The 260435-nt window shown below is 49.8% G+C and overlaps 14 protein-coding genes and 3 long non-coding RNA genes across 42 annotated transcripts; 11 read left to right on the forward strand and 6 right to left on the reverse strand.

The window, feature by feature from the left end:
• Positions 1-10905: 10905 nt before the first annotated feature.
• On the reverse strand, positions 10906-23205 carry NUF2 (NUF2 component of NDC80 kinetochore complex). The gene is made up of 13 exons (XM_023931780.2): positions 22686-23205; positions 21712-21786; positions 20738-20814; positions 20521-20582; positions 19562-19659; positions 19088-19161; positions 18104-18200; positions 17116-17178; positions 16310-16447; positions 15225-15365; positions 14303-14478; positions 12776-12911; positions 10906-12545 (listed from the first exon to the last, which is right to left on the reverse strand). Exons 1-13 carry the CDS (start codon positions 23160-23162, stop codon positions 12396-12398), a joined length of 1764 nt encoding a protein of 587 aa, XP_023787548.2. The 5' UTR covers positions 23163-23205; the 3' UTR covers positions 10906-12395.
• On the forward strand, positions 22993-27067 carry LRRC52 (leucine rich repeat containing 52). Of its 4 annotated transcripts, none has more exons than XR_015273945.1 (3): positions 23402-24671; positions 25470-26203; positions 26684-27067. XR_015273945.1 is itself a non-coding variant. In XM_023931777.2 (2 exons), the coding sequence occupies exons 1-2, from the start codon at positions 23402-23404 to the stop codon at positions 26938-26940; spliced, it is 1527 nt and encodes a 508-aa protein (XP_023787545.2). In that variant the 5' UTR covers positions 22993-23401; the 3' UTR covers positions 26941-27067. The 4 variants fall into 4 exon arrangements, 2 of the variants coding, with proteins under 2 accessions (XP_023787545.2, XP_023787547.2); XR_015273946.1 differs by having other exon boundaries at positions 25470-25765; XM_023931777.2 differs by lacking the exon at positions 25470-26203 and having other exon boundaries at positions 22993-24671.
• A 1048-nt stretch (positions 27068-28115) lies between these two features.
• Positions 28116-33388, forward strand: MGST3 (microsomal glutathione S-transferase 3). Of its 2 annotated transcripts, none has more exons than XM_086842508.1 (6): positions 28116-28228; positions 30444-30567; positions 31407-31480; positions 32025-32082; positions 32792-32864; positions 33170-33388. In XM_086842508.1, exons 2-6 carry the CDS (start codon positions 30451-30453, stop codon positions 33289-33291), a joined length of 444 nt encoding a protein of 147 aa, XP_086698634.1. In that variant the 5' UTR covers positions 28116-28228; positions 30444-30450; the 3' UTR covers positions 33292-33388. The 2 variants fall into 2 exon arrangements, with proteins under 2 accessions (XP_086698634.1, XP_086698633.1); XM_086842507.1 differs by having other exon boundaries at positions 28125-28228; positions 30386-30567.
• Positions 33389-33602: 214 nt separating this feature from the next.
• Positions 33603-42257, reverse strand: ALDH9A1 (aldehyde dehydrogenase 9 family member A1). The gene is made up of 11 exons (XM_086842505.1): positions 41918-42257; positions 40753-40898; positions 39532-39661; positions 39123-39257; positions 38469-38665; positions 37549-37689; positions 36620-36808; positions 35637-35724; positions 35181-35322; positions 34575-34687; positions 33603-34471 (listed from the first exon to the last, which is right to left on the reverse strand). The coding sequence occupies exons 1-11, from the start codon at positions 42255-42257 to the stop codon at positions 34377-34379; spliced, it is 1716 nt and encodes a 571-aa protein (XP_086698631.1). The 3' UTR covers positions 33603-34376.
• A 3-nt stretch (positions 42258-42260) lies between these two features.
• On the reverse strand, positions 42261-59462 carry TMCO1 (transmembrane and coiled-coil domains 1). 3 transcript variants are annotated; one of them, XM_023918058.2, is made up of 8 exons: positions 59275-59395; positions 58685-58761; positions 58499-58576; positions 55341-55400; positions 51878-51924; positions 51207-51274; positions 47999-48143; positions 42261-42592 (listed from the first exon to the last, which is right to left on the reverse strand). In XM_023918058.2, the coding sequence occupies exons 2-8, from the start codon at positions 58713-58715 to the stop codon at positions 42494-42496; spliced, it is 528 nt and encodes a 175-aa protein (XP_023773826.1). In that variant the 5' UTR covers positions 58716-58761; positions 59275-59395; the 3' UTR covers positions 42261-42493. The 3 variants fall into 3 exon arrangements, with proteins under 3 accessions (XP_023773826.1, XP_086698636.1, XP_023773825.1); XM_086842510.1 differs by having other exon boundaries at positions 59166-59278; XM_023918057.2 differs by lacking the exon at positions 58685-58761 and having other exon boundaries at positions 59275-59462.
• Positions 59463-59632: 170 nt separating this feature from the next.
• Positions 59633-63652, forward strand: LOC111932629 (uncharacterized). Its single transcript, XR_002866243.2, has 2 exons — positions 59633-60046; positions 62274-63652. It is a non-coding gene; the product is annotated as an uncharacterized LOC111932629 (long non-coding RNA).
• Positions 63653-64407: 755 nt separating this feature from the next.
• On the forward strand, positions 64408-83393 carry UCK2 (uridine-cytidine kinase 2). The gene is made up of 7 exons (XM_086842506.1): positions 64408-64730; positions 74343-74502; positions 75542-75638; positions 76439-76581; positions 80576-80673; positions 82538-82586; positions 82992-83393. Exons 1-7 carry the CDS (start codon positions 64632-64634, stop codon positions 83129-83131), a joined length of 786 nt encoding a protein of 261 aa, XP_086698632.1. The 5' UTR covers positions 64408-64631; the 3' UTR covers positions 83132-83393.
• A 2126-nt stretch (positions 83394-85519) lies between these two features.
• LOC147651438 (uncharacterized) lies at positions 85520-89866 on the reverse strand. Its single transcript, XR_015273949.1, has 2 exons — positions 89580-89866; positions 85520-89500 (listed from the first exon to the last, which is right to left on the reverse strand). It is a non-coding gene; the product is annotated as an uncharacterized LOC147651438 (long non-coding RNA).
• KLHL20 (kelch like family member 20) lies at positions 89852-115536 on the forward strand. 2 transcript variants are annotated; one of them, XM_086842504.1, is made up of 13 exons: positions 89852-89956; positions 91761-91821; positions 98334-98907; positions 102910-103068; positions 104133-104227; positions 105422-105537; positions 106329-106512; positions 107606-107749; positions 107946-108079; positions 109254-109462; positions 111700-111806; positions 113110-113190; positions 113276-115536. In XM_086842504.1, the coding sequence occupies exons 2-13, from the start codon at positions 91799-91801 to the stop codon at positions 113304-113306; spliced, it is 1857 nt and encodes a 618-aa protein (XP_086698630.1). In that variant the 5' UTR covers positions 89852-89956; positions 91761-91798; the 3' UTR covers positions 113307-115536. The 2 variants fall into 2 exon arrangements, with proteins under 2 accessions (XP_086698630.1, XP_086698629.1); XM_086842503.1 differs by lacking the exons at positions 89852-89956; positions 91761-91821 and having other exon boundaries at positions 98302-98907.
• CENPL (centromere protein L) lies at positions 115341-120459 on the reverse strand. Its single transcript, XM_023931561.2, has 4 exons — positions 120155-120459; positions 119785-120036; positions 118315-118857; positions 115341-117408 (listed from the first exon to the last, which is right to left on the reverse strand). The coding sequence occupies exons 1-4, from the start codon at positions 120374-120376 to the stop codon at positions 117337-117339; spliced, it is 1089 nt and encodes a 362-aa protein (XP_023787329.2). The 5' UTR covers positions 120377-120459; the 3' UTR covers positions 115341-117336.
• On the forward strand, positions 120179-134002 carry DARS2 (aspartyl-tRNA synthetase 2, mitochondrial). 3 transcript variants are annotated; one of them, XM_023931560.2, is made up of 17 exons: positions 120179-120578; positions 121494-121593; positions 122348-122414; positions 122682-122783; positions 123857-123952; positions 124604-124727; positions 125350-125396; positions 126084-126190; positions 126960-127029; positions 127593-127772; positions 128144-128251; positions 129395-129457; positions 129629-129781; positions 130577-130795; positions 131688-131798; positions 132011-132086; positions 133106-134002. In XM_023931560.2, exons 1-17 carry the CDS (start codon positions 120515-120517, stop codon positions 133291-133293), a joined length of 1875 nt encoding a protein of 624 aa, XP_023787328.2. In that variant the 5' UTR covers positions 120179-120514; the 3' UTR covers positions 133294-134002. The 3 variants fall into 3 exon arrangements, with proteins under 3 accessions (XP_023787328.2, XP_086698627.1, XP_086698628.1); XM_086842502.1 differs by having other exon boundaries at positions 120484-120578; positions 122682-123760; XM_086842501.1 differs by lacking the exon at positions 122682-122783 and having other exon boundaries at positions 120345-120578.
• A 39-nt stretch (positions 134003-134041) lies between these two features.
• On the forward strand, positions 134042-147287 carry LOC147651439 (uncharacterized). Of its 2 annotated transcripts, none has more exons than XR_015273947.1 (4): positions 134042-136309; positions 136662-136704; positions 139020-139201; positions 144954-147287. It is a non-coding gene; the product is annotated as an uncharacterized LOC147651439 (long non-coding RNA). The 2 variants fall into 2 exon arrangements; XR_015273948.1 differs by lacking the exon at positions 144954-147287 and adding an exon at positions 141303-141700.
• A 6633-nt stretch (positions 147288-153920) lies between these two features.
• Positions 153921-174975, forward strand: RGS8 (regulator of G protein signaling 8). 5 transcript variants are annotated; one of them, XM_086842515.1, is made up of 6 exons: positions 153921-154022; positions 154841-154899; positions 158633-158734; positions 159651-159715; positions 167627-167793; positions 169659-174975. In XM_086842515.1, the coding sequence occupies exons 1-6, from the start codon at positions 153936-153938 to the stop codon at positions 169839-169841; spliced, it is 663 nt and encodes a 220-aa protein (XP_086698641.1). In that variant the 5' UTR covers positions 153921-153935; the 3' UTR covers positions 169842-174975. The 5 variants fall into 5 exon arrangements, with proteins under 5 accessions (XP_086698641.1, XP_086698637.1, XP_086698639.1 ...); XM_086842511.1 differs by lacking the exons at positions 153921-154022; positions 154841-154899 and adding an exon at positions 156381-156877 and having other exon boundaries at positions 167627-167953; XM_086842513.1 differs by lacking the exons at positions 153921-154022; positions 154841-154899 and adding an exon at positions 156381-156877.
• A 6731-nt stretch (positions 174976-181706) lies between these two features.
• RGS16 (regulator of G protein signaling 16) lies at positions 181707-187491 on the forward strand. Its single transcript, XM_023931769.2, has 5 exons — positions 181707-181865; positions 183068-183169; positions 183827-183888; positions 185152-185318; positions 185616-187491. The coding sequence occupies exons 1-5, from the start codon at positions 181738-181740 to the stop codon at positions 185814-185816; spliced, it is 660 nt and encodes a 219-aa protein (XP_023787537.1). The 5' UTR covers positions 181707-181737; the 3' UTR covers positions 185817-187491.
• Positions 187492-192831: 5340 nt separating this feature from the next.
• RNASEL (ribonuclease L) lies at positions 192832-197821 on the forward strand. Of its 7 annotated transcripts, none has more exons than XM_086901481.1 (9): positions 192852-193012; positions 193270-193357; positions 193482-193573; positions 193826-195401; positions 195734-195822; positions 196124-196314; positions 196408-196522; positions 196845-196966; positions 197321-197821. In XM_086901481.1, the coding sequence occupies exons 4-9, from the start codon at positions 193964-193966 to the stop codon at positions 197454-197456; spliced, it is 2091 nt and encodes a 696-aa protein (XP_086757607.1). In that variant the 5' UTR covers positions 192852-193012; positions 193270-193357; positions 193482-193573; positions 193826-193963; the 3' UTR covers positions 197457-197821. The 7 variants fall into 7 exon arrangements, with proteins under 7 accessions (XP_086757609.1, XP_086757607.1, XP_086757610.1 ...); XM_086901484.1 differs by having other exon boundaries at positions 192858-193012; positions 196411-196522; XM_086901482.1 differs by having other exon boundaries at positions 192870-193183.
• Positions 197822-199942: 2121 nt separating this feature from the next.
• Positions 199943-215949, reverse strand: RGSL1 (regulator of G protein signaling like 1). 4 transcript variants are annotated; one of them, XM_023931764.2, is made up of 20 exons: positions 215869-215949; positions 215209-215291; positions 214872-214946; positions 214014-214143; positions 213109-213210; positions 212713-212874; positions 211625-212574; positions 211071-211133; positions 209537-209768; positions 208831-208917; positions 208399-208471; positions 207360-207567; positions 206871-207000; positions 205995-206172; positions 204746-204884; positions 204054-204178; positions 203324-203883; positions 200941-201036; positions 200763-200820; positions 199943-200076 (listed from the first exon to the last, which is right to left on the reverse strand). In XM_023931764.2, the coding sequence occupies exons 1-20, from the start codon at positions 215879-215881 to the stop codon at positions 199971-199973; spliced, it is 3570 nt and encodes a 1189-aa protein (XP_023787532.2). In that variant the 5' UTR covers positions 215882-215949; the 3' UTR covers positions 199943-199970. The 4 variants fall into 4 exon arrangements, with proteins under 4 accessions (XP_023787532.2, XP_023787531.2, XP_086757605.1 ...); XM_023931763.2 differs by having other exon boundaries at positions 213109-213213; XM_086901479.1 differs by having other exon boundaries at positions 213109-213213; positions 215722-215876.
• On the forward strand, positions 215933-228434 carry GLUL (glutamate-ammonia ligase). 3 transcript variants are annotated; one of them, XM_023931768.2, is made up of 10 exons: positions 215933-216066; positions 216596-216728; positions 219066-219148; positions 219428-219653; positions 224318-224508; positions 225657-225818; positions 226081-226227; positions 226631-226758; positions 226906-227105; positions 228006-228434. In XM_023931768.2, the coding sequence occupies exons 4-10, from the start codon at positions 219520-219522 to the stop codon at positions 228322-228324; spliced, it is 1281 nt and encodes a 426-aa protein (XP_023787536.1). In that variant the 5' UTR covers positions 215933-216066; positions 216596-216728; positions 219066-219148; positions 219428-219519; the 3' UTR covers positions 228325-228434. The 3 variants fall into 3 exon arrangements, with proteins under 3 accessions (XP_023787536.1, XP_086757613.1, XP_086757614.1); XM_086901487.1 differs by lacking the exons at positions 215933-216066; positions 219066-219148 and having other exon boundaries at positions 216606-216728; XM_086901488.1 differs by lacking the exons at positions 215933-216066; positions 216596-216728; positions 219066-219148; positions 219428-219653 and adding an exon at positions 223134-223251.
• The last annotated feature ends 32001 nt before the right edge of the window (positions 228435-260435 follow it).

A 260435-nucleotide genomic window follows, 5' to 3' on the forward strand; every position in this document is an offset into this window, starting at 1 on the left:
GTTTATGCTTAAAAGGCCTTGTGGACAGAGCCTGAGGTTGCCAGTTGTAGCTTGTTAGGTTAGTGTGTACGAGTAGTTGCTGTCTGTGAGAATGTAACATAGATAAGGTAAAACAAACATCCTAAATCTGAAAGTGAAAACATGAAAAACTGTGCTCCTCAGTCCCGATCTTGGGGAAAAGAACAGAACACTTCTACATTTGGTGCCCCAGAGACTTTCACAAGCATCCACAGTCTCTGCTGAAAGCTCTAATTTGCTTTTTTCTCCAGAGAGAAGTTAAAATCCGAGGTGTTTCCAAGCAGTAAGGAATGCTGGCAATAAGACGTGAATTCACCTGGGCAACTCGCAGCAAGTTCAGACCTGGGGGATTTTATGGGCATTCCTAAAAGGGGCTGAAGATTTTCACCCAGCAGCCTGAGGTGTCACAGGGCTGGGGACAATAGAGGGGGAAGGTGGTCCTGGAGAGGCTCAGGAGTTCCATTTCCAGTTCAACAGCGACCTCTGCTCTCGGCAGCCTGAAGCGCTGGAGTCTGGCTCGCTTTGGGGACACCTTGAGACAGATCACCTGGCTCTGTTTTATCTATGGGGAATAAGGACACATCTTTCACTCGTGGGCAGCCACCGTGACCTTCAAATCCCATCAGATGGAGCCCAGGGGCTCCACGGCCCCGGCAGTGGTTAAAGCATCCTAGGATTTACCTTCTCCTACTTGGCTGATATTTAACCAGATGCCAAGAGAGACAAGGACACCTGGTTTTGAAATGGATTGTTTTCAGCGTGCCCCAAGAGGGAATATAGATATATGTGCGCTCCCTCATGCACACGAGACTTGCATGGAATCTCTGGAAACAGAGCCCTGTAACCAAGGCAAACAAAAAAGGAAGGTTCAGCTTCCAAACCTGCCAGTAGGGAGGCATTAATGGGGACAGCAGAAATTCTGTGACACAGCACTGGGATACCACATGCAACAGGTTATTTTGAGCTCTCCAGCCTGCAGAGACATTCCCAATACACCAAGGCTAAAAGATCTGCCTCAGCTCCTCAAAAAAGAGCATCCTCATCTCTCCCTCCCCTCCTGCTCTCAACTCACACTCCCACATCTCAAGATCTGGGGTGTCCAGGACTCTTCTAATGCTTCACAAAACATCAGGCCAGACCACAACTCACAGCTGTGAGAGTTCCCCACCCCCAGCAGCAGAGGATCCCATGGAAAATCCCACGGAAAATCCCACCTCTGCTGTGCTGGGGGTCCAGCACTACCGATCCTGTCAGGCTGCAGAAATCAGTGACAGCTCTCACTCAAGGAATTCAATCAAAGACCACCTGCCCTGTGTGTCCTGCATCCCACAGGAGCTGGGATTCGAGCAGAATGTGCTTTCCAGACCCTCTGAGGCTCAGCAGAATAAATGGGTCCCTCTCCCTGGGAGCTGAAGGATGCTTATGCCCGTGGCATCTCTTCCAGCTGTGCCTCCCCACCCCAAAAAACCCACGCACAGCAGCCCTTTCTACCCTTCTCCAAAAAGCCCCAAGCACTAGGAAAACATAATTTGGGCTAAATTAAGACAGCAAAGGGAGAATCTCACACCTTGCAAGCTCCAGAGGTATTTTACTAGCTCCCCAAAATATTAAAAACAAGATGGATATCCTAATGCTTTGAGGTAAAACAGCTTTGAGGACTGCAGTGTCCTCCACGTGGGAAAGTTCCACTCTGCTCCCCCTTTCTCCATGCCCACTCACACTTCTGCAAGTCACTGGGATAATTCTTAGAGAAAAGAGCAAAGAAAATGAAGGTCAGTTTAAAATTAGATTAAAAAAAAAAAAAAAAATCGAGCTAAAAATAACTGTTTTGAGCAAGACAGAAGAGCTATTTAAGCAACTTTAAATTTCCCAGCCAAGAGTGTCCAAAGCTTGGACAGAAGTTGGCAGAAAACAGAGAATAGATCTCTGTAGCTCCTGAGGACTTTGTGTGCTCACCCTACATATAGATATATGCATTTAAAAAAATCCCACAACATTTATAAACATCACCTTAACTATAAATTAATGTATCAGTGTTTGTAGGAAGTACTCACGTTAACTTTGACAAATGCTTTGCACAAAGTCTGTCCCTTTTGTCACAGCTTTGTGTGCCTTTACTCCTGCTCAGTATAATCCCACTTGTGTTCTGCAAAACAAATCCACACAGAGCTCCAAGGCAGAGAGCTCCAACAGATGAAGCTGCAGCTCACCCAAAAACATTTATGCACAGACTTCTGTGTATTTTTAGATATATTTCTATCTAAAGATCCTACATAAATAAAGCCCTTACAGGGGGTAAAAATAGAGATATTAACACTTCTCTCCTGTTTTGTCCAAGAGATGGTTTGCCAGGTCTGCCAGCTATTCCTAGGTCAAACATTTCCAACACAAAGAGCACACGGTAAATACACAAATTTCTTCTTGGGCAAAACCATCACCCCTGTCCCCAAACACAAGTGACATGGCCCTGTGGGTCCCTGCCCTCCAAGGCAGCCTTGAACTCCAAGCAAAGGCCCAGAAGCAAAAACCTCAGCATCACTCCAGCCTTCCAGAGCTGCCCAGGCAAGGTGAGAACGTTCTGCTCACCACAAGCAGAGGTGGTGGTGCCCTTGTCCCCAGAGCCCTGCTGCTCTCTGACGGGGACAGGTGTGGATGCATTAGCATCCATCCCATTTCCAGCACTTTTTCAAAGTGCTTCATAACTCTTAACTTCATAACTCTTCCCATTTTGTCACTCTTAATATTTAAGGGATGTCCAGAAAATGATTGATTTTTCCTTCAGACCCCTTGTCATTCACGGTTGCTTATCTCCCTCGTGTAGGGGGCAATCAACAGATTTATAACAACCCATAAAAGTTGTTACCAAAAGTACAGTTTCTTTGTGTGTGATCATTTCTAATAACTCTCAGGCACGATAGCAATTACTGACAAAAGTCAGCCTCTGTTAATAGAGTTTATCTCAGTTCATCATATATCCTTTGTCAGTGGAAGCATTTTGACAAGCCTGGGGTTAATTAAAACCAAGAAGACAATAAAATACACCTAATCAAACATTACAGGTACAGAAATCAATTAGCAGATTTATGGCACTTTGGAGCCCTCTATAACGTGCAAAATTCAAAGAAACTGTCAGTTCCATCCCCCCCAAGACAGTGTAATTGAATTTCTAATTGAAACTATTTTTCAATAGGTAACACAATCCGCAAAGTTTGATTTGCATTAAAGTGGCATCTGCAAAGGACAGAGGAATCTAAAAAAAAAAAAAAAATAAAGAAATCCCAGGTTAGTCCTGTTATTACCAGCAATAATTATTATGATTATTTGCATATTTAACATTTTGCTGAAGCCCTTTAGAGTGGCCAAGTCTTTTGCCAAGACAGCTCCAGACACTGAGATTTCTGTAGGAAGAGCTCATTTGGGTGAAAAGGGGGGAAAAGAAGATTGAGAGTGGGCAGAGAACAGTTTTGGCCTGGTGAGCAGCAGAACAAAGCCCAAGCGATGGTGATGGTCCATCCTGAAGGACACTGGGTGTGGGACAGAGGATGCTGGTGGCAACCTGGGGACACTCAAATACCTTCACTAGGATGTTTTGCCTTTTGTCTCTGAGTGCAAATCTTCAGACAGAGCAGTGGTTGCCAATTTGGGGACGGCGGCCACGCCGATCTCCGCAGGTTCAGGTCGGACTTGTGATGAGACCAGCCAGCTCCGAACTAGATCTTGACAGGAATAACAAAATAGGTTCTTAAAAGGCCAGAGAAACAGGGTTGTTCCCCAGAATTTCCCTCTGAAATGCAATGAGACAGAAAGCACAGGCATGCACGGCCATACAGCCTAATTGCACGCAGTGCTGCTCGGTCTGTATTATCTGTATTTTACGCTGCTTCATTTCTTCTGCTGCTACTAAGACACAGCTAGGAGCTATGTCTCAGTAATTTACTGGGAAATGGGAAAGACTAGAAATGAAAAGTCAGGAAAAATGAAGATACAAGGTCAACAGAAAGCTTTCCAGCACTTGCATCTCTTTCAGTGCGGTGAACCAGATTAACCTCTGATTTCAGCACTCTGGTATCCAGAATCCAATATAAACAAAAGTATGCTATTCAAAATGAAAAATATTAACCATTTGCTTAACTTGCAGTAAAATGTTCATTAAATTTTTTATGTTACACAATGAAACAAAAGAAAAAAAAAATTAAAATTGGCTTTATTGAAATATTGCAAGTCCAAACTCCATTTCACTGGGTCCTGCTTTGTGAGAACCTCAGCAGGAATAAGAGCAGAAGATATCAGATTTTAAAAACAGCCCACTGGAGAAAACAAAACAGCAAAGAGAAAAGAATGAATCAACAGCAAAATGGGGCTTTTCTTTTTGTGATTTTCTCCTGTCTTAAGGAAACTGGGCAAATGCACAAGGCTCTCAGATTCCACCCAGTTTTGTTTTACTGCTGTCTCAGCAGCATCTCATCTGGAAGAAAAGCACCTGCAGAGAGCACATCTATAGGAGCTTCACAAGGCACTAAATCTTGTCCCAGAGGGGAAGGGCATTCCCAGGCAGCTGGCTTGGCAGGATAAATCAGCAAGCAAGGCACAGGGGTCTTCTCCCAGGGACAACAGGCACCTGTGATAGTGATCTGCTTTGCAGAGGAGAGATCCCCCACCTTACCAAAGGCAGCTTTTCATCGGGATAGCACTCGCTGTGAAATTAAATCCTGGCACATTTGGGAAATGGCCCATGGAGAGGTGATTAATTCTATTAGAGGACGTGAGGGGAACTCATTTCCTTTGTTAAGGAACAGAACAGGAGTCCAGAATTCAGATTGTAAAAGAGCAGAGCCTTGAAATTGTCACTGCCAACCTACACTGCCTCCCCTTTAAACCATTCCAGAGGTCCCAGTATGCCCTTTGGAAGAGAATTGAGCCCAGATTGCAAGGGAGCATCACCTTATCATCAACTCTCTGAAGGTTTCTTTTCTGGTTTCATTGGGTTGGGTTGTTGCTTTGGGGTTTTTTTGGGAGGAGGGATGTTTGTTTGTTTGGGTTTGGGGTTTTTTTCCTCCAGTTGTGGTTGTTTGTTGGGTTTTATTCTTATTTTAGTTTCTTTTCCTTCCTTACCTTTCATTCCCCTCCACTACAACTGCATCTTTTTGCTTACACTGCTCCTCACACCCACTGCTTGTTCCAAAAGAACTGGAGGATTTCTGGCACTGAGAAATCAAACCTTTCCCCTTGCCATCACCAGAAACAGCTCTCACTGGAATTCTGCTGCCAAAGCAGAATGAAAAAGGTGGCAGGCAACAGGAGTTAAAAGCAGGTGGAGCTGGGGGGCCAAAGGACACATCCTTTGTGTCCAGGACTTTTCCAGGTGGGCTGATAGGTGAGAATTGAAGGTTGTGGTTCAGGTTTTCCTGGTATCAGCTTAATTCTCTCCTGCTGCAAGTGAAGTTTAATTTTCTCCCTCTGTAAGGCTTGTCATTACTTATCCCCCAGATCATGATTTCCCAGTTCTTTCCCTATTCTTGGCTTTTGAAATGCAGGCTGCAAGGCTGGATCCATTCTGCCAGCCCTCACCAAGCAGCACAGAGCAGTCATATCTCTCCCCCGACCCCACAACTTGCTCCTGACATTCCTATTAATGCTTCCAGGAACAAGATTTCTGTTTAAAGGCGCATCACTGACTCACTTATCTGTGATTCACTCTGAAGCCAAACCCTTCCCTGCAGTGCTGCTTGCCTAGGCAGCTGTTTCTCATTTTTTTAATCAGATGTTTCCTCCCTAAAGGTAGCATTTGTCATGAATTTCATCTTATTGATTTCTAACCATTCTTGCTGTATAGATAATATTGAACTCAAAGCCTTCTCTGCAGACTGCTGGTAAATTCACACCTCACAGCATCTTCCTGAGGCATTGCAAGGGATTATTTCCTGTATGAGCCAAGGTATTCATGCAGGAGAACTGAACTCAGTGCAGGGAATTTGCAGAACTAGGGGAAAATTTTATTTTATTTTTTTTAATTAAAAAAAAAAATTTAAAAATCACTCTTTGACAGTAAGCCAAGGGCAACTGCTCTTTGGGAAATGTTCTTCCAATAAATAAGTGTGATCCCACTTGCTAAGCAAATTCAGTTTATGCTGATTTTACAGTGGTGTTCTCAAGGATGACAACTGCAGTCAATAGAGGCATTGCACCACCTGCCCCTTCCCTCACCCACCCAGCAGCCCAGAGGAAAGATTCCCTTTGGACGATCCCCAGTCCAAGGAGAGAGGCTCAAAACGCTTCCTTGTCCCACCCAAATTATAATAACTTGATCTCTCCTGTCTGGCATTTTGAAAGCCTTCAGAATCCCAGCAGTGCAGACCTTGCCACACCCAAACCACCACGTTCCAACCCAGACAAAAACTCTGTGTTTTAACTTTGTTCCATAGAATCACAGCCTGGGTTTGGGTTGGAAGGGACCTGAAAGATCATCCATGGCAAGGACACCTTCCACTGTCCCAGGGTGCTCCAAGTTCCATCCAGCCTGGCCTTGGACATTCCCAGGGATGGAGCAGCCACAGCTTCTCTGGGCAACCTGTGCCAGCACCTCCCCACCCTGACAGGGAAGAATTCCTTCCTAACATCCATCCTAAAGCTCAGTTTAAAGCCATCTGACAGCAGCACAGAGTGCCAGCACAGCAAACCCTGACCAGCTGACACATCTCCACTGATACAGGGCAGGACAGCTCAGACAGAGCCAACACGTGCTCTGCAATATGTTCACTGCTGCTTTAGAGCAGCAGATTACACCAATGCCCCATTCAGAAGATGTCAGGCTGTGTTGGCACATGGTCACAATGTGTTGTTACATGGTAATTTTCCCCTCAGCCCAAATATCTCTAGCTCACATTCTGGCCAGACGCTGCAAGGTAATCCTAGGCAGGGGAAAAAAAAAAAAAAAGAAATATCCCAAATTCTTTCCCTATTGAAACTGTGTACAACATAAATCTGTCTCTTCTTTTTTCCCCCCTTTGTATTTCAGCTTTTTTGCCTGGCTGCAAGGAGACAGAGGTTTAAGAGGAATACATTAAAAAATGCTTTCTTAACACCAACTGCAAATTCACCTGTCTCTTCAGTGCTGATACATTTTCCTTTAAAAGTTTGCATCCTTTGACATCTTTGCAGTCCCTCCATGTTCCTGCTGCTGTTTCTCAGCAATAGATAAGAAAACTTCAAAACCTTGCTCTGCAATAATGAGATTCAAAAGAAAAGATTTTTTTCCCAATCTTTCTACATAAAAAAGGCCTGAATCAGAGCCCAGCAGTGCACAAATATTACTCATGTCATTGACACTAAGAAAAGGGGAGCTGTGAATAAAAAATGTTAAAAATGAACACAAGGAGCATTGTTTGCATATCAGAAAAATTAATCTACATAGAGAAGTGTAAGAGCCTGCAATTCAGAAAGCAAAGAATTAGGACAGCCCAGCTGAGAATAATTTTCTAGCCAGTTAATTTAATTGCATAAATCATTCCTTTGTTAGCAATAAAGAGATATAATTAAAATGAGATTGCTTCTCATTTCTATTCTCTGGAAACTAAAGGAATTGATTTTGGGGAAAGCATTCTTCCAAATATCAGATCAGCAAATTACATTTACCTTTTTAGAAAGGCGAAATTATTTTGCGCTAATATCATGGAGGGTTTAATTAATTATAGATCTGCCATATGATCTTAAAGAAATAATTTACTCAATGCCCACAGAACAGAAGTTTGTAAGTGCATGTATCCCTCTGATAGATGGTGTGCAGATTTTTACAAACAGGTCACAAGTTGAACAGGTGGCTGTCAGGAGAAATAAGAGGAAATATAATAAATGTTTAAAGATAGGGGAGGGTTTGTGAAGAGATATTAAAGCACTGCTTCCTGTTTATTGGCACATACCTGGATTACTCGTCTTTGAATCCCTCTGAATTGGTTTTCTTTTAAATAATTTTAAATAATTGTAATGATGGTTGGTATTCTATTCACAAATCTTCAGGGCTCAATAAGCTATAATAATAGGTTAATAACAGAACAACAGTCAGAGAGGAAAAAAAAATAAACATAAAGCTCACCAATTAAACAGAATTTTGCTTTTGCTGAATATTGCAGGGGTTGGCCACTGCCAGGCCCCTAACAAGGCTGTAACAAACACATCAGACAGAAGAAATTCTCCCCTGTGAGGGTGGGCAGGCCCTGGCACAGGTTGCCCAGGGAAGCTGTGGCTGCCCCTGGATCCCTGGAAGTGTCCAAGGCCAGGCTGGACGGGGCTTGGAGCATCCTGGGATGGTGGAAGGTGTCCTTGCCCATGGCAGGGAGTTGGAACAGGATAAGCTTTGAGGTCCCATCCAACCCAAAGCATTCCCTGATTCTGTGACAATAAATCAGCATCCTTTGGGATCCCTGCCTTCTCTTTGCAACCACTTACCACACAGAGAACCCCAGAAACTGAGAAAATTCTTCCTCTTCCATCCCATTTCCCCCCTCCAAGGGCAGCCCCCTCTTGCAAAGCCTGCTCAGAAGGCAGGGAACAGGATCTATTTCCTCTCTGCTGTACCAGGATGGAGTCTCACTCTCTCCTCACTTCTCTCCCCAAAACAGACACTCCTTTCTACATATTTGAAACCAGTACCCATGAACATTTGTGTTGCTGCCCACTCTCTCAATTGTCCTTTTTGTCAGACAAAAGCTGCCACCTTTCTACCTTCCTCCACAAGAAACCTCCCCTGCCACCAGAGATTCCCATTCCCCACAGCTGGGGTTTTTCAACAGGCAGAACACCAGGAACAAATTTAAGTCAGGCACAAATTTAAGTCAGGCAGCTTTGATGAACTCTCCAAACAGTCATAGAAACTCTTCCACAGATCCCAGACAGAGGCTGCCCAGGAGCAACACACCTGGTAAGCCTTTCCTAGGCAAAAAAGCTGCCTTTGCTTCATAAGCTCTTCCTTTTCTGTGTGCTCTGGAACAGAACAGGAGCTGCCTTGTCTCAGGAATGTCATTCCCCATGGAGACCACCGTGGTGTAGTGACAGCACACCCATCAGTAGGGACTGTGCTGTGGAGGAGACAGGTAAGTCAAGAAAGAGGGCTTTGCATGCAAGAGTTAAATAGCAGATAGATTAGATCTCATCATCCGAGTTTTCCAGGAAAAGTATTGTGTTGCTATGGAAACCCAACATAACCTGGGTTTTCCCTCCTTTTGTTTGTTCATTTTCTACAAACACTGGCCTCTCCCAGTCCCTCCTCAGCTGGAGGAAGGACTTGCAAAACCAGAAAACCAGTGATTTTTTTTTTCCCCCCCCTCTAATGCCCATTTCTCTTTGCAAGTACATTTTTCAGTGATTGCCTTTCTCAATATCACTGTCCCAGCCTCCAGACTCTCCCTTTGCAGTAAGGACTGTTTAATGTGCTACCCATTAGAAACTCAGCTCCTGAACACCTTGCTCTCTTTTCTTCTTGGGGGGAAAAGGCACAAAAGCCTCATGGTAATAAAACTTTTCAGTGAAAAACCACAGGGGAACTCCTGCAACTGCAACTTTATCTTGTCAGAGTTTCCCCATTTACAGCATCTCAAAAAACAGCATTCCCTCATTAGCTTTGGAAAGAGGAATTTTGCAGGCAACAAGAATTTGGATGTTCAGCTCCAAGTTTTCTTTGGTTTTATTCCCAGGTATCTCCAGCCATTTATTTTACTGTATTGTAATAAGGATTGCCTTTAATGAGCCTGATGGAAACATCAAGAGAACCTTTCCAAAACGTGCCCTAAACAAGGGACCTCAACACACAGGTGCATTTATCTGCCAGATTCCTTTACTCTGCACCTCACAACCTCATGATTTATACACATTTAAAGCCTTTCACGCTCCCTCCTAATTCCCCTGCACAAAAAACAGGGAATAAACTCTCAAGTGGAGGCTCCATCTCCTTCCTCCAGAGGAGCTCCTACTTTGGCATCATCAAGATGCTTAGATGGAAACATCTGTCAATAAGTTTTAACTTGTAGCTTACCTGATCCTGGCTAGTCCTAGAATATTTAAGTGTCAAGCTGGAAAGCTGTTGTCCCGAAGCTGAAGATTCAGCAGGTTTTCCTTTGGCTTCCTCAGCAGAGCTGTGGCAGGAACAGAACGTGGATCCAGGGCCACTCTCCGTGCCAACATCCCCACCAAGTGGCCAGCACATCGGAGCTCCTCTCCCAGCTCATATCCCACCACCTCAGCAGGTGAAAACACAAACCTGGCTCAGCCACTCTCACCCAAAACATAAAGGAAATCTGGATTTTGAGACAAAGCTCTGAAGATCTTTCTAGACATGCTCTGGAGTAAAGGCAAAAGAGGAGTGATAAAGAGGTTTCCTTCCATCCCTCACACTGGGAAAAATATGTCACAATCAACTCCATTCCCACCTTAGCCACTATTATTTTTTCTGCTTGCAGAAATGAAAAAATTGTTTACAGATTATTGTCAGCAACTCCACACGTTTCAAACAAGTGTGGCCAGTCCAAGCAGTAGGATGCAAACTTGTTACATGTTGTATATAAAATAGTGAAGTACATACCAAAAAAAAACAACAAATAAAAAATTAAATTACACCTTTAAATAGTAGCTAAGGCAGAAAGATTAGGAAAAAAATTTAAAAAAAAAAAAAACCAAAAAAACCCAAACCAAAAAATAAGAAAATTTTGACTTACACTGCCCTCTTGAGGGAAAGGGAGCTGTATTTCCTCAGCAAAGTAATTCTCCTTTCCCTGTTCTTCAGGCCACACTAAACTCCCCCCCCTGCCTTGCCATATGGTTCCAGGTGGGTAGAAGTTTTTGACTAGCAGCAGTAGGAATCAATTCACACCTAGGAATCAATTATCTCTAGATAAATCATACCTTGCTTATGTTTTATTTACAAATATTTTAGGTAGAAATAAGCAACTGTGAAAGCACAAAAATCTATTGGAAATACAAAAACCTGGAAATCAGAGTTATTCTTTCTTCATGAATTGCAGCCTTTTCTTTTACCCAACAGCTGGTGTGGCAAAATCTCTGAGAGCAGCAACCAGACTCCAGCTTTTTCTTTGTCCTGCAAATTCCTCATCACTGGGGTACACAAGCATCATCTCTCTAGCCTAAGAATCTTGATCTGCTGATTGGAATAATGCCCTGGAGTACCTGCTGGAAGTATTTGGGAATGTCTTTCCCCAGAGCTGCTGCAATATCCAGGCTGTGGAGTGCAGCCTCCAACCAGTTTTTGTAAGGAAGGAGATGCTACTGCAATATTTCAAAGTGTAGTAGTGGCACTTGGGGACAGAGTTTAGTGGTGGACCTCTGAGAGGGCTTTTCCAATCTAAATAAGTCTGTTACAGTGTTAAAAAAAACAAACAAAAATGCTTAAAGCAAAACTTTAGATGGGTCTGATGCCTCCAGCAGAGCTCTAGAAGGAACAAGCACCTGCTCTTCTTAACTGACTTGCTGTCACCTCTGGCTGGTAAGAGATGAAGAATTAAAATTTTAAAGATTGCTTGAATCATCCTCCTCCTTTCATCATAAAATACTGCTCTCATAGCACACATTCCTACAAATGTACAAAACAAATTTTTTCAACTGAAATGTTATGCCAAATCAGTTAGGGGAATGGAAAGACCCAGGAGAAAAAGGGTTAAATATCTTTATATCAACTAGTGTAAAATTTAACATTTTCTTTTTCCAAATAATAAAAACCACTGTGGCTATCACAAGTTAAGGTACAAAACATCCATCTATAGTTTTTAAGAGCATCCTAACACAGAGTGGTGAACACAGATGAAGGTTCAATACCCCACAAAGCAGACACAAGGAGTTCAAGCATTGAGAGAGAGTGTACTGCTAACTACAATGATATTAAAATGATACTTCTGAGTGTTTACAGCTACAAACATTTATGATGAGAGTAATTTGGCATTTAGACAGATGCTACAGCTCTGTCAGAAATTAATCTTAATTGAATAATGGTGTTGGAGTTAAGTCAGTAACAAGTGGCCAACTGATCTTGAACATTCAAGGCAGAGCAAGGCACCAGGTGCTCCCAGATCAAAGTTTGCAGAACGGTTTCTACAAATGCAGGGTTCTGTCTGAAATGTTGGGCAGTTTGGTGTTAGCAAGACTTGCAATATTACCACTAAAATCAGGTGCTGACTGAAACAACAAGAAACAGAGTCTTTTCCATATCAGCAAGCTCGTGACACCAGGATCAGCCTGGAAAGCTGGACGTGTTCTGACAAGGTTTCTGAGGAAGCTGGATTTGCCTGGAATTATTATCCCTCCATGCAAAGCAGAAGCTCTCGCGTTCAGGTATGAGCAACAAACATAATGGAAGTGGAACACAAGTGCAGACAGGCTCAAGAACTACTTCCAGAAGACTGAATGCTCAACAGCCCTTCCCTTATTTCATTAACTTTTTCTGCTCTTGAGGCTGCAGAAGTCTTTACTGCCTTAAGGAGAGATTCGTGACACTTGTCCAACACAGCCTTTAAAATCAGCTGTATTTCCTGAAAAGAGAAGAAAAAGAAGGGAAAAAAAAAAAAAAATCCATCAGCAAAGTTAAATCTTTATCAAGCACAAATGTCAAGTGAGTGGTCTGGTGGACTCAAATTATTGCAAGGGTATCTTATCCATGGCTTAAGAAGCAGCACTCACAAAACACAGGGAGGATCATTGTACTGGCCACACTACAACAGGAATTTATGAAGATTGCAAGGGGGGTAAAAAAGTCCCTCACCTTGGCTTTTTTTCCTTTTGCTTCAGCATCATCCTTCAGCTGCTCAATTTTGTCCTTTTTCTGTTTGATTTCCTTGCGAATGACCACAACTTTGTCATACACAACACCCCTCTTCTCCTGGACTTTGTTAAAATATCTAAAGGTGGCAGAAAAAAAGTTAGTACTGAGCTGACTCGTTTTCCAGATTAAACTGAAGCCCACTGTGAGCAAAGTTCGTGTTTTATGAGTTTATGAGCAGCTTCCAGGAGCAATGATATACAGAATTTACTTTCTCAGAGATTAATGTGATTTTGAAACAACTTAGGTACAAGAAGTGAAACTCAGCAGGAGCCCATATGCACCTTCCTACCTCAAGGGAATAGTCAGGACACATTGTTTTGTTCAAAAACTCTTTTCTTCAACCAAGGTTACCTCCCTTGACCTCTTGCTTATCAAAGCATCTAATTTTATCACTCAAGGGAAATACCTGACACATGAAAAACGGAAATTGGCAGCAACTTTTGACAAAAAGGAGCATTAGATTATATTGTTTTCATTCCTAAATTAAAAGCTGCTGTTCACAGAATCATTTAAGCTGGAAAAGACCTTTGAGATCAAGTCCAACCTACGAACATGCCCTTGTCACTTCAACCATGGCACAACCACAACACCTCCAGGGGCAGCGACTCCACACCACCTTGGGCAGCCCATTCCAAGGTATAATCACCCTTTCTGTCCAGAAATTCCTACCAATGTCCAACCTTTTTTCCACCCAAATCTCCTTTAGCTGCTACAATACACTAAGTGCCATTCTGCACACCACACAAACCTCAAGCTTGACTAAATCTTACTTGAGTCTCTCAGCCATGTGCAAGCAGCTCCCTTCCATCACAGCCAATAACATTCCCTTTTCCATATCCCCTTTCCTATCTATCTGTGTACAAGAAAACTGTTTTAAAAATCAATTTGCTCCCTAACAGTTCAGCACTAAGCTCACAGTGAAGCCAGGACCTTCCAGGGCTGCAGTTTGGTGCTGCATTCAGCATATGGAAGGAAAGAAGAGGGGCTGAGAGGCTTTGATCAAATGACACTTTTCCTTTTGTTTAAGAAGCATCATGTCAGGATAATGCTCCTCTGAGATGCGAGCCCCATTTCCCCATGGGTCTTGAACATCTTTGATAATGAGCAAAAGTGGCAAGGGAAATTATGAAAAATTCATGAAAGGCAAATGGGGCTTTGTTGAAGTCTGATAAGTTGGAAAATTATCCCAATGTGACATTCTCTTTAAGAAGATAAAAGAATCAAGAATAAGCATTATAAATTAAATTAGTGCTCCAATAAAAGAATTGCTGTCAAGTCACATTGCAATTATTGATTTGAGACCCCAACTCCCTGCCTGCAGCATTACTGGTCTTCATACAGAGCTGTCCCACACTGCTCATTTTCCCCTCACTGCTAAGCTGTGTGTTTGTAGCAGACATGAACTTTGGCAGCACATAACAAAGACATAAAAAGCAGCATCAGGCAGAACGATCAACTCCTCCATACTCGACCACAGTGCATTGCTGCAGCTCAATATCTTCATGCATCTTTTTAAGCTGTATCTCAGCTGTAGCAAGCTTCTCATGTTTTGCAGTGACTGCTCTCTTTAGGGACATTTCATCTATATTGGCCTTTTTCAGCTCTATCTGAGCACTCTCAACTTGGTTCTCCAGATTTCTGGCCTAGAATACAGAAATACAGAAATTATTTAAAGAGAAATAAATTTAAGGGGCAGGAATTTATCAAGACAGCATACCCTGTAAATGTGCTGAGATTACAGCTAGCTGTCTTCTTTTTGAAGATCTGATTGCAAACTCCTTCTCTCAGTTCACTGGTCTTTATCTGATTATAAACACATCCAAAAGGACAAGACCCCAGCCCTCAGGATGGCTTTCAGATGTGACTGTGACTTCTGCCAAGGGTCATTTGAACACATGCTATACAAATTCCCAAAAAGACTCCATACATCCCTAACAACTTGCATTCTCCCAAAACCTAGCAGCAAATAGCAATATTGTAACAAACATTTCATCAGAGAATGTCTGGCTCAGTAATAATAATAAAGTTAAAGACACTCAAGACGTGATTCCTCCTGAAGTAACCATTTTTTGTTCTTACTTTTTCCCCTCTCAAGGCAGAAGAAACTCAATTTCACTTCTCCCATCATTTCCTACCAACAACCCCAAGACAGTTCCAACTATTTTAGGTCAGGTTTCTATGGCAACAGAGGCTTTGACTATTCAAAGTGGTCAATAGCTAGTGCATAGTACATTAGCTAGTGCCACCCAGCAAAGCAGAAGCAAATGTTTTACTGACATTTTTAAGAAAGAATTTGGAAACTTCAAAATGTCATTCTTTACAGCAAAGAGGAGAACATTGCTTAGACATCAAATTCTCCTTAACAGGATATGATTTGGAGAATACAAACCTCTGATGATATACTGGCCAGTCTCTCCAGATTTGCTTCCTGTATTTCCATCTTGTTTTGGTATAACTGCACTTCCACTTGGCATGATGGCAGAGCCTCAACTACATCTCTATAACCTTCATATTTCTCAGTAACTGCTTTCTTTAAAGACAGGAAAAAGACTATCAATAAACATCTTTAGAGTTCTTTTATATAGAATTAAAGCATATTGAACTTTGAACCCTCCCTCATTGTTTAAAGACACGAGAAGAAATATTTAAGGGTTAGTGAAATGAGCTCTTCACTTCGTAAAAAAAATAATTAAAAACAGGCATTTATTTGGAAGCACAGAAATAAAGGTGACACACAAGTGTTTTACACTGAATTAATCAGTAATCAGCTTTTTTCCAAGAGCTTAAAAAAAAAAAACCAAAAAAAACCACCACAAAGAAACAACAACAACAAAAAAAGCAACATACAGTGAAAAAATTCCACACTGATAAAACAACAGTTATGTAAAGCTTTGTACCTGAAATTACAGCAGTCAAGTTTACACCTTTGGAACAAAAATACCTTCAAGAGGCCAAGTGCAAACTTTGCTGCTGTGTGAGCAATCACAAACCACAAAAATGAGTGGATATTATAATTTTAAAAAAAACCAAACAAACAAAAACCCAAAAAAGCTAAGAGGGAACTCAGTGTTCAGCATGTTAGTGAAGACAGCCATCAAGTCCAGAACACAGTGAATGACAACAGAAGCACTATGAAGCACATGTTCTAAATCCAAGGATATTTGGGAGCTGACAAAATATTGTCTCCTCTGGAGGGCAAACAGCCAAACAGGTATAGACAAAAGAGTCCAACACCTGGTTTTATAAGTGACTGCAATCTTGTTTTTCAAAAGGAAAGAAAAACCCATGAAAAATGAACCACCACCTCTACCACAAACCTTCCATTTTCTCTGAGGCTGTGATTTCATTTCAGACTAACCACTGTCCTGGTGGTGTTTTACCATCATCCAAGAAGTAATTCTAGGTGATGACAGTCCAATAAAATATGCTTTTTCTAACAGAATACCTCCACATGTGGACAGAGGAAAACATCACCTTAGATCTCTTCAATTTCTTAATAGTCTCTTTCATCAGCTCATTGTCAGTTTTTTGTTCTTCTGGATTCCTCACAATTTTGGATTTCAGCTGTTCCTGTTCTTCTTTCAAAGTAGATATAGACACTTTACACTCATTCTGGTTAATGAGATAAACATTTCCAATATTAGTGATTAGGTGAACAAAGAGGAATTGTGTAGCAAAGTTTGCCATGATCTTAAGACTAGACAGGTTCTTTGGTCTGTAGTCATTCCTCATTAGGAAGTTCTAAAAATAAACTCTTCTAAACAGCATTAACATCCCAAATCAAAGCAATCAACAGCCCATTTTGCTTCCCAGATTTGTTCACAGGGGTGCACAAGAACAGCAGTTGACTGGTATTTTCCACAAAGAGCCTGCCAGCTAATCTAGAATGGTTTGGGCTGGAAAGGACCTCAAAGATCACCTCCTTCCAACCAGGCACAGCTCCCACTAGACCAGCCCGGTTGCTCCAAGCCCCATCCAGCCTGCTGTATTGCCAGCAGCTCTCTCAGAATTCCTCCCCTAGGGATACTGAGGCAGTCACTGCAGCATTCCAGAGCCAGCTCTGTCATGCTGGAGGAAGAGCAACAAGTTTCCTGTGCTGCCTCTCACAACCTCCTGTTTTGTCTCATTAGCCCACTCCGTGCATGGAAGGTAAACCCATTGCACGTCAGAGGTCCAGATTTCTAGTGACATAATTCCAAATAATCTGATCCTAGAGAGATGATCTCCCAATTGATCTGAGATGGAACCTGCAGCCAGCCCTCACACAGAGGTGTACTCACCAGTTTTTGGGTTCCCTCTGCAATATCAGTCTTCTTTTGAGAAGTCACTTCTTGCAAAGCTGTCTGGAAAAAAAAAAAAAAAGGCACCAAGCTTGCAACAAGCATCTCTACAGCTGCTGCCTGCCTTATCCTTCCATCATACATCTGTCCACAGGAGAAATCCCATTTATGGGTCCTTTGGAATGCCATAACTAGCAGACAAGACTGCAGTCTGTAAGATTTCAAAGACAGGAAAGGAGAATATTGTCACCAAAGCCACTGGCAGCACTAGGGATGCAGCCAGCAGGGGGTAACTAGGAATAGGGATAAGGAATTGGTCATCCCTATTCTCATTGGCTCTGGCAGTTATTATACCCCCACAATTTTCTTTGCCAAGGGCCCTGTTCTTCAGGGAAGAATATAATTTAACATAAGGTCCCAAATAATAGTCAAACACAAGATTAAAAATGCTAAAAAGAGAGACATGACTTGCCAAAACAAAAAAGTCCTGACCATGGATTACTATTTTCTTTCTCCCAAAGGAGGTAAAAAGGTTATCTATGAGACCTGAGAGGAAAGTTTCCACTGCTGAGAAGTTACCCCTGTAATTAACCCTACTCTTTTTGCCAGGCATTCCCTTGGGTGATCCTTCTTAGGCCTCATTTCTTGCTATGGCTCTCCTCCAGTTCCAATTCTTTTAATTCAAATGGAAAACAAAGAGGAACATCCTTGTGATCCTGTTTGGAAGTGTGATGTGCATCTCTCAAGTCATTGCAGAAATACATTTCAAAAAAAGTCAACTATACTTTTGTATTCAAGTCTGATTTAAAGCACATTTCACATTCCTTACAGTGAAGCAAACAGAGGTCCAAGAGCATTTTGCTAAAATGGCCATTGTTTTAAATCAGAAAAGTCCCTTTCATCCACTGAGTTAGAAGGAAGGGAATAAAATCAAGAGAAGTGAGGAACCCACAGCAGCTTTTCAGAGAAATACAGAACAAGATCTTACTTGTTTCCGGTGATAGTCCTGCCTTAGCACCTGCTCCAGCTCTCGAATGCTCTCTGTGAGCTGCTTGATCTCTGCCTCATGTTCAAATGGGACCGTGCTGAAGGAAAAATAAAGATATTGGGCAGTTTCAGCATCATTATAGTCCAGTCAGAGTACAGCAGATAAAATAATCTCTGTCTCCAGAGATTACAGCCAGTAACTTTAGTAATCTGAGCAAGACAGTCTCAAACTAATATATCTTATTTTCCTTTGCTTGTAAGATTTTGCAGTTGAAGCATAATCTAAAGAGCTATTTTGGCCAAAAGTGGCACAAACATAGAGGACTAAGTTTAAAGATCATGTTAAGCAAAGCATGAAAGTACAACACTCCTACCAATTTTGGTGGCAACTTTCATTTATGAAATTTGCATATCACCTGTCATACAAATAACATATTAAAGTAGACTTATCCAAGCTAGAGAACCCCCTATGTAGCACACACCAAGAGCAGCTGCCAGAGAAAAAAAAACCACTTTGTTTTGAAAGCTCTCTTGGAAACCAGCCATTTCTTCATCCTATTATCCACAAGCAAAAACAAAACTTAATGGTGCAAAGACACAGGCAGTAGGGCTAAATGGCCTGAAACAGAGATTGTGGCAAACATGTCAAATAACTAAGGAAGACAACTTTACTCATCTATTAAGTTAAAGATGGGCTTCCTCCAGCTGTTGAAGGGATAAAGACACATCACTAGGAACAAAAAGTTTCAACCTAGTTCTCCACATACAAATACAGGATTCCCACCACACAACCATACACTGTAAAAGTATTTTTTTTTCTCTGCCAGCAGAGAATAACCACCCCCAGCTATTGAACCAAGTCATTACAACCCAAGAATGGGGCTGTGCACTCAGACTTGTTGAGCCTCACACAGCTGGCACACTGATCCAGCCTGAACAGGGAAGGCAAGCAGTGCATCTCACAGTGCTTTCTCCTCACACTCACTTCAGTTTCTCCAGCTTCAGCACTGCCTCCCGATTCGCAGCCTCCAGGTGTTGGCTTTTCTCCATAGCTGATTTCTGCAAGTTAAATATTTAATTTTAGAGAAGTGTGTTTTTTCTCTGGGTTTCTATTAGAGCCTTGCTCAATGTTGTTTCACACGAAATGCACCATCTCTGAGCTACTGAGATGTTCAGAACAGAAGCCACCTACAACTGTTGCACCCAGTTTTTCTCCCAAAAAGACACCCAAGGTGTCAATCCTTCACTTACCAGGCTAAAGGGAAAAAAAAAAAAAAACAAAAACCTTTTTATAATATCCTGAATTATGTGGCTACATTTGCTACACTTAACATTCCTTGGCTACATTTAACCCGTTATATAAACCTGAAATTAAGCCACAACCTTCATGCTCACAGCTCTGGGTTAATGTCAATTATACTTTTGTAGGTATCTGGAATAAAACAGCAGCCAGTCTTACATAGCTCAGTTGTAGCTCCAAGTAGACCTCGTGCCGGAATTCGCTGAAGTTCACAAAGTTGAGGATGCCACTCAGGAAGCGAACAGTCCTCTTTGTCTCTGAAACAGGAATTGCAAGAGCTCACTGAGCTGGTTTCCAAAAGCATTGCAATTGCTTCAAAAAAGTGTAAAAGTGTAATTCAGAGGAGACAGAAATTACAAAACACAATCCAAATTAGTTCTTCCCCCACTCAGCTTGCAAAGGTTTCAGACAACACTAAAACTAGCACCAAGCTGGTTACAAACTCTGTGTAATTTAACAAATGAATAATGGCACCTGGGAGAAAAGGCTGTTAACACACAGCCTCCCATTACAACATATGCCAGGCAGAAAGAGTGTCAATCTTGAACTACAGCTCTGAAGAGAGCACCTCTATATAGCCATCAACTAAACTGAAGGCAGCAATTTAAACTGAAGGGACTTTTTGGCTTTATTCCAAGCAAACTTGCTGAAAGATGATTACAAAAGCTTTGAATGTCTTAGACAAGATAAATCCAGAAGTGAAAGATTTCTTTGGAGCAGCCTTTTCCAAGTTGTCTGTGTTGTGGCAGAATCACCACAATTGGGTACAGAAGTGGAGGACAGGCATCAGCATAAGAAATCCTAAAGCATTCCAGAGCTGTCAGGGTAATTTTCATCGCCATTTCATCTATTATTACACTGTTATGTCACAACCCATCTCCAGTCCTGCAGCTGAACAGATTCATAGCATTCAGAACCGGCCTCAGTCCTGACCTGCACCAGCCCACATAAGGAATAAGAACTGCTCACTAGAATCAGCTTAAGGGTCAGAAGAGCAGCAGGAAGTCAAGGATGCTGCTGCACACTAGATGCCCATCTGGCTATGCACAAGGAGAAATAGCACCTGGAATATCAAGCAACACCCAGCACCCCAGGAAACACAAGGATTACTTGCTTACTTGGGTTTAAAACATCAGCGAATTGGAAGTCACTGATCCGGCACATCGGCAGCAAGCGCTCCCTGCAAGGAAAACAGAACAGCTGCAGTGACCATGACTCAGGTTTTGTGACCATGACTCAGTTCTTGTCCTGCACCCATCTGCTAAAAAACAGATCTTGTCCTCTCATCCCAGAGCATTTGCCCAGCAAAGCACAATACAAGAATCTTCTACTTACATGTGAATATACAAATTACAGACAGGTAGAAAGCCTTCATGGATCTGTGGGTACATTATCTCAACACTGAGTGGCATCTAAAGGGTCAAAAGAGAGTTGGTGCATAAGTAGAGAACACTCCAAACAAAAATTATGCAGTATTATCCACAGCATAAAATAATTCCAATAGATTATAAACACTGAGGATGATCTTCCCATCCATAGGGAACATTTATTAAAGGCTGAAAAATGTCATGGAGTTAATCAGCACATATTTTAAGGGTCAACTGTGGCTGGAAAAGACACGAAAATAACTAAAGCAGCAACATTACAAACTCTGGAACTCAATCTAAACTCAGTTTTAATTTGTTCATAACTTGTGCAGCACAACAGTCTCTGCATTATACAGCTACCAGCAAGAAGCTCCTTTTTTAAGCACCCCAAAATTGACACAGTCAACTGCTTCATGAAGAAGTCAGGAGGAGATTGCAGTGGTACATTGTCCCCTTTCTCTGACATTTTAAACCTCACAGCACAGCATGGCAGCTGATATCACTGCCTGGGGAAGAACAGAGTTACCTTGTGCACATAATACTTCCAATAAACACTTTCAGTTTATCCAGAAATGCCATGAGACAAAACCATTTACTCCCACGTTCAAAGATCAGTTCTTGCCTAACAGAGACAGCAGATAAATTCATGATAGTTAATTATCAGACTCTCCTCCCTTTCTTCTCAGTTAATGGAGAAGTGGAGATGGTCAAATATCAAAAGCAACATTTACATTCCTTCCAGATCAGTCCAACCTCCTCCACCCATGGCCAAAGGCAGGAGCCCAGTATGGATTTTCAAGGCATGGTGTCCCTCTAAAAGCTTGTCCAGTCCCTCCTGGACCTTACAGATATTTCTGGCACATTTTTAGCATCCCAAAGAACAGGTAAGTCCAATATTCTTTTCCTTTCACATCCCATCACCCCTGCCACAGGCAGCCCTACCATGTAGGCGTGCACCATTCGGATTCCACACACTTTCTGCAGGATTCTCAGGTAAATCAGGTGTAAAACTTCAAGCTGCAGGAAGAGAGGACATGAATCAGTATCCCATATGTATCCCCAGTATCCTCAGGGCTCCCAGGCCAGGCCATGGAAGTATTCAGCTTTTAACACACGAAGGCTGATTTCACTGAGCCACCACGACAACCAAGTTTCATTTTCCAACATTTTGCAGTTCAAGCATTACTTGCTGATAATTCAGTTTTAAGGGGCAGCAGTCAGCTTGGGCGATTACAGCCCTAACTGCATATGCCAGGCATTGGTTTTCATTACACAGCTGCTTGCTGAGCAGTTTCCAAACCAAGTAACACCAAAAGCCTAAAAAAAGTCACAGAAATTATAATCTTGTAGCAACGAGTGCTCTTTATTAGATTATTAAAATGAAGAGGAAAAAAAAAAATCACATATAAGCTAAACAGTTTTTTCATTTATAGCACTAAGCCACGATCAACTCTGCTTCTTCAAAATCATCTAAACAAGCAGGGCCAGACCCCTCCTACCGCAGGCTCAAACACAAGCAATAACAGCACCGGCATCACTCGGAGGCATCAATTACACTTTAAAGCCACTTTTCTTCCGCCGAGAACACTCATTAACACTAAATAGTCAGAGCGATGAAAGGGGGTTCAGCAGAGAGGGGTTTAAAACCAGGGCTTGGTCTAAAAGCAATAAATGGATCCGGCAAAATGTTGGAACTAGACACCGTGGCTATTTTTACCCAGCTCCCACAGAACTGGCAAAGACAGGCCGAGTGCTGCTGGTGACACCCCCGCGCTTCGAGGAGAGCCCCGAGACCGCTCCGAGCCCAAGCCAAGCCCGTTCCACCCAGCCCCGCGGTCACTCGGGCCCGGCCGGCGCGTCCGTCCCACACGGGAGCGAGCGGGACACGGAGCCGCCCCGCGCCCCCCCTCACGCACCCTGGGGTTGCCAAACACGTCGCTCTTGACCAGGTTGCGGGCCTCGGCGCCCTCCAGGACGTGCGAGCGGAGGTAGCTGATGATGTCGTCGGGGCTGTAGCGGGGGAAGGTCATGGTCTCCATGGCGGCGGCGGAGGAGACGCGGCGGGAACGCAATGGCAGCAGCAGTGCGCGCCCGCTGCTTGAATAGGCCGCGCCCCGCCCCCTCCCCCATTCTGACCTATCACAGACCGTGTCGTCATCGGGGGGCGGGGATCGGCGCGTTCCCGCCCTCTCCTGGCCTATCCGCGGCCGCGCTGTGGTGAGGGGGCGTGGTTCGGCAGGCCCCGCCCCTCCGCGGCAGTTGGCCGTGAGGGGAGGGCCGGGGTGTGGCGGCCGCGTCCCTTCGGTTCCGTCAGGCGCGGCTGTCGCGGCCTCTGGAAGAGTCATAAAATCCCTGGAAGGAGCTTTAAAGCTCACCGAGTTTTCCCCTGGCATGGGCAGGGACACCTTCCACTATCCCAGGTTGCTCCAAGCCCTGTCCAACCTGGCCTTGAGCACTTCCAGGAATGAGGCAGCCTCAGCTTCTCTGGGCTTCCTGTGCCTCATCACTTTCGCAGGGGAGAATTTCTCTCTAGCATCCACTCTAAACCGGTCCTCTGTCAGTTTAAAGCCATTCCTCCTTGTTCTTTCATTACCTGACCCTGTAATGGGTCACTCTTCCAAAAATCCTTTAGATGAGTTCTCCCCAGAATCTCCAGGCTGTACAGCCCCAGCTCAGCCTGTCCCCACACCAGAGTTGCTCCAGCCCTCTGAGCATCTTTGTGGTCTTTTCTGGACCCACTCCAACATCTCCACATCTTGTGCCGACATTCCAGAGCTGGACACGCTACTCCAGATGGGATAAAAACCTCCTGGCTCCTGAAAGGAGACAACAGCAGCCCAGCATTGCACGGAACTCTTGCCTAACCAGTACCACCTCTTGCAGCGTGACACCATTTTTAACAAAATTCGGGCTGTTCCCACTCTCCCCACAAAGTTCCGATGCTCCCCTGCCACACACAGCTTCCCACACCTCCACTCAGCTGGAAGAAGGTCGGCAAGGTCACAGCAGCATCCACAGGCAGCTTCTGCAAGCCACTGACATCACGGAGGTGTCACCTGGCACCGAGTGTGAGACAGAGATGCTCCAGCCACTGTTCCGCACTTGCCGATGTAAAAGCCAGGCTCGATTTCCAGCTGGGAACTCCGCCAAGGGCTCAGGTGAGCCACGGACACGAAGTGCTTCCCGACAGCCTTGCAGCCGGACACCTCCTCGGCATGGCTGGGAGGGCAGTGCAGCTTCCATAGGGCTGCTTGCGGTCCACAAAGCGCTAAGATCTCAAGCCATGTCTCCTTCAGGTAGACCATGGCCCCTGAGCCTCTTGTTCCTTTTGGGGATGGCATCAGAGGGAATCAGCTGCCCGAGCAGGTGTAGCTGTCAGTACCTGGAGGTGAACTGCACCGGACAGCAGTTGCAGGAGTTCCCTGTGGATATCCCTCTAGACACCAGGCAGCTGATTCTGGCAGCAAACAACGTCTCGTACCTGCCAGCAGTGGAATTGAGCTTCCTGGCTGATTTGGTCTATCTGGACTGCAGAAAAAACCTCCTGGGGGATGACCTGGATTTCACTTTCATTGGTGTGGCCAAGCTTGTCTATCTAGACCTCAGCTTCAACAACCTCACACAGGTCACCTTCAGCACCTTCTCCCACCTCCTCAGCCTGGTGGTGCTGAAGATCTCGGACAATCCCAACCTTGTGGCCATCGAGAAGGATGCTTTTGCCAACAACACCTGGCTAAGGCACCTGGATGTGAGCCGGACGGGCTTAACCTTCCTGGACACCAGCACCGTCCGGGACTTGCCCAGCCTGAGGCTTCTGGGGCTTAGTAACAACCTGTGGCACTGCAACTGTTCCTTTTTGGACTTCATCACCTGGATGATGGAGAGCAATGTGCATTTTCCAGGTGAGGGCTGTGTGAGCACAGATCTGCATGGAACAGAGAGAGACAGCCCTCTGTTCTCTTTCCCAGAAGTTCAGTTCATGGGGCTGTGCCACTGCATGCCGACTGTGGGTGCCATTTTCTGCTGTCACACAAACTGGGGATGGGAGCAGCTGGGTTACACACACTCCACATGTGAAGACTCCCACTTGTTCACATCCCCAGGGCAGCCAGAGAGGTGTAGTCTGTAGCTGGGATGCTGTTGCTTCCCTAAAACACCTGGATCCAGCCTCAGGTGTCTCTGTGCCTGCACAGCACAGAGGAGCCCAGCACAGCTCCAGGGAGATATGCACTGGGAAAATCATTGCTCTGAATTTCCTGCCTTGTCTCCACCCCAAAATCAGCTGCTGCTCATCATGTTGAGAGATTCTCTAACTGGGCCTTGGAGAGGCTGAGGCAGGGTAATCACCAGTTCCCTTTCCCATAAAAACGCTGCTCCCAGGGGTGGTGTTTTGCTTTGCAGCTGCAGCACATGGACTTAATTTTTCCAGACTGAAAAGTGACACAGCACAGCACACATGAACAAGGAAAGCTTTGGTTTCTGTAATGTAGGGCACAATGGTGAGAGAGCTGCAAGAGAAAAATTGTTTGAGAAAGTCTATCTGCTGAATAAGAAAGGGCCACAAAAGAGCCCAAGGGGAAAAAAGAGAAGGGCAATTGGAAGCTGGTGTTAGGACAGAACTGAATTAAAGACATCTCAGTGTCTTTATTAGATGTAGTAAGCTCCTTATAGACAATAAAGGGGTTTTTTTCCACATACAGGCTGTTATGGAAGAGTGGAATAAAGTACAGCTCTCAGCAGAGAGATTGGAGATAACCCACTGAACCCTGCAACAGGAGAATAAAGCTCATTACAGGCTGCTGGGGAGGGGAGGAGTAGGAAAGGCAGCCTTAAACTGAGGCCAGAGGGATACTGGAACAAAGCCCTGGAATTTGCTGCAAGCAGACCCCAGCCTGGCCTTTAGAAAGGCTCCTGACCTTCAGAAATACCTGTGCACCAGAGTTCTGAGCTCGGCCCAGGGGCTGACACAAAGCTGCCCAAGTCTGGATGGATTTGGGTAAGAGAGAGATAAAAGCTCTCCAGTTTTACTGAGGACCAGGAATGAGATCAGCATGAACATCACTGCATATACAATGCAGTGTAATACAATAAAAACCCCCCATGCCTTGTTCCCCTCCACCACTTCCATTCCATCCCATGCATCCAGCAGTGCCCAGCCTGTGGCTCTCTTCCCTCAGGCTCTTCCATCCTTGTCCATCAAGCAGTGTCCACCAGCCCATGCCCACCACAGCGACCGTGTCTGCGGGGTTCAAAACCTGCAGAGGAAGGAGAAGGCTGAGGGCACACCCTGCACCATATTAATCCTTCACTAACTTGAAAGAGAGCAGGCAGCATCTGTTTTATCACTGCAGATATTGCAATATGACAGGGTATGGTTGTTATTTCAGTGGAACTGAATCATTGATGAGCTGCCTCTGCCTCCCTCACAGAGCAGGTAAGGCTGTGCCTGACTGCAAACCACGCTTGTTGTCAAATGCACAGCAGCCTCATTACTCCAGCATCATTTAGGCTGTATCACTTCAGAAGGTGTTTGAGATTTTAAAAAAAACCAACAAACACAGGTGCACTTATATGAAGATGAAAGTGCTCAATCAGCAGAGATGAGCAGGGCAGGGACAGTTTGCCACAGTGGCATAATCCAGTGGGCAATATTATCCTATGGAGCCAACACTGCAAAAAATATTTTGGCAACCTGAGAATTGTGGTTTGGCAAGGGTTTAGCACAGGTTTGGCACGAGTTTGGCTGTCAGATTTTACCCAAGACATTGTTGGGGTAAGTGGAGAGGGGAGAAGTGAAGTCTGCAGCTATTTTTCAGACTTTTTGCAAGCACCCTTATAATTTTTCTACCAGGACTCCTATTCATTAAATTATGATACAGACTAGAGAGTTCTGCTTCTGCTTATCTCTCTGCAGATGCTGACAACATCACCTGCTACACCCCAGCAGGCCTGCATGCCCTGAGGATGCCAGCAGCAGAGGCACAGCTCCACTTCAGCTGCCTGACCCAGCTGTACAAGCAGGATTATGTCTTTCTGTGCCTCGTTGGCTTCTGCATATTCCTTGCTGGCACCATGGCAGCCTGGCTGGCCGGCATCTGTGCTGTCATCTACAAGGCCCATGCCTCAAAGGGAGAGGAAGAGGAGGATGAGGAGGAAGACATAGCCACTTAGGATCAGCCCTTCTGAACTCCCATTGTGGGAGCCAAAGGCAGGCCCTTCCTGCCTGATTTCCCATGTTGTCCCACCCTAGATTGTTTGTTGTTGTTTTTTTTGTGAAATAAAACTGCAAGAGAATGAAGTATCTGTGCTCCAGTTTCACTTGCTGTTCTATACCCACTCTTCTGCCACTGGGACTCAGGATATTGGCAAAATATTCATTTTGGGGAAGAGTGAGAGGTGTGCACAATGCCAAGCATTTCCACTTCCACCCTACCTTGAGACCACAGAACAGCAGAGACATAAGGACTGGCTTGAAAAGGTACTGAAATATGGGAAAGGTCCTGGCACTGTGCTGTAGCCAAGGAGGCCAAAAAATCCAGCAGGATTTACTGGGATTAGCCTACACAACCGGAGCTCCAGGGAGTTACTGGATTGCTAGAGCCTCGGGGAATCCAAGAACTTCCTGCTGTGGAAAGGCAAAGAGATTAAAACCAGGACTTTTAGGAGCCCAGGATCCCACTGGTTCTTCCTTTCTTTCCCATTACACTAGTGACAGCAAAAGAACCCTCTCCCAGAGTGCTCCTGCAGTGCAGCCAGACCTTCTGTGCCTCCACTGCTGTATGAACATTTACAGAACTGGAAAGTCAGCTCTGCTGTTGTGTCACAAAACCCTAAAACTGGAATGTTTTATAAAGTAAAAATATTGCTTACACATTCTCTAAATATTCTTGGAAAGGGGTTGCACGTCCATACCAAAGTGTCAGAGTTACATCTACAGAGAGATGTGAGATCCTTGTTACCACCAGCGCTGGGAATTGCCAAGGGAAGGATCTGCTTACATGACCCAGCACGGCAACTCCAGGTGTGAAACACCGGCTGCTTCAGCCGACACTGCAGGGTCTGGTGAGACAACAGGGAAAACCAGGAGATTTCAGCAAGCACGGTGTGAATCACCAAACTTAAAGCCATTAAACTGTAGACTGCGAAGCAACGCTGAGAGCTCTTAGCTAGAACGGGTATGAGGAAGAGGGTGAGGATACGGCTGACTCCGTGCGGGAGAGAGGGGCAGAGCCGCTGGGGCACAGCTTAATGGCAAATCCCTCCGCAGATCCACAGCACTGCCTATCGCACTCTTCCCTGGCAGCAGCGAGACCGATGGCGCCTGGCCGAGCCCCGGCCCCGCCTGCGGGCGGTGCTGCGGGCGGGACGGCCCCGCCGCCGCTGCCGCCCCCGGCTCCGTGCCCGTCCCCGGCTCCGGCTCCGTCCCGCAGCGCCTGGGCTGCTCCGCACCGCGGTGAGGGTGAGTGCGGGGACAGGGGGATGCTCCCAGGGCGTGGAAACTCAGGTGGTCCCGATGGAAAATGCAGGAAGCTCCGTGGACATCTCCCAGCCGGGGGAGGCTCCGGGGGAAGGGGGTTACGGGGCGAGCAGGGCAGAGCCCCGGCAGCGAACGGGGGCGCGGGGCCACAAAAGGCTCTGCTGGCTCCAAGGGCTGAGCTTACATCGGGTAATCCAGTCCGAATCCACGCGTGGGGCTGTTCGAGGAGCCTTAATGCGCTTTGCTGACTCACAGCAGCTGCAGTGTGGTGGCAGAGTTGGGAAGGACCCTTTTTGTGCTGCCGCTTTGTGCCGCGTTATGCTCCAAAGTCTCGTGTCTGTGGCTCCAGCCGGCAACATCGCGGGGTAAAAGGTAGAAATTGGGTCTTGCCTGTCAGCAAAGCCCTTGCGGCTGCGGGCAAAGGGTGCACAAACGCTCCGGGAAACGACCCTGGGACTCCTGGTGACTTCGGAGTGCTTTATATGCTCCAAATATTTGCTTTTATATGGCTCCAAATTACGAGAGCAAAGGCTTGAGGTACACTTTGATATCAGTAGTGTAAGAGTAGCAGTTTTATGACACACCCGGTTTAATGCTTTGCCGTGCTCTTTGCTCCCAAGGTAAAGCCCCAGATTATAACTTAGTGCTGGAAGACAAAATGCCTGGTTATCCAACAACCTTGTAATTTGAAGGGGGAAATGTGACCACCAACCTGCTCTACATGTTCTATTTTCAGTGTGTCACCTGTCAGGTGCTAACCTCAATTACAGGTGCATGCAGCTGACTTTTCTTCATTACTTCAGGGTTTTAATATTCTTACTGATAATTGTTTACCGCACTTCCTGTGGACAAAGCCAGCTGTTGTCTTCACCTTGCTCCATCGATGATAGTCCTTTGCAAATGAGAAATAAAACCCTCTAGTCCCCAAAGCTCCCTTGTGAGGGGTGCAGGAGGGAGACTTTGCAGCAGTTCCCTGAGGTGGCCTGGTTCTCCCTGCAGTGACAGATTGTGCTGGTGGGTCAGTACAGGAGACACCAAAACCTCACTGAATCGTGGAGACACCATCTGGAGACAGGCACCAACTGGGGTTTGATTGGGAGAATTATCTCGGTGCTGGAAGGAGATCTCTGCTGCCTTCTGCTGTGCTGTGTCGTGCAGCACCCTCAGGGTCACCCAGACAGGCGTCTGAGGTCTGGGGTTGTGCAAGGTGGCTGTGGGGAAGTGCCCTTGTGCTCTCTGGCAGCCGGGAGGGAGCTGGAGTGCTCTGTTGGAGCAGGGCAGGCTTATGGGGCTGCTGAGCAGGAAAAAATGAAAATGTGGAATGACAGAGGCTGCAGGATGTACCTTCTGCCCCACGCTTCTGTCTCAGGCGTGCATGAGGGAGCACAGAACCATTAGACAAAAGCCACACAGGCCCTGGTGTCCCCTGGCCGCTGGTGCAGATGTTTGTAAATGCCAGTAGCTGTGTGTTTTTGGAGCTCTTCACCACTTTGTGATGCTGAGAGGGTACCTGGGAGCTGCAGGGCTGAGTATTGGTCATCTGGCCAATGGCTCTTTACTCAAAAGTTCAATTATCATTGCCCTGGTGGTGGGTTTTATTAGTATTTTATATAAGGGTGACCTTAGCAGTACAAATTAATCATTGATTGAGCCCAGCTCCTTCCAGCTCAGGGGATTTCTGAGCCGGGTTCTTTTATAATTCCCAATTTGCCTCTTAGTCCCAGTACTTTCCGAGTTTCCTGTTGAATTCCTGCATTCACAGTGTCCCTTGGCAAGGAGTTCCACAGGTCTGGTTCCCAGTGCATGAAGAAACATCTCTGTTAGGGAACAGGCTGGAAATAAAGTGACTTCATTTGGTGGCCCCTAGCTCTGGGGCTGGAAAGGCCCATGAGTTTCTGCCCAGGCTGGGCTAAGGCTCTCCAGACACTACTTCCCACCAATTCTTAGGTGATTTGAAGGCTTGCTTGACAGGAACTATGCAGAGAACTCCTGGTTTGTGCAGGCTCCAAAAGGTACAAATTCCTTCAGCCAGTCCCTGTGCTGGTAGCTCTTGGGGTCCAAGCTCAGCGACTCTTCCATGCACACATATTGTGTGTTGCCAATCCCCCAAAATATTCACGGGCTCCCTTTCTCTGGCAGCACCACCATGGCTGTTCTCTCTTCCCCAAAATATTCACGGGTTCCCTTTCTCTGGCAGCACCACCATGGCTGTTCTCTCCAAGGAATATGGCTATGTCATGCTGACTGGGGCCGCCAGCTTTGTCCTGGTCATGCACCTCGCCATAAACGTGGGCAAGGCCCGCAAGAAGTACCGTGTGGAGGTGAGTGCTCAGGCTGAGGGGGTGGTAAGGTTGGAGCCAGCCTGCTGACAAGCTAGGTGACACCTTGAGCAGTTTGGGGTGACTTGCTGACATTTCCTGCCCCACCACACTGATGCAGAAGGGATGGAGCTGCCATGGCTCTCCAGAAAGCGTAACAGAGCTTGGGATTTGGGACATCAGGTGCTTGGCACCAAGATGAAAGCATGTGGCTTTGAGCTTGGCAGCACAGATGGCCAAGAAACTGCTCGGCCCATTTTCCCTGCAAATAAGATTTGATGCAGCACTGGGAAGGGCCCATAGTGGCACAAAAGGGACAGGAGGGTTTCTCAAACTCAAGGGGACAAGTCTTTCAAGTGACCTTCCCCCACTGGGGGAGCCTTTAAGCCAGGCAGAGCTGTGGGCTGGGTGGGGACACCTGTGAGTCAGGGCCATGGCATGCAGTGGCTGCTGTGCCACTTGGCTTCAGCACAAGCCACTGCTCCTTCCCTCTTTCACCGCTTCACTCACGGAACTGACGAACAGGGGTGGGCACGAGGACAGCTGCCTGCTGGGGTGATCCCGTTCCTGCTGCATCAAGTCAGGTTTGCAGCAAATGTACCCAGTGTGTGTGTGGTGCACAGAGGGCTGGATTTGAGGCCTGGGGAAGCCTCTGCATCCAGGCAGCAGCTCCAGGAAGGCAGTGACCTTGAACACAGCTTTTGTGCGCCCCAGGGCAGGCACAGGCTCTAACCTGCCACTGCAGGTTGGTCTTGCCAGCACCCAGGCAGCCCTGGGCTCCTGGGGAGAGGAGCTGCAGGGCACATTTGCTGATGTTTTGCTGCTGGTTTATTTTTTGGCAGTACCCAGCCATGTACAGCACAGACCCTGAACACGGGCAGATATTCAACTGCATCCAGCGTGCGCACCAGAACACGTGAGTGACGCCTTTGAATGGAGGCCTTGGAACAAACAGGGCTGAGGAGCAGGGCCCACAGCTCCAGTGGTGCTGCTTTCACCCAGGCTCAGCCCTGCAGTGCTTAGCAGGAAGGCTATGCTGGCTCCTTCCATGGGTAGATCTTAAGATGTGAGGAATCTCATTTCCTGTAAGTGCTGATCTGTTGTGCTACCCAGGTCTCCCTGGGGAGTGGCCAAAGTCCACCCAGCTCCTGTGGACAGGTTGCAACAGCAAATCAGAGGGGTGCTGGGAAGCACAATTCCTGGGGAATGTTTAGAGTGGCTTAGGGAACAAAAAGGAAAGAGTGGGTGGGTGTTCTGGGAGAGAGGCATGGGCTGGGAGGAAGCTCCTAAAACCGTGTGTGCTCAGATACCTTCTTTCCTCAGCCACAGCACTGAGCAGAGAGACTCATGATGAGCCCAAAATGCCCTTGGCAGGGGATGTTTGCAGTTTCTGTCCTTCTGGAGTTTCTTCTTTGTAAACAACCCGAGCACAAACGCAACCTCCTCACTTTTATTTTCAGATTGGAAGTCTACCCTGCCTTCCTGTTCTTTTTAGGCACTGGTGGACTCTACCACCCGGTAAGTGATGCAGAACTCTGCTCTGGCTCCCTGACCTGGGCAGGGTGGGGGGCAGGAGGCCAAGACAGCCCCTTCAGTAGCCACATCACACTTAACAGCAGTGCCCCTTCTTCAAATTTAATTGTAGAAAGTTTTCTGCAGGAGATGCACCAGAAATAAACTCCTTACTGCTGTTTCAGCTATTAGAGCCCTTTCCTTCCCCTAAAGGTGCTTAGTTAGACAAAGCAAAGCATTTTCAGCCTCCAGCCACTGAGTGGGAAGGATCCCCCCAGCCCAGTTTTTCCAAGCCCTGCCAAAGGAAGTCAACAGAAGCCTGGATTATTTTTAACTGAAAGATGCAGACAACTTGGGAGGAGGCAGGCACATGGGAGAGGCCAAATCCAGGAGCTCTGTCTTTGCCCTCAAAAGACAAAATAGATCTTTCCAGAAGACAGACTCCTTTTCCAATAGGAAAGGAAGCAGCATAGGCACATCTGGCAAATGGGAGCCACACTGGAGAGAGCTCTAAATTAAGAGTCAAGGTGGGAGTTTGGAACACCTGCTGGAGGCAGCGGAGCAGGGCTTGGAGCAGCAGCTGCCTCCACAGTCCCAGTCCTTGCTCTGGCTCGCTGACTGTCCGGGGGTGAAATGAGATTGAGCTCCTGGGTTGGTTGCCTGCAGGACTTTAGTCAAGCCTCCAAAGCCTTTAACACTTCTCCTTTCTCTGCAGCGAGTTGCCACAGGGCTTGGCGTCGCCTGGATCGTTGGGAGACTCCTCTATGCCTACGGCTACTACACAGGAGGTAGGAAAGTGCCTGCAGCACACACAGGGTGCCTGGAGACTCAGGTCTCCTGCAGTGCCCCAGGGCTCTGCTCCCAGCCAGGTGTGGAGGAAAGGGTGCAGGTCTCCAGGCTGCCAAAGCTGCAGCACGCTCTTCCTGCTGTTGGGAAGAGCTCTCATCCAGCAGGGATGCGCCTACCCTAAGAGGCCTGAGCTGGTGCCTGCTGTTTTGCCCTGGGGATTTGCCCTTTAGTTCCTGCTCCCTCTTCCATCTCCAGGCTGGGCTGCTCTTTCAGTGAAGTGACAAATCCTGCTTTTTTTTTCCAGATCCCAAAAATCGAAGGAGAGGGGCCCTTGGCTCCGTGGCACTCCTTGGGCTGGTGGGCACAGGCATCTATTCAGCCTGCCAGCACCTGGGCTGGGTCTACCAGCAGGGGTGCAGAAGATAAAGGGAGTTTTCTTCTGTTTTCTTTTAGAACACTTGGCTTCCTATGTTTTTTCCCTTTTCTTACTCAATAAAAGGAAGTTGTCCATTCTCTATTTTCATTCTAAAGTTACAGAGGGTTTTCTTAAGAAGCTCTGCAGAATGCTGGAATTACTCTGGTTTTGCAGGACTACAAAAATCTGTCTGTCAGGCAGAGATGTTCCTTCCAGTTTTGATGATTTCAGTGATCAAAAAGCCACCTTGCAGCTCATTTAACCCATACAGCAGCAGCCCCATTTCTGGACCCCTCACAATTCATGTCACTCTGACAAGATGTTCCAGAGTAAGTATTTATTTGATTGCTAAAAAATAGATGTAGGCAAACAACTGAAAGTGTTGCTTCATCATGTGTATAAAGAACAGTAAGTTTACAGGAAGGAAGTGAGATAGCTTTCACTATTCTGTGCTGGAGCTCCCCACCACTCTTGTGTGGAGATGATTCTTGGCCATGACTGGCCCAGGCAGCATCAGCCAACCATCACAATGTTTTGTCCCACTTGTAAGTAAGGTACAGATAGAAAAAAAAAAAACAACAAAACTTGAGATTACCAAGGGTTTAGAGGGAATAAACAATGCTACACTTAAGGCTTTTATGTGGTCACAGAATAGACAGGGTCAGGACAGTTACAGGATATCATGGTGTCAAGAGCTTATACGTGCACTGAGTAGGGTCCTACCTGTTAGGAAGCCAGAAGTGAAATTGATGGAGGGTGGAAGGCAACGGGAATCAAGGCACACAGCCTGGGAAGCCTGTGCCTGGCCTTGGCCACTGACAAACCTCTGGTAACACCTCTGTGGCTGCAGGAGCTGCTGCCAAAAACCAGATTGGTGCCTCCTGTTCTGAGCTTCCCATTGTCCACCAGCCAGGCCAGAGCTGAGCCCTGTGTGTACAACCCTCCTTGCAGGAACAGGGTGGCTAAATGCTGCTCCAGCTCTGCTTCCCCCTGGGCACTGACAACTGTAGGATACTTTATTGCTGTGTACATGATCCACATCTCTGGCTGACAGGGAAAAGCTGCCTGATGCTCCCCTGAGCAGGCCCCAGAGCCACTAAAACACAGACTCCACATCACCCATCTCCACGCAGACAGTCTTCAGCTGCGAGTAGTACTCGATGGCTGCCCGGCCGTTCTCCCTGCCAAATCCTGCAGGGAAGAGCTGGAGTGAGGACACAGCTCCAGGCAGTGCCAGGGGCCACTCGCAGCCCCTGGAGCTGGCAGGTACCAGGGGAGGTCACACAGAGCTCACCTGAGGACTTGTATCCTCCAAAAGGCAGCTCCACAGGGCTGACGTTGTAGTTGTTGATGAAGCACATCCCAGCCTTGAGAGCAGCCACCACCCTGTGAGCCTTCTGGATATCCCTGCAGGAAAAGAGCAATTCAGCTGAATCCCCTCCTTCCCTGCCAGGCAACATCCACTGGAGAAAGGCCAGCAGGCCACACTGCTTTTTGGAGTCCAACCTGTCCTACTCTGTCTCTGCCTGCTTGAAGGAGGCAGCTCCAATTCCCAAGGACACTCCAAGTGCACTCAAGAGGGCAGGACAAGGACACCAGCAATGCAGAATGGGGCAAGTAGCCAAGAGCAGCACAGCAGGCTCCTGATGCATTCTGGAGGTGCAGGAATGCAGGCAGCAGGCCAAGCCAGGCTGGGAGGAACCCAAGGGACAGCTGGGCCCACCCAACACTTCAGGAAAAACTGGGATATGTGCAGTCATTTACAAATTTCCCTTTTGGCAATCCCTTGCTTCAGCTCTTCTAGAAGAGGATACCCATGCCCAGGCAATGCAAGAGGAGCAGCAAATCACTGCAGTATTTCCCCTCCCCAGAATGATTCCACAACACTGCCCAGTCCTACCTGGTGAAGACACCACCTGCCAGGCCAAATTTGGTGGCATTGGCTCTCTCCACAACCTCCTCCTCTGTGTCAAAGGGCAGGATGGCCATGACAGGCCCAAAGATCTCTTCCTTCACACACGTCATGTCATCCTTGCAGTTGCCTGGAAGCGTGGCAGAGCACAAGTGCTTCAGGAGGAAGAGCAGCAGCACAGCCTGTGCATTCAGCAACCCACACAGCCTTGGAGACAGCATGGCAGAGCAGCCAGGCACACCCTGCATCTCAAAAGCACCGACAGCACCATTCCCATCAGGCCCTCCAACAGCACAGATTTCCCTGGATGCAGTTCTTGGAAGCCTCAGCTCTCTCTAGGACACCCATTCAAGTGCCAGTCCAGGCTGGGGACATCACAGAGCCAGGTCACAAAGCTGAATTCAGCTTTCTCAGGAGAAATCCCATGACTGAGATGGATCCTACCTAACACACAGGGGCGCATGTAGTAGCCATTCTTCAGCTTCTGGTCATCTGGCACATACAGGTCCCCACCACACAGCACCTCTGCCCCCTAGAAAAGAGCCAAGAGAGGAAGGGATGCAGGCACATCCAGGAGCATCCTGCCCAGCTCTGGCTGGCCCTTGGCTTATCCCAGCAGGCTCCGCTAAAAAGTTTGTCCCCATCTTTTTTATAAGCCCTGTTATGCACTGAAATCCTGATAGCAGGTGTCCTCAGAGCCTTCTCCTCCTCCAGGCTAAACCACCCCAATTCTCAGCCTTTCCTCACGTGTTTTTCCTGTGCTGAGAAGTGGGGTCTCATCAGAGCAGGTCAGAGGGGCAGAACTTCCCCTCACCTGCTGCCCACGCTGTTTTGGATGCAGCCCAGGACACGGGTGCCAGCACACATGGCTGGGGCATGTCCAGCCTCTCATCCAGCAGCACTCCAAAGTCCTTCCTCGCAGGGCTGCTCCATCTGCTCATCCCCCAGCATGGATTTATACCAGAGCTCGCTCTGATCCAGGTGCAGCACCTCGTACTTGAGCTCAAATCACCTCCCTGTCCCCCACGTGCCTTAACACAACTCCTAGGAGGATCTGTTCCATGATCTCTCCACAGTCACAGTAGTGAGGCTGATGGGTCTGTAATTCCCAGGTTCCTCCTGCCCACCCTTTTTGAAAAAGGGTGTTTTTCCTTTTCTAGTCACTTGGGACTTCACCTGACTGCCATGACTTTTCAAATATCAGGGAGAATGGCTCAGCAACTCCATTAGCCAATTCTCTGAGAACCTGGGATGCATCCCACAGACTTCTGTATCTAGTGGTCCAACACACCCACTGAGTAAACCAAAAACAACCAAAAAAAACCCAGCTTAACTGGGAAGGCACAGGGCAGGAGAGCAGCTGGCAGTGTGTTTGCCTAACAGGAGAGACATTTCTGGGCAGTCACAAAGCAGCATCACAATCTCACCTGCTCCTTCGCCTGCTTGATAAAGCCCTGCACACGATTCAGGTGGGGCCGGTTGATGAGGGCTCCCATCCGTGTGTCTTCCAGAAGAGGGTCTCCAATTTTGATTTTCTGGGTGCGTTTCACCACCTCCTTTGTGAAGGTATCCAGGATCTTCCTCTCCACAAACACCCGGGTGCCATTGCAGCACACCTGGGACACAGGAAAAGCAGCTCAGAATAGGAAACACAGCAATCCAAATTCCTTCCCTGCTTGGGTCCTGCTCCAGAGGCTCTTGGAAAAGCTCCTCCATAGCTGCTACAACAGCTAACTTGTCCCTGGGGACAGGGAACACAAGATTACCCTGGGGCTGTGACTGCACTGAACAGCCCTTGCTGGACACAGTGGTTCTGATGCCACCAGGTGGCAAAAAAGGTTCAGGTCATGAGCAGCAGAGACCTTGAGCCGACTTCTGAGTTCCCAGGAATGACCCCACTGAGCAAATTTGCCAGGATTACAAAAAGCCTGCAGCACAGGTGGATATCCCGAATCTGGGAAGGACAGAACCCTGTCCTCAGGATCAGCACACCAGGCTGGGACCTGCTGCCCCTCCAAGGGACACCAGCACAGCTTCTCCTGACCTATGAGTGCCAGACTGGTGCCCAGGGCACAGAAGCAGCTGTGCTGAGCTGGGTGCTTGGTGCCAGGGAAGCTCCATGTCTGGGAAGGACAGGCCACTGGCTAAGTGTGTCCTGTAGCTAAGGCACACTCTGCTAGGACAGCCCCAGCTCCTGCAAGGGCATCCCTTCTGACACTGCACAGGGAAAGGTGTGACAAGATGAGAGCTTCAGGGCATCCCTCACTCACAGATGATCACAGGCTGGCCCCACTGCCCAGCCCTGACCCCACAGTGCCTCCCTGGGAAGGAGAACTCCTGCCCCACAGACACACACCTCGCCCTGAGTAAGGAAGTTGGCCATGAGGGCTCCCTTCACAGCATTCTCCAGATCAGCATCTGAGAAGATGATAAGGGGGGATTTGCCCCCCAGCTCCAGGGTGACTGGCTTTATCCCTTTAGCTGCCATCTCCATGATCTGAGGAGAACAAGAACACAAGAGATAAGTGACCCACTGGCCAACAAGAGTCACCCCACAGGGTGGCAAGAGAGACCCAAAGGGAGAGTTCCTGCAGGACCATTCACCAACAAGAGAGAAGCAGCACAGAGGGCAAGCTGGGTTTCCTAGATGTGGTTAGCTCGTTCTGAGGACAGCCTCAGAGGGTTTGGGGGTTGTTTTTTTACAGGTAAAACCGACAAAACCTGGAGAGGCATTTGCAGGAAGTCTCGTGATCAGTGTAAGCTGCAGGCAGCTGTAGCTGCCATCTGTCACTGCAACCCACAGGTACACACACGTAGGGAGCGTTCACAGGACATTTCCCCTCCTTCGACTCAGAATTTATTTCCAAAAGTCTTTCTTTAATTTTAGAATGATAAATGGAGGGTGAGAAACTCACAGAAACTATCCCCTTGCTTAAAAACAGTAGGTTGCATGCAGCTTTAGTGCTTTATAGCAGCCAGGAACACATTCTTCTAGTGCTGCTGTTTCATGTACTCTCCACCTGACATCAACACCCACCTGAGCAGCTCAGAAGACTTCACTGCAACCAGGGGCTAAAGCAAGTGAAGCTGACCAAGGGGTTTCTCTCTCAATGCCGCGCCCAGCAGGTTAACTGGACCCCAGCATGACCCTGCACGTGCTGAAAGCTCCTCTCTCAGCCCCAAAAAATGCTAACCCGCACCCCACCTCTACAAGCTCCATGCAGAAAAGCTCAAGGAGGTGTCAGCTACAGACCCCCTGTCTCAAGGTGCCTTTACCTTCATGCCAGTTGGCACACTGCCAGTGAAAGAGATTTTGGCCACATCTGGGTGCTGGCAGAGGAACTGGCCCGTGGCAGCCCCACCCTGCACCACGTTGAAGAGCCCCTTGGGCACTCCGGCCTCTGTGAAGATCTCTGCCAACCTCACCACAGAAATGGGGGTGAAGGGTGAAGGCTTGAAGACCATCGCATTGCCTAAGGGAACCCAGACACAGGCGAGGTGGGGTTAACACCCAAACTGCTTCAGGGAAGAAACAAAAACAATCCCCACCCCACACTGTGAGTTTGTCTCACCAGAACCCATAAATTTCCCCCAAGGGAAGAGGAAACACTTTCAGCTGATCACTGCAACTAAGGGTGAATCACTGCTGGGGAAGATGGGGCTGCTGGTCTTGCCCTGCAAACATTTCCAGAGACCTTCCCCATCTGGTACAAAGCTATCAGTGTTTATCCGGATGAACTCCTGACCTCTTGACATCTGACATGTTCCTCCTTCCATTTCCCTTTCCTTTCTGCCAGAGTAACAGCCTGGACATTCTGCTAATCCTTCAACACTTCAAGGTAATCGTAGATTCCATCCCAGAAATCACTCTCCCCCACAGAATCAGCTGGCTTTGAAGAGACGCTTGTGTGGGCACGAAGGCTCCATTACCGCAAGCCAAGGCCGGGCCAGACTTCCAGCAGGCAATCTGGAAAGGATAATTCCAGGCTCCAATCCCAACACACACCCCAAGTGGCTCTCTCCGAGTGTACCCAAAGGATCCCCCGGGAAGCTGGATGTGTTCACCTGCAAAGAAACAGCCAGAAGGTAGAAAAGAGCAAAGTTCTTTCTTGTCTGGTCAGAGCTGCCTTTGCCTGGGAGCAGAGACACTTTTACCCCAGCAGGCTCACAGAAGATGTGTGAGTGCCCACAGAGCATGGCAGCATTGGGCAGAGACCTGAATCCTTCCAAGGTCTTCAGGAAAAGGAATGGCCCATCTCAAAGAGATGGCTTTGTGCCATTGGAGTTAGCAGGGAAGGTGGGACAGAGAGCAAAGAGCAAACTCCAGTAACGCCCTCACCCGCCAGAGATCCTGCCAGCCCTGCGTAATACTCCAGGCACTGCCACGATATGTCGATGTCCACTCTGGCTTCAAAGATGGATTTCCCATTGTTGATGGTCTCCATGGTGGCAATTTCCTCTCTCTGCTCCTGTGAGAGGCACAGGACAGAGACAACACGTTAGAGAAGCCTGGAGCAGAACTCAACAAGGAGACAGCTGCTTGCCAAGCACACAAGTCCCCAACAAGATCCTGCCATGAGAAATGGTGATCTCCAAAAGGGACATTCCCAACTGCTGTTTGTCAGTTTCCTCAGGGTGAATGAGTGCAGGGCAGTGTCAAAGGGAAAGCTGCTGGGGTTCACTGCTGGTCCAGTCTTGTTTAACATCCCTGTTTATCTAAAAGATGAGCAAACATGAACTTAGAAGCTGGCTGGCAAACAACGATCAGAATTCGCAGAACTAAACTGGGAAGAGCAAACAGCAAGATCAGGATGGAACCAGAGGCCAGGGAAGAGGGACAAAGCAATGCAGCTGGGAAGCATCCTTTAACAGTCCATCTCCCAAGCAGAAATAATACCCTGCTCTGAAAGTCTGGCAGAAGTTTGGCATAAAGAAAAGTTTTCTCATGACTTGTACACACTGAGGAAAGAAAGTCTGGATTCTTACAGATCTGTGCCTTGATGGAAATTAACTCTGATGCCCAAGAACCTGTTATCTCAGAAAGGAGTCTGTGCTAAACCTCACTTATGTGCATCCTCCCCCAAGTGTATTATCTGACAGATAAAAACCAGTACTCCTACTTTCTCTTACTGCCAGGACACATTCCTGTCATGTAACAACAGCCTCTGACAAGCCAAAAGTTCAGCAATGCCAGTTATGCAATTTCAGCTTTGAAACTGTGTACAGTGAAATTTAATCTCTAGTGCTGTTAAAAGAACCACAAACCCTGCAAGATGCCAAATGGCTGGCTTCAGTTTTATGTCTTCTAACAGAATTAAGCTGAGAAAGCACACACTGGCCTTGAATCCAGAGATAAGACCAAAGCTGCACTCACGGATGCTGACTCCAGTGATAACAGCAAAGCCCTGCCTAAGGCAGCCTCCTGTCTCTTCTGGCCAAAGGTGGGTTTTAACTCCTGAGCAACTCCTGGAGCTCTGCAAGTCCTGCTGAAGCCCCCAAGAGCCACAATAACCCACAAGGAAGCTCAGAAACAGAACCACCCCTCTCCCCCCCAACATACCCGAATAATTCTGGCAGCCTCCAGCATCACCCGGCATCGCTCCATGCCCGACATCTGACTCCATATTTTAAAGGCAGATTTTGCGCTCTGCACAGCCAGATCAACTTCCTTCTCCCCAGAGCAGGGCAGCTTGCACAGAACACGACCTGGGCACGTTTTAAACAGGGAATAAATGAGATGGAAATCTCAGAAAAGGGGTGCAGGACGTGGTTTATCTTGCACCAAACCCCACATACTTCAGTCAACTCATCTATACCAGGCACAGAATTTCACACTGAAACTCACTGATTTGTAATCAGCCATAGAAGTGGCGCTGCAATTCAGCTGGTCCGAACAAAAAGAGCTGACATTCTCCACAATCGTGCTGTGGTTACTAATTAGCTCCAGTTGCTACAAAATTCCTGGGTTTCCCAGTTGAGTTTGTTACACTTCTACCACCCTCTTCAGGACTCTGGTTACACATTCCTCAGGACAGTTAAACACTTGGGAGCTACTCTGATGAACGCTACATACCGACAACTACGATTACACAATTATAGAGATATTCAAATCATGGGGTTTCGCCAAAATCAGACTGCCCGACAGAGCTGAGAGCTGATTTCTGCATAGAAAATGACCATGGCCAAACGCTGTCGGCAGAACACAGCCACTACAGCAGGGGAGCCTGAGGTGCTGCAGGGGAGCCCCGGGAGCTGCTGGGGAGCCTGAGGGGCTGCAGGGGTGGCCCGGGAGCTGCTGGGGAGCCTGAGGGGCTGCAGGGGAGCCTGAGGGGCTGCAGGGGAGCCTGAGGGGCTGCAGGGGAGCCCCGGGAGCTGCTGGGGAGCCTGAGGGGCTGCAGGGGAGCCCCGGGAGCTGCTGGGGAGCCTGAGGGGCTGCAGGGGGGGAAGCCTGAGGGGCTGCAGGGGGGGAAGCCTGAGGGGCTGCAGGGGGGGAAGCCTGAGGGGCTGCAGGGGTGGCCCGGGAGCTGCTAGGGAGCCTGAGGAGCTGCAGGGGTGGCCCGGGAGCTGCTGGGGAGCCTGAGGGGCTGCAGGGGGGGAAGCCTGAGGGGCTGCAGGGCGTGCAGGACACCCGCACAGGCGGCACCCACGACAGCTGAGGGACAGCCGAGGACACCGGGCCCTGCAGGCACAGGGGCTCTCCCCGCCCCTGGAGGTTCCCCCGGTACCTGTGGCCGGCTCGAACACCTCCTCCAGCTGCCCGCCGTCGGCGGGGTGGACGCGGGCGCCCGCGCGGTAGTTGAGGGGCTGCTGCACGGTGAGGGTGCCGGTGGCGGAGCTCATGGCCAGGCCGGGAGCGAGTGAGCGCAGCCGGGGGAGGAAGAGGAGGAGGCTCGGCAGCCGGGATTGTGCCAACATCGGCGGGATCCCGTCAGGCGCCGCGGCCCGGAGGCGCCGCCTCAGCCGCAGACGCCTTTTCACCGTCAGGGCCCGCCCCGCCCGGGGCGTGCCAGCGGCCAGGCAGCCGGGCCCGCTCCCGATCGCCCAATTAAGAGACATTGTTAACATAAATTAACATGCCCATGCCGTTTATTACTCAGAAACAAAGGTCGTGTTATCTTCCGAGAGAAGTTTCTTGGTTGGGTGAACGAACAACTGCTAGTGGAATACTCCGAATGGATGATGAATTCAATACTGCATAGCCTGGTTTTGGACATGTGGTGATGCTCGGTGCAGAATCCCGGCTTGTTACATTCCCAAGGCAGTCTTGTTGCACTGGTCAGGCTTCCCGTGAGGGCTGTGCTTCAGGAGAACTTCCCTGCCTGAGGTGGGGGGCCAAGGAAGCCTCCTGCCTGCTTGGTGGCAGCCCGGGAGGGAGCAAGGCCCAGCATCTTCTGGATGTTCTGCAAGAACAAAGAGCAGGGTAGGTCAGACCATGGTGAGGGAAATGAAGAGGAAGAAATCCCGACTCTGCTCACAGAATAGCTGGGCTTGGAAGGAACCTCTGGAGATCATCCAGTCCAACCCCACCAGCCAAGGCAGGGTCACCTGGAGCAGGTGACAGGAACAAGTCCGAGTGGGTTTGGAACATCTCCATGCCCTCCCTGGGCAGCTGTTCCAGTGCTCTGCCACCCTCATTGTAAAGAATTTCTTCCTCACATTGAGGTGGAACTTCTTGCTGTTTAATTCATGGCCACTTCTCATCCTGTTGCTGGGCACCACTAAAGAGTTTGACCCCATCCTCTTGAAACCCACCTTTGGGACATTCATATGATGAGATTCCCCCTCAGTTTTCTCTTTGGACTAAACAGGCCCAGCTCCTGTAGTCTCATTAGAGATGTTCCAGACCCCAAATCATCTTTGTGGCCTCTGAAGGACTCTCTCCAGTAGCACAAGTAGAACTTCCCACTTATTTCAACAGATTCAGGTTCTCACCCACATACTCTTAATCCATCTGGCTACTGTATATTGAACCTCTCTCCCTAAATGTTCAAAATCAGCTCAGCATGGAGCCAGACAAGAATAGCTGGGCCATTCTTCCCGACCCCAACAAAAGCCTCTGAACACCAAATCCACATTTTGGATGAGGATTCTTTCCCATTTTCAGCTGCACACCCCACAGTCAGCTGTCTTTACACACACTATTTTTACATGAAACACCATTGCAGTTTAACTGCAGTGCAGGTTCCCAGTGCCTGCCCATGGGCAGACTCCTGCAGCCCTGGGTTTTCCCAAATTCCAGAAAGCACTGCTGGTGGTGGCCATGGGAGCTGGAGTCTCCTGATGCAGCTGGAATTTGGGACAGCAGCATGGCAACCAGAGCGTGTGCCAAGTGCAAGTCAGGGGCTTAGTCCCAGAATTAACACGAATGCCAGTGCTGCACACAGAACAATGGGGTGCTGGAGACATGCAGGATAACAGGACATATAGAGCAAACCCCAAAACCTGACTATTGGGATGACCTCATCTGCATCAGAGCGGGGTGTTTCAGTGGAAAACAACAAACAGGGGAAGAATTAATTAGCAGAGCCAGGCATAAGCCAAAACATCACGGCAAAATATTTAAATTTGAATGTTTTTCTTGATTTTTGTGAAATTCCTTTTAAATTTCGCAACAGTGCAACTACAAAGAGCCAAGAGTCTCATTCTTCACTGTAAGGAATTCCAACTCAAGATGCTGCTCCTGCAGTGCTGTCTAAACAGGGACATCTGAGATGCAGGGGAAAGAAGAAAACAACTGTGTCCTCCTCATGTCACCACCTGAGTGCTGCCTAACGAGACAGCAAAGGGAGGAAGGATTCTCTTCAAACCTGAGTGTCCTCTCCAAAATAACTGTAAGGATAGGTCAGACAGCAAGGTCACAGAGCTCTTGAACTTTTTTATCATGGAAGGAGAATAAACAAATAAATAAATAAATAAATAAATAAATAAGAGAGAAGAAGAAAAGGAAAAAGAAAAAAAAACAGATAGTTTTGCAATTCCACAGTAGCTAAAATAAAATCAAATCAGGATTTATTCCAGCTGGAGATTATGAAAAAGAAGGTTTCAGCCCACACACAAGGAGCACATGAAGAGGAATTACATCAGGTTTAGTCCACGGCATACATAAACCAGCCACTGGGTTGATGTTCAGCAACTGAGTATGTTTGAGAGCATTAACTCCTTGCTGTGGTTCCTCTCAGAGTTTCTTCGATGGAGGCAGGGCCAGAAAGGAGGAAAGGAGCAGTCAAGGGACAGCCCAAGCACACCAGAGGGTGCTGCAGAGCCAGCAGCCCGCAGGACCCGTGTCCTGTCAGCTTCCTAGCGGCTCACCCGCGGAGCAGAGATCCCAGCAGGGATCCATGGAACCAAGGAAGCCTGCACTGCCTCCTCCTCGCTCCTTATAGCAGGGAGAGAGAGGACAACTGTGGTGCAAAAGTTTATTCCAACTGCTTGAAGAGGAAGGGAGATGACAGTCTGTCGTAATTCCAGAGTAGACACTCCTGCATTACCCTTCCACGCAGACCCTCCTGCTCTGGAAGGCAGAAAGCATCACACACTAGCTCCAAAGCATGTTTTGCTGGACAGCAATCCTGAAATCTACACCTGGGAGCACCAAAGATGGGGCAAGGCCCAGCAGAAACCTTGTCCCATCTGCCGTGGGCCACGTTGGACAAGGAAATCTGCAGATTCCAACACAAGCACAACCATCACCCTCAGGACAGAGGGACGAGTAAGATTTAGGGATCCAAATCACTCATCTGAGCTCTTTTGATGTTTTCTCAAATGACTGCAGGAAGCACAAGAGCTGCTCCTGCTTTGGTCTTCAAACCCAGAAGGGAGCTCAGACAAGGCAGCAAGTGGCTCCTTGCCCTAAGACCAGGCTCTGTGGGAAAGTACAGTCCTGGCAGTAGGGATAATTGCTGGCTCCCCTTCCCACTGGGAATACATTTCGGTGAGAAGCAGCCTAATCTACAGTTCAGATGCATGTGAAAAGGAAGTGAAGAGCAGCAAACACCCCAGGAACAGCAGCCTATCCCTCTTCCCAAACAGCACAGGTGAAGGCTGGGAGCTCAGAACCAGGAGCAGCCACAGAGGATGTAACCCTGACACTGCACCTCCCACCCAGGCCAGCAGCAGACTTTCCCAGATGAAAACCCAACAGCTCAAGGACCCTTGGAAGGCCTCTCCCAGCAACCCTCCTCTCTCCAAACAGGAAGGCAGGAGGAACTAGGGGACAGGATTTACGTGCCAGGGAGAGCTGGGAACAGTGCAAAGGAAGTTACTCACTGTGAGGTGACTATTTTGGGAGATGCTGGCCAGGTCACAGGCAGCAAAGCTTCCCAGTCAGTGTTTGAAGAGTTTATCACCCCCACATGAAGAGAGTCCCTGATGCTGCTCCTGCCTGTCCCACTAATGTCACTTCAATCACCACCCAGGCACTCTCCCACCCCCACAGACTCCCCTGCTGTTTTTTCACACACACCTCAATTCCTGCTCTACCTCTGAGCTCCACAGGAATATCTCTCTTCTCTCCCTTTGATGGTTTCACAGGCACCTCCAAGATTTAAGGAAAGACTGAGGGACTGTGGTCTCCTTGGTTTGTTCACAACCTTTTCCCTTATTTTTGGTACATCCTCTTGTGTCAGCAGCATCAAGCCAGACACTAACTCCCACACCACTTGTCCTCCCCTGGGCCAGCACCTGTTTTGACACCAGCCTGGCTTGATTTCCCCTTTTGCACACAGTGAAATACAAAGGATCACAAAACCTTCACCTCCAAGGTCACAGAAAGCACGAAATGCAAGCCTTTGGCACCATTTTAAGCCCTTAATTACTTTCTCGCTCTCTCCCCCGGCCTGTCACAGCTCTCAAGTCCTCTCCCCAATGCTGTTATCACCTAGCTTCTTTCAGATAGCAATAAAGCCAAGAGCAGGATGCCAGCAACAATCACAGCTTCAGTTCTGACCTCTTGTGCAAGCTAAGGTGTCCCTGCCCTTCCCTCGAGTAGGAAGGAGGAAGAAGCTGAGCTGCCTGACAGCTGCAGAAGTGCAGGAATTGTTAACCACGATCACGTAGATAAGGCAGCACTCCTTACACACAGAAGAATTGAACACATGAAGATTGAAGTCTCACACCCTTCTGCAAAGAAATAAACTCACTCTCCTCCTCCACAGGGACATCAGCAGGAACTCTCAAGCACAAGGACAACTGTTTCCCAGAAGTCGTATGGAAAGCTCAACCCACTGCATTAGAATTAGCCATAGGAATTGTATTTTTGGAAAAAAAAATTGAGGGATTTTTCAGCAAGAGAGTTCCCCAATCAACCCAATGGGTGCAGAAACATCTTGCTGGTGGTGCTATTCAATTTCCTAACATAATGTGCAACACTGAAAAGAAAGGACTTTCCATGTAACAGGTAACACAGAGCAGCACCAGCCACGATTGCCTGAAGGAACAGCATCAGACCACAGCATCCCAGGAATTCTGGAAGGTGATCCTAAGAGCTCAGTGTCTCAGTGCTTTCAAAGCAGCAAACCCTGCCCTAGTCACAGGGAAGTGAAAGTTTGTCTTGCAGCAAAGAGAGTGAGGAATCTCCTGCCTGGCCTTAGGTGAAGCTGGGCCTGCTTGGAGTGAGGGGTGCCCAGATGAACCCCCAGGTGATCCTTTCAGCATAAATGATTCAATTCATTATCTGCTCTTGCACAGGACCAGACTGGGATCCATTTCAACACAAGCACCCAGTACAAAGGGCTATGGGGAATTCCATCCACCAGCATGCACTCTGTGACTGAAGGAACTCTGTCTCATGGAGCTGCTCCATCAAGCTCCCCCCAACTCCTGGCATTACCACTTCCCTTTGCTGATCTGCTTTAGGTCTAAGTCCCTCAGTCTAAGTTTGGTACCCCCAAGGAAAAACAATAAATGGGTCAAGAAGGAAAGCAGTGAGAATTCAGGAAGTGAATCAAAGAAAAGGGAAATATAAATAAAGAAGAGAAAGTAATTTGCAGCTAGTTGCACCAGCATTCATCCAGAGTGTATTAACTTATCCCCAGCACCCTGTGGCAAAAGTGGAAAACAAAACAGACTTCTTGTTGTACTGAGAAGGCCCTCTTGTCCTCACCAGCCATTCTGACACTTGAGCTGACAGTGAAGCTTCCTGAACAGGTCCCTCACTGATATACTCATGCTCTTCCAAAAGATGGGACTATGGAGCTTTGCTGGAGAGGTCTGTGGAGCCTACTCTTGGCTTAGCATACCAGACCCCCTCTCTGTGTCATGTCCCTAATGCTGGGAGAGACTTGACACCAAAGGTACAGTTCTTAAGACTCTGAAAAAAAATCAGGCAGCCAGCAAAAACAGGAAGGACAAACCCAAAAGAGGAGCTTTAACTGTTGCCTCACTTTTCTAGCAACTTTATGGACTGATAAAACTTTTATAGAGCTGCAAGCCACCTAGGAAGTTCCCCCTAAAGATGCTGCTGTTTGTAAAGATGCACATATTGCTGTAAAAGTCATGATTACTAAGGAGTAGGATTTAGCTTCTGATGGAGACAATCTCTTGGTATGGCAATCAAAAGTTATCACACAAGTCAGGAATCCATCTCTGCCAACTCTCTCCCAGAGCCCTGATGCAAGTCTCCAGCCAAATCTTCCAGGCCCATCCAGGACAGCGACTGTTTTAATGATCCCAACCTAAAACTGCTTTGAATACGAGGCACAGGAATGAAGACAAACACAGAAACCACAAACAGATCCAAGATTATACGTGCAATACTCCTCTTCCTGGATGGGGATATGCTTTCCCTGCTCCAGGGAAAATGTACTCACCTGTCTGATTGACATGGTGCAGAGAATGTAGAGGAAGATGAAGGAGCAGTCAGTGTAATCCTCACCCAGGAGGTTGCGGTGGGAGAGACCTTGGATGTAGGAGAGGGGGATAAACGGAAGCTTTGCCACCACTCGGCCGTCAAATCTGGAAAAGAGAGCACTGGATCACCACTGGAGACAGCAGTGAGAGCTTCTGGATAAAGAAAGAACAAGTGAGCATCTACAACAGGCCACCACAGCAGGTAAGACCACATGGAAGGCTAAAAGGCCTTGCTGTGTTCTCCAGCCCCTCTCCATATGCTATACCTAGGAGGATAAAGACATATCCCATAATCAAAGTGTTTCCTAGTGATTTAAGTGATCAATTGGACAAGCTGCTGGTTCATGAAATCTTGGTGTTTTGCAGTTTTCTGGTGCATTTTATTTCTAAGTCAGATTTAGCAGATCAGTTCCCAGAACACAGTCAGCACTTCAATAAAAGATGAATGAGAGAATAACTGCAGTTACTGCAACAAGACAGACCCTTTGCTTCAAGCAAAACAGCATTTTTTAAACCAGAGCATAAATCAAAGACACCTTTTCTTTCCCTGGGGCAGCTGTGCTCCTCAGGATGCCCAGGAGAGCCATCAACAGAATACTTCATGCCCCCAGTTTCTCTGCATTAGCTGTGGAGATGAAGGCAGTGCAGAGGCAGGATGATACCGCATATTCCGAGCGGCATGTCCTGCTCCTGGAATCCCTCCAGGCCCACATTCCAGGGCATCAGCCAGAGTGTGAATTTTGGCCAGTTTGCAAAGATTTCTCCCAAGCCAGACAGTCAACCCAATCTTTTGATGTGGATGTGTATGATGCCTCATCAGCATGTGCATATTTGGATGTTATTTTCTCAGCATGTGCTGATTTTCGAACAGGTGTTTCTTGTTTCAAGAGATCCTAAATGAGCCTTCTTTCCTGTGGAGATGCATTCACACAGCCACGGCTCAAACACACGCCAACTTTGTTTACATCTCACAGGCAGTTTGGCAAAAGAGCTCGGAACGGATGTTTATCTCCCTGAAACATCCCCCAGTGGCTTAAAATTCTGCGTTATTCCTGCTGTGAGAATGACAAGTACTTCAGCAGTAGCACCCTGAGGTACCTGCTTTTAATTCCAGCAGGTTTTCACAATTACCAAGAGGTACCAGAATGCACGACTCTTAGAGTAAGGCAGGGAACTGATTGCATGAAAAAGTTCCTGGAGGAAAGAGGAAATTGAGACACACAGAAGGTAATTTCTGCCCCAGGTGAAAACCCTGGTGGCTTGGAGGCCAGTGCTGCTGCAGATCTCACTGCCATAATGAACCTTTTAAGCCACAACAGCCCCTCAGCTGTTTGTCTTGGGCACAGCATTCTGCTCTTTGGGTTTAAACCAGCCTTGCTGACACTTCCACATTCTTCCAGCACGGTCCAACCTGCTGCCCCAGGACTGCTGACACTCCAGGAATGACAGCAGGAAATCATCTCAGTGATTTCCAGTTTGGCTAAGGGGGCACTTGGCAATGAGGTGCTCAGAGAGTAGCAGCATCTGCAGAGTACCTGTCCAAAGGCTGCTGTCTCCACACAATTCCTGCTCCTTTTTTCCCAGCAGCCATGAGCTCATTCAAGAACAGGAAAAGCAGCAAACGTGGCCACAGCCATTGCAGGTGTCAGCCACCCTTTTCCTCCTTTTCCTACCACACCCACGGTGCCTCCATGGATACTCCTACTGCTCAAGATTCCCTCTAAAGAAAGAGGCAGTTAAATAAAAGACATGCCCAAAGGCTGACATCAATTCTCTGCTCAGCAGAATGGTCTCTGTGGGCAGGAATCCTCAAAAGAGGAACAAGACAAGTAAACCTGGAAGACGTTTATTGGTTTTTTCTCCTTTTTCTTCTTTCTTTTTAAGTTAGTATCTATGGAAGGAGGAGCCATGTAGAATTTAACCCAAATCAACCCCTTCCTACATACAGTTCTGTAATACTTTTTAGACATAAATATTCAGAACAACTGCTTCTTCTCCCTCTAGGAAAGTGGGTACAGTGGGGTAAAGCATTTTTAGTTTGTTTTTTAGTTTGCTTTAGGGGCAAGTGCTGGTGTTTGTATTGTACCCAAAGAGCAAGGCAAGCACTTGGAGAGCAACCCTACAAACATCCACTCAGACCCCTCATTGCTCACAATGCACCTCCAGCCCTGCTCAGGGCTGCAGTGAAATGAGACATCACTGACTCAGGACTGTACCCAAATTTTAAAATCCTCCAGTGCTGGGTTGCTTTGCTCTGCTCAGAACGCTCAGTGCTGAAGTCTGACTAAGCTGCATAAATAAAGGATCCACACAGTGGCACTTCTGTTATTATGTTACCCCATGTTTGCAATTTATCCACCCACAGATCTCCAGTAAAATAACAATTGACTGTATCCTGGGGACTGCCAGCACAGAATCCAAAGGCTTTGGTGCCCAAGAATGTAAATTCCTGTTTGCAGGGCAAGGATATTGCCCAGATATCAAGCAGCCTCCTAAAGGTTATCCTAACAACATTCCTGTCATCTTCAGATTTAATATTTCGAGTGAATCAAGTTCTAAAAGCCAAGCACAGCCTTTCAGATTTGCATATCTGAAACAAAGCTGTCTATAACCATGCAAACCAGTTTGGGGTTTCTTGTCTGTTTGTTTTTTTTAAACTACACCTATCCCAGGTCACTTTTAAAACAAATGAAGCTTGGAGCCCATGCCTGGACCTGTTTATATCTGATCACCTCAAGTAGGGCAACAACAAACTCTGCAATTACAGCTCATTCCTAAGGGCAAGGGAGCTGACCCAGTTTTGTTTGCAAGAGCATTCTTTGGTCACACCATTACAGCAAAGCCAAAGCAGCTGAAGACTGAAGAAGTTTGCCTGACATCCACCAAACTTGCCTTAACCAGGATGTTCCCATACAGAAAAGGTATTAAAGCTGTGTCTAGCTGAATGCAATTTGCTCAGTTTGGTTGTGTTCAGTATTCAATGCTCCCTCTTGAGCAGAACATGCATGTGATGACCAAACCACCACATCTTCATATGAAATATGGATTCATTCATTCATTTATTTATGGCTCTTGGCTGGACAATGTCACTTAAACACATCAAGTGATGAAGTGGAAAATATGTTTCCAACAAAAATTTCAGAAAGAAATCCAGAAGTTGATACTTACATGGAGTTGAACATTCCCATCAAGGCAGTGAAGCAGAAGCCAATGGCAAACATGGATTTCATCCGAACCTGCAAGCAGAAAGGTCAGAGATATTTCGAACAACAGGCCCACACTGAGGTATTATGAGCCTTAAAAACAGGCTTTGTACAGATCACTGAAATCAACAGTGAAAAAGGATGGCCCATGAGACAGAGGTGTTGTAAAGGTGACTGGAGAAGTCCGAGAAAGACTGGGTACAAAGGCAGCCACAGTGTGGGCCACTGATGGGAAGTTCTGCTTCAGAGAGACAAAACCAAAAAGTGCTCAAGAATTGTCCTGTCAGCTTACACAGGCTGGTTTTATTTTTTCTTTAAACCTAAAAAATCCATCAGGGGGGTTCCCAGAAGACTCCCAGTAGGGGATCATTACAATGATCAAAGTTATAGGAAGCCACAAAAATTAATTCTACTTTGCAAAACATCATGGAGACTTACAAAGATGAAAATAGCTAAGGCTTGGCATGAGATGAGGCAGTAACTCTGTGGCTCACACTAAAATTGTAGTTATTAGAGAAAATCCAGAAGGACCTTTTCAAAGGAAAAGCAGCTTTGGCTGCCAATTGAACAAAGTCTTTCTGTTGGAAAACTGATTGAAATCTTCAGCAGTTGGGAACTGGCTTTAAATTTTCATACCATTGACAAGTCTCTGTTGTTATTCTTCAGTTTCTCCTCTTGTCTCTCTGGAAAGACAAAAACAACAGTTATAATCAGTTATGTCAACCTAGAAACCAGAGTGTTTTCATTTCCAGGAAAACTTAACCTCTTTGGCTCTCCAAACAAATAACACTTCCAAAATCAACTCCAGCTCTCTTTGCCAGACAGTAGAAAGTGAAAAACTGTACACAGCCAACTGCTTCTCCACCACAGCAACATGCAGCAAGTCAGGCACAAAGAGAGGAGGCGGCTGGAATCACACATTCAGCATTTTTGAAAGAAATGCACCCAATGTCAGATTTGCTAACTCAACCAACTCACACAGGAGCATGAGCACTGCCGCCAGGAAACAAAAACTACCCCTCTGCCACAATCCCCAAAGGGAGCACTGATCAATTTGCTGCACACTATCATAAATACATTGAATAAATAAGGATTTCCTTTTGGAGGTCTCAAAAGGAAAAACCATGCACAGGGCTGGGATCTGCACCTCAGCAACGTCAAAATCCTGCTGGTCTTGGTAATGAATTTTGTACCCTTCTCACACCTAGGAGATTCTCCAAAGAGGAAAGATTTCCTACATAAAATTGGGCAATGAGTGTATTACTGTGCTTTGCAGGAAATACTTTGGAAATTTAGTGTATCCTTGAATCACCACAGACTTCAAAGATACTCAGATTTTTGAGAGGGTATTTTCCATGTCCCTCACTGGACAGCTGCTCTGGCCTTCAGCATTATCCACTATCTGTCACCTTTCCTGTCCCAACATCCCTGTCATGCCTTGTGCTCCTCTCAGACCGAGGATCCAGAGGGGCAGCCAGGGCTGGGAAGCAACAGCCAGCTGAAATAAGGATGTGGATAATGAAAGAATATCCAAAGAACAGCATGAGCAAAGAGGGGAGGATGCAGAATGACTGCCAAGGGCTATCCAGCATGGGAATTTCAAGGGATCCCCACTGAAGATTCAGTACCAGAGGCCCACAGCTCAGAAACTCCACAATTCTCTCCCAAGCCCCTGCTAAGCACAGGGACCCAGTGTTATGAAAAGCAACAGCAACACTCCTACCCAATTCCTTAGAAACCTCTTTGCTATTTCCACTTGCTCCTAACTGCAAACCATCCCCTCTGGCAGGAACCTTTCAGACACCTGTTTCCTGAGCCAGGTGGGAAGCTGTGTCCTGGGACATATCAGCAACCACAGGCCAGCTCTTCAGGAATCACATTTGGCACAAATACTTGTTTTTTCCCCTCTGCTGCATAACTAACCATCTATTTAGGTGGGCTAAAGGTTACACAGAGGAAAGAACACAGCTCTGATTTCCCAGTATACCTGACCTGTCTCTCACCTATTTCTACAGATTCAAAATGAACATGCTCTGGGTGGTCTATCAACCTAGATAAATGGTGTATTCCTGCCCAAACCACACATAAACAGCCTGTTAAGCACTTTGCTGGGTAGTTTACAGTTGGGTAAAGGCACAGAGAAAGAGGACTGGGATCCAAAATCATCTTACTCTGCTCATTGGAACACGAACCATGAGGATACAGGGATAGAGATTTGCCAGGAGTGAGGGTTTTTATTTTGGTTTAGTTTTGCTGTGCATCCAGCACTCGTGTGGACTCCTGGGAATGTCATTGTCTTCTCTTCCAGAAGCACATGGAGACAGAAAGCAGTAGCAAAGTTTAAGCTAACAAATCATCTCTTTAAATTGAAATGACAGAAGGCTACACCAATGCTAAAGGTGTCCTGTTCCAGCAGTGCCCAAGGTGATTTAGACACAATGTGACAAACAGTTCATTCCACAGTTAAAAATAAAGTTTTTAAAGTAGGAAACACCAAATTAAGCCTTCCCAAGCAACTTTCCCCCAACCTCCTTGTGCACATGCATGATTCATCCCTTATGAAACCAAGTAATATCATCCACACACCTCCTGTCTTATTCTGTGCACGAACAGATGGCAACTGAGGCAGGTCTGTACCACAGCTGTTACTTATCCATAAAGCCTCAGCTCAATATTTACTTTTTGTTAACTAAAATGGCAGAACTTGGAAGAACTCCAGCACAAGTAGATTTGCTGTGACAACAATGCCCCATCTTGCAGAATGATTTGACATCCAGTAAGTTACTGAGATCAGAGATTTCAAAACTATTTAACAGCTGTGAGTCATTTTCTGGAAGTCCAGTGTGACATTTAGGATCTGATTTTTCAGAAACATCAAGAATTCATCTTTGCATGAACACAAATGAAATACTGAAGTTATGCAGCACTTGTAAAAGAAAAACAGAAAACCCAAAAAAATCAGTGTCAGAATCTTAGGCTTGGCCAGCAAGCATCACAGCAAACAAAATCAGTGGTCGTTTCCTAAGTTCTGATCTTTGTCCCTTTGTGCTTTGTTTTTCATCTGCAAAACAAGATTATTTCAGTGTATAAAAATTGGTGGAGCATCTGAAGTCCTCAGATTCTACTGTTTATTGGTTTAGTCCAAGCACAAGTAAAATATTGTCTGCTAGGAACATAGCCTGGATGGTGCCTTGCAAAAAAGTCATTGTCACACTTTTTTTATTGAATGTTATCTGCAGTTGTTACATATGGTCACTTTCAAAGTTACCTTATCCACCAGTGTTCATCCCATGCAGGGATTAGTCAAGATTAAGAAATAAAGTGCACAAGAGGAAACATTTTGGCTCCTGTCCCTTCAGGAATCTAACGACAACAGGTTTTCTACCTAGGAAGAACTGTTTGAAGATGTGTTTATAATTCCCAAGCTTTGTACAGATCAAATGACTAATCCAGCTACCTGGTGTTACAGAGGAATGAGGAAACCAACTCCCAGGAGCTCTCAGAAGTGTTCCTGCCACAATCTCTGTAATAACTTAACTGAGCTTTGCTGCACGTTGCGAGTCCTGCAGATAGCAGATCCTCCTAAAACCTTTGAACACCTCTTTACCCTGTTCTTGCTTAGTTCAGTACTTAAAGAGTTACCCTAACCCAGAAAGAGTTCAGCTTACTGACAATGAAAAAGAATGGAAAAATAAATCACTGCCTAAAATTGAGCAAAACTGATTTATCAAAATTGAAATGAATCTAGGCATGGTTACAGTTAACATGAACATCTTCAGCTCTAAAGTGTTCAAATGAAGGGGAAAAAGAAAACAAAAAAGACCCAAAATCACAATTAATAGCTCCAGCAAGCTGCCATGCACTACAGCTGTAGTAACAGCCATGGATGTCAAGGCAAAAATGGGAGAAAGTCAGGGAGCTCAGCAAGAGGTGCTGCTCCTCTCAGTGATCCACCCATTTGAACAAAACCATCAGGAGGCTGGGTATCTCCTGCCTTGGAAGAGTAAGGCAGATGAATAAGCAGCCTTGAAAGGAAGGAAAGGATAATTACTTCCACCAGTTTCTCAACTTTCCACCATTCTTGAGGCAGCAGTCTTACCTATCTTCTTTTTCTGCTGTCGGCCTGCTGATTCAGTTATTGTTTCTTTCTTCTTTTCCACTGCGAAATGAAAAGACACTCCATCAGTTCTGCACTGGTGGTGATATCACCACTCCTTTTCCACACACCAAACAAACCATTTTGTCCCTCTGCAGAACAGGGGCACAAAAAGCAGCTAAGTAGGACTAAGAACATGTCCAGAATCAATAAATTATCAACTACCAAGGCTGGTTACACCGATCACTTAAAAACTGTAACAAAAAAAATTTCAAAACCCAGGATAACATACAAACATATTTAAAGGGTTAACTGTGAACTCTGTCAAGAGCCTGTAACACTGTGGACTGAGCAGCCTGGGGACAATTTTGGCTCAAGTGACCCTTGCTGATTTGTCATTAATATCAGACAGTACTTTTGATTCAGCAAGTGGAATGAAAAGAGCTTTGTGGCAAGCTCTGCTCCTGGTTATCTGCAGTGGGAAGCAAAATACAGCAAAGTCTGTGTTCTCCTACATCCCTTCTTCACAGGCAGCCATTCTCAGGGGAAATGCTGTCCAAGCAGGCAGCCACAGCCTCTCCATTCTTCAACTCATTAGTACTGAAGTATTTCCAATATTTTAAAGCAGAGCCTAAGGTCAAAGGTACTAAAATTCCAAATGAGATGCACTGAGCACCAACCACCACTGCAGCACAGCAGAGCCAGCACAGGGAAATGGGAATTACACAGTGAATGTGCTGCAAAGGAGGGTCTGGGACAACAAAAAGGGCTTTTCCAGGAAGCAAAGAGACATTTTCATTCAAGACCTATAACAAGAGTACTCCAGGAAGCAAAGATGATGGAGCATGACCATGGTCTAACAACAGAGAGCAGCCCTTTTTTACTGTATTTCTGTCAACTGCATGTAGCATATCCACTCTACCAACAAAGAGCCTTGGCTCACTGCTAGCTCACATTTACCTGAGTGCTGGGGCTCCCCTCCCTCCTGAAGTACCAGCTCAGCACAGACCTTCCAGCCCTGATTTCAAAGCCCAAAGGAAATGAAGACAGCCAGACTTCCAAGCCACACCAGGATTTGTAGAGCTGCCTTACGAAATGCCTGTGAGTCAGTCCCAACTGCTCCGAAAATCACATCAGCCCAAAGAAGTCACCTCATACATCATCCCTCCGTGGCAATGGAGTGAGTGAGACACAACTGCTTTTCCCAATGAACTAGAGGATCTCTGGTGGGCAGGGAGGAAAACAGAGAGGGAATTCTCCTAGGGAATACTGGAGAGAAGTGTCAGATGACATAATGCACCCAGGGCTCGCAGAACAGTGTCTCCATAACCCTCCTTATGCCAGATCCAGCTGCAGAAACCCCATCAGTCCATCCCTGCCCTGATCCACATAAACCCATGGCCCCAGCTCTAAACTCTAGACAGTGCTGTTAAGACTTATGCCAAGCCCAAGGAACTCTCAGCCCCAATTCCCTCAGGACAGTCCATGGGAACATCCACGTCAACACATCAGAAATTCCAGGGACAGCCTTCAGCCTTGTAAATTTACCCCTACATTCACCCAGAACAATCCCTGCAGCAGCCTCAGCCAACGCTGAGCCTCTCCCTAGGAAGAAGAGGACAGGAAGAGATGAAATTAAGGAGTAACAATGTCTGCTCAAGCACACTACCCAGCCCCTTTGTTTTCTGCAGATCCTAAGGATCGCTAGGACTCTCACGGGAGAGCTTAAAGGTCTCAAATGTGTTTTTTCCTGTTTCAGATGTGTTAGATAACTGCTGAAAGGTGTGGCTTAAGTGGTCCACTTGGCAAGTTGTAAGCACTCAGGTCAGCCAGCTGTACTCAGCACAAGAGGGAAAGGGAAAAAAGCAAAGCTGAATTTTTACTGACTCTTTATTCAGCTTTACCCTTTCTTTTTTTTTCTTTTTTTTTTTTTTGTTGGGGGTGGGGAATCAAAGGAGGAGATCAGAAACTAATTGAAATGCATGAACCTCACATCACTCCCTTCACAGATGAGAGCCTATAGAGATATATCTCTATCCTGAGAGATACCAGGAGAGTTATAAAAGCAAACAGCATTAAACTCTTACAGCAATCATTAAACCCTAGAGATTAAGCCCCGCTAACTGCTTTTGGAATTTAACAGCACAAACAGAGAGGACACTAAGTTTCAACTGGGTTTCAACTTCTTCTCTGACTTGCTCTTCTGGGGCCAATTCCACCCCACACACAGGACAAGTGGGATTCAAGTGAGGCAGGCAGAGATGCAATCCCCATCTGCTCCTGCTGTGGTGACAAAAGCCCCTAATGTCAGAGCTGTGCACAAACATGACTATACTTCAACTCCTCAGTTTAAATTTCCCAGGGGAAGGCTGGAATAAACTGGGCTGGGAAGAGCAATATGTGATAATATTGTTCTCTCATGCATTGAAGAGTGCTGTAGCCATAATGAGATATTTGTAAGGTAAAACCAGCTCTATTTTGGCCCCAGCTGTCATGTGCTGTCTCTCACTGCTGTAACTTGGGTAGGGTGTACACAGTTGAGGTTGAAGGGTCAGAATTTCTCCTCTGCAACTTGACTTCTGGTACAGACTGATACATTTAAACACTCCATGCTCCCTCCTGTTTACCATTTCTCTTAATATTTGATGCAAATCATCTGACTGCTCAACCTCAGCTCCCTTTTCCCTTACTCTCTGTTTACCCCCTCCCAAACCTGTTGTCTATGGAATGAACATGGGACTTATTTCCTAATATTTCCTAAGCTATTTGCTTCCAGTTTACATTAGGATAATTTGGTTTTACATCAGCTGTTTGTTCAGACTTTTCCATGAGTCCTTACTCATCCCCCACCATCAATCACCACTTTTAATCTTTACATAAAATGCTTTTTTATCGTGGTATTCATTATTCAGCCCTAGTTCTTACTTTCTACAGACCTCAAATTCTCCTCTTCGCCCCTGACAGGCAGAAATTGCATCCTGGAACATATTTCAGACATTTATTTCAGACAATGGCTGCTCATGTGCAGAAAAAAAAAGATGCCAGTACCAATCTCTTGCTCCCTCCTGTCCTCCATTGACAGGAGGGGCAAAAGGTCTTTGGCTGAGCTTCCTCCAGCAAAAGACCAGAATAAAGGACATAAATAAGCCCTGAGTACTCACATTTCTTGCTCTGCTTTTCCACTTCAGCCTTTAATCTCTTGTATTTGTCTGTCCGATAGACCAGCACCCAAGTTATACCTGAAACGAACACTCAGCCAATAATGAGGGAAGTAAAAATCTCATGCAGTAGTGCTGCTGTGGGGGAGCAAATCCACGTGCAGAAATTAAAATTTATGTCTACAAAACCTGTTATAACACAGCCAGCAAACTGCACCATCCCTTTCCTTCAAATCCTCCCATTCCAAGTCTCATGCAAAGTGGAACTGTAAAATAAACCATTAAATGAGCTACAGGTGTAAAGCTGGAACAAGTCTTTAGTTTTTACTTTTATTGATAAACCTGTTTTGCAAGTGTGGGATGAAGACTTGGGGACAGGGGGGATAAAGGGGATTTAGGGATACAGCACTCCAGAAACCGGACCTCTGATTTGTAACTACCCCGAAAGACACTTCATTAAAAAGCTGCCTCTATTCCAACCACTGAAATATAATTTCCAAGCAGCTTAAACCACTATCACTGCAAGGTCAGGCGATTTCTTCACACCCTGCATAAACAGCTATGGGGGAAAATCACTACGTCCTTTTCCATCCTCCCTCCTGGAGGGAATAACCCCAATTCCCAGCGCTTTGCAGCACAGCTCAGCACTGCTCGGAGGGGAAGGATTCACCGCTGTCCTTAGGTTCAGGTGACCCCGAGGGCCCCCAGTGCCGCCCCTTTCCCGGCTCCCGGGAGCTGCCGGCCACCCCCCGCGCACAGCCGCGCCCTGCCCGGCTCACCCTCGGCCAGCAGCGCGGTGCAGACGGAGATGAAGACGATGAGGAGAGTGTCGGCGAACATGGTGCTCATGGTGCCGCCGCCGCCCCCCACCCGGCAACGCCGCCGCGCACCCGGAAGTGCAGCCTCCACCCGGAAGCTGCCGGCCCCGTTACCTAGCAACGCCCGGAAGCGACCACCTGCGCTTCCGGCCGGCGCCGCCGGCTGCGCGAAGAGGCGCGGGAAGGGCGAGGGGCGGGCAAGGCTGGGCGGACGCTGCTCTGATTGGGCGAGATGGCTGTCAATCTGTCAATCGTCTGGGCGCGCCCTGTGCCGATTGGACGATGCGGCTGTCAATCTTAGCTGTGGGCCCCGCCCCTCAGTGGGGCTGAGGGAGGGTAGTTGTCATGGCGGGGTCGGCGCCCGTCTCTTGCTGCAGCCCACCCGAGTCCCGCACACCGGGCCGTGGCTCAGGGCTCGCGGAGGAGTTCACAGAATCAGTTATTGTGGAAAAGACCTCCGCGATCATCCCGAGTCCAGCCCGTGACCCAGCAGTACCGTGGCACCAAATGTCATACCGGGTCATTCCTTAAACAGCTGCAGGGACGCTGACACCATCATCTCCTTGGGCAGCCCGTTCCAATGTCCAGTCACCCTTTCTGTGAAGAAATTCATCCTTATGTCCTACCTAAAACCTCCCAAGTTTGACCCTGGGTGGGTGTCTGCCCTCCCTGCACCTTGCCGTGATGTGGAGCCTGAACCCGCTTGCCGGGGAAGATGGCACGAAGCAAAAAGGTTGGCTTGGAGACGCCTTCCTGGTTTCTACAACTCTGCCCTGGGTTAATTTGCCTCGTGATGTGAATGGAAGTGTTTTAAGACCAACTTGGACAGGTTTTGGAAGGTGTCCCCATCCATGTCAGGGGTGGAATGAGATGATCTTTCATGTCCCTTTCAGCCCAAACCGTTGTAGGATTCTGTGGTTCTGTGAATACCCTGTTAGTGCATCTCGCCAGAGGGCACTTTCTGGGATCAAATATTTAGGAATATTGCTGCCTGCCCTTTACCAGGGGCTGTTGCTGTCCCACACGCTCCTGGTACAGCCAGCAGCGGGGTACAGCATTCTGTGGTTCACAGGGAATTAAATCTCCCATTGCTCGTGTGTGTAAAATATTCATGGATGGGATGGGACTCTGAAGTGCATTAATGAGGACAGCGCAATAATGGCAAAGGATTTGTCACACAAATTGACTTTTATTGAGGCTCCAGCGATTACACCTTGAGCAGCAGAACTAGACCAAATCCGCGGGTTGTAATGGGGTGAGGAGACCTAGAAAGCAGAAATACAGAAAAGGAAACAGGGCAGGCAGGGAAGGGCAGGTTTGCTCCTTACGTAACAGAGGAGTTTGCTGTCGGTGACAGCGGTGCACTGCGGGATTACACAGGCAGAGAGCTGAGTGAAAAGCAGGGAAAGGAAAAATCCGACCGCCCTTAGATTAAACACTCCACTCAGTAAGAGGGTGAGGAACTGCAGCTCGGAGAAGACAACGCAAGCAGCGAGTGAGGGTGTGAGGTCAGACAGCAAACAACCTCTCCGAGCCTGGGGACAGGCACATGAGGAAACCAGAGAGCCACGTGTGTGCAGGTGGCTGAGTCAGACGCCACTGAGAGGTGCAGCTACACACCACAGGAAAAGTCCCAGCACCGTGTCCGGGGAGCTTCCTGCGACGTGAGGGCAGAACTGAGAACTGGATGCCAGCAAAATGGGACTCAGAGCCATCAGGGAGACAGGGATGAAACTGGGGGTGGGTATTTGAGTTTGGGGTGAGCAGCAGGAAGATGTTGATAGCTGGTGATATGGCAGGACTTGTGATATATAGAAAAAAAATCTTCCCTGTGATGCTGGGGAGGCCCTGGCACAGGGTGCCCAGAGAAGTTGCAGCTGCCCCATCCCTGGAAGTGTTCAGGGCCAGGTTGGACAGGGCTTGGAGCAACCTGGGATAGTGGAAGGTGTCCCTGCCCATGGCAGTGGGCTTGAAGCAAGATGATCTTTAAGGTTCCTTCCAACCCAGTGCATTCTGTGATTCTATATTTTGTGCCACCTCATGCAGTTCCCTGTGCTGTATACCATCCTCACCCTCTCTCCCTCTCTTTAGAGAGACTTTCTTGGCTGTGAGATGTATCAGCACCTATCAAAGCAGTATTTTGAAATAGTTCCTCTTACACTGCTGTGGGAAATTATTCACATGGTATCACTTATTGATACTGAATGGGGTTTTTTTGGCAGATGCAGGCCAGGAGGAGATGGTGAGTGACATGAACCTCTTTCCTCTGCAGTGTCCATGCTTTGAACTGAAGGATTAGAGGTGACAACAGGCTCTTTGTAATTTCATCCTGTCACTTTGAATCACACCGGGACCCTTATCAGCAGATCCTTTTTTCAGACAACACACGGCATATTACCCTCAATGGCATTTCCTTTTCAAAACAGCATTCTGTGCTTTGATCAATGTGTAAAGGACAGATGAGAGTTGGGTGCAGTCTGATTTGATCTACCAGCCTGGGATATGAGAAAAAGGAAGGCATTTGCATAATACATCGCTCCGGTTACACGAGTCAGGGGCTGGTGTGGTCTACAAACATTCTAGATACAGAAGTGGTAATATTTATGAGGGCAACCTTGAAACCAGATTAGAGAGACACATAATCCCGGTAGGTTTCATATACTGAAGTCTCCAAATTTAAACTGAACAAAAGGTTCAGTTCTTTGCACAGTCTGTTAGTGACCAGCAGCCACTAAAAGGGTGTGTAAAATTCTCAGTTCTGAGGAAAGGTGCCATCTGAAACTAACTGGGACTTGGATTTGGTTCACTTCTAGTTCACAGCCCTGGCCTGGATTTGAAAGAGCCATTAACCTGGCCTTTGCAAGCTCTCCCTGTGTTCTGTATAAATAACCCTTGGATATCCTTAGCTCAAACCCCTCCAGGGTCCATCAAGAGGCATTTACTTCTCCTTCCCCCTGCAGTGTGTCAGCTCCTGCCACGTGTCCAGCGATAAGGGGACCTGGAGGTGAAATGCCACGATGGGCATCCTACAGAGAAGCTCAAGATGTATCAGCATCTATCAAGCACAGCCTGAAACAGGTGCAGCACAGCAGAGAGTTTGGGCTGTCCCCAAGCAGGGCAGGCAGGAGGAGAACCCAGATCCTGGAGTTCTCACTGTCCTGAGGGGGTTTTGCCACCCAGATACAGCTGTGTCTGTGCTGGAATAAGAAAGAAGAGCTGTGAATAGCTCCTGGGTCCCAGTGGGGTGTGCAGGAGCTGTGCCCATGGTCAGCGCTTGGAAACAGGCACAGGGCCATGGGAATCCACGGGAATTCATCCCTGCAGGAAGTTCTCATCCATATATAGCACTTCCTTCCCTGGCAGCGGCTGCATGCGGTGCCATTCTCCCATGGCACTGCTGGAGAGGAACTGGGAGCAGTGGGCAGAGGGGTCAGGGCTTCCCAGGAGATCCTCTCTCACATCCTGCGTGATGAGGGCTGGGACACGGGACCTTTCTAGCAAACATCTTCACACCTGTTTTGCTGTGTTGAAGTAAGAAGTTAGAAACCTATGTGAGAGTTCTGATCCTCTCTGAACAGGGCTGGGAGGAACCTTGGGGCATTGCCTGGGCTGGCTCCTGCCCCAAAACAGGATCAGTACTATTGAAAACTTTCCATACAAAGCATGTTTACTGTTTTTTTAAATTTTTTTTAAAGCCTCAGACTTAAAAGAGGAGAGCTCTCACTCTCCTTAAACAACCTTTTTTAGGATTTGACCATTTTTAACCCTAGAAAATGTCCTTGAATTGTTCTTGTTACAGTGTTGAGCTGGCAATAATTTGTTTTTATCCCTACTGGTAAAAGAAATATATTCCCTTTCTGTTTGTGGCAGCCTTTTATGTATTTGGAAATGGTTATTGTGTCCCCACAGCCCTGCAGAGACTTTCCCCAGGCTAAACACAGATAGGTCCTGCAAAGCCTGGAACAGCCCGGGCTGTTCCCAGGTCCCCACTGGAGTCTCTCCCCCAGGCCTCACCTTTCTCAAAACACAATACCTGTGGATTTTTATATGCCTCAATGGGATGTTTGCCTGTTCCACAGCGGCATCACCAATTGACTCTTTGATCCACTCTACACCAGATCTTTATCTGTAGAAGGCCTGGCTAGCCAGCAGGCTCCTATCTCGAATTGCCACGGATCATTATCACATTTGTCTGCATGGACTTGCACCCTACATATTGCCAATCCTTTTTCCATTTTGTTGAGGTCATTCTGACTTTGAATCCTGGCCTCCAGAGTGCTCACGGCTCTTCCCAGACTGGTCCCACTTGCCAAAGGCATAAACATAATTTTTATTCCTGGATTTGGGTTGTTAATAATAATTTATGAGTGCTTGCAGGACCAGGGTCCAGGTGGAATGGGAGAATCACAGAGTTTGGGAAAGACGTCCAAGATCACCAAGTCCAACCATTGACCCAGCACTGTTCACCATGAAGCAAGCATCCCCAAGTGCCACATCTGCATGGTTTTTGAACATTTCCTGGAATGGTGATTCCACCATTTCTCTGGGTCTGGTCCCATGCCTGACCACCCTTTGGGTGAAGAAATTTTTCCCAATCTACCCACCCACACCTTGGATAAATTGAGGGTATTTCCTGTTGTCCTATCTCTTGTTACATGGGGGAAAAGGCTGACCCTCACCTGGACACGATCTCCTTCTGGGTGTAGAGTAATAGAGCTCCCCCTGAGCCTCCTTTTCTCCAGGCTGAGCCTCCCCAGCCTCTCCAGCCCCTTTCCCAGCTCCACTGCCCTTCTCTGGACACGCTCCAGGCCCTCAATGCCTTTCTTGTCGCGAGGGGCCCCAAACCGAATGCAGTTTTCAAGGTGTGACCTCACCAGTGCCCAGCACACAGGGACGATCCTGCCCTGGTCCTGCTGGCCACACTATTGCTGATCCAATCCAGGATGCCCTTGGCCTTCTTGGCCAGCGTGGGAGACAAATAATGGATGTTCTGCCGGGGGCCCCCGTGGCGCGGTCCCAGCGCTGTCTGGGGTTTAGCGGGGCGGCCAGAGAGGGGAAGGGAGCGGTGCGGGGGCAGCGCCTTTGTCCGCGGGCGGGCGGGCGGGCGGGAGGGCGGCGGCGCGGTGCGGGCCCATGTGGCCGCAGTGCCGCCCGCCGGCGGGCTGGGCCGGAGCATGTGCAGCTGCGGCAGCACCTGGCAAGGAGCCGCAGCGCCGGGGATGTGAACCAGGCGGGGAGGAAGGCCCTTGACTCATCAGATAAATCCAGCCCCGCACGGCGAGCGAAGGCGGAGGAGGCGCGGCGGCGAGCCGGGGAGGATGGCGGGGGACAGCGAGCAGCGGCTGGAGGAGCAGGGGCAGCCCAGCGGCGGGGAGCCCTTCCTCATCGGGGTCAGCGGCGGCACGGCCAGCGGCAAGGTGCGGGGGTCGGTCGGCGGGGGAGCTGTGAGGGGGAGCTGTGAGGGGCGGCTGTGAGGGGCGGCTGTGAGGGGGAGCTGTGAGGGGCAGCTGTGAGGGGCGGCCCCCCCAGGCCGGGCGCGGTGGCCACATGGCAGCGCGGCGGGTCCGAGCGGCCGCCCCGCCACGTGCGCGGCTCCGCGGCCGGGCCGCGGGCTCGGGGCGGGCGCTGGGGATGCGGCCGGGGCCGGGCTCGCCGCTTGCCCGGGGAAGGATGAGCCGGCGGAGGGAGCGCGGCCGCCGAGGCCTCTGCTCGGGCGGCGGATGGAATCCCGCGGACACGTGGAGGGGGGTGCGGGGTGGGATTTACTCGCTCCTTTTCTCCGGCCGGGACCTCGTGTCCCTCTGTGTCAGCGGGGAGAGCTGGGGGCTGCGCGGAGCAAGGGTGGCCCCAGCTCGGCCGGGGTAGAGGCGACATCTCCCCTCCGGAATCCTGTGGCTGTGGTCAGCGCTTCCCCCGTCCCCCTTCACCTGCACCGAGCCCAGGCACTGCCCGCCCTGAAAAGCACCTCGATTATTAAAGAAAAATGCGATTTTTCTTTAATTTCCCATTCCCCCCTCCCCCAACGGTGTGGGTCGTTCATGGGGGGGTGCCCTTCTCTGCCCAACTTTAGGGTGGCAGGAGCGGGAATTCTGCAGCAAATGCTGACTCACAGCGGCAGAACGACCTCCTGGCTGCTGTGCCGGGAGGGGCTGGCCCTTGGCAGGGGGAGCGGAGCGGGGCGAGGGCTGCGGGGACGGGGCAGCCGCCCGCCGGGGCAATGCGGGTGTTCCCGGCAGGCTGCTACACCCTAAACTGCAGCACGGCAGCCTCACGGCTTTTCGGCGTTTCATTTCCCTTCTTTCATACAATGTGTCCGGCTGAATTTGTTTAACCTCGCCAGGTCACTTTCTTTCTTCATAGGAAAAGAAGATTGCTTCTTTTTTTCCGCTTTATTTAAGGGCAGTAAAAGCAGCTCCGCAGCTCATCAGCGCTGCTGTGCAGGGCAGCGCATTCTGCCTGTATTTTGGAATGGATGAATAGATTTGGAAGTGGCTATACCTGTGAAATATTTCTTGCTGAGGAAACTGAATGTGGGCTGGCACAGGAGGAGGATGAGCCTTAAATCTCCGGGCTGATCCGTATTTGGAGGGGGATCCCTCCTTCTCTTGAAGGCATAACCCAACTGCTGTACCTCAGCCCAGTGTTTTAAGCACGTGTCTCTTGAGTAACCTATTGATTCTTGGACCGATGTTGCTGCTGCAAGGGGGAAAAATCCAGCTGTAACAGGGGAGGGATGGCGAGAGAGGATGCAATCTCCTCTGGTGGGAACCAAAGCTGGATTGTTCTTGCAGTACAGCTCCTGGTGACTCAAACACGCTGGGTTTGTCTGTTCTCTGATGCGTGGGTCTGCCTCTCTGTAGTTGTCCCAATAACATCGTGTCTGGCACTGCTGAACTGTTATGTCTCTGAACACTGTGTCTCAGGCCCACAAGGTAAAAGCAGTGATTACAGTACAATGCACCACAGTGGTGCTCAACTTCAAAGTGAAAATGCTCAGGAGCAGCAGGCTGCCTTAGGAAAAAAATAGGAAAGTGGTCCTTTCTAGTAAGGGAGATGTACTAACTGGCTTTTCCTGTCTCTCAGCTTTGATTTCCCCTGCTCCAGTGACTGCTGAAATCCTCAGTGCAGTGTTGCCCGTTGAAGGGAATCCAGCAGATCACTACAAAATTGGTGGGAAAAGGCTGCAAGAAATATGCTGGCAAAAAACCCCAAACAACAAGAAAAAAAATGGACCTGGGACTTGTGCCCAGAGCCCCTCAGGTTCACATTTGGTGCAGCTGCAAGGCAGGGATGTGGGGGGCTGTCCCCCACCTGTGTCCCTGACTGGTGGCAGTGCTGGGTGCTGCAGCACTCTGCGGTGGGGCTGATGTGGTTTGCTTAGCTCAGGGCTTGCCTGCAGCCGAAATCCAGCCCAGGGGCTACAGGGCTCGATGTGCTGGCTCTGGGTGAAAAGTGAGTGCTAGCAGGAAAGTGAAGCACGCACCTTTCCCACTGGGAAAGCGACAAATCCATCCTACTCGCCTTGACACCAATTGGGGGTTGTTGTCACAACACACCCCTTTGGCAGCACACCAGCCCAAAGATAACACAGGGAATTTTGCCTTCCAAGGCCCCCTGCAGCTCCTCCCACTGTTGCTTTTGGGTCTGACCTGAGGATAATAGGGGTTATAATAGGTGCTACAGTCCCCTCCATCCCTCTTGGTGTACCAGCAGGGTCAGGCTGTAGAAGGATGGGATTGTGTTTTGTAGCTTGCCACGACTTGTGTGACTTTGTGGTGTGGTGCCCTGGGGAAGCTGGTGTTGGAAGCTGCCGGCCTTCCCAAAGAGCTGGGGATTGTTTGGCTGGTGTGCCTTAAATCCGTGAGAACTCGAGTGCAAAGGCTGAGTGCTCTTCCCTAGTGAGCAAAAGAGGCTTGAGCAACTCTGGCCACTCAAATAGGGGTAGAACCCTGAGTGCTTTCCTGGTTTTTGGCTTTGGAAAGAAAGCTGGACTGTATTGGGAGCAAAACTGGGGAGCTGTGGAGGTCCTGGGCAGTCTGGGATGCTGCAGCCTCTGTGAGGGCAGTGCAAGCTGCACAGTGGCTGTTTTGAGTCAACTCAGCTGGGACAGGCTCTTCACAAAAAAAGAGCTGTCCCCTGAAATCCAAGCACTGTGCAGTCTGGACAAAGCGTGCTGTGGTTTCCTGGGGTGGAGATGACTTGGCATTAAGACCCCCATCCTGTGTCAAACCTGAAGAGGCCTCATTCCCTCAGAGCGATTCCCAAGGCTGGCTGTTGCATTTTCTCTGTGTTCTGCTAGAGTTCTCATTTCCCTCTTACACCCATGGCCTTTGTGCTAACAGCTTCTTCCCTTGCTCCTGCAAGAGATTCCCGAGTACCACGGACTCTGCAGCGTACAAGGCAGGCAGCCAGGCTGCGGGCTGGAGGAAAGGTCAGCAAACTGACTGCTGAGACGAGCTGGGAACTGTTGGGATACCTCCTCTAGCTCTTTCTGTGTCCTCACTTCAGCTGAGCTACTGGGACAATGCATCTCTGCAGCATCTGGTGCTGGGGTGGGGAGAGCTCTTTGAGCTCAGGCTGGAGCATTAATTGTTGTCCCCATGTGAAGTGAGGTGCTGATTGCTGCCTGCCTTCCAACAGGAGCCTGTAAGAAAAGACAGATTTGTGAAGGGCTTTGCTTTGCTTGGCTGCTCATCGCTCAAATTACAGTGAGGGCTGAGTATGGGTGCCACTGCAGCCCTGTAGTTACATCATTTGGGTCTTGAGTTAGCACATCAAGTTCCCAATGTCTGTTTGAACATGCAGCCTCAGAGTTTCCAGCCTGCAGAGCACCGAGATTGCAGCCTGTGTTCAGCCAGGTGTGCTCTTCACTTGCTCCACCAGCACTTGGAACACTGGGAAGGCTGGCTGAGGCTGGAAAAGTGAGCCAGCCAGGAGGCTGGAATTGCCCAGCCAGGGTGGGACAGCCGCTGTTGGCCTCCAGGGATGGAGTGGTCTGAGCTGCATGAGGCAGTTCCATCTCAGCATGGAACCTCTTTTGTGACAGAGCTCAGCCCTCTGAGGTCCCCCACGGCAGCCTGGGGGTCACTGCCACAGTGTCACCACCTGGATGGCTGGCAGAGAAGCCCAGGGGAGATCCAGGAATGACTCCCCCATGGGGAGGGGGGGACTAACAGGAATTGCAGCAGCCCTGTGCCGGTTCAGCACCATTTCCTGGTGACGCTCGTTTGTGGCTGGCAGGAGCCCTGCATCACAAGGTCTGACTAGTTAAACACTGGTGTCAACGTGTGCTAGAGACTCATCAAACTTTCTAGTAGAACGTTGTTCTGTGCCAGCCCTGATCAGACTGATCCACAGGACGTTTTGATGGGTCAGCCCTTTCCTGTTACTGATGGAATATGTGCTCATTATGGAGCCTGCTTACCACAGTCCCATGGGCTCAGCCAGCTCTGGGCTATGGAGTTTGCAGCAGGGGCTGGAGAAAAATATCCTGTGCCTAAAACCAGAGGATTGGGAGGGATTGTGTTAGAGGGCTTGTTTTCCTCCCTGCATGTAATCTGTGTTTAGAGCCTCTGTGTGTGCCTGTTTATGCTCCAGCTGGGGATTGCTGATCACATGCACGGTGTCCCAGGGCGAGTGAATAGAAACCTGGCTATCCCACTCCTGCTCTGGTTGGCCTGTGGCTCACAAAGGGAAAGGCAGGATGGTGAACCTGCCTTGGGAATGCTCTGGGTGGAGGTGCAGGCTTTTGGTTCAAGAATAGTAAGTTTCCAGTCCTAGTGCTGCCACATGTATGTGCTCCCATTAGGACTGGAAAGGATGGTGTGGGTCATGAACTGTCTGTCTGCAGTCACAGGCTTTTGATAGATGCTCTGGGACCCTTCCCAATTTGCTGTCTGTTCTGTGTGTCATCCCAGTCCAAGCGCTTCCTGGTACTTTTTAATTACCACAACCTTCAGGAAGAGACCAACATCTGTAGCTTGTGTGCTGCTGGAGATAAGGGCAGCACGCTAGAGAGGACAGCAGAGAAATTAAACAAATAATTACAGTGGTTCCTTATGTTTCATCTGAGGGAAAATCCTGTCAGAGCACAAAACTGGAGGCTGTTTTACCCACAGAGGTGTGATGAGGACACCCCAGCCAGGCTGCTGCAGATGCAGAGCCATCACTAGCTCCTGCCAAGCCAGCTGACAATCAGATTCTACAGGAAGGGCGTTATGGCAGTGGTGTCCCTGGAGATAACCTCTGGGCTCCTCTGCCTGGTGGGATGGGACTGCTGCAGGCTGCCCTTGCTCCTGCTCGTGCTGTGGGCCAAGGGCATTGCTCTCTTGGGGAGGACTGTCCTCGTGAGCAGCAGCTTGGCTCACGGTGAGCAGCCTGCGGTGGTGGCAGGAGGCCGTGCCTCTCTTTCCACGCTTTTGGCACAACCCTTTTCCCCCTCCTGAGGGATCTGGCAGATTCATCACTTGATCTGGCTAAGCCCCTTTTGCTAGGTGTCTCATCTAGAGTCCCTGGGAATATGGGAGATCCTCCCTGTGGCTGGAGTGGGAACTTGAACATCCCTCTGCAGTGGCGGGTTCCTTGGGGATGGACAGACTGCTGTCTGCATGTGGGTTTAGTATATCCACCTGCACAAGGCTTAGGAGTTCCTGCTAGCCCAGGACAGATCTTGCCTTCCTGGGGCTGGAGGCATCAGCTGCGTCCTTCTCCACTTCTAAACTTGCCCTCACCACTTCTGGTGGTGGTTCCTGGTGGGTGACTGTGGCACTGTCCATCAGTTTTCTCCTTAATACTTATTGGAAGCCGTAATTCACTGATCAGAGCTACCCAAGAGGGATTGTGGGATAATCTGCATAATAATGTCAGGGAATTAATCAGCTCCTGAAGAATATCTGAGCAGCTGGCTATAGGCCACGAGTGAAAGTGAATTAAATATGTAATTAATATATTCCAAATAAATGTCAGGGGTAGGCCTCCAAACACCTGTCTGTTGAGTTTCTTCCCCTGTGTGCCACCTCTCTCCTTTTGGGAAAATATGTTGGATTTCTTCCCCAGTTTCCCTCTGCATCTTCCCAGCAGAATAAAGCTGTACTTCTTCCTTGAACACTGGCTGTTTGTGTGCTTGGCTCAGGGGAGGAGTCCTGCAAGGGGAGCTGCAGCTGCTTCAGCTCAGGAAGAACCTCTTGGAGCTCTCGCTCGCGCGGTGCCGTGCTGATACCTTCCCCTCCAGGAGCTGTGAGGTGTGGGTTGGTTTGCAGAGCTTTCCCAGGAGAGCACAAAGCCTGGGGGAGTGCAGCTCCGGGGGTTTGCTCCAACCTGGAGCCGAGTTGCCCTCGCTGTGGTGTGTGGGAAGTCGTGACCGATGGCAGGAGCCAGGGTCCATCCCTGCCCACGGGCTTGGAAAGTCCTGCTTCAGTTCCATGTGGCTACCATGGGAAAGGTCTGCTTGGCAACCACGGGGGCTCAGAGCCTGCTGGGTCCTGGCTATATTTAGTTTTAACCAAGTTCTGGAGGAGGGGAAGGCTTTTTCTTGAGAAGGCATCCTGTTGCTGGGAGTTTGCTGCGGCTGAATCACCGGCGGCATTCGCTTTGGCAAGGTGTGCGTGGATGAGGTGGATGTGGAGAAGGGGATGAGCAGGGACAAGGAGCTCTGGCGTAGCTCTCATGTTCCTGAAGCAGATGAGTTGTGTCATGTAAGGCATAGCTAGCGATGGGCCTCAAACCCTCCAGCTTGTGTGCTGGGATCACATCACCGTTCTCAAGTCGTCCCCTGCACTCCTGGGCTTCTTGGAGAAGCAGCAATTGTTTCTTCCCTGGGAGAAGCAGTTTGGAATTGGCAAAAGAAGGACTCTTGAGCCCAGGCTGTCCCTTCAAGTAGGTGCTAAGTGCATGTTGTCAGCATGTGTCCCCTGCATCCACACTGGTGCACACTGGCACAGTACTTTGGAGTCATGCTCTGTTCTTGCCCTTACTGGGCGTCTGTGGGTCACCTCAAAACCTGGCTCTGCTGATTTCCAGTTATTGATGGATCTTTTCACAGTCACACGTGTATGCTGTGCTGCTTTGGGGGAAAAGGGTTTAAGCAGGGAATATGTCATTCATTTGTGGGGATGCTTCCTGAGGCTGGGAGTTTCTGTTCCCATTGTGTGGGGGAGTTTCCAAGCTCTGTGGTTTTGGTTTTTCTTCCTCCTTAACAGTGAGTGTTTATCAACTGAGGGGAAAAGCTACATGTCCAGCTGTAGGAGTTCAGATTGGCATCAGGGACTGCCCTTCATGAGACATTGCTGTCCCTGTCACAAATGATAGTAACAAAAGGAAAAACCTCCTCTTGAGCCTTGCTGAGGTTCCCTACTGAGGAAAGCTGAACACAGCCCTGGGATGGACTAAGGCCAGCTGAACATGCCCTGTCCCCATGTCCTGCTGCACTTAATGCAGGTGGAATACGTGAGCAGTGCCTGCCCCACACCTGCAGGACCGAGGTGACAAGTGTGCCTCTCCCCACAGCCAGGAGGTGACATCCCTGCTCACCCAGGGAGTATGGTGTGCTGAAACCCAGCTCGGTCCTGGGAGCAGCATGTCCTTGTGGTTGTCTTTCTCCACCACTTCTGCCAGCTCTCCAGAGCCCACCAGGGGAAAGGAAAGGGTCCACAGTGTCTGCCAGGTTGCTTTTTCCAAGAGGGGCACCATCCACCCCAATGCCCTGGATGGCAAATGCAGCTAGGATACAATCTGTTCCTCGTCTGGAAACCTGGAGGGAGGACATGTTCCTGTCTCCAGCTGCTTTGGGCTATTTTCTCCTTGGGCTTTTCTCACTATCAGGTGTCTCAAATTGTGAGGTGTGGAGCTAGAGGGTGATTTTCAGAGCTGGTGGAGGTTCTTCTCCACCTTCCAGAATCCATAGAAAAAAGATTAGTGTGCAGAAGGAAGACTGGCACCATTTGTCTGATGCTCTCAAATGATTTTTATTGCCAATACACATTCTGAAGTCCATGGGGAGAGAGCAAATGCAAATCTATGTGTTGCTTTCACTGATGCAAAGGAAAGGAGTCTGCTCCCTCCCTTGTGCTGGCAAAAGCAGTTTCTGGTGCAGATCCACATGGAACTTGTGGGTCTGAGGATCTGTCTGGGTGGCTGTGCTGGAAGGTGGTTTATTCCTAGTGGTAAAGGGCCTGGGAAGTTTGGTGTTCTCGGCAGCTGTAGCCAAGGCTGAGCCCTGCTGTGCTGTGTCCCGTCACTGCACGGGCAAGCAGTGATGTCTGGGGGAGGAAAAGTGGAAGAGAGGCACTGAGCACACTCCGGTTTTGCACATGGGATACAGCTGGATAAGCAGTAGTGCTTAGGCAGGCCAGAGAAGGATTTGGGGAGTGGGAAAACAGAGGAGAGAGAGGGCTCTGGCTTTGTCTGCGTGTGTGGAAGGGCAAACGACTGGCATGGACTTGCAGGGCTTTGTTCTGGGTGGGAGCAGCTTGCTGCAGGGCAGGGCTGCCAGCGTGGCTTGGGAAACATTACCTGCCCGCTGGGAGAGGCAGAAGAAGAAGGTGGGATGCTCAGGAGACTCTATCCCTGACCCAAAACCCAAACTGGTGCCCAGGGCCGCCCTGACTGCTGTGGCTCAGCTGGAGCCGGTTCTCTCCGCAGCAGAGCTGTGTGTGAGCCTGTCCAGCCAGGCTGGGGATGACTCACAGCCCAGTCAGATGGTCACATCCAAGTCAGGTCAGCCTGGCCTGGAGGGAAGAGATGGTCTCTGGGGATGGGAATGCTGTCAAATCTTCCAGCTTCTCAGGCAAACAGCCTTGCCCTCTGCCTGCCGGGGTGACCTCCTCTGCCAGGCATGCGTTCCCCTCCCTGTTCCCTCTCACCAGTGCTTTCTTCAGCTCTGCAGCTGGAGGTTGCCAGCCAGGTATGGAGCAGATGGTTGAGCCATCCAGGAGGTGGGAGCATGGAGAGAGCCACTGGCAGGCTGGGGTAGGCAGGTTGGGGCAAGCACGCTGCTCTTTGCGAGGCACCGGGCTCAGCAGAGCGTTTGTGCTGACCGGCACCGGGAGCAGCTCGGCTGGGCACCCACAGCCAGTGTGATTCCCTGGAGTGGGAGCAGCTCCCTTTGGCACTGGGAGCAGCTGCTGTGCCCCAGGCAGTGGTTGCCATGGGGCAGGAGCAGAGCCCTCCCCAGCCAGCCTGGCCTTGGCTCTCCCTGGCTGGGGCAGCGCTGGCTGCCAGGCACTGGTGCAGTCACCACCAGAGCATTGCACCAAGGACTCCCATGACTAAGGAGAAGGGACTGCAGCAGGTTTTGGGATTTGTCCCCAGAGCTGTGCCCGGGGTCGTGTCACAATGGTGCCAGCCCAGCCGGTGCCAGCCGCCCTCTCCCGGCCTGCTCCGTGTGGAGTGCGAGGTGCCCGCTCCCCGTGCCAGCAGCCAGGGCCACGTGGCTCCTCAGCCGCTGACTCCGCAGTGCCCTGAGCCTCCTGTGCCAGCAGGCACCAGGATGTGCTGCCTCCTCCCAGCCCTGGCAGCTGGGGCAGAGATCCCTAATAAAGTCCCACGGGTTCTCTTCCTCGCGTCTTCCCATCCTGGGCTTTGTTTGCTCTCTCTCTCTGAGGACTCTCTGGTGCTCTGGTGGGGTTTCTGGGCTGGAGCAGAGCTGGGGGAGACGAGACTGCTTTCTCAGGGAGGAGGCTCAGCCCTAGTGCCCCATGGGGAGCTGACTGGCAGGCTGGAGTGCCTGGGGCCCCTGGGCATGTGGCTGAACCCAGGCAGACTGTTTTTCTGCTGCCACTTGTGCCCAGAATAGGAACTGTGGGCAGGCTATAGGGGCGGAGGAGAGGGTGGCAGGCAGCAAACTTGATGCTGCTGTCACACTGAAGAGTACCATGGTGATGCCTCTGGAGCACTTTTCCCTCAGTGGCTATGGGAAAACCACAGACTCCTGGCTGGAGGTGCAGCAAGCAGGCAGGGATGTTACTTGCGGGCATCCTCCCTCTGCAGCTTAGCTTGCTGCTGATGTGCTTCCTTTGCTATTCCTTCCCCAGTCATCAGTGTGCTCCAAGATCGTCCAGCTGCTGGGCCAGAACGAGGTGGACTATCGCCAGAAGCAGGTGGTGATCGTGAGCCAAGACAGCTTCTACCGAGTCCTCACCTCGGAGCAGAAATCCAAAGCACTCAAAGGCCAGTTCAATTTTGACCACCCAGGTGAATGCAGAACAGCACTGGGGCTCTGCCAGGCACTGTGGGGAGAGGGCTGGAGTGGCACCCCCAGCTACAGCAGCAAAGAGCCTGCATGGACACTGGGGTTCTGAATCCTCACGGGACAGGAGTGGGTGGCTTAGTGAAGTTCTTGTGGAGCTGGGTGCATCGCTGGCAGGGCAGCTGGGACCCGCCTGGGTGTTGTCTCCCGCATCTCTCTTGGGAAAGGAATGGGGTGGAGTGTTTGGGATGACAAAGAGCAGGTTATAAACCCTCAAACTCTTTAAGACCCTCCTCTTCCTGCAAAGACATCCTCCAGTTTGAACAAGGTTTTCATAGAATTGCAGAATCATCGAATGGTCTGGGTTAAAAGGAACCTTAAAGGTCATCTTGTTCCAATGCCCTTCACCTAGAGCAGGCTGCAAAGGAACAGATTGGTTTTTGGTGCAGCTGAGTCAGGCCCAGAGAGATCTGGCCTGGCAGGGTCCCTGGAGCCAGCAGCTCCATGTCCCTGCTCCAAGAAGGGAACCAGCTGTGCAGCTGCTCTGCAAACCCTTCCACTGAGGAGCCCTGCCCTGTTACTACAACAGGGGCTCTTTGAACCATCTCCCAGCTCGGTGGGGAAATTCCAGAGCTGCTGTCCCTTCGTCCCCACGAGGACAATGGGCAGAGGCAGTGAGCACTGAGCAAACAGAGCGCTGTCTGTCTGGCAGCTCAGTGCTGGAACACTGCTCCAGTCTCTCTCCGAGGGCTGGAGCCCTGGAGGAGATGCCTTCCTGCGCCTGGGCTGTCAGCACTGCTGGACAAGGACTGTATTGATCTCTGCAGGCACTTCCCAGGCTGGTGCAGAGCCACAGAGCCCCGTGGCTCTGGCAGAGCTGGGCCTTGCCTCATCCCTGGGGAGGTGCAGGGCTTTCCTCCCGAGCCTGTGTGTCTGTCTGTCCCCAGCTCGAGGTGCCAAGGACTGTGCCTTGGGCAAAGCTCAGCATCTGGTGGGTGGGAGAGGTTGCAAGGCTGCCTCGGGTAACGTTTCCTCTCTCCTCAGATGCCTTTGACAACGAGCTGATCGTGAAAACGCTCAAAGAGATCACGGAAGGGAAGACGGTCCAGATTCCTGTCTATGACTTTGTCTCCCACTCCAGGTCTAACAGCCGCTCCCGCCTCGCCGTGCCTCCGCTAACGTCCTGCCCTCCCCAAACTCCTGCCCTCTGCTCCTCGGGTGCCTAACCTGCCAGCACAAAGCTTCCATCCTAACTCCTCCAGCCCCGGGTTTCAGCATCCCAGGCACATACAGGCACGGGCTGAGGGTCTGGAAAGCTGCGTAGCCATCCAGCAGCACCCAGGCATCGGTGCCGGGGGATTGTGACCTCCCTTCTCTTCCCCTATCCACACCTCCTCTCCCCATGAACTCAGTGTTTGCAGCTTTAACAAGTACTCCAGCCTCAAGCACCCTGGCAGTGCCAGGAAAGGAGGAGGACAACAGTTCTTGCTCCTGTAACTCTCCCCTCGCATGTGTTCAGCTTGTTTTTGCATGCTGGTCGTGGATGGTGTGACTCTGCTCCATCTCCCACAGAAGCACTGGGGAAGTGCTGCCTGCTTCCCAGGGAAGCAGAGCTGGCCGTGCAGGTTCCCGTGCTGAGGCTTTCCTGGGCTTTCTGGCTTAGCACATAACCCTTGTGAGCAGCAGCTGGCCAAGACAGGGAGAGAGGGGCTAGTGTGCTTCCCGCTTTGCTGTTTATCCTTCCAGGAAGCGTACGTATGCCTTGGATTCCCTCCACGGCGGTGGGGTAGGTCTGCCCTCTCCTCGGTCGCCCCCCTGGTGCAGCAGTGGTGTCCCAGGGTTGGAGCAGTGCTTAGGAGCACAGCTGCTTTCCCCCCCACACCCCTCTCTTTTTGTTCCCCACCCTCCCCCAGCAGGCTTTGACTGTGCTTCCCCTGCCAGGAAAGAGGAGACGGTGACCGTGTACCCTGCTGATGTGGTGCTCTTCGAAGGCATTCTGGCCTTCTACAGCCAGGAGGTGCGGGACCTCTTCCGCATGAAGCTCTTCGTGGACACGGACGCGGACACCCGGCTGTCCCGCAGAGGTGAGGCAAGGACAGAAATCCCCCTGAACTGACCCGGGCAGCTGGTCACAGAGGCAGGTGACAGTCACCAGAGCAGAACTGGAGCTGGCACAAAGCTGCAGGGAGCTGGGGAGCTTTTCCTCCGCAGTGCAGAGTGTCACTAGGGCAGCTTGTGGCAGCGGGAGAGCGCCCGCGTCTCTCGGGATTCAGTGGGATTTTTGCTGCCTTGGCTGGGATTCCGCCTTTGATGACTGCTGAGCGTGCCGTGTCCTCGCATGGCCCCGTGGCACCAGCCCAGTGCCAGCAGCTGAGCAGCAGCTGCTGCCAGTCAGCAGATGCCAGCAGGGAAGGGTGCAGTGGGAAGGGAGAGCATCTGGACAGCTCAGACAGAAGGCAGTGCCCGATGGACCCACTCAGGACCTGGGCCCTGGGTGTGCTCCATGTGTGGGCCAAGGTGTCCACTGTGGGTTCTACGTTTGTGGAGCCTTTGTGTGGTACCTGGCATTGGGGTGATGGTTTTGGGAGCCCTAGGAACCAGAGTGTCCCTCTCTAGGACTCCCCATGTCCTGCTGGCTTGGCTGTGGGAGGGACACCCACGCTGCAGGGCCTGCATGACTTGAGATGCCCTTCATTTCTAAGCAGCCTTGAGGTCACTGATGCAGCATCTCTCCTGGGTGATAAAAACCATTTAGGGACTCTTGGGGCAGAATTCACTTCTGTCTGAACTATTCCTACCCCTGCCTGGTTCTGACAGGCTGCACAGGGTGCCTGGGGATGCAGAAGATGACTTAGAGGAGCAGTCCCTTCCAGAGCTCTGCGCTGTGACGAGGGGAGCGTGTCTCAGTGCGTCAGTCTGGGACTGTTGCGTGCATGGGACTGTTCTGCTCTGCAGTGGAGCTGGTCTTGCCTGCCCTCCTGCTGTCAGACACATACAGAGCCTCCTCAGCTGCTGGGATGTCATCAGCACTGATTAACATCTCCTTTTTTCACAAATCCCTCTTGACCCTGCCCACTGCTCTTGCATGACTCATCCAGGGAGGTGACAGCACAGTTCTTTTTTGCAGGGAGATGTATTAGCAGGTCACAGATATGTACTTGCAGAGATATGTACTATGCAGCATCCCAAAATGTGAGCCCTAATCCCTTAAACTGTGCTGTGCAGGACCTCAGGGCCACACCCAGCCATGGGGTAGGACTTGGTCATGGTGTGACCTCAGCCAGCAGCTCAGCCCCACACAGCTCCCTGCTCAACCTCCCCTGGTGGGAGAGAATCAGAAGGGTAAGAGTGAGAAAATTTGTGGGCTGAGACAAAGAGACTTTAATAAGTAAAGCAAAAGCCACAAGGCAAGTAAAGTGAGGAATTTGTCACCACGTCCCGTGGGCAGGCAGGTGTTCAGCCATCCCCAGGAAAGCAGGATTCTATCGTGATGTGGGAAGACAAACGCCATCACTTCAAATGTCTCGCCTTCCTCCTTCTTCCCCCAGCTTTATATCATCATGTATATGGTGTGGAACATCCTTTGGGTCAGTCAGGGTCAGCTGTCCCAGCTGTGTCCCCTCCCACCCCGTGGGGTGGGGTGAGGAGCAGCAAAGGCCTTGGATCTGTGTAAGCACTGCTCAGCAATAACAAAAACATCCCTGTGTTATCTACACTGTTTTCAGCACAAATCCAAAACACAGCCCCACACCAGCCACTGTGAAGGAAGTTAACTCCATCCCAACCAAAACCACCACATTCTCCACCCCTTATTCCAAACCTCTTAAATCATGCTCAGGTCCCACATTCTCCAGTCCTTTCTGATTCCCCACCTTTGGTGTAACACACATTTATCAATCCCCTAATTTATGGACCACCCCTGTAAGAGATCTAAGTGTCCACTGAGTTAATTTAGTTCCTGCCTTTGGGCTCCATCTGTCCCACTGGTCATTCAGGACAGGAAAAGGTGGTGTGTACTGTGGAGTTACTGGGTTACTACTGTACTCACAGTGTTTCTTGTAAAGTTTGTACTTCTCCCACCCACCATCAATCACTGGCAAAAGGGCAGCTTTGCTGATGGAGGTGCTGCTGTCTCCTAGTTACTGCAGCTCATTGTTCTCCTGGTAGAAATCTGGCCATTTCCCTGCCATCAGCAGTAGATAGGACCACTGCAGCATCATATCTGTTTATTGTATGTCTGCCTGTCATTTCTGGGAAAGGAGAGCCTGTGTGAGAGGTGCCAAAGGTATAATCACGTCCCTGGAACGTAGCTGGAGGCAACTCACAGCAAAAGTTGGGATCTTGTGTTGTGATGTGGCCCTGAGTCATCTTTCTGTCCCAGAAGTCTTAAAGGGTTGCAGGAATTGGGTTCTCAGCTGGGCAGCAGCAGGAGAAGGGGTTCCTGGAAGTGCAGCTGACAGCTCAGTTAATCAGTAGTGCTGGGGTTCAGTATGTGTAACTCATGCTGTCCCCATCTCAGCACCTCTCCCCAGAAATTCTGCTAGCAGAGTGCAAGGAGCAAGGTCTGCCAGGTACCTCAAACAGGGATCTGTGGGGATCAGGGACCTAATTCTGGCTAAGACCCCTCACTGCCCTGTCCTTGGCTAGTTTCCCTAAAAAAAGAGACCAGGTCCAGTGTCACATGCATGTTTTGGGTCCAGTTTGAGTTTGGACCTGCTGGCTTCAAAGGGTGCCGATCTGTCCTTGGGATATTTGCCTGCCCTGCCAGCAATCCCTCTGGTCAGGCTGTTTGGTCTTAGCCTGGGCTGCTGGGGTCTGCTGCTTTGGGGCCTGCTGTGGTGTGTCCTGGGAAGAGGCAGCAGAGCTTTGCCCTGTCAGGACCAGCCCTTGCACAGCTCACAGGCCTCCTGCACCCCAACAAATAAGTTGTGGGACCTGGGAAACAAAAGTGTTCTATTTTCCCTGCCTCTTTTTCTGTACTGTTCAAGCTGGAGCTCACTCCTGCTCTCTGGAGAAGCTGGCTAGAGCAGCATGGTTCCTGGAGCAGGCGGGGAGCTGACACCCATCCTGCTGCCAGCCCTTTTCCCCCGTCACTTCCCCCATGCTGGGCTGTGAAAGGCCACTCTGTGAAGCTGCTGGCCATGGGGACAGTGCCAGAGCAGCAGTGTCCTGGCCCTGAGAGCACGCAGGCAGGGGCTGCCCAGCAGGTCACGCAGGCTGGCAGGGCAGTGCTGTGCCTTGGCTGCGCCTGGGACACGAGAGAAGGCTCATTCCAAACCCAGTGCCAGGCACTCACATGCTGGGGAAAAGCCAGCAGCCCCCTGGTGACAGCCAAGAGCCGTCTGCTCGGCCACAGGGCTGCTTTGGCTCTTCCCTGCAGGTTGAATTCCTGCTGAGCTGGGGCACTTGTCCATGCTGAAGTGGCTTCAGACCGGGGATGGCACTGGCCCAAACAGCTCATGCAAACAGGGTGAAAGGCCTGAGTGGCTGAACAAGCAGAAGGCCAGTTTGCTCTCCTGCCTTCTGAGCTGACCTGCCCCAAGAACCCCCTCACCCTCTGGTTCTAGGGACACTGCAAGGAGCCTGGCAGAGCTGTGCAGGTGGGGGACTTTTACTCTCCTCACCTCTGCAGATCTGAGTTAAGCTGTACTTTAATGTGTGTGTGCAGCTGATCCCCTTTCCATTCTTTGTGCACCTCTGCACTGGGATGACTGAGAGAATGATGCCCACTCAGGCAGGACAGAGTGACAGGAGGGAGGCAAAGCCTGAGGCTGGGAGCACTCAGGACTGGGCTGGCACTGGTTACAGCTAGAATGTGCATGCACAGCTGAGAAGGGCAGGAGGCCAAGAAAAGCCCTTGGTCAGGTCAGCCAGCCCTTGGCTCCCAGGAGAACTTGGAAGCAGGTTAAAAGCATGGAGCTGAGCTGGGATGTGCTCAGACACATGGACAGCAGCTTCCAGGAGGAGATCTCAGACAAAATATCCGGGTGGCTGGCCAAAGGCTGTACTTACTGAAGGGAAAGGGGGTGGAGAGGTTTGTGCCTTAGCTCCTGACTGTGTCTTACACCTTCCCCTCAGTGCTACGAGACATCAGTGAGCGAGGCAGGGACCTGGAGCAGATCCTATCTCAGTACATCACCTTTGTCAAGCCTGCCTTCGAGGAGTTCTGCTTGCCGGTGAGTCAGGGGAGTGGCACCCACATGAAACAGGAGCACTTTGTGCCCAGAGCTCAGATCAGCCTCCTGTGCCTTGCTCCCCCTCTGCAGGCTCTGGCCAAGGTGGGGGTGCCAGTGCTGGCCAGGGCAGGGTGTGATGGGGACTGTTTATACAGCCACTGCCTTCCTGGTGAGATCACCCTTCCCTTTGGGGAAGGCAGCATGGCCAGAGGAATCTCTCTCTGTGCAAGGGCTGACAAACCACTGGGCAGCTCAGCCTGGGAGGGAAGATCCTGGGCTGTATTTAGCTGGGGAATGGGAGGTCACTGCCCCCAGGCAGCGTTTGCTGCGTCTGCCTCCTCTTTTGGGCTGTCCTGCCTGCCCTTTTCACCCTGTGGTGCTGCTGGCTTCATGCTTGGGAGAGCAGGGAAGCTTCTTTCTTCTCTCTGTGCAATAGGATGTGGCCTTGCAGGTTGCATTTCCTGGCTGGTGAGTGGCCAGGGGTGACAAGGGCTGCCTGGAGAAAGGAAGTTCCTTTGGGAGCTGATGACAGAGGCAAGGCTCCCTGGCAGACGGGGCTGTGTGGGGGAATTTACTGCAGTCCTGCAGACTTGCATGGAAATAGCATCTTTGCAGGATCAGCCATTGTACACCTTTCCTGGCTCTCATGGAGAGGAACCTGTGCCTTGGTTCTCGAGGCTTTTCAAGCAGATGTGGTAGTTACATGAGGATTTTTTTTATTTTTTTTTTTTTGAGACAGCAGAGTCCTGAAACCTGGGAACTGCTGGCTAGCACCACAGGCAGGAATTAAACTGTGCTTCCCTCCTTAAGAGCATCCCTATGTCTGTCTATCTGGTCAGCTCAGCCCCTTACCTTAAGAGGGACTGATTCTGTGCTACAAGATCTTTTCTGGCTCTTGCACAGCTCCTTATTTTCAATCTCACTCAGCTATGGCTCTGGGGACCAGTTCTAAAGCCCAGAAGGGCTTTTCCCCAAGAGGCAGGTCTGACTTGCAAGGCTCCTCTCCTTGCAAGTCCCCAGGAAGATAAATCCACGGTTTTTTAAAGCAGCAGGTGTTGCATCAGGCTCTTCTGATGAAGAGTCTGTTGGAGAATGAAGCGTGAAACAAGAAGGGCACAAAACTGCCTTGTTTCTATCCACAGCTTTGCAGTGGTCTGCTCCCACTTCCAGCCTGGTGTTGGCTCAACTGCAGAGCAACTGCAGGCTCAGCACCCACTGTTGCTGTTATTTGACTCCTAAAGCAGCTCTGGGCCAAGTGGTCCAGTGCTGAAGCAGTCCAGCCTATCCTGGTGATTTTTGATATGTCTGGAAGCACTTGGAGGTGTCAGGTGACACCCATCACCCCAGCTGGCTTGCTGGGGCTTGGCTGTCAGCTGTAAAACTGACACAGACAGGGAGGAAACTGAGACTGGCACCTGCAGGTGAAACTGGTGTCCTGAATCACACCTTTGCCAGCCATGGGGTGGAGAATTCTCCCCCTTTTGCAGGCAGATCTCTGGGCTGTGCCCAGGCACGCCAGCTCGTGCTCTTGGAGCAAGTCTGGAGTGGATTCAGGGAGAACGATGTTCCCAAGAGCATCAGCTGCTGGAGTCGTGTGATTATGAGGCTCCTTAATTGCAGGTTTTGTTTAGGGTGCTTCTTATTGGCTTCTGTATGAGCTCATGAAAATGGAGACAGGGCACAAAGCGTGGCCCTTGAAACACAGAGCAGAACACAAATAAGAACATCCAAAATGTATTATCAGCAGTGACATAGCTCCCAGTGGGGCTGGGCTGGGCAAGGAGCTGCCCCAGGGAGCAGGGATGATGCCTCAGCCCAGGGTCTCTCCACTTTCCCTGTAACACAGTGCTCTCTCTCCTCCCAGACCAAGAAATACGCTGACGTGATCATTCCCAGAGGAGCAGATAATGAAGGTAAGCTCCCAAACGCTGCTGTTCTGCCCTGGCAGCCAGCTTTGGCCTATTGCTGTTGCAGTGGAGTTAGGCTGGAGGTAGCAGGACCTGACACAGAGGGGACTTAGGCCACTGCCACCCGAGACAGTGCTGCTGCCACAGGTGTGCCAAGATGAGTCTGTTCCCTTTGTTCCTCCTTGGAGCATTAGTGACTGGGAGTCTGAGTTCCTCTGATGCCCACAGGTCAGCTCTTGGTTCATCCCACACAAAAGGCAACGTGCAGCTGGGTCAGCCAGCTCTCCACCTGGCTGGAATCAGCCTGGCTTGAGGGATCAGGCCCAGGGGGGTGGATAGCAGAGGGAGCCTGGGCTCTGCTTGATTTGCAGCCATCCTAACGCCGTCTCTCCCCCTTTTTTTTGCTCGCAGTGGCCATAAACCTGATAGTGCAGCACATCCAGGACATTCTTAACGGAGGACTCAGCAAACGCCAGAGCAACGGGTACCTGAATGGCTACACTCCCCCGCGGCAGAGGCAGCCCTCAGAGTCCAGCAGCCGGCCCCACTGACCCGGGCAGAGGCGCGAGGCCGCGGCCGGGCCGCCACGGCCCCTCTGTACATACTGTCCACTCGTTCCCCCCTTATCTATTTAAGAAACCAGACGGAGACGAATGCCTTTAATTTTGTATGTTCGAATTGCCGAATGAGAAGCAGCCGGTTGGCTCGGGAGCACCGGACCACCCTCAGCTCCCGGCCTCGCTCCATAACTCCTCCAGCACGGAACCGGCTATAAACCTCTATAAATATAGAATTGCTCTATTTTTGTGTAAATGCAGAATAACGTAAAATTACTTGCCGTAAGGTATTTGCCAGGCTCGGTGTTGCTGGGAGGGACTGGGAAAGGGGGTCCTGGGAGGTGTTGGTGTCAGGATCTTCACCTCAAAGGCGGTAAGGAAGGAAAACTGTGGTTCCCCATCCTGGGGAAGGGCGGTGGCAGCTTGAGTGTGGCCTGAGTGTTACACCTGGGCTGGGTTTGTCTCTTCCTACCATTGCTGTTCAGGTCCAAGCAGCCTGGTTTTGGCTGGCAGGTGCTGCACAATGCCTCTGGCAGCTGGGAGAATGATGTGGAGTATTTCCCCCGACTCTCTGCAGCTCCAAGTCTCAGCCTTTCAACAGCATCTCGTTCTGTGCCTGACACCCCTTCCCACCACAGCTGTGGGGATATGTGGCCATATAAACCTGGCCTTTTTAGCAGTCTCAGTGCCTGGCTTGTGTGGGGGCAGCACGTGGATACCTTCAGCCCCTCTGGAGCTTGGCTGTGTCTGGTGGCAGAGCTGACCCTGGGCTGACCTGCCTGGAGGTTGGCTTGAAGGTCAGAGGTGTGTCTCATTCCTTACTTGGATGGGTTTTGCTCTTGTATGGGGGATTTTGACGTTTATGAGGTATGGTTAAAGGACAACCAGCCTCTTCTAGAAGAAAGGGGCAATGGCTGATAAAAGGCAGCTGCTGAGCTGCCTTTCTGAAGGGCTCAGCAGTGTGGTGGTCCCTGGTCTGCCTTGCATCCCTGTGTGGGACATCCACAGGTCCCATCTGGGTAGTGTGAAACTGGGTGCCCAGCAGTCCTCTGCTCCCTCTTTTCAGAGCATGCTCTTGCCTGTCCTGTGTCACTGTCCCTGCAGTCTTTGTCCCAAGGCAGTGCCCTCCCTTGCCTAGGGTGAGGGTTAGTCTCCCCTAACCTGGTGGTGCTACAGCAGCCATGGCCAGAGGGGCCTGGTGGGCTTGAACTGCAGATTTAGGGATGCCTGGAGAGGCCCGTGCAAGGTGGGGCAGGTTTGGCTGGGGCAGGGGCTTGGTGGGAGCCAGTGGAGGAGGTTTGGTGGGATGGTAGCCAGCAAAGATCCTTCAGCCAGTGCTGCTGAGACTGACTTGCCCTGCCAAACCCAAAATTTCACAGGCATCCCACAAAGCTTGGAGCAGAGACCCTTAGCCTTGCTCCCTTGTGGTTTTTACATTTTTCATTTTATTTTTTTCTTTCCAGAGCATTGGTTTTGCTCTGTGGTAGAGTTTAATGGATCATGCTCCATTGCTCTCCAGCCTGATGTGAGCTGGGACAAGCTTTGGTCTTGGGAGAAAACAAGAAAGGAAACACCTCCCCCCAGTGACTGCTGCTGGGGCAGACTCATTCCTTCTTGCTCTGTGATGAGGCAGCCTTTTATCCTTCTCCCTGTCTCCCAACACTCCTCCAGACCACGCCAGCTTTGCCACGAGCAAGGGCTGGCACTGCCTGATTCTGTGTAGGTAAGAGGGACCAAAACCCTGCAGAACTGGTGAGGCTTCTCAGGGCTCATGGAGAAGACAAGATAAAACACTGGCCACCTCTCCCCAGTGAATAAAGACAGAATAAATGGATGCTGGTGTTGTCTCCTGTTTGGTGCTGCATGGTGCTGGCTGCAGTCCCTGGATAGAAGCAGACTTGGCCAACTTAGTCTTAGTTCTGCAAGTTTAAGCCAGACCTGGAGCAAAGCTGCTGGCACAGATCAGTCTTTTGGTGAAGAAGGAGACAGCAGCTCTGGCTTTTGGCTGGTCCCCCCTCAGTGTAAGATAAAAAACTCACAGTGAGGCCCAAAAAACTCATCTGACAAGGCTTTTAAAAGGGCTTATGGTTCTTGATGTGCTCTGCATTAGATGCACAGGAGAAACACTGACAAAATACTCCTGACAGGTCAAAACAACCAAAAAGACCTTACTGGCAAATTTAGAAAATCAAAGAACTTTGGGAAAAGGTTTAGAGCAGCACACACTCAACATAAAACACCTCAGAGCATTAAATTGGCCTATTCAACTCTAAACCCATTCAATTTTAAATTATTCATTAATTCTAAGAAGAGGGAATTAGAGGAGGACGAAATAAAGAAAAAGTAGAGAAAAGGACACATATCTGTAGGACACCTCTCCTAGATTCCAGACATGTTTAATTTGATAAAACTCCAAGGTGCTCACCTCGAGTTCAGTTTTAGCTATTCCTCAGCCTTCCTGAGCCCTTGCCCAGATGGGTTTTCCAGTCATTTGGCCACTCAGGAGCTTGGTTAGGGCTCCAGGGGCAGGTGTGGAGCATTGCCTCTGGTGTGGCAGGGATTGGCAGCCACTGCAGGGCTGGGATACAGACTCTAGGGTGGGGGATATGCAGAGCAGGGCATTACCTCACCAGGGCAAGGCTGTCCTGCCCCTTTCCTCACACACATGCACCCCAAAATGTCTCAAGACATCAAGCTGTCACACTCACACAGCAAGTCCTGGTGCACCTGTGGCTTGGGGTGCTGTTGTGAGACCTCTCTGCTCTCAGAACAGCAGAGGTGGACAAACTCAGCCTTTCCCAGTAAGTATCTTCAATTAATGAATTAATGACAGTCATCAAAAGACCTCACAGGCCAAGTGGCACCAGCAGGGTGCCAGGCAAAGGGGGACTGCTTTTAGCAAAGGGATAAATCAGTTTGTGGCAAAACACCTGATGTCAGCATGGATGCAAGAAGGGGAAGTCGGGCTTAAACGACCTGCTAACCCTCTGAAGAAATGACTGGCTTGGTGGTGAGGGAAGAGCAGGGCATGTTGTCTGCTTGGCTTGAGTCAAGCTTTTGATAGGATCTCCTGTAATGTCCTTGCACTGTCGATGTATGGGCTGGATAAACCCAGAGGTGGAAAACTGGCTGAAAGACTGGTCCTAGACTGTGGTGATCAGTGGTGTGAGATCTGGTGGAAGGTGTGACTAGGTCCAGCCCATCTGACATCTGCACTGAAGATCTGCATGGTGGAGAAATGGGCTGATAGAAACATCTTGATGTTCAGCAAAGGGAATTGCAAAGTCCTGCACTTGGGGAAGAATGATCCCACTTGCCAGAACATGCTGGGACATTTGGAATGCACAGGCTGTGAGGGTCCTGCTTGTCCAGGAGCCAGACAGCAGAGGGGCTAATGGTATCCTGGGCTGCTTTAGGGGAAGTGTTGGGTTAGGGTGATCCTTCCCCTCTGCTCAGCTGTGTCCAGTTCTGGGCTCTCCTGTACAGGAGCTACTGGTGAAAGTCCATTGAAGGGTCATGAAGATGAAGAGATTGGAAGATCTCTCCTGTGGGGAAAGATGTAGAGACTGAAGATTGTTCAGACTGGAGGAGGCTGAGGGGGAATCCTCTTAATGTATATGAATAGCAGGAGGGAAGGTGAAAAGACAGCCAGTGGTTGGACATGGACACAACCTGAAAAAGAAGAGGTTCCCTCTGAACATCAGGAAACATCTGCTGGGAGAGTAAGGGAGCACTGGCACAGCTTGTTCAGAGGGGTTGTAGAGTCTCTTTGAGCTATCAAAACTGCAGAAGTTCATGGGCAGCTGGTTTGAGACACCTGAGCATGGGCTTGAACAAACTGAGCTTCCAGGAGCCTTCCTACCTCAGCCAATCTGAATTTGAAACATTTCTCAGCTGGGAGAGGAGCTGGTGCTCTATCCCTTCTGTGTTTGGCTCCCTTGTACCTCCTCAAGGGAACTTCAAAACTTCTGCTGCTGCTTTCCTCTGGCAGTGCTGGAGCTCTTGCAGGTAAAGGTTCAAAAGCCTGGTGGCCCCAAGCATTGGCATGTTTTTTGTCCTGAGCATCACCACGGTTTTGGCTCTCATCTTGTACAGCTGGGAACATGGGAAGGTGCACTTTGCCTGGCAGTCTGTCCTCGTGGAATGTGAAGCTGGCTGTCCCCATCCCTGGAAATGACAGGGCCACACAGCACCCCACAATCCCATCCCTTCCTGTGTGACTGGTTTAGATTGCTCGCCCATCTCTTGTTTTTCTGCACATTTCTCCAGATGCTGAGGGCAGTGTGAGCCAGGCCCAGCATGCCCACAGCTTTCCAGGCCTTGAAGAGCAGCCAGGACGTGTCCACCTGGGCAAGGTACTTCCAAAACTGGCCCAGTCAGTAGGGCAGGTCAGAGGCCACGCTCTCCATGACAAGGTGTGGGCATTTTTGTGCCCCAGCAACGATGGCCTCCTCCTGGAATGTGGCACCTGTGGGGTGCCTGCTCTCTCTCACCCCAATTTTCCCATGTGTCCCAGAGCACACACGCATTCTGGAAGCTCACAAACAGCTGACATCCCTGCCCTGGATGCCCTTTGTACCAAAAGGACACATGCCACAGGAACACTAAAACCCCTTGATATGAGCCTTGCAAGAAGATTCCGAAAGTTGGCTGCTCCTAGCAGGAATTTTGCTGAGTTTCACAGATACGTCTGATGTACCACATGCTCTGACTGTCATATTTAGGGAGACAGATTCCTGGCTTTTGGGATGCCTGTGGGCCCTGGGAACACCTCTGGGGACAGGCAAGAGGAAGAGGGCATAGGAAGTGGAGAAACCCCTACCACAGGAACCTTGTGGTTGTCATCCTGGAGGGAATCCACTGCTGTCTGGATGAAAACACTCCAGCTGGCATTGTTATCCAGCCACTCCCAAACATCTGCTCTTCCTCCAGGTGTGATCCCACCAGCCTTGGAGGTTCTAAGGAACCCAGTGGGCCATGGGCAGGCACTGGGCACTGTCACCTTACAGGGACACAAGGGCAAAATGGTCACCCATGTTAAGAGAAAAGCCAGAAGTTCACAGAATTACAGACTATTCTGAGTTTGAATGGATCCACAAGGATCATCCAAATCCAACTGCACAGAGTCACAGAATGGGTTGAAAGGGAGCACAGAAGGTCATCAGGTCCTACCTCCCTGCTCAAGCAGGGCCATTTCAGAACAGGGCATTGCTTTGTATCCAGGTGGGTCTGGGATATCTGCCCAGGGACACTCCATAACCTCTCTGGGCAATCTGTTCCAGTGCTTGATCACTGCACAGCAAGGAAGTTCTTCCTTCTAACCAGGTGGAGCCTTCTGTGTATCTCATCCGAGTGGCTGGCACCACTAAGAGCCTGGCTCCATCATCTTATCTTTAGATATTTACACATGTTCATGATGTCTCCTCATGCACAGGACAGCCCCAAAATCACAGCATATGTGAAGTTCATGCACAGCGAGAAATGCATTACCCATTGAGAATGAGAAGTGGCGTTAATCTGGAATTATGGAAGGATAAGGGGACTGGCAAAGTGATCATCCCTTTGTACTCAGCATTGCTGAGGCTGCACCTCGAGTGCTGCGTTCACTTCTGGGCCCCTCACTTTAAAAAGGACATTGAGGTGCTGGAGTGTGTCCAGCGAGGGGCAACAAGGCATGTGAAGGATCTAGAAAGCACATGAGGAGTGGCTGTGGGAGCTGGGGGTGTTGAGGCTGGAGAAGAGGAGGCTCAGGGAGCTCATGGCTATCTGCAAACACCTGACAGGAGGCTGCAGCCAGCTGGGCTCGGTCTCTTCTGCTGGGAGGACAAGAGGAAACGGCCCAGCTGAGACAGGGGAGATGCAGATGTTAGGGAAAAATAAATCAATTCACTGTCAGGGTGGTCAGACATTGGGACAGGCTGCCCAGGGAGATGCTGGAGTCACCATCCCCGGTGGTGTTGGGTGATGCGGTTTAGCGGATCCAGTGGCACTGCTGGCTGCATGACCGGACTCCTCGGTATCGTCTTTAAAGCTCTCTTCCAACCTTGATGATTCTGAGCCTATGACAGGATCCAACGGGGCCCTGTGCATGTGGTGGCTCTGTCCACTTGCTGCCACACGGGTTCCAGGTCACGGCCACACCGCCAGGACTCGGTACCACACGGGCCCAGCCCAGGTCCACACCGGAGGGACTCGGTAGCACACGGGTTCCAGGTCACGGCCACACCACCGGGACTCGGTAGCACACGGGTTCCAGCCCAGGGCCACACCACCGGGACTCGGTACCACACGGGTTCCAGCTCAGGGCCACACCGGAGGGACTCGGTACCACACGGGTTCCAGCTCAGGGCCACACCGGAGGGACTCGGTACCACACGGGTTCAGTTCAAGCCCACACCGGCGGGACTCGGTACCACACGGGCTCAGCTCAGGGCCACACCACCGGGACTCGGTACCACACGGGTTCCAGCCCAGGTCCACACCGCCAGGACTCGGTGCCACACGGGTTCCAGCTCAGGGCCACACCGGCGGGACTCGGTAGCACACGGGTTACAGCCCAGGTGCACACCACCGGGACTCGGTAGCACACGGGTTCCAGCCCAGGTCCACACCACCGGGACTCGGTAGCACACCGCGGCCCGGCGGGAGGGCCGGGCGGGCCGGGCCGTGCTGCGGCGGGCGGGCGGCTCCGGGGGCGGAAGGGGCGGGCGCGGCTCGGCGGCGGTTGGCGGGGGCCGGGGCCGCTTCCTGCGGCTGAGGACGCGCTCGGGCGGCGCTGCGGGACCGCGGCTCGGCGGTGGCGAGGAGCCCGCGCCCGGCGTGAGTGAGGCGGCTCCGCGGGCCGGGGGGCGCGGGGTGGGCCGGGGAGCGCTGCCCGGGCACCGCCGCGGCCTGGGCGGGCTGAGGCTCGGCTGGGCTCGGCTCGGGGCGGCCCTTGGGCCGGGCCCGGCGGAGGGGAGCGGTGCCGGTCCCGCAGGAGCTGCCGCCGGGAGAGCCGAGTTGTGCCACGGGCTCCAGGGCCACGCTTTGCTGGCAGAGCCGTCCCTCAGCCTGTTGCTGCCCCGCGGACAGCGCGGTTTAAATGCCTTCATTTTGTGCGTGCGCCTATGCCTGTGTGTGTTTTCCCCTCCTCGCCGGCTTTCAGCGTGGGTTTAAGGGGATTAAATCTGATGCAATCGGGGGGCTAAGAATAGCCTCGTCCACGTTCCCTTGGGTGTGCCGAGAGCTCCGGGGGGCCGCTGGCACTCGGGACAGCCGGCGGTGCCCCGGCGGGATGCGGGGATGCGCGGCTGGAGCTCGCCTCGGAATCGGGATGAGGTGCCCTAACCGGCAGGAATTGCCTCGCTTTATTTGCAGGGAGCTGTGAACCTGAGTAATTTTGCGACAGACAGCAAGTCTGAGCTTATTCTTCACTAGCTAGCTCCGCTTGTGTGTCTGGGATAATGCTCCTAGGGAGTGCTGCGTGTAAAATAAGGTTCTCCTTCACGTAGCCGAACACGGCTGTAACACTTCTGTAGTTTAATTTCAGTTGTGCCAAAAATATTTTGCTTATTGTTGGATGCAGGGCTCCGATATGACCGTCTCAGTCTTCCGAAAATGATCTTATTCTCCCTAAATTTAATATTTTTTCCCTCTTTTGAATGCTGCTTGCGTTTATTTTAAGGTTTAATTCATTCTCATTCTGTCATTGCTTTTCCCACAGTTCAGTGGTTTCCCGTTTCTCACTCCGTTTCTGGAGGGGTAGAAGCCTGTGACTATCAGTGTGGAAGCAGAACACCTCTCTGTTCTTTTAATAATTTTTTTCTTTTTTTCATAAAAAGTTAGGCTTACTGCTTTGAATAATAATTGAATTAAATGTATTCCTAAGTGAATAGCTATCGAAAATGAAATTGGGGCAAGCAATGCCCTTGTAAAAAGGGTTAATTTACATTAGAATTAGAAGTTAGTGGTTGAATATGAAAGGCCTGTGCAGTTTGCTACTGTTATTACTCTCAGAAAATGCATATTTGGAGTGGAAGTGTAGTGAGCATCAGGCAGCATCATTCATCTTTGCAGATATAGTAGCATTATTAGCATCCCTCTTACCTCTGGGGCACAGTTATCTTCAATTTCCAGACACAAGTTTTATCTTCTATCAAATTCTGGCTCTGCAGTGTAGCTGGTGAGCAGCACTGTGCTGTTTATTAGGTGCCAGCCTGCCTTAAATCTCTGCTAAATGTGTGAGGGAGAGATACCTCCTGGCTCCGAGCAGGGAGTGAGAGTGAGCACCCTGTTACTTCAGATATCTTTGCCTTTGGTAAAATAGTTTTAAGGATTCATGGAGGCAGGCAGTTTGCTGACTTCATAATGTGTGTGTTCTGTTTGGTGAGGAATCTTTGTGCAGCTGTGGTGAAAATATTTTTAATGCTGGTGATGTTTCTTTCTGCTTTATTCTCTGCAGCCCAGGTGTTGTTAAGCTGGGCTCTGAATTTATAACTGATAAGAGCTTAAAGGCACCTTAGTATGTAGTTATGGGCAGCTCTGTTCTTTTAGAGGGAGACTGAAGAGGGGAAAAGGGGTTCTTTTGATTCAGAAATCACCTTTCTTTCCTCTTTTTTATTTTTTTTTTCTTCTGTTGGATCAGGTCTTGGAGTGTAGGGTGAAGGTTTCTCTTCACGGTGCATGGACGGAAAGCCAATGCGCAGGTAAGACACAAAAACAATTATTCTTCTCTTCCCCAAATAGGATAAATCATGTGAGTTGGTTTTGTACGTGCCTGGACTGTAAAATGTTGTGTGGTTTTGGATTTTTTTAAAAAAAAGCCTGGCTATGGAGAGCTGGGAAATAAATCATTCCTTTTTAGTCCTTTCTTAAATGTATTTAGTTTTCAACATTTACAAGACCAGGTGTCTTTCAGAAAGAGTGTGGAAGACAAGCTACTGTAATTCTCCATCCCCTTTTCCACTTCCCCCGTTTGCTGTCATATTTAAAATTCAGCATTTAATTACTTAGGTATTCAAACTGTGGAAAATAAACTGCCTGGGAATAAATTTACACTTGATTTCCAAGGGGCATTATTTTTCCCTTAACGAAAGGAGTTTGGTGAGGTCTTGGGTGAAAAGGAGATTTCCTTTTCTAATTATGGATGCCAGCTGCCTCAGTTCTAATGAGCTGGAGATGCAGCTGAAGTTTAATTCAGGGGAGTTCTTGCTGTGGTTGTGTCAAAAACATTCTCTCTCATATAGAGAAAAAGTTGTCACAGTAATTCAGCATGATGACAGGTTTGCAAACAAGGTTCTCTGCTAGTTCTTGTTGATTTTCTTTGCTTGATGGCAATCCCACAGCAAAATTTAACAGCAAATACATTTCTGTACATGATGCAGGCTATGTGGAAGTGAAGTTGCCTGAAGTTCTTCACCTCTAAATGAATTTGAGAGAGCTCATGCAGCTTGCTTGGTCTGTTTGTGCTCTTCGGGATGTTGAAAGGAGGAAAACTTTATTGTGGGTAAATCTGTATTCACTCATGTAAGGCAAGGCTTGTAACCATAGATGAATGTATAGAACATTTTTAGCCACAGAAACCATTAGCCTGGGTTCTGTGTAAGGAGGCAAGAAGTAGTCACTTAAACCCTTGAAGAATGGCATGATGGTGTTTTAATTAAATGGATTTTCATGAATTTAATTTGTTGTGCCGCTGCTGCAGTTCAGCAGTGAGTAAACCTGGGATGTGACAGGAGCATCACTGAGCCAGAGTATTGCCAGTTTTACCATGATAAGAAATGTGGTTTGGTCTATGAGGAGCTGTGTGTGACTTTTACAGTGAATTCCTTTTCCTCCAAGATGGATTAAATAGCAGATGAGCTCTCTTTCATCGTAGCCTTGCATGGAGATTGTTTAAATCTTAACCAACATAAACCCACAGCTTTTTAGGTTTTGATGTTGTGCTCCATTTATCAATATGTTTTGGCAGAATGACATAAAACTGGTGATTAGATTGGCTTGTGTTCTTGTTTTCTCCCTACTTTTTGTGTGTTCCTGATGGGGAAATTGATGTTCTAAACTCATTTCCATGCCTGCTGTTTTCTGCACTGAGGCAGAGAATTCACATGCTGGAGTTCCTGTGTTTGTATGTGGGTTTGTGGCCTTGGACTTGCTTTTGTGGAAGTTCTGTCTGCCACTCAGACAGTTTTAGTTTTTGTGGTGGGCAGCAGCACAGAGCTGAAGAAGTGGAGGTTTTTTATTACTGCTGCAGCCTGGCCTGACAAGCACATCTCTGCTGTGAGCTGTGGACTCCAGTTCTTGAATATACTTGCCTGTTTTAAGGGCCTCAGTGTGGGTTGTTAAAATTTCTGTTTGTTCTCCTCCTCTTGCCTGTCTTAGCAGAAAATGATAAAAGGTTCCTGATTGGATTTTGGGCACAGATCTTCCTATGAACTCCAGCTAAGCAGATGGCAGAGCACTTTCTTTTATCCTTTTACTCAGGGCTCTGAAGCCAATTTAACACCTCACAGGTGAGGGTTGTGGTAGGAAATGCACAAAGAGAGGAGTGGGGCTTGGCCAGTAGTGGGTTAATAAACACGGTGAGATGGTATCAAATGTGTATGGCATTCAGAGGGGAGGAGGAACAGCTTGAACAGACAAGGAATTCCAGCTATTCCTGTCAAGATTATAGTAGGGAACACGAATTGCTGCTGCAAACAGGATTTGCCCTGCATTAGGAATGAAGGGGTGGTTGTGGCAGGCTGTTCTTGCTCACTCTCAGGGAGAAGCAAGAGAGTGTGGCTTTGCTGAAGGGAAAAACAAGGCACAGGGATCTCTCAGTGAAGGGCATGGTCCCAACAGCACCCAGACAAGGAGGGCAGAACAGATCTGATGGCCAGGGCCAGCCAGGAGTCCTGGGCTCCTCGGGCAAGTAGGGGTGAGGAAGGAAGCAGGGAAATCAGCTCAGCAGCTCAGAATGGGTAGGTGCAGTCAGGTGCAGACATATCTTTAACATAGCTCAGGCACGAGGGCTTGAGCAGCTCCCAAACCAACTGGGGAAGCTCTCCCAGCTCCTTCTCACCCAGCTTTTTCCTGGCAGCTTTTTCCCAGCTTACAGCAGTGCTGTATCAGAGCAGGCTTGAGCAGCCAGACCCGGCAGGAGGAAGGAGGCTTCAGATCCTGATGGTGCACTCAGGAGCTTATCCAACTACCTGGACATAGCTCTTGCCCAAAACAAACTACAGAAGGCTCAGGAAGGTTTTGGAAGACTCCAGGAATGAGTCAGGGTGAAACTGAGTTTTCTGGGCTTGGTTAGTAGAAATCAAACCAAGCAATGTGAATCGGGGCAAATACACCAAATCCTTGCTGTTTTCCTTTTGTGTAACGTAAAATAGCATTTCAGTCAGGTTTATCTGCTTGCTTGCATAACTTTGTTGAGATAGCTTACTGAAACCTTGCTAGCTAGGCAAGAAAATGAATCAGTGGTATTTTTCCTGATAGTCAGATTTTTAGCTAACTTAATTCCTAGAGTACTGATGCCACAATAAAGCATTTCCATTTACTTGGTTGTTGTGTTGTGGTGGTGACTTGTGTTGCCAAGGGCTGGGCCAAATCAATGGCCCTTGTTCTTGCACCTCTGTAATGAGTATAGGAATTATTTCTTAATTTCAAATCAAGGTATTGACAGAAATCACTACCCATTTGGTTTGTTATTTTTATTTGCTACTAAAATCTCTTGCTACTGAAATCCACACCAGCAATGTATGATTTTTGGGTTTCAGTTGGTGTTTTTAGCCTGAGATGTGTTTCATAAGCCTTAGGTCAGCCTGTTGTTTTCTGCTGAACTGTGTTAAAGGTCTGTTTGTAATCTTGTGCTAAAACACACATTGTCTTAAAAAAATGCAGATTTGAAACTTAAGATGCCCTTGTGACAGCATGGGAGAGGATTTTCCGTAGGTGTGTGTTATCAGGTATTTTTTTTGAACCTTTGAGGAGCTGCTGTAGGAAGGATGTCTCATAGATGCCCCTAATAATGAATGAAGTTTTGGGCCCTGGCATAGCAGGATAAAATGGAGGCAGAGCAGCCTGTTTATTTAGCTGACTTAGTGTTGCAGACTGCCTGTGTTCCCATTTGTACTTCTCAGCAGTGTGCTACAAAAACTGATCCTTTGTCAGCCCTTTCTTAATCCTATTGTATTTGCTGATTTCCCCAGCCCTGCATTTTGATGGAAGCTAATCCCAGAATATCTGCATAGCTGGGTGTGAGTGTTTTATCCCAGCACACACACATTTTCTCTGGATCCTCAGCCCTCCTTAATCACCTTGGCTATTCAGGAGCAGCTCTGAGTTCTGTGTGTGGGGAGGCAGCTCCCCTGCCATGTGAGAATCAAGTGCTGCCTTCTGTCTTTCACACCTCTAAGCTACTGACTCATCATTTCGTTCTCTGTGCATATTTATGCATAATGCACACATAATGCAGTGGAATTATGATCCTCTTGGAGACACAAGCCAGCAGACATGTCCTTTAAATTCACACTTGTGTGCCTGTGTGTAGCAGCAACCCACCAAGCTTCACATCAAGCATCTGGATTGATCCAGCTTGGAAATTCTTAAGCCAATTGATCACTGGCTTCTGCACCAGCCAGAGATAAGTTCTGGATGAATCATGAGCGCTGGTTTGGTTGTTACTCTTTATTCCATCCATTCAGTCTTTTTTAATCATTAACCAGCACTTTCTCCCCAGGAGTAAGGAGGCTGGGTACAATGCGGGCTCTCAGATAAATGCTGGTGGGAACACTGCAGGAGTGACTTCAGTTCTTGCTAACCAGACACCTTTTCAGTGAGTTAAAGATGTGTTCAGCAAGACCTCATTTGGGCAGGAAAATCCTGTTCTGTCCTGGTTAGGGAAGACAAGGGCTACTGCCTAAATCTGGCCAAGTAATCCTGTGGCATAAGATGGTACATCCCATTGTCCTGCGTTGGACATTGTCCTGCACGGAGTCTTGGGCTGTGGGATTGGCAGGAATATTGTGTATTTCTTCTGGCAGCATGGCCTTAATCCAGTCTGTCTGTGCTTAGAACCTGTGCCACCCTGGGATCTGCTTTAGGGCTGTTTTTAGTGGGAGATGTCTTTGAGGAAAACCTACAGGTGTCACAGGTTGTGTGCTTTCCAAAAGGATGCCCTGTCCTGGATGTGCACCATCTCTTCTGAGCTCTAGTTACATGAAATGGGTTATTATTTGAAGAATGCTTCTTCTGTGCTTTGACTGACAGCTTGGTCAAGACAAACTGCCCAGAACTGTAGTAGCATGTGTCTTAAAAGAGCTCTTATTGTGTTCTTTTTTTTCTTTCCAAGGGTTGGTTTGACACAGTTCAAAACACTTAATGCACAATAAAATCGACTTAGCTTGCTTAGCAAGAGCCAAACTCTGCAGGGGAATGTTTGTCACCACCTTTCTCCATCCTTTAGTAGAGGGATTAAATTACTTACCTTCTGGCCTTGGCTGCTAAGGACTATGAAAATAAGCCAATTAGGTAAATTAATCTTCAGCCAAGGTTTCTTAGGGTTTTTGTAGGGGTACCATTAATTGTGGTTTGTGTGTATTGCTGCAAGGGGAGTTTAGTTTATGCAAGGAACTTGGCAGAGCTTTGAGAAGGATTGTCAAACCCCCCCAAAGGTGAATTTGGGTTGTGAGGGACAGGAGTGGGTGGAGGGGAGTGAGAGGCAGTGGAACAGCAGAAGGATTTGTCAGAGGTGTCAGGAAAGGAGAACGGTGATGGATGTAAAAAAGATGGAGCAGGGACAAAAACCCAAGGCATTTAAGGTGCAGAGGCTGAGCAGGAGCAAGCAGCAAAACCCAGAGGGGAGCCCTAGCTGGATCTGTGTAGCTAAGATAGGAGGAAGAAGTAATGGTCTAAAACATCTGAATATGATGATCAAGGAGAGGGTGTGGAGGGAATGGGAAAACAGGCTAAGGTGCAAGTGAATAATTTGAATTGCTGCAAAGAGACTGGTTTCTCAGTGCTTAGAAAGTGCATTTGACATAATAATGAGAGGAAAAGATGTGAGGTTTTTTTATTCCTTTCCTTCAAGCCTGCTGCAAATTGCATTGAGCCGTGGCAAAGCCAAGCTTAATTTCTTTTTAACTCTTAATATGAACAGAGTGACAGCTCACAAATGCCAGTGCATTGGAGAAAAACTGGTAGTGGCCAGCATGTTTTGGGTTTTCCAGTACCTTTCCAGTGGCTATAAACCATCAATATTCTGATCTTTTCCTCAGTGTTCTTTAATTGCTCTAAGTGATAGTTTACCTTTGATGTGGGAAGAGGCAGCAGTGTCATGGTTTTTCTTTAATTACATGTGGAACTGGGAAGATACTGTGTTTCCTCTCTGTGCCAGTAATTTAGTTTATGTATTCTAAAGTTATTCTTCTCTTCTAAAGTTACCATCCTGACTTTCTGTTCCTCATTTTTTTTGGTAGGTTGATAGTGGTGGAGACTTGTTTTATCTTTTTCCTGTTTGATTTGATTTGGTTTTGCCTGCCTTCCGCCATTCTTGGGGAAGATTAACCTTCTTTTGACACGTGCCAGGGAGGGTGGATTGAGTCAGGAGCCTCCATAACTCAAAAATAATTGAAGAGGTGATGATTAAAATGGGTGTTCTGTGAACCTGAAGGATGCTGAAGGCCATCTCGAGCTCCTGAAGTCTGTGTGACACTTTAGTGTGTTCAGACACTACAGTGATGAGTGACCCCATTAAAAACTCAGGTAGAAGAGCAGGGAAGTTTGGTTAAATCACGGAGCTGGAACTCTTTGCAATGGGAATCCATCTCCAGCTCTGTCAAAGAAAACTCCAGCGCTTGACAGCAGGTAAGTCAGCTAATCTGTGCTTTGAGTCACTCTGTGAAATGGGGATAATGTGCCTTTGCCACACGAGGCTACGGCGAGGTTCAGCTCATAAATATGTATGCGTAGCTGGATATTACAGCCGTGTGTCATAGAAAGCGTATAAAAATAGCAATAAATAGAAGCCTGCTGCAAGTTGGCATTTGTTTACTTCTAAGCAAGCTTTGCTTGGAGATGGATTCCTCTTTCATGTGGTCACGTGCTTGTTTTCACGTCCTGGCGTGGACTTGCGGGCACCGCTCGTGCTCGGCGCGAGCTGCGGAGCTTTGGAGCACAGCTGGCTTTGGGATCCCCTGACCATGGTGGTGTATTTTTATCTCCTGCGCTGCAGGTGTGCCAGCACTCGCCCAGGAGAGACCGGAATGGACGTGACCAGCCGCTGCACCCTCGGAGACCCCAACAAGCTGCCCGAAGGGGTGCCGCAGCCCGCGCGCATGCCCTACATCTCCGACAAGCACCCCCGGCAGACCCTGGAGGTCATCAACCTGCTGCGGAAGCACCGGGAGCTCTGCGATGTGGTGCTGGTAGTGGGGGCCAAGAAGATCTACGCCCACAGGGTGATCCTGTCGGCCTGCAGCCCCTACTTCCGAGCCATGTTCACCGGGGAGCTGGCGGAGTCGCGGCAGACGGAGGTCGTGATCAGGGACATCGACGAGCGGGCCATGGAGCTGCTCATCGACTTCGCCTACACCTCGCAGATCACTGTGGAAGAGGGAAATGTCCAGACCTTGCTGCCAGCTGCTTGCCTTCTCCAGCTGGCCGAGATCCAGGAGGCCTGCTGCGAGTTCCTCAAGAGACAGTTGGACCCTTCCAATTGCCTGGGTATCCGGGCTTTTGCTGACACTCACTCGTGCCGGGAACTGCTGAGGATTGCCGACAAATTCACACAGCACAACTTCCAGGAGGTAAGGAGCTGTTGTGCTGGAATTGTGATGGAAAATGCGTCAACGTGACCTGTGAGAGCTTTCAGCAACTCTCCTTTTGGTCCTTTTTTCCAAATCCTGCCTTTACACACCTGCTCTGTGCCCTGATGGTGATGGGCACCAGATGTTAAGTGGGGAAGAAAGAGATGGCAGGACTGTGTTGTACCGGTGGTTTGTATGTGATCCACAGCATTTCTTCTCTGAAAGATGTGTGGTGAGCGCTATGTGGGAGGCAAGGTCGTGGGCACAGGTGGATTTGGCATTGCATCTGTCTTGCCCGCACAATGGTCTGATACTCCACTCCTCTTTCAGAAATATTCTGGATTCTACATGGTTGGAGGGGAGGCAGGTGTTAAAAAGTAAGGACAACACATCAATAGAACCCAAAATATTTGATGTTGAGCTCTGGGATTGGGTGTTTGGGGGAGCGTGAGCCTGCCTCAGGGGAGTCTTCAAATCCCTTGTTGTAGCAGAACTAGAGTTTTGCATCTATTATTCAGCAGAAGCTGTCTGAAAATAATTCAGATGTGTAATATTGTAGCTGACCTTTATAAAGTTTCTCTCCTTTGTTAATTCTGCCTAGATGATTTTTTGGCGGAAAAAAAAAAGCCAGCAGCTGGTTCAGAGAAGGATCAACATAATAATTAAGGATTGTGTGAGCAATAGTCAGAGAAGAGTGGGTCTTTACTGAACTGCTGCAGAAAAATCTCCTCTTCCCACCAGCTTCACAGGGAAATCCTTTCCAAAGGGAGGAACTCCAGGAACTCCTGGTGCTAATTTAGTTTCCCCAGAGAAGCAGCAGCATGGAAGTGCTGTGAGTGATGGCAGCTTGTCTCTTTTCGTGTTTTTTTTTCTTTTTTTCTGACATGCAAGAAGCAGATTTAAATTGGATTAATTTCAGTCAGGCAGTACTTGAGAAAAATCTGAGTGGGAGCAGCACAGCAGAACACGGCTTGGACACAGTGAAGGCAATTCTTGGTATCTAACTATGGACACATCAGTTTACTCCAAAAGCTGCAATTAAATATATATTTTCTAACCAAATAGAATTTGCTGTTTAAAATGAGTTTGTTTTTCACAGAACTTGGTGGTTTCCCAGACTCCTACATTTTAGCTGGACACTTCATGTGGCTCTGTGCTTGCTCTGCACATCTTTTCTTCTGGGTTTTTTTTCTCTTTTTTTTGGGATGGGGAGAGCAAGATGCTATCCAGATGGTTGTTTATTTTCAGTCCTTGGTTGTTTTACTGGTTATTTGATCTTGTTATTACAGGAGTAGGGCATGGTTACAAGCCTCTAAATAACATTTTAGCAGCTTGACAGTTTTGTTTTAAAATGTTTTAGCACTAATACATGCAGCTGGCTGTTAAGAGCTGCTTGCTATGGGCTTCTTTTCTTTTGCAGCCCCTTGAAGACAACTTTCTGTCCTCCTTATCCCTGTTAAAGCATGTGAAGGCAGAAGAGAAAAGAACACTCTTCCTCGAAGATGATGCAAATTATAATTGACTTAACTTAAACACAGCCTCTGGAAAACAGAGGCTTAGATTAGAGCACTACTCCTTTGGCCTGGGCAGGTTTTGGTGTCCATTTCAATGCCCCAGGAGTTCTGCAGCTCTTCATCCTTAATAATCACTTTTTTTGCTTCCACTGTTTCTCTGCAGACAACGTCAGTGGTGCTGCTCCTTGGGATTGTATTCCACTCTGGCAGTATTTGCCATCTGGAGAGTGGATTGGTGATCACTGGGGGAAGCCAGGCACTTGTCTATTTAACCTTCCTCCACTTTGGAGGTTGAAAACTGATAAAAAATTTGCCTTCCTATGCAGAGGCTGTGTGGTCATTGCTCCTCCAAGCTTCCAGAAGGGAACGTGAGCTGGGAATTTCCTGGATGGCAACGTGAAATATTAAGCAGCAGGCACCAGGCCAACCCATGCAGTTACTTTGAATGCAGTTTGAATTGCTCCATGTCCTCTGCTGTGCTAACCTCTGCTTCTAGTCAATTTTATGTGTACTGCTGCATTACATCATTAACTTCTTGGTAAAATGTTTTTCAATTTTTTTTTCCATTCCTCCCAATTTAATTTGCTGCCTATAACCCCTCGTGGATTTTGTGCATATAATGTGAAATGGTTCTATTAACAATTCCACTGTAGAAGAACAGCCTTTGTATTTTTATTTTTTTATTTTTTTGTCTCTTAACATTTGTGTGACGGGATAAATTATATTTATGCACGGACGACTTGTGCTTTTATCAACAGACAAAAATTGCTCTCCATACTGTATAGTCTGACATGAATTCTCTCTGTTTGTAAAAGCACTGATGTACAGGAATGCTGCAGAGGAAATGAAGTCCAGCCAATTCTTGTCCACTAAGCAAGTCAGTCGAATAGACCATTAATATTAGTCAGGTAATTATGAGTGTCCTGATAATTAAGCCAAATTAAGCCAAAGCATTTAAAATAATAATTTGTTTTACTATGTAAACTAACAAGTTGCACAGTAGTAATAATTTGCTTTAAAGAAGTGCTTTGAGTGCTTTGAATTTTGTGAGGCCATCAATGCAACTGATTGTCCTGAGGGTCAAAGGGAGAGACTGGATGAGCATCTTTAGCTCAAGAATTTCCACAGCTGCTGGTTTCAGACTCTGAAGCTGCATTTAAAAGCTATCAGACTAAAGTTTACACATATGCTTTGAAGGAGGAAGGGAGACTGTGGAAAAAAAAGCTGATAAAGATCTTTAATGACCAACCCAGTTCCTGCTTAAAGGCTGAAGGAGTGTGTGGGTCAGCCTTGTTGTGGCCTTTACTGTCCCCAAAAGTTGAGTGTACCCAAGAACCAAGTCTGGTAACTGATCTCATTGTCCTCTCTGTTCTTTTTCTACAATATTTTCTGTTGTCAGTAACTTGGCAATCCCTGCATATTTGTTCAGTGCCTTTAAATAACTTCTTCAGGTAATTAAAAGGACTGCACAGCTGACTGCTGTTGAGATGATCACGTCAAAAGAGTGTTTTTCTTTAATTTATGCAGCAAATTGTGAAATAAGTCGTGGAATTCTAGTGTGGTCGCAGATGATAAGGACAAGCCAGCTTTCAGTTGTTTTCAATCCTTGAACCTTTTGGAAATTGCAGGCTACAGACTAGGAATGCTTTCAGGGAAGGCAAGCTGGCAGTTATCAATCAGGCCATTTCTCCAGTTTTAATTTTGATTCTTGCACCTTTCCCATCTGCCTGGTGTGTGTGCAGGAGCTGTGGTGGTGTGTGAGCTCCCAGGGCAGTCTGACTGACTCATGCTGTGTGAGCAGTCCTCCAGCAGCAGCCAAGGCCTCCTGAGAAACTTGGTTGCTATCTTGGATGCTGAAGGAATTAATGTGTTTGTCAGTGGCTTGACTTTCACAAGAGATCAGTCCTTAGGGGCTCTGAGGCTCTGGTTCCCTCTTTAGTGCATCTCGACTACTGCACACTCCATGTGTATATTTAGAGCAAATGGAAGAGGCAGGATCAGATGAGTCTCCTGAAATATTTTCTGTTCTGCCACAAATCAGGCTTTCTGTGTTCCCTGCAATGCCTCTGGTAACTTGTTTCAGACTCTTATTTTTGCACTCTGTTTTGCTTTCCTCGTGAATCTCTGCACTCCAGTGCCGCTTTGTAGTCACGTATTTATTGCGGTTTTATTTCTGCTTTATGTATTAGACACAGCAAACAAGGAGACTGATTTTAAACAAAGGCTTTGTTTTTCCTGGGTTTTGAAACCTGATCGGTGCCTTCAGTGGTTTAACCCTTTAAAAGTGTTAAAGGGTGTAAAAGGCATGCCCATCTAGAAGTGTCTTCTTACGTTGCTGGATGCTGTGTGCAGCAAACCCTTCACATCTGTTGGCGTTGGAGCTGATGAGGATTTGGCTTTTTACTGGGTCAGTCCATGAGGTGCTGGAGTAGTGAATGGCTCTGATGCTTTGTCCTCACTCCCTTCCTTTTTCCTCTACCTTTCCCAGGTGATGGAGAGCGAGGAGTTCATGCTGCTTCCTGCCAACCAGCTCATAGACATCATATCCAGTGACGAGTTAAACGTGCGCAGCGAAGAGCAGGTGTTCAACGCCGTGATGGCCTGGGTCAAGTACAGCATCCAGGAGAGGAGACCCCAGCTGCCACAGGTAATCTTAGCCACAGTGACATTCCAGGCTGCTTTATCCACAGGGAGAGGAATGAGGGATGGTAGGGTGGTGCCAGAGCGCTTCTGAATGACGTAAAGCCACCAAAATTCTCTCTGACTCCCACCTGTGTTAGGTGGCTTGCACTGCCCCTTCATCTAGGCTGGAAGCTGTACTGGCTAGAACCTTCATTAGGGGCTTTGCTGGATTTTTCCCAGCTAGGACTTGCCAAACGAGCTCACTCCAGCAGTCTGTCCAGACAAACCTGCCTGCACTGCTTGGAGAGTCGTATCAAAACCACAGTGGAGAAGAAAAGGCTTGTCTTGCTTTGCGGTGCTTCTTTGAGCTCTGCTGCTTGATTTGTGCCTCAGCCCTCACGATGTTACTGAGGAGCTTGTCAGAATGGTTTTGTTGGAATGTGATGCCTCATCTAAGCCAAGGCATTTCACAGAGCAGAACCCATTCTGACAAAGCTGTCAGCCCAAAGCCTCTGAAGTCTCAGGCTGGCTGATCAAAAGAGGTGAGCATCTGCCTGCCTCGCTGTTTCTGCTTTGGAAAGAGACATTAAATGCAACTTTATTTACTGGAAAGCTTTTGAAAATGGTTTTAAGTAAACAAACCAAACTGGAAAAAGCTGCTCTTCTCAAGGCAGCTTTTAATGCTTTTATAACTGTCTGCCTCTGTCTGTACATGCTTGGGCCTTCAAATTCTAAACCCTTGTGAAAGACATGTTATTTCTTATTGTTCATCCACTCTGCAATGCCACTCAGGTTTAAGAGAGGTTGATAAAACCACTAACTTAATTACTGTTCAGGCAGATGTCTTGACATCTTGTCATTTTCTAAAGGTTTCTAGCTGTGACCTTGTTTTCAGCTATTAATGGATCCAGTGGATTGTCCCTTTCTGAACACTGATTTTCTGCTGGGTGTCTAAACTGCAATATTGAAAAGGCAAACGTGCTGGGAGACAAGCTACATTTAACTAAAATTCTGCTGCTTTCCATGTGGCTTCTGGCATCTCTCTGGGTATCTGTGGTTTCACCATAGCTATTCTGGTTTGTGTTTTAGGTCCTGCAGCACGTCCGCCTGCCCCTGCTGAGTCCCAAGTTTCTTGTGGGTACAGTGGGTTCTGATCCACTCATTAAGAGCGATGAGGAATGCAGGTAAATCTCCTCAGCCATTTACAGAATTGGATTATGTTGTCCTCTGAAGCTGTGCTCATTTGTCACTGGTAAATGGGTGATGCTTCACAATTTCATCTTTGGCAGCTGGGAGGATAGGAGAAACAAGAAAAATAGTTTTCTGTTTGCATAATAGTCACTGGTGTGCCCTAGAAGTTGTTTTGTTCTTTCAAGTTTCCAGTGAAAAAGCAGACTTTGAGTGTGAAGTTTGACTGTTGGTAAAAGACCTTTCAGTATACTGATTTTCATTTTGCCTTTCTTTTCCCCCTCTCTAGTCATGGCCTTTTATTACAGCTTAGCACTTGCATGGCTTTCATGATGATCTCAGTGGGACCCAAAGTAGTTTTTCTGTGTAGAATGTCTGCACTTTGATAACTGTATTGGACACTGGGAATAGAGTCTGTTCTTTCCCACAAGGATAATGCATGGAAGTTGTCATTTCCTCCTCCCATGAGTCTCACCTTTCTGGTTCTACAGAGTTCTGTATCACCCACGAAGCACATGGTTTATCTTGTGCATATGGTAAAGAAGATCAGGGCATAGGCTAAATTGTTCTCTTCTTGAATAAGCATTCATACTGGGGGAATTCTACATCTGTAGAGGGAAGGAGGACTTTTTTGTTCTTTTTTGTTTTATTCAAGGGTTTGGAATATTAGGATTAGTCCAGGTGGCAAGTTATGAATGGATGGACAGTGTGAGCTGGCCAGAGCTGATGGAGAAAATATTCATCAGAAGGGTACTATCTCCATCTATTGGTCATGTGTGTATTATGTATTTGTGTGCTTTCCAACTCCTGTTCTCTTCTGAGGCAAAACCACTGACTGTTAAGTTTTAGCTTGAGGCAGGCTGGGTTTTTCTTTTCTGCACAGTAAGCCTGACAAATCTCTCGTCATAGATTTTTTTTTTATCAATCTTTTTATAGCAAGCTATATCTATTATTAACTCTGGCCAAGCACTGGTGCTGGTTTGCTGCTGTCACTGTGTCAGTGGCTTTTAAACAACCGATGAGTATTTGGGTGACAGAGTGCATTTAACCAGAGCTGTTCAAGCTCTTCTCGTGTAACTTGTGAATACCTGAGGTGCATGACTAGTGCTGGCTGCTCTTCCCATCAGTTCTGATTCGCCCCTTCTCCAGAGACTGAGCTCTGGGGGTTAATATTTTCCTGTCTTGCACAGGGATCTGGTGGATGAAGCCAAAAACTACCTGCTGCTGCCCCAAGAGCGGCCACTGATGCAGGGACCACGAACGAGGCCGCGCAAACCCATCCGCTGTGGAGAGGTGCTGTTTGCAGGTGTGTGCCCTGCAGGTGTGTGTGGTGCCAGCAGGAGATGGTGGAGGGCCTAGAGGGGACCATGTGAGGAGCAGCTGAGATCTCTTGGTCTGTTCTGCCTGAAGACACTGAGAGAAGAGAGCTCATCATGGTTTGAAGCTTCCTCTTGAGGGGAAGAGGAGGGGCAGGCGCTGATCTCGGCTCTCTGGTAACCAGCAATAGAACCTGAGGGAATGGCCTGGAGCTGTGTCAGGGGAGGCTTAAACTGGTTATTAGATAAAGGTTCTTTGCCACAGTAGAGTCTGGCACTGGAACTGACTCTCCCAGGCAGTGGTCACAGCACCAGGCCTGACAGAGCTCCAGAAGCGTTTGGACAGCACTCCCAGACACGTGGTGGGATTCTTGGGGCTATCCTGTGCAGGGCCAGGAGTTGGACTTTGATCCCTCCAACTCAGGATGTTCTGATTCTGATGTATTTTTCCCTGCTGGCTTAAGCCAGGAGACCCCAAGCAGGATTTTCTGGTGGTGTTGTTCCCATAAAGTCTTCACAGCCTATTTCTGATGTGACCTGTGCATTAATATTTGAAAGCTTAAGTTAAATTATGCTTTCTTGCTCATGTGATTCCTTTGGTGCTGTGAGTGCCGCAGCATTTCCAAACTTCAGTTCATTCTCTTGAAAATCTCACTCTATTTTGGCATTACAAACTTCAGAGGGAGTGACTTAGAGACGAGTCTGAAGGGGTGATTTGTGCCAGGGGCACAGGCAGTTTGTGAGTGTTGTTGTGACCGTGTTCTTGGTGTTTGGCTTGCAGTGGGGGGCTGGTGCAGCGGGGACGCGATTTCCAGCGTGGAGCGCTACGACCCCCAGACCAACGAGTGGAGGATGGTGGCTTCCATGAGCAAGAGGCGCTGTGGCGTCGGGGTCAGCGTCCTGGATGACCTCCTCTATGCTGTGGGAGGCCACGACGGCTCCTCTTATCTTAACAGCGTGGAAAGGTAGGTCTCCATAAGGCTCCCTGTGCAGAGTTTCAGCTCTGAATGTTTAAACCTGGGTGCAGCCTCTTAAGAACGAGTTCATTTTGCCGAGTGTGTTCTCATTTCCTCCTGCCTTGCACACCCCTGGTGCAGAACACTTTGTGTCACATTATCCCAGCTTAATGGGATGAACCAAAGCCTCTGGATAAGGAAGGAATCTCTAGGAGATGGGACTGGGTGTGTTGTTGGAAGGAGTGGTGATCCTGGTTAACCTTCCTTCCAATTGCGGGTTTGTTTTTAGCCTTGTAGAGGAAGGTGAGGTTACAATGAGCATTTCTTAGATGCTGAGGGAAAGATCCTGGAATTTTATTTTGAAGTGGCAACTTGAGAATTAAGAATCCTTGGCACATAGAAGAATTAAAATGGGTCAGTTTTCGGCTTTTGAAAGATGAAAGTCAAACAAGTTTTACCAAGCTTCCTGTTTCTGGGAGCTGCATAGGACAATTCCTATGCCTGAAAGCCACATGACTCAAGCTCTCCTACTACTCCTAATCTTGGCCCTGTAACAAACCCAATGAGCTGTGCAAATATCTTCTCCCACCTTGAGCCTCCCCTTCTTTCCACCTATCTCCTTGAATGCTCCCAACTTCCCAAATCATGACCCCTAGTGTTGTATCTCCCACGTCCTGCACTTCCTTGCTATGCACTGTATTTCTTTGTCTCTGCATTCTCAAGTCCATCTTGTTCCTTCTTATTTTATCTGGAAGTCCCAGTGCTGGCTGAGTTCCTGTGTGAACTGCAGGGAACAGAGCAGAGTTAACTCTGGCTGCTGCTCTTTGCTGCAAGTTACCACACGCCAGCCAGTCTCTCTCAGGAACCAGAGCCTTTGATCTTCAGCTTGATTCATCCCAACCTGCAGTTTGAACATCCCTGGAATAACACGTGCTGGATGCATTGTATCACTTCAGGGCTTTTATCCAGCTTACAAAGAGCTGTGTTGCAGTTGGAGCTCAGGATAGGCAAGTTTCACAGCCTTAGTACAGCTCCCAAGCATGGGAGAGTCTGAAGCAGACCTAAGCAGGTAATTTGTGCTTTTTGGTGTGTTTTTTCCCAGGTATGATCCAAAGACCAATCAGTGGAGCAGTGATGTGGCTCCCACCAGCACCTGCAGGACCAGTGTTGGAGTAGCAGTTCTTGGAGGTTACCTCTATGCTGTGGGTGGCCAGGATGGTGTCTCTTGTCTCAACATTGTGGAGAGGTACATATTAATTACAAAAAAGCCAAAGAAGAGTGGGGCACAGCAAGAAAAAGGCTCTCTTTTAGAGGGTGCAGCTGATGCAGACGAGCTGGAGAGGAGATAGGGATTTTTGTTTGGGGAGAATAAAGTCAGTCTTCCTGCCCCTTTGTGAAGATGTCAGCACTTCACTCAGCTCTGGTGTTTATTCTTTTGCCAGGTATGATCCCAAAGAAAACAAATGGACTCGAGTGGCTTCCATGAGCACCAGGCGCCTGGGAGTGGCGGTGGCTGTGCTGGGAGGCTTCCTCTATGCTGTGGGAGGCTCTGATGGAACATCTCCTCTCAATACTGGTATGCCTTTTGCTGTCCCTTAATCCCAGTCAGGGCTTGTCCTGGGAGCCCATCATGTCCCCAGATGGCTGTTGAATATCTTAGTGATCAGTTTGTGGAGCTTTTTCTTTTTTAAATATTGTTTTTCCGTACAATAACTCACTCTCCAGACTTGTGAGCCCCTGTTACCTGGTTGTGTGTCATATTTTTACTTTCTCAGTGCTTCATTTGGCAGTATGCCCTGAATGCAAGGACATCCTGAATACAAGCTTGTTTGCATAGCAGTTGCAAGCACTTTTTTATTTTTTGTAAATTCCTACAGCAGTCACTTTTGCTGTAGAAATCACAGAATCACAAGGTTGGAAGAGACCTCCAAGGTCATCAAGTCCAACCCAGCCCTAACACCTCAACTAAATCATGGCACCAAGTGCCACATCCAGAGATGGTGACTCCACCACCTCCCCAGGCAGACCATTCCAGTACTTTATCACCCTTTCTGTAAAAAACTTTTTCTTAATATCCAACTTGTATTTCCCTTGGCACAGCTTCAGACTGTGTCCTCCAGTTCTGTCAGCTGCTGCCTGGAGAAAGAGACCGACCCCACCTGACTACAACCACCTTTCAGGGAGTTGTAGAGAGTGATAAGGTCACCCCTGAGTCTCCTTTTCTCCAGGCTAGACAACCCCAGCCCCCTCAGTTGCTCCTCACAGGGCTTGTGTTCCCCTCACAAGCCTTGTTGCCTCCTCTGGACACACTCAAGCACCTCAATGTCCTTCCTAAACTGAGTGGTACAGAACTGGACTCAGAACTCGAGGTGTGCCCTCACCAGTGCTGAATACAGGGGAAGAACAACCTCCCTGCTCCTGCTGGCCACACCATTCCTGATCCAGGCCAGGGGCCATTAGCCTCCTTGGCCACCAGGGCACACTGCTGGCTCACTGTTCAGCCGGCTGGTGACCAGGAAGGAAGGTGCCAAAGGTAAAACTGCTGCAGTTCAGTTTGTAGCACTGCCAGATCCCTCTTGAGTGAAGATCTGAGTGTGGTTGATGCCAGAGACAGGAGAGAGACTAGCAAGAGTTCTTTGGAAGAAAAGAGAGAACAAACAGATTTATGGCATTTTTGGTGTGTACAAATTGGGCCCAAAAGTTCTCTGTCTGCCAGCCCTGCTGACCAAAGACTTTCCCTTCCTCTGCAGTGGAACGCTACAACCCCCAGGAGAACCGCTGGCACACGATAGCCCCCATGGGCACGAGGAGGAAGCACCTGGGCTGTGCTGTGTACCAGGACATGATCTACGCCGTGGGAGGCAGGGATGACACCACGGAGCTCAGCAGTGCCGAGAGGTACAACCCACGCACCAACCAGTGGTCTCCCGTGGTGGCCATGACGTCCCGGCGGAGCGGGGTGAGTGCGGCTTGGTGGGCTCGTCCACCAAGGGATGTGGGGCTGGGAACACCGGGATGAGGGTGGGGACCCTTCCAGTGCCACCACCGGCACCCCCTGGGAATGTTCCCGTCCACCAGGATGTGGGGCTGGAACCCTTGGGAATGCTGGGATTGAGGGCAGAACCCCTGGGATCACTTCTGTGGGGCTGGGATTGGGGTCAGGACACTTGGGATGGGGTCAGGATGCTCAGGATTGGAGTCAGAACCCCCAGAATTGCTTCTGTGGGGCTGGGATTGGGGTCAGGACCCCCAGGATGGGGTCAAGACCTTCAGGATTGGGATCAGAACCCCTGGGATCACTTCTGTGGGGCCGGGATTGGGGTAAGGACACTTGGCATGGGGTCAAGATGCTCAGGATAGGGGCCAGGACCCCTGGGAAATGCATCTGTCCCCCAGGATTGGGGTCAGGATCCCTGGTATGGGGTTGGGACAGAGGTCCAACCCAAGTCACAGCCCTTTTGGTTCCATAGCCATTCCCTGGGAATGCTACTGGGATTTGGGATGGCTCCTGTCCCCTCTGGGATGGCTCCTGTCCCCAGGCCATCCCCCATGTCCCTCGGGCTCACCCCTCTGTCCTTGTGTCATGTCCAGGCACTGCTCCAGTGCCACCCCCGCTTCCCTTTGTCACCAAGTGGGGACAGCCTGGGGCAGAGTGTCAGTCTGCTTGTGGGGAGGGCACAGGGCAGGGTGTCATTGTCACTCTGCTTGTGGGGAGGGCACACAACTGTGTCAAAAAAAAAGTGTCAGCCTTCTCACGGGGCTCTCCTGCTTCCTCTGCATCTTCACCTCTTTTCTTTGAGGGAAAAGGTTTGCAGAAAAGCTCTCTAGGAGGGCTACAGGGTGAAGAGATAGCCAAGTCACGCCACAAACAGCTGTTTAGGATGGGGAAATGAGTCATTTGAGGGTGTTCTTAAATATTTTTGGGCCCTTATATGTGGTCAACTAAGCTTGAAGCAGAGGAGCTTTTAGGTGACATAGCTGTACTTGGTATGAGATACCATTGAAGGACGCTATCAAATTAGTACCTGGATCTCTCTGGATGAATAAGGAGGTGAAAACACCCACTTGCTCAGAGGAAAAAGCTGGGAAATTGGGTTAGCACGTGTTTAGATACATATTCCCAGCAGACTCTCCTTGCCTGGAGGCGTGTGTGGGAACAGGGTTCCTGGGCTTTCACTGAGGCTGTTGCCTCTCCTGACTGAATCCTGTGACAGCATGTCCCCAGCAGCTGCTGATGGTGGTGCTTTCTTGTGAACAATCGATTACTGCAGTGTTTTCCGTAGCCATCGTGGTTGGGGAGATGCAAGTGATGTGAATGTTTATAATTAGATACTGGATTATGTAGTGAAGAGAGGGTTAGTGCTGTCTGTGTGTTAGTGTTCCAGTGTCTGCTGAGGCAAGGATGAATCACAGTTTGAGCAACCACTGGTTTTGGAGGCAGAGAGCACATATTCATTTCTGTTCTCCATGCACAGAGTGAGCTGTCCAGCACTGTCCACTTTAGTTTCTCATTAGACATTGACTTTTTATCAGCTGCTTCTGTTTTTGCTTTCTATGGAAACTGCTGAACACCTGCAGCTGTACCTGCAGCTCTTCTGACTTCCTCAAAGCCAAAACAGGGGAACATTTTGCAGTGTGTACCTTCTCTTTTCTCTGTTATACTCCACGTTTTCCACTGGAAGTGATCATGTGTTTGATGTTTCAGTGATTTTGTGCTTCTGCAGAAAGGCTAAATAGAAAGTCTGGAGGCTGCTTACAGATGGTCCAAGCCCCAGTCTGAGAGGTTTGGGATCAGGGTCTTACCTGTGGTTCTGCTACTTTAACCAAGTGTTGTGGGCTGGTAGATATTCTGCTTGGGGAAGGATTTCAGTCCAGAACGTAATTTTTTTATGAAAAAGGTTTGGACTCTCATGTATTTATCATCATTCAGATGGTACTACTTCTTGTAGCTGGCAATAAAGGAAACCTTTTGCTTCTTCTTTGAGAGATTCTGTATTCTGAGATACACATTTAACTTTCCATGTCTCATTTTTTTGGGTATTTCATTTGTGCCTAAAGGAAAAAAAACCCAACCCTCTCCTGCAGACTGCCTATCACCAAGCATGGTTATTAAATAGTTCTATTAATATTTTCATTTTAACCCTTCATTTCAGGACATCCCAGCTAAGTAGCTGCTGTCTGATGGCTGTTTTGCAGGTTGGCCTGGCCGTGGTGAATGGACAGCTGATGGCAGTGGGGGGTTTTGATGGCACAACGTACCTGAAGACCATTGAGGTGTTTGATCCAGATGCTAACACGTGGAGGTAACTTGAATTTGGGTGACAGTCAGACAGTGAAATCCAGCTGGAGCTGTCCCAGGCAAATTAGGGATGTGGTACACACCATAACAGAGAACTTGAGTGGGGTAGAAGCATCACAATGCTCCCATTCTGGTTTCTTGCCTTGCAAAAAAGAATCACATTTTGAAAAATATCCCAGTTTGCCCCTTCTGTTCATTCTGGGCTGAGTCTCTCCTGCTTCCCTGAGCTTGTCCTTAGCAAAAGGAGCTCACAGCCCCCATGTAGAATTTGGCCTGTTCACTTCTTGCTTCCAAGCTGAGGCAGTGATTTCTGAATCCTTTTGAAGGAGCTGAAACACTTCAAGCACATGATGTTACTCCCTTTTAAATCAGCAAGATTCAGCCACTGGAAGAATGTCCAAGCTGAGACAAATAATAGGAAATTGCTGATCAAAATTAACCCTTTATATATAAGGATCTTTTGAACTGTTGAGGAGAGAGTAGTACATACATCAGATTCCTTAGTGGAATGGTTTCAGCTACTCCCTGTGACAGTCCAGAGTTAGGAGTTACTGCCTGGCAGGCATTCACACAGTTTGGGAGATTATTCAAGGTATTACAGGCTTGTGGTTTTTTTTTTCTTCACTGAACTCAATATGGGTGACCAGCTTCTGTGGTCTTCCCTTTCTTTTGTATCTCAAGGATATTTTTTATTTGTGCAGCTTGACTGAGAAACGATTCTGATGCAATTTGGCTTTAACAAAGCTGTTGGGAGAACTTGCTTCTCCTGTTCCTGCCAGCAGACTCCAGTGGCACAGAGGGGAATATGCAGCTGGAGTGTGTAGGGATCTGATATCCCAATGAAATGCAGACACCATTGCAGTCAACAGATGGTGCTTGGGATGTGTTATATCTTGGTTGCATCAGCTGAATGTAGGGGTTTAGAAATATAAATTAAATTAGTTGAATTGTGAGGACTAAGCCTAGTCCTGTGTTACCCAAAACATAGCCTAAGGTCAGCTACAGCCTACAGAGTTCTTCTATCTTGCACATTACCAGACAGGGAGCAGGAAGTATTTATTTGACAGAAATTTGGTGTCAAAACAAGCAGCAGTTGCTGTTCTGAGAGAGAAGGGCACGAGCAAGTACAGCTGTTTACTTTCAAAGTGTGAAAGATGCGTGCTCCACAACTACTTCTTCTTCACAGCCCACTTCAAGCAGACATTAATGATGGTAACACGGTTCAGCCTTCCCCATGGCAGCTCCCAAGGGTTGGTGATCCCATGGGGGATGTGAGCCAGCGTGTGAATGGAATTTTGTCTCCGCAGGTTGTACGGCGGGATGAATTACCGGCGGCTGGGCGGAGGCGTGGGGGTTATCAAAATGACACACTGTGAATCTCATATATGGTAAGCTTCCAGAGGGAGGGAGTCCCCTGCCTTCTCATTCCTAGAAAAAACTGAAGAGACTTGTTGACACTGGACCTCTTTGCAGCTCTAGTATGCACGGTCTAGATCCAATGTAACTCTTTGCCGGTGAACTCTTTCTATGGAATTATAAAAATTGACTTCTGTGAGAGTGTGCCCAGCGGGAGACCACGGTGTCAGACTCCAGGGAACCACTGGACAAAAGTAGAAGTGTTGCTTATGTCCGTATTTTTTCTAAATAGTTCTACATTTTTTGAATAAACCAAACTGTAACAGTTATTGTAGCGTAAAGGATGCTGATGTAGAGCCTACACTCTGTACTGGGAGTCTGGCCAGGAGGAGGGATTCCTGCTTTCCCTCCTGCTGTGGGAGCAGTGGATACGGCAGCTGTTTGGTGGGTGAAAGAGAAAAAGTGATACAGAAAACATTGCTTTTGCCTTATTTACAGAGAGCTTCAAAAAAAAAAAAGTACTTGACCTGCAAGGTGCCACCTTTGCACAGAAGCTTTTCTGTGCACAGAGTATATTTATTTTTTCATTTGATTTGTATCATGTATTTTCTTTGTATCGCTCACAGTGATGATTCCAGCTTTTTATATACATCTCTGTGTGCATATATATATATGTATTTTATATATGTATATATATATGTATATGTGTGACTTGCATTTCGACCAGCTGGTGGTTTAGGCAGGGCTGTGTCCTGCCAGCTACTGTGGTTCCAACCCTTGTGGTATGATTTGGGGTCTCTTAGAGGACAGGAGAGCTGTGAGGATGGGTGCTCTGAGTATCTTTTCAGAACTGGAACTCTCATCGCTCGACTGAGTCAGTGAAGTACCCCAGAAGGGTGAGAGGAGAAGGATTTCAAACAATGCCTTTTTACTGTACAAAAGTTCAGCTTTTCTCTCCTCTCTCCTGTATGTGAACCCGTGCTGGTTTGAAGGTGAACCAGTGAGAGGAATTAACCCCACACAAACACCCTGTGAGAGACTTCAAGTCAGAGTTCCAGTTCAATAGAAAGATTACAATAAATGCAATGAATACAGAAAGACTGGCTTAAAACCAGTACCAGTTAAACAGTGCTTGCAGCCCACTTGGAGTGATGGATGAGGTCTTGTTAAAAGTGCTGGTCCTGGTCCTTCTCTGGATGTCCAGTGGTGGTGGTTGTGTTCGAGTCCCCAACCCCCCAGATCACAGACCCTTAAAATCTAGGCTGGAATGTTCAGTCCCTCCTCCAGGGTGGGGAGTTTCCCAATGGAATGACGGAATCCTATGAGTCCGAGGATATTTTGGGAAGTCCTTGATGGCTCATCGGCAGAGATGACCCCCCCTTAGGCTGGGTGCAGTTGTCACTTTGTGAAGACTGGGAGACCACTGCGCCCAGCTCACAGCTGTTACAAACATTAACAGTTCATCAGGAATAATGCAAGATGGGTGTGGAATATAGTTAGGCTACACCCACACGGATACTTTCTCCTGCAACCACTGATAGAACCTAAATCCAACCAGTTCTAGCTCACTTCTAAAAGCCTTTTTCCTCCTGTTGCCTGCTCGATATCAGTTCTTGACTGAAGCAGGGTGCAGGTGTCATCTGTTAATTTTGACACCCACTTCTTGTGTTCTCACTGGAAGGGCAGACCCACAGCCAGCTCCTTCCTGTTGAAAAAAAAGCTCAGACCAGCCTCACCTCAGCTGCCCTCTTATCTGTGTCTGTAGAATTCCTGACCGTGAGGGATGGTGCCCTCTCTTTGAGTGGTTTTTGTGCACTTTGCCTGTGTATGGTTAGAGCAGGGAAAGGTGTGAGGCTCATTTCAGAGTTTGGAGGGGAAGGGCTGTTTGCTGGCACTGTGAATAACTGTGGAGTCACCCAGGGGTGGGGGGAGAGCAGGGAAGAACTCAAGACTCAACAGTTCTGTTCGTACTGTAATTTCTATTGAGTGTGGAAGAATGACCTTTTGCACCTGATCTAACTGTGGACCTTACTAAATTTGATTTTGAAAAAAGAGACCTGTAAATTCTTGAGATGAAAAAAGCAGTGCTGACATCTTAAGTTCTTTAACTTCTTAGTTTGATTCATGTAACTCAGATTTTAATGTGCTTGAATATAGTAAAAAAATACACTACAGTCATAAATGGGACATTAAAACTTTTTTTAAAACCCTTTTCCCCCTAAAGGTCGGTATTCTTGTGTTTACATATGAAAATCATTTGCACCTTTACAAGGAAAACAAGTATTCTGTAAACAAATGTTTACATGTATCATTTATGCTTTTTTCTAGCATGAGTAACTTGTATAAATAGTGCTATCTTAATAAATTTCTTCTACGCCGTTCTTGGTTTGTTCCTTGGGGTGAAAGCAGTGGGAGGGGTGTTTTTCTGTGGTTTATGTGGACAAAGATGCTGGAGGGGTTTTTTTCCCCAGAGAAATCCCAATAAAAGAGGCTTAAAACTCTGCTGCTTATTGTTACCCTTCACATCACTCAGAACCAGCTTTTTCTGGAAGGAAGCATCTGTGCTATCTGGCTAAATCTTCTCTCTGCTCACTTAACTGCATTTGTCAAATAGGACAACACAAGGAAGAGGTTAAAAAAAGCTATGAAAATTTAGGTTTTTAGAGATTATTTATGCAAATTTGTTGGAAAGAGCTGAGCATTAGTTTTAAAACTTAGCCCTAGGTGTAACATTCCTATTTTCAAACCAAATAAAGGTGCCAGTTATTTCCAGACTTTGTATTCCTTTGTCCAGTGCTCTTCTGACTCCAGATAGCAAACTTTGAAATACTTCAAAAAAGGAAACTAAAGCACCAGAAGTGATAGTTAAAGTAGCTGCTGAGCTGCCAAAACCTTCAGAAGATCACTTAGCTGCTCATTACTAGGGTAAGAGTTACCACAGACTTCAACCTTAACATGCAAAAATGATCCATCTTCAACTAGTAAAGAATCAGAAATCCAAGTGCATGTTTCATCGTTTAATTCTGGAAAAAGGTTAGAAACTAGGCATGCAGTTATGTCACGTTAGGCAGTTTTACACTGGGAAAAGAGAGGAAACTTGCATCCCTATTTAGGAGAAGGTCATAGGACACAAATCAGCTCCTGGAGATGCTGCACAAGTGAGAAGCAAGAAACTAGAGTTGGAATGTTGCTGCTTACAAAAGCATTTATTAAGTAACAAGTGGTGGCTTAGTCAGGTAAACTACAGTTGGATATAAGCTCCATGCAAGGAGATATTTAATTAGGCATAGGTGGTCTTTCCTTAAGACAAAGGATGGAAGTTATTTTATTTATAACTGTATTACAAAACATCTTAGCTGGTGCTACTTTGTGCTCCTTAAATGTCTAGCCAGACACTGGGCACTGTCCCTCTGAACCCTTGCTCCAGAAGGGAGGGTTCCAGCATCAAATTCTAGCACACAGCTCTAACCCTGAGAGCTCTCTGGCCTACAGGATTACATCCAAGATGACAAACATCACAACAAAGCCTAGTAACTAGCAAGCTTATCCACACCTCACTTTCCTATCTATTAACTTGCCTGGGAGGACCAACAGACTGACAAGTGCCTTGTGTCCAATCTCATGCCCAACTGGAATGTACATGAACATTATCACCATTACCAAGTATCCTTAACAAGCTAAAAAGGGAGTTAGAAACCTGGATATTTCTGCCCTGGATTCTAGAGCATGCACCCTTTCTCAGGTGTGCTGAACTCTGCATTTAGACTAGCCCAAGAGTAGTCACAGTTTAGCCAAGGCCTGTGTGGCTTAGGCTGTCCAGTGAAAACTAACTTTGAAGCACAGAAATAAATACCTGTCAGCAAGTTGCATCAATAATTTGCAGTGTTTGTCTTTGAGCTGATATCTGCACATAAATGAAATGAGTGACTGAGAAAAAAAAGCTGCTCAGGAAGCTGGCACAAGTCTGCATTGCAACCCTTGTTCAGGGCCAAATGTCTGCTTGACTTTGCTGTGCACGGCATGGAGTTACACAGCCAAGTGCTGTTGTTACAGTCCAACTGCAGACAGCCAGAATGAGAGGAAAGAAGATGCTGCAGGAGTCAATTTCCTGTTGGTTTCTCAGCACAGACTGTCCAAACAGAAAGGCTCTTTAGTATCAAGAGCTACTGAAATGGCTCTCACTGTATCTGAGAGATTGCAAGTTCAGTCAGTAGCATCAGCACTCCAGGCAGGTATTGGCTGTGTAGAATCTGCAAGAAAGAGAAGAAAGCCTGTCAGAGCAGCAATTGCAGTTGCCAGATTCCCACACCCTCAAGCCCTGGTTGGAAGGAAACTACCAAGTGTTCTGTGTGTTTATTCAGCTGCTCTGTTGTTGCTTTTCAGGTACTTACACTTTTCCCATAATGAATATATATGACTTGAACTCTATCCCATTATGAAAAGCCATAACTGAATTTACACAACACACATTCCACAAGAGCACCCTTCAGAAAGCCTGAGATGTCACTGTGTACTTACCTGCAACAGAGAAAGTTGTTTCAGATAGTTTTAAGCTATTACAGATAAAAACAAGCAATGTACAAGCAATGCAAAAGCATCATAGGGTAAATTTAAACAACTGCATTTACACAAGCTGTTCTTTAACTCAGAATAAAATATTGTATTGTTTGAAGGATTAATGGTCCATGGTTTGAAGGATATTAGAGATACCTCTGTAGAAAGACCAGCACCTTTATGAAAAGGGTTACAAGTGAAGGAGTCTTCACTTGTAATAACTACAGTACTAGAAAGTTAGTGCACTTTTTTAGTTTGGGATCTTTTTATGTCCAAAAGAAGTTTTTTATAGCCTGAAACTTTCCTTTTTATATAAACATTTTTTATATATTTTTTTATATTTTTATATAAGATTTCCCTATATTTTATATTAACATACCTCAGCAAATACACCTATTTCTGGCCCCAGGCAGTAGCTTCTGCTGCAACAGAGTAGTAAAATACTGTACTGGCAGCTGCCTCAAGTCCAGAGCTAAGTATGACTAGTAAAAGCTGAGGGTTTACAAATTCCTTGTAGGAAATAATGCAAAATAAACATGAAACCTTCAGGTACAGCTATTTTATTGGCCAGCATAAGGACAACCTGCTCCTTGTGGCCTCACCTTTACAATCCCATCACAGTGTGCCGAGGCAACCGCTGTGGAAACCTTCACCAGCTTTGTAGCTGACAAGTGGATCTTGAAGTGCCTGTGGAAGTGGGCATAAAGGCAGTCCATGAACACATCCACCTCCTCCTGGGTGATCTCTCCCGGCGTTTTTTGCACCGTGTCCCACAGAGCTTTGGCATCCTCTGGGTGGATGGCATACGAAATATCCAGGGGCTGGGACAGGCAGGGCACGGAGAAGACGAGTTCCACGGCAGAGGCAGCTCTGTCCAGCTTGCAGCCAGCCCACATGGCCACCATCCAGCTGAGGTTCAGGGGGCTGATGGCCAGGCGGCGGAAACAGCAGTCAAAAGTCTTCTGGAACCAGCTTCCAACCAAGGTCGTGTAGCTCTCGGCCCCGTGGCTCAGGAACAGGGGCAGGCAGGTGAAGTCCTCCAGCACATTCTCGGAAAAGTCATCTCCAAACATGGAGCAGAACCAGCCCGACCACACCAGCTTGTCTTCGGAGTTCCTGGAGGAAGCTTGTGACCTTGAAGAGAGCTGGGATGGGGAGAAGAAGCATTTCAATGCTGCAGAGCAAGTATGGCTTTTTTTTTCTGTCAGCTAAAAATAGATTTTGATTTAAAAGTTTTAAGTGTTTGGTAGAAGTGGGGGTTTTTCCCTAGGATCTTGCATGCAATGCTGTTTTCTGTCAAACACATACAGTCATTTAGTCTATCCATTACATCTCTAAGAGTTGAATGCAATTCTGTTGAAAACAGCAGAAAAAGCACTTTTAACTTTCAGTTAAAAAGTTTAAATTTTTCAGTCCTGAGATTTGAGTTTATGCTGCTTAACTCCAATGGTACATCCTACAACCACTGCCACAATGAACTTGATATTTCAGTAGCAAAGCCTTTCAGAAATATTAATTAGACCTGAGCTCTGGCCAGGAAATGGGATTATGCCATCTTTATCCAGGAAGATAAATAACCCATCCAAGTCCTGGCAGTAAATTGACTGCTGAACTAAAACATCAGAGATCGCTCTGTATAGTCAAACTCTGGTGCTGTTAAAAAGTTGAACTCAAACTGAATGCATTGCTTAGGGGATCACAGAATCAATTAGGCTGAAAAAGACCTCTGAGGTCATCAAGTCCAGCCTGTGACCAAACACTGTCATTAGACCAGGGTTTTACAGTGTCACATCCAGCCTTTCCTTAAGGAAAGGTGACTTCACCATATCCCAAGGCAGCCAGTTCCAATGTGAAATCATCCTTTTTGTGGATTAGAAATTTTTCCTGATGTCCAGCCTAAACCTCCACACAGCTTAGGACTATAAACATTCCGTTCCAGTTAAAACCAGACACAATTCAGTTCCATTAAATCACAGTGGATACTCCAGCACTTACTCCACACAGCTAGGGTTTAATTTCGGGGTTTTCTCTCAACACACAGCATCTCACCACAGCAAAACCAGCCCCCTCACCTGCACCAGGAGGGCAGCCTGGTCCAGCTCGCTGCCCCTGAGGTCGGCAAGGCTGGTCAGGGCCACCTTGATGTCCAGCTCGACGCCCACCTCCACCGCCAGGCCCTTCCTCTTCTCGGCGGCGATGAAGGCGCTGAGCAGCCGCGCGTACTCCGTGAGGCGGGCGCGATGGAAGCGGAACAGGGGCGTCACGCTGTACAGCGTCCAGGCTTTTCGCAGCAGGAACGCTATTTTCTGCGCATCGACGCTTTCCTAGGTGCAAGCAGATTCAAAGGAATAAGCTTAAAGCCCGCTCTTCCCGCGCGGCGACAGCGCGGCTGAGGGGGCAAGGAGGGGACAGCGGGGCGCCGCCGCGCCGGCCCCGCCGTACCTGAGAGCACAGCGCCGGCGCGATGAGGCGGCCGCTGGGGCTGGTGCCGAGGCGGCTGTGGGTCCGTCCGAAGGGCAGAGCCCGGGAGACCCGCCTGAGGCTGGGCAGGGTCCGCACCGCAGCGTCCTCGGCCGCCTCCTCCGCCATGGCCGCCCGGGCCCGCCGGCGCCGTTCGAACTTCCTTCCCGTCGGCCCCCGCGCGGGGGCGCGCCCCTCCGCCATCTTGGGGGCGGCCGCCCGTGAGGGAAGGAGGCGACTCAGGTGGTTTTTCCTCCTTTTGCCCTCCGGAGCTTTTGCTTTTCAGCTCCTCGCAGGTTTGTGGCGCTCCTCCCGTGTTTTTGGCCGAGGGGCGGCTGCGGGATGGCGTTTCCCCGGCTGCTGGTGCGGGCGCTGCACCGGGCGGCCGCTGCCGCCGCGGCTCCAGGTGAGGAGGAGCGGTGTTCTCATCCCCTCGAGATTTGGGTTCCTTTTCCCCCGGGATATAGGTCAGGGTAGTCCACACGGTCGAACAATATCACGCTTGCGGCAAATTATTTTCCCTCTATCACTTTATTAAGTGCCTTCTCTAAATTTCTTTTAATTCTAAAGGCTGTGATAGTAGTGAAGGTAGTGAGATAGGCTCATAAAATTATCTGTATGTGTCCAGGTAGCGGTATCCTTCAGGCTTCTCCTTGCAAGCTGAACCTCTTGCACATTCTGTAGATGGTGTGCTTGGTTCTATAACTTAGGCCATGATTACAGGCACACGGGGGTCTGTGCAAAGTTTTCTATACCCGTGGTTCAGGCCTTTTCCCAGTTGTTTCAGGCAGTCACTGTTCATTTTACACCTGCATGGTGGGATTACTCTGCGTGTGTTTAATTTTTGGTTTGTTAAGGCTTATTCTGCCGTGTTGCCACCGGGAACTGCAGTGGCAGGACTGCCCACGACAGGGGCATGGAATGAAATGAACTTTAAGGTCCTTGAAGCCAGAACTATGCTATGATTCTAGATTTAAATGTGGAATTGTCAGCATCCCTCAGATCTGTGACTTTTGCTTCTCTTGCTCCCGAAATTTGCAGGGCAACACTTCGCATCGAAGCTGTGTTCCAGTATCTTTATGAAGATTTAATTGAGAAACATAATTAATCCCTGTTTAAAATATATCTAAACTGGCTTCATTTCATGTCTATGACATAGTACCTAAGTGCAGATCTAGATATGAATAACTTCTCCATGTATGTGTAGGTTGTATTGGGAGGGAAAGCTCTATTATTTATTCTGTCTCATCTGCAAAAGCCATGAGAAGTTTTTATTTATATATTTATATATTTATATTAATTTTAATTTTTTTTATTTAAGACTTCAACAGTTTCGTCACTCGGACCAACACGTGTGGAGAGCTGCGTTCTGCTCATGTGGGACAGAAGGTGACCCTGTATGGATGGGTTCAATATCAAAGGTAAGTGCAAACCATGGTGAAAATGGAGGTGATTATTTGCCAGATCCAGCCTAAGCTATGTTTCATCCAGCATTGCTTTCTACTGATGGTCTGCATGGGTTTTTAGATTTTAGGAGGTCCTGAGCGTCTCATCATTGAGCAGTTGTGGATGGAGACCCAGGAAAAGGAGTTAGGGTTATTGTAATGTGATTGTGGTGATCTTGTTTTTAAAGGCACCACAGCATGTCCCATTGGGCAGTTTTTTTTGATGGATAAAGCACAGTGGCATCTGTCCCTGCTGCAGCTTGAAGAAATCAAGATTTATGGTTCTGGGTCTGGCAGTGTGGGTTGTTCATGTGGAACTTTTTATGGGACAAGTGTTCCTTTTTTTGACTTATGATTATATCTTGTTGTTGTTGTTTTTATTCCACGTGAACTTTAGTTTCATTGCTCATTTAACTGATTTTAGCTGGATGATGTTTCCCAGTAGGAAAATTCACGTGTCCAGAATCCCTGCTCTGTGTGCATGAAAGCTCAAGTTAAAATTCTGCCTCTCCTGGTTATTTGTATGTTGTCTGAGGCTGGCCACAACATGAAATAAATTGTTCAGGTTAGGTTCAGGTGTGGGAAAAGTGCCTGTAATTCAGTACTTGGAAGTGCTTTGGGATGAGTTGCAGGGTACTGAAAGTGTAGCCAGTTGCCATATGCTTTAAAAAGCAGAATCTACTAAATTAGTGAAAAAAATGTTCTTCCTTTTGTGCTTTTCATGGATCAGACAAGGCCTGTTTCTGGTTTTGAGGGATTTCCAGGGACTGACCCAGGTCATCATTCCTCAGGATGAGGTAAGTGCTACCAAAACGAGTCTGTGTTTTTATTTTTCCTTTGGCAGCTTGGCTTCAGCAGCCCCAGAGAGAAGGAAGGACTTTGTTAAACTGAGTGCTCTGACTCATAAGTCGATTGAAGTGTCTTGAGAGCCCTGACCTGGGACTGCAACATGAGCATCAGTGCTGTTTCCCCTGCCTTAAGAGTGATTTTGGATTGAGGTGCTTGGCCACAGTGTCTGTGTCCTGTTCTTTGAATTTCTGTGAGGCTCTGTCCTCTCCCTGCAGGCACATTCCCACGTGAAGGAGCTCCTGTCCAACGCCCCAGTGGAGTCTGTGGTGAGAGTGACAGGGACAGTGTCCCCTCGGCCCCTGGGGCAGGAGAATCCGGTGAGGATGGGGTGGGGAGGGCTCTCAGGGCTTTTATTCCTTGAAGGAAACAACCCTGGATGGTGGGATGATGGTGGGCTCTGTGTCAGAACATTGCCATGGGCTCTGGTTGTGTGACAGCCCATCCTCAGATAGTGTGAGGTGAAATAAGTGCTGTGTCAGATAACAGGAGAATCTCAAAGCACATTACAGGCACCCACAAATTAAATTTGATCCCAGCCCTTTGTAAGGATAATGCTGGCTTTTCCAGGCATTGAAAGTGTTGTGGGGATTTCTTTTGCTTGAAAATAGTGTCATTTTGGGTTCCACGGCACATGGTGACTTGTTTATTGATTTTGCTGGTCTCCTTGTTTAGGAAACAGAGGTTGAATAATTTTTTCATGTTCTGCATTCCTCAGCTGTCATTGTAATCAGCTGCAGGTTGGTCTTTCAGGATTGTACATGTAACTGGCATGTCTAGAAAGAGGGCTGCATTTATGATCATAATTCTTTTTTGCTCCATCTTGTAGATGTCCACTTAAAATCCAGGCTTTAAACAATGCCTTTATTTCTTTCATTCATTTCTCATTTTGTGGGAAGGTTGTGTGTCCTTTCCCCTGGTAAATAGCAAAAGTCCTGCAGGATCAAATAAACTTTGCTGTGCCTCAGTGCTATGTGAAGGGAGCTGCCTGCCCTCCCTTGGGATAGAGTCAAAAGAAGACCAGTTCTGAGAACTGGTGTTTAGAACTGGAAGTTCTGAGAAGTTCCTCATAATTTGCCTTTTTTAATTCATATTAAGGGCTGATTCTGCTCATGCTCACTGAAACCTACACTGTGTGGTTTTGCTGAGGCTAATGTGTTCAGAGACCATTACGCTACTGGGAAAGAAGCTGCCATCTTTGGTGACTTGTGTTTCTCTGAACAGAAGGGAAATCTGGGAGAAATCTGTCCTTGGGAGAAGCTCTCTGACATACACAATGTGTTAGAAGGCAGGGAGGGTAATCACATTGCTTCTTTTTTTCCCTTTGACCATCTATGAAATACCTTTGTCCGACTGTTTTGAGTTTAATTTTTTTCTTGCCTTTTTGTCCTAGAAAATGCCAACAGGGGATATTGAAGTGAAGGCAGAGACTGCAGAGATCCTAAACTCCTGCAAGAAGCTGCCTTTTGAAATCAAGGATTTTATCAAGGTGTCTGTGTTTTTCTTTTCTTATCAAAGTGGTGGCTTTTCATTAAATTTGGAATTTACCCATGGTGATGGCAAAACATCTGAGAGCTGAGGCTGGTTCTCTCCACGTCACTTTGGAGGAATGATGGTATTCAAAACAGGGATGCTTTTTGTTTGCTGGGAGGATTTATTTCCAGTTAGAGCTAAGCAGAAAACAGGGCTTGAATGATTCCATATTTTTGGAAGAACTGATGGTAAAGGAAAGAGTGAAAGAAATGGGGTTTCTGGGTTTTTTGAGTGTGAAACGAGGCTGTTTTATTTGACTCATGGAATCACAGAATGATTTGGGTTGGAAGGAACCTTAAAGATCATCTTGTTCCAAACCCCCTGCCATGGGTGGGGATACCACCCACTGTACCAGGTTGCTCAGAGTTTCATCCAGCCTGGCCTGGAACAGTTCCAGGGACAGGGCAACCAAAACTTTTGTGGGCAGTTCGTTTTTTTGTTTCAAGTGATTGCCACGTTTGTGTAGGCTGTGGGTAACGGGCGTGCTGCGACAATCAAGCACCATCCCTTTTTAGCTTCTCCCTTTTTCCCTGTGGCTTTAGGAGCACCTTCACTGGACATGCAATTTGGATTTTGTCTCTTCATCCCGATTCTCTCTCCTCCCCAGAAGTCAGAGGCCCTGCGGATGCAGTATCGGTACCTGGACCTGCGCAGCTCCCGGCTGCAGTCCAACCTGCGCCTGAGGTCTCGCGTGGTGATGAGGATGCGCGAGTATCTCTGCAACCTCCACGGTGAGCGAGCTGCTTGCAGGACAGGGTGCAGCAAACATTTCAGCTCCCCCTGCTGCTTTTTTTCCATTGCTGGCAGAGATTCCTAACCAACTTGCTACTCCAAGCTGGTCCCACTTAATAAGGACATGTCTGCTGGTGGTGGTCTTTAGAGGGATGTTGACAGGCCTGAAGAACAATGTTGAAATCTCTTGGCATGCTGCAAGCTGGTTTCAAATTAGCTGTTTCCAATGAGAAGAGGTTCTTTGCAGGTGGTTGCCCTCTTTTGGTCACCCAGTTGAGGCATGTCAGAGGGATTGATTTTGTTCAGGGCTTTTGCTTCTCCTAAAATCAGGAAGTGCTTTTTGGAAAATCAGTGCCTGGTTCAGAATAGATAGAAAATTAACACATTTTCAGCTTGTTTGGAGTCCTCTGTCATCAGCAGTTCTGGCAGGACATCTGATCTAAAGCTCAGAGCCTTTAGATCTGTCATTAGAGCAGGAATTATTAGAAGTAGTAAAGTGTGTTGGTTTTGGAGAGTCTCCATGGTGTGCTAGATGACCTATTTTGCTGACTAACCCTACTCTAGGCTACTCTGTCATGTTAGTTCTCCCTCCTCTCAGCATATTCTGTATTTGTTCCCCAGGGTTCGTGGATGTAGAAACTCCAACTCTGTTTAAAAGAACCCCAGGGGTATGTATGTGATGCTTTTTGGCCTCCTGCAGCTGCACACTCAGGGCTGAATCACTTCCAGTTGCCACTCAGCCTTCATTGCTTTTCCCGTGCTAAATAACAGCTTGTGGAACTTCTAATATCATCCACAGATCCTTTCAGAAGTAGTGGGAGAGAAAGGGGAGAGATGATAGCTTGTGTCTTAATTTTGAGCCTTCAAACAAAATAAGCTTCTGCCTTGTAGAGCAGATGTTGAATGCAAGTCTATCCTGGGATTATAAACCCAAAAAACTTTGAAGTACTGTCCTTCAGCATTTATCTTTTAACCAGTAGGTTATTGTAGAGGTTATACTCAAGTAAATTTAATTTCTGATCTTAAATTCCCTTCTTTCACTTCAAAAATAGTTAGAGAGAAGAGAGCTGTAGCTGAGGAATTGTTGATGCAGCTAAGCTGGAGTTCTTCCCTTTAAACCCCAGTCTTGGATGGTCTGTTATGCATTAGCCTCTCAGAGAAGGTAGAGAATTTTCCTTTGGGATGTTTTGGACCAAGATGGTTAACAAGCATTAAGTGTAATGTACAAACAGCCATTTCCTCACAAGTGGGATTTCATAATGGGAAAAATCTCCTCTTGGATTTCCAGTGTTTGCTCTGTCAGGAATTGGGGCCACTTACTTGCTGAACTCTGTAAATTTTCTTTCTGATGCTAGGGAGCCAGAGAATTCCTTGTGCCCTCGAGGGAAGCGGGCAAGTTCTACTCTCTGCCACAGAGCCCTCAGCAGTTCAAGCAGCTCCTCATGGTTGGAGGCCTGGACAGGTTAGAGTTTCTTGGACTCCTGTTCTCTCTGTGTCCTGTCTAGGGTTTGATTGCTTTGCCTGTGAAGTGTTAGAAACTTCCCCCCAAAAAACTTACTGCCAAGGATTTGTGTCTTGAAGAGGGATCCGTAAATACTTGGGACTTTATAGTCGATGAAATATATCCTTCTGGAAATCTTTACTGCTGTGTTAAATGCAAACCTGATCTGAAGCAGAGCCTGCCTGAAGGGCAGAAAATCTAATGTGTGATAAAAGCTGCTCCAGGAGCAACCTACAGAACTAATTGAGGTGAGGCTGGGCAGCTGAGCATGACTGAGACAAGGAAAAGCATGTCAGGGTGCCCAAGTGCAAAGCTTTTAATTGGGCTTGCTTCTTCAAATCAAATGGATGGACAGGAAGACAGACAATTGTTCACACGGTGAAGTGCAGGCCAGGTCTTATCTGAGAGGTCTGCATGGCTGTTAGGAGAGTCCTGGAGTGCAGTGGAAGGTGGAATAAAGAGTTGAGTGTGCTGCCCTGGGGGGACAGCTCACCTGGCAGTCTCCATGTGCTTGTGGAAGATACGGCTGGAAACGGATACAGATGCTGATAGAGTTGCTTCCACTCAAAATTCCTTTACTTTGAAGGGATGGGAACAAAGATCATCTGCTGTGGGAACAGAGCACTCTCCCTCTGTTTTAGTTCTTTTTTCCTTATTTTTTGTATGATCAATTCCATACCCACAGTTCAGGATACTTAAAATTGTTATCTAAGTCCAAGTGTCATTGCAGGTACTTCCAAGTCGCTCGCTGCTACCGGGATGAGGGTTCACGGCCTGACAGGCAGCCTGAATTCACCCAGGTAACCAGCCCGTGCTGCCTTGCTCCCTGCTCCTCAACCCAAATGGCTCACAGCTGTTTTCCCTTCTGGAGGCTTAGTCTGTGCTAGTCTGGTGCTGCTTGGGGGGTACGGAGTTGTTTGGTGTGTGTTTCACACACACAGCCCTTGGAAATTGCTGTGGGATGACTGCGTGGTTCCTGTCCTTGGCTGGCTGCAGTGCCCCAGGTGCAGAGTGGGAATTGCATTGCAGCAGTGATTTCACTTTGATGATACAATCTCCTTCTGTCCTGCTAGGTCAGACTCCCATTCCTCAGCCTTGAAATCCCAGGCTGAGTTAGCCTGGTTCACTCAAGGCTGCTTCTTCTGTCCTTGTCATCCTTACCTCATTCACTCTCTGAGGAGGCTGTTGCCTGAGTCATCAGCCTAGAGGGTGATCCTGAGCACATTCCCAGCCTAACGCAGTCATGCTGTGATGTCATTTCGTGTATTGTTTCTCGCTTTGCTGGCTTTGTACTCACAAGTAGCAGCGTGAAAGCACAACCTGTAGCTAATGTGGAATTCCCCACTTTGTTCTCTGTTTTAAGATAGACATAGAGATGTCGTTTGTAGATCAAGCTGGGATCCAGAGGCTCATAGAGGGCCTCCTGCAATATTCCTGGCCTGAGGAAAGAGGCTCCATTATGACTCCTTTCCCTTCCATGACTTACGAGGAGGCACTGGCTGAGTATGGGACTGATAAACCTGACACTCGCTTTGGGATGAAGGTGAGGGTTTGCCCATTGGAAACTTGCAGCTTTTCCTTTCAGTCAGTGTTTTAATAACCTTGGGATCATGGATTCATGGTTGGCTGGAGTTTTGAATGCTGTAATTTACCCAAGGTGCCTGTCCCATTGTTGCTGCTTTTGCAGTCTGCTGAAGAAGAGAGGATTTGATCAGTTGACTGTGAAAAATATATATATTGTAATAAAACTTTATTTTAAAGGTGATGTAGTGCTAGGGAGCCATGCATCTTGACTGTTTCAGGAGCAAAATCTCCTCAAAGGGAACAGTGTTGAAAGTGTTAAGACACAGGTGCAGGAACTCTTGCTTTGTATTCCTACCAGCAGTGTTTTTCCTGTGCTCTCTCCTTTGTCAGATCATGGATATCAGTGATGTTTTACGAGGATCAAACATTCATTTTGTGCAGAGTGCCCTCAGTTACCCACATGGCTCCATCAGAGCCATTTGTATCCCTCAGGGAGTGGTAAGTGATGCTCTTACATCCTGTTTATGGTTTATGTGGAATAAATAAAATGCCAATTTGAATTCCTTTGTTGGTATGGAAATGTTCTGTGCTATTATTGGTGTTCTTAAGGGAATTTGGGGTTGGTTTTAATCCATGTCAGGTTGGGCTGAGTGGTGTTAGAGTGATAAGGCAACAGGAAGAGTATTTTATCCATAGGAAGAGAAGGAAAACAATAGAGCTGCAAGATCCCTTGAGAATAGGGAACCCTCTTGGGGTTTCACCTTGCTTTTGTCACTTTTTTGATGTGCATCTCAATAATTAATTGTGCCTCGTGATGAGAGATTGAAACAGGGCTGTCATGGCACAGCCCTGGGATAGGCAGAGAAGGGTCAGGTGGTTCCGTGTCCTTCTCCTGTTTCCTTCAGCTGCATTTTTGGGTACAATTCATGTCTTGTAATGAGAATGTCATGGACCAAATCCAAGGCTGACAATAAATGTGGAAGACTTTTGACACAGCCCTGCATTTTGGCAAGGAAACAGATTTAATTCTGGCTGTAGGCATCTTTGTAGCTTGGACAATATGGAAAAAACAAATCCTCTAAATACTGAGTTTTATTTGAGGAGCAGGGCTTCGTGGCCATGGTTTCCCTTGGGATTCCTTTCATTTTGGCACAAGATGCAAGTTAGTGGCTTCCCATGACAAGGCACAGAGGTATTTGAGCAACACAAAAGTGTCATCTAGACCCACCCTAAACACTGGAATAGATGAAAAAAAATCAAGGTTTTGATGCAGGTCCTCGATTACTGCATGGATTTGCGTGCAAGAGTCAGCCCAGTTGTTTTTTCTCTGTTCTTCCTGCAGTCTGAGCTCTGTATTCTGCATGCCCAGTGTGGTGGTGTAGCCTCATTTCTGCAGGCTGGAGGCAGTGATCTGACCCTGCTGACCAGATACAATGTAGACCTAGAGGGGCCTCTTCCTGAAAGGAGCTCTCAGAGCAGACACCCAGCCCAGTGCTAAGGACCCTGGCCTGTTCCACAGCCCTCATAAGAACTTGAAACAAAAGAATTGAGAAGTTTGGAACCAGCTTAGTCCGTAGATTTGATACCTAGTCAAGTTTTCCAAGCTGATTTTTGCTGTGTCTTCTCTTGCTCTTTCCCCAGAGGTATCTTACAAATAAAGACTTGGAGTCATTGAAGGAGTCTGCAAAATCCCAGTTTAACCAGGTGAGACAGAAACTCTCCTGAGGCTTTGGGAAGTGTGAGTGACAAAGTGTGATAAAGGCAGAGGGAGGCAGGAGAGCAGTTTTTGATAGCTGAGAGTCAGAGCCTGAGCATGTGATGCTTCAAGGCGAGAGAGGGCAGCACTGCACTGAACATACCCTTACCTTTCTCAAGGAAATCATGGAAATTATCCGGAGACCTGATGGAAGCTTGAAGTCTCTGCTTACCAAGTTCCTTGGTGAGAAGGAGAGGTCAGAGCTTATCCAAGCACTGAACATGCAGGAGGATGATGTGGTGCTGCTGGCAGCTGGAGAACACAAGCAAGTGGTAGGATGGCTCTGAGCTGAATGTTCCTAATGATGGTTTCTGATGTTATCTGACCTTAGTCTGATTCTTTTTCTTATTAAAATAGGTCATCATCTAATTTTCTTTTTCTCTGGAACGGCAGCTATGGCAACAGCAAATAAAGCATGAAATGTACCTATTATTCTTATGGTCCCCAGTCAAATTCTGGGCATGACTTGTAACTGAAATATAAAAGCCCTGCAACAAATCAGTGCCTTCTTTTCTCTTAATTTCATTTTTAAAGCATCAAAAAGATTGGAAAATTATGTCTCCCATAAGTGCATGACTTATTAGCAGCAATAGTGGGAGATTCTATCCCTACCCTCCTCTCTATTCTTGCCAGCAGATGTTGCCTTCCAAGCATTGTTTTATTATAAAGTGTCACATTGTGCTCAATAGCCAACATTTTGTTGTATTCTCTTCCATGCCTTCATTTCTCTGTCTGCAAAGTGTGGATCTTTCATGTTCTCCCCCAGTTAATCCACATGTGTGGAGCTGGAGGTTAGGCTAAGAAAGTTCTGTGGATGAAATAGCTGGAAAAACATGGACTTTCAAGCTCCTTACTTGGTCTCTGTCAAACCCCGGTGCTGCTGCTGCCTCAGCAGGAAGGTGATATATTTCAGGATACGAGGCAAAAAATGTTCAGGGCAGCAAAAGTATTACTGCTGGTGCTGTCTGTGGTGCTTGCTTTATGGAACACTCATTCTCTGATTGGTGTTTGAGTGACTTCCCTGATGGTGAAATTGTCCTGTCTCATCTCTCCCTTCTCTGTTGCAGTGCTCTGCTTTAGGAGCCCTGCGGTTGTTGAGTGCCGACCTCCTGGAGGCAGCTGGGCTGGCACTCCGTGATCCCACAGCCTTTCACTTCCTCTGGGTGGTGGATTTCCCCCTTTTCCTCCCCAAGGCTGAGAATCCCACTGAACTGGAATCTGCTCATCACCCCTTCACTGCCCCTCACCCTTCAGATGCCAGCCTCCTGTATTCTGATCCTACAAAGGTAACCAACTTCATGCCTGCCATGCTGGCCCTTTTACAGCTGCTCCCATGGAAAACCAGACAAGCAGCAGCTGTCTTTAGTGCAGAAAGAGATGTTGTTCCATGGGACTGACTGCATAAGGAAGATGTAGATCTGTTGGAATGAGTCCAGAGGAGGCTGCTAAGATGATCAAAGGGTTTGGAGCAATTCTGCAATGAAGAAAGGCTGAAGGAGCTAAGGTTGTTCAGCCTGGAGAAGAGAAGGCTCAGGAGCAACATTAGAGCCCCTTCCAGTGTCTACAAGAGAACTGGAGAGGGACATTTTGCAGGGGCAGGCAGTGATAGGACAAGGGGAAATGGTTCTAAACAGAAAGAGGGTAGACTTGGATTGGTATTAGGAGAAAAATCTTCCCTGCAAGGCACTGGCACAGATTGCCAAGAGCAGCTGTGGCTGACCTATCCCTGGCAGTATTCAAGGCCAGGCTGGATGGGCCTTGTGGCATCTTGGGATAGTGGAAGGTGTCCCTGTCCATGGCAGAGGGTTGAAACTAGAGGGGCTTCAAGGTTCTCCCCAACCCAAACCATTGGGTGATTCTATGATCTTTTACATGTCCTGAAGAAATGGCTTCCTGATTACTGCAAATAGCAAGTATTCACGTGTGCCCCAGCAAAAAGAGCTTAGAGGAGACAGAAATCTAGTATTCTCACCCATCCCATTTGCTTCAGGTTTGATGAATTTGTCAAAAGGATTTGTCCTCCTCCCATATCAGAGGCAGGACTGAATTGCAGTGTACCCCTGAAAGAACAGAGTTCCATGGCTTCATTCCCAGTGTCCTTGCCATGTCTGTGCAGGTTGTTTTTAGGTGCAGCCGTGGCCCAGCCTCAGCAAGGTGCCTGTCCCTGTCTCTCTGCAGGTCCGTAGCCAGCACTACGACCTTGTGCTGAATGGCAATGAGGTTGGAGGTGGCTCCATCAGAATTCACAGTGCAGAGCAGCAGCGTTTTGTGCTGGAGAAAGTGCTGAAGGTAACACCTACAGATGCCTCTAACGCTGTCTTGAAGATTTAAAAGCACTAATTCATTGAAATACCAGTTACATATTCTGAAAGAAACACTCATGTGCTTCTCAGATTAACTCCTAGTCCTGAGCAATGGATGATTTCATTGTACCTTCATCTTTTGGTGCTAATAGGAAGAGCATTGCTTGTCCAATGACACCTCTTAATGTAATTTTGCAGGAGGATTCCGAAGTGCTTTCCCATCTGATTGAGGCTTTGGAATTTGGAGCACCACCTCACGGAGGAATTGCTTTAGGTAAGTGATCTATAGTTCTACAGATGCAGGTGTTTGGTGATTTTTTTTATTTTTTTTTTAATACTAGATCCCAGGAACAAGGCTCATGGTTGTTAGGAAGAGCCTTGGTGCTTCCACCTCTGCAGTAGCGTTGTGGCAAGAAACAGAGGTCTGGTCACCAAGAGCAGAAAGTTGGGGTGTTCCTCCCCAGAGTCACAGTGGGATTTAGGTCTTAAGCAAGGATGTTGGTGGCTCTAAGGATGGTCCTTATCTGCTGATCTGCAAATCCTGTACTCAGTGGGGTTGGGTCAGCTTGGTTCCCATTCCTGTGCAGCCAGAGCAGGATCCCTGTGCTGCCTGCCTGGAGGCGTGGGACAGCAGTGGGACTTTGTGTTTTACATCTTTCCTCTCTGCTGCCTCTCACTTCCCTTCTTCCTCACCTGCTTTGCTCAATAATTCAGGAAATGTCAGGGTTTAGTCTTTTCCCTAGAACAGTGCAAGATTGTGGTTTAAAGAAGGAGGGAAAAAACCCAACCAACCAAGAAACACCCTACACTTACCAAAATAAAAAAGCCTACAAAAAACAAATGTGTTTTAACCTGTGGTCTTCCAGTTTGACTTTCCTCCATCCAGTCACCCAGAGGCTTTTGTTCCTCTTGAATTCTTCTTAGTGGTTGTAGTCCTTCCAAACTGGTTGATGCAGAGCTCTGAGCTGTAAAGCAGAGCCCTGCCAGTGTTCTGCCATTCAGCTGCCCAGGTTTTGCTATGCTGTGTTTGCTGTCTGTGTCTTGCAGCCTTTAGTGTGTTACAGAACTTCCTGCAATATTGAAAAGCTTTATTTTGGTAGACACTTCTGCTCTCAAGGCAAATCCGTTTCTCTGCTACCCGCTGAGATTAATTTTTTTTCTCCCTTACTTGCTTCACTCCTTTTCTTCAAGCTCAGTGATATTACCTCCTCAATCTTTCTGATTTTTCTGACTCAGGGGAGGTAATACAGAGCCATAACTCAAGTGTTTCACCGATTTGTTTTCTGCTTGTAGGACTTGACAGGCTGATCTCTCTCATTGTTGACGCTCCAAGTATCCGGGACGTCATTGCCTTTCCAAAATCCTTCAGGGGACGAGACCTGATGGGCAATGCTCCAGACTATGTCACTCCAGAAGAACTAGAGCCATATCACATTCAGGTTTCCTGGCCTCTTGAAGAAAAAGAGGCAAAGAAAAACTGACTTTACTCCAGTGATGTAAGCTGATCTGATCAACCAGAGGTGGTTACAGCTTCTAAAGGCTGGGATTCAGTTCAGAAAATATCAGCTGTTGTGGCAGGGTGGGGGGACAGTCCAACTCCACTGTACTGTGGCAGTTTCAGGATGGAGTGGGAAGTAGATAAGAGGTCTTCCTGATGGGGATTCACCTTTGGGAAGGACATGCAAAAAAGCAATAGGAAAGAACATAATTTTAGCATAGCATTTTGAGACTGTTTGCTTTAGGGTGTCACATAATGGAGGGAAGACAGGATCTGGTTTTTCCCAATCCTCAGTTTTTACATGTCCCTTGTAAAGTATTCCTCCTCCCATCTGGAGGAGATAGCCATCTTCCCTGGCAGGAATTAAATCATGTCAGCTGAGCATCGTGACAATAAAAATGTGCTGGACTAGGAGCTCTGGACACTGCACAGCCAAACTTCAGTGCAGCCTGCAACTTGTCTCCTGTTGGAGGATACCAGATCATGCAGAACTTTTCCATGGGGAGGTTATGCTCAGCTGTGTTTTCCCTTCAGAGCAGAGGGAGAGAAGCATCGATGATGTTTGCAACAGTTATCCTTGTAATACTCGTCAAAGAGGTGTTGATCTGTCTTTGGGGCCTGTGGTCCTGGTGCTTTCAGCACAATCATTCAGGAGTTTGTATGTTTATAAATAAAGTTTACCTGGCAATGTGGTTTTGCCTGAGTGTAGCTTTGTGCTTTCTCTACAACAGCAAGCTGCCAGTTTGACTTTGTGACCCCTGCTCCCTCCAAGAGACACCAAGAAATCCGTGGGAGCACAGCACAGTTCCCAGTCTTCTGTGAGCTCTGCCAGTTCCTGCAAACCTGCTGCTGCAGTGCTGAGTGAGGCTGCAGCAAGTTCTTCCCAGGGAACTGTTCCTCCCTATCCCACACCAGAACATCCACAGTGCAGGGGTGAGTGCTCTGAGGAGAGGTGGAGGTGAAGAAACTGAGGAAAAGAGTTTCCTTGATGAAGGTGAGAAGATGGTGCAAAGGAAGAAAAGGGAGAGCTCCTGTGTCCCAGCTGGGAAGGACAGCAGGAGACACGTGCCAGAGGAAGTGTTGGAGGACAGAAGGAAGACTGCAGCTCTTGTCTGAGCTCCAGCCTTCTGCCAATTGTCAGATCCTGGTCTGCCCCAAGGGTTAGCCACTCTTTCAGTCTCCACATCACAGGGTAACACTGCATTTTGGTGTTCACAGTTGTTCTTTAAATAGTGAACTGTCCTGCTGATCTGAGTCAGTAATGCAGGCAGCTCTTCTCCTAAGGGTGGTTTTTGGGGTTTTTTGATTACCATCTGTAGAAAGTGACACTAGAGCTGACTTGCTCTGCTGCTTTGCAGATTATAAAATGGTGGAGTTACATGTGTAAAAGAAAAACACTTTCTTTGCTTCTGGCATGATTATTATTTTCAGTCCCAGAGCTGGTTAAATATTATTTAAAACAAAACAGAACAATCCTGGATTTGTATTCACATTCATTTTAGCCAAACACTGAATTCCTTCATTTTTATTTCATATGGGCTATTCATTCCTTCTTGAAATCAATTCATCTGTAGTTAACCATTTTTTTTTCTTTCTCTGAGTAGAAGCTGTCAGTGATGGAATAAGGATCAGTTTTTAGAGAGAGGCTGACCTGAAAAACACATCCCTCAGCAAATCCATGATAAACTTCATGATCTTCATGGATCCCGTCCAACTGAGGACATTCTGTGATTTGAAATACAATTATTTAATTTTTGTTGTTGTTTTTGCAGGGAGGAGAGCTACCCTAGGGCAGTTATACCAGATATTTTTGTTCCCTGACTTGTCAGTGGTAATACAAAATACAGCCACTGCAGGCTATGTGTTCTATTCAGGCTGCTGGTTTAGAAGATGCTGGATTTTCTGATTTAGTTTCTTTACTGGTAGTGTGATTAAGATTTGCATGGAATTTGCTTGAGGATCATCTTTGTTCCCAAAGCAGAGATGTCATAGGCTTGTTTGAGGTCATGGAACATAGGAAATAAGTTACTCCCAAAAGTTCTTCACTCCCCCAGGCTATTATTTATAGTAACTGTAAACAAAATGTGCTGAACTTTGCTTTTTAATTGTGAAATCAGGAGTAGTGTATCACTTGCTTAGTACCTGCTTGCAAAGGCAAATGCTGTTTACCTCTGATGAGTCCCAAATTGGGATTATCAAGTGTTCAAGGGGAAGCTGATGCTCTGGGAGGCTTAGGCAGAAATGTAACCCTGCCTGGAACATTCTTTTTGAGAGCACTTGTTAAAACATGTGAGCGAGCTGTCTCCCAGCCACGCACATCCCTCTTGTGCAAGCAGCTTTGGGTGCTGGTTGTTTACCCCACTAGATGAGGGACTCACCAGAAATAAAAAATGCAACGAAACACCTTGTCTGGGCTGCTGCTGTCCTGCCACAATTAGGTTAAATATGAAAAGGTGTGTCCCAAATCCAGGCAAGCCGTTTGTGATTGGATTGGTGAATGAGGGTGGCTTCCAGGACAAGTGTGAGTTTGTCAGGGTTGTGTGAATGTTGCCACAGAGAAGTTACTAATTGTTGTTGTTGTTGTTTTATAGAACATTGTGTAAGATTTTCTTGGGTTTGTGGAAGCCAAATCTACAGAAAATCCCCAAAACCACAATCTGCTTGGCACATTTAGCTGCATATTTTGGTAGGAGCAAGAGTAGACAGGCATTACAAAGAAATCCATGGAAATCAGGGCTGGTCGTATTTCAGACCAGTGTCTCCTGCTTGCTGGAGAAAAGATGCTGGCCTGTGATCCAGAGAAGAGTGAAAGCCATTACTCCAGCACAGTGTTCATCAAAAACACCTCCTGCTAATAATCCAGGCTGCAAACATTCACAGACCCCTTGTTGCTTCTGCTCTTCATTATTTTCCCTGGATCAGACAAACCTGTGGAGAGATGCTCAGCTGTGCTACAAGATGCCAAATCCTGGGCTCCTCTGTTAGGAATTATTCTTTAGGTAAGATTATGAGGTTGAATGTTCCCTGACATGATCCTCTCCCCTCCAGAGAACTTCATGGCTGGCACAGATGGGATGTGAAGATCAGGGTGGGCAGTAGGATTGTACAGGGGGTGCTCTAGCAGGAGCCAGGGTTGGATGTGAGGCCTCTGCACCCTTTGACCCCACCCCTTACTGATTTTTTTCTGTTGTATCTGAACAAAACACTGGTAAAATGAAGGACTAGAAAAACCTACTCTGTGTATGTTTCAACAGATTTGACCAGTACAACCCTCTAATAAATTTATAGTCCCCCTTTGTGGAAGCAGAGATCAATTTCTGGTATGTTTCAGTGTATTTTTCCTCCCTCCAGAACAGGAATGTAGCATGCTGGTGGGATTCTCAGCAGCCAAAATGTGAATTGTTATTTTAGTTGGGTTTTTTTTTTTTTCTCTTAAAAGTTTCCAAGCCTATCCAGAATATTTCATGTTGGACCAAGGGGAGAAACTGCAGCCTTTGATTTCAGCCATCCCAGGTGGTTTGGGTGAATTTAGCTGGAAGGGTTTTGTATAAAGTGCCACAAAGACAGAAAGTGTTCCCAAAATTTAGGATGGAGTTTAATCCTGCATTGTGCTGGCATCTCTCTTGAGATTAGCTAAATTACAATATAATTTACTAAATTGCAATGTATCACAGCAGCTTTGTGTAATCCCATGCTGCAGATACCCAGAGGTTCAGAGTGCTGATTAATTCCCAATTTTGCTGCAGACAGAAAATATTATCATCTGTAACAAGTCAGCTGAAATATTCCAAGAATGGTTTCAGCTGTTTGCAGCTGGATTTGTACCTACTATTTTATCCTGGTTGTGGGTAGGAGGTGGGGCTTTGTACATTCCCAATCCCAGGAATGACTCTGCTGCTCTGGATTCCACCAGCACCCCTCCCACTGTGAGGAATGGAGCAGTGATGCTCCAGAAAATGAATCTCTGTTGGTAAAAGGAGGTGGATAAAGAGAATTTATGCTCTCAGATATATGGATTTATATTCCCCCCCCCCCAGTTATGTCTTTGCTTGCACTGGGGTGTGCTTGGAGCATTCTTGGTGTGTTCTTGAGCCCCTGCGCTCACAGCAGCAGAAGAGGCAGAGACAACCAAAAGAGTGCCAGATGGAAATCCCCCGTGTCAGCTTCACATGACTTCACCTCTAGATGTTTGGGCTCTGATTCCAGCCTTGTGCTCTAGTTTGTTGTGTTCCTTTGGAAGCATTGTTTTCTGTAATTAAAAAATGATGATTACATACAGTCACCAGCTGTGCCAGGCACAGTTCTACAGCGAGCAGAGCTCTGTGACAGCTATGTTCAGAAGGATTGGTCACATTTTTCTCTAATAAGACATCAGCTTGCTTGTTACATTTTGATAGTCTTGGTGTTCTCTGCAGAGCTGAAGAGAAGCACTGTGGATGGTTCCCCCATTAATTTGGTTATATTTGAACCATATTTGTATCTTATAGAATCCAAGAATGGTTTGGGTTGGGAGGGGTCTTAAACACCCTCTAATTCCACCCTGGGACACCTTCTACTATCCCAGGTTGCTCCAAACCCCATCCAGCCTGGCCTTGAACACTTCCAGACATCCAGGATCATCTACAGCTTCTCTGGACAACCTGTGCCAGTGCTTCCCACCCTCACAGGGAAAAATTTCTTCCCAATATCCCATCTAAACCTCCTCTCTCACTTTAAACTTCTATCCCCTTGTCCTGTCACTACATGCCCTTGCAAAAAGTACCTCCCCCTCTTTCTTGTCGACTCCCTTCTGTATTTTTATAGCCTTGAGTTCTGTTAAATTATGTGTTATTCTAAAAACTACTTCCTCATGCTTAATTTAAACCTCTCACCTGATCATTGCACAAGGCGCTTTCCCATGTAGCTTATAGAAGTAATGATATTCAAATTTCTTATGTGTTTTCTGTTCTGCTTATAACTTCATGAATTAATATCCCTTTTTTTTTTTTTCCCATTCATATCTATTTTAAGCTGTACAGTTTTAGGCAATATCACCTACTTTCCTGGGGAAATCCCTGCATGTCTTCTGTTCAGTGACTTTCCATACATCCATGGACAGCTGGATGGCCAAAGCTGAATGCTCTTGTTAGTTCTTTAGGTGATTTTATCCCCCAACATCTTGCTGTTAGTATTTACCAACCTTCAGTTCCAGTGACTAGGTACTTTATTTGGTGCAGAAATTAGTATTAAATCACATATTTACATATCTATTAAAAAAAATAAAATTATTAACTGCTCAAAAAGATCCCAATCTACCTGAAAAATCAAGAAACAAATTCAGATAACACTTTCTACTTTCCCAAGTGGCAAAGTGAACAGTATAAAAACATGTCTGAGGACAGCTGGTACAAGGGGCCTGTTTGGTGGCAGTTTTCTCTGGAACAGCAATCACAGTATACTCTTGGACTTTTTAATATTACCCTCTACTTGGAGAGCAATAGATTTAAAACACTCTCAGTCCTGAGAATTTTACTTGTTTACTTGAGCAATTTGAAGGGAATTGTAGTTGAAGTCCTCAGCTCCTTGATGGTGTCCCTTGAAATGCAGGCTCCTTGTTTGTCATTTGTTCAATTTTCCTTGCCATTATTTTTATTTGTATGTAAAAGAAAAAGACATCCAGGGTGCTTCTGGAAAAGAAAAGCCTTCAATAGATTTTTTTTTTTCCTGCAGCATGAACAGAACTGATTTGACAGCAATTACAGCAGCAGGGCTCTGAGGAGGGTGAAGGAGAAGGAGAAGGACTGAGTGACAGTTTCACACAGCATCACTTCACTCCAAGTGGCAAAACAACAGTGTCCAGATCCAAGCACTGCCCAGAGCTGGGAGTTCTCTTGAGGATGCCACAGCCCCTGGTAACTATGGCATTGCCCTTTTTTTCGCAGCTTTGTACAAACCTAGCAGAGAACCATGAGGAGATGTGGGTGGATGACAGGCTGAGCAGCTCAAGGTGCCACGGGGTATTGTCCCAGAGGGAACATCCCAGGAATAGCCTGGGGAAGAGATCTCATTCTGACTTTCCAGTACTTTTATTCCTGTGAGGAGGCCCTGGCACAGGTTGCCCAGAGAAGCTGTGGCTGCCCCTGGATCCCTGGAAGTGTCCAAGGCTGGGTTGGATGTGGCTTGGAGCAGCTTGGGATAGTGGAAGTTGTCCTGCCCACAGCAGGGGGGTGGAATGAGATGTTTAAGATCCCTCCCAACACAAACCATTCCATGCTTTGTGTATTTTAAAGCTCACATAGGAAGCTCACTCATCTCTAACCTCACATGCTTCTTTTCAAGGAAAGAATTTGAATAAAAGTGTTATTTAATACTGTCATATTCATAGTAAAAGATTAAAAATGCAATTATGGAAGGTGAGAGCTTGATCTGGATGTTTAAGATGTAAAAATCCAGAGAATTCTCCAAATAGAATTTAAACTGAAAGCATATAAAGCCATGAATTCTCAGCTCCTATTTTCACTGTTAATATTGTATAACTAAAGCCAGATCCAGCAAAAAAGGATTCTTTTAATGAGAGGAACATAATTTTAGCACAGCTGCCACAGAAACACACAGGGCCAAGCTCTGCCCATAGTTGCCTCTGGAGATAGCTGGGTTTAATGCATTTGCAGGAGCCATGTGGAGAAAATCTCTGGCATGCTGTTACTAATTTCATTTGTGGAAGATGAGATAAATATTAATGAATATAAACACCTATTAAATGTAGACTCACCAGTTAAATCACTGTGCTGACTGAATTAATGTGCAGAGAGGTACTTTGTAGTCAGGAATGTTCAGCTGGAATGATGCTTTCTAAAAGGCAATTTCTGTGAGTTTATCATTTTGTTAATGCTACCTGAAAAACCTCCTGTAGAAGTTGGCAGCCTGCAGATATTTTAAATTCACATCAAGGTCATTTCCATCCTTTTTTTTTTCTGCTCCTTGCTGCTTCCTTGGCAGCACCCATCAAAGCATCTGAGGGGTGCCTGATGAGCAGCCCTTCATTATTTCAACCAGAACCAGATTTTGGACCCAGAACACTGCACGGCCTCCTAAAGCAGCTGCTGCAGTTCTGGTGAGGAACAGGACCAAAAAACTGAGCTTTGGAGGATACAGAAATTAGCTGACAGAAATAAAATAAGGTGCAGCTAATTCGTGCTGCCTCCCCATGGCTCCTGCTTAAAAAGATTTAAAAATACTGAAAAGTGTCAAAATAATCAGAATCTATTATGCAACAGTAGGAAATACTGAAGCTGTTCTTTAAATAGCCAGTGACACAGAAGATTTTTGTGTGCATTCCTGGGGGCTACTGTTCCTTTTGAAATCATAAAAGAGGTTGCTGCTTTATTCCTTAGCCTTTCACAGTAGTGGGAACTAAAAGCTGGAGGTACAAATTGTGTGTAGATATATAAATTATGTGATACTATAGTGAAGAAAAGGCATCATATAATGTGCAATTAAAGAAAAATGTAGGCATTTTAACAAATCCATAATCAGGAAATGTCATTTAACGTAGAAATGGATATATGGTGCTCATTTATTTATTAAGTATACCAGTAGGATAGGGAAAATTGAGGATGAGAATTCTGCTGGAGGCTGTGTCCATCATAAAAGAGGATTGAGGTGCTCAGGGGGGTGAGCACCACTTTGGTCTCAGCAATCAAGGCTTGAACCTAATGCTGTAAAAACATTTCTGGCATGTTTCTAATTGAGCTGAATTTGTATTATGGCCTCTTTGGCAACTCTTGCATTTCACTGGGCTTCGCTTTTGAACTGCTGAAGGTTTTTTGGAGTTTTTTTTCCCCTCCCTGGGGCTGGAGTGATAAATTTGCTATATAACATTTCATGATAGATGGAGTGTTGGACTGTTGGGAATAAGCTTTTTGTGACACTGACCTAAGGTGCTGCTACTCAGTGAATAAAAACACTTCTCTCTTTGTAACCCTGGGCTTGGTTTATTCTCTAAACCTGCAGGAAAAATCCGTTTTGCTTCATCATGATCCATTAATGTGAGAAATACTCGTTCTAACTGTGACAACCCTTCTTTTCAGTGGTCCTGGTAATCACAACAAACAAGGTCAGCATTTCCCTTGGTCCTCCTCAGGCTGCTAATGTCCATGTGGGATAATCATGGGGACAGAAAGACCTATCAAAAAATGTCAGGAAGGCCAAAATGGTTATTTTTCATAGTTGTCATTGTTAGAAAGTTCAAGAGAAAGAAGTGCTGAGTAGCACTGCTGGTGATAATGACAAATAGTGAGGGCTTTGCCTAGAATAGAGGGGGGAAAATTACATTCAAGAGGGCTCTTGGGAAATCAGGCGGTCTCAAGCTGCTTGGGTGGCAGGAATTTCAATAAAGAGCTTTGAAGTGATTTCAGACTAATTTGTGGTGTTTTCTGATAAATTTGGGTGCATAGGTGAAGAACCTGACTGCTGTAAAACTCAGTGCCTGTCTCTAATAGGAAGAAAGGGGACCTGGGTAATTACAGATCAGTTTAATTTTCACTTACAGGAGGAAAAAAGACCTGGAAAAAATGAACAGGTCTGGAATGTGCTGGACAGGTAAAACCATGTGGTTATTTGGGGAAGTGTCATCTGAAACCAGAGTAACACCATCCTCTGACAAGATTAAAAGTTCTCATTGCTAGGGGAGAGACATTATGTGACAGTTACCAACTCTTTTGGGCATGGTCATACTGTGCCAGACTCAGGATGAAACTGGGTGCAAAATGTTTGGATGATCATGGAATTGTGGAATGGTTTGGAATTAAAGATCATCTCATTCCAATCCCTCTTGGGACAGAGGTCCTTGGAAGGCAGGGACACCTTCCATTAGAACAGGTTCTACAGGGCCCCATCCAACCTGGCCTTGAACACTTTCAGGGATGGGGCAACCTTCACCATCCTCCCTGGGAAGGATTTCTTCTTAATATCTAATCTAAATCTATCTTATTCTTCTTAATATCGATATTCCTTCATTTTAAAGCCATTCTCCCTTGTGCTGTCACTACAAGCTGGTGTGAAAAGTCCCTCTCCTGCTTTCTCATAAGCCCCTTTTAGGTACTGGAAGGCTGCTATAAGGTAAATTAATGGGTATTTCCAGGTCATTTAATTCAGTCTGGGATGGTGAAAATATAGAAACATATAGAAAATTAGTGTATTTGCTGACAAACTTTGTAGTACAAATTTGTAGGCTAGTGGGGGAGGTTTCAAGCCTTGATAAATTGAGAAATGGTCATGGAAAAGCTGGGAAAAGCAGGCAGTGAGTGTGAGATGCTGGATTTGGAGGCAGCAGCCCTGCAGTCAGCAGCAGACAGCGGCTGTTGTGCCAGCAGAAGCTGCTGCTGCTGATGCTGGGTCACAAGCTGAACATGAGTCAACAAGCTGGGCCCATTGTGCAAAGGCAAACACCACGCTGGGTGTAAACTGTCCTGCAGACAGCAAAACACACACTGCTGCCTGCTGCTGCTGCTCTCACCCAGAATACCCAATTTTGGGGCTCCTGAGGAGACCCTCCTTGCTGCCCTCATCCTGGTCCGTGCTGGGCCAGAGCAGAGCTGTTCACTGCTGCCTCGTGAGCTGGGTGCTGAATGGGCCTGTCTGACACACAAAATCTGCTTCCTCCTGCCAGCAGGGAAGGCAGGGGCTGATGGGGGTGAATGAATGGGGTTCTTTTTTGGGTGCTGCCCTGGGCCATGCAGAGGTGACCTGCTATGCCAGCGTGCTGTGGCACTCTGTGACCACTCCAGATTCTTCAGCAGGTGTCCATGTTTTCCAAGACAGAGAGAGATGCTCATACCCAGGTAGTTGTGGAAGTCTATTATATTTTTTTTCTCAATCTCATTGCCTATTTCTCTTAATTTTGACCCTACAGTTCTAGAGGATGACCATGTCCCCAATACTGGATTTTTAGGAGATGTTATTCACACAGTACCTTGTTGTATTCTGTGGGTGCTGCCTGAAATCCACAGAACTCCTGGGAATTGCATCCACACTGTCTTTGCAGTCAGTCTGAGCTCAGAATGGATCTGGACCAACTCCTCTTGTCCACACAGCTGTGGGCTCTCAGGACCATCTCATTTGCCTGCTGCTAAAGGCAGGTGACAGAACATCCTGAAATATAACCCCTTCTCTGGGGCTCACCTTGTTTGCACATATTTGGTCATGTATAAGGGGATTGCAGGATATGCAGAATATGGGCAATAAATACAGATTTATGGCTTTAAACCACAGCAAGGACAGGTAATTTTTAACAAGCTGCTGAACCAGGCTTTAGAATGCTTCTGCCTTCCTCTCTTAAAGACATCCAAAGAATCTTTCTCAGCTCTGTGGCACTGCCAGGAGCAGAAGGGTTGGTCCCCAGTGCTCCCTACAGCAGATCCTCAACAGTGCTCATTCGCTGTCTTCTGCCTCCATGAGTATTTCCTGGAGAGTTTTCAGACCTTTCTCAACTCATGGCTATTTATAAGGGAAATTCTGCTGCCTGCCAGCGTGGCTCTGGGTTTTTCTGGGCTGTGCTGATGGAAATGTGAAAGATAAATTAACCTGCAGGTGCTTAGTCGGAGCTGGCATGTGGTTTTCCAGGCATGGGAGCCAATTCTCAGGGTCAAAGTGTCTGGACTGCGTTTGGCCGAGTGTCTGGATGGTGTCCAGCATCACGAGAGCCGCTAATTACAGCAGGCTGGGCAGGGGACAGCATCACTTGGTTCTTGGCCTCTCCTTCTTTGCCAAATGCTGCTGGGGACTTCTGCAGGGGGGAGAGAGACACACACACATCCCTGCTCTTTGAGCAGAGGCTCAGCAGTGTTCCCACATGTTCGTTTAGCAGTGCAGGGGCTAAACAAACAGCAGCAGATGGGATGGCCCCGTTGTCGTGCTCCACAAAGCCGCCAGACGACTCCAGGACACGTTTTTGCCGAGCTGCTGCTCGCAGTGGGTCGGTTTGAGCGATCGGGGAGGAAATGAGGGAGCAGCAGGATCGCTGCTGGATCCTTCTCAGTTCTGATTAGGAAGGAGCACTGGAAGATGATGGCTCACCTCTGAGCTCTGTGTGCTGCTGCTGCTGCAGCAGCGAGGGTAAATACAGAATCAATAGCAGGCTTTAGAATGCTTTTTTCTTTCCTCCCCCAGAAATGTTTTGCCGAGACTGTTGCTCCCAGGGGCATTTATTTTAGGAGACAGGTTATCTCAGGAGTCATTTCCCGAGAGACTTCTCTATTATGTGATGTTTTAGCAAGAAAGACCTTCTCCAGAGACTGTGCTTTCTCTCAGGGGATTCATGTTTTGCAGAGCATTTCCTTGCATGTTTCAAAAAACCAATTTCTGTCCCCATTTATTTGAAAACAACACCTCATATCAGTCATAGCCTTCTGTCTGTGACGTGGTGGTCTCCCTCACTTCCCAGGCTGGACTTCAGGTGGACAGGAGTCATTCTGCCAGTGCCTGTGTTCAGTGCAGCCTTTGGCTACAGGTACTCAAGGCCCAGGGTCACCATCCTGCCTGGAAGTCTCATTCCTTGCTGCGTTAGGATCAATGTCCAGGAATATGTCCCCCATGCTCAGGGAATAGTGGAGCCAGAGGCCAGAGAAGCTTCCACAAATCCTTTTTCTCTTGATTTCCCCACAGGAATGACTTTGCTGCCATTTGCGAGCCCAGTTCAGCCTTTAAAGGGCTCTCCCAGAGTCCCAGGGTGACAAATCCAATGCCAAACAAGGAGCAGTGTCGTGATGTTTCCCAGCAGAGCCAGCACTGCCACATGATGATTTCTGGAGCTGAAACACCTCTGAAGTGCAGGGCTGTCTGGAAATCCCTGGAGCGACTGCCTCCGGGGTTTCCATTCCCAAGGCTGGCGATTGCTGGATTCCCAACCTGGTTTAAGTAGGGCAGAGACTGTGAGTGGAAGGGGAAAGAAATGTCACAGGCCTGTGGGGAGCTGTCTGCCCCTGCAGGGACCGGCCTTCCCGAGGTGGATCCAAGCCATCAGGCTTCACAGCCAGGACGAGCTGCTAATTTCAGTGGTGGCACTGTCCCAGCCGCCCCGCTTGGAAAAACGCTTGGGTTTTGTTTGTGCACAAGGGAGTCGTGTTTTGCGGGTGCCCCATCCACCACGGGGGACGTCTCTGTGAGCAGAGGGCCAGCACTAATGCCATCCTGTGTGGCTGGGAATGAATTCACCCTTTATTCCATCTCTCCATCCCTGCTGGGCCCGGAGGAGATGCTGCCATTTGCAGCTCCACACACCCCGGTGCCTCTAATCCCGGACAAAACCCGGTCCGTGGAGCAGCAAACACAACAAGACCTCTATTCTTAGCCTGGAAAGCCTCAAAGCTGGTTCTTTGGGGTGTGGGGCGATGAATATGCAGTTGCTGGAGCTCTCACAAAGCTCTGAGCTGGGAGCAGACGCTCCTCTCCCATTGGATCTGTAGCCTTCGCTGCAGCTTTTCACAGTTACATAAATATGGCCTATTTTCCCCTCACAAATTAACATCTCTCTCGCTAAGTTTAGGCTTTTTGCATGCAATACAAAACAAACCTGCTTTTTCAAATGCAGCTGGAAATCCTGGGTCACCCAGGGAGAGGCTGTCCCTGCCCCTATAAAGCTGGGGGGCACCTTCAGAGTGGTGACAGAGAGTGGCACTGACAATGTCCCCTTGCAAGTCCAGGACACCACACTGCAAATCATCCAATTGCCCTTTTATTTTTTCCCCCCTGGGAGAGTCAGATCCCAGGCTACAAGGCTGCCAGAGGGTCTGTCCTCCTGGAGACTGGAAGTTTGGCTTGGGGCACAGAGCAGAGAGCTCCTCACTCCCCACAAGACACAGATGTGGGGATTACTTTCCCCAAAGATGGTTCTTCCCCACCCTCTCAGATGGCTCTGCAGTGTATCTGCATTAAAAACAGCCCTACAGAGAATGGATGTCACTTGGAAATCTCCCAGCCCTGGGGGGTAGGAAAGCTGTGCATCCTCAGAGACTCCTGGCAGCTTTATTAGTGATTTAAGTAATACAGATGCAGAGAGCTGCAAGAGAGATGCCCACACCCCCCCTCTGTAGTGATGTTGCTTCTGATTTTAGCATCCTAAAGGGATCCAGCTCCCCAGCACCACTGGGATCTCTCTGGGATGGAGAAACAATCGTGATCTTGACATGGCATCAAACCTCAGCTTCCCACTCCTCTTGTGATGGGAATGAGGATGGGATACCTGGGCTCTGAAGTGATCATCCCTTGGGCTTTGGATGTGCTGCTCCAGGCAGAGAATCCATCCATAGCTACAGATCCACAGCGAGACCTTTCCTTCTGCGGGGCTGATGGAATGCTGGGACTCGAAATAGGTTCTGACAGCTCCTGGCAGGGGTGACCTGTGAGGGGGAGGCTTCCTGGAGCTGGGTGCCAACATCCTGAGGCCAGTGGAGCGGGCAGGCAGGCAGGGTACTGGATTTTGGCTCGGTAGGACCTATCCTATCCTCTCCTGTGGGAATGTTCATCATTTTAGGTGAGTCTTGAAGGTGTGTGACTGCATACAGGCACCCAGAGATGGGGATGGGGCCTGGTGTGCTCCCAGGTTAACTGCTGAGGAGGGTATTGACTTGGAAATTCAGCACTTGTAATTCCATGCATCACCCATTGATTTCTACTAACGGCAGCCCTGTGGCTAGAGACCCATGTGTCTGCAAACACCAGCGGAAAACCTTGGAGTAAAATAGGTGACTGAAGGTTTTGGGGAGGGTAGAAGACCTCAAGCATCAGACTTGACTTTCATTTTAATCCTTCTGACCAAACTGAGCTCTCCCAGGTGAGACTCAGACCCTCTGAGTGGCAAAGCATTGGAGCAGAGGAGGGGAAGAGATCTGGGAGCTTTCAAAAAAAAGGCATGAGGTTCAAAGCTCTCACTTCCTTCCAGAGGATCACACACTTCAAAGCATACGATGTTTTAGAGAAATAAAATCTGTGGAGTGAGGAGTTGGTGCCCCTTTGGGAAGGATTCTGGCTGGATCTGTGGTTCCCACCGTTTTGGGTCTGTCACTGCAGCAGATCAGCAGTGTCAGGGACTGCAGGCGGCTCTGCCAGCAGCTTCCTGACAGCATCCAGGGGAGGTGTGATGGCTGGAGTGTCTTTCCACCCCCTCAAACAGCCCTGCCAGCCCTTCGGATCTGTATCAGCACGACCCAGATAATGGGGAGGAGAGGGGGAGGCTGGGCTTTACGCAGTGCTGGTGCTCTGGGGCCGTGCAGCCCTGGCTCAGGCCAGTCCCGAGCCATCCCTCGGTGTCCCTGGAGATTTTGTTATGTTCAAAGGAAGAGAGGAGTCACCACGAAAAGCTGAACTATCACTGCAATCCCTTCCTGCCCTCTAGCACAGCTACCCCAGCCAGGCACCAGCAAACAAAGACCAGGCAGTCCTTTCCTCGCTGCCGTGGCACATGAGGCCCTAAACAGAAGAGATTCTCTCTGCTGTCCCTTTTCCCCTGTGCCCGCGGTCAGCAGCGGGTGCTGGCGAGTCCTGGCAGCAGCCAGCCCGCGGCAATTAATGAGAGCAACTCAGGCAGTGCCATCCTCTGCAAGCCTCTGTCTGCTCTGTGTGTGTGTGCATCTGCCAGAGCTCTTCCTTCCTTCCTTCCTTCCTTCCTTCCTTCCTTCCTTCCTTCCTTCCTTCCTTCCTTCCTTCCTTCCTTCCTTCCTTCCTTCCTTCCTTCCTTCCTTCCTTCCTTCCTTCCTTCCTTCCTTCCTTCCTTCCTTCCTTCCTTCCTTCCTTCCTTCCTTCCTTCCTTCCTTCCTTCCTTCCTTCCTTCCTTCCTTCCTTCCTTCCTTCCTTCCTTCCTTCCTTCCTTCCTTCCTTCCTTCCTTCCTTCCTTCCTTCCTTCCTTCCTTCCTTCCTTCCTTCCTTCCTTCCTTCCTTCCTTCCTTCCTTCCTTCCTTCCTCCCTCCCTCCCTCCCTCCCTCCCTCCCTCCCTCCCTCCCTCCCTCCCTCCCTCCCTCCCTCCCTCCCTCCCTCCCTCCCTCCCTCCCTCCCTCCCTCCCTCCCTCCCTCCCTCCCTCCCTCCCTCCCTCCCTCCCTCCCTCCCTCCCTCCCTCCCTCCCTCCCCCCCTTCCTCCCTCCCTCCCTCCCTCCCTTCCCTCCCTCCCTTCCCTCCCTTCCCTCCCTCCCTTCCCTCCCTTCCCTCCCTTCCCTCCCTCCCTTCCCTCCCTCCCCTCCCTCCCCTCCCTCCCTTCCCTCCCTTCCCTCCCTCCCTTCCCTCCCTTCCCTCCCTCCCTTCCCTCCCTTCCCTCCCACCAGCTCCTGCTCATCCAGCACCAAAAGCCACCTGGCTGCAGCACAGGTAAGAGCCAGGAAGGCCTTGGAGGGTGATGAAAGGCCCCATGGTCCTTCCCTTGGCTGCATCCCTGGCAGAGGAGGGATTTTTTGACTTGCTCCTGCCCCAGTTTCCTGCAGGCCAAGCGGGAGGGGAAGGCTGCTGCTGCCACCCCTATTAATGCCACTGCAGTGCTGCTCCCTGTGCTTTAAATCTTCCCGTGGCATCCTGTGAATGGTCGAAGGGACACAGGCACAGCTTGAGATTAATTAGCAGGCGGGGAAGGAGCAGCCTTTCCTAGGCTCAGCCCAGCCCTGGCTGGGTTCTGGGGTGATCTCCGTTGCAATGGGATTAGCGCCGGGCCTTTGATGCTGGGAGAAAACATCAGCCTGCACCTCTGAGATCTTCACCGTCTTGGCATCTTCCCCCCGACCCCGCCTTGCTGTTGTGGCTTTAAAATGGTGGATTGTGTTTGCTTTGAGTATTTGGGTGTCTGTGACATTGTGAGTGAGCGCTGGGGCTGAGCTGGTTAAGAACGAGACTAATTGGAGCGAAAAGAGACGGCGTTGGGGGCGAGAGAGCTGCGCTGAGCCGAGGCTGGAGCGCAAACTTGCAGATGGCAGAGGCATGTGCACTCTTTGGGGGAAGAACCAGCTAAACTGGGGGTTTCACTGTCCCCCCTGCCGTGACTGTGGGGCTGCTGTAACACCCCCACCGCGGTGAGGGTCAGCTCCTTGTCCTGCCATGGGTGATGGAAATGAACCGGTCATTTGGCACAGCTGACAGCTACAAGGGGCCCGTTGTGCTGGCACCTTCTCTCCCTCTGGCTGATCCCATGGCTCTGCCCCATCCCAGCGGATTGCTGTCCAATTCCCCCATCTGGGGAGCCCATGGGTTACAGTGAACAGCCTGAGCTTCCTCTGTCCTGCTCTGCTGCCCTTCTCTGGTCCCTGCAGCCCCCAGAGCAGCGCTGGGACAAGCCTGGCCTGTCTCCCTGCGCCACTTCCACCAGGGAACACTGGGGACATTGCCCAGCTGGGCTTTGGCAGAGCTCAGGGAACATCCCTCTCCAGCCTGGCAGGACACGGGCACTGCTGGCAGCCACTCTCCCGAGGAGAAGACATTTTCATGAAAGAAACACCGTCTGCTGGAGGAAGAGGATGAGAGCTCATCTCACCTCATTTATATTTTAGCTCAGGCTACAGCAGCAGCCTCCAGAGGTAGATGAAAGAGAAAATCCCAGCTCACCCTTGTGGTTAGCTCGGTTTGTATTCCACCCTGCAAATGCCCACTGAGTGTTTAAAGCTGAGGACCTGCTCAGGTGTTTACGGTTGTGCATCCCTGAGCAGTAAATTGTCCCAGGAAATCTTTACTGGGGGACCTGGGTGCCCTGCAGGCCCTGTTATCTTTGGGATAACAGCGATAAGGGCAGAGCAGAAGCAGACCTTGTCCATCATAAATGGCTTTGGGGCCGCAACCCCGAGGTCTGGGGCTGTTTTTTAACACTCAGTGAACAGCTCGTTTGCAGGAGGCAACTCACAGGATGCAGGGTTGATCTCCCAGCAGCAAATTAACCCTGTCTGTCACAAGCCTGGCTCCCTGACCTGTGCTGAGCAGATGTTGATCAGACCCTGCGAGGGACGGGGAATCCGAGGCAGGGGATGATAGCAGAGCTCTGCCAAGCCGGGGTGGATCCGTCCCAGCTTCCCAGCCACGCACAGAGCTGCCTCCCAGCCGCTGCCATATTGACAGCAGCAGCGATGCTGAACGCTGGGAGGGCTCCAAGGCTGCACAGAGCAGCTCTGTGTCAGCTCCAATCCTTTCTGCCTCCCTGCTCCACACTCACAGCATCCTCCCTCCATCCCTCCATCCCTCCCTCCCTCCCCAGCTCCTTTCCACCGAGCTGCTCCTGGGCCCGGCAGCGCGTTTCCTCGGAGAACAATTATGAAATTGCAATAAAGTGCTTTAAAAGGGAAATTCTTCCCTTTGATTCCCGCCTGCCCTTCTCAGCCTGGAGCTCCCTGCTCTGCTTGTGCTGTTGGTTTTGTGTCCTACCTGCCCGGAGGAATTCGGGAGGGAGCAGGGAGCATCTGTTCTGCTGCAGCAGCCTCCGAGCCCAGGAGCCACAGGCATGGCCAGGAGCCACTTTTGTCATTGACACAGGGGACAATTTAAACAGCCACCGTGCTCCTGAGCTGAGCCACAGACACATCTGCAGATCTCATTTCGTGTCATGTTTTTATTTTTGGACGTATTCTTTCATTTTCAAGGGGAGTTTGACTCCATGGGTGTCTCCCATCTCCTGCCCTGATGTGGAGAACAATTCGAGGTTTAAGATGAATAGATAAATCAACTCCTTAAAAACGTTCTGAGCTTCGTCTGTGGGTATTTCCTGATGCTACTTGAGGTTTTTATATTTTTTTTTTTTTAGAAGGGGGTCCAGTTTGCAGAACTAAGATGAGTGTGTGGTTTGTTTTGCAGTTTAGCAAGTGATCTACACCAATCATAATTCCTCCCTTCCAAGGCAGTCACCTTGTGCTGGACCAAGTGTGCTTTCAGACAAGACAGCAGGGCAGCCTGGCACAGTGAGCAGAGTTACAAGTAATTTCCTTCCAGGTTTAATTGCAAACGGTGGTGGTGGAGAACAGCAATCTCTGGAGAGCGATTAATTAATTACTAATCTGGATTCCCTTGGGGTTGGGCCTGTATTGGTGCCACTCTGGATCCTGGATAAATTTTGAGTGACAAAAATGACATTTTATTCCTTTCAGGAGCCCAGCAAAAGCCCAAAGCCCCCCCTGGGTTACAGCAGGTTTGTGGCTGAGCCTAAGGCAGGCTTTGCAGCTCACCTGAATTCCCAGAGCCAGGACTCCTGTGGGAAGCACAGCCTCCTGTGATTGGCATTTTGCAGCCACAGAACCTGCACAAAATCCCACAATGGTTTGGATTGGAAAGAAACTTAAAGCTCATGGAGTTCCAACCTCCTGGAGTGGGCAGGGGCACCTTCCTGTGGTTGCTGAGCATCCTCTGGAAGGTTCTCAGAGGCAGCAGGGTCTGATGAAAACACACCAGGGAATGACTTCACCGATGGGGATGAAGCTGCTCAGCACCACAGCAAAGTGAGGAAGTGCTTTCCTTGGCAGGAGGGAAAATCCTCTTGGACAAACAGGTTGTGAAAGCTTGAACGAGGCCCTCAGAGCATGGCACCAGCCAGGAGAGAGGCTGCCAAAGACACAAGAAAAATCTCCAAGTAAAAACAACAGAAGCTGGTGGAGCTTTTTTTATCTGGATGAGGTTTTTTTTGGATAAAAACCATCTGAGTAATGATTGATGGTCAAGACACCTGGAATAGGCAATGAGGCATTGAAGACAAAAAAGGACCCAGGAGAGGGAAATTCATGTGTAGGGAAGAGGCTGGCAGATTCCCTTCTGCCCTTCCACAGTGACAGCCAACTCTCCCAACACTGCACGTGTCCACTGCTTGTGTGTTTGCTGCTGCCAGGTTAGGAGGAAATTGCTTTAGAGTAATTTTTGGAGAGATTTAAATTTTTGGATGAGATTCAAGCCTAATATCAAAATGAGTTATTTTATTAAAAGCATTTAAATAAAAACTGAAGAGTGGTCAGAAGCAGGAGGGCTGTTTTAGAAGGAATTTGCTCTAAACCTACTGCACAGAAGCTTTCTAAAATATTACCCTGCGAAAACCCCGTAATTCTCTTTATCTGCAATTTAATTACATTGCCTGTAGTGCCTGTGTCAGAGCAGTTCACTTATTCTTGTTCTCTATTAACTCACACCTGCCCCAGGAAACTGGAAGGAAAAATGGTTGGCATCCAGAGCCGTTGGTGTGTTATGGAGGATCTCACTGAACTCACCAAAAGGGTCTAATGAGGTACTGGAAAAATAGGAATTGGGGGTCTCCTACTGGCTGTGAGGTGGCAATATCTAAAGCTGGTGTAAAAGCAGAGGGAGAAGTGGGAGTGCTCCCATGATCCAGGGATTTGTCCCATCCAGTGTTTGTGGACCAGAGTTTGATCTGTTTGGGACTGCAGTAAAGTCCCAGAGGATCTGAATAAAGGAGCAGAGTCATCCAGAGCTGTGTGGATTGAAGATTTTAGTGACCTCCTGCAGCCCACAACGCGTGTGTGAGCGAGAGCTGAGGGATGTCCTGGGACTGTTACGGAAACCTTGTCACTTGTGACCCCCTGCAGTGCCCAGAGGGAACCTGGGGGCATGGAAATAAAGCATTAAACCAAAAATGACAAGTTGCAAGTTAAATTTGGCTTGGGTTTTGGGGCAAGGGCTGCAGCTGACTGTTATTTAACTTGGACAAACCAGCCTGTGGTGACAGAGGATGAACCTCAACCTTTGACTGTGGTTTAGAGGAGATTTCGCTGGCCACGGCATTTTTGCACTGCTTGTCTTCTGATAACTGGAGATGTGATTAATCCCAGCCAGGCTGACCTGGGCTTTGCCAGGGGAGGATGAGAACAAGGCAAACATTTCCATGCCACGCCAGGGGTCCGAGCTGCAGGAGAGCCGGGGTCTTTGCTGCAGTGCCGCTAATCCCTGTGTTTTTCTAGGAGGTTTGCAGGGCTCTGCCTCCCCCCAGGGATGGTGGCTGCTGATAATGTGCTATCTCCAGGCATATTTCCTGCTTATAGCACCAGGATGCCAGGGCCAGCAGTGTTTTAGCAGAGAGGAAGGTGACTAAAAGTTGGGAAAAGGCAATGACTTGTTAAACTGCAGAGGACTTTTTGGATTATTACAATTTTTTGTTTGTTTTAGTCAATCAGTTTTGTCAGGATGAAAAAAAGCGATGGAGATCCCCCAGCTTGAGCTCTCAGTGAGCTTGTGACCCCCCATCAGTGCCCGTGTTGTCACTGCTGGCTGTGCTGGGGGGCTGTGGGTGCCATGGGTGAGGTTTTTACCATCACCGTGGTGCCCTGGGCATCCCAAACATGCTCTCTGGAGCATGGAGGTGGGTGCAGGAGAAAAAAAGGGGGATTGGAGCCCACAGATTGGGCTGAGGGCACCGAGGCAGCTTGCAGGGAGGCACAACCCCAGACAGGGTCTGCCACACCGCTGGCTGGATTCTCGCCGTGCCCAGCAATAAGATCCTCCTTTGCTTTGTGCCAAAACCTCCCTCGGCCCTGCTGACACCGGGGCTCTTTGATGAAACTCTCCCGTCCCTCCTGTCTGTGGCAACCCCTGGAGACGATCTGAGAGCAGCAACCTTCCCCAAAGCTCCGGGGAGCCTCTGAGAGCGAGGCGGGCGGGTGCTTTAGTCGCAGGCATCCCCCCCTCCCCGCCCCCAGATGCTCCCCGGCAGCCTTTGGCATCCTCCGCCCGTGCGCCGCGGTCCCCCGTGCCCTCGGGGGGAGAAGCTGGGCTTCTGCTGCCAGGTGGGTGAGGCGGGGATGCTCTGGGATGCTCTGGGATGCGCTGGGATGCGCTGGGATGCACTGGGATGTGCTGGGATGCGCTGGGATGAGCTGGGATGCTCTGGGATGTGCTGGGATGCACTGGGATGTGCTGGGATGCTCTGGGATGAGCTGGGATGTGCTGGGATGTGCTGGGATGCACTGGGATGTGCTGGGATGCGCTGGGATGTGCTGGGATGCGCTGGGATGCGCTGGGATGTGCTGGGATGCGCTGGGATGCGCTGGGATGTGCTGGGATGAGCTGGGATGCACTGGGATGTGCTGGGATGCGCTGGGATGTGCTGGGATGTGCTGGGATGCGCTGGGATGCTCTGGGATGCTCTGGGATGCGCTGGGATGCGCTGGGATGCTCTGGGATGTGCTGGGATGTGCTGGGATGCGCTGGGATGCGCTGGGATGCGCTGGGATATGCTGGGATGTGCTGGGATGCGCTGGGATGCGCTGGGATGTGCTGGGATGCTCTGGGATGAGCTGGGATGCGCTGGGATGCGCTGGGATGCGCTGGGATGCGCTGGGATATATTGGGATGCTCTGGGATGCGCTGGGATATATTGGGATGCTCTGGGATGCGCTGGGCTCCTAAGCAGAGCAGGCGCTGAGCGCTCGGAGCCGGCTGCGCAGCCAGGCTGGGGCTGATGCCAGAGAGGCTCTGAGCTGCTGCTGCTGCTGCTGCCGCTGCCCGGGGAGAGCTGGGGAGGGGAGGGGAGGGGAGGCGAGGTGTGACTGTCACCCCGAGCAGGGGGCTGTCTCTGAAGGAGCCCGCTCTGCTCTCTCCCCAGAGCCTCTCTGACCGCGCTGTCGGCACAGAAACACCGGCAGAGAGGACGGGTCAAAGGCAGTGAGTATCTTTTTCTCGGTGTCTGTCTGTCTGCAGTGCCTCTGTGCTCGGCTTTCTCTGCGTGTGAATGGATGGTTTTAATCCCGTGAAGCCCCTGAGAGAGCTCATGGTTTGCTGTTCCGTTTATTTGTTCGTTTGGTTTTTAACCTTTGTGCTGCTGTTTTTCTCTGGTATTGGGATGGCTTCTTTATCTTTGCTCAGGTGGTTTGATAAGCTGAACGTCCTAATCACACCTCTCCCTTGCTGTCTCTCAAGGAGAAACCCCCAAAACACATCCATGACGAGGCTGGTAATTCTCCTTGAGAGGGTTCCTTCCACAGGAGGGGGAGGCAGGACGAAGGACGCAGCAGAGGAGGCAAAACCCCTCTCCCAGACCTTTATTGCAATTTACCAGCCACCACAGATCACATTTTAAAGTCACGGCTGCCTGGGTTTATTTGCAAACAGAGGGAACATCCGTGGCTATGGCAGCCGTGGGATGGCTGGTCCCAGCACCCCTGGAGTCGGACGGACTTTGGGATCTCAGGGAAGTTGGGTGCAGCTCAGAGGAGCAGGTGGTTGCTGTGGGGGCTGAGTGGGTGGGAGTGGGGGTGAGCAGAAGGCTCTTTCATAACAGCCCCCCAAAATTCAGGCTGCTGGAGGAGACTGCAGGGGAGAGGGCAGATGGCTCCGCTTCCAGCTCGGAGCAGCGGTGGGAAGGAGAAGCTGGAGGTGCTGGACTCTAGGAAGTCATGTGCTGCGGCCCCACATGAGGGTGAGGCTGTTAATGAGGAAATTTAAAGGGGCTTAAGGAATTACAGGGATTGATTTCAGTCAGAGAACAGCGAAGCAGCCGGTCGGGGTGAGGATTAAGGAAATGCACTCACTGGCAATGCAGAGCAATCCCGCTTCCATTAATTTAGTGGGGAAGAGGCTTTGTGCGTTTTTAATGTAATCAGGTTTTAAGAGGGATGTTGCATTGGGCAGCCCAAGCTCAGGGGTCTCCCCAGGCCCAGCAGAGCAGGGTCCTGGCTCCTTACACACCTTCTTAGCTCTCATCAGCTCCTTGGGCTCCTCCTCGGTTGTTCCCAGTGACAACATGACATGGAGGGTACCTGGAGCTTGGCAAATCAGAAACCTCTGCTCGTTGTAGAGCCCTGTTCTCTGTCCCCTGCCTCTCCTGCCTGGTGGATCTCACCTTCACTCTCTGTTGCTGTGAGAGTTGTCAACCAGCTGCTCCCTGGCAAGGCTCACGAGGACCCTGCCATCTCCTTCCCTCCTTTCCTCCTTCCCTCCCCTTTTTCAGCCTGTGCATCTCCTCGGTGCCTCCCCACAGCTCCCACCACCCCAAACGAGCCCTTGCTTGCTTGGAGTTATTTTTGTGTGGGTGCTTGAGCCTGTGCAGGTGAGAGGAGCGGCGCCTGCAGATGAGTGAAGTCCCCCTGTTGTTCTGTTTGCAGTGCCAGCTTTTCCATGATGCCTGGCCAGTCACATCAGCCATGACCCGGAGGGACAGGCACAAGAGGTAGTTTGGTGTTCTTAGCGAGCTCAGCCCGGAGCTCTGCCCCCTGAGGAGAGACCTCTGGATGTGTTGAAGGATGAGTGGGATAATTCCAACTCCTGCTGCTCCCTGGTGAGCTGGGACACCAAACTCGAACCGTTTTAGACCTGAAGTTGGACTTTACCTGCAGTCCTGCTCTTGGAAGGAAATGCTGTCTCTCCTCTGTGACCACCCCTCAACTCTCAACGTCTTCCACTGAGCAATTGACTTTCCACGCTACGAGGCAAGGATCAAATGGGTTGAGGACAACTGACCCTTCTTGGCTGTGGCAAAGAGGATTCTTTGGTGCATTTTTAAGTGCCAGGACATGAAACAGTAAATCCCTTCTTCCTGCGCTCCTGCCTCCTGCAAGCCAGCCCTGAGTGCGGTCCAAGCCAGCCAGTTAAAGGGTTAACCATAGCTGGATGCCTGAATGGCTGCCTTACTGATCCCACGGAGGTAACTGGAAAGACACAGTGCATCCCTCACCCCTGCCCATCCTGTCACTGTCTACCTTGTCCAGCAAGCCTTTCTGCTCACTGCAGGGTCCCCTCTTCCCCCCTGCCCTCCCCTTGCCTCTCCACCTCCTGCAAAATTTCTTTCCCCCCCACCTCTCTGTCCTGTGTCCTGTCTTGGAAGTCCTGGCTGAGAGAAATGTGTTCCATGAGGAGCAGCTCCCTGCTCTGCCCCCCACCCGCTCTCATTCCCTGAACCTCAGGCATCATGGGGGAACCTGAGCAGCGCTGCCAGAGTAGGGAGCAGAAAGGTGGGGGGTAGGAGGCATCTGGACAGGTACCAGCAGGATCCTGTAGCGGGCTTGGTGTCCCCTGGAGCACATCTGGGAACGTGGCACTCCCTGTGCTCTCACCTGGAGTTTGTGGAGCATCCCGGGCCCACGGCTGTGGGGCCGTAGTTGGAGGCTGTGCAACAATTCCTGTGACTGAGGAGTTCCTGGCTTTTGTGCCTGGTAAACGCTGCGAGCTGCCTGTGCTGCACCAGGGAGACACTCGGTGCATTTAATTAACATTTAATTTGCTTTAAGATTACATTAAAATGTGCAATAATAGAAGCTCTCCGAAGGGCGGGAGGAGAAGGGGGAAACAGGCGCTCTACAGATTGGCTCAGGCACTGGTGCTGAAGTATTCTGCAAGAATTACAGATGGAAGGGGGGAAAAAATGCTGTACTTCTGCAGCCACAGAAAGTCTTTGGCATCTGTTTGGCAGCAGGGCTTGGAGAAGGGCTTTCAGCAGCTCCAAAGTAGGTCCAGCAGCTGAGAAGTGGAGAGTGGGTCGCTAAATGCTCCTCCCATGGTCTGGAGGAGAGAATGGCCCAGTTGGACGTCCAGGGAATCTCAGAGAGGAGATTCCCCAGGGCTGGAGAGGCAGAGCCTGTGCGAAGGCGTGAAGCAGCCCCTGGATGTTTTTGGGGAGGGGGTGGTGCCAGTCCCGTGCCATGCATGTGTGTGTTCCATTCCCCTGTGCCTCGGTGTCCCTGCCCATCCCGGTTATGTAATGAAGGATGCTGCGGCTGCTGTCCCGGGAAGGGGCTGGCCAAGGACACCAGGGGCTGGCACAGGACAGAAGGCTCTGGGGCTGGGCTGAAATTTAGAGGAAAAAAAGCAATAAAGCCATTTTCTGCCTGGGTAAGCGTGTCAGGAAACAGGCAGTTTGATCCTGCTTATGTAATCCTGAGTCTAAAGAGGCCGCTTGGGATCGATCCTGGCCGGGAACTCACGGTGCTGCAGCACAGCCTCACCTTGCAGGTGCCTTACTACCCCTCTGCTTCCTCCAGCCCTCTCCTGCCCTCTACCTCTGGTATTTGTGTTTCTGGTGCTGCTGGACTGATTTCTTGTGCTGCTGCCCATTGCTCTCCTCCCACACCCGAGCAGAGCAGGACTTTCCAAGGAACCATCCCAAAGCACAGCAGCCTTTCAAAGCCTTTCTGCCAGCCAAGGCAGCTGAATGCTTGGTGTGAGTGAGCCTTCAGCTGCTCTGCTGCTGTGCTCACCCTTAACACCTGCCTGGAGATGTCTCAGGGTCCCTCTCACTCAGGAGGGAACCAAGGACACAGATCTGCAACAGAGCCACTGAGGTTTTTTGTTTTGTTTTGTTTTGGGTTTGTTCTTTTTCTTTTGCCAAGCTGGCTAGACTTATAATCATCCTCTTCTTTGGTTTTCCCCTGCTAACACCCCTGCTTCCCCACCTTGACCACAGGAACAGAGGGATGAGGACTCGCCTGGGCTGCCTGTCTCACAAATCAGACTCATATAATGATTTCACAGCTATTCTTCCGGACAAGCCCAACCGGGCTTTGAAGTGAGTATAGCTGCAGCATCCCACCCCAACCTCACTCCTGCCCTTCCCTTCCCCACCCACCACCCTTCCCTCTGGTATTGTCTTCATTTTGTTGTATTTTGTACGAGCTGTGGCCGCTTCCACGAGGAAAACAAAGCGGCACTGAGCCAGCAGGAGCAGCCTCAGGAAATGCCTGGATCTCCGACACCAGCTCTGCCGTGGGACAGAACATGCTCACAGTCCCCACTGCTGCGTGTGGGACATGTCTGCACCTAGTTGGGGATGTAATTTACACCTCTGTCATCACAAATCAAAGCCTGAGCAGTTGGCTTGGTGTATGTAAGTGGTGACCAGAAAGTTCAGATCATCTTCAGCTCAGCCTTGTATTTAACACTGCCAAAATTTGGGTGATGGTTTGCACAATGCTTGAGGGAGATGCTTCAAACCCTCCAGAGTCCTGATTTGAGAGGTGTGGGATGGGATTCCTCTGATCACGAGTCCCTGCTTGCACCTGAGCTAAGATCTGTCCTTCCCCTGAAAGGCAAGCGAGAGAAACAAACACTTCTGCAGGGCTGAGTTTCATTTCGCCTGACTTTTGGCTTTTACAATGTAAATGTCTGCATCTGAGCTTGTTCCCTGGGCCTCTGCTTAGAGTCAATGAGGAAAAATTGGTCCCTTTTTTGGGCACGATTCATCTGCCTTATTTTACCTGCCCACCTAGGGATGTGAGATGAGCAGAGATGAGTCCCTGCAGGTCCCTTGGTATCTCCTCACTGATTCTAAAGGAAGCCCAGGGTTACTTGGCTCAGTTCTACTCTCTAGAGCTCCAAAATCAGGTGAGGATAATTCCAGCCTTCCTCGGTGTCCTCATCAAACAGCTCCAGAGGGCGTGAGCAGCCGTGGGTTGTCCGTAACTTGCCCCTTCCTTTCCTTACAGAAGACTGTCAACAGAAGAAGCGACGAGATGGGCAGAATCTTTTGATGTCCTTTTGTCCCATAAATGTGAGTAGAGATCAAATTCTACCTTTTTACCCCCTCCTCTGCCCTTAACCCCTGTCCAGGGGCACGGTCCCCCAGAGCTGCTCACTCCCCAGCGGTCACCATCCTTTACAGGCAGGAAAAAAAAAAAGAATTTTGTGTGTTCCCTTCATGTCTTTGCTCCTGACCACAAGGAAAACCCTAAAGCCATCAGCCCAAGGTGCTGCTTTTTCCAACTCAGTGACTTTGACCAGCTTGCCCTGTCACAGAGGAATCACCTGTGGTCCCCCTGAGCAGAGCCTGACTTGCAATTATCACAGCAAACCCCAAAATTTCACATCCAGAGACCTTCTGCCAACCTATAATCAGCACCTCCCCGCTCTGTTCAATCCTAGAAGTTTTCTGTTCAGCAAATATTGCTCTGCTTCACCAGCGTTTTCACACTGAGAAATTATAAACAATGCAAAGTTCCCAGTATGGGTTCATTCATGGGCTTCTACTGGAGAACAAAACCCAAACGAGTCGAGGCTGGGGAAAAGTCAACGTGGGTGCTGAGCTGTTTTATGGCAATAAGGAGATGTCTGGTTTGCTTAAAGACTCAGGTTTTCCTCACATTTCAAAATGTAAATGTAGAATTATATTATTAAGCAAAGGGTAATTTTGCTGGGTTTCTACTGAGATGACAGCAGTTTTGGCAGGGAATTAAGTGACAACTTTAAACAGGCTGGCTGACCAAGGCAGGAAAATCAGGATGTAATTTTAGCAGCAGTATCTAGTTGAGATCATTGCTCTTGCAGCCAATAGGGGAAAAAAAAATATATGGTGTAGCTGGGTATGGCTAAAAAGGAACATTTCTTTCGTGGAAATTCAGAGCAAGAAGGGGAAAATGCACCAAGGAGATTGCAGGGTACCTGGGGGATGGAGAGAGGGGAGGGCAGGATATTCACATCCCTGTTATCATCCAGAACTCAAACCCATTTCTTCCTCACTGGTGTAAAAGTAGAAATTTTCTTTATTAGGCTGCAGAAGAATCTCTTGGATTACAAACCCCAGTGAATTTACCCACCTATGTCCTGATGTCATTCAAATTCTTCTCTCTTCAGCTGGCTGCTGCAAAAATGCTAAATCAAACCTGAGTTCAATTATTTCGTCCAGCAGCCTCCACAAGGGTGTCTGGTTTTATTAATAAATTAGCCTTAGAGAGTGATAAATGAATTATCGAGATCTTTCCCATCTCTTAGAATGGAAAGTAATTCTGATAACTCTCTGGCACTAATGAAAAATATTCAGTTTCTAATGAAAAATATTCAGTTCCTAATAGCAACAGAAGGTGATCTTTAAAATTTAAATTAATCTTTTTTTATCGGCAGTCACGGTGACATTGCCTGGTGATTGGTGACAAAAAAAAAATAATTGTTGTTTAATAAACTACTTTCTAAAGGAATATTTTATAACTGCTCTGCACCTGAAGTTTCTGGAATTGCCAGCCTGGCAGTCAAGGGTTATAATGATGCAAATACAAGAAGTTCTTTTGAGACAGAATTGTTATTTTAGTTACACTGGTTTAAAGGAGAGAAGAGCACGTACTCCTAGAATTAATTCTATTGTACGAGTTGCATTTTTGCTGTTAGGGATGTGCTGATGTTAGACAGGCAAGGGAGCCTTATGCCTTAACTGGCCAAAATCTGGGAGTAAATAAAGCTGTGCCTGGCCTGCTGGCATCTGTCTGTAGGGAAGCTGCCAGCAAAAATTCTGCTTTTAGTGCCAAGAGCAGGACAGAAATGTCCCAGCTGAATTTCCCTGTGGCTGCTCAGGTGAACAGCATTAGCCAGGGAAAATCAGAATTCATGCCTGAGGGCGTGGGCTTGGGGCAATTCTCCCCAGCTGACAGCATCAGCAGGTAGAGCACTTCTGCTTGACACTTGTCTTCACTAGATGGACAGTTCATTTATTTTGGAAAGGGGATTGTGACTTTGGGGGGGTTGTTCTGCTGCAGTCAGATGGTTTTGGTCCCTTCCAGCCGAGCTGTTCTCCAGGGAAAATAAACCCCAAAGTGCTGGAGCAGGATTCAGGAACTGGGTGGAGCAGCTGAGAGTGGGGCAGACCTTGTGGGCAATATTGCAAGGGGTTGGACAATTGGCAAAATTGCTCCAAGGAACAAGAATGGGGATCAGAGCACCCTGAGAGGATCTCCAAAGTGCCCCGCTGAGCAGGCTGCCCTTGTGCACAGAGGAGGCTCAAAGGGCTCCAGCACTTCCAAGTGAAATGGGAAAACCACTTCCTATTCTCATGATTCTCCAAAAGGTTTCTGGATGGAAGTGACCTGAGGAGGTGCCATGGGTTACACAGATTCCATGGAGAGCCTCGTTGTGCCAGGCTGGCTGGGGATTTGAGCCACCTGCTCTAGTGGGAGGTGTCCCTGCCCATGGCACAGGGGTTGGAATGGGATGAATTTTAAGGTCCCTCCCAGCCCAAACCATTCTATGATCACCTTTACCTTCAAGTGTGATGGCCCTGGGGATCTCCCCCTGATCTCCCCTCACCTTTCTGATGAATGAATGACAGTGCAGGTCATGTTTGATGAGAGGAGGACTGAAATCCCTTGGGATTTGAAACAATTTTGTTTATGAGTGACCCTCTGCATAGGGTGGTCTGGTTTGGATTAATTCCCTGAGCCATTCAAAGGGTAATTTGACTTGACTGTTAACAAGAGATTGTGAGTAGGAGATGCAGGAGGGCTCTCCCCACCTGGCTTTTGTGCTGGCCCTGGGACCCAACTCCCTCATCCCTCCTGGAGTGAGCAGTGCTGAGCAGCAGGATTCAGCAGCTCTGGATGGATAGGTCAGTGCAATGATATCCTAATTGTTTTTGCTAATGGGTGAAGGAAATCAGCTGAGAAACCCCCGGGGTCAGGCAGACAATCCCTATTTTACATCAGGAGCCCTGAGCTCACTGCCAGACACATTCCCTGGGGTCAGGGCTTCTGAGCAAGCAACAGGAGAGGGGAGCCTGATGCTGCTCTTGTCGGGGAATTGAGAGAGGAACAGGCAGATTGTGTGCAGCCTTCCCCTGGGTGCCCAGGGAGAAAAAACAGCGTTTTTAACACGCTGGATTTTGGCATCTTTTCCCATTTTGTGCCGGGGAAGCGAGCTCAGCACAGCCCCCAGAGCGTGAGTGCATGCCTGTGAGTAACTGAGGAGTAATCCCCTCGCTGTGCCCGTGCCCAGGAGGCACAGGCTGGCCAGCCAGATGAGGATTTCTTTTGACAGGCTGCTGGAGGGAAATACAAGCAGCAGCATGTCTCATTCTGTGTCCCTCACGGGGCTGGACACATGGCTTTTCCTTCATCCAGCACCCAGCAGGACAGCCTGTCCTCAACCCTTGGCCACTTCTCAACAAAGCACCCAGCACCAAAACCCTTCCTGCTGAATTCCCACTTTTATCTCAAGGGAGATTTTTCTCGAGATTTTTTTTGAAATCTGGAGGACAGGGTGATTTTTCTCCTGATTTTTTGTGATCTCTGTGCTCTTCCGCCCAAACTTTATTGTTGTTCTCCTCCTTCTGTTGTCTACACATTCCTTCACTTCCTACACAGCACAGGAATATCCCAACCTACTCCCAGCTCTTTCTAAGCCAGAACAGCATTAGCATTGTGCTGTTGACAGGCAGCTGAGATTAAGGGAAGCACAGCTCAGCAGCAGCGAGAGCACCTTTGTGTTCTGTGCAGAGCTATCTTGACCTTGTCCCTCCAGCCCTGGACCCAGCACGTTCCACAGAGCCAATCCATCCATCCACCAGCCATGGGGACTCTACCTTTACTCCCTGCATGAAGCCTGCTTGCTGAGGGGGTGAAACACATGCATTAAATAAATGATTGTTGGTTGCTTTCTTGCTCAGGCTTGGTTATCAAACTGCCTGGATGCTTTAGGCCACTAATCTGGGCTCTTCCTCATGATGATGAAGCTTAGTTAAGACCTGCCTCGTGTTTTCTGCTCCCCACTTCAGTCTCTTCTTGCTGGAAAGGATCCGCTTTCCATCTCCTGAACGGGATTTTGAGAGTCCCTGTGCTCACAGGGTTGTTGAACTGCCTGGCCCTGCCCACTCATAAAATACAAATCCCTGTCATTGCCTAACTCACAGGTGACCTGCAGGATCCTGAGCAACGTCTGAGCACTTGCACAACCCCTCCTGCACGTTCCTCAGTCAGTCTGAACGGAGAGCAGGGCATTCTGAAGTTTATATTTACCTTGCCAAAGCAAAATAGAAAATGTCTGCTGCTTCTCCCTCAGACTGAGCTCAGTGTTCACTAAAGAGCTCTGCTCCTTTGCCTTCAATTTATCTGCTCCATCAGCATCGATTTCCTCCTTTGGCTTCAAGCAAAGGGCTCCTGAGTCAAATTCCTGAGTAACTGTCCAGCAGCTGTCCTGTTGTACACCAGCACATCTTGTCCTCCTGAGTGGAGGGCTTTTGGGCCCCAGGTTAGGGATTACCTAGTGCTGCTGCCTCTGCAGACTTCTAATCCTGCTTTTAATTTCTGTGCTTTCTCTGCAAAGCATCCCTTTGGAATTGCAGGCTGGGAGATTTCAGGAGGTGAAATCTCCTTCCTGCTCATATCACGCTGCACTCCAGTGGTGGCTGCCCTGGGAAAAAACACATCCAGTTGGGTGGGATGAGCTTAGAAATGCTCATCATCCATGAGTGACCGTTCCTTGAAAGCCTTGATGTGCCGTGAAGGAGGGGAGGAGATTGAATATCAATATCCAGGTCAGATTCCAGCTCAGGTGGTGGCAGTTCCCACGCCTGATTGTCCTCCTGCCCTTTCCATCAGACTTGTCATTGTTCCATGACAAACTTTTGGCAGCAGTTCCCCAGACCTGGCCAGCAGGCACAGCTGGAAAGGCTGGCAGGCACTCAAGGGCTAAAGATGAAAACTCTGGAAATCCAGGCAGTCAGGGATGACCTCTCCTGCATCCAAAGTGTCCCGTGCAGGGTTCAGCCTCACCACTTGCAGCTCCTCGAAGGCTGTGAGGACTGCATGACAGGAGGGTATATAAAAAGCAGAGAACAGCCAGACACTATTATTTATCCCTTCACTGTCTAAACTTATTTCAGGATAAAAAAGAGCTGATTGACATTAGAGCAGGAGGCAGAGCTCATGGAAACCTCCTGGTCCCAGGGGAACCTGCTGCAGCTGCTCTCTGGGGCAGGGCTGTAGCAAACACCTTTCTCTCTTTGTCACTCATGACATCCCCTTCTTTTAGCAGATATTATATTTTTTTCAGGCATTATATTTTTCAGGTATTATATTTTCTGGGTATTATATTTTCTGGGTATTACATTTTCCAGATATTGTATTTCTCAGGTATTTTATTCCTCAGGCAGGATATTATTTCAGATATAATATTTTATTCAGGTATTTTATTTTTCAGGTATTTCAAATTTTTTCAGGTACCATATTTTTTCAGATATTATATTCTGCATCAGCCACCTTTTGCAGATGTGGCATTTTTGTGCAACACTGCTGTTCCTGCAAGGGATCCTTTGTCAGTGCTGTGGCTCTGGGGCTGTTGTAGAGGAAAAGGGGAAAAAAAATAGATCAGGGCAGAATCAGGGGACCAAGACCTCAGCAGGGACACAGCAGAGACATGGCAATGTGCTTGGGTGCTGGAATATTTCATGTCAAGCATCCTAGGAGCTGATGATTTATAAAATGACATAGATCTTGAGGAACTGGAACTTTCTCCCTGATTTATTTCTTTCTTTCTGAGAGCTGTCAGCCTGCAAAGACTCCTTGCCCTGTTCTCCAGTCCTTCCCTTGCTCTCACACACAGGCCCTGGGAATTTTAGAGGTGCTAAGGGGGACACAGGTTTTGGAAAATGTTTCTGTGTCCCAGATTTCAGCAAGGGCAGCAGCTCTACAACCTTCACCACATTTATCTTCCCACGGAGATGCTCAAAGCAGCCACGGGCAGGGTAATCCTGGCAGGTGCCCTGCTCCTTTGGCAACCTGCTCTGCAGGCTTCTCCAGGGCTGAATATTGCTGTCACAATATTGCCCCAGGCTTGGACCCACAGTCTGCAGTGTTACTTGGACAAGAGGCCCGGTTCTGTCTATCCTAGCAGCTCAAAAACCCCGATCTCCTCCTAAAATTGCTTGAATGGAGAAGTGTCAGGACGAGCTGGAATAATGCAGCTATTTCTGGGGCTGACAGCAGGAGGGAGCATGGCTGAGATGGGATGGATCCATTTTTATTGCTGATAGCAGACTGCTGATGGAGCAGTCAGTGCAAAAAAACAAAACCCTAATGAAGGAGCTTTGAGGAGCACAGAGCAGAGAGAGGTTTAGCCTCTAATTTGGGCTTGTCTGCCCTAATATCTCTTCTGCCTTTCCCTCTGAGGATCTTGGCAGTCAGACATCTCCTCTGACTGACACACAGACAGAAATAGGATTGTTTGTTGCTGTTCAATACCCAGGGCCACTGCTTAGGGCTCGAGGCTTCAGCAGGAGCTGGAAAATATCTCCATGTCCTAAGTTATTACCAGGAACAAGGGAAGCAGGAGGAAGTTTAGGACATGCAAGGGAGATGCAGGGCAGTGTTACATTGCTATAGATCTGTAGCACACATGGCATAAAGATATATACAGCAAATAGATAGCATATAAATAGCATATCTATTATATATGGCATATATATATGTGTATACATGCATATCTATATATAGATAGATATATCTATATACAGATATATCTATATCCATATATATCTATATACAGATAGCATATACAGCATATAAACTGGAACTGGAGAAAATGTTAGGATTATCCACAGGGATCTGGACAGGCCTCAGAAATGAGCCCGTGGAAGTCTCATGAGTTTTAATAAGACCAAGTGTAAAGTGCTGCACCTGGATTGCCCCAAATATCAATCCAGGCTGGGGGATGAACAGATCAAGAGCAGCAGAAGGACTGGAGGATGCTGGTGGATGAGAGGCTGGACATGCCCTGTCCTTGCTCTCTTCATCCTTCCCAGGAGTCTGACCTCACCAGGCTCGTCCCAAATTCCATCAATATTTTTAGACAGTTGCTTGGAAGTAGCCAGTGCTGACTCAAGAGCTTTCCTGTCATGAACTACAAAACATGAACTGCACCCTATTGCAAAAGACCAGGAAGAGTTAAAAACACATTACTGGGAAAAAATGGAAAAAAAAAAAAGAGAGAGAGAGAGAAGCTAAATTTATCCCGAGGAGAAAGGGTATGTGTGAAACCTTCAGCTACTTCAACGCCGCTGGTGTTGCTCAGGGAAAAGAAATAAAAAACAATGGCTGTGTCCATAAATAGGCCCAGGCAGGGCTTTAAGAGGACACAGATTGCCTAATAAATCTTTCCATATTTCTAATCTGCCCCGGCTGACTCAGATTGCGTTACTGAAATGTCACAATTGCTGAGCATTAGCGAGTGATAAGCACACTTTTACCACTGACTAGACAAGCCGTAATTAGGCCGAGTCCTTTTCCTCTCCCCTTTATTGGAGCTGTAACAGACTCTCTGAGAGCTTTCCTCTGTTTAAATAGGAACTAAAAATGGCACAAGGCAATAAAGCAAAATGACAGAAAACATAGGCCTCAAGTCCACAGCAGCCGTGTTTTATTAAAGTTTTTTTTTAGCGGCACAAAGTGTTGCATTAACACGAGCTGAAGCTTGATAATTCCATGAGTGACGTTCCAAAGGGTGAGGGTCCCAGTCCTCTTAGCTGGAAAATGCTTTGGAAAAGTCACATCAGGTGATGCTTGGCTTGGTGGGCAGCTCAGTAAATCAGTAAATTACGGGCGTGTGCCGGGATCGCGGAACTTGGGAGAAAAATCAAGTGGCCTTCGCTAGGCGGGGGTGGATGGAAGGATGTCTGTGAAAGCAGCAGCTCCCCGTGTCTCTCCTGCAGATGGGCTGGCAGCTTTCCGTGCTTTCCTGAAGACAGAGTTCAGCGAGGAGAACCTGGAGTTCTGGCTGGCCTGCGAGGACTTCAAGAAGACGCGCTCGGCAGCCAAGCTGGCCTCCAAGGCCCAGCGCATCTTCGAGGAGTTCATCGACGTGCAGGCCCCTCGGGAGGTGGGTATGGAGCTCCCCTCACGTGCAGGCCCCTCGGGAGGTGGGTATGGAGCTCCCCTCACGTGCAGGCCCCTCGGGAGGTGGGTATGGAGCTCCCCTCACGTGCAGGCCCCTCGGGAGGTGGGTATGGAGCTCCCCTCACGTGCAGGCCCCTCGGGAGGTGGGTATGGAGCTCCCCTCACGTGCAGGCCCCTCAGGAGGTGGGTATGGAGCACCCCTCAGCACCCCAGCTGGGTGCTCTCCCTCTCCCTTCCCCTCTCAGGGAGAGGCTGAGGAAGGTGGCAGTGCCACCCCTCAGTCACAGCCCGCCGTGACTCATTGCTGCTGAGGGCAAGGGCTTTGGTGACATTAAATTAGTCACAGCCAGGGGCTTCACTGGCAACCTCAGCCTACATTTCCTAACCTCACCCAGCTCTCCCCAGGAGCAATTTCACCCTGCTGCTCTCATTTACTATCAACCCTCGAGCAGGATGTTGGGCTCTTTCCTCACAGGACACTTTGCACAGGACCAACCCACCCACAGATAACTTGTTGGCTCCCAAGGGAGGAGAGTTTCTCTGCTGAGTAATTCCCCCCTCACCCAGACCTCCAGAGAGGTGCTGAACAAAAAAAATGAACTCTGAGCTGAACAAAAAAAAAAAAAATGCGGGCTCAACAACCTAGAGCCTGCCATTTTTAAATCCTTTAAATTGCTTATTTAATTTAAATATTGGATATTAATTTTTAAATTAATATTTTCATTAATATTTTATATTAAAAATATTTATTTAAATATGTACAATTTAAATCACTTGACAGGCTGATGGTGCTGTCAGATCCTGCACTGGGTTACTGCAATCTTACTGCACCCAGCCCCTCCTGCTCCACCCCATGGGTGCCTGTCAGGGACCCCAAAATGGGCTCATTTCACTCCCTGTCCCAGCTGGAAAGGCCACTGGGAAGGACCCAGATTCACACCGAGGTCCGTGGGTGTTTCCCACTGTAATTCAGGAAGCCAGATGAGATTTTAAGGACTGGAAGGCTGATTTTTGATAGGAAATGGGAATGCAGGTGGGATGGAGCCTTTCCTAAAATTTGGTCCTGTGGTGAAGTTTCCTTAGCGCTATTACATAATTTTGGCATGCTTGGAATATGAAATTCTTAAGCAAATGGACAGAGCTAATCCATACTGCCGACATCCACCCTGAGGCAGACAGCTTTTACTTTCCAGGCTCCTTCAAGTTTGGATATTCAGTTAATAACAACAAATAACATCTTTCCAGCCATTTTTTTCTTCCAGACAATAACCCTAAAAAGTGCTGATTGCTCTGCTAGGGAAGGAAAGCAGGAAAACTCCATTGGCTGGAGTTTTGCAAACAAGTGGCAGTCATAACATTTTAGGGTGGTTTATTTTTTTTTTTTTCCAAGCCTGTCCTCCAGATATTGTAACATGAAGCTGCTATGGGAAAAATCAAACAATTTATTTTAGATCAACAGAGTTTAGAAACATTTAATAAGAATGTACTGATGGTTTAAACCCAGTTTATTCACCCCTCTGTTGGGCATGTGGTGAAGAAAAGGGAGCAGGAGAGAGGTTAAGCTGAGTCAGCAGTTTTAGGTGATGCACTGCCTAAGAGTCTGAATAAAATTAATTTGATTCCAGAAGTGCTATAAGATCACTATAAATCCAACTTTTCCAGCCTTGGGGCAGGACTCACAACCCTGGATCACTAAAATCCCCAGAGCTGTGGGGGCTGTTCAGGCATGGCTAAGGGTAGGACCTTGGTTCTGCTGCTGTTTCTCCATTCCCATGGAGAGGGGATGTGACATTTGGAGGAGGCCAGCTGGACACTCAGTGCCAAACTCTCTTCTGCTGCTTTCCCCAGGTGAACATAGACTTCCAGACTCGGGAGCTGACCAGAAGAAATGTGCAGGAGCCCTCCCTCTCTTGCTTTGACCAAGCTCAGGGGAAGGTGCACAGCCTGATGGAGAAAGACTCGTACCCCAGGTTCCTGAGATCCAAAATTTACACAGACCTGCTGTCTCAGACCCAGAGGAGGCTCAGCTAGAGCAGCCATGGGGCCCTCAGAAACCACAACAGCCAAAACCCATGTCTAAATGTGAAACTTTCTTGGTGTTAAAAGCAGTGGGAACGGGAAAAGAGGGAGAAGGGGCAGAGGAAGCTTCCAGAGAGTGATCCAGACGTGGTATTAAGACTCTTTGGCTTTCTGTGCTTTTGGGTTTATTTTTGGTTAGCAGTAGCACCTCGCAGTCGTTGCCTCTCTCTAGCACAAACCCAGAACCCTCTCGAGTCATCTGTGGGCAAGGCAGGTTTCCTTTAAAATTGCTGGGTTGGTTTGTGTGTAAATAACACCTTTCCATCCTCCCACACATCTCCCTGTCTCTCACCCCTCCTTTGTGCTCAGAAGGGCCCCGAGGGCAGTTCTGACCCTTGTGCAGCCGCATCCATCCCACCTCTCCCAGGGGTCTGGACCCAGAGGCCGAGGGGAGGGAGAGAGGAGACAAAAGCACAGGATTTATTCCCTTTCCTGGAGTGGAAACCATCAGCAAACTCAGCTCACCTCCCCATTTTGTTTGCACACCTCATGACGTGGCTGCTACCCTGTCACCGACCCTTTTCCTTCAGGGATGGGGACTCGGAGTATTCTCCACAGGACTGTGTGAGGAGCTGAGTTTTCCTTGTGAGGAAAGTCACCCCAAAAGCTCTCACCAGGCCTGGGCAGTCAAGTCTTCTAATGTGAATGATTGTTTTTCATGGCTATTATTTATTTGTGCGGTATTTCAGTCTCAGGGCCCCAGTCGTCATTTAGGCTCTGTTGTGCTGGGCACTGGACCAAAAGCTTGCACAAAGGGGCTCCTGGTGGCTCCTCAGGAAAGACCTGGAAAGAGTGGAGAGAAGGAATGTCCCCTCTGCCCCTTGCTGAGGTGTAAGAAAAGCACAGCAGATGGCATTTTTCACTTGGTGCACGGCAAGGTGAAAAATCACATTTTTCTTATTTTATTACTGATTACTGACTGTTCCTACTCACCACCAGTCCACTGTGGGTTCAGAACTCCCCAAGACACACACCCTGCTGCAGGGTGCTTGCTTCCAGTGGGACACAGAGAGCATGGGGTGAGCAGGATGGGTGTCTGGGTGTGCAGAGGGGTGTGAGGTGCTCCTTGGCCCTATTCCCATAGCCTGGATGGATGCTGCAGGAGAAGGCTCTGTGCAGATGTCAGGGGTGTAGCACCTCCTCTGTGCTGGGCAATAATTCCTGCCATCTGATGGCCCCATTTCCATGGCACTGCTGCTCCAGCTTGGCAGATTCTTGCAATATTTTTGAGGGGAGAAGCAGACAGCCTGTCTGTGGATTTGAGCCGACAGAGCAGAGGTCTGTTTTCTTAATTTAATGAAGGCCTGGAAAGTGACCCTATGGATCTTTTCCTTCTCTCAGTCATCCCCAGACCAGAGGCTGTCAAGCTCTGCTCCAGCCAAGGGTGGTGGGTGGGTTTGATACATCAGAAAGCTGCTGATAAAGACTTTGTGTAACGTGGTGTAAATGAGGTAGGATGAACTCTAAAGCCAAGCACAATGTGTTTGGAACAAGATTAAAAAAAAAAAAAAAAAAAGTCTGGTTGGATATTAAAAATCACTGTCCATTAATTAAGTAGGAGACAGCTTTTTGAGGCTTTTTGCAAGGATGATGTGCAGGGCAGTAGGACTAACAGGTTTAGGTTCAAGACAGAGGTGGTAAACACGCTGAGTTTATTCTGGAGGTGTGTTCCTGCAATCTTTATGTTCAGCAGGGAAACCTGCCTCTTTCGGTGCCTGCTTGGTCAGCAGCAGAACCCTCTGTGGAAGGCAAATCCCACCTCCAGTTAAATTTCCATGAGGAATGGCCAGGAAGAGCTGCAGTGACCCAGAATTCCTGGCTGTCCTCTGCCCCTGCAAGGATCCCTGAGGGCACTGTTGAGGCACAGGAGGCTCCTCATGGGACACAAGGGACAGAAAGGGCTGCCCTTGGCAGTTTGACACAAATTTTTGCCGCTTGCTCGAAAGTGGGAGAGGCGAGAGACCCCTGGAAGACGCTCCAGATTTGCCATGATTTCTCCAAGGGCAGCAGATCACGCAGGAGCTCAGTGTCCCAGAGCTTTATGGCAAGCCAGGCACAGTGGGACAGGTCTGGGGAACCTGTGCAAGGAATGGGTCACCAAAAACTGATGCCTTGGAGTGACTGCCAAGACCACAGGCTAGACAGAGTTAAGAGGATAAAGGAGATATTTATTAAAGGTCTCCAACAGATGCACCTTGGGCAGTGCAAAAGCCTCACAGAGGCCACACCCAGCATGGACAATGGCCATGAGTTTTTCAGACAATTATAATTTTGATCCATTCACATATCAGGGGTTAATCCTCCAGTTACAGCTTCAGGTAATGAAGACACATTCCCCCAGTTTGCTCCCCCATAATTCACTTTTATTTGTACTTCTCATGGCCTCAGGCAGTGAGGTGTCTTTGGATCACCCAAAGGGATTGTTTTGTTTAACTAAAATGTGAAGACAGTTAACCACACTTTACATGGAGTTCAGAGCTATGCACCAGTACAGCATTACAGGATCTGGAAAACATAAAAGCTAAAATCTTAAAGCATCAGCCTGAGGTCCCAGTTTTACCCAGTGACCCCACTGCTGCCAGAGGGCAGCTCAGCCCCAAACAATCAGAACAAGTGTTGCAGGTGGTGAAGAGAGGCCACCTTGTCTGGCCCTGCCTTCCTCCTTTCCACCCTCCTCTTGCCTGCATGTGCAGAAAGCACCCCAGGATGCCAGCAGCAGGAGGCTTAAACAGTCATGGCTTTCAAAGAGAAGGCAGAAGGCCAGACTTGTGGTACTTCTCTCCAGACAGACCTCCTGAGTGGGCTTGGGTGGTGCTGACCTCTGGTGCCAACTGAGGCACCCCAGACAAGGCTCTGCAGTGCCCTGGGGAGGGTCACAGAGACAGCCAGGCCAGGGGACACAGCAGGAACCAGATGTTTGTGTGAGGTTTGTGTTGAGTGGGGACAACCCCCAGGCTCCCCTGGTGGCTACAAAGCCTGGTCCTGCTCAGACTCCTGTGACTCCATCTCTCCACAAGGTCCTCCAGCAGCCTTGGTGCTGCTGTCTTTCATTTCACCTCAGAACTCACTTCAAAGTGGCCAACACCCTGTAAATCCAAGCTCCTTTCTCTCCTCCACCCACCTGGGGAATTGCCTGGAGCAGGGCACACCTGGAGATGCCATTTCTGCCTGGAATCAGGCTGGCTGGTGCAGGGCAAGTGTTTTCCCCATTACACTGGTGCCAGGCAAGGCCCTCCACTGGGAACAGCATCCCAGAACACAGAGGGGAGCAACAGTATTGTCTGAGGCATGTGAGTCTGCCACAGTTATTTTTGTTGCTGCTCTTGCAGTTTGTCTCTCTGGAAGGAAAGCAGACTAGTTATTTAAAGTAAAATTCTATTTTTCTTAAACAAGAAAATGGCACCAGCTGCTTCTTTTATGCCAAATGCCGTTCTGAAGTGAATCAAAATAAGCAGCTTGTAGCTCTACCCCTTAAACCAGGGGCTGATCAAGGGAACAATGACTGAGCCAAAGCTTTGGAAAGAGCTGAGTGGTGACTAATCCTCACCAAGGGCAAATATCCTATCCTTGATTCATCTCTTTCTGGTGTGAAAGGGATATTCACAACCCACAAACCCATTTCCCCTCTCCACAAGCACACACCCCCCAAATTTTCCTCCTGTTAAAGTGTTAAAGTGTGCCATCACATGAAGAGTGGGGAAAAAAACCTGGTTCACTCAGTTCTTTTTATTCTCTTTGCTGGCACATATCCAGTCAGCTCCCAGGTAGTTTGATGGCAGAAGGGAAAAAGAGTTTACAAATTTCCTTTCCCTTTTCTATGAGCTTCAGGTGGTGTTAACTCCAGGATCAGATGCAGAACTCTGACCTGTCTGAAGTTTCTCCTGCTTTGGTCCATCAGCCAGGCTTGGGATGATTTCCATCACTTTTAGGGGACTCATTAATGCACCAAGGGCTCCCTGTTGTCCGTGCTGGGGAGGTGTGAAGGGCAAAGTCTTGCCAGTCTAAGCAGGGGAGGGGGAAGTTGCTGTGTGTGTCTGGGGGTGTGGGTGGATGAGAGTGCATGTGACTTCATCTGTATCTTATTTAGTGTCCTCTACTAGAGAAGCTTTTCTGAGACATAGATGTGCATGTTAAAAATAGGAGAATTAGGCATAAATGACATAAACTGAGATCTTTAGCCAGTGTTGTGTTTGCCTCGTGTATAAGTCCGAGTAGTAGTAAGAGATGTAAAACTCTGCTAGGCTTCCAGTTACCCCTAAGAGCACATGTATCAAACTGAACTGAATGTTCACTGATAGACACAAAACCAAAATGTTTACAGCATTCAGAGCAATAGCAAAGCATACCTCATGCCAGTCCTGGAGTGCCTCTCCCCCCTCAGTGCAAGCTTTCCCCTCCCTGGGGGCCTCTGGCTTCTCCCTCCAAACTCCTCTCTCCTTCTCTGTCCTGTCCTGGTTGTCTTCCCTCCCCTTCCTCCTCCTCGAAGCACTCCAAACCTTCCTGTCCACCAGCACTGTTTGTCCTCATCTGTCTGAGCCTGGGACTGCCCTAACCTCCCCCAGTTTGCCTCTCCTCCATCCCCATCCATCCCTCCTCTCCTCTTTGCCTTTCCCTTCCCCAGACACGTCTCTGGTCATGCCATCTCCCTCCCACACGCCTCCTACTGCCACTGTAAAGCGCCTACGAGCTCTTCCTTGCCTGTTATATAAGAACAAAACGTTTCACATCATTTCTGCATTATCTTTCATCCCTGGGGCTGCTGCAGTTGTCTCCTTCCTTGGTGCTGTGCTCTCTCTCTCCGGCATCGTAGCATTATATCCCAGAACTGGAATTAAAGTTCATTTTGCTGCTAGACCAGAATGCTTCTCTCTCCCACGAACCCCTTGGGCTTTGCAGAGGCTCATCTTGTCCCCAAGTCTTTTGTCTTCCTTCTTTTTTCTCCTCCTTCCATGCACGCTGCACATGCAGTGCTTGTGGCAGGGGCTGGCTAGGGTAGAGGGCAGCTGTGCCGGGGTCACTCCCAGCTGGGCACCCCCGTGGCCCTCTGGTTTATAAAAATAGTCTCAATAAAGGTGTGTGGGTTGTATTTGCTCGTCAAAGTCAGTCATTGTGCTCTGTGCCTCCTCCTGGCTTTACAGGAGGATGTGTCTCTAATCTGGGACTGCGGTGAACTCAGCGGGAGTTCAGGGAACTGAGGCCGTGGGAGGGAGGTGGCAGAGGGGGATGAGCTTGTCACCAAAAACATCCACCATTCCTGGCAAAAAGACACGGGAGAAAAGGCAGTGCCTGCTTCTGGAGGGACCAGGGAGCTTTGGGGACCAGCTGTGCTGTGAATTGTTTGTCACAATGTGGCCCCACACCTCCCCAGTTTGCCTCATGTGCTGTGTGCCCCAGGCTGGCTCTGAAACATGACGAGGAGCTGCTCAGCTTTGCATTTCCAGAGTAGATAACATCCTGAGAGAAATGTCTTCATGTTGCTCTGTCAGTGCCTGCAGCCACCAGCTGGAAAGCAGTGAGGGGAAGGAGGCACCTTCTGCTGGGTTTACCCCTTGACCTGTGTGGGACTCCTGGCAAAGAAGAGAGCAGGGTACAAGCACACCCTGGGGTAGATCCCCCTTCCTTAAGAACCACAATTGAAGATCTCATCTTCTTATAACCTCTCCCCCCAACTCTTCCATGAGTTACCCAAATCAGAGCTCAGATTTGTCCTTAAGCTCCTTGGCACCTCCACCTTGTGTCCCCTTGAGGACCTGACTGCAAGCCCAAGCGCCCAGTAAGGCTGCTCAAAACAACAAAGATGTCTTGTTCCTCTGGAAATGAACTCGTGGGTGGCTCAGTGAACTCAGAAGTGAGCCACCAGGTAAAGGGAACAGCTCCAAAGTGCTTCCCTCTGCCACGTTTTTATTTCCATGAGATGCTGCTGCTGTCGCCTTGGCGGCGTCCGGGCGCTGCTGCCGTGGGGAGACATCAGCAGGAGCACTTTGGGCAGGCCACAGGCTGCTCAGTCTGACCCTTTCCCACTCAGGGGAAGGCATGGGCTGGGCTCCCTGGGTTCCCCCTGCATCAGCTGCTTGTTTGCTCCCTTCCCTGGGAGGCTGGAGGAGCTCCTCCGCCACGCCAGCAATCCCGCCAGTGTTGATACCCCAGAGTCGCATCACCATGTCGTGCAGTGTGACCCCTGCTCTGTACAGACACCCTGAGGATGTAATAAACAGCCTGAGACTATTTGTTCTCTGCCTCAGTGTCTGAAAAGCTGAAATCCTGGGGATGGAGGGGTGTCCAAAGCCAAATTGCTGCAGAGGAAGAGGAGGGGAGAAGCTGTTTCTCCTCAGCCCCTGGTTTCACTGCTGCAGACACGCTGCATGGGCAGCAGAGTGGGGATGTGTTGGCTCCCAGCTGTCCATGGCTCAGCTGGAGCAATGTAGAACCAGCCTCCCCAGAGGTCCAGTTTGGGGAGATGAGTCAGAAATGTGTCAGTAGGACCTGCAAGGAAGGAAAATCCCAAGAGCCTTCCAGCAGCACATCGCTGTCCTCTGAGTGCAGCCCATGATGGATTCCCTGCCCCAAACCTCAAACCCATCACAGCCAGAGGTGCAAACACGTGCTGAGCCTGATCCCTGCACCAGGAGAAGCAGTTTGGGAGCTCCTGGGAAAAGGAGCAGCGTGGATGGATCGAAAATAATCTTCACCATCCAAAGAAGATCTTTCTCCAGACCATAAAAGCAACCCTGTGCTCCAGCAGGCAGCTCAGACCTGGATGATAAGCCTCATCCTTATGGGATAAACCAGGGAGGGATGAAAAGGAGTAGGGTGAGAGTCACCAGGCAGTTTGGGGGGTCTGGAGGAACCTGGGATTGCTGGGGAAGGGTCAGGCAGCAGCTGAGGGCAATCCTGGGTAGCAAAGGGGGAAGGGGAGGCACGAGCAGGGAGCAGGGCAGTTGAGACCAGGTTAGGTTTTAGTGGGAAATTGTATGAAAAAGAGAGATTTACTGCAGAAACCCTGAGGGGCTTCAGTGAGGAAGGGCTGAGCATCTCCTGAGCAGGTCTGGCCAGCAGGAAAAGCAGTGACCTGGATCTCATCTGGCCCTGGGCACACTGAGGGCTCCCTCGCCCACTCTCCCTGCCAAAGGTGAGTGTTTGCTCTGTGGGCTGCACGGGGTTGCATTTAAAAGCAAAAATTAAATGGGCTTGTTTTCCTCTGGAAATGGGTGTAGTGGGATTTATCAGTCCCTCTGGCTTCTTTCTATCCCCCTTATTTTTTCCCCCTAAATCCCTTCTTCTACTGTTTCTCATCTGCTGCTTCTTCCCTCAGCCTGTCTCCGAGCCAAACCAATTTGAATGCATCCAAGGAAGGATCTGCCATTAGTGCTGCTCTGTCTCTCCTCTTAGTTGGGATATATTTAGCCATCATCTTTTAGCTTTTTTTTTTTTTTTTTTTTTTTTTTCCTGGCTGCTCAGTGGCTTTAAAAAGCAGGTGCTGGGAACGGAAAGAGAAGATTAAAAGTACCTGCTGTCAGCTACCTCTCCCTGTGCAGCTGTGCAAAGCCAGCACGTGAGCAGAGTGGATAACAGCTGCCCCTCGAAAACCTCCTTTGTAATTCTAATTATTACTATGATTATGAATTATTTTTTTAAAAAAAGATATTTCAATAATCTCTTTCCAGATTCCCAGAGCAGCTATTTCCTCCCCTGCCACCTGTGAACACTTTGGGAGAGCATCAAAGGCCCCGTGGGTGAGGGTGAGGGATCCTTCATGGGCAGCTGGGATGTCCTGGGATGGGCTGGGCAGGCACAGATGGAGCCAGGCTCACCTGCAGCCACGTGGAAATGGTGTCCCACAGGTGTCCCCTGACTGTCCCTGTCCCAGAAGCTTTGCCCAGCTGCAGTGTGGCTACTCAGAGACCACTTGCAAATGCCTGGCTGCTGTCTTGGCCTTGGCAGCTTCCCTGCTCCTCCCTGGCACCATCCTAGAATTTCTCAGCTTGGAAAATAACTCTCAGATCATCAGGTTGGACCATTATGGCAGCACTGCCGAGCCCACCACTGAACCCTGTCCCCACCACTGCACTCCTGCCTGCACAGCACCAACCTCCATCCCATTCCCTTCTCCTTGGCTTACTGCCCCCCTCAAAGGCATCCAGAGCTTATCAACAGCTTGCAGGTGGAGGAAAGGGGCTGTGCAACACGAGCAGGGCCTTTAAACCTCCCATTTCTGCTCCTTTGCATTCAGCCCCTCCCCTGATTCCATGGCAGGCTCTGCTGGAGTGCCTTCAGGTTTGACCATTCCTGATTGTCACCTCTGTGGTTGCCCACTGCTTTAGGAGAAATTGGGGACAGGCTCCTTGGTGAGGCAGTGAGACCCCAAGAGCACAGCTCAGCCTGGCTTTTCCCCTCTTCCTCCTGCCTGCCTCCCCTTCCCAATCTATTTCTGTATCTTCCCCGTATTCCACTTGAATGGTATAAAAATACAAAAATACAAAATACCAAAACACCACTGCCAGAAACTCTCTTGGGAGCTCGACTGTGCACTGGGGCACACACTCAAGGGCACTTTGCACCCTGTCACCAAACCCTTGCTTTCCTATTCCCCACCCCATTTCTGTAGTCTGGGACTGAAACCTTTGCTTTTGCTTTTTCCAGAGTTGCTGGCACTTTGCAGATGCTGACCCAGGAATACCAGCAGCAATCCCTGGAGCTGATGGGGTGTGTGTGTGTGTGTGTTTTGCTGTACCCCCACAAATGAAGGGTGGCTGTGGGTGCCTTCACAGCCCAGCCACCTCCCAGCCTCAGCAGGCACCTGCCAGGACCTTCCTGCTGGAAATGAAGCTGATCCCTATGGATGGGAGGTGCATTGGTGCTGGCAAGGCTGTGGCCCAGCTCTGGGAAGGGAGCCTGGCCCCAGGCCTTGCGACACAGATGAGTTTTTTTGTATTATTCCAAAACAAAGGCTGATAATGGAGGCAACGGAGCCGGAGCCGCGGGAGGCTGCTGAGCTAAATGAGACAGGAAGCACGTAATTAAATTAGATACAGAGCAGCATGAAGACATCCGAGTACACACACGGAGCTGGGCTGAGAGGCTATTGCATAACCCTGGGAAGAGCTCTGCAATATGAAATATCTCACCTAGTGCTGGCCAGATACCTGTCCTTGCACTGCCCCATCGGAGGGGAGAGGCAGAAAAGTGGCCTGAGGGGGCAGAGGGCTCAGCTGGTGGCTTGTGCCAGGGGCAGAGTGGGCAGAGGGGCTGTGGCAGCCTTGGTGAGGAGGACTTTACTGGGACAGCCCAATCCCACTCCTGTGCTCAGGCTCCACGTGGATCTGGCACTTCCCCGTGTCCCAGGATCAAGCACCCCGGGGTGAGCGTGGCTTTTCCCATGGCTTTGTGCCTCTCCTGGCTGAGCTGCTGTGGTGCCCAAAATGACAGAGCCTTTGCCTGACCCCTTCCCTTCCCTTCCCTTCCCTTCCCTTCCCTTCCCTTCCCTTCCCTTCCCTTCCCTTCCCTTCCCTTCCCTTCCCTTCCCTTCCCTTCCCTTCCCTTCCCTTCCCTTCCCTTCCCTTCCCTTCCCTTCCCTTCCCTTCCCTTCCCTTCCCTTCCCTTCCCTTCCCTTCCCTTCCCTTCCCTTCCCTTCCCTTCCCTTCCCTTCCCTTCCCTTCCCTTCCCTTCCCTTCCCTTCCCTTCCCTTCCCTTCCCTTCCCTTCCCTTCCCTTCCCTTCCCTTCCCTTCCCTTCCCCAGGGCTCTCTCTGTCCCACCATTGGCAATTCCTCACCTCTGCTTCACTGCCAGCCTGGCCTCACCTGAGCCAGGTTTTTTTGTCCAAAACCACACCCACACCCACACCCACCCCCACACACACACACTTTCCCAATGCATTTTATTTCTCTGGGAAAAGCAGCAGGGAGCCTGGAGCAAAGAGGGGACAGTGTCAGCGGGCTGTAATCTCAAGGCAGAGATGTGCAGAGCTCCTCTGCTCTGGCTCACATCCCCCCTGCTCCTCACCAGTTGCTGCTGCTGCCATCCCAGCTGTGTTTTTGCCAGAGTCACTCTTGCCTGGCTGCTTCCAGCAGCACGTGGCTCCTTCCCAGCACAGTGGCTGTGCCAGGCACCGTGGAGCTGCAGCCAGAAATCCTCTGTCCCGTGTGCCTGCAACACGTGGCCAGGCTTCTTTTCCTCTTGGCATGACCTGCTCACACCATGCCTCGAGCACCAGGGAGAGTTACCAGAGCATCCTGTGACTTTGCAGATCTTCCCTTCAGTCCACAGCAAGGATCACAGCTCTAATCATGGTTTTAAGGCACAGGGAAGATGTGAGTAAGAGCTTCTTGTAACTCCAGCCATTTATCTGTAGCTGAATATCTGCTAACCAAGAAGGCTCAAACTTGATTATTTGAGTGAAAAACCCCAGAGCCATCGGGAAAGAGGCTGCTCTTACATTAGAGCTGAGACAGGAGCTGAAAGTGTGTGTTCACTCATCTGTCCTGATGCATTTTTCCTGTCTGTCCATGAGCAAGACCATTCTGTGGCTTTTCCTAAGCGATGAGAGAAAGACAGGAATCTCCTTTACTGCTCAGTGGGGCTGAGGTGCCTCATGCTTCTCCCAAAGTCTCCCATCCAGATATCCTCATCCCAAAGGCAGCTTGAGAGGAGCCTTTCTCCCTGGCCCAGGGCCGAGATGGCTTCGTGCTGCCACTCTCCTGGCACAGTTCATCTCTCCTGGGAAAGATGCTCTGGCAACGTGCTGGGTGTGATGAATGCAGGCAGCAAGGGTAGGAGACAACTGGAGCTCTGGAAAAATGTCTGAGCTGGGAATAGCAGGGAGGAAGGGAGAGGATGAGGAGTGGAAGTGGCAGCTGTGGCCTTGTGCTTGGCTGGCCATGAGCAGGGGGGGTTTAAAGTCATTCCTTTCCAGAGCCACTGCGCTGGGGAAATGCAGGGAGGGCAGCTCTGGGATCCTGCCTGAGCCTGACCTCACCACAGGGGACCTGTTGGTTCTCATGGACCTCTGGTTCTTGTAGCACCAGACCCTGGGCTTTGCTGGTGTGCACTGGTTTAACCCTTTCTCTTTTGCTGGCTCAGTCCTTCCCCTCCAGTTTCCAACCTTTCCTCGGCTTTTAATTCAAATTTCAGTTTTCAGCTCTCATCAGGATCCTCCATGATCTGATGCTTTCCCAGGTTTTGGCTCTCTTTGATGCACACCCCTTCCCTCCCCACACACACCAGCAGGGAATTTGTGATGAAGAAGTGACTTCAGCCAGCACACAGGGACATTGTAGGAAGGACATTGTCCTTCTACATTCCAGCTGTGAGCTGGCAGTGCCATGAAGAGGGAAATGGAAACATTACACCCTCTGCATCACCCCAGGAAGGTGATGGAACAAACCCTCCTGACCCCGCTGGGGGCTGCCACCCCCTGCTTAAACCACTGGGGCAGAGCCTGCGGTGCTGGAAGCGCGGGGAGGTTTGGAACGTGGAATATTTGGAATAGCTCCTCGGGATGGAGCAGCAGGACGGGGCTGCAGCGTCTGTCCTGTCCCTCGCTCTCCCACCCTCCGGTTACTCAGCAGGCTCCACACGTCGGTGGAAAAGAGCCTGGATTTTTTCCCCCCCACTCCGTTTCTCGAGGAAGCGGCTATGACTGTGATGCTCAAGGACGAGCCTGGGCCTCCCACTCCCCCCTCCTTTAGCAGCACACACAAACTTACCTAAGCTCTTATCTTGGCTGCCTGAGCAGCTTTTGGTTGGCTGGAGGCTGGAGCGATGCTGGGTCCCCCTCCCCGCTCTCCCGCCTCCCAGCCGATATAAAGCGCTGCTCCGCGCCGCTGCTGCAAAAGGACCGAGGGGCAGCTGATGCCTCAGCAGCCTCTTGCACCCCCTCTGCCCATCCCTAAGGAGCCGATGAGTTGCTGGATGCCTGGGTGCCCAGCTCTCAGCATGTGCCGGGGCTTAGCCGCGCTGCCCATCACTTGCCTGGAAAGGTAAGGCGCTTCTGGGAGCCGGAGGGTTCGCTGGAAAAGATGCACCTGGAGCAGCCCGTGATGTGATGCTAGGGTGGAAAGTGGGGTGCAGACCTCGAGGAAACACGCAGCCGAGTGATGCTGTGTGGCTGCATCCCTTCTGCTTCCCCAGGAGGGGAACACGGAGGTGAAACAAGCGGAGGGAGAGGAGGCTGCCCAGGGCTGTACAAACACACCAGCCTTCCTCCGGCTCTGCCTCTGCACATCTCGCTCCGAGCTGGCAGCAGCAGGAGTATTTTTGTCACCGCGGCTGAACTGTTTAGTGACATGTTGCTCCTCCCGCAAGGCCCCACGCTGCCGGCTTGACATTTTAAACCCTTATTTTTGTACGGGCGCCTTGGGACGCCCGAACGAGCCGCGGCACGCAAAGAGCAGCGGGGCCACACGCCGTCCCGGGGACACCCTGGGGACAGACAGAAGCCGCTTCTGCTGCCGCAAACACCTCCCTGGGCAGGGAGCTGCCTCCTCCGTGCCCTCGCCGCTGGGACAGGCAGGAGCATCCCAGCCTCTGGCACAGGCAGGAGCATCCCAGCCTCTGGCACAGGCAGGAGCATCCCAGCCTCTGGCACAGGAGCATCGCTGCCGCCGCTGCCTCCTAAAGGCATGGGGTAGGTGGATGCTGCCCTCTCCACGGCCTGGTGCCAGGCTCCTGGGGACCCAAGGGCACCCCAAAACACCGAGCAGGGGAGCAGCAGCATCCTGGCAGCAGGGAGATGCTCCCGCTCTGCCCGGCGGAAAGAAATCGCGGTGCTTCTCCAGTTTGGTTTGGGAGCTGCCGGGAGAGCGGGATGGGAACAGGAGCCAGGTTAGCTCCGGGAGAGCTGGGGGGCTCCAGCTGGGCACCCAGCAGCTGCTCTCTTACCTGCCCCAGAGGAAAGAGCTCGTGGTGTTTTATATTCCATATATCTCCGCCTGGGAATAGAGAAGGAGAGAACAGTCCCCCGGGCTCCACGCGCTGCCGAGCGCGGTTGCCAGGGAGCAGGAAAAGCAAGTGGGGAGCATTTATTTCACACACCAGAGAACAAACAAGTGGCTGAAGCTGGGGAGCGAGGGCTGTGCCCCCGAGCCCGTGGGGTGCAGCCCCTGCCAGCCGAGGGGGTGGCGGCAGAGCACTGACGGTCCAGCCACCCCACCTCTCCCCTTCCTCCCTCCCTCCCTTCCAGAGCCAAGGATCTGAAGAGCCGCTTGGGCATCCTGCTTCACAAACCCGAGCTGGGACACAAGACTGGGAGCTCCAGCAAGCTGCAGCTGGGCTGCAGGCGCAGGTAAGCCAAGCAGTGCTCTGGCCCAGGTTCAGGCAGGGCCAGGTCCCCTTGTAGCAGCCTTTCCCGAGGGATGCTCCTGCCCATCTGCGCAGCACAGAGCACAGCTCCCCCCTCCACGTAGTCCCACCCAGGCGGGCCGGGAAGGCGGATCACTTCCCAGCTCCAGCGCTTATAAAATCCTGCCGGGGAACGGATGCTCTGGCATTAGACACAGAGAGCAGGGCCTTGGCAAGAGGAGAACCTGCGGGGTTCCTGCTCTTCCCGGTGGCTGGGATCCCTGGGAATGCAGGCAGCATCTAACACAGAGCACTAAATACTGCTGCTCAGGGGCTCTTCCTGGAGCGGCACCAGCAGAAAAGGGCTCTTCTGAGCATTCCCTAGAGAACCTGCTGGACTTGTATCGGCAGAAAAGGGTTTTTCTGAGCATCCCCCAGAGAACCTCCTGACCAGCAGCATGGAGCTGAGGTCGGGTGAGCCATCAGGGAAGGGAAAAGAAAGGGAGGAGAGAGGAAAGAGAGCCCACAGGTAATGGATATTGGCCTCTGGCTTTGGTTTCCTGCCGAATGCCGCTGTCTCCCATCGATGGAGCTGCACAACTGAAGTGCTCCCATCCCTCACCGCTGGACAGCGAGCCTTACATCCTTTTGTCTTTTCCAGAGACTCCTCCCGAGATGTGCTGGAATGGAGGGAGTCCTTTGACCAGCTCCTCAAGAGCAAAAGTGAGTAGCATTTTGTTTTCTTCTCTTGGTGAGAGCGTGTAGGACAGATGTACTCGCAGTCAGCTGTGTGGCTGGAGTCGGTGTACGATGAAACCTCCCCTCCTCCTCAAATGAGGTGTTTTAGGATTTCAAAAGAGGTCCCTTTCCTGCCCAGATCTGAGGCCTCATTTTGCCTGCCCCATGAAGCTGTACCCTTTCCTCCTGGCTGGGTGTTTTTGAGGGGGCAGAAATGCTGTGTCGCTTGGGACAGGAGCTTTGTCACGGGCATCCCATGAGGAGCAGCCCTCCAGGGGGAGCATCGTGCTGTTCTCAAAGCTCCCCTTTCCCCACAGCCGGGAGAAGGCAGCACCTGCTCTCAGTGCCTGGTGGAAAGAGCGATGCAGCTGCCTCCCCCCCAGGCTTGTCCAGACAACTGCATTGCTGCCCTCTGTCTGTCTGTCCTGTGCCTCCCAGGATGGCTCCTCCACAGGGAGAAGGAATCCAGCTGTTTTACTGAATAACCGTGGCCTTTTCCCCCCTCTGGTATCATCTGTGTGTCTGTGATGCACAGGGCTCCTGTGAGATGCTGTCTCCCTCTCCAGCCCCAGAGATAGGATCTCTTTTTAAGTCCCACACATCATCCCCTCCTTATACCAGGCTCTGCACAATGGCAGAAGCCCCAAATTTTAATCCAAAAGTAGTTGTCTACCTTAAAAGGTCTTCCTCAGCCAGACAAAGTCCTTCCACAGCATTAGTCTGGGGCCAAGTGTATTTTTTTCCCAGCCTTCCTCACGTGCTGTGATGGCTAACAAGCATCTCCAGCTTGGTAACTTAATCCACCCTCCCAGTACAGCTTTGAAATCCTTGCTGCAGTTACTCTCCCATCCTCAGCATCTCGTTCCCCCCCGGATCTCTGCTGAGAAATCAAAATCAAGGCACCGCTGCTCGGCTCCTGCAGCGTTCCGATGCGTCAGCGCGCTTCTCCTTAGGTAGAATTAGCTCTTTCCCGAAGCTGTAAAGAAAATACTCTGAAGCCTCATTACAGAAAGGTCAGATAAATAAAACCAGAGGATTACTTGCCTGTGGGAAAGGATTTTATTGGAGTCTAGAGGCCAATTAGCAGTGTCTCAGAGGGTGGAATTTGCCCGCAGGGAAAGGAAATCTGCAGATGTCACGGTCTGAGCTCCCAGGGTGACGCTCTCGCTCTCGCCAGGCAGTGTCTGCTGCTGGTCCTCTTCCTCCCTGCCTTCTGTCCCATTAACTGCTCTTCTGTCCCCTCCCCAGGTGGGGTAAATGCCTTCCACACCTTCCTGAAGACTGAATTCAGCGAGGAGAACCTCGACTTTTGGCTGGCATGTGAGGACTTCAAAAAGACCCGGTCGAAAACCAAGCTGGCCTCCAAAGCCAACAGGATCTTCGAGGAGTTTGTCCAGAGTGAGGCGCCCAGGGAGGTGAGAGCATTTCCTGTGGCATCAAATAGGGTGGGAAAGGAATAAAATATCCTGGTGGGTTTTAATGGAGTGCTCTTGGATCAGTGGGAAGATGTGCTCTTGCTCATGAGAGCTTCAAATTCTTGATGGTGTGGTCCATCAGATTGGCTCGTTAATGTTGGAACAGAAATTGAGCCTAACCATGAAGGGGTAGAAAGATTTGTGAGCATCTTCACCCTCATCTGGAGACAGATTAAAAGCAGTTTTTGCCCTCACATAGGAGAGGAGTTAACGTTTGTGAGCGCTGCTGCCTTGCAGGTGAACATCGACCACGAAACCAGGGAGATCACCCGCAAGAATCTCTCGGGGGCCACCTCCGCCTGCTTCAACGAGGCCCAGGCCAAGACGCGCACGCTGATGGAGAAGGACTCCTACCCCCGCTTCCTGAAATCCGCCTCCTACCAGGACATGAGCAAGCAGGCCGCCAGCCGCGGTGCCAGCAAGCGCTCGCACACCTGAGCCCAGCCGCGAGGCGCGGCGGGGGGACCAGCCAGGGCAGGGTGGGACGCGGTTTGCGGGGGCTGAGGCCAGCCAGCCGCGGGGTTTCGGCTGAAGTTCTGGAATTTTAGCAGGATCCCCAGCACCTGGAGCCGGAGTTCCTCCCCGGGTGGGGAGCCCAGAGCCTCCCCTCGCAGCTCGGCCGGAGACCTGCGCCGCTGCCGCGGGCGCGGAAAGAAATGATTTTGAGCTGCGGGTCCAGGGAAAAATGGGATTCCCCTGAGCATCCACAACCGAAGAGCTCCCACCTGCTCTCGGACCTGGCGGGGCCAGCACAGGAGACTTCCATTCCCACTCACAGGGAACGGCCAGGATAAAAGCCCCAAAACCACGCGGCGTTTTCAGCTGGATCCTTCTCCTGAGCCCAAGATCCTCCAGCTGTGTCCTATGCATGCTCTGCGTCAAAGCTTTCCACCTCCTTCCAAGTGCAGCGGTGTTTTTATCCCTCGCTTGAGCTCCACGACCTCCAGATCGCACCTAATCTTAGGTCACGAGCGCGACCTTTCATTCCTATTATCATTATTTATTTCATCGTTGTTGTTATTATTATTGTACCTGTATTTATCAGAGGAGCACTGCTGAAAGCACACACACGCATGTCCCTTGCTCTCAGGAGCTTGTAAATTAAATTATTTTAGCTGCTGTAGCACTTAGCATGCCTCCCACCTTTTCTGTGTAATGATTTGAGAGGACTGGACAGATTTGTAGCACAATTGTGGAGCGAGGTACACCAGTAGCAGCAGGGAGAACTGCTAGAGGGTTTGGAGGGCCACAGAAGGCAATGCAAGGGTGCTCTGCAGCCCATGGTGTTTCCTCTCTCCCCTTAAAGATGTGGAAGGCATCTCAGCACACAGCAGCTTGTCCTAAGCAGGGAACAGAGAGGTCAAACAGCCACTCTGGTGAGCAGCCCTATGGAAAACTTGATTTTCCCACAGGGGAGAGAAAACCCGGGGCTTTGCCTGGGTTTGTGTTTGGGCTTGGTGTTCCCTTGGATGCTGGAACCAGTCTGCAGCCACAGCACTTTACCAGAAACCCACGGAGTGAGGCAAAGCTCACGAGAATTCAGTGACCCGGAAGGGTGGCAGGACACGCCATCAGCCCAGACCGGGGGGCAGCTCCTCAGAAAGTCCCTCTCAGCAGGAATTCTGGGGTCCTGGAGAGGTGTGGATCCCACTTGGCAGCAGTGTTGGCAGGGTGGGTGGGTGATGTGGAGCCTGTGCTGGCTCCTGGGGAATGTGCCACCAGCACTGCTCCCTGCTGAGCTTCCATTTATCCCTAAAGCCCAAACCTGGAGATCCTTATCCCACTGGTACTCACTCCTTGCCAAGGGACCTCTCTCCTGCCCCCCTGTCTCAGCAACAGCCAGAGCACAGCATCCTTTGGGCTTTTCCCAGCTGCTTGGGCAAAGCAAGGGACCAAGGACCAGTTTGGGGATGTTACTCCATGTCTTCTTCCATCATCCCCATCCTGGTCCCAGCTCTGAGCCTCCTGGCTGTGTTTACAGGGAGATATCAGCTGCTTTCTTATTTCCTATTTATTTTTTACAACTGGAACCACCTTTGCTGTGTTACTGAAGCCAGCGATGCACAATGGCCTGTTGTCATTACCAACATAATGTTGTCATTACAAAATAAAATGCAAAGAGAAAAACACCCTGACAGCATGGGCTGGGTCTGTATTTTATTTTATTTTATTTATTTTTTGGTTGTGGGCTTTCAATTGAATTTTACATTCTAATTCTGGATGCTTTGCAAAGCTGCTTGCGTTGGGTGACTCAGGGGGCAATTTCCAGTCGCTTTAAAAGTGACAGTGTCATGAGCAGAAAAGGAAGGGAGAAGACTTTTGAAGCATAAATCTTTGTGGTATTTGGTTTATCAAAGAAAACTGGATGGTCCATAAAAAGAACTAAAGCAGAAGTGAAGTTTTGAATGTCTGAACTGCCAGGCTATCCAATATTTCTTGTATTGCTCATAATTTCTGGGCCCTTTACAGGACCGCAGCTCCCAATATCTTCTCGGTATTAGTAAAACACAAATATCTTAAAATTGAGAGGATGCAGGAAAAAAACTCTGCTTTTGGGTCACTGGCATAAATAACACTTGATTTTTCTCAGTAACACACCTGATGAATCCATTGATGAGGAGGAAACTCCCTGGTATCAGAGGGGTTATTAAAAACCATTCTGTTCCTTGAGGTCTGAGCACTTCCCTGGAATGCTCTGGGAGGGAAGGGCAGGGTTGCATGGAAAAAGCTTTCCCATGGAAGCACGCTCAGGGCTGCCTGTGTGCAGGAGAGGAGCACCCCAAGTGCTTGGAATAAAATCCCAACCGAAATATGGTTTTATTTCAGTTGCCTTCTCTCTATTTTTTGCGTGTTCTGGAAGGCAGAATTAACTGGCCTGCGTCAGCGGAGGAGAGCGTGAGGGGACTGCCGAGGAGGAGCTGGAATCACGGGGGAATAACTGGAATAATTCATCTTCCAAGGTGTTACTATCAGCACAAGCCACCCCCTGCCATTCAAATGCATTTTACAAGCAGCTGCAGCTGCAGCAGAACCGCCTGTCCCCTCTGACACAGCCAAGCAGGGTGTAAAGATCAGCAGGCACTGTAAAACACATGGGCCCTGCTCCATCCACACCTATCCAGAGGAAAGCAGGTTGAGCTTCCCCTCACATTTCATTTCCTTTTAAATTAAGCATGGCCTTGTCTTACAAGCCCGGTAATTTGGGATCATAGCAGTTTACATCTCCATCTGATCTTTGTCCGTGTCAGAGGGAAGAAATGAGCTGAAAAGTATCCAGGAAATATTTAAATTACTTGTCAGGAAAGAGAGCAGTAAAGCAGACTAAAAGCAGCTAGAATCAAAAATAATGGTGGTGTTGTTTTGTTTTTTTTTCTTTAACTGCAGCTGCTGGATGAAAAATACGAACACTTTGTCTTGCATGCCTTGAAGTTAATTTAAAACTGATTCTTCATTAAAAAAAAATAAACCAGGCCAACAACAGCAAAATAAAATAGTAATAAAAATATGGAATTAAAACCTTTTTGAGCTTTCTTTAGAAGGAAATGTGAGGCTGTGTCTGTTCTTGTTGCCTCAGCCTTGGTGGTGGCGGCTCTCAGACCCCACAGCTCATCCTGGACAATCCCATTTGCAGCCCAGTTTCCTCAGAGATGCTTCCCAAAGAGAAAACCCAGTCACTAAAAGCGAGCCTTGCATCCAGCTGTGGCTGCTGCCAAAACCCAGCAGGAACAAAACAGCAGAAAAAAAGCCTCGGGGTGGGGATGGGATAGAAAAAAAAATAAAAAAATCCCCAACCCACAAAACCACATTTGAGAAAAAGGAGCCAAAGTTTCCCTCGGCCGGCTGTGGTCACTCCCAATAAACCCTGGCTGAAGTTTCCCAGGGCAGAGGCTGCAAATTTGGAAGCAGCTGAAGGGATTTGAGCTCCAGGGAGCCACTGTGGGGGCTGGCACTGCCCTGCCCCCCCAGGCTGTGAACACAAACTTGCTCCAGGGCCAGGTTTCCATGAACCAGGATGGTGGTGGGGGTGGATTTATTTGGTGGAAAAAAAGCCATCTCCCTGTGCCCTGGGAGCTGGAGCATTCCCAGCAGCAGCTCAGGGGCTCCTGCAGCCAGAAGGTCGCTGCTCCAGTGGGGCCAAGCAGCTTTGGGGTGGTCTTAGGACGTGGACATGGATGCAGGAGTGCACTACAAGGATTTAGGCAGGTGGGTGTGCAGATATTTAAGTGTAGGAGTTCTGAGCTTTCATTTTCCATGGATGTACACATGTGACAACAGGCTACACATGTGTACATCCATGATTTATTTCTCCTTTCTTTAAAAAAGGAGTAAAGCTGTAAAATGTTGTCTGGATATGTTCTTTTGGAGGAAGCTCAGCAGCAGAGAGGCTGCACCAAGCCATTTCAAATATACCAAACATTCTGCAGCGCTCTGCCAGCCCCCAGGCCACTCAGCAGGGTGGGAGCAGCTGGCTGCCATCGCTCTGCAGCTTCCACTTGGAGGCCTTTTCCCTGATTCAAGTGCCAGAGCTCACAGCTGATGTGCTCCCCTGAATGCCAAGGCTGCCAATCCGCTCCAGCTGCACACAAGGATTTGTACCCCTGGGCTGCCTGGGGAGCTGAGGAGGAATGAGAGATGATTTTCGTGCTTTTTGCTCCTGCTGGGGCACCGAGGGCAATGCTGGGGTCTGCAGCTCTCCTGCCTGTGCTGGAGGGGAGCTCAGACTTGGTGCAGCCACAGCCTGGGGGCAAGGATGGGGATGAGGAACAGCGGGGGGGAAATCCTGCTGGAGATCCACCTGCTCTCCTTGGGAAAGGTATCTAAGCTCAGGAGCTCAGCCTGACTCCTTGTCTGACCTGTTTGGGCTGCTCTGGGCTTTAAGTGGTTTGTTTTTTAAGTTTTAAGTGGTTGTGCCCTGCTCTCCCTGCCCAGGGATTGGGATGTACTGCCCTGCTTGGTGAGGTCCCTGCCTGCCTCGCTGCTGCCCTCACCTCTCCTTCCCTGCTGGCAAAAATGTCTTTTTTGGTGGTGATGAGGATTGAGCAGCAGTCTAAAAAACCAGAAAATGAAGTTTAAGAAATGTAAAAACACTCCATAAAAGGCATAGATATGGGGGGATGTGGTTCAGTGGTGGGCTTGGCGGTGATGGATGATGGCTGGACTCGATGATTTTGGAGGTTGGAGTCAATGATCTTGGAGGTTTTTTCAAACCTAAATAGTTCTGTGAGAAGTGGTTGATGCTCCTCCATGGGTAGCATCACCTTCCATCCTTCTGTGGGCTGTTTTCCAGCTCTGGAAGTCACATCAGCGTGGCCAAGCACATAAACCCTGGGATGTTCCCACTTGGAAATATAATAAGAAAGCACGTGAAAGGAACATGAAGAAAAAAACCTCACCCTACTATTCATAGCTCCTTTAAAAAATGATTTTACCCTTGGCAGGCAGTTTTTGTTGCCACATTTTGCCTCGTGTTTATTTGTGGCTGCTGGGAGGACAAGGATTCTCGGGAGATGTCATCTCAGGGGAAGGGATGCAAAAATGGGTGTAAATCCAGCAGAATGGAGGAAAAGGGAGATTTGCTTAGCTGTGCCCTTGATTTCCCTGCTGTCTGTGTCTCAGCAGTTCATCTCCTGAGTCCCTGGGTGCGTGGGGGCAAATAATCACTGCAGATGTACAAATACATAAATACATAAACACATAAATACAAACACAAAGCACAAACTCCATAACCCAGAGGCTACAGAATGGTGGTGGAGAGGAGCTCTGTTACTCCCATGCTTTAGAAAACCTTGGAGACCCTTTCATTCCCAGGAAATTGTCTGTTGCAGGGACTCAGAGTTTAAACTGATGGCTCTGAAAAATAATTTGGATGAGGAAAGCACTACCAGCAAACTCTTCTTTGCTGAATGCAGGCATAGGATGCTCCTGCCAGCTCTGCTGGCTGCAAACACCTCCTTCCCACCACTGTAAGGTTTGGGTTCTTACCATCCTAGGGTTTTTCATCTTCCCACCACAGGATAATAAATGACTTTAATTAAACCAGCAAGACGAAGAAGGCTCTTGTACTTGGGTGGGTGGGCGATGTGATGTTGTTAAGTTGGCCTTCTTTTTTATTTTATGTCTTTTGGCTTTTTTTTTTTTTGATGCCTTTTTTGGCTTTGAAGCTGAGATGTGCCCTTGCTCTGGTTGTTTGTGTGTTTTGCAGCCTGCAAATGGGTGCTTGAACACCAGCAGCTGCAGCCACAGCCTTGGTCAAACTGGGAGAGATCCTTCCTTGAAGGAATTAAAGGAGTGAATTAAAATTAATTAAAACAGCCTTGGTCAAACTGGGAGAGATCCTTCCTTGAAGGAATTAAAGGAGTGAATTAAAATGAGATCCTGGCAGCCTTGAGACGGACTGGAGATTGCTCCCTGAGTTTTCACAGTCTCTGTCCCTGTGGGGCTGTGTCAAGGTCTCCTGTGGCAGCACAAACCCTACAGAATTCCATGCAGAGACCGTGGGATGTTCCCAGACCCTGTGGATGCTGTGGGAAGCAGGATGCCCTACACCACAGTGAGGTACAGGGGCAGAGTTTAGCAAAAGCTGCAGTGCAGGCATCCTTAAGGATTTGGAAATCCATGGAAAACACGTGCAGGGCCGCATCCACCCAGCCCTTCAAGGGCTTTTTCGTGCCCTTGTGCCCTCATCAGGCCGTGTCTCCACATCCATATGCAGATTCCCAGTTTGTGCATGTGCCAAGGCAGCATGGCAGGTCAGGGATGGTTAAATGACACAATCCCAGCCCCGTTTCATGTGTGAGCTGAATCCTGCTGCTGGCACAGTCCAGTGGAGCTGCCTGGGGGAGTTGCACAGGCTCTGCTGAGCTCATTTCACGTCACGAGGCAGTGAAGGAACCCGGCTGGGAGATCACAGATCCTTCCTGTATTTCCTGCAGAGCCTTTCCAGGCAGATAAGGAGGGCCTGGAGGAGCAGGCTGGGTGTTTGCACAGAGCTGCCTATGAGGAGCAGGGTGCCAGGGTGGTGCCAGGGAGTTCCCTGCCCAAGCAGCGAGGAGCCCACAGATCTGCAGCTCAGTGATTCCCTGGCTGTAATTTAGCAGCATTCAGCCCCCTCACACAGATGGATTTACCAAAAGGTGAGGAAAGCTTAAAATGAAACCCCAAATATCCCCCAGTGCACACCCCTGATGCATTCAATGTCTCCACAGCTTCAGCTCCTGAGCCACTGCTGAGCAGATGTTTCTAAAGAGATGGGGAGAGCGCTTTGCTCATGACTTCTCTGCTGCCTGCTGATAAAAAGGCCACCAAACACCTCCCCCAGAACCCCAGCATCCTCCTGGAAATGGATAAAACCTTCCCTCCTGCCAGGGACCAGCACATATTTGGGGACGCCTTGCCGGCCGTGTGGTTGTGGGTGGCAGAAGGTGGAGCTGGATGACGCACGGGGACAAAAGCCAGAGGGGCGGGGATGGAAATATTAAAACACTTCCTGGAGGGCAGATCTCCTGTCTGTGCTGCTGGGAGGAGGAAGAGGAAGGTGCTCAGCCCCTATCTTCCCCCTCCCCATCTTGACAACAGCGAGGAACTTGAGCCCCACTGTGCCCAGGGGATGCTGTGCTGCTTTTCTGACCAGGAAAGTAAAGATTTATATATATATATATATATATATATATATTTTTCTGTTTGGTAAAAAGTGCAGAAATTAATACAAGGAAATGAAATGCATCTGAATCAATTAAATACTCTGTTTGTTTCCTGCTGAGCAGGGAAATAAACCATCCAAAACACAATCTCTGTCTTTTCTGAGGGTAAATTCATGTAAATTTATACTTTGCTTTTATACCTTAAGACTTCTCTATCCCTTTCATGATTTGCTTGGGTAATTTATTTCCAGTTCAGCTTGTCAGGCAGTAACTCCTGAAGGTGCTGATCAGAAAATGGGTACTGGAGCCTCACTTTTTCTAGATACCAGCTAGATAAAGGTAAATTAATTTGTACCTGATCCATCTCCTAACGTGGTGTAAAGCTTAGGAGAGGCTTCCTAATGGTCTCCTCATGGCCTGTAGAAGCAGGAGGGATTGAGGTTGGCTTTCTGTCTCGCTCCAGGCGTTGGACCAGGGGCAGTCAGGACTTGTTGCCACCCGAAGCTGAAGGGGAACGCCCATCTCTGACACCATGGCTGGGGAATGGCTTATCAGGTACCTGCGACAAGGCTGAGATGACATTTGCAGCAAAAGCAGCAGGGACACCTCCCTGGGCTGTGAGAGGGGCTGGGGCCAGGCAAGGAAACAAGGAGTCCGTGGGTGCTAGAGCTGGGCTACTCTCCAGGCCTTGGCTCTCCTGGCTGGCACTGGCATTGCTGTCCCCAGCTGCCCCTCACACAGGACATGGGGTGTAATTGGTGAGGTTACTCCAGGCTGATCAAACAGCATTTTCTGTTCATTAATCAGGTGAAGACCACAGAGCTCTTGACACTGCACCTAATGGGTTTCATCAGCCATGCCTGGCACATCCCCCACAAGGAAGGCACCGAGCACTGCACCTCTCCCATCCTTCTGTAGTGAACCCACAGCCTCCCTCTGATCACCATGGAGCACCCAGCTCCCAACCAGAAGAACATCTCCACCCCTGCCAGCGAGAAGGCAGCAGAAGTCCTTAACTCCGAGCTAAATCTTTCTCTGAGGAACAGGGATAAAGAGGCTGTGCTGGAGCTGCTGGAGCAAGGGGCAGATGTGAATTCCAAGGCAGACAGTGGCTGGACACCCCTGCAGACCGCGGTGCAAATTGGTGAGGAGGATCTAGTCCGGCTTCTGCTGGACAGGGGAGCTTCTCTGCACACCAGGAAGGACAATGGTGGCACTGCATTTACTGTGGCAGGGGTAGCAGGGAACGTGGAGATCCTGAAGCTCCTCCTGGAGCGCGGCTCAGACATTAACGACCAGGACATCAATGGCTTCACAGCTTTCATGGAGGCTGCATGGCACGGGAGGGAGGAAGCCTTGAGGTTCCTGTACAGCAGAGGAGCAGAGGTGAATTTGAGGAGGGTGACCAGCGAGGAGAAAGCCAAGCTGCACAAAGGAGGTGCCACGGCGCTGATGGACGCTTGCAAGGAGCGCCACTTCTCCATTGTGAAAATCCTGGTCCGGGAGATGAGGGCTGATGTGAACATCCGTGACAACAGAGGCAGGAATGCCTTGATCCACGCCCTAAAGAAGGATTTGGGCAGAAAAAGGTACGAGTCAGTTGTGCCCATAGTTCATTTCCTGCTGGAGCACGGTGTGGATGTGAAGAGCAAAGATGAGTGTGGGAAAACAGCCCTCATCCTGGCTGTTGAAATGGAGAGCCCGGAGCTGGTGACAGCTTTGCTGGAGAAGGGAGAGATAGACATTGATGACATGGACGAGAAGGGCAACACAGCCCTGATGGTGGCTGTGGAGAAAGGTGATCACAAAATAGCAAAGCTGCTGTGTGAAAAGGGAGCGAGGACTGATCTTGGGAACCCGATTGCAATTGCAATGGAAAATCGTTCTCGAAGCATGGAAAACCTTCTTCGTGAGTACAAGGCCAGGTTTGTTCCAGAAACCCCCAGGGCATGGGAGCCAAACAGCAAACGCTGGAGGGCCCAGCTGATAAAACTTCATCAAATGCATCGCCCCATGATTGGCAAACTGAAGATGTTTCCATACAACCAGCAGAAAATTCAGGATGACATCTACCTCGGGCTCCACGGAGGGACAGAGGTAGCAGTGAGAATAACCCGCAGCTCAGAGGGTGACGAAGAGAAAGAGTTCTTTGAAAAATGCTCTCACTGTGAACATCTACTGAAGCTCTTCCAGTCTGAGAAGGAAAAAGATTGCATGTACTTGTGCTTCCCACTCTGGGAGAAAAACCTCCAGGAACACCTGCAGGAGCCTGAAGGCCAAAAGCATTACAAAGCTGCTCTGAAGATGATCTTCCAAGCACTGAGAGAGCTTCACTCCCTCAGATTTGCTCATCAGGATCTACAGCCCGGGAACTTCGTAATAGGTTATGTTTTGCTTTCTTTGTTTTCATTTTGCTTTCCCTGTAGCTTAGGGGAGAAGGTGCCTCACAGCTGTCTGTAAAAATGGAGATGTCATTGTGCTGAATGGGGTGGCTTTAGATCTCCTCTTTAAATGAGTACGGATAATTTCACAGAGAGAACAGCTTTACACATCTCATTAGATCTGCCCCCCTCTCCAGGGCTCTGCAGGCAGATCAACCCATCACAGATGCCTTCAGAGAACTGTTTTTTAAAGAAGGGGCCATCCAGGAGTCAGCAATGGACCGTATGAAGCTTTGCCACCTTTATTTATTAACAATTTCTCTTATTTCCTCAGATTTAGCCGGCAAAATTTACTTAGCGGACTTTGGTAATAAAAGAAGGTCGATTGAAGGCCAAGAAGAGCTTGTAAAGTCAGATTTAAAGGCAAGTTCTCTGTGAACCAACCCGTGGTTTGAAATTTTGGGTACTCTGCAGCTGTGGGTCCTAGGGAAAGGCGTTTTTGAATCCCACAGAACGCCTGGATTCGTGGGAAAGCCCTGTAGTGGCAGATGTCGCGTGGGAGCGATGCTGATTTGGACGCCCATCTCCTCTGTCCTTGTGCACACAGGGTCGAGGTTTGTGTTGGGTGTGTGTTTTACACTTCTGAGCAGCTGCAGGGTTTGGGGGCAGGAATCCTCTCCCGTTGTGTGCCTGCAGCACTGGAGCAGTGATGTCTCTCTTGCAGGCCTTGGGCAGGCTCGTGCTCTACGTTTTAACAGCGGGCAGGAAACCTCTCCAGCAAGTTGGAATGGAGGACTTGGATCCCAATTCCCCAGATTATGTGGAGGCTCTGGACCTCGTGCAAAGCTTGTCTTCTGGTGATGAACGAGGCTTGGAAGGGTTGAGCAAACATCCCTATTTCTGGAGCAATCAGAAGTAAATCCTGGGAGCACAGAGGAGGTGGAATTTTGGTGTGGGTCAATGAGCAGTGATGTCCCTCTGCAGCTAATGAAGCTTCTCATCCCACAGCAGGTTCAGCTTCCTGAAGACTATATGGAATAAAATCAAAGATTACAAAAAGCAAAAAAGGATTTTTAAAGCTGTCACTAAGAAAACTTTTCCTTATCCAGAGTGGACCAAAATGGTAATCCTCTTCAGTTTGGATTGGTGTCAGGTTTGAGCTAGGCTTGGTGTCAGGTTTGATTCAGGCAGAAGATTTTCCGAGTGTTTCACGGGCTCTGTTTAAAAATGGAACTGGAAAAAGTAGACCCACACAAAATACAGACAACTGGGAAATACAATTTAATCGAAGGCACGTAGTCAGAAGATGTTGATGCTAAAGGGAGCTCTGCTAACTGGGGTGATTAAATGGGTTGGTCATTCTCAAATTGTCTGGTAAAACTTCAAAGTCTATTGGTTTTTGTGGGGTGTGAAAGGCAGGGAATAATCTGTGTGCTTCCTTTCAGATCGACCAAGATGTTTTACATATCATGGAAAATCCTAAGAATGCAAAACCTACCCAATACAAAAATGATGTCACCCAGCTCCTGAGGCTCATGAGAAACATGGATGAGCACAAAGATGAAGGGTACGTGTTCTCATCCTTGTTCTTTACATGGGTGCATAGGATCAGAGAATATCCTCAGCTGAAGAGGACCCACAAGGATCACCAAGTCCTGTCTTTGCCCAGGACAAGCCTAAGAATCCCCACCATGTGCCTGAGAGAGCTGTCCAAAATTAAAGGAAAAAAAAAAAAAAAAAAAAATAAAAGAAAGAAAAAAAAGGATTGAGGAGTAGAAAAGTTGCAGCTCTGGGGTTTCTAGGAAACCTCCCCATGTTATCATAAAGCTTCTGGAAAGGCTTTCCCTCTGCAATGGCATCCTAAAATATTGACCCCCTTGGACAAGCTTTAAAAATCCTGTTTGCTTTTGTTCTCTTTCAGGATCAGTAACAAAATAGGAGACTATGCTGAGTATTTCCTGGCGGTTTTTCCAAAGCTCACCATCTATGTGTACCACAGTTTACGTCAGACCCCCATGCGCAGACACTTTGCAGACTTCCAGGACCCTTCTCTGTAGGATGTCACCACCTCCTGTCCCGTGTCTGACCCCACCATCATTCCTTTTATTTCTTATTTATTCACCTGCAAAAGAGCTGAAGATGTGGGTGAGGAGATGGGATAAAGCACACACAGGGACAGAGTATGGAGGATTTAAATTAGGAAAGATTCCAAGGAGTTTGGTGTAACAACCACGAGCTTTGGAGGCTCTGATTTGCACTGTGATTAGACATTGTCATGGAAAAGTTGAAATGTTTCAGCTGTTGAAAAGGTTGGTTTTTTGTGGGTTTGGTTTTTGGTGGTTTTTTTTTCAAACTGGGAATTTTATTCTTTCAATGACTCCATGGAGATACAAACTTGAAATAAACTTGACTAGAAAATTGACTCTACACTCCTTTAGGAATGAGATTCCCACATCCCCTCTGCACAGGAGGAGAGGTTCTGCAGCATCAGGACCTGCATCAGTGGTCCTGTCTTGGAGCAAAGGTCCTTCTGAAGGACCTGAGAGCCTTTTAAATACATTATGGAGGTTTGACTAAGCAACTGTTGATGATAAAATGCAACCAGGAGAATGCTGACTCCTCTTGTGCCAATCTTTTTGGGTTTTCTACCTTTCCCCCCTGCTCTCTTTTTATTTTTATTTTTTTCTTGTTCACTGTGTCTTTCTCATGCCCAGAAGGCAGAAGGACACCCAGAGATGAGTGCTCAGGTCTCAGCAGTGCGGGGAACAGGGGGCTGTGGGGTGCAACAGCAGCATTTCTGCTCTGGCATGAAGAGAAGTGAGGCTGGGCTCCTCCAGCCTCCTGTAAAATGCCACATTCCCGACTTTCTGTGACCTTTGCAACTTCTCCCATCACTCTGCTGTTTCACTGGAGGGACCCCAAAGGTGTGCCCAAAACAGAGCAATGATTAAACCCAGGGAGGCTGTGACTTATGTCTCTGGGGCAATCTGGCTGCTGGCAGGAATTTCCAGGGATGGCTCCTGGGCTCTGTGCTGCTGTCAGAGAAGCCAGAAGCACCAGCAGGCTGCTGCTGTCAGTGGAGAAACCTGATCCATGCATCCAGATTGCTCCTGGAGCATCAGACCATGGGAGGAAGGAATGCAGGACTTGGGAGCAAGGCTGCGGAAAACACCAGACTGCTTCTCCCAGGAGGATGCCAAACTGGTGGCCAGTGCTGCAGCTGGGTGGTGTGGCAGTGCCTGGGGCACAGCCCAGGGATGGAGGTGTCCTGGGGAGCTGGGGGCAGAACCAGCTGCCAAAATGAGTGCTGTGAGATGTCCCAGCACCGGTGCCCAGCTGGGAGGCGCTGCCTGCCTTTACCTCAGCGGGGTTTGCAGCCCACCGACGATGCCCAAAGGCGTGATTTGGCCCCACACGCTTCATTGCCCTGCTGTCCTGCCTGCATTCGCTGTGCCTCTGCTTTTTCCTCTGCTGGGACCCCCCAGGCCAGCTGGCCCAGCCCAGTGTGATGGGATCAGGTGCTCCCTGTCCTGGCTCTCGCACGCTGAGGATGCGCCTGTGTGCACAGGGATGCTCCCAGCTCACCGAGGCTCATCTGCTGCTCTGAGAAACAAACCCACAAAGCAGCCCACAGGAGCAGTGGAGTGAAGGCTTTACTTAGCTGTGGTTTCGCTGTGCTGAGCTTCAGGCACATCTGTGAGGCCTTAGAGGACCTGGGCTCAGGTGGGTTCAGGAGTGTTAGTGAAAAGCTGACAAAAACACAGCAAGATTTCGGGGCTGAAAGCTTTTGGGGCAAAATAAACTTCCAGCATAAAAGCAGCTCTGAGAGTTGGTCACATTTCATTTCAGCTTCCCAAGCCCTTCAGTTAAAGAAATGTTCTTGGGTTTGGGTATTTTTGATCCTCCAGAGGCAAAGTGTTGATAATCATAACTGATAAATAGGAAATATGCCTTAAAATGTAGCTGGTGTTATTCCCAGGATGCATTCTTTTAGGATCTAGAATTAAAAACAGCTCAAAATGACAATGCTGAGAGCTTGCCTCTGACAAACTGATAAAGGTTGTGGTTTTTTTTCTTCACGAGGTCCAAAGAATATTTGTGATTTCTGCAGCTTCCTGGTCACTTGGCAAAGTCACTTTGACTCAGTTTCACCTGGGGAAAATTAAGGCCCTCGCTATGATTTGGTTAGTGTTTTGTAAACACACATTGGCTTAAAAAAAAACCCAACAAAACACCAAAACTTCACCAAAAAAACAAGCATGCTGAAGCCCCAGTCAGACATGAGCTGATTTTGGTGGGAAAATCAGAAAGGCTTTGTCAAAACAGGCATTTTTCTCAGCAGCCAGCTGAGTGAGGGAACCAAATGGGCTCTCTCAGCCACAGGAAGTGTTTAATTTGTGTGGAAAGGTGAGGAGCTGAGGTACATGCTGCAGATCCACGTGAGGAGGGAGATTTGTGTGGTGTTTCAGCTGGAAATACGTGTCACAGCAAGTCCCTGCAGAGCTGTGAGCTGTTGTGTGCTGTCACCAGGTAAACTGGAGAATGCTGTGAGTTGCTTTTATTTTTAGGTCTTATTGCTCACAAACTTCAGATGATTCCCTGTGTCCAGGCTGCTCAACTTCCTCAGATTCCACCCGTGTGGGTGCTGTTTTGGGAGGGCTGAGCTTCTCTTCGTTCCTGCAGGGAAGGGAGAGATGCTGCAGCAGTGGCTGCTGTTGCTGAAGGCAAGGTGAGGGTGCTCCCAAGGAGTTCTGGGCATGGAGAGGGATCAAGGATGTTCCCAGGCAGGAGTTCTGGGCATGGAGAGGGATCAGGGATGTTCCCAAGGAGTTCTGGGCATGGAGAGGGATCAAGGATGTTCCCAAGGAGTTCTGGGCATGGAGAGGGATCAGGGATGTTCCCAGGGAGGAGTTCTGGGCATGGAGAGGGATCAGGGATGTTCCCAGGGAGGAGTTCTGGGCATGGAGAGGGATCAGGGATGTTCCCAGGGAGGAGTTCTGGGCATGGAGAGGGATCAGGGATGTTCCCAGGGAGGAGTTCTGGGCATGGAGAGGGACCAGGGATGTTCCCAGGGAGGAGTTCTGTGCATGGAGGGGGATCAGGGATGTTCCCAGGGAGGAGTTCTGGGCATGGAGAGGGATCAGGGATGTTCCCAGGGAGGAGTTCTGGGCATGGAGAGGGATCAGGGATGTTCCCAGGGAGGAGTTCTGGGCATGGAGACATGCAGCAGCTGGGAGTTTTCTGCGACTCTTACTGGAGCTGATGGGGCTGACCAGCATCCTGCACAAACCCTTGGGATTTTAGGGGAGCCACAGCCTGTGGTGTGGGGTTTGGAGGAGGGGAACACCTCTGGGAGTACCTACCCGCCCTGTGGAGCAGACTCGCTGAGTGAGGGCCTCTTCTCCTCGCTGGGACCTGCATCTGAGGGCAACAACAGCACAAACTTCCACCATGGGCTGCTGCAGGGAGCCCTCCATCCTCCTGCAGCTCCCATCCCTGCAGCCCTCAGGAGCAGGAGGGCCCCTTTCAGCACTGGCTCACCTTTTTCCTCCTCTGAAGGCTCCTTTATCATCTCGGGCCGTGGCAGCAGGAGCTCGAGGCCGCCTGACAGCGTGAAGATGAGGACAGCCCTTCTACCTGGTGAGGGAAAGGACATGGAGAGCTCTGATGGCAAATGAGGGACGACAGCAGGACCCTCAATCATTTGACTCTTGCCCAGAGTCCACAAGGAAGGATGGCTGAGCAAGACCTTGAGGTCTCCTTGATGGCAGAACAGTTTGGGGGCTGCAGGGTGGGAGTGCCATGTCCCACCCGCCCTGGCTCTGTGGCAAGTCTGGGGGGCAGAAATGGGAGATGGGGAGGTGTGCCAGGCTTTGTGCCTGCCTGGGCAGCATTTTCCCGGGCTGGTGCTGGTACACCACAGTCCCCAGTGCTGGTGGCCGTGCCCTGGGGCCGGGCAGTGCAGCCACAGTGATGCCTGGTGATGGCAGATGGGTCCCTGCCTGCCACCACCCAGCCCTGCTCACACCGCGCCTGCACATCCCTCAAAACAAGGCAAGAGCACAGTGTGGGGGAGAGGAGGCTTTCTTTGTGATTTCAGGTGTTTCCCCCAGCAATTCTGGTGCTTTTTAAAAGGCAACAAAACAAAGTTTGTTTTTTTTTTTTCACACACTCCCCCCCCCCCCACCCCAGCTCAAAAGCACATTTTTACCTAAAGGTTAGAAAAGCAAGACCCATAGAGAAAGGTCTTTGGTGAAAGCATAAGGTGCAGAAAAATGTCTTGGGAACTGGTGTGGACATCAGCACAGTCAGAAAGAGCAGCTATTTTGGGCCACACATCTTGTCCCCCACACGCCAGGCAAGCTGAGGGATTTTATTTTTCTGCCTGGCTCCTGTTACTCGTCCCTGTGAGATGCAGCAAGGAGCGGTGGCTTGGGGACTGTTGTGCCAGGGACAGTCCCTGTGGAATTAAAGCCAATTCTGGGGAGATCACAGCCTTTTCTACACATCCAGAGCAGCTCCCAGACTCTGTGGCTGCAGTTAAACACGGGCTGTGCTGTTTGGGACAGTGACAATCCTTGCAGCAGTTTGCACTGATTTAAACACAGAATAATTGGTGTTGGAAGGGACCTTTCAATGCCCCAAATAGATCAGGTTGCTCAGAGCTCCATCCAACCTGATCCTGAATATTTCCAGGGATGGGAAATATTCTGGATGCCCAGCTTCTCTGGGCAACGTGTACTGGTGTTTTACCACCCTCTAGTGTAAAAAACGACTTCCTAACTCTAATCTGAATTAAATGTCACTCTGCTCCCTGCAGGACCTGGCAAACACTCTCCTTGTCCTGTATAACACAACCAGTAGCTCTGGTGTGACACAAGGCTTCTGGCTTATCACTAGCTTGGAACAGATGTGTGATACATGAGGTTTTCCTGGGTTTTCTTCATGACTTTTGCATGAGAACAACTATGAGTGAGAAAGTCCTGGAAGAGCAGTGAGGCTCTGTAACAAGGTGGAGACCCATGCTGAAGACTTGGATGTTTTCCCTGGGAATAGGGAAGTGGTTTGAGCTATGGACACGGCTTGGCATTCCTGGAGCACAGGGCTCTGTCACCTCAGCCCTGCTGTGGAGCAGGAGCTCAAGGACCTGCCTGGTGCCATCCAAATCCTCGAACTCTGCTGCCTTTTAGCCAGAACTTGACAGTGATAAATGACAGGGAGCAGAACAGCAGCTTGCTGACGCCCACTCATCCGTCAAAGCAAGATTAGTATGTGCCTATTTTGGTTTCCCCTTTAATCAAAAATCAATTAGACAATTTCCAAATGAATATTCAGCCAAGGAGCAGGCTGTCAGGCAGACTGACAGTGCTCAGCATCACTTTGTGATGTTCAGAGTTATTCAGTTGTTAGAGTTATTCAGTGTATTGCAACTAAACAAGTGGATGAGGAAGAAAAAACACCTCTTTCCCTGGAGTTGTCACCTCACATCCTGATGGAGGATTATTCTCCATTCCAGATATTCAAAGCACCCTCCATGGAATGCCACCGTGCCTGGTGTTTGGCTGCACAGCTGTTCTCCTTCTCCTGCTCCCATCTGACTTGCAGCCAGAAAGATTGGGGGTTTTTATTTCTGTTTCAGGGGGTGTGCCTGAGTATTTTTAACTTGGTTATTAAAATAAATAGGAATTATGCAACAGCTCTTTGCTCAGGAAGTCTCTGTGCTCACTTCCCTATTCACCAAAGAAAATTTCTAAAATCCCACTGGAGAGTTTTGACCAATTTTGACAGGGAAAAAACCCATTCCATTCCACTTTCCCAGCAGGCCTGCACCACATACACCCTCACAGCTGTGTGAAGGAGGGGGTCTTTTCAGGGGAACTTAAAAGATGTCAGCTCTGGGTGTTTCTGCACTGGAAGAACAAACCTGGAGCATAACGTGTAGCAGAGGGAATGGCCACCAGCTTCTTGGGACCGGGGATCTTGGGTACTTTGGAGGGGGTTTTTCCAGGACGTGCAGTGGTTGGAACTCTGCCCTCCTTCTGGCCCCAGGAGCTCTTGTCCCTCTTGGGTTCCTGAGATCTCCTCTCCTCCTTTTGGCCCCAGGAGCTCTTGTCCCTCTTGGGTTCCTGAGATCTCCTCTCCTCCTTTTGGCCCCAGGAGCTCTTGTCTCCCTTGGGTTCCTGAGATCTCCTCTCCTCCTTTTGGCCCCAGGAGCTCTTGTCTCCCTTGGGTTCCTGAGATCTCCTCTCCTCCTTTTGGCCCCAGGAGCTCTTGTCCCTCTTGGGTTCCTGTGATCTCCTCTCCTCCTTTTGGCCCCAGGAGCTCTTGTCTCCCTTGGGCTCCCGTGATCTCTTCTCTTCCTTTTGGCCCAAAAAGCTCTTGTCCCCCTTGGTGAGCTGAAAGCTCCCGTCCTCCTCATTGGTCTCAGAGCTCTTGTCCTCCTGGTAGGCCCGAAAGCTCCTCATCACCTTCCAGATGCAGAACCTGCGTGAGAAACACCAGAGACAGTGAAGCTCCAAGGAGACAATTCTAGCTGAGCTCCAGGGGAGTGTCTGATCTGCGTTTTCAGCATGGCAGAGGAACAAGTGGCTGGAGATAAAGGGTGGCATTCCCAGAGCCTCCTCCACCTTGGGACAGAGGGGATGGATAGGTACCTTCTCCAGAAGTACATCAGGATGGGGAAGAGGGTGACCTTGGCGTTGTGGTAGATAGCCCGGGTCAGTGGCCCCTTGGAAGATGGACGGCAGATTAAATCCCTCTCTTTCTCAGAGATGTTGACCTGGGCACAGAAGATACTAAAGCACTTTGCAGCCATCCTGGCTTCTTCATCCAGCCAGGTTTCTATCCCTGACCCCACCTCAGCAGTCCCTAAGAGCCCCAAATTCCATCCTGGCTGATTGCCCCAGGCACAAGGGCAGGATCCCACCTGGATTTCTGTGGGAAGTGCCCTCCAAAGGGGAGATGGCAGAGCTACTGGGAGGAGATGGGGTGGGTGCAGTGGGGAGGGGATGATGGTGACACTGGCCTCTGAAGAGTGAAAGGACTGGATTGGTGGTGTGCAGCACCATCCTGGTGCTTCAGCCCTGGCATTTGTCCAGCAGGTAATGCTGGAGATTCATCCCCATCTCTCCCACCCTTATCCACATGCTTGTTCTCAATTTATCAGGGTCTGGTGGGGGGTTGCTTCCCATCCTTCCCAGCCCATGTGGAAGCCCCAAGCTCAAGAGGACACCCCAAAGCCCCCCCCAGCAGATCCAGACCCCTGCCTGTTCCTCCTTCCCCACCACTATTCCCAGCTGAGCAGGCAGCAGCTTCCAGCCTTCCTGGGTGGGTCCTGGGGTCTCACCCGCAGCTTGGGGGGGAGATCAGAGTTCAGGAAAAGTCTGCTGATGATTTCACGTTTCTTCCTGAGAAAGGCGACGTGCCTTTCTGACCGCATCTTGTGGAGTGCCACAGCTCCTATGGAGTCAGCCAACCTGGAAAACCTGCAGAGGCATGTGGGGTCTTGCTCTGAGACAAGTTCTAGGTTAGACAGCCGTGTTCTTGCTTAATTTGGTATTTGCTTGGCCAGGAAAAGCAATCCTCAAGGTGTGGAACAGTGACACGGGAGGTATGAAAAGCCACCTCCCTCTTCTGCCACCCTCGTGGTCACAGGATTCACCTGGGGCAGGTGATGTTCTCCCTTTTTGGGAAAAGAAAAGGACTGAAAGCTGGGGATTTGCCTGTTGTGGGGGTGTTGGCTGCAGGATTGGTGCCCATTGGCCATGGATTGTTCTTCCAGGTTTGCTGGGAGTGTGGGCAAAGTCAAGGGAGAAATGCCACCACAACTGGGACATCCAGAGTGGTGTGGGAAAAATGTTGGATTGCTTGGGACTACCAGACCAAAAGGATTTCAAACAGGAACCCTGAGCCAGGGGATGACTGCAGGCTGAAATTAAGGCTTTGGAGGTCGCCATCAGAGATGGGTTGGAGCCAGAGCCAAGGGAGGCAGGTGCCAAATTGGATGGAGCAACCTGAGATGTCTCTGCCCATGGCAGGGAGTTGGAATGAGATGACCTTGGTCCCTTCTAACCCAGGAAATGATGCATTAAGTTTTATGCATTCATATTTTTCATATTCTGTGCTGCCTAGGTGTGTAGTTTTGAGCTTCATATTAAGTGTTAGCGAGCTCTTTTCACAGAGCAGGTAGACAAAAATATTCCTTCTCCAACTTGATACCAAGGACAATCATTACAAGTTTCAGGCCCAAAAGCAGAAATATCACTGGACTGAAGAGAGAAAACAAAAAGGATGTGACTTCATATCCTGAAGCAGTGATTGGACAATTAACCCTGATATGCAGATGGACCAAAACTTATAAAAATGTGAGACCTCATGAGCAATCATCCATTTTGTGACCATTTTTAGGTCCATCTTGGGAGTAGCCCATGCCAGGCTCTTGTACTGCCCGAGGTGTGTCCTTTAAGGCCTTTCAATAAATACCTGCTTTATTCTTAACTCTGTCCAGCCTCTGTCCTAGTCAGCCTTCTCCAGGCATCAAAACCATGCTGGGATTCTGCAGTGGTACCTGAACACGTGGTGGAAGAAGAACTTACTTGTCCATCTCCAGGTAAAAGCGGAGGTCATCGACGAGGAAGCTGATGATGATGAGCTGTTTGTCCAAAATGCGGCGCTTTACCAGCGTCACCTTCTGCGGCTGGGCTTTGCCCTTGCGGGAGCGGGAGCTCTTAGCGGGACTTTTGCTCTTCTTCTTCTTCTCCTTGATGGGCAAGTCTGGGACAGGGGAAGAGATGCTGTGTCCTGCTGTCCAGCACTGGGTTTGCTCCTTCACCTCACCTGTTCCTTCATGCAACTTGCTGAAGGCCTTTCTACCTCTGTGGGTGACACCCTCCCCTCTAGCTTGGTGATTTCCTCCATCCCTCCTCCTCTTTGCACCCACAGAATGTTTATGTTCCCTGTTTCCATAGGGAAACAGTTCCTAAAGCCTGCTGGTGTGTCCAGCTGTTGGCCTGGCTCTGACAGAGCCCACAAGAAGATAATGAGTGAGGATGAAAGGGAAGAAATCTCTTGTTTCCCTCATATACAAAATTCTCTCTAAATAGGATTTCTGTGTGTTTAGTAGATTACTTTTCTAACTGCTTTTCCAACCTCCTCTCACACCTGTGTGTAAGCTTTCTGTCTAGGTCAGCTCCCTGTTGCCAAGAGAACAATTTCCTTTTGTTTATTTTTCTGGCCTGTCTCACCTTAGCTCCATTTAACATTTCCTGTTTTGGGTTGGGATTTTTTTTTTTTGTTTGGCAGGGATGCAAACTTGCATATACAACATTTTTTGAGAGAGATGCAACAGCATAACGGGGCACTAAGTCATGGTGGTGGGAGGTAAAGGATAGGTTTTCTCCATTTTCTTCTCTGCCTAAACCCAGGGGTGTCCTGGGGAGGGAGGAGAAGGGGTGGCAGGACACTGCACATACTTTCCCTCTCGTTTCTTCGCTCCTGACGGAGAAACTCCTCAAATTCTGCACGGCGTTCTTGATTTTTCATCTCCCTCTGGAACTTGCAGAAGCTCCCGACAAGCTCCCGGATGGCATCCCAGGCCCATCCCTGCAGAGACACGGCACAGGGAGCTGCAGCCCTGGGGCTGAGCCCTCCTGTTTGGACCCACCACCGTGAGCTGGAGCAGCCTTGGCAGTGGGATTTGTGACCCAGCCATCATCTTTGCTTTCCAGTATTCCTCAGTTTCCCTGGTGGCCCCAGGGGATGGTGTGAATCGCTCAACCAGGACTCCAGAGCCTGTAGGAGGGAGCCTTTCCCTGCTGACTTTCTGCAGCTCTCCAAGTCTGACCCCCTCACCCCATTCAGGTGACATCCCTTGTCTCACAGCACCTCCTCTCTTTCTTGCCTGGCATCCTCAAACACCCTCAAACATCCTCAGCCTGCCAGCACACAGGATCTTTCCTCACCATCCTCTGTCCCGCTCCCTCTTCCTGCACGTGCTGGCGGCGCCTAGACTTGGGCTTTTTGCTCCAGGGAAACAAATCCTCCTCCTGCTGCTGCTGCTCCTTCTGCTTCCGTTTCTTCTTCTGTGTCTGCTGCTCTTTCTTCTTCTTCTTCTTCTTCTGATGGATGCCTTCCTCCTCTTCCTCATCCTCCTCGTCATCCTCCTCAAACCTGCCAGATGGGAGAGCAGAGAGGGCATCAAGGGCAGCCAGAGGCATGAGGAGAGCATTGGTTTGATGGAAGGGGAGCTAAGGTGGGGAGCAGCTGATAGGGGACAGCCCTGGGGTTGGGGTCCCACTGGATTTCTGTTCCTGGAGGAGGTTGGACAATGGTATAGGGCACTGGATCCCCTCCCCTGGGCTCTCTTCTTGCATGTGGTCACCTTGTGAGTGTCTGTCCTTCTTATCTGCAGTGTTTCCTTTTCTAGTCCAGCAGCCTGCAGGCCCAGAAGCGATTTGGTAGGTTTGGGGTGAGGGATGGAATATCAATGTAGTGGCTGATGGGCCAAAAAAAAAAGCATTTCCAGCAGCTGCTGTCTGGCCCCTTGGGGTGGGATGGATGTTGGGCAGGGTGCATTTGTATAACTGGAGAAAATCAGCTCAGCTCAGGTGCTCACCATCACTTTTCCATTTGCTTTATATGCCAGGGTGAAGCTGTAAGTACTCAGGGCTGGAGCATTCCCAGGAGGTGAGATGTAAATCCAGAGATTTAAGTACAGCTACAGTGTGATTTTAAGTGGTTTTTCTGGGAATCTGGGCGCTGCCCAGGTGGCATTCTGGGGGTTGACTGAGGATGAAGTGCACAAGAGGTGCACAAGGTGTGAAGAGTAAATCTGAACTGGGGGTGGGGAGTGTTAACTTTCCTCCTATCCCTGGTAATTCTGCAGTTTAGACCCACAGGCCACCTATGCCTGAGAGGGCCAAATGACCAAACAGGGAACAGTTTGGAAACTGGGAGAAATCTGAAAGAGTGGAAGGAGCTCTGTGCTGCGAGGTGCCAGACCTGCGTTTTCTAGACGCCTTCTTTCTTGCAGCAGCATCAGCATTCTCTCTAGCAATCCTCTCGGATGCAACAGCTGTGGGGACAGAAACAGGGCTGGCCTCTTCCTCAGGTGACAGCCAGAGCCTGCACACAGCTGGTCCCTGGAGCCTCCACATGGTGTCTCCGGTGATTTTGGCTCTGGAGACACTGTGGGAGCTCTTTAGCTCTCATGGTTTTACCTCCTCAGCATCTGCTTCAGAGAAATCCCCTACTCCCACCCTCCCTGGCTACATTAATGCCTCAGAGCACAACCTGTTGTGGCTGGGTAGGCCTTTCCTGCTGGAGAAATTCCATCAGATGATGCCTCCTGCTTGCCCAGTCCCTGAAGCACCCCCAAGGGTGATAAATGTTAGGGAGCCCACCCTGCCTCTTGCCTGCCCAGACTGGACTCACCAAATGCTGTACTCATGAGCTGCAGAAGCTCCTCTTCCTTGCTTGGGCTACCCACAGCCTGCACATCTGCCATAATCCTCTGTAATTCTGCATGAGAAAGAGGAGAGGGGACAGATCCCACATCCATTACCTCTGGTTATGACAGCCCATCAGCACTGCCTCTGAGGGTTGGGTTTTGTTATCTTCCCTTGTGTGCCCTGTTCCATGATCTATCCATGACACTGCATTTCTTGGGTAAAACTGAGCTACAGGGGTGCTGCAGATGACTGATGTCACCCTCAGTGCACCACAGGTGCTGAGAAGATTGGTGTCATTCCCAAAATATTGCATGACAGAACAAAGCTGAGGGGTTGCACCAGTAAAACCAGCATGGCCAGTCCCAGCATCCTCAGGAGAAGGACAAAATGTGGAAGTGGGGTGGCAGGAGCCACTGCTGGCTTTGGGCTTCGGTCACTTTTCTGCAGCCTTCATCTGATCCAGGCCAGTGCAGGGATGTGGCATTGGTGCCCCTGGTACTGGCAGGAGGGAATTCGGCCCTTAGGCCACTTCCAAAGCTTTGGTTACAAATGAAGGCTCCCAGACCCTCTGTACCAACCCACTCCATGATGCCCATCGCCTGTTTAGGGCCCCTGGTCACCACCAGAGCATCAAACATGCTGGCTTCAGCCAAGGTGAGCCACAGCAGGAATTGGGAACCTCCTCTTACCATCACTGCCCAGGAGCAGCTCCAGCTCTGCCTGGATGGAGCCCCCTTTCTGGAGGTCCCGAGCAGCAAGCAATTGCCAGTGCCTGGAGGAGACCTCCTCCAAGCTCCTGGTGCCGTGCAAGGCCTGGCTCAGCTTCAGGGACTGGTTCATCCTCTGGGACAGGTGGAAATGTTTTCCTGTGCTGTCAGCACGGCCTGGCACCTCGGCCATGGGGACGTCCATCCCTGGAGCCTGAGGCAAGAAGAGAGCAGGCCGATGGCACCCAGCACCTTCCCCGTCTCCAGCGCTGTGCCCACGTGTTTTACAGCCCCTCAAACCACAAACCTGCCCAGTTTAGATCTCTACTCGAGCTTTAAGCAGTCTGGAAGGAATCTTTGTGAGCACAAAGCTCATCTCAGCCAGCTGGGAAGTGGCGGGGATAGGCAGTCAGAGGTAGGCCAGACACGACCTCGCAGCTTTCCTGAAGGGTTCATCATCCTCCAGGAGGGCTGGAAACAACCCTGAAGGTGTCCCCAGCAGCTTCATGTCCTGTTTTGTCGTTTGCTGTCACCCGGGCTGGCCCCAGCTGCTGCCCTGGGAGTGCCTCCCTCATTCCCCCAAAACCCTCCTGCGGGGTTTGCCTCTCCCCACAGACACACAGCTTGGCCAGCTCGCCAAGCAGCAGCGCTGGAGCTGAGGTTTCTGGCTGAGAGCTGAGAGCAGGCACCAAAAATAACCCTGCTAAGCCCCCAGCAGCTCCCCTGACTCCAGAGCAGGAGGAGTTTGGCTCAGGGGATGGTGCCCACAGCCAGCACGGCCCTGATGCCTGCTGAAGTGCTAATTGCACTCCCAGACCAGCTCTGGCCTCAGAGGGGAGATCTCCTTGTCAAGAGATGCTTAAAAACCTGGGCAGCTAATTAACTTCCCACCAAGAGCAGTTAATGAGTCAGGGTTGGGAGCTGCCAGCTGACTTTTCCAAAATGCCCAGCTCTCACTGGCTGAGACTCTGGGAGCCAGGTCTTTGAGGACAACAAGCCCTGACAGCCTCTCCTTAACATTTCCAGGATCAGCTGCTGATTTTGCATTTCGTTTTGGGAAAACAGTTGTTCTGAAGAACACCATCTGCAGTGAGAAAAATTGCCTGCATGGTTTGTGCAGGTACCAGTGCAGGTGGGATGCTCAGGAGGTTCTGTCTGCAAGGAGGTTTCTGGGTGTAATGCTGGAATTTGGGGGGAGGTATTATGGGATTTCTGATGCCAGGAGGAATAATAACCTGGGAAGAGTGCTTGTGTGACTCTGATTTCTTGTATCATCCTTTTTGGCGGAAAAAAAAATATGTGGAAAACTTGAGGGTGGTTGAGTCACAGGCTAAAAGGCTGCATGGCCTCTTCCCCCTCTGTGCTGGCTGGGAATATGGTGGGATACCAGACCACTGGAGCTAATGCTGGGCTTCTCCTCCCTCCATCCTTCCCTCTCTCTCTCTCCCCCCAGCTTTTTACATCCCCACTAGAGCCTGCACACCCCCCTGAGGATGCCCCTGTGCACCCCCCTTACCATAAACTGGAGGAACGTCCTGTCATCGACGGCCAGAAATTCCTCATAGAGGCTGCAGAGCACCTGAGGAGGAGCAAAAGGGGATTGTCCCCAGGCAGGGTCACAGTGCTGGTGCCACGGGTGGCTCACAACTTCCCAGGAACACGCCTGCACATCCAGCTTGGCCCATTGGGGCTGCCCACAAGGGATGGCCTTCTAAATGGGTTTTACTGTGCTTGTGCTGGAACCAGTGGTGGATGCAAAAGGATGGCAAGTGTCCTGTCATCCCCATCCCTTAGAATCACCAGCCAGGGTCACCAGAGATATTCAATGACTGCTCACAGCTGCTCTGCTGCCCAGCAAACCAGTGAGGATGCTCCTCTCCACTGGCCTGGGGCATCTCAGGCACTGCTCCAGTGCAAAGTGACTGTAAGATTTTCCCTTCCTAATCTCTTTTTCCTCTTAATTTTCCAAATGCTTCAATTCCTAAGCATTCCTATAGCCCTCACACCACCACAGGGGTGCCAATGCCAGCTGTACCTCCCAGCCTGACCACTGCCAGCACCCCTGTGTACCTTGCAAATCTCCTTCTGGGCTCTGAATATCCAGGGGGAGAATTCTCCATTTATCAGATAGTCCCACAGACTCATGAGAGTCCTGGTCTCCAAGGGAAGCTTCTCACTGCTGCTCTCCTCCAGGTAGGTCTTGCAGATCTTTTCCCCAATCAAATGGCGCAGGAAGAAGCTGTTTTCTCTGTTGGAGTCCAGCACCACGGGCAGAAACTCCTCCAGGTCGTGCCACAGGTCCAGGAGATGAGTCTCCATGGGCCTGTTCTGGTGCTGCAGGAAGTCTCTGAAGGGTCGTCCCGCACAGGCCTCAGCACTCAGGGCCCAGGGAAGGAAATCCAAGGTATTGACTGGCTTTTTCAGGGATGGCAGCCGGGCAAGGGATGCAGAGGGAGGCGAGTCAGAGAGGACTTTCTCCTTACAGAGGTCTTCTAGATCCTGCTCTGCACTGGACTGAGGTTTTCCAGGAAATGTTCCTCCCCCTCTGCCTCCAAAGGCAGGATGCTCTGACTGCTGGGGAATCGATCCCAAAGCATCCTCATCCGGACACAATCCCTCAGTGCTCTCAGCTGGCCCTGGCTGCTTCTCTGGTTTCACCCAAAAAGCGTCCATTTTCAGTTCTTGGCTGTCTCTCCCCTCCTTGACCAGAGCCCAGATCTCTAATTTGCCTTTTTGGCTGCAGTAGGGCCCTGACACACCCTGACTCCTTTTGATGTGCATGGTGTGGAGAGGGTCTGAAAGGCCTGGGGGCTCCTGCCAGCAGGTCTGTGATAAACGTTCCTGATATTCCTGGAGCAAAGGCTGGCACGATTCCTCTTCCTCCATTCCCATCCTGCAGTGCACGAAGAATTTAGGGAGCCAGTAACTCTGGATCATAGAAAGGGCCTGTTCCTGCATCTTGCTCAGGATCTCCCTCCTGGTGCTGAGGGCCTGGATGTGCCTGGCTTTCGGCAGAGATCCTGAGACGAATGAAGGGAATTACAATGGGGAGATGGCTCCATGTAGGCTGTTCCCCAGTCAAACCAAGCAGGTGATGGCATCCCATCCCCCTGGGAGCATCCAGCCCTCTCTGGAAGGGCAGATTCTCCGTTCCTTACCAAGGATGGTGGTGCAGAGGGTGACGACGCTGGAGCCCTCGCGCAGGTGAGTGGCTCTCAGCCTCTGAAGCAGGGACAAGAACAGGTCCCTCTGACTCCCATCTGACTCGTCCAGACCCAGAAGCCTTTCAGTGATGAGCCAGAAGTCGATCAGTTCTTCCCCTACGGATCAGACAAGGGATGGGAGTCGGGAGGAACCCCTGAAAGCCCCGAGGATGGACGAAGCAGAAGGAAAGATCACCTGGATGAACAGAGGGAACACAGCAGAGAAAAGCCACGCTTATGCATCTCCCTCCCAGCTCTGCTGCTGCCTCACCTTCCAAAGCTTTCCTAGGATCTCACCCATGTCCCCAGCTCTGTGCCAGTGTCCTGCCAGGCAGGACATCCCGTGCTCACCTGCAGTTCCTCGGATGAAGGTGAGGAAGTGCCGCATGCCGTGGCTCCCGCTGATGCACCTCTCCAGCAGCCACTGGTCAGCACCCTGCCAGTTCAGGAGCTCTGCTGTGGGACAGAGGGCACAGATGGCACCAGGGGTTGCCTGCCAGATCCCAAGGAAACTCTCCAGCTCCCACCCTGAGAGAGGCTGCTGGAGGGAGACCAGCAAATCACCCTGAACTGGGAGTTTTGGGCAGGCTGTGGGATGCACACACGGTGTTTACAAGGATAACTCGCTCCTGTCAGGGACAGCCTGTCCAGCTGTTGTGCTTCTCTTCCTTGCAAATGCCCATCTTTTCTCAAGTTTGGGGCTTGCCCTCAATTTCCTCCAGCTTTGAGTTTTAACCTAACTGGAGAAGAAGCAGCAATATACTGGGGAAAAGCCTTGGTGAATTGCTTCTTTTTCTGAAATGAGAATCTGCATTCCTGCTGCCACAGCTTTTATTCCAGCGGCAGTCCTGGCTGGACTGAGGAAGTTCATTTTAGGGGCAAAGCGAGCACGCTCCAGACTTGTAGCCAGTAAGACAGAGCACAGCCCAGCAACAGCAGCAAACCCAAACCATCAGCACCTCGGTTTCCTGTACCCCCAGGATGCTCTCCAGCCCCTCTCCACCCCTGCACCCCTCGGTAAACCCTGCTAGGCAGGTTACTTAGCGAGCCCTTATTAATAGCGTGGAGGAGTAAATCCCCTCACATCCCATCGGGACCTGCTGCATCCCTAAAAACGGGGTGTGCAACGCCTTTTTAACCCGGAGCAGAGGCACGACCCACTGGGCAGGCGGCGGGCGGTGACAGCCCCGGAGGGAGAGGAAGCCCAGGCGCGGAGGAGAAGCCGATCCGATTTCCTCCGTGCCGCGATGACTCACCTGCTTCCCCCGAGCGAATGAAAGCCAGCAGCTTCTGGCAGAGGACGAGGTGGAGGCACAGGCTGGATTTGCAGAAGTGAGGCAGCCTGTGCTTTTCCAGCCAAGCCAGTAAAGCCTCGGGGCTGGGATCCTGCGTTGCCCAAGGAGAGGATTAGCTGGGAGCGAGGAGCCGGCTCCTGCCTGGCCATCAGGGTGAGTGACAAGTCCCTGCTACAGGGGAAGGAGCTGGGGAAGGCGCCCTGTTGCTTTGTGGCGATGAAATCCACCCTGGTGCTGAGGCAGAAGGAGGGAGGGGGGATACTCAAGTGACAGCGTCCCCAAAAGCTCTGCCAGCCAAGGTGGGAGCCCCAGCTCTGCACGGCTTCCTTCCTTCCCCTGCCTTCCCAGAAGGGGCATGGAAGCTTCCCGGGAGCTTCCAGAGGAGCAGTTTCCTTTTTGCTTTGGGATCTGAGCGCTGCCAGCGGCGCTGGAGGCTGTGGGGAACGGGGGCGAGCGTGGGGAGGGAGGGCTGAGCCAGCCCGGTGGCCAGCGGGGCTTGGCTCCTGTTGAATTCGGGAGGAAGCCAGGGCAAGGGGTTGATGTTTGTGTCCTTCTCTGCCGCCACACATGCTCTCCTTCGCTCCAGCTCTCGGTGTTTATAGATAGACCCCATAAACTGCAGCAGGACTTTAAATGGCTTGTGCTCCGCCCAGGGCTTCCAAGCGAAATGACGCCTGGGTTTGAAATGATCGCCCAGCTGCACGAACAGGAGAGCCAGAGAGGGGCCTTGGCAGTGAGAAACCGGCTCCTTCCCTCCCCTGCCCTGTCCCTTCCTCCCTTTGCCTCCCACTCCTCCCTTCTAACGAGGAAAGTTCTCACCAGGTGGCTCGGGAGCTCTGGCCACAGGTACCACTGGCCCGTGCCACTGATGTAAAGAGGTGTCTGGCCAAAAACCTGGATCAAAACAGAAAGGGAGACCCAAAAGAGATGGAGGGTGGCAGAGGAGCCCAGAGCCCAGCTGTTCTAGTTAGTTCCCACTACACAGAAGGGCACAGAATTCCCTTTTAGACCTCCAAGTTGAGATCCTCAGGTTTCCCTCATTTTCCAGCCTGAATGAGGCGTATTCCCAGTTTTCCTGCGGCCTCTAATGCCAGAGAAAGTTGACCTGAGGAGAGCTCTGAAAGGCCCCAGGTTTCATGGTGCAGAGTGGACTTACGGGAAGGTTCAGAAAGGTGTTGAAAAAGTCCACAAAAACATCATCTTGCAGCAGCAGCCCCACGTCCGTGGAGGCGATGGATGCTACAGGGGGAGAACAAAAAAGTTACCTGGGCTTTGTGTTGCCAGCTGGGACATGAGTGTGAGCCAAAGGAGGAGGTTTTTTTGGGGGAATCAGCTTTAGGGGATGTGTGGTACGAGTTTGTCCCGTGTGCACACGGGAGGGTTTGGAGCTGGGACAGTCTGGGAAATGTGTCTAGGGATGGGTGGCACAGGCTGTTTGAAAAGCACCAGGTTCAGAAGCATGCAGGAGCTGGGAGTTGGAATGGCAAAGGCACGTGGTTCACAGAGGCTGGGCACAAACGTGGTGGCATCCATAACACAGCTCATCCACCCAAGGCTCAGTGCAAGTGTCAGTGCCCAACCTCCCACCACCCTGTGAAGTTTTATTCATGTCTGAAAGATCTGGATGCAAAGAAGGTGGGCTGGCATCAGCCTGCTGCTGGGTGGATACCCTTGGAAATGTCCTCTTCCATGAAGGCACAGCTGTGATAGAGGGAAGACCCTCATTTCAAAGCTTAATACTGCTATTTCTCCCCACTTTTTCTACTTTTTGGGGTGTTTTTAGAGAGGCTGAAGCCCCCAGCAAAGGGTAACTCACCAGCAGTCATCATGATGGTGCAGTGTTCCGGTGCTGTGTTCCGAAGTGCCACCCTGATTGTGACACACTCGTTTTGGTGACTCCTGGGGGGTTGCAGGGCTCTTGGGGACCACAGGGCTCTCAGCAGCTCCCTCCTGCCTGTCCCCCAGCCTGAAGAGAAGAATACTGAGAGAGGATGTGATCAGTGTCTAAAGATGTGTATGTGCCTGAAGAGGGGGTGTCCAGAGGATGGAAGCCAGGATGTTCTCAGTGCTGCGAGCATTGGGATGAGCAGAAATTGGGACAGAGGAACTCCCACCTGAACATGAGGAAAAACCTTACTGTGACAGTGACTGAGCGCTGGGATAGGTTGCCCTGAGATGTTCTGGAGATATTTGAGAACCACCTGGACACAATCCTCAGTACTGAGCTCGGGGGACCCTGCTTGAGCTGAGGTGTTGGGCCAGGTGGTCCCTTCTGACCTTACCCACTCTGTGATTCCGTGAAATATCACTTTTTAAATCACCAGCCCCACAGACACACTCAGGCAGTCCTGAAATGAAACCCTTCCCCTCTCCCTGCTGGGGAAAACTTCTTGCCTTCAAAGCAGGCTCCTGGAGACACCTCAGCACTGGGTGTGCTCGCTGTCAGTCCATCTGCTCGGCTTGGGATGGGAATTTCGCAGGAGACCCCACCGTGCCTGCCCCAAACAAACCCACATTTCTTATCAGCCGTTTTTCTTCAGCAGATCTGGGGCTGAGACCCAACCTTGGAGACCCTCCAGCTGGAAGAGGAGGAGGAGACGGAGGAGAAAGAGAAGGAACCTGTCCTGCAGCAGGAGTGACCTGTTTCCCTGGCAGGAGGAGGAACCTGCTCCCCAGGTGGGTGTTTGATCCTGCTCTTTGTAATGCCGTGGTGCCAGTCCTGGGGCTCTGCACAGGCAGAGAGGGGCAGGACAGTGTCCCACAGTGTCCCAGTGTCCCCAGAAGCAGGGCCACCACACGAGGTGGCGCTGTCAAATCAGGAATGCGAAGCTGTTCCCAGCAGCAGCAGCAGCAGGGCTCTGCATCCCAGCAAAAGGCTTGGGACAGGGACAGCTCTGAACTGATGGTGGGGCTGGTGCCGGGAACCCCAGTGCTGGCACAGCCTCTCGGGGATGTAAAATCGCCTTCCTTCAGCCACAGCCCGGCCATATGGGCTGGTCACTGTGCCAAAACCCAGACTGATGTGGGGAAGGGGCAGCTGTGAGCCACAAAACACCCGCTCATCCCAGTGGTGGCAGGTGGAGCTGGGGGAAGGAGCTATGGAAGACCCTGGGGAGGAGCTCTGATCACAGATCCATAAAGATTTATGCTGCTGAGCCCAAGAGATGCGAGGAGGGGTTAGGAATGAACTGGAGTGGTGGCTGTCTCACACCTAAAAGACTCAAAGGTTCTCAGAGAAAGGTTAAAACTTAGAAAAAAAACCCCACATTTTCCAGTTTGCAACTGAGCAGATTGCCCAGTAGACTCCTCAGAGGCTGGGGTGGCTCATTCAGGTCTGGACTGACCTCAGTGGGACTGTGATGGCTTCTGCCAGGAAAAAATTAAGGTTGTGAGCAGGAATTGGCCAACATGGTCACTGTGAGAGGGCACAGGGCCATTTCCACGGAGTTTTCTCCCCAAGAAGTCTGGCAGGATGGAGCTGCAGCTTCCCAGGTTTTCCCAGGGCACATTGTCTCCTCACAAGAAGAGCTCACATGAGCTGGGTGGAAAAAGCAGAAAAGATTTGAAAAAAAGAGGTGGGCACAAGAGCACAGCCCAGATTTAGAAGGGAGCTCGGAGTGGCTGGACTCCACAAAAAGATAAGGGCAGGCTTGCAACACCAAATACGTCAGGAGGGCTTCACTCCCCCTCTGCCCCAGCCTGAATCACCCACATCCCCTGTCCCTGGAGTGGGGAACAGCCCTCCCTTGGCAGCCCTGAGGTGACAAGTGGCAGAACCTCACGTTCCTAGGGTGGCAGAGGGGATGGAGCTGGGATTTTTCTTCTTGCTCAACATCAGCTGGCACCGCTCCCCCACGGTGGCAAAGTCCAAGGCTGCCCAAACACGATGTCAGCCTCACTGCCTGTGGTCACTGGCCACTCACAGCCTCCCCCAGCAGCCCAGCCTGTCCCTTTTGGTGCCATCAGGAGAGTGGTGGTTGTTTCCCACACAGCCCCAACATCTCAGCATTGCTTCTGGTTCTGGGTGATGATCTGGGGACACAGAAATCTGGGGAACTCCAGCCTGAGTGCAGAAACCTGCATAAGTATTATATCCCCACCATGAGCTTTTGGGGGAAGATTTGGGATTTTTTTCCCCTTGTACAGCTTCATCCTGTTTTCATAGAAAACATATAGGACATTAGGCCCACAGCTCCTTAAAACTGGAGTTGCCCAAGCCCTGAGGAATTCCAGTTCAGCCTTAAATATTAACTCCTTCCTCGAACATATGACAATTCTTTTTCACATGTGATTGCCATGCTCCTGAGTGCATAAGATCTGTTTTGCTCAGCAAGGACACCACTGGTGTTTCCTTTAGGGGTATTTTTGAGCCTGTTGCCATTAGTCTGTGGTTTCCTTGCTTGGGACTGTCCCTTACACCTGACAGCCCCTGTGGCAGGCTCTGCCTTCGCCTGTCTCCCCTCCAGCTGAAGCAGAGCCACTGGTGTAACCTTACCCGAGCCTCTGGGGCTGTTGACTTCAGCAGCCTGGGTTAAGTACGTGTTATGGCAGGACAGGGACCTAATTCAGCCACAAGGGAGGGACATGGTCAGTGGCACTTTGCTGTTACCTTTTATAATTTACAATGTCGGGCCCGGATTCACCACTTAATCCTCTTAGGGCAGTGGTTTGAGGATTTCTGTACTCTCACTTACGGAGCTGTGTGTTGTGTTAGGCTGAAATTAATGTGCCAGCCACACAGCTAACACAGCCCCAACCTGGCTGGGAGTGCTTTTATCAGTGTGAACAATTAAAAAAAAAAGAAAAAAAAAAAATAGAGAGAGAATGGGGGAAAAAGAAAAAAATCCCAATAAAAACAACCCTGCCAATGCACAGTGTGACCGATTTCCAACTGCGGGGAAAGGCATGTGCTGAGCGCTCCCTGGGATATTCTCCACCCTTGTACAGAACGAACCGAGCCAAGCAATTTCTAGGTCTCAAATCCCGCCTGCCCCTGACGTTCTCATCTTCCAGCTTCCCCCCGGGCCGCTGTTGAAGGCGAGCACGTGCTCGGGGAAGGCGCTGGGTCCCCGGGCAGGGTCTGCGGAGCGCAGCAGGTAGGGGCTGCCCGCCGGGAATGCCTCTGGATCTGGGCAAGGGGCTGCTGGGGCATGGAGCAGTGCTGTGGGATCCTGGGAGGGGTGGCAAGGGGGGACAGGCAGCCAGGTGGCTCAGAAAGGGGTGGGGAGGGAGGTGGCAGCACCCAAGGTCCCTCTTCCCTCTGTGCATCCTGGCACGTGGCCCGGTGAGCCGAGTGGGGAGGGAGGGTTTTGGGTTTTTTCTCACTCTGCCTGCACCTCTTGCTTATTAATTTGCTTTCCTAAACTGCCCTTTAGCACAGCTCAGGTGATCTGCTCTGGAAAGCTGAAAGCCCTCTGGCCACCAGCCCACGGCCACCCTTGACCCTGGCAGCATCTTCAAAGGGAGCATGGGCCTGCTGCGGAGCGTGCAATGTTTGCTCACAGCCAGAGCCAGCAGCTACTGCCTGCCTGCCTTGGGGGGTTTCGTCAGCCCCCTGAAGCGCTCCAGGGGAGACCGGTCGGCCACTGCTGCTTGCACAAGGTCAGTCCCCCAGTGCACTCATCCCCTGTCCTCGGTCACTCCTCAGCTCAGCGCTTGCTCTCGGGTGTTGGGTTGATTTTTCCAGCCCTCCTGTTGCTGGTGGCGGTGGGTGAAAGCTGGGAGAGCCTCGGGAGCCCACCTGCCGTGGGTGCAAGCTGTGCCCAGGGGTGGGCAGAGATGGGGGTGATGCAACACCAGGACAGCCAGCCCCTGGCTGATGTTACCTGGCTGCAGTTCAGTTCCTCGTGCAGGACCTGCCAGCCCAAAGCACTGCCCTGGATGCAAGTGGAATAGCTCAGTCTAGGAATGTCTTGACTGCTGAGCATGGGGAGAGGAGAGATGCTGAAGATGTTCCTGCTTATTGCAGGGGGTTGGACTTGATGACCTTTAGGTCCTTTCCAAACCAAACCAATGCATTCTGTGATTCCATGATGTCATGTTCATCCCTCTTCCCTCCCAGCTGTGCCACTGCAGGAGGCTTGGGCGTTTTGGGTGTGTCCAGCCTCCCCCTGGGACCTAACCATCACAGCAAAATGGGCAACTCCTCCTCCTTGTGTGACATCTCCGTTGGAAAAAAGCCCAACAAACCAAAACATTCCTTTCTACTTCTGAATTTTTCTTTAGGGCTGGTGAAAACCCAACAGGTACCTGGGCTTAGCAGTCTGGGTGTGCAATGTGTTGGGCTTGAGATCCCAGGATCTGTGGTGAGGTGCCATCCTTGGAGATGGCCCCACAGTGCTGGGAAAGTCCCAGAACTGCAGGAGCAAAGCCCTCAGCCACCTGCCCCATGGCCTGAGCCAGTGAGAAATTTCATATCCCGTCTATTTAATCCTCAATTTTCCACCCCCCTCTTTCCCCCCACACAATGGTGTGATATTTCTGCATTTTAAGGCATTCCCAAATGAAGGACAGGGATGGAGGGGGGCACACCATAAGGGATGAGTCACAACAGCCCCAGCAAGGCACAGTGGAGAGGGAAGCTTTGATCCTTTACTGCCTGGCTGCTGGCTGGAGCTGGAAAAGGGCAGGAATGTCTCTTGCTACCTGAGAGAAACTCATCCTGATCCCCAAACCTTCCCTGGGGAGCGCAGGGACCCGGCTGTGCCCTGTCCCTGAGGGTTTGCTCTGCTGCCTTGGAGGCAGGAGGCTGCAAAGTCCAGCCTGCCCGACCCTCACAACTCACCATCCTCTTCCCAACCTTGGCACTCCTTTCAGGATATCAAACCGTGCCAATAAAGGTGTTCCCACGAATTAATAGGAGGAAGAAGGAAAAAGCTGTGCCAGTTGGGACTCGCCCCTGGAAGGGGACATTGTCTCACCCTCTGGCTGCACGTGTGGCCCTTTGAAGGTGGATTTCAGTCCACCCGTGGGTTGTGTCACCTGTTGGCACCCAGCCCTCCCCAGCTCCCCGAGGAGGGTTGTGTTGGAGACACCGAGGGTCACTGGAGCACGCAGCTGGGCCAAAGCACAGCCTGAGCAGGCTTTCCCGAGAAAAAAAAAAAATAATAAAAAAAAATAAAGGAAAAAAAAGCCAGGCTGGAAGAGGAGGAGGAGGAGAAGAAAGGCAGGCTGTAAACAAGCTGGGTGAGCCCAGAGAGGAGGCCCGGGAACGCTTCCCGGGAGAGGGCGCTGGGTCCGCGGCTGTCGCTTCTCCGCTGGCTCGTAAACAACTTGTGCAGGGCGAGCAAGGGGGCTTGGCCATGAGCCCAAAGCCCAAACCCTGCCGGGGCTGGCAGCTCCATCCTCCCGCCATCACAGCCTTGCCCACCATAGCGGGGTCTCTCCCAGCCTGGGGGAGTTGATTTTTTGGGATGGAGGGATGGTGTTTACATTGCCAAGCTGCCTCCAGGGCTGGCCAGCCCCGAGGCTCGCACGGCACGGGGGTCACCCCGCTGCTTCCACTCGTCAACATCTGGGCTCGTTCGCAGCCAGAGGTGGACAAAGTTACTGGGAAATTAGCAGGTAGCAGGCGTAATTCCAGGAATTTGGAGCTATCGGAGCTCTCAGCGTCCCGATTAAAGAAACACTCACTAGGGAAGAGGGCTGGACGCTGCTTTACGTTGCCAGCTCCCCTTTATGGGAGCTATTTTGGGCACCAGCCTCTGCTCTGCTTCCTTTTGCTTCAGCTGAGCTGTTAGATTTGGGTGACCACAGCTGAACTTGGGCTGAACGTGAGTTCCTGAGCTCATTTCCGTGGGTAAAACACCACGTTTGTTTTTTTTGTGTTGGAGCCGCGGCTCTGTGCACAGGGTGCAGGAGCTGGGGTGCTGGCATGGCAAGGAGGCGCTTTCTGGGGCGCTGTTGCAATGCTCGGTGGCTCTGCCTTGCCCAAGCAATTCCAGGAGGAGAAAAGCACCTGAAAATCACCTTGTTCTGGGCAGCCTCAGGGGATTGCCGCACACTGGTGGCTGCTCCAAGGTGCTGCTGGTGAGGAATTAGCTGAGCTGTCCCCGCAGGGAGGGTGGGGATCTGGCTCTTGAGATGGGCCATAAATCAAAGCGTGGTTTTTGGCCAGCGCTTCCCCCTCCTCCCGCCTGAAGATCCGTCTCTCCCTGGCCATTTTCCCTCTGGATTCCGCCTGTACAGTGGCTGTGTCCGCGCTAGGGTGGCTGTGACGGCCAGGAGGCTCCAGCTTCTCGAGGAACAGCAGTTCGGTGCCATCTCCCCGAGGCTGGCATGGGGCAGAGCAGGATCCTGTGGCTCCGTGGCGGGCGTGTGGGTGGCGTGTGCTCGGCCTGGGACCTGCGTGTGTCCCCAGGGTGTGCGCACACGGCTGGCAGCTCCGGCTGCCCCTTGCATCCAGGCTGGGACTTGCACGGAGTTGCGGGAGATGGGACAAGCGAGCCGACGGGCTGGAAAAATACTGGGCACTGCCTGCGTTGTGCTGGGTGCCGAGTGGGTGCTGCCATGGTGGGGCCGGGGGATTTCTCCTCCCTCCAGTGACACTGAGCGATCCTGCGCCTTGCAGCCAGGCTCTGCAAATCCAGGTGCTGGAGGCTGTGAGCTGCTCCAAGGAGGAGAAACCGGGCACCGAGGCTCTTTTCCCCTTCCCAAGAGTGAGCACCAAGGCAAAGCCTCGCTGGAGCCCCGGTGCCTCCCCCTGACCCCAGGGCGGCCGGTCCCCATCCCTGCGAGCTGTGCCAAGGCAGCCGCTCATGTAAACGCTGCGGAAAGCGCTGGATCCGCTCCCGCCTGCCCAGCCACGAGGGCTTGCTTTTCCGGTCCCTTCAAAACACCCCAAACCCACCCAAACCCTCCGCTTTCTGCCCCCTCTTCCCAAAGTTTTCCGCACCCACCCACCCCCTCCAAGCCGGGGCCAAGCGGCAGCGCTGCCCTCTTTGCCGGGGGCGGCCGGGCCGCGATGCCCCCGGAGCGGGCGGAGGAGGAGGAGGAGGAGGAGGAGGAGGAAGGAGGAGGAGGAAGGAGGAGGGAGGCGGGGTGGTGGCCCTGTCCCCCCTCCCGGGTCCCCCCCGTCCCGCCCCGCTGCCCAATCCGTGCGGCGGGGCCGGCGCTGCTCCGCCATAAAGGGGCGGCGGGCGCGGCCCCGGGAGCCGAGCGTGGGAGCCCCGCGCCCGCCCGCAGCCACCGCCGAGCCCAGGTACCGGCCCGGGGGGACACGGGGACAGGGGGGTGCCGCTGCCCAACACCCGCCGCAGCCCCTCCGTGCACGGCAGGGCAGGGGAGGCAGCCCCGGCGGCCAGACCTTCCAAGGGAAAATTCCTCCTTTTGGGGGAAGGGGAGGTGGGAGGAAGTGGCAGCTTGAGTTTTGCTGTTGAAAACATTCCCTTTGCAGTTTTTGTGGGTGGTTTGTTTTTTTTGCTTTCACCTCCCCCCCCCAGCCCCCCACCCCTTCAGCTGCTCCCTGTAGCTCTGGGACTCGGTCGCAGGCGTGGGGGATGCTCCTGGCAGGGCAGCGCGGCGGTGGGAGCCGCAGCGGGGTGGGCTGGGGGCGGCTCATCCCGAGCCCCCCGCCCCCCGCCGGCGAACGGGATGTTGGAGCGACTTCCCGAGTCAGTCGGCATTTCCACACTGTTGGCATTTCCCAGCTCCCTGAAAACACGCGCGGAGCCCGGTGCTGTGGGTCGGACGCGAGTGGGCTGGCTGGCGCTGGGAGCCCGGCTCCCGGGGCTCTGGGGATGCTGCAGCTCGCACCCACTGGTCCTAGAGCCACTCCGGCCCATCCTGCCTCCCCATCGCTGCCTGGGGTGCTGCCTGTTGCTTCTCCTGCTGCCCTGGGACCGGGCTTGGATAGCCTCGGCCGGGCTGAGAAGGCAGAAAAACCCTCCTCGATGATGCAGATCTATTAAGAAAGCCCCAGCTAAGCTTTCCTTGCATTAGCCTCGCTCTGGAGCGGAGCGTGGAGGTGAAAAGTTCACGTGGGGCTAAGGAGCCCTTTGGAAGTCTATTGCTCTGGTTTATTAGCAGGGGTTTGGGTATTAATGGGACTCTTTTGAAGGCATTCTGGAGCAGGGCTTTCCTGGCTGCCGGCATCTGCTGTGTGCTCTCCCTGAGGAATGACAGGGAACCTCTGGAGATGGCAGCCAGCCCTGTGCCCGAGCTGTCCCTTGCTCCTCCCTGGCCTTGGGGTGGGGAGGGGGGGCTGAAAAATGTGGCAACGCAGGAAAGGGCTCACAGCAGGGGCTGTTTGTGCTTCCCCCCTGCAGGAACCCCCTCGTCAGGACCGCAGCCATGGCCACCTCAGCGAGCTCCCACCTGAGCAAAGCCATCAAGCACATGTACATGAAGCTGCCGCAGGGGGAGAAGGTCCAGGCCATGTACATCTGGATCGACGGCACCGGGGAGCACCTCCGCTGCAAAACCCGCACGCTGGACCACGAGCCCAAGAGCCTGGAAGGTGAGAGGGCAGGTGCAGCACTCGTAGCCCCTCACCGGGTGGAGGAAGGATGCCATTTCTCTCCTCCCGTGGCAGAAGGATGGCTTTTGGGGAAGACATTCCTCCTCGCGCCCTTCCAGTTACCTCTTCCCCCAGATACCGCAGGGGAGCGTTCCCAGCTCTCCAGATGTGGAGTTTCAGGGAGTTTCAGGGCTGGGAGCCCGTCCTTGCTGCTGTCCCCGCTGTGGAGGGGCTGTTGGCAGGGGCTGGGGGCTGTTGGCAGGGGCTCGGCTGCCCATTGACTCTCGAGTACTCGTTTTGGCCGGAAGTAGTTTGGCAGAAGAAAGTGCAGGGGAAAGAATGGAGCTATCCGGTGTAATTAAGAGCTTGTGTCCCTCAGAACAAACAGTCCCAGCTTACACAATAATAGCATTAGGATTTTCCCCAGGTTGCCATGGAGCTGGCTGGAGACAGTTATGAAATGAAAATACTGTGTGTGACTGAGCAGAATTATCTTTTTTTCTTTCCTTTTTTTTTTTTTTTTTTTTTTCCTTCTTCTTCTTCTTTCCCCTTTCTCCTTTCCCCCTTTTCCCTCTGAGGGAGTGGTTGGCACAGCTCCTTGGAAATCTTTGTGCTTCCCATCCTCCCTCTTTCCCCCTGGGATATGGAGGAGATAACATTGCCCGGGTGGCGTTCTGGGTTTTGACCTGGAGGCGAGGGGCCACACTCCCCTTCCAGATGAGATTCCACCTCTCTTCCTCAGGCCTTGGTAGCGTGATTGAGGGCATTCCATGGCTCCCCTCATTCCCCCAGCTGGGAGATGGCTCATGGTCTGCCCTCTCCTAGCCAAGGGGACCGGCTGCTTTGCTCATCCTTGTGGTTGTTGTGACATGGGAAATGTCCTCAGTGCTACTCTGTTCGCTCGGGCTTGGCCAGCGGCCCAGCAACTTGTTATTTCCCAGGGTGGCTGGGGAGTTGCACTCCTGTGGCTTTTTGCTTGTTTTGGGTTTTTTTTTTGCTTCTCCCACTTGGAACAAAATCAGCTGAGCTGGGACTAAACCTATTCCCTATGACCATCTTCACCTCTGTCTTACTGGAGGGTGGCAGGGAGCCCATCCTGGGGACCAGGGACCCTGGATCACTGTGGCTGGTTCCTCTCTTTGCTGCAGATCTCCCTGAGTGGAATTTCGATGGCTCCAGCACCTACCAGTCCGAAGGCTCCAACAGTGACATGTACCTGCGACCTGCTGCCATGTTCCGGGACCCTTTCCGCAAGGACCCCAACAAACTCGTTCTCTGCGAGGTCTTCAAATACAACCGCCAGTCTGCAGGTGAATGAAAGGACCTCCTCCCTTCTCCTGGTGGAGGTGGTGTTCCCGGGAAGGGGAATGGGAGACCTGCCCGAGTGCTGTCTGTGCCCTTAGCGTGGCACAGAAATAACCCCTGCCTTGAAAGGACAGGGCAAAGGAAGTGCTGGTGATGGACAAAGGGCTGGGCTTGGGATTCTTCAACGTTGCTGGGACTCAAACTGTAAAATAAGTGGAAGTGGGGAGTGGAGGTGCTCATGAGCCTCGTGTCGCTTTTCCGTTCCAGAGTCAAATCTCCGGCACACCTGCAGGAGGATTATGGACATGGTGTCCAACCAGCACCCCTGGTTTGGGATGGAGCAGGAGTACACTCTCCTGGGGACAGATGGACATCCATTTGGCTGGCCTTCCAATGGCTTCCCTGGACCCCAAGGTAATCTTTTGGGAGCCTGGACCAAGTCAGGAGTGTTTGAACTGAAATCTGTGTGGCACAGCTTGAGCTGAGGGATCCAAGGTGTTCCTAGAACCGAAGGTGGACGGTAGAAAGCGGGAGGTTGCCAAAAACTAACCACGAGATTAAATTTGTTGCAGAAAGGCTGAGGTGGGGATTGGCCACTTCCAAATTTGCTGCTTGGTTTGTTGGTCTGCAGGGGACTTAAACTCAGGGGGAGACTTAAACTCAGGGGGAACTTGCTCTCCGTCAGCGTTCTACCCTGCAAGTTCTTCCACGAAAAGCAGATCTTGGGGCGTTTGAAGAGTTCTCTGTGAGTGCTGGGTCTTCATGAAATGTCAACGTTCTTCCCTGTGGAGGCTGATGTTCCCCTGTGCTGTTGCAGGTCCCTATTACTGCGGTGTAGGGGCGGACAAAGCCTATGGCAGGGACATTGTGGAGGCCCACTACCGAGCTTGCCTCTATGCCGGCGTGAAAATCGGAGGAACCAACGCAGAAGTGATGCCAGCCCAGGTAAAACCATTCTAAGACGCCTCATGGAGCGAGAGAGTGGCGTGGAAAAAGCCCCAGGCAGGGGGAGCTGTGTGGCTGTGCCCAGCATCAGGGGGTGGGAGGTGCCTGTCTCCACCCCACTGAGCCCGTGACGCCTCCTCCTTGCAGTGGGAGTTCCAGGTGGGACCATGCGAAGGGATTGAGATGGGGGATCACCTCTGGATCGCGCGCTTCATCCTGCACCGGGTGTGCGAGGACTTCGGGGTCGTGGTGTCCTTCGATCCCAAACCTATCCCTGGGAACTGGAACGGTGCTGGCTGCCACACCAACTTCAGCACCAAGAGCATGAGGGAAGAAGGAGGTCTCAAGTAAGTGTTTGGGTTCTTTTCTGGGCTGCAGGATTTTGCAGCGCTTTGGATGACACGGGACTTGTTGCTCTGGTGCTTGGTGTGACATCTCAAACTTCTGGATGGGTTTTTTTTTTTTTGTGGTTGTTTTTTTTTTGTGGTTTCTGTTTTTCTTAATATGTATTTTTTTTTATAACGATACATTCTCATCTTGATGCTTGGTGGGCAATTCAGCCAGAAGTACAGCTCCAGCAGTACTGGTGGAAGTACAGGATGCAGCTGTCCCTAACAGCTCCTGACCTCCCAGTGCTGGGAACAAACAAACAAACTCAGCACCAGGCTTTTTAAATTATATTTTTATAGCCATGATGAAAGAGAAAGACCATTTGCTTTGTCTGGGCAAGGCTGCCATGTTTTCTTAAAAGATGAACATCCTAAAGGTGCAAACTGAGAGATCCTGCATGGGACTGCTGTGCTGAGTGCAGTCAGGGACCCTGTGTCACTGGAGCTGTGTGGGGGGATCCATCCCTCAGGCAGCTCTGTTTTCTTGCCTTAATCTTAGTGATGCCCTGACATAACAGGACAGCCCATGACTCTGAGAGCTTTGTGAACTCCAGTGTTGAGAGCTCTCCCCTCCGAGAGCGGGTGGAAGCGGGAAGTTTTAACTGGTGGTGTCTCACAGACAGCACTCCTTGGGGAGCCTGTGGGATTTGGCCACGAGGACCCTTTTTCTGGGTCAGCAGCAGGAGTGGAGAGACACCCTGTGTTGGGATGAGCAGCCGAGCGGGTTGTGGGCACAAGGCATCGTCACGAAGTGGCTTGGGGACGGCGATGAATCTTGTCATCACCTCGACACGACAGAGGGGTTCAGCTCGTGCCGTGCCTCACTGTGCCGTCCCCTGTCCCTCCCTCCCTCCGCAGGCACATCGAGGAGGCCATCGAGAAGCTGAGCAAGCGCCACCAGTACCACATCCGTGCCTACGACCCCAAGGGGGGGCTGGACAATGCCCGGCGCCTGACTGGCTTCCACGAGACATCCAACATCAACGAGTTCTCGGCCGGCGTGGCCAACCGCGGCGCCAGCATCCGCATCCCGCGCAACGTGGGCCACGAGAAGAAGGGCTACTTCGAGGACCGCCGGCCCTCCGCCAACTGTGACCCCTACGCCGTGACAGAGGCCCTGGTCCGCACGTGTCTCCTCAATGAAACCGGGGACGAGCCTTTTGAGTACAAGAACTAAGCGGACTGCGCCCCGCGGACACCGCCTCCCCCCGCGCTCCCCGCGCCCCTAAACTTCCCTTCTAGATGTAATCCTGAGGGTACAAGATAACATGTTTCGTGTCTCAGTAACTCTTGTTGTCTTGAGGTGGGGAGGAGGGCAGGTTTAGTTTTATCCGTGTCTGTTTGTCGTTGACTCTTCAGAAGATGAGAGGAGGACGGGGTGTTAGAGAACTTTTAACCACTGTTTTATTTTTCTTGTCTAATTCATGTGTACATCCGAAGGGATCCAGTGGCTTCCAGGGACAGACTGCACACGCAGAAAGCCTGTAAGAGAGGAGAAAGCTTAAAACAGAGCCAGATTTGGGGGGACAGCCCTCTGCAGACTGATGGTTCTCTAAGGTTGGTGCCTCTCTGTGGAGAAGGGAAGATGGGAGCTGTGGCGATGGGAGCTGTGCGTGTGCTCCTGCCTGTGTTGGGGACATGACGGGGACATCGTCGCCCTCCGGCCACTCTGAGGTTTCTGGGAATCTTCTGGCATTGAGCTCAGCGTAGGAGCATTGAGGAGAACTCTTGGTTCTGTCACTGGAAGTCAACCGATCTCTGGCTCATAACACAGAGTGAAGTAGTATTTTTCTATTTAAATATAAAAACAGCAAAAAAAAAAAAAATTCTATATGAAAGTGTTTTTTTCTTGAAGAGATGACGTTCCTCATCCAGCCAGAGCGGGCAGAGCTCTTGCGGATGCTGTCGGAGGCCTCCAGGTGGGACTGAGGGTGAGCTTGGAGGGAGACTCGGATGAGATTTGTTCCAGCATGGAGTGGAAGCTTGCAGGAGGGGGTTCCCAGAGCGGGGAGCCTGCACAGAAGCATTTGTCACTGTGACTCGGGTGGCCGTGACGCGCTCAGAGCGGGAGGAAGGTGTCCTGAACCAAGAGTTGACTGGTCAACAACGTTCCGGACAGAGCCGTGGCTGTGTCACCTGTCCAGCAGGGCTAGCATGTCACTAAAGCAGGGCTTTTGATAAAGGTTTAAAACAAACAAAAAAAAAAAAAGAAAAAAAGGAGAAAAAAAAAAGAAATTTTAGATATTTTTTTTTCTTCATAATGATCTTAGTTTCTCCGACTGAATGGTTTTACAGAGACCGCTGATGCCACTGTTGTGTCCTGGCTCTCATCCAGCCAGGATGGGGGCAAGGAGAAGGGAAGGGAGAGGCCACCTTGTCCTGTCCCTCCCAGCCACCCCTGGCACTCCCAGCTCCTGCTGGGGCTGGGGTGGGGTTCAAACGTTCCGGGATTTTACACTTGGGTATCTTAGATGGTGCCAGTTTTATTCCGTTGCATTTGGACTTCTTCCGAATAGTTTGGTTGGTTTTTTTTTTTTTTTGGTTGGTTTTTTTTTTTTTTGTAATAAAAAAAGAAAAAAAGAACAAAACCTTCAATCTGACCTCTGCAGCCTCTTTTTGTACGTATGTTGCCTTCACCATCTGAAAGGATTTTGACTCTGATAGCGGGTAGTTGTGGCTTTTCATTTGTGAGGTTTCTTTGAGGGGGAGGCAGGGGTTTTTCCATCCAGAAAATGGGAATTTGTCAGCAGCAGTGCTTGGTTCTGTGGTGAAGGATGGTCCAGCTTTGGCTTGAATGGGATTTTTTTGGGATGGGAAAGGGCCTGGGATTGCGAGTCTCCATAGGGAGGATCATGGGGTTGACACAGATGTTTGTGCATTTCCCAGCCTCCTCCTCACAAGTTCTGTGGGATATAGAAATCCTACAGAAAACAAAACTCCAGAAAACTTAATTTAAAAGGGAGCTTTGTGGAAGAAGCAGCTTTCCCACTCTTCCTAAGAAAGAAAATGAGAGAGAAATGAGAAAATGCTGCTCGTCCACCTTTGGCATAAACCCAGTCATTTGGGAAAACAACCAAGGCAGTAGAAATGTGTCACTTTGCTCCTGTGGTCCTTTATTTAGCTTGTGGTGCCATTCCCCAGCTGCTTCCTTCAGGAGAGGATGCTTTAACCACTCCCACTTTAAATCTGCAATAACTGCACCTGAGCATCCTGCTGGGCTGATGAGGCCATTCCTGCTATCACGTTTTTTTTTTATGGGCCAGCTGTTTTCCTGCCTCTCCCTTCTGGGGAACACAGCACAGTCCCAAAATTCCCCTGTCCCTGTGCCCTGGTGGGAGGGGGTGTGTCTGGAACAGAGGCAAAGTGAACACCTTTCCTTTCTTCCCATCCTGACACAGCCACAAAGGACTTGGGAGCTGCAGCCAAAACAAATCCAGGCTGATCTGGGATAACTCAGGAGCCCAGAAATCTTGAAGTTTTGTTCTGATCTGGGCTCAGGGGCGAGGCAGCTGCTGTTTCTTATGTCTTCCAAGGAAATGTTACAGTGGAAAGAATCGGATCACACCTGAATTAGGTGGCCAAGGCATTGGCACAGAAGGAGGGAAAAGACATGGTTTGGTTTTCTCTTTGCTTTTCTTAAAGATCCTGCACTTCCAGACCCTGTGAATCATTGAAGCTGACTCTCCCTCCAGAGAGCCTTTCCTCCTGGGGAATAAAAAATTGGGAAAAGGAGGGACATGGCTCAGTTTTGGCCACTAAGCATCACCAAGGCAGGAGGAGCTGATGGGCAGCAGGTTTTGTGTTTTGCCATAGAATCATGGAATGGTTTGGTTTGGAAGGGACCTTAAATGTCATCTCATTCCAAACCACCCTCTGCCAGGGGCAGGGACACCTTCCTTGGGTTGCTTCAGGATAAGCAGCATCTCCCTGTGCCATTGGGGTGTCCCTCAGGCTGATGAGGGGAGCAGGCATCAGTCCTTTGCTCCTCCAGCTGCCCCGAACATAAATTTAGGTCAGGAGCTTGATGCTTAATGGTTCCTCTTGTTCTCAGCTGAGAAAGCATTTATCCACTCACTGCACAATTACCCGGCTGAAAACAAGGTCAGAACAACATTGTGCTGGGAAATGGCTTTTCAGATCATTATTAAAAGTATAGGGGAAAAAAAATTATTATAATGAATTAGAAGGGGGAAAAAAAATAAATTATTCCCTCTAGACATTGTTTTTCAACATTTTGCCTAAAGCCTGCTTGCTGAATTTGCTTTGTAGTTACCTAAACACGATTTCCCAGCTCTGTAGGGTAGGGAGGCCTCCTCTGAAGGCCATGGGGCTCTTACAAATTGAACCTGAAAGGCTCAGAAGCTGAATTTATGTCTTATGCATTCATAGAAAACATTTTGACTTTTGATCTGAGCCTCTCAGGAGGAAGTGAATCCTTAAAATGTGAATAATGATATAGCAAGGATCGGTCCCAAAGGGTTTGCTGGGCACATGCAAGCATCAGGAACTGCTCCAAATGAAGCAGACAAAAATAGCAGCAGCTTTTTGAAGTGCCTGTTGGTTGTGCTCCCTTTTAATCAAACACCAGCTTAGGAGACGAGGCTGCCCCTAACCTATTAATATATCTGCTGACATGCCAGGCTCTTCCCCACAGCTGGATTTTAAGGCAATCAAAAGAAGATTAGCCACAGCTCCCTTCAAATACAGCCTGGAGCACGTGAGCTAATCGAGGTTCCCACAGGAAGCATCTTTTTGTGCCAGGCTGTGCCAGCCCAGTTACTGCCTGGACACGAGGGATTTTCCCCTTCTGCAGAGCCTGGTGCATCAGGTGTGGCTGCTTGGATATCTCCTGCCTTTTCCCACTCCCAGAGCGCCTTGATGCTGCTCCAGCATCCACAATTCACCTCCTTTATTATTTTCTGGGAGTTTTGCAGTGCTATTTGAGCTTCCTTGATTACCTTTTTTATTGGTAGGTCAGCCTTCACACGCTGGCACAGCCCCTGGCTGCACACACCTCTCTCCCTGAACACATCTGGAGGAGGAATCAGCCAGCCTTAGCTGGGTCAGGATTTGCTGAGCTGTCCTTTGGATGCCTTCACGTGAGGGAGAAGAGAGGCACATCTTTGTTGCTGGGTGAAACTCTTTTTATTTCTCCAAGTCTGAGTTTTCCCCCTTTCCTGGGGTGTTGATGCTGGCCCGTGTGAGGGAAGGGATGGCCCCAGGGAGGGAGCTGGGCACAGACTGATTTGCAGAGCTCTTCAAGAGCCTCTCTTTGGGCTTGAAGCTGCTGTTATCAGAGCAGCTTTGTTCTCTTGAAATGCCTTTTGGAGCTCCAGCAGCTCCTCTGGTGCTGGGCCTGGAGCAGTCCCAGCTGAGATCTACGCTTGCTGATAAAAGTGAGAAGGTTTCCACCTTTGGAAAAGGGGCTGGGGGTTCTTTGTCCCCTCGAAGGAGACCAGGGCGTGCTCCAGAAGGCTGCTGGAGAAAGGTCAGGTGTGGTAATTCCTTGTGTGTGACCCCTTTGAGCAAGGTGGTGGAGCTGGGAAGGGATTCCTGCCATCACACACATCGGGAGTTCAGCTCCAGCTGAGCCTGGGATCTCATCCCACTTGTTCAGTTACTGATTAAACCGAGGACAGCTGCTTAGGGAACAAGTGGGAGCTCTTGAAAGGGAAGATCTCCTTAGGTCTGCCTGGCTTCCCCAGCCAGCTGCATGCAGAGTCAGACCTGGGCTGGCTCCTGAGTGGGTCCTCCACCCACGAGTGGCTCTCCAGCTGGCACTGGTGACCTATTTGCAGTTTCAACATGTCCTGTGTGGATGTCAATTGAACCCTGACTCTTTGCTTGCTGGTAAAGGGGCCAGTCCATTTGTAGGATCTGCTTTTCCTGAGGCCAGGCAGGTTGTGGGGGGATATCAGTCACTGAGGGATGACTAAAGATGAGAATTGCCTGGCTCATGAGTGGTGATCTCAGCCTGATCCTCGTGACTCCACCCTGAGCCAGTGCTGGGTTCCTGGGGGCTGTTCCTCCCTTTTGTGCAGTGATCTCTGGTGGGAACACGTGGAGAAGGGTTCTGGGCAGACACAATCCTACTGCTCTCAGCACTGAAGGATCTCCAGGGGCTCCGTTCCCAGTGGGAGATGATGTGGGTCAGAGCATCTCCGAGCTGCCTCTGGAGGTGTCTGAAGGAATGGAATTTGGGCCTGGGTGCTTCCTGCATGTTGGCTCCCCATCCACTGCCCAAAACCTTCAGTGGTTAAACCTCAATGTGAACTTGCCTGACTGAGGAGAAACCTGGGGTCAGAGAGATAAACTGGGGAGGAAAATCCACATTCTGTGACTCCAGACTGAGCCCCAGGACTGCAGCTCTTCACAGCCTTGTAGGAGGACTGGGCCCTTCTCCCTCCCTGCCCCCTTCCTTCCCCTTCTCTTCCCTGGTGACACAACGCAAGGCTGGGGCAGCGAGGCTTTACCTCAGCCAAAAAATGTCTTTCTTTTCCTTTCTTTGCTCCCATCCTGGCCTGCCCACAGGCTGGCATGGCCGTGCTATTTTGCTTTCATAAGCTGCATTATGTAAGCCGAGTCTTGAGTGGGGATGCGGTGCCAACTTGGACTCCGCAGCGGGAAGGAGCCACATTCCTCAGCACTGGGTTTAATCCCTGCCTCCAGCCACAGTTGGTTTGCTGAGAGGAATCCGAGCTTTCTAATCCCTTGCCCCAGGTGGAGCCAGGCTGTTTGTACGGGAGCCCTGCTCTCCTTTGTCAACAGGTTGTGCCCAGGTCTCCTCCCAGCAAGTCCTCTGGAGGAGGGCTGGCCCAGGCATGCACAGCTCACCTCGGGACTCTCCTCTCCTGCCCCTGTTTGCTGAACTCTCTGCCCTCCTTGGCTTCACTTTCACTCCCTCAAAAATGCTGGGAAGGCAGGGAGATGGAAATGGGAGCTTCCACAATCCCAGAAAACACAGCCTGGGGGAGACCAAGAAACTTCTCCTCCACCTATCCCAGCGCTGGCTGCCCACCCTCCCGGTGTCCCATCTGTAGAATGTGATCCCTGTCCCACCAGAGATGTGCAGATCCTGCCCCCAGGGCTGTTTGGTGTTTGGTGGCTCCCCAGCAGCCCCAGCCTGCTGCCTCAAGCCCCTGCACTTGTGCCTGATGTTCTTCATTTTGGCTGGGCCACCAGGGCTCCGAAGGAAAGGTCCTCACCCTCCACGCAGGTTCGAGGTGGAGCTGCCAGCAGCCTTGTTTTCGTGTCCTGGGGGTGGGTGAGGCACCAGACTCCACAGTTTTTGCTGGCAGCTTCCCCCAGCGCCAAACATGTTGTTGAAATGAGAAATATTAATCAGAGCCAGGGTTAGGCTGTTCTTTCTCATCACAGAGCTGTGTGCCTCAAACCCATCCACGGCTTGTGGGGATGCTGAGCAGCTGCTGAATTGCCCAGCTGCCTCTGTCCTGAGCCAGAGCCTGGCCAAAATCCCTAAAACACTGGGAAAGCAAAGGAATAGGAGCCTCCTGCCCTACTGAGCTGGATTCTGGCAAGCAGAAAATATTTGGAAAAATTCTGGGACCATTTCTTTCAACCACAAACCCCAATCTGTCCAATTCCTCTCCACGTCATTCATTGCACTGCTCAGGATGCTTTCTTTCATTTTCACACCAATCTTTCATCAAATTGAAATTATTTATCAAATATTAATTATATAATTATTTATCAAATATTTTGGATATTTATTTATTTATCAAATTTATTAAATTCTGTATCTTATTTAAATTCTGTAAATGTCTTGTTGCAGGTGCCTTTTCTACTCTACTTAAATACTGGTTGTAACATTATAGGCTAATCTGTGGTTGGTTCATAAGTGCAGTTATATTGAAAGTGGTGTGAAAAGTTGCTCAATGTGTTAAAAGGTACTGTCAGAGTGTCTGGACTCTGGATTTGATGCAAAGAGGAAAAGATAATTTCAAATAAGGCACCACTTCAGCCCTCAAATGATCCTTTTGTTCTGCAGTCACTACATACTGGCTGATTTAAATGCTAAAATGTAAATTTTTGGATGAACTTCAGAGTAAGAAGCTTGAGAGTGAAATAAGCTTGAGGTGGTTTTGTTTTTAGGGGATTCTGAGCAAGCCCCCAAGTCTGAGGTGGGAACAGCTGTGCCCAGGGCTATGTTGTCCAGGTGCCATTGCCATTTCCATTTAGGAAGCTACCTGGGAAAAGCTGGGCTTAGACTTGGACTTAATCTGGAAGCTGGAAAGGCTTCAGGTGGCTGAATCACCAAAAACTATGCCCTTGCTCTGAAATACAGGGTATTTTCAGACCATTTTCCACCCAGACACGTAACACATGCTGGGTGATTAACTGGCTCCCTCTTTTTCCACCTCTCCTCGTGGCTGGCTTTCCTGGCAAGCTCTCCTTCATCTTGCTGGTGGTCTTGGGCTGGAGAAAGTCATGGAACTTGTAAGATGGGAGCTTCTTCTGGTAGAGATGTCCTTAGCAAACCAAGAATCTCTGTGCAAAGGCTGGGGTAGGGGGATGGCAGCGATCGGGATGTTTTGGGTGGGAGCTCGTGACAGCTTTGCCCAAAGAGCTCTTTGAGACCCAGCAGCCCCCCCTGCTCATCCTCCCCTGCCCATGCAGCCAGTGGGAACTGCTCCCATGAAATCTAAAGCAAGCAGAGCAATGCTTGTCTTTTTGTTGTGAATAATGTCAGGCCTTTTTTTCCGCCAGCGTTATTGAGGCAGCAGCTGTATTTCACCCAGCTGGCAGCGCTCGGGGAGGAGATCAAGTGTTCTCAGCAGAGCTGGGCCAGAGCTAGGGCTGGGGGGAAGCAGGGCAATCCTGAACTGAGCTCCCAGACTGCAGCTTTGGGGGATTTGGGGCAGGTGGAATAGTCCTGTGTGCTCAGGGGTCTGTGGGAGCAGGAGGATGAGGAGCTCGGCTGCTGCTGGAGAGGATTTTAGTCGTGTTGTTGTTGGCCAGTCCTCTTCTGAACCCAAAAAAACAGGGGCACCAGGACTCATTCCTCTGTCCCTGTGCTGCTGCACCCCCAGGATGAGAGGGACCCCCCTGCCAGACCCCTGTCCTTTGCACAGAAGGGCTTGGGGAGAAAACTTGTATTAATTAGAATTTCATCTCCTCAGCTCAGGCCTCCTGTCCCTCTGCTCTGCTTGCCCACTCATGGGTAGCTCGGTGTGGGAGATGGATGAGAAGGATGTTGGGGACAGGAGAAGGCTGGAAGACAAGGAATATGCTCAGATGAGAGGGTTTTGCTTTGTTTGTTTGTAATATTTCTTTGGGCCATTCATTATATTCCAGTCGTGAGGAAACATGTGACTTCTCTCTGTGAGCAAAAACCCAACTTTATTTTTTTAAAAAAAATTTTCCTTTACATTTATTTTGTGGGGCTTTTTTGTTGTTTTGTTTTGTTTTATTTTAATTTGTTTGTTTTCTCTCCCCTCCAGAGATCTGCTTCTTAGTCCTGAGGGGACGTTTGCTGTCAGAGCTCCATCCTCTCCCTATCAGTGATTTCCCCTTGCATAGCACCTCCCTCCACCCTTCACTGAATAAACAAAAGCCTGGCCCTGCTCTTCCCAGTACCTGTGCTGGCTGTTTCCAGCTCCCAGGATCCTCCAGAGACACTTGGATGTGCCCCCAACACAGCAGCAAGCAGGAGCAGTGGGAGGGAATGGAATAAATTTCACCCCAGGATGGTTTTTGCTGCCTGACTCGGTCGCTCTCACCCAGGGTTTCTTGTCCTGCACGTTTCTGCTCCATCCCTGGGTTCATTTGGCTGCTCTGAGCTGATGGCTCCCCTGGATCTGCTTTTCCAGTGCTGTTGACATCTGCTGATGGCTTTCCAACCATTAAACCCAAGACAGAATGGGAGGAGGGGAAGACACCTCATTAATTTTTACTCCACCCTGCATCCTTCCCAGCTCTTTCCCCTGGCAGGGATTGGGAAGAACATTATTTTGCACACCCCCTGCTTCCCACTGCCATCCCAGGAACTGCAGTTTCCACAGCAAGGCTGGGCCCCTAAGATCTGGATTTTTTGGGGGTGGTTTTTTGGCATTTTTGTTTAGTCTGGTGCCGTGTTGCAGGTGGTGAGGCAGAACATTGTGCTGCAAAGCAGCTCTGGATTTAGAAGCGAGGCATAGGATGCACGATTTTAGCATCCTGAATACATTGGGATCCAGAACAATTTGCAGGGAAAATGCTTATTGCTATTCCCAGAGTGCCAGAGAAGCCTGGCATAGGAATTCCAAGCACAGAAAAATGCTCAAATTCTTGTGCATACAAGCCTAAACGCAGAAAGAAATACAGAGTTCAACCTAAAACCTTGAAAAAAGCTTCCAAATTTAAAAACCATAAATGAAAATATGTTTGTAGTTTAGATAAAAAAGCATTAAGCTGAGTAGTCGAAAGTTTTAAAGGTATTGAAGTTGTTATAAAAATAATAAGAAATTTTGAAGTGTAGCAAGTAGTTTTGCTATTTATGTAATATTATATAAATAACATTATATAATTAGTTATAAATGTTATAAAATAACATTATATAATTAGTTAAGGAAGTCCACATTACAACAAAGATGTATGAAACAAAATAATTAAGTTTTAGTGTAAAAATAAAAAACATTCTTTGTAGAAGTAGTTTATTAACTAATTAACCTTTAAAAAACCCCTATAACCTCTAGTCTTGTAACCACTAACCACAAACATCTAGCAAATTATTTATTTATAATAAATTATAAAATCATTCTCACTCCTTCACATGAAAACAAAATTAATCAATCATGCTTTAAAACATTTCCCAGCTCTTAAAATCCCAATACCTGGGGTCCAACAGGCACATAGTGGATGAAGCTGCTGGATCCTGGCTTGGCTGCTCTCCTGGGATAGGGATTGGGATGGGCAGGAGCTCGTTCTGGGAACAGCTAAGTGAGACTCAGGTAGCAAATTCCTCATCAAAATGGCTCTATTTTCCTTTTCTATGGTCCCAGCTGATGTTTTAGAGGAGCTGCAGGTGTTTAATATCCAAGGAAATTTAAAAAAAATGTTTTTTCCAGGTGGGGCTTTTCTAAGCAGGGAATTGAGAGCATGAACAAGGAACAGGGTGATATTCTAAAAGTGTTTTGCTGTCCCTAAATGTGCCAAACAGAGATTCATTTGCTGATGAGATTTCCTGGAAGAGGGAATTGTAGCAGTGCTGCCCAGCCCCTGCTGGGCTGGTTTTGGGTGCTGGGCAAGGCAGTGTTTGCCAGGAGAGGTAAAACATTGTTAGACACTGGGAAATAAACATTTCACCTGCTGGCACAAGGGAAGGAAAACAAGAAATGTGTGAGCCAGCTCCAAACCAGCAATGGGAGCTGCCTCTGCTCCTGCTTTGGAGACTTCTTGCTCCATCTCAAACCTGAGGTGGGCTTGGGCCAGCGTTACTGTTGGGTACAAAATGATTCACACAGCTGCAGCTCGAGGTGGGATGAAAGAAGAAGAAGAAGAAGAAGAAGAAGGAAGTTTATTTATTCTTTCAGTATTTATAGGTTTTTCACAGTGACCAGGGATTGGAATAGCCAGGTTACCACTTTCTTAACCACACTTGCCAGTGAGAGATGTCTATCAAAAGGCACATCTTTAATGAAATGTATAAACACTTATGTTTATAGTTACTTTCCTGGGAAACTGGCTAGAAATGATGAAAACAATATCAAAACGCCTGATTTTCAGAGAGACAGGCCAGCATCTCTTTGGGAGAATAATTCCTTTCCCTGCAGACCTCAAGGACTCGACACCTGTAGTTTATCCAGCTGAAATTTCTGGAGTAAACAAGGCTGAAAGACCCTGTGAGTCTGGAAGAGGAGTGAGGTGTTTTCCATAGCTCCTCACCCTGTGGTACCCAGGTGGGAGGTGAGCTCCAGGGAGACAGGCACAGACGGGAACCTGCTCCAAGAGGGATTCATTCACACAAACACCTGCTCGAGCAGGTCTCTCCTGGCCTGGAATTTTCCTGGGAAAAGGTGGGGTAAGGGAGGGATGAGCCTGATCTGGCTGTGCTGAGGCAGCATCTGGGAAAGGCTCCTGGAGATTTTTTTAGTGGAAAGACGACTCCAAGCTCGGGAAGGTGTCACAGCAGGGCTGGGGAGAAGCAGGGAGCAGGCAGGAGGAACAAAAGCACCTTTGTGGCCCTTCCCTTGCCCTGCAGAGCTGGCCCCAAGCCAGAGAGGTGCCTGGCTCGCTCCAGAGGGAAAGCCAAGAGCTTCCCGGAGCTGGAATTTGGGGCACTCGCTCTCTCACCTGGAAAAGCAACCTGAATAAAAAGGGGCTCGGATAACTCCTGGAACCGCTCCCAGCCTGATGTGGGATTTCAGTTTTATCAGGGTCGAGCTTTTTTGGGATAGTTCTTCACAGGAAGTCTTGCTTATTTCAGTTCTGTGTCAGGAAGAGTACTCTAAAGGCTCGTTAGATTCTTGTTTTTTGTGTTTATTAATATATTATCAAAAGGCTTGGCAGGCCTTCTCAGACTTTCTGCTTAAGTTTGACTTACTATGGACTGGCTCAAATTGGTTTGAATGGCACAAAATGGCTCTGAAATGTGCAGCTCTTTTATCTTTATACTCATTTTCACTCAATTAGCAATAGACAAGTGGATTGTTTTTATATATTAACCAGTAAATTTTCTGTATCTACTTATGAAACTAAAACTGTGACTAACTTCTAACCAATCGCTTCTTGTGCTCTTAAAAACTGTAGAATTATGGAAAGAAGGAAGAAGAAGTGTTAAGAACTAAACCCTTTTTCCCTCATCTTTATTTACAAAACACTTGAAAATCTCTATTTTTTACTTCAGTGATATACCTTATATTAATTTCTATCTTATTTACTTATTTATTTATTTTTTGTATAAGTCTTGATTGACTCAGGGATATTTGGAAGCCTTTCCATCAGTGAGAGACAAAATTAATGCTTTTTTTTTTTGAGGATAGGACAAACAGAGAAATGTTTCTCCACTTCTGGATTCCTACATCAGCCCAGCTGGGTGTGCCAGAGATGCTTTTTGTACCTCTCAAGGTGTGCCTGGGGTGGTCCTGGTGGGCAGGAGGCTGTGGGAATGGCATGAAGCATAAACTTCGAAGAGTTTAAGGTATTAGTAAAGCTAAGACTTTAATTAAAATTATTTTTTTTTGTTAAATCTAATAAAAAACTAATCCTTGTTAAATTTAATAGAGAGGCACTATTAGAATTATGAGATAATAATAATTAATAATAACTAATTGTCTGTCAACCTTATGTTTGTTCAGCTGGGCTTGTAATGAGAAATGTAGAATCTTGTGATGAACTTCAAGAACATAAGAGAATTGCAAACCAGATTAATTTGTCACTTGGTGTTGAAAGTCAGAATAGAATGTACAGAATAAATAGAATAACAGAATAAATGTATAGAAAGGTGAGAAGGAGGAAGAGCCATATCCCTTCCTCCCTGCCATGACCCCTACTCATACAAAGACCACCGACCCATTTCCAAGGACAAACTGCCCATGCTTAATTGCTTTTTTTCTAATTAGCATAAGAAGCGGGGAGTGGGTGGGAACTGGGTTATGGATATGTATTTGTAGTCAATATTTGGGTAAATAAAGTTTGTAATGGCCTGTTTTCGGGGCTGTGGGAATTAAGGGGTGACCTTAACGAAGGGAAAGCTGGGGGATCCGTGATGCTGGGTGTCAGCGCTGTGTCCTCTCCCCTGGAACGGGAGGAGATGGATCTCTCTGCATCCAGCACCCTTAAAAATGTCAAATTCTACCCAGGGAATGGTGTGGGGGTGAAACCCCATCCTTTGGGATCTCCCAGTAAAACCCACTCCAAATGCCTGCCCTTGCTGGGGGAGGAGAGGATGGATCCCTCCAGGAGTTCCATCAGCGCAGGGCAGGTGGGAATGGGGATCTGCTGGCACATTCCCCCTTTCCCTGGGATACCCCTCCTGTCTCCCACCGCTGCTCCTGGCTGCAAAACCCCTGGGACTGCGAGAGTTAATTCTTCATCCCAGCTGCTTTCCTCCTGGGGCTCAGCAGGAAGAGGGATTGTGCGAGGCAAGGGGCACCGCTGCCGAGGGGGAGGAGGCAAAAAAAAAAAAAAGAAAAAAAAAAAAAAGAAGAAAAAAAAAAACCTTTCGTGTTTAGACCTTTTACCTAATTTCCCAAGTTTCAGACCTGAGGGCCATAGCAACGAGAGCTGCCAGCGGTGTGATTGGAGGCAGAGCTGCACTGCCCTCCCAGCATCATCCCCATGGATGGGACACAGTCAGTGTTGGCTTTCTGCCTCCCCTTCCCCACGTGCCTCCGTGTCTGTGGGATTTTATACATTTTTTTCCAACCCCCACCATGATTTTGCTCATTTTGATGACATTTTCCCTGGTTTCTGTGAGTTGTTTAGGAAGTTCTCGGGCACTTGTGAAAGCGGGGCTGTTCTGGTGAAGACCTGCCTAGAAATGACCAGGGTGGTACAAACCCAGCGAGGTGCTGTGTTTGTATAAACACAAATAACTGAGAGGGGGTGGCACTTCACAGCTGCAGAACAGAGCTTGAGTCCAGCAATGCTTTCCTTTTTCTGTCAAACAAGTCTGCAAAACCAGGGGTTCCTGCAAAACAAAAGCAAAGATGCGATATTTTATTGTGGGCCAATAAAAACTGCATGTTGTTCTTGTCATGTTTACAGCTTGCTGATTCTCCTTTTGGGTTTATCAGAGGGGTTTGACCACCAAGTTCCTCTCCAAGCACAGCCCATCCTGTGGAAATTCAGAATATCCTGAGGAGGATCATGGAGTCCAGCTCCTCTCCCTGCCCAGGACAGATCAAAAATCCCACCCTGTGCCTGAGTATTGTCCAAATGCTTCTTGGCAGGCTTGGTGCAGTCTCTGCAGGGAAAAATCCCAAAGAAACTTGGATGTGTTTCCCACCTGAGCATCCACCTTTGGTGGCAGCATTCCCAACTATCCCTCAGCATCAGAGCTGACACAGCCATGGGCTCAGTTTCTGCAGGTCATGGAGACCAAACCCCCCCAGCTCTTCCAGAGCTGATTTTTGGAGCAGAATCTCTTTTCAATCTGTGGATGTGAACATTTCTGGCAGCATTGAGTGGTCAGGGAGAAGAGGGAATGAAAGTGGCCTAAAGGAAAAAGTGTTTTCAGAGGAGAAGATGAGGATTGTAGATGGAGCTGACCTGGATTCCCCAGATCTTCAGGATCACTCTGAGCCTCAGAAGAGCAGCTAAGCTTGATTATGTCTCTGTCATGGTTCTCTTGTGTCTTCCTCCCACTCCTCCTCCTCAGTGAGCCACAGGCTCTGAGAAACCCCTGCTTAAGCCACTCACTGAATCCATTTAATTCTCCTTACACTGGCACCAGGTTGTCTTTGTCATGGGGAGAAGCTTTCCAGCACAAAGCTGTCTGCATTTCTGCTCTTCCCAGCTTGTGTGGGCTTGCAGCTCTCTTTCCTGCAGAGGAGCACGTATTTCTGTGAGTGTTGTGTATTTACCTTCCAATCTGAATTAGTATTTAGGAAAAAAAGAAAAGGTGAAACACCCCAGCCCAAGCTACCTTCGTGTCTCCTGCTGTGCCCAAAGCTTTCTGTGCCTCCCTGCAGCATTTGAACCCTCCCAAGAGCAGTGAGACACGGTTCATCCCTAGGGAGTTGTGTGCAGAGAGAGGATCATCTTCCCCAGGATTTTAATAAGCCGTGAAATTAAGTATTCAGCTGTTTTCATTATTCCACTACACCCCGTATAAAAGAATCACCATTTTTTTGCCATTCATCCTATAGACCTAGTGTGATATTCCCACCTTTTGGTGCCCTTTGAATGTCAGGTTGTCACTTCAGCCAGTGATTCCCCACCACCCCCTCTCCCACCTTATTTACCAGATGCTTTTAACACAGGATTTGTGCAGAAAAGCCTCAGAAGCTTGGAGCACCTCTCTCTTCCCAGGGGTCTGAGCCAGCAGACTCATTTCCCTGGCAGACAAGAGCAGGATGGCTCACTTGCACTCAACTTTCTGTTCTTCAGGAATCTCTGGAATATGAATAGGATCCTTATCGAAGCAGGTTCATCCAGAGGACAAGGCCATAGGAATTGTTTGCAGAGCTCCAGCAAATAAACAGCATTCCTCCTGATTCCTCATTTGCCCATTTTGATCCAGTGGCCAGAGCTCAGCTGCAAGGGGGTGACAGCTTTTGGCAAGCTCTGGACCATTCCCAGCTTCCCAGGTGGTGTGATCGAGCTTCATGGAAAGAACTTCTGCCTGGAACCTTTCAGTTATGGGTTTGGGAGGCAAAAACACAGTGCCCCTCCCATCTGGGGGTCTAAATGTAGAGGGGGGACCTGCTGTGAGCAGGGCTTTTTTTTCCCCCTTTTTTCCCCCCCTTTTTTTCCCTTTTTTTCCCCCTTTTTTCCCCTTTTTTCCCCTTTCCCCCCTTTTTTCCCCTTTTCCCCCCCTTTTTCCCTTTTTTCCCCTTTTCCTCTTTTTTCCCCTTTTCCCCCTTTTTTCCCTTCCCCCCCCTTTTCCCCCTCTTTTTTTCCTTTTATTCCCCTTTCCCCCTTTTTTCCATTTTTCCTTTTTTCCCCCCTTTCCCCCCTTTTCCTTTATTTTTCTTTCCCCCCTTTTCCCCCCCTTTTCCCCCTTTTCCTCCCTTTTCCCCCTTTTTTCCCCTTTTCTTCATTTTTTTCCTTCTTTTTTTCCTTTTTTTCCCCCTTTTCCCCCTTTTTTCCATTTTTTCCCATTTTTTCCCCATTTTTTCCCCTTTTTTTCCCTTTTCTCCTTTTTTTCCCCTTTTTTCCCCCTTTTCCCCTCTTTCCCCTTTTTTCCCCCTTTTTATCCCTTTTCCATGGCTCTGCAGTGAGGTGGGGGTGGTGGATCCTGGTGATGAAATGGCAGCAAGGGCTTGGCTCCCTTCCCAGGCATCCCAAAGCACAAGAGGCCACAAGCCATGAGGACTTTCAGTGCCCCAGGAAAGAGGCAGGTGACACACAGGTGACATGGCCAAAGCTCTCAACATCTGACCTCCTACACCTTTGGGAGGTTCTCTTTGCCATCTGCTTGACGAGGAGAGACTTGTGAGCATCTTGCTGCAGTTTGGATGGCCAGAAAAGCTGTTTATTCCAGCCAGGTCGCCTTGCTCAGCCATCACTGCCCTCCAGAGCACGTCTGGGGTGTTTCTCCATCAGGAATCTGCCCCCTGGGGCACCTCTGGGGGCTGAGCAGAGAAGGAAGGGCACACATGAAGTTCATGTTGATACTGGCTCTCCAGAAGGGCTCATGCCTGCACAGCTTCAACCCAGGGCTAAATTTAAACACCAAAATGCAGCGTTTAGGAGCCCAGGGAATAGCCCAGCCCTCGTCTCCTGTGGCTGCCTCCAGCCAGCCCTCCCTTTGGCAAGGAAGAAGCTTTTGTTTCCCTTGGAGTCTGGGCCAGCTTGGATTAATAACACCAGCAAAACCCTCCCTGCCCCAGCACAATGAGGCAGCGCTCTCAATTCCCAGATGTGCGGAGGGGAAGTACCCAGTGTGTCCCTTCCTGATGCTTCCCTTCCAGATGTGGAGTGCCAGGGCGCTGGAAACAGCTGCTTGCCAGCCAGGAGAGGAGTGGGCAGCGAGTTTTTGCCCTGGAGACCCTCTGGCTCTCACTGCCTGTGGCCAGGGGAAGCGGTTTGGCTGGTTTGAAACAGCTTGAGAGCGCTGCGGGGAGGAACTCACCCAGCAGGAAAGGTGAGGATGCCCTCCCTCACAGATGTGGCTGCATCCTCAAGGAGCCCTCAGTCCCCACCTGAGGACCTCCTGTTCCTCATCATTTCCTCCTGAGCATCACCAGCAGGGCTGGACTCTGTTACAACCCCCACAGGCAGCTCGAAGGGACAGACACATCCCCAGGGACAGGGGAACCATGGAACCACGACAGGGGTCACCATGGAACCACCTCACACACAAAACCTCCTGCCAAGGTGGTGCTGAGCCAGCCTGGAGGGAGCTGCTGTGACACAAACCTGGAGATTGAAGCCTGCCCCCCTCGCAATGAGGCTGGGGTGCTCCAGGTTCAGCTGTTTTGGGCAACCCCCTGGGATTTGGGTGGCACAGGAAGGGGCACAGCTGCTTCTCAGGGTGCTGGTGGGTGATGGAAGCCAGGGCACTGCATCCCGTGACCCAGGCTGGCTGTACCCACCCAGTGGAAAATTCCTCCTGCCCATGGGCAGCGTCCTTCTGCCTTTATTTTGAAGCAGCTCACTGAGGACACGGCCAGGGCAGGAGATAATAGGTGCTGACAGGGGTCTGGCTGCTAATTGGGGTTCTGCCAGGGCTTCCATGGTATTTGTAATTAAAGGAAGGTGGGAGGGAGATGGTGGAGGAGGAGGAGGACACACGGATGTGACAGACAGATGGAGGAGTCTGAGGAGGTCACAGGGAGGGATCCTCATCCCAGGGCCAGTGCTGGGATTACTCACACCCAGCACATCAGCCTGGGGGCCCTCCCGGGCTGTCCCTGTGCCGGGAAGGCTGGGACAGGGCGTTCCCGTGTGTGGGATGGGGATCCAGACCCTGCAGGGTGTCAAGGCTGAGCCATCCCCATGTGGCAGCACTGCTGAGCTTTGGGAGAGGTCACCTGAAATTCTGGGGGTGCTCCTGGCGTTTCCCTGCAGCCCTGCAGGAGCTGGCTGCTCCTCCTTCCCACATCCTCCTCTTCCCTTTCTCCTTTCCTCTCATTTCCATGCAGCACTGCTGGCCACCCATATTCCAGAGCCCACCCAATGGGGTGGACGCTGTCCTGACCCTTTGCAAAAGCAACCATTTATTTACAAAGACTTTTTCTTTTTTTTTTTTTCTTTCTTCTTTTTCTTCCCTTTGCCCAGATTGAATTTTCCACTGGGTAGCAAAGGTGCTTTGTTTGGCTCTTTGTTTACAGGGCAGAAATGCACACCAGGGAAAAAAAAGCCCAGAAGGTTTAAGTTAACTTGTAGCTTGAAGCTGTTTAGTTTGCCATGAAGGAATTGTGCAGGTGTCTCAAAAACGCTTCAGGGCTTTTTGCAAGATTACATTTTATAGTTTATCTCTCCCTCAATGTGTAAAAATATCCCAGGGAGACCTTTGCCCTAATGGCAACTCAGGATAACTTCCAGTCTATCTCAAAAAGAAATCTGGAATAAAAATAGAAATATTTGGACACACAAGACCCTCTGAAAGATGTAAACAATCTGTCTTGGGATGTACTGAAAGTGAATCAGAGAGAAAATAGCTCAGGAGTCCTGAGGAGGTGCTGGAGGTCCTGGGGGTAATTCAGGGGGGGCACCAGGTAAAGCCCAGCCGTGGCTGATGCTGTTCCCAAAAGGGAGGGACAACAAATGATTTCCACCAGGCTGTAAAGACAGGGCTGGGCCTGCCTGTGGAGTGGCTCATTGTTTGATCCCAGTTCAGGGCCCATGGGCTGAGGAGAGCTTTGGAGCAGCATCTGCAAGGATTCACTTCCCTCTGGCCGGCCCTGCTGGGATCAGAGGCGTGGAGGGGCTTGGGAAAGGGGAGCATGAGCAAGCAAGAGGCTTGCTGTCCTAATTGCAAGTGATGGTCAGGCTCACACCCTGTTTCCCTGCACAGGTAAGAGTTCCAAAAACCATTTTGAGAGTCTGGACTCCAGGACTCGATTCCTTTCTTGCACCCCGGGGTGGCTGCCTGGGGTTCTGGTGTCACCTGGGCAGCCTCACTGGACTGGAGGAGAGCCAGGATTTCCCCATCCCTTGGGAGACCTCCAGCATCCCTGGCATGCCTTTAAATTAAGAGATGGGAAAATTCAGAGCTGAAAGGAGGGGAAGGAGAATTTTAAGAAGTGAAAGGATCAGCAAGGGGAGCAAGGAGGGTGGTAGCTTGGGAAATATCGGCAGCAGCCACGTGAGGAGTTGTGCTTTTGGCATAACCTGCGTGTCCTGCAGCACAGGGAGGGCTGTGAGATCACCTCCTGCTTCCAGGAATCCTCCTGGCACGGGACACGGGGCTGGTAAACAAGAGACAGCCGCTGGCATGTAACCCAACCGGGTCCCTGCATCAGCTGCTGCCTGCCAGGGGTGGCCTGGTGGCTTCCCAGGGGTGGCAGCACAAGGGACAGCGTGTCCCAGGGCAGGGGGTATCACCAGGGAGGGGACAGCAGCCATGGGGATGGCGGGGGCAGCTCGCACTGGAAGTCTGGGGATGGGGAGGCTTCTCTATGTCAGGGTGTGTGGCTATTCCTCGGGTGCAGCCTGGCTCCAAACCCTGTCCCAAAGTCAGGAATAGCCCCGTGACTGAGGGACAAACCTTTCCCCCACGCTCCCCTGGCCCAGCTCGGTGTCCTGGCGGTGACAGGAGCTGTGGGTGACATCCTGGCCCCGTTCACCGATAACAGCGCTCGCTGTGCTGGCTCCAGAGGCTCCTAACCTGCCTGCCCACCAAAATCCACCTCCCTGGGCTTGCTGCCCTGCTGCCCTGCCTCCCAGGAGAGCTCATTTATTGCTTATTTATTTATGGTGCAGGGAAACCGCGGCCTCCACTGCCTGCTGTCCCCTTTGGCTCCCTGTCCCTGGAATGTGCGAGGGGACACAGGCAGGACAAGTGCCAGGGCCCCCAGATGTGACAGGAGCAGGGTGGGCTTTGCAATCACAAAGCATCACGTTAATTAAAGCAGTGCCAGGCTCAGGGGTGGTTTTGTTCATGACATCCATGTGAGGACTGAGTACGGATGATCCTGAGAGGAAGGAATGGGGGTGAAATTCCTGAATTTCAAGTCAGGTGAGGATGGGAAAGGAAAGCTCCTGCTGCCACTTTGGGGTTTGTCTGAAGTGGCTGAGGACAAGGACACCATGAGGGGAGGGATGTCATCCCTGTGGCTGTGTCCCTGCTGTGTCCCCTGAGCCCAGCCCAGCCTGGCTGCAGCAGAATGAGAACGGGGTGCTCAGAACCCAGGGGAGATAGGATGAGCCTGGCTTAGCAAAGCAGGGAGCGTGAGGGGCACACAGAACCTTCCTGCTCCTGACCCCACATCCAGGTCTATCAGGAATTTGTTAGACAGTCGGTTTAAGTGTTTAAGAAACACTTAAAGATGTTTTAAAGCAGGATTTATTTATCTTCTTCTACAGTCTCATGGAGGAGTGAGAGCATCTTCACCAGGTTCACTGAATGTCTGTGGTAACAAGATAAGGTCACAAGGTTTTTTAAAGATTAATTTGCCAATAAATTAATGCCACAAAAGAATATTTCTACTTTCACACCAATTATTTTGTTTTATACATTTTTGCCACAGTGTGGACACCCTTAACCAAACATATAATGACACACTCAAAACTACTTGTTATACCTTTAAATTCTTATTACCTTTGTAACTACTTCTATACTTTAACTTTAAAATTTTAAAACTTCCTACAACCTAACTTAATGCATTTCTATTTAAACTCACATTCTTACTTATGGTTTTAAATCTGGAAGCTTCCTCCAAGGCCTTAAAACAAACCCTGTGTCCGTGTCTACAGCTAAGTTTGCATTTACAAGATTTTGAGAGCTTTCTGTGCTTGGAATTCCCATACAGGTCTCCTAAAATTTTCCCTAATTTTAGGCCTTCAGCTTAATTTCTTTCAGGCAGGGAGGCAGGGCCTGGCCGAGCCTCTGCGGGACACGGGGTGTGTTCAGGCTGCCCACGGCTTTATTTGTATTTTTAGAGCACACCACAGGCACTGGGTCACTGAAGTGAACAAAATTCCACCCTGGAGCCTGGAGCAAGTCCTCATCCCCATCCCTCTCCTCGGGGACAAACTGGAGGAGGCTGGGGAGGAGGTCACCCCTACCCTGCTCCATGAGTTGGCAACATGGGGAGTCAAAAGGTGAAAAAAGGGGAAAAAAAAAACCTTGGAAAGGAGAATGTGTTTAAAAGAGCACAGCACATCTTGAAAACGTAGCTTGGGTGCCTTGATCATCTCCAGAGTGACTGATGCAAGGGAAGCATCTCAGCAGGGGCTCGCAGGGAGTGAGTCAGGAGGGCTGGAGTGTCACCTCTTGAGTCACTGCTGGCAGCACTGGAAGCCCCCCCTGCCCTTTTCATGTGTGAGTGGTGATGGAGTCACAGTCCCCTTGGGGGCCATCAGGGGAAAATCATCAATTTATCATCGAAGCCTGAAATAAAGAGAGAAATTCTCCCCTGGGATGCTGACCCAACCAGCAACTGTGGCAAGAGATGCTTCCTGGAAGGGCAGTGAGTATCAGATCCCTGCTTTAAGGCGTGAGGTTTGCCTGGAAATTAGGGCAAGCAAAATGTGCTGGGAATCATCCTTTGAGAGCTTTGCCTCATGAGATATGAAATATCTGCCTTTTCTGATGATCTTCTAGGAAAGATGATTTTCTCTGCTTGAGCCACCCAAATTCTTGGCTTCACCTGGTGCAGGTGGCCCGAGCAGCCAGCAGTGATCAATCACACCTTGCTTCCATCCAGAGGGACACTCACGGATGGGATTTAGCAGGATCAACACCCAAACCTCACCTTGAACATGAAAGGTTTTGTCGAGGATCCCTGTGGGAGGGAGCTGAACCCCAGGAGCAGAGGATGCCAAGCACTATTTTTATTGCTGGAAACAGCCAGACATGAGGACTGGGGTCTTTTTTTCTGAGCCATCACACAATTTTGGGGTGATTTTCCCCCTCTATACATAACCCAGAGCGTGTCTGCCCTTCCCTGTCTCCTACTGCCAGCTCATGGCCCTGCTCTGGGGCATCCCCTCTGGTATTTCCCCCCCCCCCACTCATTTTTCTCAGAGATCCACCCTTTTTCTTCCAAAACAAGCAGTTTCCTCTAACAGCAGGCACCCAGTGGCCGGCAGCTGATGGCTCAGTTGCTCTTCCTTACTCACAAAACTTTCCACTTGTGCTTTTCATCTGCCCAGCGGAGGGAAGTGCCTGCTCTGCCCGGCCTCTCTCTGCTGCAGAAGGGAAACGTCTGCCCTCCTGTGTTCAAAGTCCCCTCCAGAGAGAAGCCCAGGGTGCACTGACCTCATGGAGTAAATATTTTCCATGACATCTCCTTCTGACATCTCCTCTCGGGCTCTGTACCTACAGCTCCGGGTTACAGCCTTGCCTCCCTACATGTCCCCACACAATGTCACCTCCTGAAGGTTTCAGTGACCTCTCTGGACACCCCCAGGGACTCTGATGGTGGCCTCTGGGCCAGTGCTTCCCCCCCCAGGGACACCAAATCCTTCTGGCTTGCCTGGGGTGGCATCTCCAACATCTCCCATTGCCTGCTTGGACCTCTAAGGCCTGTGGCCATGGGCTGATGCCAATCCAGCTGGGAAAATGGAGCCAGCAGGCACGAAGCATCCATCCCACGGGGTGGGATGCAGGGAGGTTGTTTGGAAGTGGGAACAGCTTCTCAGCAGGCCTGAGATGAGTGCCTGAGATGGCACTCACTGACCCCATCCCTGCTGCTCACCCAAGGATGATCCAAGAGGTATTTTCCACTTCCAGCCTCTTGCTGTGTTTTGGCTGTACAGAGACCTTCCCCAGACTGTCCTTCTCAAGGGAACAGTCACATCTGGTGTCTGGATTTCCTGCACAGGTGCTGCAGAGCCCAGGGCTCTTCATGCTCAAGGTGTTTTTGAAAAGTCCTCCACCGTGGGCTTTCTGAGACAAGGTTCTGTGATCACTGCTGCCAGGGCTTTCCAAACCATGTGCCAGGCCCCAGCTCCAGTGCAGTGCCCTGAGGGGGAGCAGGGTATTCCATGAGGTGGATTCCTGAGGATTAGATCCCTCCCACCCACCTCTTGTGGAAGGAACAGGGAGAAGACACAGAAATATTGTACGCACCAGGAGGTGTCAAAAGATGCTCCCGTCAGCCCCGTGGGCAGCCCTGAGGGGAAAATCACCCAAATAATTTGCATTTCAGAGCCTTTTATTTCTTTCTGGGGCTCCATTTCTCACCTAGGAGCCAAGGTGCCCTCTCAGGTGAGGCAAGGAGAACACCTACACCTTCCCTTCTGGCAGCTCCTCCACAGTTTGTAAAAGAGTGTTTCCCAGTTCTTCTGCTAGAGAAGTTTTGTTAGTGCTAGAGTGAAAATCAACATTTAGCACCTGTTAACCTGGGTAGGTTTAGGGCTCCTTTTTTGGTTGCTCAGTAAGATTTTTCATTTTAAATGTCTCTTTTTGGCAGACAGGAAAGGTTCTCCCACCTGCTCTGCAGCTTGCCTGGTGGCAGCTTCACAGGAATGCTTCAGGATGCAGCAGGAGAGCTCAGCCTGTGACTCCAGGTGTTGTCCTGCACCTGCTGCAGAGGAAATCTTGCACCTCCTCCCTCCACCCCGTGCTCCTGGAGCAATGTGTGTGTCCCTGGGAGATCCCCAGCACGGCTGTGAGTGCAGCACTCCCACCCTGGACCACCCAGCTCTTTCCCAAGAGGCTGGGCTCTGAAAATCCACCTGCCACAGGCACATTTCTGCACCTGTTTTTGGCTTCTCCTCGGAGGAGCGGCGTGCCTTTGCTCTTGAGGATGTGCTGTGCCCCTCTGTGGAAAACCCAGGTGGGTCCCTGCTCCTGGGAGGGTGCAAGGGCTGAGGAAATGATTCTCTGCTGGAGGCACCTGCCTGTTGGACAGGGCAGAGTTTTGGAGGTGGGGGATGTAGAATCATATATTGGATGTATAAATCTTGGCTTTCCCAGAGGCCTGCATCTTCCCTGGGACTGCTGCTCTGCCTCCTCGTGTTTGTGGGGAGAGGAAACCGCTCACAAACACGAATTAGTCGGGTTTTGTTGCTTTTTCTTTTTTTAAAAAAAAATTATTTTATTTTTTTTCTGGGTTCCGTGTGTTCAGTTGGAACAATAAAACATCTGTTCCCGAGCCCAGCAGCTGGACTGAAATGAAATGACGTTAGCATCAATTATCCTCCGGGGTGGGGAGGCTGCAGAACGACGCAGATTTCCTTAACGCTGAATAACAAATGAGAACAACAGCTTGGCTCGGTGGCTTCTGTGTTCCCGGAGAGCTTCCAAACCCCCACCTGCTCCAGCCCTTGGCTTTGGGCTGCCAAGTGGGTACCACTGCGAGGCAGGGTGAGGGAGATGCTTTTGCACCAACAATTGGGGGGTAAAACCCCGTTTTTGGTGTCATGGTTTATGGCTGCAGTGGTGGGGGAGATTTTCTTGAATGCAGCAAGTGATTTTTTTATTTTTTTTTTGGGGGGGGGGGGAATGGGGTGGGGTTCAATGGCTTCTTGCAGAGCCAGCACTGAGAGCTGTCCCAGCTGGGACACGGCCAGCGGTGGGTGCAGGCAGGCAGCCCGGAGCGGAGCTGGGGTTCACAGAGGGATGAGGATGATGCAGAATCACGTTCCCTGGGGACAGAAAGGGGCCATTAACGGGGAGAAAGGGGGGAGCCGTGGAGCACAATGCCTGTGATTCGTTGGCAGGCGCGACCTCCAGTCCCTGGCAGCACCTCAAAGCAGATGTGAAGTGCCAGTCGGTGGCGATGCTCCGGCGCGTGATTTGGGGCGCCTGACCCTGGCATAAGGCTGGGACACGGGCTGGGACATGGGACACGGGCTGGGACACGGGCTGGGACACGGGCTGGGACACGGGCTGCCCACTGGAGAGGGCACCGACCCTGCTGCTCCTCCCCATGGATGAAGCCAAGTGCTCCAGGGATGCGGTGCCATCCTGTCCCATCCCAAACACATCCCAAAAAAATCAGATTTTGTTTCCCCAAATCCCAAGCAGCACAGAGAAAAAAGTGTATGTGGGAAAACTGAAGACAGTTAGCAGGGAAAAGCTTTATTTTTGTATATATATAAGTGAGCTGCTTTTGTACCTGCACAGCCAGATGCTTAAATAACTTAATGCAGGAAATAATTTTGGCTGCTGCAATTTTGGAGCCTCTGAAATAGCTTTGCTCCCCGGGGAGCTGTGAGCATTTTAGGCCTGGCAGCTTCCAGCACCCTGCAGGTGAGGTACAGCTGCTCCTGGCGACCTGTGGGGCAGGGCTGGGGGGAAGTGGGGCTGCTGGGGCTTGGGTGATGCTCATCGTGATTTTTGGGAAGGAAAGTGTTTGGGAGAGAAAGAGCTCATAAAGGGAATAACAGCTTGCTCCAAAAACCTGGGAGCATCAAGCACCCAGGGAGTGATTTGTCTGGCTTCTTCCTTGAATGTCCCTCTCCTGGGAGTGTCACCCACCTGCTGTGGAATGGTTTGGGTTGGAAGGGACAGTAAAGATCATCCAGTTCCACCCCCTGCCATGGGCATGATACTTTCCGCTATCCCAGGTTGCTCCAAACCCCATCCAACCTGGCCCTGAACATTTCTAGGGATGAAGCAGCCACAGCTTCTCTGGGCACCCTGTGCCAGGGCTTCCCCACCCTCACAGGGAAGGATTTTTTCCCAATATCCCACCTAATGCCCTCTGTCAAGCCAAAGCCATTCAACAGCACCCAGAACACGTCTGAGAAAACTGTTTCCCTCTAATCCCTCACTGCTTTTGGCCTCCAGCCTTGGTTATATCCACAAGCCACGCTGGGCCAGCACTAGCCCAGGTGTCACATCTGATGTTTGTCACCTCTCTGCTCCCACACATGCGCTGCAGGCACTCCTGGCCTCTCCTACCAGACGTGGAGTCCAGCTGGGAAAATCCCCAAGACTTCACTCTGAGGAGACTTGGCAGATCCAGAAGCAAAAGTAAATGAAAGCTTTGGCTTTATAAAAAAAAATAAATTAAAAACCGGATCACTTTGTCCCAAAGCAACTGAACTCAGCTCGGTACATCTATTTTTTTGTTACGTTATGTACTGTACTCCAGCCTGTTTTCCCAAGCCTTACAAAAGCGAGTGGATCCTCATTTTGTTTGCCTGTCCCAACCCTCAGCAACATGCTGAACTGGCTGGTTTTGGGTAGGTCTGGCAAGGACATTAATTCCTCCCAATATTCTGGTTTTCCTGGCTGTATGAAAACAAGTGCCCGTGCTGGAGGTTGGCTTGATCTCAAGTAGTGAGGCTTGGGTCCCTGGTTTCCCAAAAATTCCCATCTGGTGGGAATTTGGCAGCTGGAGGAGCACTGAGATGGGGCTGTCCTGATTCCAGGCACCTCTTCCCCTCCCAGCCTGCCAGCAAAAACAGCCTGGGAGGATTCTGGGGTGTACTGGGATCCAGAGGGATGGAGACAAGAGAAGGGCTGAGGTCCCTGCACCCTGCCTGATTCTCCAGTGATCTTTTTCTTCTTTTCATGCCTCTTGCAGTGGCTTTTCCCAGCCTGGTGGGTAATCCTAAGGAATAAGAGGCAGAAGCCTAAAATGCCTCCTGAGGAGCTGGGTTTTAGTCCCTCCCTATGGCACTGGTGCTCTGAGATTCCTGTAAAGCCTCTCACCTCTGCCAGGACTGAGCTTTTTGTGCATCATCCCTCCCTATCCAGGGCAAAATGTGCCCTGAGGGTGCTGGGAAACAGGGATTTGTGCCAGCAGGCAAGCTGGGATATGCAGCAGCCACCTCTGGCTCATCACCTGGAGGAGGCTCTGGGTAGCTGGATAGGACAGAAAATGCTGAGCAAGGCTCAGGAGGGTCCAGGTGTGTGTAATGCAGCTAAAGGGAGGTGAGATAGGGGAAAAAAGGAATAAAGCAAGGCATTTATTCAGCATTCTGACCACCACAAGGCATCTGGAACAGGGTGGGATGCTCTGTGTGGGCAGCCACCAGGCAAGGGATGGAGCTCTTCCCTCTGCCAGGGCAGGGCACGGCCTGGGGCTGAGGCTAAAAATGTTGTAACAACATCTGCATCCCATCTCAGGGGGGTGATTTGTGCTCTGGGAGGCTCCCATTCAGTCCTGCTCACCCTGAGGCTGCTCCCACCCCATCCCAGCCTCAGCATCACCGCCCGGGGCACCTCGGGAAGGGGAATGAGGGGTCTGGGGGGCTGCTGGGGCAGGGACCTCTCCTCCTCCCGGCCTCCTCACCCCTTCATTTCAACACACTCCCCCACCTCCAGCTTGTTTGCACAGCTCAGAATGTTCCGAGCATTATCAGTGTTTGCACTTTTGCCACTGTTTGTGCTGGTTGCACTTTAAAGGCAATAAAGTCAAGCTTTGTTTGCGCACAAGGAAGCCGTGGGGTTTTTCCCCCCCAACACGCCGGAGCTCGCCCTAAAACATGGCACCAACCACCCCTGGAAGGCCTGGGATGGTGTTCCTGGGGGAAAAGGGGATTGGTGTGCACAAACACACGGGGTTCACACCGTGCACCACCCCAAGGCTCTGCCTGCCGAGCTTGGAGCTTCATGGGGGAGGCTGACCCAGCATCCTCCCCCTTTCACCCCCAGTGAATCCCTCATCCCACAGCCCTAGCACTGCCTTTCCCAATTGAACTCTTCCCTGGCAAAGCCCCTTCCCTCTGAGCCCTGGGGTTTAGGGAGCAGTGCCAGGTGCTGCTGGTGACACGAGGCCGTGGGGGTCCCACGGCCCAGGGAGGTGACCTCGAGTGTGTGCCCAGCCACCCTCTGCTGTCCCCACAGGCTGACACCACCTCCCTGCTGCCTGCAACATGCTGTCCCTGTCCAGGGGTTAAACATTAACAGCCTGGGGCCAGAGCAAGGCCAGAGGAGTTTCCAGAGTGTCTGGGGAAGGGTGTTATTTCTGGAGAAAGCAGCGCTAGGAAAGTGCCCTCTTCTGTGCTGCTCGGTGACCCTCTCCAAGCTTGCTGCTGCTCCATCCCTGCTCCCAGAAAACCTCCCTCCATCAACCCTCCTCAGCTGCTTTCTCCACCTCTCAGTCTGCTCTGGGCTGCCCAGCACAGGGTATTTTCCTCTCTGCCTAAGTCTGAGCTGGCTGGGGTGTGTGCTGACCCTCTTGGGGTGATGCCAGCTCCCCCACTGCCCCCCTGAGCTCCTGGTACCGCTCCAGAACCCCGGGATGGGGCAGAACCCACGGCAAACCTGCAGCTGGCTGGACACTGACCACACCTGCCTGTTTTTCCTGGAAGGGCAACGTTCCTCTCAACTGATCCCTGGATTAACACAGGGCATTTTCTCCACCCTGCCTGAGGCACATGTCACCTCTGTCACCTCTCCAAAGAGCAGCCGTGGTGGCTCAGCAGCAGGAACACCCTGTAAGCAAGGTACCTGCTGGCCTGGCTCACCAGGGACACCTGGGGCTGGAAAGGACCAGGAAAGGCACAAACCTCAGAGCTTTCGTGGGGTTTAAATTCATAAAAAAAATAAATTAAAGAAAAAATAAATAAAAAGAGGAAGAGATGTGGAAAAGGCAAAGCTGTGTCTGGGCTCTGCCCTCTCCTGGACACCAGCTCATTGGCAGCCCGTCCCTTGGGGAAATATCTGGGATTTTTGGATGCCCTCCCTCAAGAAAACAGCCTGAGGTGTTTGAGGGGTGCAGCTCGCACAGGGATGTTGGGCCACAGAAGGACTGTGGCATGGAATTGTGGATTGGTGGAATGGTCTGGACTAAAAGCCTCCTTAAAGACCATCCAGTTCCAGCCCAGGGAAAGTTGCATCATTTGCTGTGACCTGATGCCTCCTTGGCGAGTCAGCACTGACGGCTCCCTGAACTCCCCAATTTATTGGTGGGGAAATTTCCATTTTCCAGACCACAGGGAATGGCTGCAGCAGGTTATTGTCCATCTGCCTCCATCTCAGAGGAGGTGGGTGCTGCTGTGGCACAGCCTGGCTGCCTGCAAACCCAGCACTGTGGCCTCTCAGTGCTGCTGGGGGAGTTTTTTTGGCAGGCCAGGGTGGATGTGACTTGCCCTGGGGAGGAGGCACCACCCCAGCTGTCATCCAAAGGTCTGGAAAGCAGCCTGGGATGTGCCTGGTGCTGCCTGCTCCCAGCCAGTGTGGGCTGAGGTGTGCAGGTGAGCACAGGGCTCACGCTGGGGAGCTCAGCCTTACCCAGCAGAGCCTTGGCTGCAGCTCCTGTTCTCCTGTTTCCACCCTGCCCCTCTCCTCCGCCTCGTGCCGCTGCCAACAGCTCTTCCCTGCTCACATCCAGACCAGCTGACTTTGGAGTCATCCAGGTGTTGTTTTTCCTAAGTGTTGCAGGAACCCAGCCCGGGTCTAACCCTGCCTTAGCCCAAAGCCCGGCATTGGGGCATGGGGTGAGTTTGGGCTGGAGGTACAATCCAGTCCAAAATCCAGTGTTTTGTCCCAAACCTTGCAGAAGGGAGCACAGGGGGACATGGACATACCCGTGGTGCTAATTGCTGCCTGTAATCCCAGGATTATTCTGAGATTATTCCTGTTTGTTCTAACCCTGTTATGCTCCCAGCTCCATTCCCTACCCCTGGACAAACCAGAGCACAGCAGGCTTTGGGATCATCCTAATTAAATGCCTTTTTTTATTATTTTTAATTTAATATCACATTTTTTCATGCAATTTAAAACACTTTAACATAAAGACACAGCTCAGCTCAGAGACCCACATCCCTCCCAGCCTCCAAACACACCCAGGGTATCCCTAGGGATTAGAGGCTGAACAGAGAGCCTCAGCAAGTGCCACTGACTTCCCAATGGATCCCCCAGCCCTTTCCCTTTGGCTGGGGATAAGGAAAGGGCCCATTTTGGGGTGCTGAGGTCTGTCCTGCAGCAGAGCACTGCACATCCCAGAGGGAGCAGCTGCCTGAGGCATCCATCAAAATGCAGGCACTTCCTTGAGAATGGCTCTATTTCATCCCTGGACCTGGAGCCTTTTATGGAATTATCAGGGCCAGATGAATGGTGATTTTTGTTCCAGCAGACACGCTGCACCCTGGGAGCCTTGCAGGAGACAAATCACTGACCCAGTAATTGTATTTCTCCACCTCCCTCCCTCCTTGGCTTCAAATAAATGGGTTTAAAGCAGTCCCAGCTCTCTGAAGAGGTGGTGCTGAGAGATGGGAAGAAAGGAGAGGGAAAGGGCAGCAGAAAGCTCTCCCAGCCCAATGTCTGGAAGGTTCTGAAGGTCTCCTCACCATGAACCAAGGTGCCTCATTCCTCTGCAAGGAATCACATTTGTTCATGCTCTTCCCTCCCTCCCAGTTCCAAGACAGAAGCAAGAGGATCTGAGGTTGGGGAGGCTGGACTGGAGAAAACCTCTCAGCAGCTCTTGCTGCAGTTCTGCAGAGCTTCTCTGCCTGTAGCTTTTCTTACTTTATTTGGTTTCACCAGGTCTGATTTTATTGGATATTTCTGCCTTTTATGTGGCCCAGTACTTAGAATAGTCCATTTGGGATGGAGGCTTGATCCATACACACACCTCCATGTGTAAAAGCAGGGAATAAAGAGACTCAAGGAGAGAGAACAGGGGGATTCGAATTATACTCCCACAGTGGGGCATCAGGAGTAGGATTTTAGGATCTGCTCAATAAAGGATTCAAGATTTCTAAGAGGCACACAACCCCAGAGCCCTTTCAAGCTCATCCCCTGAAATAATAACCAAAACCACTACTATAAAAGGAAAAAAACAAAACAAAAGAAAAGAAAAATCCATACATTGATGTATCTTACATGGCAGCCAATGAACACAAGCCTCAGTTTTCAGCTCCCAAAGGCCATTGGGGTGGCTCTCTGCTCCCTCTTCCTCCACGTGACAGAAATTATTCAAATTCTTCTCTTCTAGCAGCCAGGCAGTGTCAGCCCAGGAGCAGATGCAGCTCTGGCAGGCACTCAGGAAAACACCAAGTGAGCAAGTTTTTCTGCTGCTTCTCACATCCGCACCATTCCTCGGAGCGGGGCGTAATCAGCCTCCGTTTGTTTTCACGCCTTCAGCTCCAGAATAGATGGGAACACGAGCTGCAGCAAACTGCTCCTGCTGCCAGGAGAATGGGGATGGGAAAGGTGCAATTCCTGTTCTCTGGCTCCTTGAGCTTTCCCCGTTAAGCAGGTGATTACTGAGACACCCCAAATCGAGCCTTGCAGGTGCTAGATGCCAAAAGGTGCCTCTAAGACAGGCTCTTTACTCTCCAAAAAAAATTCACACATTCAATATCAAGCTCAGCCTGCTTCTCTGGCTGATTTACTTCCCCAGATAAAATAAATCATCCTTCCTGACTTCCCATCAGCTGGAGAAGGGAAAGCAAGCTTCATGTACCTTTATACTACACCCCAACCAGCCTGGGAATATTGGCAAGGTTGTTGGACTCCAATTCTGTTCCCACAAAACATAGCGTGGGATATGAGGGATTCAAATGTAGATTTCTTGCATGGAATGGAAAAACCACCAGCACTTGAGCTAGTGATGGGGAAATGCTTGAAGGAAAACCTTGCATTTCTGAATTTTTTGGTGGTTTATGCAGCTCTCCCGGTAGCCATGCGGTGATGGAGAGTGTTGGTGTGGCCCGACTATCGCAGGGGAGAACGGGGAGGGTCCTTCCCCTCTCAGCACATGGCTGCTTCACACCCTGCTCCCTCTCCCTGGCCACTGGATCTTTGGGATAACTCTCCACCCCTCCCCATGAGGCCAAGGACAGCAAATGGAGTTTGCTCATCCTCCCACCTCGGCCCTGCGGCCTGCCCTGCACAGCCGCCCTGCTCGGCCAGGCCTGGCATGCCACGAGTGAGCTGTTGGCAAACAAACACAGCCAATTTCCTCATCTCCAAGTGATTTATCTGCAGAAGGGAAAGCTAAACTCAGCCTTGACATCCTGCTTTTTATTCTCCTCAGTTTTCCAGCCAGGAGAGCCGGGGCCTGAGGAGTCCAGCGAGTGAGGCCGAGGTCAGGCCACAAATCAGGGCTCCATCATTCCGGGGGTCCCTGCAGCTGATTTATCTGTGCCTGATGCTTCCTTATTTTTAGTGCATGTGCTGGAGTTCCTCATTACTCATAAAGAGCTTAATTAGGACTCCCTGTCCCCAGGGCTGGTCCCTGCTGGGTGTGGAGCAGGATGCCCGAGCAATGGAGGTGACTTTCTTCATCCCACACAAAGGAAAGACGTGGAGTTTCCTTTGCTGGGATTGTGGGTTTGGGGCAGCGTGGTGCAGACTGAGCCAGTGGGGGCTTTGCAAGTCCTTCCCGGGGCTGCAGTGAGGCAGGAGATGCTCCACAAGCCCGTGTGAGCAGCGCTTTTATCTCAATCGTTGCACAAAGGTTACTCATTTCACCCACCCTTGCCTTTAGGTGAGTGGCTCCTGAAAAAAATTCATTTTTGGGACAAGGGCTGCCCACCCCCATGCACTCACACCCCAAGCAGCAACGGCAGCAGCAGTTCCTAAAGCTGTGATGCTCCAAGCACAGCTCCAGCACAGCCTCTGCATGGGAACACAGCTAATTTTAGCTCCTCAGAACGTGCAGCATG

The sequence above is a fragment of the Cyanistes caeruleus genome, chromosome 9 (assembly GCF_971803275.1).
Source record: "Cyanistes caeruleus chromosome 9, bCyaCae1.hap1.1, whole genome shotgun sequence".
NCBI classification, from domain to species: domain Eukaryota; kingdom Metazoa; phylum Chordata; class Aves; order Passeriformes; family Paridae; genus Cyanistes; species Cyanistes caeruleus.

Excerpts from the sequence above, each read along its gene's own strand:
- NUF2 (XM_023931780.2), bottom strand. The coding sequence starts at position 23,162 with ATGCCAGGGGAAAACTCGGTGAGCTTTAAAGCTCCTTCCAGGGATTTT. Across the intron at positions 20,815-21,711 it reads GAATGGTGCACGCCTACATG|ATGCCACTCAGTGTTGAGAT; the intron begins GTAGGGCTGCCT and ends TTGACCCTTTAG. Across the intron at positions 17,179-18,103 it reads AGGACTATCACCGGAAACAA|ACAGCTTTGCAAGAAGTGAC; the intron begins GTAAGATCTTGT and ends TTTTTTTTCCAG.
- LRRC52 (XM_023931777.2), top strand. The coding sequence starts at position 23,402 with ATGAGTTCTCCCCAGAATCTCCAGGCTGTACAGCCCCAGCTCAGCCTG. Across the intron at positions 24,672-26,683 it reads GAGCAATGTGCATTTTCCAG|ATGCTGACAACATCACCTGC; the intron begins GTGAGGGCTGTG and ends ATCTCTCTGCAG.
- MGST3 (XM_086842508.1), top strand. The coding sequence starts at position 30,451 with ATGGCTGTTCTCTCCAAGGAATATGGCTATGTCATGCTGACTGGGGCC. Across the intron at positions 32,083-32,791 it reads CTGGTGGACTCTACCACCCG|CGAGTTGCCACAGGGCTTGG; the intron begins GTAAGTGATGCA and ends CTTTCTCTGCAG. Across the intron at positions 32,865-33,169 it reads CTACGGCTACTACACAGGAG|ATCCCAAAAATCGAAGGAGA; the intron begins GTAGGAAAGTGC and ends TTTTTTTTCCAG.
- ALDH9A1 (XM_086842505.1), bottom strand. The coding sequence starts at position 42,257 with ATGTTAACAATGTCTCTTAATTGGGCGATCGGGAGCGGGCCCGGCTGC. Across the intron at positions 36,809-37,548 it reads ACTTCCTTACTCAGGGCGAG|GTGTGCTGCAATGGCACCCG; the intron begins GTGTGTGTCTGT and ends CCTGTGTCCCAG. Across the intron at positions 35,725-36,619 it reads TCAAGCAGGCGAAGGAGCAG|GGGGCAGAGGTGCTGTGTGG; the intron begins GTGAGATTGTGA and ends GCTCTTTTCTAG.
- TMCO1 (XM_023918057.2), bottom strand. The coding sequence starts at position 59,344 with ATGAGCACCATGTTCGCCGACACTCTCCTCATCGTCTTCATCTCCGTC. Across the intron at positions 51,275-51,877 it reads ACAACAGAGACTTGTCAATG|GTTCGGATGAAATCCATGTT; the intron begins GTATGAAAATTT and ends TTCTGCTTGCAG. Across the intron at positions 48,144-51,206 it reads ATGGGAATGTTCAACTCCAT|ATTTGACGGCCGAGTGGTGG; the intron begins GTAAGTATCAAC and ends TCTCTTTTCCAG.
- UCK2 (XM_086842506.1), top strand. The coding sequence starts at position 64,632 with ATGGCGGGGGACAGCGAGCAGCGGCTGGAGGAGCAGGGGCAGCCCAGC. Across the intron at positions 64,731-74,342 it reads GCGGCACGGCCAGCGGCAAG|TCATCAGTGTGCTCCAAGAT; the intron begins GTGCGGGGGTCG and ends TTCCTTCCCCAG. Across the intron at positions 75,639-76,438 it reads GACTTTGTCTCCCACTCCAG|GAAAGAGGAGACGGTGACCG; the intron begins GTCTAACAGCCG and ends TTCCCCTGCCAG.
- KLHL20 (XM_086842503.1), top strand. The coding sequence starts at position 98,302 with ATGGTGGTGTATTTTTATCTCCTGCGCTGCAGGTGTGCCAGCACTCGC. Across the intron at positions 107,750-107,945 it reads TGTCTCAACATTGTGGAGAG|GTATGATCCCAAAGAAAACA; the intron begins GTACATATTAAT and ends TTCTTTTGCCAG. Across the intron at positions 113,191-113,275 it reads CACTGTGAATCTCATATATG|CTCTAGTATGCACGGTCTAG; the intron begins GTAAGCTTCCAG and ends ACCTCTTTGCAG.
- CENPL (XM_023931561.2), bottom strand. The coding sequence starts at position 120,376 with ATGGCGGAGGGGCGCGCCCCCGCGCGGGGGCCGACGGGAAGGAAGTTC. Across the intron at positions 118,858-119,784 it reads AGGCTGCCCTCCTGGTGCAG|CTCTCTTCAAGGTCACAAGC; the intron begins GTGAGGGGGCTG and ends TCCCCATCCCAG. Across the intron at positions 117,409-118,314 it reads ACTGTGATGGGATTGTAAAG|ATTCTACACAGCCAATACCT; the intron begins GTGAGGCCACAA and ends TCTTTCTTGCAG.
- DARS2 (XM_023931560.2), top strand. The coding sequence starts at position 120,515 with ATGGCGTTTCCCCGGCTGCTGGTGCGGGCGCTGCACCGGGCGGCCGCT. Across the intron at positions 122,784-123,856 it reads CCCTGGGGCAGGAGAATCCG|AAAATGCCAACAGGGGATAT; the intron begins GTGAGGATGGGG and ends TTTTTGTCCTAG. Across the intron at positions 125,397-126,083 it reads TGTTTAAAAGAACCCCAGGG|GGAGCCAGAGAATTCCTTGT; the intron begins GTATGTATGTGA and ends TTCTGATGCTAG.
- RGS8 (XM_086842515.1), top strand. The coding sequence starts at position 153,936 with ATGCTCCCCGGCAGCCTTTGGCATCCTCCGCCCGTGCGCCGCGGTCCC. Across the intron at positions 154,900-158,632 it reads GAGAGGACGGGTCAAAGGCA|GAACAGAGGGATGAGGACTC; the intron begins GTGAGTATCTTT and ends CCTTGACCACAG. Across the intron at positions 158,735-159,650 it reads AAGCCCAACCGGGCTTTGAA|AAGACTGTCAACAGAAGAAG; the intron begins GTGAGTATAGCT and ends CTTTCCTTACAG.
- RGS16 (XM_023931769.2), top strand. The coding sequence starts at position 181,738 with ATGCCTCAGCAGCCTCTTGCACCCCCTCTGCCCATCCCTAAGGAGCCG. Across the intron at positions 183,889-185,151 it reads CCAGCTCCTCAAGAGCAAAA|GTGGGGTAAATGCCTTCCAC; the intron begins GTGAGTAGCATT and ends TCCCCTCCCCAG. Across the intron at positions 185,319-185,615 it reads AGAGTGAGGCGCCCAGGGAG|GTGAACATCGACCACGAAAC; the intron begins GTGAGAGCATTT and ends GCTGCCTTGCAG.
- RNASEL (XM_086901481.1), top strand. The coding sequence starts at position 193,964 with ATGGAGCACCCAGCTCCCAACCAGAAGAACATCTCCACCCCTGCCAGC. Across the intron at positions 195,823-196,123 it reads TTGTAAAGTCAGATTTAAAG|GCCTTGGGCAGGCTCGTGCT; the intron begins GCAAGTTCTCTG and ends TCTCTCTTGCAG. Across the intron at positions 196,967-197,320 it reads GATGAGCACAAAGATGAAGG|GATCAGTAACAAAATAGGAG; the intron begins GTACGTGTTCTC and ends GTTCTCTTTCAG.
- RGSL1 (XM_086901479.1), bottom strand. The coding sequence starts at position 215,743 with ATGGAAGAGGACATTTCCAAGG. Across the intron at positions 208,472-208,830 it reads GCTCATGAGTACAGCATTTG|CTGTTGCATCCGAGAGGATT; the intron begins GTGAGTCCAGTC and ends CTGTCCCCACAG. Across the intron at positions 204,179-204,745 it reads ATCTCCCCCCCAAGCTGCGG|GTCAACATCTCTGAGAAAGA; the intron begins GTGAGACCCCAG and ends TTCTGTGCCCAG.
- GLUL (XM_023931768.2), top strand. The coding sequence starts at position 219,520 with ATGGGCCTGCTGCGGAGCGTGCAATGTTTGCTCACAGCCAGAGCCAGC. Across the intron at positions 226,228-226,630 it reads TGGCTTCCCTGGACCCCAAG|GTCCCTATTACTGCGGTGTA; the intron begins GTAATCTTTTGG and ends GTGCTGTTGCAG. Across the intron at positions 226,759-226,905 it reads CAGAAGTGATGCCAGCCCAG|TGGGAGTTCCAGGTGGGACC; the intron begins GTAAAACCATTC and ends TCCTCCTTGCAG.